We start from the raw sequence: 288,358 nt of genomic DNA, 5'->3' as shown, positions 1-288,358 counted from the left end.
AGTAAAAACCCTAAACCACAACTATTTATAAACTAACTTAGTAACTTTTTAACCACTGTCACTTGACAAGCAATAAGGACAACTAAGAAATCAATTAGGATAGGGATGATGGTGGGGGGGGGGGGGGGTTATACCAGTTCTGGAGACAGCAGGAACACAGGTTCCGGTCACATGCTCATAAACTGTCTCCACTTTGGTTGACCAACTCGGAGTACACTCAGTAAGTCTCGAGAGCGGGGGGTGCAAGGCGTCTGGGTGATCAGGCCAGGTGTTCACTCGATGCGAATCCCCAGTGAGAGAGGGGCTGCTTGCCTGTTTTATTGCCTGTGAACTTATCACCCTATAGGTTGGTTTTTGCTGCAGTGGGTGGAGTAGCAGGCCTGAGCACAAGTCAGCCCATTGGCTGATCTTTCACTGCAATGGGTGGAGCGAGCAGGGGAAGATTATTAATTTACATGCCCTTATATGGAAAACACTCCACCTCACAGACAGAGCCCCCTATACCAGCCTTAGAGGTATTACAGGCTATGGCTCCCTGCGACGGGCAGCCATTTCTGATGTTCTGTCTCGGACACCTCTGTTTCAAAATAACACGAGTTTATTTCTAAATAAGTGTTCAGTTTAGACATAGCCTATGCTGGAATAGGTATGAGAGTTTTGTTTTGTTCTTACAAATTTCTGTACAGCCCCAACAAATAAAATAAATCAAAGTTCTGAAGACTGATATTTGTTTAATTCTGAACCGGCATGAAATGTATTTAAAATTCAGAATGTAACAAGTATTATAACCCTTTTTTAAGTTACCAAAAGATGGTTACAGCAGATAATTATTAATTATAGTAAGATGCTATTGTTGTGATGACTAAATATAATGGCAAAAAAGACCTATTTTAAAAAGATAGCTGCAATGTGTGCTTATGATTCATTTAGATCTGTTTATTGTAGCAGTTTAATCTAATTTTAATGAGATACAGTTGAAGCTCAATACAAATAATAAAATACAAATACATAACAGTGACTGAAGGTTTCTGTATGAATGGAAGAATGTAGAATATATACAGAGCTTGCAAGAAAGAATGCTCTGTTAAAAAAGGACTACCTGATTATTATTTATACTAAGCCTTCTCTATTTCTAACAACATTTATGGGTCCTTTAATTGTCAAAGCAGTGTTAAGAAGGCCTTAGCATAAATAAGAATTAGGCAAAGGTCAGGAGGTGATATGACATGAAGACTGGCTAACCATTGGGATTCCTTTGAGATCTCAGTTTCTCAATAACTCAATTCATCTCCAGTCTTATCACTCAGGATACATATAGGCTATGTCTACATTGGCCCCTTCTCCGGAAGAGGCATGTTAATTTCAAACTTCAGAATAGGGAAATCCGCGGGGGATTTAAATATCCCGCGCCGGATTTAAATAAACATGGCCGCCGTTTTTTTTCCGGCTTGGGGAAAAGCCGGAAAAAAGCGTCTAGACTGGCCTGATCCTCCGGAATAAAGCCCTATTCCGGAGGATCTCTTATTCCTACTTTGAAGAAGCCGGAAAAAAAGCGGTGGCCATGTTTATTTAAATCCCGCGGGGGATATTTAAATCCCCCACGGATTTCCCTATTCTGAAGTTTGAAATTAACATGCCTCTTCCGGAGAAGGGGCCAATGTAGATATAGCCATACAGTGCACACTTATTACGAAATGAGCTATTCTGGAATAGTTATTCCAAAATAGCTTATTTTAAAATAGCACATTTACACAGTAGGGGAGCCTCAAAATTAGTTCAAAGCAGGCTTCCTTAATTTAGGCGTGCTATCTCAATTTAGAGCCCCAGGAGGCACTGAGTAAGAATAACTTAGAATGGTCCTGGTGAGAGGCTATTTCGAAATTGCAGCAGTGGAATGTCTACGCTCACCTTATTTTGAAATAGCAATTTCAGAACAGGCGTTATTCCACGTAGAATAAGGTTTACAGATTTCAGAATAAGCCATCTGTTATTTAGAAATTAGTTTGAAATAACGGAATGGCTGTGTAGATGCTCATATTGTTGTTGCAAAGTAATGCTAGTTATCTCTAAATAGTGGTGCAGTGTGCATGCGTCCTCAGGTTCCTTTATTTGGCAAAGAACAAAGCTACTCTGAGTTGCTCAGATTCTATCATAGGTGTACTACATAGACAAAGTTACATAGCAAACCTCTTACTGCATATACATTTACACAGTACTTTGTATTTACTGTACAGGCAGTCCCCGGGTTACGTACAAGATAGGGACTGTAGGTTTGTTCGTAAGTTGAATCTGTATGTAAGTCGGAACTGTCGTCAGCCGCTGCTGAAACTGATCAGTTTCAACCGCGGCTGAATCTTTACGCTAGTTCTGACTTACATACAGATTCTACTTAAAAAACCCAGGCGTCCACAAGTCAGCTGCTGCTGAAACTGATCAGTGGCTGATTCCAGGAAGCCTGGGGCAGAGCAACTCTGCCTCATGCTTCCTGTAGTCAGCCGCTGGTCAGTTTCAGTAGCGGCTGACTTGGGGGCGCCAGGGGCAGAGCAGCTGGGGTGCTGCTGGGTTGCTTCAGTAGCGCGGTTCCTCGGCACTACTGGAGCAACCCAGCAGCACCCCAGCTGCTCTGCCCCAGGCGTCCTGATTCAGCCGCTGCTGAAACTGACCAGCAAGGGCTGAATCAGGACGCCTGGGGCAGAGCAGCTGGGGTACTGCCGGGTTGGTCCGGAGTGGCGCTGCGGGACCAACCCGGCAGCCCCCAGCTGCTCTACCCCACGGGTAGGCAAGAAAATCCTGGTCTGCTGGGGGGGTGCACTTGATGCACCCCCCCCCCCCCAGCAGACCAGGGAGACGGGGGTGGCGAGACCGCCTAGGTCCTCCACAGCTTTGTTCTGTCTCCCTGGTCTGCTGACCTGGGAGACGGGGAGCAAAGCCTTGGAGCACGCCCGCAACAGGACAGCCCAGGCACGCCGCGGCTGTCCCGCTGCTGGCATGCTCTGAGGCTTTGCTCCCCATCTCCCTGGTCTGCTGGTCGGGAGATGGGGAGCAAAGCCGCGGAGCATGCCCGCAGGGGGACAGCTCAAGCGCGCCCGGGCTGTCCCGCTGCGGGCGTGCTCCAAGGCTTTGCTCCCCGTCTCCCTGGTCTGCAGGGAGACGGGGAGCAGCTTTTCTTGCCCCGGAGGACGGGGGTGGTGGACCGCGACGCAGCTGGGCGTCCCGCCGCTCCCGTCCTCCGGGGCGAGAAAAGCCCTGTTCGTAACTGCGGATCCGACATAAGTCGGATCCGCGTAACTCGGGGACTGCCTGTATATCGCATTACACATTTTGGGATTGGTGTGATTACTTTGTAGGAATCAATCTCTATATCAGGAGCAGGCAATAATTCTTTCCCAGGGTCCACTTCAAAATTAGGCCTAAATGGGAAGGGGCGGGGCCTAAACAGGAAAGGGCAGGACCACACCACCCCCAGACCATAATTGGTCTGGGGGTGGGGGAGCCCTTTTGCCCCCTCTTCCCACTAGGCACCCACGCCCTGGAAGAGGCCTGGGGAGCACCCGAAGCCTTCTTCGCTCTGCCGCTGTCCCCAGGCTCTAATTGGCCGGGGGGGGGGGGGGCAGGGGAACAGCAGAGCCTCTGCAGGCCAGATCCACCCACTTAGTGGGCTGGATACAGCCCACAGAGGCCATTTTGCCCATCCATGCCCTATACGGAACCCAGAGTCCCTGCACAATTTACTCTTTATCTTACCTTATGTTCCAGGCCATTTTATTCTTCGCCCATTGTAAATGGTTTCCAAGATGTTCCCCCTTTGCTAGTACAGACATTCTGCTTCCAGCCTGCTGAACCTTAATTCCATCTCACAAGAAATGAGGCCTCATGTCCAATTACTAATTTTAAATCAGGCCTATACTCGTGTCAGGTTAATCTTCAATGTTTTTCAGCTAGGTATAAAATTGATGATCCGTTTTTCATATTTGGAGAACAGAGAAAGGACGTATTACGTTCTGTGAGAGTGACTGAGAGTTGGGGGATGTTTTGTTTTATAAGTCATTTTTAATACATAATAGACTGTAGTTCCTTTTCAGCTAAAGAGCCACCATTATCTGTAGATCTTCATATTCCCCCTAGGTGAACCTGTTCTTTAACAATACAAGCAGTGCCAAGTCTTGTTAGCATGGGCTCCCATGGTAATATTTCTTTATCTTGATAAAGTGAAAGACTATGTAGTATAATAAGTCACTCAGCAACCAGGTTAACTTAATATTTTATTAAGACAGGGGCCATTAAACTGTAGCTGTAGTTAGATAAAACAAAATTCAATGTTAACTATATCAGGATTTCTCTGACACTATTCTCATATCACTTTACAAGTTCTCTTCCTAATACTTAAAGCATATTTCTCCCAACTGTCACTATGATCTTCTTATGTCTTGTGCAAGAATTGACCATGCACAACTCTGCAGAACTACAGGCAAAGAATATATATACTGACAAGCTTTAATCATGTACAACTATTCAAATAATCTAATATTAAAACACATTTATGCATGAGCACCTAATAACTAATAATTGAAAGAAATTATATGCAACTCTCGAAACCATTTCTTAATTGTAACTCATTAAAAGAAATTACAGCATATTATCTCAATTATAATGCTGAAAATAGAATTAACAACAGTTGTTCTGTCACTTTACCTTCTATTTTAGGTTTCATGGCAGATCTATTTTGAAAATAATTTGTCCTAATCAGATGTCGCTATGTATTACCAGCTATTTATTACACCTCCTTGAAAGAATATACTTGGAGAGGTATTGGGTTAAGCATTAAAACTTTCACTCATTAGGGCTAATTAAGTTATATGGGCCAAGGAATGGCAGAGAGTAGTTGCTGTAGCTTAAACAACATATGAAACTATGGACTGTTCTAATTAAAGATCAATCTACCTTTATCGTTATATATGATGGACTATGAGGGTACGTCTAGATTACATGCCTCTGCCAGGAAAGGCATGTAAAATAGGCTACCCGACATAGTCAATGAAGCGGGGATTTAAATATCCCCGGCTTTGTTAAAATAAAAATGGCCGCCGCGCTGTGCCAGCTTAGCTGATCATCGGCACAGCACGTGAGTCAAGATGCGGATCAATCGACAAGGGAAGCCTTTGTCAACCACTCCTGTAAACCTCGTTTCACGAGGCATAAGGGAGTCATCGACAAAGGCTTCCCTTGTTGACCGATCCATGTCTTGACTTGCGCGCTATGCTGACGATCAGTTGAGCCGGCACATCGTGGCGGCCATTTTTATTTTAATGAAGCCGGGGATATTTAAATCCCCGCTTCATTGACTATGTCGGGTAGCCTAATTTACATGCCTCTGTCGGCAGAGACATGTAGTCTAGACATACCCTGAGAGAGCAATTTGGTATGTTGTTATCAAAAATTGATTAACCTAAATACAAAACACATTGTAAATGTCTTCATTGTGGTTATCTCACCTTGAGTTCCCTTTATTCAGTTCACATTGCTTTTGTCATTACACTTTAAACATCAGTATTTGGTACTGTGCTGAATTTCTAAATATTAAAAAAAAATGCATGAAATTGGCAACTGATTCTTAACCATGAAATCATCTGTTAAACATATAGGCACCCCTGATTGCTTTTAGTGGGAACTGAGAGTGCACAGCACACAGAACTGGGCCAAAGGAGGAACATCTAGTCAGATCTAGAGATGTACTGAGCCCCTGCTACTTCACTGAAGTTAAAGGTTCTTGCCAACTGCTTAGGACATCTCAGGATTTGACCTATTCAATAAGATTTGCCTGAATTCATTAATAGTCAATAACAATATGAAATAAGTCCTGATGCTCTTGGACTCTGTTATATTCACCAGATATTTGCCCTTTGTTGCTATACTTCTACTTCTAAGTACCAGTGCTTTAGGCATGGTGGCTACGTCTACACTGGCATGATTTTCCGGAAACGCTTTTAACGGAAAAGTTTTCCGTTAAAAGCATTTTTGGAAAAGAGCATCTAGATTGGCATGGACGCTTTTCCGCAAAAGCACTTTTTGCGGAAAATCGTCCGTGCCAATCTAGACGCGCTTTTGCGCAAAAAAACCCTGATCGCCATTTTAGCCACCGGGGCTTTTTTGTGCAAAACAGTACTGTGCTGTCTACACTGGCCCTCTTGCGCAAATTATTTGTGCAAGAGGGCTTTTGCCCAAATGGGAGCAGCACAGTATTTCCGCAAGATCACTGACAATTTTATATGAGATCGTCAGTGTTCTTGCGGAAATTCAAGCGGCCAGTGTAGACAGCTGGCAAGTTTTTCCGCAAAAGCAGATGATTTTAACACAGCCGATATGAAAACCAATATGTTTATTTTAAATCTGAGATAATATAGATTGTAATTCATTTATGGTGATTTTTTTTCTTTCTTTTCAAGAATGATTTTAACTTGTTTCCTATCTTGTTTCATTTCTCATCTTTAAACCCAAGCCCCAAAAGATGAGAATAAATGATGCTGTACCTGTGACCTTCTATTTTTCATGTTTGTGGTTTTCACCTCATGGGTCAGCAAAGTCCACTGTGAAAACTCTTTTCTTCATTCTTACAATTAATTGTAAACATAGTGCTATTTTATATCTGTTATATGGATTTCTCATTATAGTGTCTCAAGATAAGATAATCATTTGCCATAAAATATCAAAAGTCTTCTTGAGCTATAGTGAAAAAGAATCTTAATGAGGAAATCTATTATTTCTTTGATAAGCACTTATCTGAGGCTTTAGGAATACTGCAGTTTCTGTAAACAGGGTAGTGCCTGTAGATGGAACTTCATCAATAAACTCCATCTGTTGGGCTGCTCCAAGTTGGAGCTGAATGAAGATTGCTGTATTGTGCTCTACTCTGCCATGCTTTTTCTTTTCTGCCAGTCCAACTTCTCTCTAATATATTAGACAGGATTGCCATAGGATACAGAGAATAAGGGATGAAGTGCCTATAAGTATGCCAACTGAGGTTTTCAGTCTTTCTGTGCAGCTTCTTTTCATTTGTAAAATGGAGAAATGTATATCATTACAAGTTACTGTGGGACACAATTAATGTTTGTAAAGGTTTTTTTCTGTTCCCCAAATGTAAGATAAACAGTGCCCATTCAATCCATTTAAAGTGAATCAAAAGACTCCCAGTGATTTCAGCAGCATTTGGATAAGGCCCATGAAACATAAAAGTTACAAAGTAAATTCTATTCTTAGTGTCACTATTGTAGACTGGAATCTGTCTCTTGTATTGCTTCTGCTTTCTCTGGGGAAGTTCTGTACTACAAAACCTGAACAAGTATTTTTTGTAAATTGAACTTTAGGGACTTTGTCTTTTGTGGCACAGTATCTCTATCTCTCTGCTTCTTTTATGGTTTCTCTGGGGGGTTACTACAAAAGAAAGAAAGAAAACTTTATATCGGGGACTCTGTCATTTTTGTTATCTCTTGCCTTCTGTCCATTGTGCTATTTTACAGAATAACATAAAAAAAAGTAGATAAAAAGTGCCGATGCCATTGGATGAACTCTCAGTCTCTGTTTCACTTGTGTTTTCTTGGGAAGAAATGCCAAGAAGTGATTTACTTTAAAAGTTTTTCAGTGTTGTTGTTTTAGTAGCATTCAGTGAAGATTGCTGGGTCTGACAGTGGAAATCAGTGAGGAGTATGGAGAAGTTCTGGGAAGAAAGAGAAAGGAGTGCCAATGGACACAAGAGGGGTTCCAGAAATAGTTGAGATTCACAGAAGCCTCTACTGTCATGTATGTGTATAATTATGTGGGAAACCTTCAAACCCTGTGATAAAAGGACATTAAGTTTGTGACATTGAGCACTCAGAAGTTAGGAAGTGCCAGATTTAAGGTTCACTGGACAGCCTCTCTTTGCCCCCCTTATGTGTGCACATATTTTAATATAGTTTTTAATTGCATGCTATTTTTGTAGTGCACAGGAGAGAATGAAGCTCACTAATGGGTTCATTATAGTACTACTCCTGCCATTCAGTGTTTGATTCCAAGCTTTATTCATGGTATACCTGTGCTGGCGAGAAGTTTTTCCTCAGAAAGATTTTGGGGTATTGGGAAAAAGAAGACCATGGGCATGATTCTTCTCCTTACTTGCCTGCATTAGTTATCTGGTAAGAACAACTGAAGGGCTGCCATTCCCCCTCCTTCAGTGTGTATGTATGTACTAGAAAATTTACCCGGCATTGTTTAGGTCCTTAACTCAATTAATTGTTGTTTTTCTTCATGTAAACCATTCCTCTGGGGTGGAGCTTGAGAAGAGGGGTTCAGGCGGCCCTGGTGAGAGAAGACTTGGCTTGGGTCTCTCCATCACTGCTGCAGTTCCAATGGGCACAACAGGGGGAGGGTTCCAAGTGTCCCAGCTGGGGCAGGTTCAAATTCGTTTACCTCCTGTGCTCCCTGTCCAGAGTAAGGAACTTTGAACTTTCCTCTCAAAGTTCCAAACTGTGAACACTCCTCTGAGTCCCTGATGAAGGGGAACAGCCAACAATGTTCCAGGATGATGAAGGGTGCGTGGGAGGTGGGAGGCTCAGGACTGGGTCAATCCTGGATGGAAGTGAAAGTGTCCTCAAGCCTCCCTTTTCACCTTTCTGGTGATTCTGTCTCTTTTTACTGTATACTTTTATGAGAAGCAATCCCATTCCAGGAACATCCTTTTTTTTTTGATGCAGTCAAACCCTGGCGATGCTCTAAGTTATGGTAAGACAAAGCAGTATATCAAATTTGGTGGTCCTAGCTCTTATCGTTTGGAGGAACTCTTGAAACAGATATATAGACAGGCAAACTCAAATATATAGTAGATGGATTGTGGGTGGGGGAGCAGCAAATGCTCACTCACAAAGCCAACCAGTACAGTTGTGCCATAAGGGAAAGTAACTTATATCAGGTACAGACTTATTCAGTTTACTTATCCTTCCACAAGTGACTCTGAGCAGGATGGGACACAGGAAGCAAACTATAACTCAGGGTATGTCTATACTACAGAGTTTTGTCAGAAAAATGGCCATTTTTCTGACAAAACTTGAGTTATGTCCACACTGCAATCGCATTCTTCTGAAAGTAAATCAAAAGAACAGAAGGGCTGTGTCTAGACTGGCTAGTTTTTCTACAAAAGCAGTTGCTTTTGCGGAAAAACTTGCCAGCTGTCTACACTGGCCGCTAGAACACTGACGATCTCATGTATAAATCAGTGCTTCTTGTGGAAATACCATGCTGCTCCCGTTCGGGCAAAAGTCCTTTTGCACAAAAGCTTTTGCACAAAAGGGCCAGTGTAGACAGCTCAGATTTGTTTTGTGCAAAAAAGCCCCGATTGTGAAAATGGCGATCGGGGCTTTTTTTGCACAAAAGCGCATCTAGATTGGCACGGACGCTTTTCTGCAAAAAGTGCTTTTGTGGAAAAGCGTCCATGCCAATCTAGACACTCTTTTCCGCAAATGCTTTAAACGGAAAACTTTTCCGTTAAAAGCATTTGCGGAAAATCATGCCATTCTAGACGTAGCCAAAGTTTTGGTACTCTCTTTCTATGAGGAAAGAGCTCTTTTGGAAAAAGGCGTGTGTGGATAGGGAAGAGGGACTTCTTTCAAAAGATGAGGAAAGAGGAAAAGTGGCCTCTCCATCTATACTCATCACAGCTTACATGTGAGATAGCATCCATTCAGTGTGGATTCTATCTTTCAAAAAAGCAGATCACTTTTTTGATGCACTCGTGTGTGGACACTCTCTTTTGGAAGAAGTTTTTTCAGACGATCTCTTCCAAAAAAAGGTTCTTCCGAAAGAAGCCTGCAGTCTAGACATAGCCTCATTGTCACAACTGGATTCCCAGTTTGTTGCTCAGTATTGTTCCTTATTTAGGATATGTGGTAAAGCCACAGTTTAGCCCATAAAACATGTCCTGCTATCTAATAGACATACAGTTTGTCATACTCAATTTTAGATTATTTTTGGTTTTTGAAAATATTCATCCTTGAAATATTTTTGTTACTGTCTAGAGCCATGGTCGCCAGCCGGTCGATTGCGATCAACTGGTCAATCACGAGGCCTCGACCAGTCGATCGTGAGGCATTACCCTCCCCCATTTTCTCCCACACCCGAGAAGCCCCACTACCTACCTCCAGTGACAATGGAGATAGTGCTGGCTTCCTGCTTGGTGGATGGAAGTCGTGCAGGTTTGCACCACTTCTGGGGGTTCCGGAAGTGCATTGGCTGCTCCCCTCCCACAGGTCTGGGGTGTGCCGAGTGTGCTATGGGAGGGGGCATCAACCCCGAAGGAGAAGCACAGCAGCTTCCCTGCACCACAGGAGGGGAGAGTTGGCCCCGGGGCTGGTGCATGCAAGGGGGGGGGTCAGCCCCGGGGCACGTGCACATAGGGTTTCCCCGTGCTGTTGGAGGGGGGGGTCGGCCCCGGGGCAGGCACGCATGGGGGGTTCCCTATGCTGCGGAAGGGGAATTAGGCCAGAGGAGGTGCACGCCAGCTTCTCTCTGGAGGGGGGGGAATCCTGGGAGGAGGTGGGTGCTGGAGACTCCCTGCCCCCACTGGCACCCCACCCCTCCGGTCTCCCCCGCTCCCTGTTCCCTGCCCCCTACCCCTCTTACTCTCTCCCCACTTCCCTGTCCCGAGACACAGAACTCTGTCCCCACCCATCTGTCCCCACCCACAGAACTCTGTCCCCAGTGGCACCCTGTCCCCAGCTGCAGAAACCTGTCCCCACTGGCACTCTGCCCTCCCGGCACCTCTGCTCCCAACCGCAGAACTCTGTCCCCACTGGCACCCTGTACCCTGCCGAAGCACCCACTAGCACCCTGCCCCAGTACTATGTCCCCTGCTCCCACAAACACAGTTGGGGCTACATTAGTGAAGATTGGATGGGGGGGTTGGAGGAAGGTTTTTTTGCATCTCACTTGTGTGGCCCCAACTGACTTTTCTGTGGGTCAGTGACCCCTGACTCAAAACTGGTTCCCTGCCCTTCTCAGAAATAAAGACAATGCAGAAACTTTTTGTGTTTGACACAGTATTTTATTTAAAAATGAAGCCTGGACAACAAACCCCCAATTAGGGCCAAGCCCCCATCTAGTCACAGCATCATAACACTCCTGCACTCCCCTTTCCTCCAGACCCTACATCTTAGCCTATCATACACTGGAACTCCCTTCCCGGAACCCCTCACATACCCCAACCCAGATTCCTGAACTCTGTGGTTTGCTTAGCACCTTAACCCTACATCTGACCCCAACACTGCCCGGCCTGGAGCCTCCTCCCTGAGCCAGTATCCCCTTATCCACCTCCTCCTGCATCCAGATTTCCTCCCAGAGCTCGCACCTCTCACCTCTTCCCACACCCAAATCCCTCATTCCCACACCAGAGCCTACACATCCTGTCTCAACCCAGCATGGGTACGGCTAGACTGCAGAAGTTTTTTAGGGTTCTGGAGATATCCCAGAAAAACTCTTCTGCATCCAGGGATGCGTTTGTTCTTCTGCTTCTTTTAGTGGAAGAGCAAACATGATCTTTTGGTCACCCCTATATTCCTCTTTCCATGAGGAATACGGGGGCTTCCAAAAGAAAGGGGTTTTCTGACATTTGGTCCAGTCTAGACAGGCCAAATGTTGGAAAAACTTCTTCCTACAGTAGAATTGGGGGGAAAAGCAGCAGTATAAGGGTTGGGGATAGCAAGTGATGGAAAGGAGGAGAATAGAGAGGGCGGAGCTTCAAGGAAGGGGTGGGGCAGTAGACCTTGGCTTGTTCCGTCATTAAAAAAGTGATCTTGGGTGTAAAAAGGTTGGAGACTACTGGTCTAGAGATATCGATTAAATGAAAATCATTGGCTACATTAATAGCTTTGTTGTTCCAAACACCCATGTTAGGACCCTCACGGTCTATGAACTAGAACAGCAGTACTCTTGGTAGTTTCTACTGATTCAGCCCTTTGTCCAACAGTGAGGCCACTTACATTTTAACTTAGAACTTTATCTGATCTCATAATTAACATTGTGATTTTAATCCACAATTGTGGTGTACGGTATGTCATGATCTTGAATGGTGGCTTAAGAAATGTATTAATTCATTTCAGAATTCTGCTACCCAGACACATAATCACCAATGACTTATTTACATGCTCTATTCAAGTTGGAGACTAAATAAATATGAAAGCAAACTGGCATCCTTTTTAGCTACTTTCATTAAAGGTTAGGGTGAAGGCACAGTGGTGGGGAAGAGTAGGGAAGGTTACAAAGCTCCTGCCTGTTCTGTGGGTAAGAAAATGATTCCAGTCCTCCATGCTACTAATACATTACTTAACATTAGATGAATTGCATAATTTTAATGAATTGCAGGATTTTGGCCCAGTAGACATTCCAAAAATGAATGAAACTTACAGCCATAGGGAAAATAGAGCTCCTTCCTGATCCTTGTGTCACCACAGATTGAGTTGCTGGAGAAATCAGACTGTATCTATAGGTCTCAACTCTTCCTCCTCATAATTAAACCAAATGCGAAAATTATTCTTCTTACCTCTAGGATTTTTTTAAACATGTAACATCAGGGATGGGCAAATACTGACCCATGGGCCAGATCCAGTCTACCAGGACTAGCTACTGGTAGGTCCCTACTGCTATGTTTACCTGCACAGCCACAGGTATCAGTGATTGCAGCGGATCAACATTCCTGGACAATGTGAGCTGCGGGAAGTGGTGTCCCGGTCTGTGATGCTTATTGCTGCTACCATTGTCTGGGAATGGCAATCCACCACCAATGGGACATGGGATCACTGGTACCTTCAGCCAAACCAATACATATAGTGGTGGCAGCCCTCCAGGGTAACCCTGGCAGACTTACACCATCTATGTACAACATTATATTGATGCAGTATCTTCTACTGGTTAAATACCATCAGGAAATAATAAGGAAAAATTTAATTTTTGCAAATCCTTGACAATATGCTTGTATGTCCCTTGAAACAAAATCATCCTGCACTCCCAGAGTTTATTGGAAATCCATCTGATTTTGTCCACTACATCTGGTCTATGTCTGACCTGAACAAATTTAATTTCAAAAATTTGCATTGGTTCCTACAGAAATAAATCCAACCTGGCTGTTCAGTGGTGTCTCATGTTGTATATGTCTTAGAATTAAAGAGAGGAAAGGGGACAGGTCTCTCCTTGTTTGGCAATGTTAAAGGGACATCTGTTTTCTTTTAAACAACTGGAACATCGATTTAAGATAAAAGTTCCCATCGTGACTGGGTGGGATGATTGTGCGGGGGAGGGTCTCTTTTGTTACCTACGTTAGCAGAAACTCACTTTTTATCCAGTTCTTTTGGGGCTGATTATCCTGTGTGAGTGGGATGGAGAAAAAAAGAGTGAGTTCTACCAAAAAGACTTAAAACAATGCAAAGAGTATTAAAGCAAGAGCACCATCAAACCCCCACCGAGGGAAATGCTGTGTAGTCCATAATTCACAAGTCCTATGTGTAGATGAAGTTTCTTCCACATTGTTTGCAGATTCTAAGAATTCAGTGCTCCATGGGCTTGATGCAAAAAGTCTTTCTATTGACTTCCATGATCTTTGGAACAGGCTTCTTGATCTTGATTTCAGAATTACCCTTTACTTAGGATGGATACTTCTGTTCCAGTGATTTTGTCTTCATTCAGCATTGCTTACGAGTCTGAAGGACAAATGTGTTATTAGTTCCTTAAAACTAGGGATTTGCAGACCAATCTATTATGTGCCATGGGATATGTAGTTAATTGCATTTCCATTTGTGCAAGGACAGGCCTTTCAGTCACCGTGCATATCAATCACTGGAGAGGATTGTTAAGATAATGTCTCTTGTGCCATGTAGAGCTGGGAATGAGTGTGACTTTACACAACAGATACCAATTATTCTTTTTCCCTACTTAGGAATGGTGAAAATTTTGTGACCTAATACAGTAGCATCTGTTCACCAGCTCCTATGTGTTTTCCCTACGCCGAAGTGTGTATCTCGTGTTTGCATTTTTCTGCAGTTTTCACAGCATTAGCCCCAGCATGCTTCTGAGCATGATAGTCTAAAACTCCTAGCATATTCTCTATAATTGGTGCTTTGAAAAGACTTGTTTTCAAAAACTCATTCTCTCTTTAAGCTCTTTTTTTAAGAGGGAGAGAAGCAGAAGCAGGGAAGAGAAGGATGGTGAATCATTGCTCTCTTTAGCCTCTGAGGATAGGACAAGAAGCAATGGGCTTAAATTACAGCAAGGGAGTTTTGTTGGGCATTAGGAAAAACCGCCTCATGGTCAGTGTGGTTAAACACTGGACTAAATGACCTAAGATCCAGGCAGGCTCACCAATGGAGTGGGGCAAAGGAGACAGTTGCCCAGGGACCCAGTGGCTCAGAGGGGTGCAGAGCTCTTGGCTGCTGCTGCTGGCGGAGTGCTGCTCTGTGCAGTCTGAGGGCTGGGAGAGAGGGGTGGGTGTGCCATGGTCTGTGCAGCTCTAAGGGCTGTCTGCATTCAGCCCCACCCCTGCCTCTTTCAGGGGTGAGGAGCTAACCCCCTCACCACACCCACACCTTTCCCTGGGGCCTACAGTGCCTGTCAGTCTGGCTGGGTCCAGGAAATTGTGGAATCTTCATCTCTGGAGATATATAAGAGGAGGTTAAAGAGCCTGCCATGGATGCTCTCGATAATACTTAGTTCTTCCCTGAATACAGGGGACTGGATCAGATGACTTTCCCATCCTTTCTATTATTTTTTGATATAGGCTTTACTAAGACTATGATTGTTTTAGGGCCTGAGAACAAATTTTAATACTCAGCTGGTAGTAAATTTAGCCTCACAATATTCCTATGAGGGAGGAGAGTACTATTATCTTCATTTCATACGACCCGAGGCATGGCGAAGTAAGTGCAGACCCTATAGTAGCTCTTTTTTTCCTCCAGAACGAAGTTGCCTAAACTTGTCAGTCTCCAACAATAATAGCTTTTTCAACCAATTTTTTTAACTGCAATTGTATTCTGCAAAGTGCCTGTAAAATGGAATTGTGGGGTTATCTATTTTGTATCAGTGATTCCAAATGAAATCTGATCATTTTACAGGAAAAGAAAAAAAAAATCTAACTGGTAGCCTTATGAATTCAACTGAGAAAAAGAAAGTCAAGCTGGGTTCTCTTCTAGGTCATACATCAACATTAAGGACATCATAAATTAATTGTATATGGCTATGTCTGCACTAAAGACCTTAGTGTTCATGGCCATAGGATTTAAAAATGGGTGAGTTTTACATTTTTATTTGTTTAAAGCTGAAATTTCATGGTATCGTAACCGCGGATTCACAACCCAAAATGAGACTAAGGGGAGCATTGCAAACTTGTTGTGTGGGGCGGTGTCATAGGATTGCCATCCTCACTACAGTGCTGCTTTCAGAGCTGGGCTCGGAAGGCAGCAATTGAACAGCGTCATGCAACCACTCGAGGTCCCAAGAGGTAGAGGTGGCCACGGGCTCCTCACTGCTAGTCCTAACAGATATGGGAAGGACAATACTTGCTCTTCCTTTGCATGGCTCATCTTGGGTACTTCTCCTGGCTGCAGAAAGCTCCATACCCTCTGCCAACATTCACTTCTTCAGGGGTAGACATCACGATACAGGGTGTGCCCCTTTCCAGATGCTGTTATTAGCTTGTTTCTATGAGACAGAGAGGTTATGTGAACTTTGATAGGATTTACTGGCACTTTACAGTGACAAATAACACTCCAGTTACTCCAAGCAGCACAAGGAAGATCTGATCCAACTGCCTCCTCCAGCTGCAGGAACTTTAGGCTGCTGCCCAGTCTCTGAGAACGTCCTGCAGCAGGGGGAGGCACTCACAGATGGGTCTGGTCTGGTCCTTTCCTCCCTCCACCAGAGCAGTGTACAGGGATGGGACAAATCCTGTCATTCCCCTGCCCAGTCAGAGCTATGAACCCCCTTTTCTGGGGCATTCCTGGGAATAAGGAGATATCACATTTCATGAGGAAGGGCTCAGTTCATGGCCTGTGACATGGTTTTCGTGGCCATGGAATTGGTGGGGCCCTAGCTATGAGATGTCTCATATAAGAGCTTTATTCCAAAAGGCATCAGCCCTCTCACTGACATAATTAAACCACTCTCAATGAGTGGTAGTAGCTATGTCTGCAGGAGAAGCTCTCCCACTGACATAGCACTCTGCGCACTACCCTTTATGCTGGTGAAATGTATGTTGCTCAGAAGGGTGTTTGTTTCACACCGCTGAGCAACGAAAGTTTTGCTGATGTAAATGGTAGAGTAGACATGGCCTCTGGCTTACATATGATCAAAAGACTCTCTTTCTTCCCCAGTTGGCGTGCTAAAAAATAACAACTAGCAACACCTTACTTTAGTCAAAATAAGCAAGTGTAAACAGAATATACACAAAAAGTATAGATCTACTCAGTGACAAGTTGTCATTTTTGCATAGTGCTTTCCACAATGGAACTGGGCTTTAGATTCCCCCTAACCTCAGACTATCAATGGGAACAGCAGCAGTAGACAACTTTTTTTCCCCAATATACTATCAACAATTAAGTTTTTAGTTGCCTTTATCTTAGTTCACCCAATTACTTCTATGAGATTCTAGTAGGTAATGGACTACACTACTGTAATAACACTCATACAGATTTATTGTCTGGGAGCTTATACAGGTGACATCTAGTTACTATGGAGATAGGAACATTTAATGTCTAAGATATAGATTGATGCTCCAAGTGACTGATAAAAACAAAACATTCATAGTTAGAACATTGTTAAAATTCTGAGAGAAACTAAAATCAGTCTCACATGGCAACACATTTTCCCTAAACTTCACTGGATTATGTCTAAAGTTTTCACGAAGTCTCTTTGTCACAGGAATCATTGTATCACAAATGATTGCTGCTTTAAATAAGTTTAGAATCTTTCCTTCTACACAGAAAATGATGCCATTCCACTGACTGGCAGCATGCATGAAAACATCTCCACGTGATTTTTGTAAGACAACATACTTTTGTTTCAGTGATTTGCCATTAAGCTTGTCTTTGACAATAGAATGTCTCGCTTCACATAATTTGGTGGTGGTAGCAACCTGAGGACAAATCTGTTTATCTGACGTACATGGACTGCTAAAAAGAAAAAGAATAGCTATGTACCAGTACATTTTCAATGGAAATCTTGTGACCCACTCACATTAATTTATTTGGACATATAAATCCAGAAAGAGAATTGAAATGGTTTATTTGTAGAATAGTGCCACCCAATAGATGGCAGTATAATCTTTATTATAAAACTTCTTTTCAAAAAATGCAGAAACAATTCAGGTGAATTTCAGTTTCTGGCTGTCAGCTGCCAGAAAAAAATATGTGACTTTTTGTTTTAAAAAGTGGCATTATAGGAAAACATAGAAGAGTGAGTCATTTCCTAATGGGACTTTTGTCAGTTCTGCTTAATACAATCACAGTTTTGTTCTTTGGAACTGTTGTTATACTCACTAATCAGGCTTAAAATGTACAGCTTGAACGGTTCCAAATGATCATTGATTTTTGACTATAAAAGACTTTATTTCTGTTTATTGAACCAAAGAGTAGAAAGTGCAAATCTCTACAGTTTAGAAACTAGAGTTACACACACACATATTCTCTCTCTCTCTCTCTCTCTCTCTCTCTCTCTCTCTCTCTCTCTCATGTACAACTATGAATAATTCATCTTCTGAGAAAAAGAAGAGACTGCTACTTTTACAGGTAAAAGTTGACTCTAAATGTACCACTGTTACTTCATGTATTTATTTGTGAATGACAATGGACAGATCTGCAGATGAAAACTGAATCCCAGATGGAAGCTATTTTAAAAACAAAGAAGATAAATCTGTAGTACCTTTGATTCTTGTCCTGAAGCAAAGAAGGCCTCTAGAAATGCAAACTATTAAAATAGTCAGGTCCATATGTCAACAATTTTAAATTTCTGATTAAAAATAGCATCTAGCATTGGAAAATGAATATTGTATGACTTATCTTTGATTTCTGTGGTTAAGAAATTTTACTTTGTAGACCACACAAACTTTGATCTCCAGCCCTCTATACACCCCTCTAGCTCCAGAATCATCCTTAATAACTTTAGAGACAGGAGAGAAAATACCAGTTTGGGAATACGTGGATAGGGAGGAAACAAATATCTATCTTCTACACATTTGTTTTCATTTCAAAAATCAAAATCAGAATATTTACTTTGGGGAAAATTCATGTCTGGAGACCCTCTCAGTTCCACTGATCCCTTTAAAAGAGAGGGGAGATGTTGCACCACCCACTTCCTGACCTTCATTTGTGTTGCTGGTGCACATCATCTTCAATCTATGCTCAGTAGTTGAAATTGTATAAGCTCTGTTGTGTCCTCCATCAAATCCACTTGTCTGGGGACCTCACTTTCTGATGTAAATAATTCAGTTTTCCCTAATCCATTCATCTACTTAGTCTAATGAAAAGGTGGTGCAGAGGCAGGGTCACAGAAGTGAGAGGAAGGGGGAAAAGACATGATCCAGAGGCAAGATAAGGCTGCAAGCAACTTTTAGGAAGGCAGTAACCAACAGACTCTGAAATAACCTTACACATAGCAGCAGCATTCATACCAACAGGTCAGAAAGGTGTGGAGAAGCGGACTTTAAGCCACTCAAACATCGAACATCTCCTACTCCTCTGACCTCATGTCATGGAATGTGGGACAGCAATCAGCACCAAAATGTTCAAAATAGGTATGAGGGGCAGTCCATGATAGGGTTTCTCTGTATCACAATGCACAGGTTACTCATGCTCGTGCTATAAAAAACATAACACATCTTAATAAATCTTATCCTACACTTACTTAACTAAGAATTAAACCAGCTGTAGAAAGTGAGGAAACACCTGCACTGACATATCATTCCATCATCCTGTGGGGACAGACTTGCCAGGCCCAACAGCAAGCTGGGGAGCGGTGGTTGTCCGCACCCCCAGAAGTGGGGAGGACTCAGGCAGAAGGGGCAGGACTCCGGCTAGCCAACTCTGCCCCACCCCAACCATATGTGTTGCCCACCCCAACCACATGCATCCAGATGCATGTATATTTCATATCTATCAGCACATCTTTACTTCCCCAGTGAAACCATTCTGATGCCCTCAAATCCCCTCAACTCCCACAAAACTGAAGAAGTGTGACTTCAATCAATTTTTCCTTAGAACTGATAGGAAAATATGATTTTTCCGATTGAAAATTCTAACCAAAATGAATAAAGAAATGTTTTAGGGAAATTTGCCACATAAGTGCCATGACAGTGCCTTCTGGGAATTGTAATTGAGGTATAGCAAGACTTTCACCTAAAATATTTAATGTTTTGGGCATTTCTTCTGACAAACAAATATAAAGCAGATACATTTGCAAAAACTAACTGTCAAAACACATTTTTCCATCAAAAACTTTGGACAGAATTTTTTTGACCATCCCTACAAGAATTCTTCCTCACATTAATGCAGGCTGATTCATCTCTTCAAAATTTAGTATTCTTTTGCGGGCTGCTTTTTCAGAGCTCATATACAGAAAGATATTAAGGAAGGGCAAGAGTTTAGCAGTTCCCTCTAGCTGTTCCCATGTGTATTTCCCAATAGTGAGATTAGCTAGAACCCAGTACCAGATCACAAACAACGTGCAAAGTGTCAGGACAAAGGCTATCCTTCATGTTAACATACATGTTGCAAAACAGCTTTGTCACATTCCACTAACTGAGAATATCACACTTAAAGAACTAGTTCTTTATGGCTTCAAGGTTAAGCAAACAATTCTCAAAGTCAGTTAATAAAAGAAAAGCAGTTTGAAATTTATATAAACTCACCATCAGAAGAAGAAAAAAATCCTAATTTCAATCTGTACATATTTATGTCCTCCTCCCACTGAGAAGTTAAATACAGAAAACTCCATCCACCCATAACTGTGGTGACTTCTTAAGTACTGAAATCAGTTCATGATTTTGGAAAATTTAAAAAAAAAATCAAATGCATTTGCAGCAAAGTCCTGTCTTGAAAAAGGGAAGTGCTTTTCAAAAGGTAATTATTTTAAGATGAAAATATAACAACTGATTATTGATAAGTAAAATCACCCATAAGTTGAACAATGATTTGGTGACTAGTCTAACTGATGTTTTCTATTTTTCTTCTTTAAAATGTTCTGTCAACATATTTTATAACATTCTTTAAAGTGATAATAATTAGACAAATGGTTTTAGCAGGACATATTAATATAATCATGTAATGTACTAGCATGTGAAATATATCTTAGCGATAAATCCTAAACAAAGTCCAAATACAAAATGGGTTGTCAGTATTAAAATGTATTCAATAAAACTTGTCCAATGTATATGTATTAACTATGTGGACCTACAAGTGACCTCACTCAAAAGTGGTGCAGCGGAAATTTAGGTGAACAATGGAAAGTAGTGGATAGACTGACTTCTATGTGAATAGAGACTAAAACTATTTTGTTTCAAGAAGAAAACAAAAAGTGGACTGAAATATAATTTGAAAATGCCATGATTGCAAAGTGGGCAATGGCTAGCTATAAAACCATCTGAAAGGATGATTCTGCCTCTTTTCTTTGGCCTCAGTTGTCATAGTGGTAGTACATAGGTGTTCAAAGGGATCGGGGGAAAACTCCAGAAGGAGCCATCTGCTATACTTCCCACATCCTCTTATACAGGAAAAGTGCTGGGGATTGAATCCTGGGTAGGAAAACTGTGCTCATACCACTGAGTGTTATAGGAGACTCTGTACTGCTGCATGGTCCTGGAAGATATGCAGGGTCTAACTGAAAGCCATTGCAGGGCTACCTGAATCTGAAAGATACAAAAGATGAATTAAAGCTAAAGCCAGTTTAGTAAATCAGTCAGTCCCTGGTCTGCACCTTCTGAGTTGAGTTCCTTAGGAGACACTTCACAGAATATAATCCTCTGTTTGTGTTAACTACTTAGGTGTGTGTACAACTTTGTGTCTAGCTTTGAAAGTCAGGGTCTTCTAGTGACTCATTTCTCGTCCCAATCTGTTTAAGGAATAGCCAACTAACTCCCCGCCCCCATCTTGTCAGATGGGAAGGGCAGTAAGACAGGTCTGCCTGCTCAACATTTTTTGGTGAATTAGTGGGCTTCCTAACTGACTGCTGCAATAGAATTTGAATGTTTCCTATTCCTATTCCTTATGTTGCCAAAAGATGTCCAAACCTTTATTTATTGAGTTAATAGAATCCTGGCCAGGAAATATCCATTATTACAGGAACAAATAGGAGTTTCTCCAGCCCTGGAGTATAGAATATTGTGATGATCAGGACATTTGTGCCTCTGTAGCTACTGAGAATATGAAAATACTGGGCATTTCAGTTGTCAAAGAGGCGGCAAACCTAGTAGTAGCCATGAAAAGCTATGTGGTATACATGCTTCACTGAAGAGGAAAAGTTGAATATTACATTGACTACCCTGTTACTTACCTGTCATGAAAGTTTACCTGGGTAGTGGCTATTAGGGTAGTCCAGAGGTTAGTGTGTACTGTGAGTAGAACTGAGCAACCAATGGAATTTCAGTGTGGGTGCAAAATTGAAAAATTGATGGGGGGAAGACAAAGAAGATCTAATTTGAAAGGAAAACATTTTAAAAAAATGTCTGATTGAACCAAAATATGGAACAAAGGTATTTCATGTTGACCAAAACATTTTGAGTCAATTCATTTTTAATGCTTGTTTTTCCAACTACTTTTGCATCAAAGAAAATGTTTCAGTTAATGACAAATCCTTTTTCCCCTAAACTGTTTAGTTTCAGTTTGGCTGCTTCGGGTGTTTTTCACATTTTGTTTCTGAATGGGCCATATTTGAAACTTCAAGTATTTCCTGCCAGAAGCTATGCCATATTTTTCAATACAGGATTTACATACAAGTCAAGTAATTTGACTCAGTTCACCATCCTCCTTAGCTTTTGCCTTTACCCTAGAGTTAGAAAAGAACTTAAACTGGCACATCAGCCCTTTAGAGGGGCTCTAAAGCATATCTGAAAACATCTGCACCTTTTTTTGAGAACCCATAAACTGAGTCATAAAAGATAGCAAAGTAGCAACTGCCTTTCTCAAACTGTACCCCCTGAGAACTTTTTCTTCATTGTGTGCCATAAATTCACTCATGATCATCTCTGTTCTTAAAGTGTGCTGCAGCCCTCATTCAGTCAAACTGAACTCCCTAAACTGCCTCTAACTCTGATGAAAAACTATTGCAAATTGTAAAAATAAAAAAAGACAGTATCTCCTAGGTTCTGACTAACAAATTTAATCAAATCTTGTATTTAAGTTCAGAATGCATTGCTCTTCCCTGAATTTAAAGGGACTGAGATTTCAAGACAGCCAATGGTGTAACTAAGACTGCCAGATTTGATGAGCCTCTCGAGGTAATGTGTGTAGCGGCTATCGTATCAAGAAGAGAGAATTAATATTTATTAGAATATTTTCCCTCGTTCATTACACGCAACTCAGAAAACTCACATCAAACCAAACATCTTTTGAACTGTTTGAACCAGCCACAGTATTCATTCTAAAATCCAGCTCATGTTGCTTAAACTGGTGTATACATTTCTTAACAAAATAAAAGAACATTATTTTTAGGTGCTTGAAGTGCTAGCTAGCTGACTCACAAACCAACCCATATAATCAACTTCACAACTTAATAACATTGTTCATGCAGATAGGGATACAGGCAGCAAGATTAAAAAGAAGCATATGCATATAACAGCTCAGTTCAACTTTGCAATCAGAAAGGTAATTATTATTTCTCAGGATGCCACAGTCCAGCAATTATAAAATTTAAATATTAATTTTAGAAGTCGTAATTAGAGCAACTGAAATAGTTCTGTTCAAAATAGTCCCCAAAATAACTTAGAAGGCTGTTAATAGCAATTCACCTGGTTGAGGAACGGGTAGGCATTTAATTGGTAATGGAAAATACAGCTTGTCTCTATTTTGCATTGTAAATGTAAAAATAATTTAATCTTTTGGGGGAAATTGTTCCTACATCAGATTACTGGAATAACAAGCTATCAACAGACTCAGGAAAAAATGAGGTTCACTCTGTGATCATAAACATGTGATTTACATTTATTTATACCTGAGCTGTGTCTACTTTATTTATAAATGATATGTAAATACAGGGAGGTGTATAAACAAAGATTTTATAATCATCAGTTTCCTGATGTATGTAAACAATATAATCTGTTTATTTTACTTGTTAATGTAATTCTGATTTAAACCCAAGGTTACCTTCGTAAGGGGCAAATCCTACAGGTGCCCACATGCAGCTCAAATTCAGCAAAAGCACCATGTTTCTGTGACATGGTTTGCAGTGACTGGTTCTCTGGTTTCATTGCTACCATTCCCTTCATCTACTAATGCCCCCGGCAGGATATCACCTATCTCTGTGGGAGTTTTGTGATTCAGCCCTCTGGCTATGTCAGCAGGGTATGAGAAAGATAAAAATAGTTTCTTGTTCTTCAGGACCAATTATAAACAAAAATTGCTTTTTATCTTTTTCTGTGTTAAATTCCCTCCATAGCTCCTGCCTCAGACTATGACTGGTCCTAAGATCTGGACCAGCCTAGTTCCTCAGGCTATAGCCTAGCAAACATCTCTCCTCACTCCTTTGATTCCAGCTAGGAAAATACTTGCTCCTAGCATTTCAACCTTCTGGCCCTTGATTGGCTGTTAGCCCCCAGCCCTTCTTCCTGAATAAATGAGGAAGAACGGCTTTTGCGCAAGAGGGGTTTTTTGCACAAAAAGGAGCTGTCTACACAGCCTCTTGAGCAAAAAATAATTAATTATGCAAATGAAGTGCAGCAATATTCTACTACATGCTTCATTTGCATACGCTTTTGCGGAAGAAGGCTGCAGTATAGATGTAGCCCCTGTGTGGTAGATTACTTTGTCTCTTGTTGCTGGAGTTTCCTGCTTAAATAAAGTAATGAATGTTTTACTCCCTGGAGGTTTGTGAAAGTATAGCTCCTATGCCTACTTCGGGCACATCTGTGTGTAAAACAAAGGATAATAAACAATGCAGGTTACTGTCTAAAGATGTTATCTATCCTTTGAAATGCCTTTTGAAACTCCAGCGTCCACCAGATTGTTTCCATTGTCTTCATGAGGTCCATGAATAAGGCAGCCAAAATGTTACCAAATGGGATATGAACTGATGGCTATAACACATGGGGCCTAAAAGGATCCAAGTTTGCCTTGGGCCCTTGGAATTAGGATTCACATCAGGGCCTCTGTTTCATCCTGAAGAGATATCATTTTTCCCATTTCCTACCAGATATCCCAAGTATTGGTATTATGAATTCTAATTGGTATTTCTGTGGATTTGCTATGACTTCCCCTAGAGGCTGCAATATGAATGCTACATGGATAAAATGTGATTGCTGTTCTGGGATGAAGATCTCATCTTCAAGATGACCTGCTGAAAACTGTCAGTGGATACCAAGTACATTGCCCATAAGGTGCTGAAAGGTATGAACTGAAGGGCATGGATTTACCTGGAATAGCCCTAAACTGCTGATGAACATTGTCTTTACACTCAAAGCTGGGTAAAGGGTCAAGTCTTTTGTCAAATCTAGTACTTAACTTTCCCAAGTTGGCCCAATAGCTTGTTGACTCAGGGCATGGATTTTGCCTCAAATAATGAAACTGCATTCAGCCTTCAAAATTAACATGAAATTCGGTTTGTACCATATACTTTAGGCACCAGCATGATTGGACTGCACCAAGGACTTTTGGAATTTTCAGTGACCCCCATGTTCTGTTATTGTTTGGCCTCTTGCTTCACAGTCCCTTAGAACTTCTTTGGAATCTATTCAGCTTTAGATGTGTGTTTCTCAAAGTGGTCTGCGAAACCATTCTGAGAAACCTGCTAACTGGCTGCTCCAGTGAGTTTATTTACCTGCTTCATGGCTACGGAGCCTCACAGTTCCCATTGGCTCCGATTTGCTGTTTGCAGCCAAAGGAAGCGAGGAAGTGGCAGCCCGCTCCATGCTACTTCCTGTGATTCCCCCTGGCTGCAAGCAGCGAACTGGAGCCAATGGGAGCTGTGAGGCTCCATGGTTGTGCAGCTGGTAAATAAACTCACTGGAGTGGCCAGTTAGCAGGTTTTTCTAAGTGGTTTCAGAAACCACTTGAAGAAACACTAGCTTTATATTCAGACCTTGCCCCAAGATTTGTTTGGATGTGATGGGCCAGGAGGCAAGTCTGACTCAACTGTGGGAAAAACATAGAATTAGTTTACACATCTATTTGAATTTCATTGTTCCTGCACTGATGGACCAGGGAAATTGTTTTTATATTAAACGTGTTAGGTTGGGATATTGAATATAGATGTTTTCTATAATGCAGAAAGGGTATTGGGAATTTTATACAGGTGGGGTTTGTGTCACACATCATACCCTTCCCTAATTGAAGAACAAGAACATTTCACCTCCCTGCACCATTGGGAGTTGATATTTTCTAAGGGGCATTCATACCTAGAGAAAAAGTAGTGTCTACATCATTAAAGAGTACCACTGAGAGAGGACCTTAGTTCCCTTTTAGCTGTATGGCTATGCGACCGTGCAGCTATTTTCTGAGCCCCATTCAGAGGTTCAAAGCTCCTGTGCAGGCAGAGAGCTCAGCTGACCAGTGTGTGTGTGGGGGGGGGGGGGGAGGAGAGGGGAACATCTATCTGTAAGCAGTAGCTAAATGGAGCTGCTGCATGCTGATCTGAAGAGCTCCCAGAGCAGATAAGCAGATGAGATAAGCAAGTGAGAAACACAGGGCAAAAGTGGCTGGGGGAAAGGAGTATGTGAGTAATTAATTAATTGGCTTGGGGGGAAATCAGAGATGAGGAGCATTTGGAGAATCTTGTCTGTCTGAGGAGAGAGAGAGAGACAGAAACAAAAAAGCTTCTGGGCTGGGAAGAGGGAGGTAAGGGGCTGACTGCATGCAGGGGTCAGTGAGTGCTGGTATCTGTGCAGGTAGGTAGGAGACAGTTTTTTTGGGGTGTCCTGAGTCATTTGCTGCAGTGTGACAGACTGGGCTGGGTCTGGGCACAGCTGAGGGCGTCCGCTCAGGGTGAATTGCTCAAATTCGGGGCTCTCTCTAGCCCCCAGACTGGAGACCTTTCCAAACAGGCCACAAACCGCTTCAGCTGCCTGCCTGAAGCCTCACGAGTGAAATCCCTCCGACACCCCAGCAATATCTGTGCCCCAGCTCGCCCCGGGCCTCATTCACAAGTGAGGGATCTTAAAATCAATCTCACCTACCCCAAACAAGTTCTGTCCAGTTCCAAGAAACCAGCCACAGTTTCCAGGTCAATTTACACTCTAGATCTTAGCTACAAATCACGCTGAGCCAATCCTTTAGAATCTACAATCTAAGGGTTTATTACTACAAGAAAGAAAAGCATGAGAGTAAGGTTGTTAAAAGATAATACATTACATGCATTGAATCTCCCAGTTCTCGATGCAGGCTTGCAGTTATAGCTGCTGGCTTAAAAGTCCTTGTTGCACATCCTATGCCAGGATGTGTCCACAGTTCTTCCCAACTCGTGAATCTCTGCGAGGCCGCATCTGGGGTCAGAAGCAGCTCTGAAGATCCACATGGAGTCGGCCACAGGGCATATATATACCCTTCTTCCAGGTTTCTTCCAAGCTGGCTAGAGTCAGGTGTGTCTTTAGCTTCCAGAGATCCATTGTTCCCTGCAGACTTGCTCATTAGCATGTCAATAGGCAAACATTCCTGGCCCATTACTCAACCACATATAGAGAAATATTCAGTACTCATACAAAGTACTTGCTTATAACTTCACACACAGACATTATACAATCACATGAATAGCATATAGAGAATCAGAAGAAAGTAAGCTGTATTTGACACCTCACATGGCCCCCTTTGTGCCACTTTTGGAGACAACCCCCCCACCCTTCCGCCTGGGTGCAGCAGTGATCTGGCTGCTTCCCTAAAATTCAGTAACGTGACATGCAGTCCTCTCTGTCTGTCTGGGTAAGTCTACACTAACAAACGTTCGAATTAATTTTGATAGGCGCTACACAGGCGGTGCGCTTAATTCGAACTAGGTAAACCTCATTCTACGAGGACTAACGCCTAGTTCGAATTAAGTAGTAGGGCTGTGTAGCCACTTAATTCGAACAAGTGGAAGGCTAGCCCTCCCCAGCTTTCCCTGGTGGCCACTCTGGGTACCACCAGGGAAACTCTTCTGCCCCCCTCCTGGCCCCGGAGCCCTTAAAGGGGCTCGGGCTGGCTACGGTGCCTGTGCCAAGTGCAAGCCTGCCAGCACCCAGCCAGCAGACCCTGCACCTGGCATGGCACAAACCAGCCACCCGATGCCACCCAGCCCTCCGCCTCTTCCAGGGACCAGGCTGGCGGCTCCTGGGAGCCTGCCCAGGTCCGCAAGAGGCAGGCACCCACCTGGTCTAGTGCGGATATCGTGGACCTCATCCACGACCTCCGCACTAGGCACAGGAAAGTGGCCGTCTAGGGCAGGATAGCTGCCAGCCTGGCCACCCAGGAGCAGGTTTGCATGAAAATCAGGGTGGTCCAGTGAGCCCCCCGACCCTGAGCCCTGAGCTTAGAATGGCCGTATTGGGTCAGACCAAAGGTCCATCTAGCCCAGTAGCCTGTCTGCCGACAGTGGCCAACACTAGGGACCCTGGAGGGGATGGACCAAAGACAGTGACCAAGCCATTTGTCTCGTGCCATCCATCTCCAGCCTTCCACAAACAGAGGCCAGGGTCTCCATTTCTACCCCCTGGCTAATAGCACTCCTTGGACCCAACCTCCATGAATTTATCTAACTTCTCTTTAAACTCTGTTATAGTTCTAGCCTTCACAGCCTCCTGCAGCAAGGAGTTCCACAGGCTGACTATTTGCTTTGTGAAGAAGAACTTTCTGTTATTAGTTTGAAGCCTGCTACCCATTCATTTCTTCTGGTGTCCTCTAGTCCTTCATTATGGGAACTAATGAAGAACTTTTCTTTATGGACCCTCTCCACATCTCTCGTGCTTTTATAGACCTCTATCATATCCCCCCTCAGTCTCCTCTTTTCTAAGCTGAAAAGTCCCAGTCTCCTTAGCCTCTCTTCATATGGGACCTGTTCCAAATCCCTGATCATTTTAGTTGCCCTCCCTTCTCCCACCCTCTCTCTTCCCCTCTCCCACCTCCTTTTCCCAGTCTCCCCGAGTTGTGTTCAATAAAGAGAGTTTCTATTTTTGAACACACGTGTCCTTTATTTTGTATATCAGGAAGGGGGGCTAGGGAGGAGTAAGTGGAAGGAGGTGAGGGAGGAATGGGGTACGAGCCCCCAATGGGGAGGACTGGGGTGGCTCTGCGGGCTCCTCGGGGTGGAAGCTCTCCTGCAGCCCTCCGATTGACCCCCCACGGATGGCAGCCTGCAGCAAGTGCAGCCGGGCTGATGGCTGAGTGCTGTGAAGTGCCGAGTGTGGGCACTCAGGGCACTCCAAGCCAGGACTGCTTTGCAAGCGGGGAACCCCTGAGAACTGTCTGTCCGGGGTGGGGGGCTAATGCCCTACCTTTGTACAGCACCTTTGTAGTCACTAAGGGTACCTCTCACCAACTAGACACAGGTGTGTGTGTGATATATTTGATTTGTATTGGTGGTGCACATCCACACACTACCTCAATATTGGTGTTACATGAAAGAAATTTCAACCTACCAAAAGAAAATTCAACCTGCCCAAGGACAGAAAATGTTAGAGGGAACACTGGTGAGGATATTTTTTAAATTTCAGTTGGGACTTCTTAGTAGTCCAATTGCTTGAGGCTGCCATGGGACCATGATGAATCAATACATACCCCAGTTGCTCTTGCTATACTGTCTCCAGAACTGGAGTTTCTCACTTATTTCTGGGGTTGAGCTAGATAATTGAGGGCCTGTTTTCCAGTGATAGTGATGAGTTGCCATAAATCCTCTTGAAAGGAATTTTGGTCTTCGGGGATTTGTGTTCTGAGTCAGGCATGGTAGATTAAGGTCCTTTTTTAGACTTTTGTGTATAATTAGTATAAAATTTTTGGTTTAGATGTAATGCAGTAAAATCATTACCTGAAAGAATTACCTGTGAGCTCCATTTTGAATTTAAGATATGCTTTTTACAAATAACTATAAAAATCCATCTGTATTTTGGGAATAACTCTCCCACCCTCATCTCCCAAAACAGAAAGGACTGGAATTCCAAGGATATTCACTGCAATAATTGCTTTCTCTAGAGTTTACACCCATACGCTGGAAGGGTAGTGTCAGGAATAAAGTATATTTTTCTGGTGAAAAAGCTGCATATGCTGCCAAAGATCAGCTTACACAATTCTCACCTATACTGGAAACTTTTATTCGAGTGTTCAAAATGGAAACAAAGACTAAATATATTATCTAAAATAAAAAGGGGAATAGTTTCTAAAAGCAGTTTTTTCTTTAACCATGCTGAATGTACAATCTGTTTTCATTGCATTTAAACTGATGTACAGAACTGATATGCCATCTTATTTCTGGGTAGCTTTTCATTTAAATTTGCTTCATTTAGAAATGAGCTCAATATAAAATTTCTTTACCCTCTCTTGCTCCTGCACCTCCCCCTGCTAGGGATGTAAGCAAGTAGTTGAGTCGACTACTTGCATTCCCCCGTTTTGCTGCCTCTATATCAGAGGCAGCAAGGCGGTGGGGGGGGGGGGGAGAGATGGGGTGAGTAGGATCCAGTGCAGGGGGGAGCCAGCTTAAAAGCAGAATACCCTCAGCAGCATCTCCACAGTGCCACTTTCTTCCACCCCCACATCTCTGCTTCACTGCAGCAGCTCCTGTCCGCAGCGGGTCCCAGCTCCCGACTGGGACCCCCAGCAGATAGGGGCTGCTGCCGGCTGGGCAGGAAATCCAGCTCAGTTCTAGGACCAAACCCCACTGTGGCTCTGCAATTTAAAACGCAGTAGGACCCGGGAGTTAGGCTGCCCAGCTCCTACTCCCTTTTGAATTGCAAAGCTGCAGTAGGGCTTAGTCCCGGACCCAGCATGAGGACTGAGGTGGCTGCCTTCCCCATCAAGTAGTCAATAAAAATTCTTTTGACTGCTCAATTAATGAAATAACCTCCATTTTAACACCGCTAACTCCTGCTGAGACCCTACACTCCCATCTCACTCCTGCACCCTCCCTCCCAGCCAGACTCCCCACCCTCAACCTGCTCATGAACCTCCCTCCTGCTGAGATCCTGCACCCTTGCCCTGGTCCCACAGCCTGCCTCCTGTCCAGGCCTCACTCCCTCACCTGCATCCCAACTTCTGCCCAGCCCACTCCTGCATCCAAACTCCCACCCAACCCCTGCACCCCCATTCCTATCCTGCTCCCTGGCAGCCCCCTCCTGCACACTAAGCCCCTCATTTTTTACCCCACTCCAGAGCCTAGGGACCACAGAATAGTTAATCTGGCCTGTGGGAAGCCCTGAACCTCTGTCCTCCCTTCCCTATTCCACTTCCCCCACTATGGGAGTGAGATGTCTCAGGCAGGGGCCACATCAGTGAGGGTTGGGTTTTTTGTCGGATTGTTTGTTTGGTTTGAGTTTTTCGGTTTTGCTTCTGACTTTTGTTTAATCGCCAACCTTTTTTGACCCAAAAAAGGTTCCCCGCACCTATAAATCAAGACAACTTTGAAACCTTTTGTTTTAGACAAACCAATATTTTACTTTACTTAAAATCAAGTTTGGTAAAGTAGCATGATAATGTTCAAGTGCTTAATTTGTGTAATGATTTTCATTTAGATTAATAATATTTTTCTTTCTTACCAGTTCAATACACCCCTTTTATGTTATAGCTGTGTATTTATGTTTTATAACCTAATGTAAATAATTTAGTAAATAAGGTAAGCGAAGACATTTTGTCATTATGGGTGGTTGGCTGGTGGTCTGTGGAAAGGTTTTCATTGAGCGGAGTGGGCCATGGGCCAAAAAGTTTTGAGAACCACTGCTAAAAAGGAAGGATTGGAGACCTAATAAGGGAGAACTGCAGCAGGGATCTTATAATCTGAATCTGGATCTGAAGGGGGATGCAACAAAGATTTAAGGATTCCTGGCAACTTCTGAAGGCTTCTAAGATACACTAAGAGGAAACTGCTGGCAACAGGCTGGGCACAGAGACATGAAGTTCCGAGAGCAAACGGTGGAGAATGCAGATCTATGACAGATGCCTGCAAGCAGGCAAAGGTAGGAAGGGACCCAGGAAAACTCTGAGGGTATGTCTACACTACCACCCTAGTTCGAACTAGGGTGGTAATGTAGGCAACCAGAGTTGCAAATGAAGCCCTGGATTTGAATTTCCTTGGGCTTCATTTGCATAAAGCCGGGCGCTGCCATTTTTAAATGTCCGCTAGTGTGGACTCCGTTTCACGAGGAGTAACGGTAGTTCAGACTAGGAAGCCTAGTCCGAACTACCTAGTCCGTGCCGCGTGTAGCTGTGCGGCACAGAGTCCGCACTAGCGGACATTTAAAAATGGCGGCGCCCGGCTTTATGCAAATGAAGCCCAGGAAATTCAAATTCCGGGCTTCATTTGCAACTCCGGTTGCCTACATTACCACCCTAGTTCGAACTAGGGTGGTAGTGTAGACATACCCTGAGGGATTATATGAAAGGGTATGTCTACACTTGCACCCTAGTTCAAACTAGGGATGCAAATGTAGGCATTCAAAATAGTAAATGAAGCTGGGATTTAAATATCCCGCGCTCCATTAGCATAATCTCGGCCGTGCACTGTTTCGAAACCCAGCTGTTTGGAAAGTGAAAGTGCGCTCCGGGCCACGTTAGTTCGAATCAAACCCCTTGGTTGGAACTAACGTTACTCCTCATTTTTTAAATCCCGGCTTCATTTACTATTTTGAATGCCTACCTTTGCATCCCTAGTTCGAACTAGGGTGCAAGTGTAGACATAACCAGTTAAAGTCTGTTTGGGTATCTCAAGGGCCTTTGGCTGGAAGCTGGAGGAGAGAGTAGAGTTGTTAGGTGTCCGGTTTTGAACCGGACAGTCAAGTATTTGAGGGTTCTGTCCGGGATACAAATTGAGAAAATGCCGGACATATAAAATGTCTGGTATTTTCTAATTAGGTAAGTTTTATTATTATTAGGAGTATCAATACGTAGTTGCGTACTGCCTGGCTGGTAGACACGCTCATGCTGCATGAGTGTGTTTACTAGCCAGGCAATACACAGCTATGCAGGGCAGGGCCATGAGCAGGAGGGAATCCCTGGGGCCGGACTCTCTCGTGCTTCGCCGGGACCATGTGCGGGATGGGCAGCACCCCAGGATCTGTGTGCGCCCAGGTCAGTCCCACTTCCCGCCGGCCAGTTCTCTCCCCTGCTTCCCTCAACCCCCTACCAGCCAGCTCTGCTTCCTGCCGGCTGGTTCCCCCCCTCCTCCTCCCGATCTCTCCTGGCCAGCTCCACTCCCCCCAACTCCCTCCGTGCAAGCCCTACTTCCTGCCGGCTGGTCGTTCCCCTCTTTCCCCCCCTCCCCCGATCACCCTGGCCAGCCCTGCTGCCTCCCCTGCCCCTGGTAGGCCTGCTGGCTGGTTCCCTCTCCCCCACACCTTCTCCTGGCCAGCCCTGCTCTCCTCCCATCTGGTTCCCCCTCATCTGAGATCAAGTGTGTCTGGTATTTTTTTTTTTTTGAAGCCACCTGGTAACCCTAGGAGATAGTGGGCCTGGATTTCCCTGCCACCATGTCATACAAGGAATACTGGGATCCAGAGAAAGAGAAAGTATCTACTGAGCCCAGACTAAGGCCAATTTATTTTCATTTGCTCATAGTAAAAATCAGTAAAAATACATAAATCTGATTAATTAAAAGTCACTGCTTACCATTCAATGAAAGGAGTAAATTACTTGGGTACAAATCAGACATCGAGAATGGTATCATGCTAAAACTAGTGGGAGAACGTTTTAACCTCCTTGAAAACTTGAAAGTTGCCATCCTCAAGCACAAAAACATTCAAAAACAGGCTGCATATGATTAAGTGAATTGCAACTCATGAAAGCTTAGGTCATAAAAAAGTTGTTAGTCTCTAAGGTGCCACCAGTTTCTGTTGTTTTTTCAGTATTTCAGTGACTGCTGTTTAAGATTTTTAGGTCATAGTATTTTTGTCATAAAGTTACTTATACATTTATATCACATTTTGCTTTTAGAGTGTGATGCCTCCATGAGAGAATACTAGAATAGATTGGAGAAAATCAAAATGTAGCAATTCTCCTGAAAAATGACAGAATTAAGTGTGTGATGCAATTGTGTTGAAGGCCAGGAGATAGAGGAGTATTGAATGGACTGTAAAATAAACATTTGCTGAGGCTGTCTAAATGTACTCCACATTTTCAACAAGTGAACTCCATAGAGTACTTTTTAAAGGAAGAAATTATGGCTACTGTGTGTAGGTAAGGGCTTAGAGACTTCCCTCAGGTAACCTGATATGAATGCTACCATCAGAAAAACAAACTAGTAAATAGTCTGTAGTAAGGAGCCCAAATTATTGCAGGTAACTTGGTGGCATTCACTCAAAACAATGACTGTGACACAGTCTCAGCCGTATTGCCTCGGTCTAGAATCTCTAAGGGTACATCTACACAGCATGCTAATTTTGAAAGAAGCTTTTTGGGATTTTTTTCCAAAATATCTTATTTTGACATAGCATGTCTACACTACAGAAAAGCCTCAAAATTAGTGCGAGGCAGGCTTCTGTAATGTGGTTGTGCTACCTCGATTTAGAGCTCCACGGTGGTAATTACTTTGGCCTTGGGGAGGAGCAGCAGAATAAGTATTATTTCTTTTCGAATGAAGTTTACAGATTTCAAAATAAGCCATCCGTTATTTTGAAATTATTTCAAAATAACGGAATTGCTGTGTAGATGCTCACGTAGTTATTTCGAAATAACGTCCGTCATTTCAAAATAACGGTGCTATGTGGATGGACCCTAACTGTATTGGATCTGCTATGCATATCAGTGTTATCTGTATTCGTAGAACTCTGCAAATCTGTGACTATCTGCTTTATATCTCTGGATATCTGCAAAGCATTTTTGCAGATTGTGGATCAGATTTGGATACAGTTTTTTTAATTTGCAAAGGGCTGTATGTATCTGTCATGGGCACTGTCAGCTTTTACAGTCAATTGACCTGCTTCCAAGTGTGTTTACCCTAACAATTCTGCTTTTAAAAGCACTTAACATCAGTACCACAACAGTAGGGATGTTTATAGATTACCACATCACCATATTATCAGGTTGTGTAGATCTTCTGTTTCTGCTCTTGTCAAATTCACTTGGGACATAATGCTATTTATTTTAGGGTAGAATTTGGAAATAGGTTTGGGCCTTAACAATGCTTTCCCTCAACTTGCTTGAATTTTTCTATTCCAAAAATGTTGCAAGTATATCTGAAAAGATATCGATGGTGGAGATGATAAGAGAGCCTTTGTCTTCTAGTGACTCTCTATCACTGCACTTATTACTATTATGTTGTATAATGTAGGTTGTGAGGAGAATGGAATAACAAACATTACAGTCTACCTCCTACATTATTTATAGCTTTTTCCCATGGTCAGAGTACCCTTCTATGCCTAAACCATGCAGGTTAACAACAATTTAGAAAAAAAAACCAAAAATCATCTTTGATTTGCCTGGATTTAGCGTACATTAAAGAGGCCCACATTGATTTTGAGATTTATGATACTTTATTTCTGTGTTGTGTCAAAGTATGTGATACTTTTAAATATTTGTGAATTACGGACACCACTTGTATATTGATATCTTCTGAAACTAAATGGTTGTTCAATGTGTCCTTACACCTAGATAATATAGTGATATTAAAATGCCATATTGGGCAGGCATATGTGAGCTCTCAGCCACTCTCTAATTAAGATCCCTTATAATAACTGTTTTCTGGAGGGAATGCTGTTTAATTTATTTAATCTGAATATTGAGATGTTCAAAGTATGTTGTTTTAGAGTGCCCCTGAATACGGCTAAATCCCCGTCTCCTGCAACCTCCTTGGAATCTGATATCTCAAAAATGGTATTATGATTTCCTAAAAGATTATCTCCAAGCTAACTCATAATACTGTCTCTTGCATCACAGACCCAGAGCCTGATGACCCTGGTGTACTGGCCCATTCACAATGAGTTAAAATGGAAAAATTGATGGTACCCTACAATCTTCTCAGCCCTGAACAATCTGAAACAATTATTGTTCATGATAATTCATAATGCTCCCTATGTGGGAATCAAAAAAGTCTGAAGTATATTAACTTACTTAGGTGCTCTTTGTATGGTCCATTAAATGTGTCCTGCATCTAAATGTCATTGTAAATTTTTCCTGTTCTTTTGTTGGGCTCAGGAACGGAGGATAGAATGTTAGGAAATAATAAATGTCAGTTAAAAAAAATAATTGTGAGAAGTAAGCAACCGTTTTATGACCTGCCAAATAAGATTTTGAAAAGCTGGAAAGCTGAAATAATTTCATAATTTTTTCACCTACTAAATGCTATTTTTAAAACAGAAGCAAAGTACAGTATTAGAGATAAAGTAAGAGTTTACACTTACAAAAATGTTTAATCCAAGAAACAAACAACTCTTTGCAAGCACTGATTAATAAAGTCCCACAATAACCTTTGGCAGCACTTTAGGTAAGTGTTACAATGCTCATTTTACAGATGGAAAAACAGAAAAAGAGAAGTTAAATAAGTTGCTCGAGGTTACAGAAAGAGTCAGTGGCAGAGATGGCAATGAAAATCAGGACTATTTTACTAGTTTTTTCTAATAACCATTTCATCTTTTATGCCTTTTATTCTATTATACTGAGATTATAAAATACCTGATAAAAAGCCTTTAACTGTAAATTCATTTCTATAAAAGGAAGTCATTTTGTCTTAAAGGGAAAGAGCTAAGCTCTGAAAGTGGATCTGTAAGTAGTTAGAAATTATTTCAAATGTATGGTATTGATTCTTTTTTTCTGCAGTAGAAACACTTAAGGTCATATAACTAATAATAAATTAGTGGTGAAAGCAGCATTAATTACATTAAAGGAGTAGTGATCCTATTGGCCAATTAAAGCTTATATGCTTTGGCTTCTTATCAATAAATAAAATGGGCCAAAAACAAGGATTACAATTCTCGTGAAGGGTGATAGAGGGTATAAAAATATATTGGCAAAACAGATGTTTCAGTTTATCATTTTCTAATCAAATATCGTCAAGTTAAGCAACTGCTTGTTTCAGGGCCTTTTACATTTAAATTATAGATTTGGTTTCAACCCATTTTCAAAGTTTTGTTGCAGATTGTCTGTGTTCTGTTTCCAGAATATTAGAGATACAAGGTGGATGAGTTAATAGCTTTAATTGGACTAACTTCTGTTGATGAGAGAGGGTCAAGCTTTGGAGTCACACAAAGCTGAAGAAGAGCTGTGTGGCTTGAAAGCTTGTCTTTCTCATGAGAAAAAGTTGGACTAATAAAAGATATTACCCCACCTGCCTTGTTTCTTTATGGGCACGAAGCCCATCAGGGTAATTCATTTGCTGGCCGCAAGATGTTTTGCTGATGTCGAGCATCCAAAGACATGGCCCCCTCCAGTACCCACTGACTATGGTTTGCAATTCCTGGCCAATGGGAGCTGTAGAAAACGATGTGAGTAGCAGGAACATACTGGCTGCTGTTTCCCATGGCTCCTATTGGCAGGAGGCTATTGTCAGCAAAATACATCACAGCCCACAAGTGGATTATCTTGTGCAGCCTGCAGACTTCAGGTCACGCACCACTGTTCTAGGGAGCTGTCATAGCAGTTATGATTCTTTGATTCTCAACTCCAGCCTCAGTGAAAGTTAGAGCCACCGGAGGGAGGATTTAACAACAGCTGGTTATGGCCCTACACAGCAGCCAAGATAGCTGAAGTGCCTCACATTCAAGATCATGATTAATAGATAATAGCTGATAATAGTGTGCGTGTGGGAGAGGGGGTTGTTCTTGCTTTTGTTTTGTTTTTGGTCTTGTGACACAGACAAGGAAATCTAATCTTAGTTTGGTCTCAGAAGGGAGGCCAAGGAATGACTGGGCACAGGGACTGAACTCCTGTTTCACCTCTGGCAGTAATCTTTTGATAAAGGAGAGGTTTATTGCTGTAATGGCAGAAGCTTGTGTTCCTACCACATTTCCTGGGCAATAGCTGTAGAGAAATAGGTTTCAATTTCCCAGGTTGTCAAATTGACAGATTTTATAAACTTAGAAAGGACACTAACTTTTAATCTAGTCAATCTTTTAAAAAAAAAAAATAAAAAAAAATAAAAAAAAAAGAGTTAGTTTGGTACTAGGTTCTCTCAGCCAAATTTTGTGTGGCTAGTCATATTTTCCTACTTTTGAAAACAAAATTTCCTGTGTTGGAAAGGATCCACACAAGCAAAAGAGGAAACAAACAGGGGAAACAGTGAACGTGCAGTTAAATGCACAGAACAAACAACCATTTAAAAATTTTAGAGACACAATATTAATAAATGAGGACCAACTCAGCTATAACATTATATATTTTAAAAAATATGCAGAAATATTTTTCTCGCTTATGTTTCATCATATGAATGTAAGTATTTCTAGCAGCAATAGTAGGGTTGCTTTTTTATTAAAAGAAAAGGTTGACTGTGCAAATTTAAATTCTGTTTTGAAAAATCTTTCAAAGATCATTTCTTGAAAAGAAGGGAAAGCTGTTCATCTAGGAACGAGGTAGATAAATGTGGCTCTACCAATCATCAGTTTTGTTTTTTGTAATGTATATGATACGGGGAGTAACTCATTAAACTAAACTGAATCACCTTCTAAGGACACTTTGACAAAAGCTATCCATCTTCACAGGATAGTAATGTATGCAATACCAGCAGCGAATTCTTAATCTGGACTACAGAAAGCGTAGACAGAGAGAGAGAGTTTTAGACTTTCACTATCTCCTGCTGAAATGACAGTTCGGAGTCATAGTAGGAGAAAAAAAGACAATAAAAATCCATTTTGATGCTGAATGGGGGATGACATTTAGCAGAGAAAACACTGGAGATCTTGTGCAGAACAAGTAGTAGTACAGTCCATATCAGAGTCATATTCTCTGCTTTTGATTTTCCTTAACATCCCTGCCTCTTTTTTAAAAAATATCTTAAATGCCTGATCAGCCATTGCTCTTTTTATCACTTACACCAAACCTACATAGATTAAGTTTCTATTTTATTTTTAGTTTAGGTTTGCTGACTATGTTAAGTCTAAAGGTTTGTTCTGGTAATCCTGTACCTCCTTTTCAGGCAGTTTTAAATTATTTGTTATCATGTTTTCTCCATGGTCGACTAATTGAACTGAACAGAAGTTCCAAAAGTCCCATTTTATCTATTATAGGTATGATTCTATAAGCAATTTTTACTTAGCTTGAAGAGTGTCACCGAATACAATGGAATTATTCTTTACTGTGCATAGTAATTTTTTTTTGTCAAATTTGGAATCTTAGGCCATGTCTAGACTACATCCCTTTTTTGGTAAAAGGATGTAAATTAGACACGTCGATATTGCAATTGAAACCGGGATTTGAATTTCCCATGTTTTATTTGCTTAATGGCGGTTGCCGCTTTTTTTTAACTTTTTTTTGGAAAAAAAAAAGGCAGTTTAGATGGGGCATTTTCAACAGAAATGCCCTGTTTCAAAAGATCTTGTCCTCCTCAGTACTCAGGAGTACAGGATCTTTTGAAATGGGGCATTTCTGTCAAAAATGCCCCATGTAAACTGCCTTTTTTTTTCAAAAACACCCTGTTTCGAAAAAAAGCGGTGGCCGCCATTATGCAAATGAAGCATGAGAAATTAAATTCCTGGCTTCATTTGCAATGTCGAAGTGCCTAATTTACATCTCTTTACCGAAAAAGGGTTTAAGATCTTTATGCAAGGAAGCAGTAAAGTGCTATGTAAATCTATAGACACATTATTAATAATAATTATTTATAAATATGTAATGTATTAGATTTCAGTGACCGATAATATGTTTTAAAGAAATACTTTTCCAGGATCTTGCAAAAAGCATGTTGCCATTTATTTATATCTCACAGAAATCACATTTTCATAATCTTTTCTTTCTTCTCTAGAACTGAACACTTGACAAGTGCTTGATAACCCACAAGTCTTTTCCCTGCTTATTGCATTGATTTATTTTTCTATTAGCAGATAATTCCATTCTTTATGCTTTGTTCACAAAGTCTTTACATGCACTGAACTCTGACCCAGACCTCAAATAAAATAATCTAATGTATTAACTCCTTCTACATCTAATTGTACATTTCATCATTCTTTTATTTGCCCAATTTGTTTTAATTTGCAAATTTTGAAACACATTTTTTATTATCATCATCTAAGTCATTAATATCAATACAAATAAGAAACTTGCCTAATTAACTTCTTTATCTTTTCAAAAAGTTTCACTTATTATCTATCTGATATCTTTGACCAAGTTTCTTTACTTGGGAAATATTGGCATTCTCTCGGATTTATATAGGAGGCTAAAGTCTTAGCTTGTATAAAATCAGTTCTATTTGTTTAAATGGAGCTATGTCAGTAAACACTTAGAAGCTGCCACACAACATCCTCACTATCATTTGTCTACATTGACTTAAAGATCCGTAAACATTTGTTACTCATTTAGCTTCCAGAGATGATTGAATAATAAATAAGCGGTGTTGTCAGAGATGTGTTGCTCCCAGGATATTAGAAATACAAATTGGGTGAGGTAATATCTTTTATTGGACCAACGTCTGAAAGAAAGAAGCCTGTGAATTTACACAGAACTCTTCATTAAGGTCTGGGAAGGGTACTCAGAGTGGCACAGTTAACTACAAGGTGGAAAAGTTTATTTAACATAGGTAGTCAACACATTTCAAGGATCAAAAACAACAATATAAATTATGTGACAAATGCAACTGTCAAGTTTAGGGTTGTTGAGATTCCTGGGGGTCATGCTATTAATTTATTGAAGAACCTTCAGACAACTATTGGCTATTCAAATCAATAATTCACAAGACTCAAAGCCTAATATATTTTAGGAACCTTGATTTAACTAAATGTCCCTATTAGCCATGTTTTATTTATTGACTACTAATTGTTTTGTTTTGTAAAGTGAATGGTAACAGTGCCATGTGAATGAGTAGTGATCACCTATAGTACATGAGTAGTAGATTGCTGAAACAAACAATCCTCAGCCTGAAAATTCTTTATCCAGACTATTCAGGAAATACTTAAAAATAAAGTCAATGAGGATCTGTTCAGGAACAATTTGCAAACCAAAAATGAAATTAAGGGTACGTCTACACTGCAACACTATTTCAAAATAACTAGCACTATTCTGAAATAACTTAGTCTGCGTATACACAGCAGGCAGTTATTTCAAAGTAGTGTCAAAATACTGTCAAGTTGGAGGACTTCTTACTTCGATGCTTTTAACTCTCTGGCTGTGTCTACATTGGCATCCCTTTCCGGAAAAGGGATGCTAATGAGACACTTCAGAATTGCAAATCTACGGGGGATTTAAATATCCCTCACGGCATTTGCATTTACATGGATGCTGCTTTTTTCCGGCTTGGGGTTTTTGCCGGAGAAAAGCGCCAGTGTAGATGCGATTCTCTGGAAAATAAGCCCTTTTCCGGAAGATCCCTTATTCCTACTTGAAAGGAATCTTCCGGAAAAGGGCTTATTTTCCAGAGAATCGTATCTACACTGACACTTTTCTCCGGAAAAAACCCCGAGCCAGAAAAAAGTGGCAGCCATTTAAATGCAAATGCCGTGGGGGATATTTAAATCCCCCGCGGATTTGCAATTCCGAAGTGTCTCATTAGCATCCCTTTTCCGGAAAGGGATGCCAATGTAGACACAGCCTCATTGTATGAGGAATAAGGGAAGTCAGAAGAAGAGTGCTCTATTTCAAAATAAGTGCTGTGGAGAGGTTCCCTATTTTGAAATAAGCTATTTCGAAATAAAATACGCAATTGACGTAGCTCAATTTGCATAGCTTATTTCAAGTTAAGCCCTGCGTTGTAGACACACCCTAAGTGTATCACAGATATTATTCACACAAAGCAGACTGGTAGATCTATTAGCTTCCAGCCTGAAAGTATGTGGAACATTCTACCTGAAAGTTTGCTCTTTTAAGCATACCCTCATTTGACTTCTGAAAGTAGTTTAATTCCTATGCAACAGAAGTTAAACAACTTGGTCTATAATTTTGTCATGTAGCCTTGGGCCTTTTCTCATTTAATGGACATTTTTTGGCTCTTGAATTATAGCAACATTCATGGTACATTTCCACGATACCACTATGCAAAACACAAAGGTCCTGCAACTCTCTTATTTAATTACAACAGACTCATATTTTTGCACAATGGGATTGTAAAGCCATGCTGAAGATAGTTCTGTCGGTTTATGAGCAAAACCCATTTGTTTCCCTATTTCTCTTAGGATGCTTAAGTATAATTTGTATATTGCTTGTCCCTTATCAGTTTGAATGCTCCTAATCCTTAAATAAAAATATAAAACGTGTTGAGTATTTTGGGAGATTTGTTGTTTGCAACATTTTAATTTTGATTGGGAAATTTAATAGTTTTCTCTTTTGCTTTTTGTTTTACTTCTTCAATAGTTCACTCATTCCTTCTGTTTTCCAGATTCTTGTTATTTTGAATATTGGTATATACTCACAATTACGGGAACCATGCATTCACATTTTAAAGGGAAAAAATAGATTTTTGATCCTAACTATTCATAAAACATAACTATTCTTCAATAACTTATTTGTCTTGTAGCATCTAGTCACCCCATCATAATTATCAGATTTACTTGTTTATTATGTATGCAAGCTGAACAAATTTCACATAGTCTAAAAGCCTTGAGGGTGCAGAACTAGCCGACTCATAGGCAGCTCATGGAGGAATTCTGCCCCAAGAAGGCAGCATTCCCTCCCATTGTTCTGTGTCCAGTGGCCACTAATTTATCCCTTCAGAGGGAGAAACATGCCCCCATATGAGTCAGCCCCAGTTGGCAAGCCATTGTGCAGTGGATGGGCTATAGTTTTACCCTTTATGTACCACTCCTTCTACATTGTGGGGTGGATTATACCCCATTTACACACAAATACACACGCGGGACCCGCACCAGTATCCAAATACCCAATTTGTTTCTGCAGTTGCTATAAATGCAAGTATGAAAATGTGCCTGCAAAAGATCTGTAGAGTTGTGGCCCCCATGTATGAATTCAGTCCCTAAAAGACAGATGAACATATTCTATTGTAATCCCCACCTGACTTTCTGAAGGAAAATATTAGCAAGACAAAGGAGTAGAGGTCATGTATGGCAACAAGAGTAAGGCTTGTTCACTGTGAGTAAAAATAGTGAGTACCATGATGTGTAAGTGGTTTTCAGAGACTTGTTGCGCTATACAGTATAACAGTCTTGCTCTCAACTCTGTTACACAATGCACATCAAATTTAAAATTCATGAAATTATTAATGGCTAATCAAGGGCCACTGAGTACTGACAACCTCCTAGATGGTTACAAATTGTTCTAGTGTCACTGCCTTCCTCTCTGCTCCAATGCTTTGAAATGTATCAGTAGTCAGTTTTAATTTGTTCAATTTAATCAAATTCCACCTGAATAAATATGAGTTGCAGAGTTGAGGGAGGCATGGGAATTTCCTGGAAAATGTACAGTTAAGATCTAACCTGATGGTATATGGTTTTAGATAGTTACTTGCTCTCCTATCTGAGTGTAACTACTGATATGACAGATTAGACAGACTTGAAAGTAAAATTAGATCAGCAAAACAAAACAAAATTCCCTGGGGGAAAAATAGGTTTTCTTGTAGCATGACAACTTTAGTAACAATTTGACGGCAGTCATCATGCAACCAGAATTTCAAAGGCCTTGTGTGATTTAATAGCTTGTTTATTTTTCTTTGTTATGCAGCCAGTAGAGGGGTAGAGAAGACAGCTGCTCCTCCACAATGGTCTTTAGGTGTATATGTATCTCCTTGTCACCTGGGGTTGGAAAGCAAGCAAACTCCTCCTCTCCCCACCTCCTTCTTCACTCCTTCAGCTATCAAGCAGCAACTCCTGTCCCTCAGGATTGAGCCAGCTTCCCTGTGGGGTCAGTGGCCATGTTATAGTGCCACTCGCTCAAATTTGGCCCTATTGCATCTCCATCCTCACAGAGGAGTGGCCACACTAAACTGAATGGTGCTATGACACTAGACATCAAGCTGCAAGATGTGGAATGGGACACTGAGCCCACCTACATAGGCCAGGAGCTTGGCAGCTGTTGGGAGAATGTGGGGCAGGCTCAATCAGCAGATGATCATCCGTGATGCATCATCACTCTTTTGTTGCAAAATCTGGTTCTGATGCTGCTCTGTCACGTTAGGCTCATACATTAAACTATTCAAAGAAGCAGTTAATTTGATAGTGTTTGGTCTGCTCAGCTGTCTGTTTTTGGCAGATTGATATTTGTGAACGTTGTACTTGATCTGTTACCAGGAGACTTAAGAACCTTAAAATCCATGGGCCAAATACTGCCCCCTTCCATCTCTGTTTAAACATTGCTAAGTGGCCAGAGAGCTGCCTAAATAAAGCTACGCCCCATCTTAATACTTTTTGTTCTCTTTTATTGTCCCCTGTCATTTTATACTCTAACAGGAAGAGAATTAAAAATGTGTGTGAATTCTCAGTATTAACCTTACAAAAACTTTCCCTAAGAGTGACACAGTTTACTGGACAATTTTACACCTACATACAGATCAAAATTGTACCGTTATATGGTAGGTTTATATATGGGAGAGAAGTCCACTGCTGTTTGGCCTGAAAACACCAAAATCTAAAACAGAATCTGCTGATATAGGTTAGTGCCCAGAAAGTTTCTGCACAGTTATGCTCTGTTGATAGAAGAATGCGTACTGCCATATTGCACTCTCCAAATAAATCCTTCTGACACATGCAATGGAGCAGCACTGTTACACTGCAGTCAAGGGCCCACTTCTTACAGAGGTTTGGAGCAGAAGTTATCTCTTTGTATACCTAGGAGGAATTTAATTGTTCATCCTTTGTCCTGTGCTTCATATTTTGCTGTTTTTCATCAATTGTATAAATTTATTCTCTCATAGCATTCTGAGTCATATAATCTGCTTAATTGTTTGAGCATTTCCTTGCAAAGACATTTTCCTTGAGTCCCTTTCCTTTCTAAATGTACGTGAGATAATGTTTCTTGATATTTTATTTTATTTAATCAGTCCTATGCTCTTTGCTCACTTTATTGATCTATTAGTTTGTGGAATAGTCTTCCAAGGTAAGTGGTGAAAAAGTCCTTGCTTGGAAGGTTAAAAGGAAAATTGGACAAAGCCATGGCAGGAGGATAACATAATGAACCAGGAGTGGTCTTCCATTTCTAGCTTGTGTTCTGTCATTTTTACAAGCCCCAAAGCAAAGGTGGGAAATGGGTAAGTAAGTATTTATTTTCTTAGCACATGATTACTGGAAAGAAGTTCCCAGGCTCCCAAAGAACATTAACATTATTGATTTAAAAAAAAACACATTTGTTGAAACATTTTTAAAGTTTTTTTTTTTTATGTTGCTGGTACTGTCTTTTCAATCTATTGAATTGAATAGATGTGTGCAGTGTGTCTAAAATGTTCATCTGTTGTCCCCAAGTCCTTCATTGAATTGAGATGAAGCACTTCAGGAGGCTCTCCCATTGAATCAGCTTTTAAATGAGTAATATCCTATGCGGCAAGTACCAGAATAACCTGAAATTCCCACTTGACTGCAATTAACTTATACTTACTGCTGAATCAGCAGTTTGCATTTGCTATAGAATTGTTGTATATTTTGTTTCTAACTCTACATTTCATTTTCTTCTCCCTTTGGGACATCTACTGAAGCAGGAAAATGACCCTTGTGATAATGCCTTTGAGATTTAGAACATTGAAGCAATCTCATTATCACATTACTTCCTCTGTAGGAAATCATGCTTTGCTCAGCATATCAAACAATGGAGTGGAGGTATGTAATGTGCAGCACAACGGTCAAATGAGGTCACCTGAGTTAGATACAGTGGGCTCCAGCTGCCCTCTTCCTGTAACTTCATGATGAGAATCAAGCTGATGAACTGCAGGTTGGTATTGCTAACAAACTCAAACAACATTCATTTTTATTGACATAACGTGCAAAGATACAAGAACAAGCAGGTATGCTTGTGTATTAATAGTCAAGTGTATGTACAATTATATGCAAATAAGAAATATCTCTTGGAAAATTACAAATAGTACACTCACATCTGTGTAAAGGCTGGTGATCCCTCTAGTGCAGAAAACATATGTGCTGAGCCAGTTTCTGGTTTGTAATCTGAATTCTTAAGTTTTTTGAAGAACAAAGAAAGGAGTCCAACAGGAACACATCCAGTCAACTTGTATTCAAAGTTATTTCCAGTCTTCAAGTCACTTGTTATAAGTATTTCAACTTATTAAGAACATAAGAATGGCCATACTGAGTCAGATCAATGGTCCATCTGGCCTAGTATCCTGTCTGCTGACAGTGGCCAATACCAAATGCCCCAGAGGGAGGGAACACAATAGGCAGTGCTTTAAAAAAAACCACACACACACACAAGTGCCGGTACTCCAGGGGAAAAGTTGTGGAAAAAAAAGCCGGGGTGGGGCCAGCATTGCCCTTTAAAGAGATGCAGCCCCCTTAGGACACAGCTGACTGTCAGATATTTGCATACAGAGGTGCCGGTATGCTCCATTCTTTCCAGGTAAGCTCTGACTGGAGATGCCGGTACTCCGTACTGGGTAGTTCTGTCACAAAAAAAGCACTGACAGCAGGTAATCGTCATGCAATCTCTCTCCTGTCACCCATTTACAGACAAACACAGGCTAAGGACACCAATCCTGTCCATCCTGGCTAGTAGCCATTGATGGACCTAAACTCCATGAATCTTTCTAGCTCTTTTCTGAACCCTGTTAAAGTCCTAGCCTTCACTACATCCTCTGACAAGGAGTTCTACAGGTTGACTATGCGGTGAAGAAAAACTTAGAGGTTGCAGAGAAACTTAGAGGTTTCAGAGAAAGATATCATAAGGTTATTTGTTAGGAGAAGAGAGGAGGCAAGCAAACCTAGAGGGGATATCGGGGTATTGCCAGATGATAAGTAAATCACTCAGGAAAATGTGATAAGATCTAAAAAGAACAGATCTCAACTTCTGACAGGAGAGTTCCTGAGACAAAAGCCAGACTAGAGTATGGATCTGAGATTCCCCTACCAGCTGCTGAGGAAGTAGCATCATGGAATGGTGAGTGAGATGACTGCTTTAAAATTAATACATTCAGATTCTGGAACCCTAAAAAGGGAAAATGCTGGAGGTCTGAGTCAGGAGGAGACAGCAGCAGCTAATGGAAGGAGAAAAGGGTTGCAAACCCAGGGAAAGAGATGGAAAGGAGGAGTGCAACGTGGGAAGCTAATCCTCAAAGGGTATGATGTTATTTTGAAATATTTTATTTTGAAATAATGTGTCTACACACAAAATGCATTTCAAAATAGCATTTTGCTATTTTGAAATAGCGTGTCCACACTGAGTGGACTCTGAATTGCATTTAAGGCTGGCCAGAAGCAGTTCCGGCAGGGCACCAAGGCAGGACTTACTGTGTGGGGCTGCTGCCTGATTCTATCTCAGGTCTGTCCTTAAAGGGACCCCCCCCCCCCCCATACAGCCAATTCTCAGGTTTCCCTGCTTGCTTGCCTACCTCGATGAGGGACAGCAAAGCATTTTGTCTCTGCGTGCTCTGGTTGCCCTTGCTCGGGACACCACAGCACTTTGCAACACGGAGTCAGAGCTGCCTCTGGGCAATCTGGTGCTCCTCTTGGACACGTTGCTGCGAGCCTCGCTGCACTTTCTGCAGGCTGCCATCCGGGAGATCCCATCGGGGGGGCGGGAGGGGATGTCAGTATCCAGGAGGCCCTGCGGGAGAGCTTCCACCCTGAGGAACACTAACAGTCTCCCTGGTGTGCCCCTTTGGGGGCTTGTGCCTCATTCCTCCCTCATGTCCTTCCACTTACCCCTCCCAACCCCCCCTTCCTGATGTCAGATAAAATACACGTATTTTCATGAACACAAACTCTCTTTATTAACAAAACTGGGGGGGAGAGAATGAAACTCTGGTGAGACTGGGGAAAGGAGGTAGGAGAGGGGAGAAGAGAGGGTGAGAGAGGGGAGGGGGAAACCTGGAAGGAGGGAGCTGGAAGGGGGAAGAATGGGGAAGAAAGGAGAGGGGAAGCTCAGGGTTGGGGGTCTCGCCAGACCAACTTGATTTTCATGCAAACCTGCTCCTGGGGTCGCATGTGGCCTTTGGTGGCCAGGCTGGCAGCTATCCTGCCATAGATGGCCACGTTCCTTTGTCTAGCGCAGAGATCATGGATGTTGGGGGCATGCCCCCCAAACCCGAATAAGGTCCATGATCTCCACCGTGGACCAGGAAGGCGCCCACCTTCTCTGGGCCCTGGAAAGCTCCTGGGTGCTGGCGGACTGCTCCTGGGGAGCGGTGGAGGGCTGGCTGCCAGTGGCTTGCTGGTTCATGTTTTGGGGCCACTGAGTCAGGGGCAGTGACTGCTGGCTCTGGGCTGGCAGGCTTGCAGCTGGCACAGGCACTGTGGCCAGAGTTTACCCCTTTATGCACTCTGGGGAGGGGGGAAGGGAGAGAAGTGTTCTCTGTTGAGGCTGGAGTAGCTACCAGGGCACTCTGGGAAGGCTAGAGGCCCCGTATTTTGAAATAAGTGTCTACACCGCACTTATTTCGAAATAGCTATTTCGAATTTGGCGTTATTCCTTGTAGAATGAGGTTTACCAAATTTGAAATAAGTGTTCCGCTATTTCAAATTTATTTTGAAATAGCAGTTTGGCTGTGTAGACACTAGGAAAGTTATTTCGAAATAAGGGCTGGTCTTTCGAAATAACTTTGCTGTGTAGACATACCCAAAATGACTAGAAGGTGCTACCCTGCCAGTGAGTTGAGCACACATTTACATTTTCTGTCCCTTAGTTGCAAACATGCGGGCTAGAAACTAATTTTAGGAAGAAAGTTGAGGTTCTCATGTAATTGCTTGAGTCTTGGAGCAATAGTGTCACAGATAAGGTTGCTAACTTTCTGACTGAAACTGAATACCTTTCCCTGAAGCTCTGTCTTGCTCAGTCCATTTCCCCCCTCCCTGTTTCTCTCTTTCCCCCACCTCACACAGTCATTTTAGGAGGGTTTGGATTGGTCCCTTTCTGACCAGGTGTTTGTTTGAAAACTGGACACCCTAGTCACCGAGTAGCCATTCATGTGCCCTCTGCACACACCACCAGTTTTCGAACTTGGGTTGTGGACCCACCAGCGAAAGCTCTTGGTGGGCCCAGAACACTTTGTTTACTCTGAAGCTCCACTGCCATGGAGCATCACAGCTCCCATTGGCTTCAGTTTGCTGTGGAAAGCAGCTCCTCCCTGCAAGGCTCCATGATTGAAGAGTTTCCGAGTAACTGGCAGGGGACTGGCAGGAGCTTTCCCTGGCAGGTCAGTGACTCAAGTTTGAAAACCCCTGGCCTACACTGTTCTTGTTGATATCTACAAACACACATAGACTGTTTCTATTTCACTATGTAAAATTTAATGTTCAGTTCCAGAATGTAACACAAATACATTGCAGGAGGAGACTTCCACACAGCACTTTTCAGCCCCAGGCTCTTCCTCGAAATGCCCTTGTACCTCCTGTTCCTCCCAAATGTATTCACTCAATTTGTGAGCCCATTGGCTTATTAGCCTAACAATTGCCACCAAAGTGTCAGTAATCCCCAGCAAAAATTCTTAATTGATTTCAGTTAAGGCTGCAGGAATCTTGTGACCTAAGATACTCTTGAGAATGCTCTTGCACATAGACTTAGGAAAATTTCAAACATTACAAGCCTGTAGAGAGACTTTCAATATTGTTGGTGTTTTTGTACTGTGAATATGTAGGTACAAATACTGGGCATTATTAAAAACTTGCACTGCTGTGATATCACAAATGGAATTTAAGGCTACTTTAACAGAACAGCTGGAAGTCCCTTTGCTGCTGTAGAATGGTACCATCCATGTATCAGTTTCCTCTAATTTCTTCCATCCCTGTGTGGAATAAATGTTATGTGCAGATGTGCACCACCAGTAGCAATACATACTGACTGCTGTGGGCATTCTGCTAATGAGCTAGGTGGCATTTGAATCTCTTCTAAGTGGCTGCCTGAGGGCTTAGCTTACAGGGAACACCTATATACCCTATAAAGGGAAGGATGTAACGGGCAACCAGAATGTTAGTTAACTTTAGACCAGTAGGTAGAAGTCTTGGGTCCAGGTTCTCAGTTATAGCTTTCACTTAATTCTTTCTGATTCTGCATGCAGGAACTGAGAAGCATGCAAATTGGAGAAAGATCTGTTAAGACATTAATAAAATGGTATCCCTAACTTACCAAAGACAGGATGAAAATAACCCTTGAACTACATCAGGATCTGGATAGGGAAACACAAGAAAGTGGATAAAATCAGTAGGGGCAGATAAAGTAATAAAATAAAAATATGTACTTAGTCAAAACAGAAAAGCTGTAACTGCCTGTATATAAATACAAAAAAATTTAAAGCAAGCTGAATTACTATGATTTGCAATGGATGGAAACATTCATAAAATAGGCATTATAGAAAGGTAGTAGAATTCTTTTTTTAAAGGGGATACTGTGATATCATACAATTTAAACACAAACTGCACAGGAAAAGCAGAAAGTCACTGGGTTTGGTTATCAAATATCTAGAATTTTGAAGGAACTAAGTTTGGAGTATTTGAGCTACCTACAAATATTCAGTATCTAATTAATAACAGCTGCTGTCATAGAGGATTGAAAGGTAGATAATGTACCAATATTTTTAACAGACTACAGGAGTGATATAAATCAGCAAGTCTTAAATCAGTACATGTCAGATTGGTTGAAACAGTAATTATACAGAGAACAAAAATCACCTGGACTATCACGTTAGTGGCTGATGACACCATTTTGCTACAGAAAATAGTATCTAACCTCTTAAAATTTTGACATCTCAGTGAAGTAGTCCCAAGAATGAAGGAGAACTTATTGACATACGTTAGAATTCTAAAAGGCCTTGGGCAAGTTCCTGTGCAAGATGCTACTAAAGAAACTAAATAATCATGGGAGTAGAAGAAAAGTATTTTCATGGATCTGAAACTGACTAGAGGCCTGAAAAGATTTTCCCCGGAGCACCATCAGGGGAACAAAACTGGACTAGATAGACACATCCCTGGACATAGGACCTTAGCAATATAGGAACTGTCAAACTGGATCAGACCTGTGGTCTGTCACAACTTTCACACACTTCTAAGAGATTATTCAACCAGTGGTATAGAGTTGAATGGGGCTGGATTCTATTGCCTGATTTTGGAGCCCTTCATTGTCCCAAGACAGAGGCTTTTATGAATAGCTATGGATTTTTTCCTTCTGAACTAGAAATAGAATTATCTTGCGGTTCTTAAAACCACAACCTATGGTGGGAGAAATACAGAATACCTACTTGTCATCACCAGATTTCCAAAGTCATTCTGGGTTGCCTCAGTATTGCGGGTCTGAAAGGGATGCATTTTTTTTGCTATGCACCTTAGGGAAAGACTAGCCACTTGTAATCAAAGAATAAAGAAAGGAAAGCTCTACATTTTATCAAATAACACATTTTATCTTCTTTATAAGACTAAAGCAAAACCCCCCAACAACTCTCAATAGCTTAATGAGTTATCAGAACTATGGTATCTAGTACATACCTCCATGCATAAAAAAGCTACCAGTAGCCATGAGCACATACATTATGTATTCTCCCTTTTTTCCACCATTTGTTTAGAAAGGGAAAAATGGAAAGAGACTGGCTGTTGAATGTGAATATTTTTAAAACTGTAGAAGCTTTGAAACTAGTGAGTGTTTAAAAAATGACACTGATGATAAAATACATTATCAGTCCATCTGTTCTGTGAAAATGTATTGGTTCACTGATGTATTGGTTCACTTTAGAAAATTTTAGTTTGTAAAACTGTCACTTTCTCTTGCCACTTCTTACCTCAAAATAGGGCAAAGCTCTGGAGTCCCAATAAAAAATATTTAAGTGTATGTCTAAACTCTGTATTGTAAAACAGCTTTCTTAGTTGCATTTCAATGTGATACATGATTATAAAAGTGTTTAATGCTCCAGAACAACAATCAAATGAAGAGACAGTCATATAGATATAAGAAATTGAACTTTACCTTTTCATCAGGTACCTAAAACCACATCTTTGAGGCCTTCTTCACTACAACAAGACAGAATGCATCCTTCTGGGATATCACAGATACAGGCAGTCCCCGGGTTATGTACAAGATAGGGACTGTAGGTTTGTTCTTAAGTTGAATTTGTATGTAAGTCGGAACTGGCTCCAGATTCAGCTGCTGCCACTAAAACTGACCAGGGGCTGACAACAGGAAGCCGGAGGCTGAGTTGCTCTGCCCCCAGCTTCCTGGAATTAGCCTGATCAGTTTCAACAGCTGCTGAATCTGGAGCCTGGGACAGAACAGCTGGGGCGCTGCCCAGTAGGTTCCCACAGGACCAACCCAGCAGTACCCCAGCTGCTCTACCCGAGGCGCCCTGCAACAAAAGCCTGGTCTGTTGGGGGGGGCGCACTAGCTGCGCCCCCTCCCCCCCAGCAGACCAGGGAGACCCGAGCAAAGCCGCCCAGGTGGCGGGACCCCCGCCGCCTGGGCGGCTTTGCTCCTGTCCCCCTGGTCTGCTGGGGGGGGTCAGCAAAGCCGCTGGACCCCCCCAGCAGACCAGGGACACCCGAGCAAAGCCGCCACGGCGGCAGCTTTGCTCCTGTCCCCCTGGTCTGCTGGGGGGGTCCAGCGGCTTTGCTGCACCCCCTCCCCCCCAGCAGACCAGGGAGACCGGGAGAAGCTTTTCTCGCCCCAGAGGACACGGGTGGCAACCCGCCGCCCGTGAGCTCCGGGGCGAGAAAAGCCCCGTTCGTAAGTGCAGATCCGACATAAGTCGGATCCGCGTAAGTCAGGGACTGCCTGTACTAGCAAGACCCTTTGTATTCTGAATCCACATAGATTTAAATACAGCTGTTGCTGTATTGTATGAACTTTCAATTCATCTCACTTGTGAAGTTGTATGTAACTGATTTTACTGCTGGCGGAGCTGAGGGTGGGGGTGGGGGTGGGGGAAAAAGGACACACAGAAAGGGGTGCACACAGAACCTGGCAGGATAGGGTCTTTTTAAGGGACCATCAGATAACTGGTGCTACATGTCAAGCCATTATTCCCTCTTTGGTATTTCAGTAGTGTTAACAATATATGCGGAGTACAGCAAAAAACTGCTGGAGAATGATATGACAGCCGGGCACTGAGGATACCATATGCTTTCCTAGTGTATCTGATATTAACCTGATTATAGTGCCGCTGTCCCAAAGCAGAAACATTGTGAAAGCAAGTTGTGTATCATTTTGCTCACGATCTTTAATATAATTAGATAATGCTTATGGGACCATACATTTCAAGAATAAATACACATTACAATTCTTGAGTGTGAAGATTAAGGCAATCTGATTTTTTTAAAGCTTTCATCCAGGGAAAAATACCTCATTGTTTGTTTTAAATAATATTAGCCAGAAAAATCCTCTAGCACACCTAGAAGGGCTGAGTGGCAGCAAACAAATATTTGAATGTGGGAAAACTGTACTGGCTTTAATTAAGTAATGACATTTTTTGTTGAAAGCCTTAAATATTTGATTACTAGCAGAAAGCAGTGAGTAAGGCATGAGTTATTTACTGAGTCACTAAAATACAATGCAATATTTTGTTATAAATATTTTATATAGCAACACCTCAAGGATCTTACTGGAAACATTATATTTTGCAGTATCACTAGTGTTTCCACTGGAGTGCTACAGACTAATCCAAATTCCAAGGAAATCAGTGGAATTACTGCTATTTATTTTCATGAGGATTGATTCAGGTCTGTAATGAGGGCATTTACACATGCAGTAGTTCAAGAGAAACATTGTCTGATTTGTGTTGGCTCAAGAAATACTTTCATCTATTGAATCAACCAGGGGAAGCACTAAGAACGTACTACAGTACTTACTATTTAAGAAGTCAAAAAGGTTTTAAAAATTATTTCTTTTCCCAATGGTCCATATACAGTATTGGTCTTTGCAAAACTCTTGTTGAAAGCATTGACAGTTCCATGCATGGATAGCATATTGCATTGAATTCTCAGTGGTATTCAGCATGATTGGGTCCATTATAATCTGTTGGTCCAATTATACTTTATTCAGGTTTCGACATACAGTCTGTGTATGAAGTTAAACAAGTCTGGACATCAGTCCTATTACAGTTCAAGGTGCTGCTGATTTTAATAATAATAATACAGATTTCAATCATCAGATTTCAACAGACTGATATACCGCTGGATGAGAATACACACCCCAAAAATTTCTGTAAATTTGACATTTAAAACAGCTAACTGGATTAAGAAAAACATTTCCAGCATTTTATTCCTATCTTTTGAAGGAAAAAATATATAAATGGAGATTGCAAATGAAGTGCTTCAGCTAAACTTCGTTGGATTTTAATATCTTGTGTGTGGAGCTCTGACTATCTCGGTGAGGAAATCTTGACTCTGGAATGCACGTCTTCTATTGGTTTGACAGAGTCCTAGGAAGTTAATTTTACCATGTGGTGACAAGCCCTTTTCCTCTCTCTACTTCTTTCTTGGAGACCGTAGCTTGATATTCAAGGTATTTAGTTCCTTTACCAATTTAGATTGTAATCTTTGTAGAAAAAGAACTGTGTTATGATGTGTCTAGACAGTGCATAGCATGACAGGACTCTAATCTCATTGGAGGGCTTGCTTGAGGCACTATTCTGATACAAATAATAGTAATTATATTGATTATTATGTCATATATTGTCCCAGATTTGTCCAAATTTGTTGTTTTGAGGCCATTTTCTAAATAAACAAAATTGAATGGCTCATAAGAACACTGTTTCACAGTCTAAGCAAAGAAACTGAGGACTGAATGAGTATGGAGAGTGAAAAATGCTCAAGTAATCCTTTTAGATCAGGATTATCAAATATCAGTGAGGAAATCCTTAATGCATACCCTATGCTGTACTTTCTGTGTGGTTACAGAGAACAGTATGGTCTCCACAGTTTTATCTGGGACCCTACAATGCTGTAAATTCAATACAATAATTAAAGGAAGAACTCTCAGGAGTAGAAGATTGGGCGAGGAACACATTTAAATATGAATATAAACCTTGCAGTTCTAGAAATGGGATAGTAATCTAGACTTGTTGTACTTAGCCAGTGTTTTGTAACTGAGTGCCAGCAAGTTTACCATTTCACTATAGATAAAAATCCTATTTCCACCATAATAATTATTTTAACATAACTAAAATAAAATACTTTAAAATAACAGGAGGAGATACATTTTCCCTTTACATCTTAAGGAAATATGAGACCTACCCAAAAACTCCATCAAAGTGCTACCAAAATTTGGATCCCATATTTAGTCACTTTGTATCTCAAGCTAAACTCTAATATTAACAGGTTAAATATGGAGGGGGGGGGGGTGAGTACTTAAACAAGAAAGCAGTTCAGATATACTAGGAATAGTGTAAATAAAAACTGATTATACAAACTACATGTCCCCCAATAATAAATCCTTCTACTTACTTAGACTACCTCTGTTATTGGGGGGGAAAATGGTGGCAGGTCACCAGGGTTAGCCCCTAGTGGGCTGCCACTAAAATATTTACCTGCGCCTCCACAAGTACAGCTGATTGCAACTTCCCACAGCTCTCATTGGCTGGGAACAGCAATTTGCGGCCAACAGGAGCTGCAGCCAATCAGGGGCTATGCAATATGGAAGTTTACAGATATGGCACTGAGGCAAAATGACTTACCCCATGTCAGGATCCTTACAAGGGTCAGAGCAGACTCCAACCTAATGCTCAGAGTAGTGAAGAAGTTCATAGTCAAGTTCCAGACCGGGGCTGACACCAATGATCAGAGTCCAAGTCAGAAGGCAAGACCCAGCTCAAGCCAACATTAAAGCCAGGGGTTCAAGGCCAAGATTAGTTATGTTAACTACAGGAGATCCATTTTGTTGCCTGGACAATTCCTGGAAATACCTACATAGGTTCGGAGAGGTAATCAAGAGCCACAAGGCTGTTGCTTGTCAGTCTTCTTGAGGCAGGAATTCACATGATCTCTCTATGCCATAGATGGTGGGTAATGGAGCACAAACTGGATGCATCTGCCATTTGGTGCCAATGAGGAGGTATTTGCTGCCTGACAACTCTGGAGGGACAGGTTTGAGATCTGTTGGGCCTTAAGTTACTTGGGCCTCCAGTGGCCCAGGTATGTCTGGATGCGCCACGTGGAAGGCTACCAAAGCTCAAGGGAATGGAATTGATGCTGGCTCCCAAGATTAGATATAGCTCTCACATTCTGAGCTATCTGAGCGAACTGCATTTGATTTTGAGCTCAGTATCTCATTGTGTGCTTGGATCCACACGAAAGGGGGCAGCAATTGGATCTTGTGAGTGAAGGGGTAGTTGGTTGTAGTATTTTAGCAAGAATTCCTGTAACACTGGCTGTACTTCGAACTTGGTGAAGGAAATTTTATGGTCATTGGGTTGATGAACTGGCTGATGGAATATGGTCCAGGTTTTGGTGAACCAGTTTAATGATAACACTGGTTGGTGTGATGGAATTGGGCTAAGTGCCAGGCATTTTGCCTGATGATGAATGTTGGAACTTGCTGGTACTGGCAGTAAATGTATTGCTTGTAATTTTCTTTGGCCTTGTCCAGATATGTCTTGACTTCTTATTGTATTTGTCATAACCAGTCATCATTGTCAGGATTGGAGAAGGTAACAAGGTTTACCGAAGCAGTCAACAAAAGCTTCCCTTGTCAACCACGCCGCATCTAGACTGCCGCGCTGTGCCAGATCAGCTGATTGTCGGCACAGTGTGGCGGCCATTTTTATTTTAATGAAGCGGGATTATTTAAATCCCCGCTTCATTGACTCTGTCAAGTAAACTACTTTACATGGCTCCATGGATGGAGCCATGTAGTCTAGACACACCCACATTGCCTATTTATCATCAAGTTGTGACAAAGCAGTATTACTCTGATGAGATCCTGGCAGCTGTCCTGGACCAGGTTTTGCCCCCTAATTAGCACTTCAAATTTCTTGGAAGGGGGCTTCTTTCCTGCTGTTGCATGGATTGGTAACATGAGGTCTTGGGGATTGCAGAATCCAGGAAGTTCTAGACCTTAAGAAAGCCTGGAGACTCAGTGTGGGTGAGCTCTTGGAATATAGTACAGAAGTATTAAACTCCAACTTCCTTTGCAGTGCGCTCCGTTCTAGCATACAATATATAGATTATCACCATAATACCTGAGTGCCTTCCAGTAGTACATTAAATAAGATGACTAACATCTTTCACATGTGGTTTGGTCTTTCATTTCCCCAAGGAAAGGCTTGAGTGTTTAATTTTATGTTTTCTTGGTTTTGTGTTTGTTTTTATGTACATGTTGCTCTGAATTTATTAGAACAGGCACAACTGCAGAAGCACATCTTACATTTAGAGTGGAAAGTGAGGAGATTTGAGATTGTTCTTAGTTCCGGTGAGAATTAATTCTACAGGATTGGATGATCTTCTCCCTTATTGCAAAGAGTACAATTGTCCTAGAGAAGCACAGATTATGCAGTTAGACTGACCCATTGTAGTGATCCTAGGACTTACCCTGTTGAATTACGGTTTGAGCAAGAGTATATCTTTTAGAAAAAAATCCAATCATGATTTTTAATTTTATTAGTGATGGAGAATCCACTGGAATCCTTGGTAAGTTGTTCAGTGGTCAATGATGGTCTTTCTCTCAGGCTTTAGGCAGTACCCATGTAGATTGCATTGGTGTAGTCCAGACAAAATATGACAAAGGCTATTGTCTTCCAGGGTGGGTTGGAGTCTTGCAACTTTTTATCCCATTACAGGAGGAGGAATATGAAATCTCAAAGTCTTATGGGATGGGGAAATCATTACTTGACCAGGTTGTCAGAAATTATAGTGAGGATTGTCATTCCTAGTGGTCAGATGTACGGCAATCAGGGGGCAGAGACAGAATTAGTAGTCCAGAGTAGGGATGGAGTGAAGGAGGTATAGGAGTAAGGCTGGAGCAGTGTAAACCTTGGGGAATCTATTGCCATTAGAGAGTTCCAAGCCCTGAAATGACATTGAGTAGATGGAGCTGCTATTCCTCCTTTGAAGCTTATACGCGTGGCCTGAGAGTTATCAGTGCAGTTCCCAGCTTGTGGATTCACTCTAACCTAGCACAGGAGTAACTCATGACCTGACACAGGAATAGAGTCTGGAAAAATTGCAGATCTGATCCCACAGTAGAACTTACTGTTTCTATTAGTAGGCATATAGTCATGCTTATACCAAAAGTTTACTTTACCCTAAACAAAGACAGGAATCGTCATGAAAATTCCAGCATTTTTAGTCTAAAATAATTCAAAATGGCTTTTCTTCCCTTAATTAATTAAAAGAATTGAAGTAAAATTGAATCAGTGTTTAAAAACCTTCCCCCCCCCCCCCACTTACCCTCTTACTTTTGGCAAGAATTGCTTGTTCCATCCTTGTCACAGGTCTGTTGCCTAGGTCCATCTCCTGGTAGATGAATATCCATACCAGAAAAACCATCACAACTGGTTCTACATGGCTCTCTTGCTTGAGAGAGATTATAGGATAGACTTGAAAACCCTACTCAGCTTTTGTTCTGACAGGCGGTCAATACTTCTTATTCCTGAAGCACAATCAGAGGGCAATATTTGAAAACTTGTATTGCTGCTGCCTGTGTGTACTTGTCCTGGAGAACTGCACATATAAAATCCAGCTGCCTGAAAGAATGGGAATAAAATAAAGACAAACAATAGAACAATCACATTTTCAGAGCTGTTGCTGCTGCTATAATGAGACAACTGGGGCATTGAGGTCTGTTCTGTTTCTCTTTGGTCTAAGTATTTGATGTATACAGCAAACAGTGCTTTGCAGAGATCTACACAGCATGCTACAGTCATTATTTTATGTTTACTCTCTGCAATGGATAATGATTTTTCATTTTGCACAGAAAGTAAAAGCTGCAGCAATTTGAAATAAGCACATATCTTTGTCTTCATTTGCCACCTTCGTTACATTGGGTTATTTTTTCATATGAACCCCCCCCCCCCACCACCACCCTTTCAGGCCTGATTAATTACTACAAATATTGAAAAGAGCAGTTTAAATTGTTACCATATGAGTAGCATCACTGTCTCCTCTCATGACTAATCGCTATTTTCCCTCATGCACTGTGTGAGAACTACGTAGTGAAGGGAAAAGTGTGCATCACAATCTATTTGAAACTATGGGACTGACCCATCAGTCCTTACGCCAGCAAACCTCTTTTAGACAAGAATGTGAGTTTTGTAGATGTAATGACGATCTGAGACTCATGTCCTATTAAAGATGGATCTGGTAGTGTTGCCTATTATTAAGGTTGTCTAAGATCTCCCCATAATAAGGCTTGTTTCACTTGCCTTAGCTTTAATTGCATGGGCTGGAATTTCCCATGCTTGTTTGTCTCTGACTAAATTGTTCTGGAACATCTCAATAAAAATGGTTCAGCCATTTCTGAGAATTAGCCTTTTGTCATCCCCATGCAAAATTGCTCATGTAGGGCTAATGACTCTGAAAAATCACAGCTTGTTTTTGTTCAGTAGAGATGTATATTTTTAGCAGCTAAGTTCCCAGAAAATTCTCTCCACACTGAGTATGCTGCAACCCAGAACTACACAGTCTCTCCCTGCAATTGAAGCTGTAGCCTGCTGCAGGGCATTCCCAAGTCAGGCCTCTGAAATGAAATCTGGGAAAACATTTCCTGTGCAGTCAAGTGATCCCTTGCGTGCTGGGCTCTGAGAGCTTGGAGAAGCTGCCTGATTCAAATGCAACTGGCACAAGAGTCAGACGGGCATGGTGGTAAAGAGGGAGTTGAAACAGGGACTTGGAGTCTGGTGGAGAAGCTGGGGTTAGGGGAAGAAGATCCTCTGCCTGTCTTTTTATAGACTGGTCCTGAAGCCCAGAAAAGGACTGGGATTGGAGGGGATGGAGTAGGGTTGCCAACCCTCCTGGCTTCACCAGGGGACTCCTAAGATCAGGCTCAATCTCCCAGAGGTCAAACCAGCAGATCAGCCACTAAAAGTCTAGTGACACAGTAATGCTAAGGCAGATTTCCTGCCTGCTGTGGCCTCACACCGTTCCCAAAAGTGGCTCAAAATCTTGCCAATGTAGATGTAGCTGTGATGTATGTGGCACGTCCTGCAGCCCCTAGATAGGGGAGAGAGGAGAAGGAGGTCTCCTGACACTGCAACTAACCTGGCTGGGAACTGTGGCCAGAAGGAGCTGCAAGGAAAGTACCTACCTGCAGAGATGGTCACTTGGACTCCCTGCCTAGTGGTCACAGGGATGTGCTGACAACTTCTGGGAGTGGCATGGAGTCAGGGCAGAGAGGCACTTGCTTTAGCCCTGCTATGCTACTGATGGGGAGCTGCCAGAGCACCCTTCCCTCTTCTGCACCCAGAGTCCTTCCCAAAACCCACCCCATCTTGTGTACCTTCACCACCACCACAGACTCAGCCCTTCCACACCCCAGCTCCCTACCCCAGTCCAGTGAAAGAGAGTGAGAGTGGTGGAGAGCCAGAAATAGATGGAGAGAGTGGGAGTGGAGCCTTGAAGAATGGGTAGAGCAGGGGCAAGATCTCTGGGAAGGACTGGAGCAAGAGTTTTGGGGTTTGGGGGTTTTGTAATTAGACAATTGTCAACCTTTGAGGGGAAGGACTGATACTGGCTGGGAAAGGAAACTGGGAGCCAGGGAGGGAAATGGGGGTGGGGCATGGGAGCAAGCAGGTTGCAGAGAGGGGAAGGGAGCTCAGATGAAGAGCTGGGAGAGACTGGTAGATGAGAGAAATGATAATGGATGGGAGAACTGGATCTGGTTTGGCAAAGAGGCCAGGGGATATTAAGGTTGTTGAGGACTCTGGGGATGGAGGCTGTGACTATGAGTTAATAGGGACCTGGTATGTGGGCAGGGAGTTGTGGTTTGAATAGTAGATGATAAATAAGACATAGAGTTGCACATTCAAGAACAAAGATTAAACAAAATATCGAGTAGCTGCTCACTGAGTACCATCCATCTTGTGCACTCAATAAAGACAGTGGAAATAATCTGTGATCATTTCAGACAGGGCCAAAAAACTGTACAAATGAGAGGGCTGAAATTAAGGTTCATCATCATCATCATCATCATCAACAAACATGGGCTCAACTCCCATTGGTGTCCAATGCCTCCCTCACTATTTCCTTCCATCTTTCCCTGTCCAGTGCGGAGTGGCTTAGTTTCTGTAGACTAGCTCCGCAACAATCTACTATATAATCAACCCATTCTCTGTGGGGTCTGCCTCTCCTATTTGGACCATCCATTATGCCAAATACAGGTTGCTCGTTAATAAATTTCTTTCCAATGAAGTTTTCATGTTTTTATTACATTAAGTTTTAAATATATTTAAAGTATCTTTCTATAACATTTATAGAGAAAAGTGTACTTCCATAGCACAATGGATCAAATATTTCAGTAGTGAGCCCTATGTAAATCCATTGAAGATTTTATTATGAACTTTTTTATTATGGTGAGCTATTTACCTGTTTGGTTTTATTTCCTGTGTGTGGTACAATTTAATTACTAAGAGCCTCCTATCTGCACATGACAGCTGTCTTTTGATTAAGCAGAGTGATACTGAATGTCTACTGAACAATTTACTTTTGGTTTCTTGTTCTCTCAGCCTAAAAGGACATACTGACTCTTGCTCTTTATGTGTAGAAACTGCAACCTTTATGGAGATTTCTTTTGATATTTTAGAGGAGTAATTAAACAGTTTTATGGTACATTTAATAATTAAAAAATAACCAAAGTAAGAATTTTCCCAGTAGGATAGTTAATTATGGTTTAATTATTCTATAAATAATTTAGAAAAAGGAGCAGGCAGAAACATTTCACTTACTTCAAGGACCTATGGAATAATTGTTTAGGTTATTAAATATTAGCTTCATCTATAACATTTTAAAGTGAAATGCAGATATAAAGAAATCACTTGCTTCAGGTTACAGTTTACTTCACTCATATCTTTCAGAACTAAATACTGATGAATGATTTGTGTTCTTATCCTGTTTTAACATAAATAGTTCCCCTTATGACGCGGCCATACAAACTAATAAAATATTTCTAAGAATAAAAAGGAAATTTTTTCAAAGTGAAGTATAAGTGACCATTGGGAAAGCTATTCCAACTAACATGTTTATTTTTCAATAGTCTTGCAGTGATTACTTCAATCTTGTTATCTGTTCGATATGTAACCTCATATATTTATTTTGATCAGTCTCCCATCACAATTAAATTATGAATGCATTCCAGAATTTCTATGTGTAATATAAATTGCACTGTGTGAAGGGACTTACTATTTGAAAATATCTGTAAACTGAAAACTGGGCATTAAGTAAGATAACTAAAATAAAATATTAATAGACAAATTTAATACTCAGTTTTATGGTGTATACTCCAGTGCATGACAATTAGGCATGACAACTATTAATTGTTAGGTAATAGTGACGTTGTTTGAGTTTATATCTCTAGACTGTTTAGGATCTAAGTACTTTAGAGCTTGTCTCTTTCACTATGAGCTGTCATTAGTTAAAAGGTCAAATTTTGTCCTATATTTAGGCTATACACAATATTTTTTTTTACATAATCTGTGTTCATTGGAAATTTGTATGTGGTTATTTTTAAAATTACAATCTTTTCTGCTTTCCTGAGAGTATGGTTGAATGCAATTCATGTCCTAGATGCCTGGCTTCTGGCTCCTCCCCTTTTCACTTATTTTTCAACCTTTATGAACTAGGCTACATCTGAAACCATGGCTGGCTGCACAGCTGGGAGCTTAGCTGCTGTGATTGGCTGGAACCCAATTGTCATAGATGGGAAAGAATAAAAGGCTTATTGATTCTAGTTGCATTTCCAAAACACCATGTTGATGACTTTGGGATTATTTCCATGCTTTGCCCTCCCTTTGAGGTGCGCAAGGACTACATCTGTATTTGGACAGATATTGTGGCTTAGTAATACTAGTACTCTTATGATTAATACTCTTGATAAAGGAGACACTGGGCTAGCACTTTTCATAGCATCTGGAATTGGGAAAGGATGTTATATCATGACAAATTACTCTGTCTGATTTGTATGTTTCATCTTTTCTGCTGCTCTTTTGGAAAGTTATGAGTGTAACTGTCATGCTTATGGCTAGTTTGTGAGGATGCACAGCCGTGTTTTGTTGACATACTAAGAATTTAATGGTTTAGGATGAGTTGCTTACAGGCCAGGAGTCCTAGTTTATTTGTGTTTGATTATAATTGTATATTTGCCAAACACCTGTGTGGAGTGAATCCCTTTGCCTGGAGCATGAAGTGGTGATGTCAACTGCACTTCTGTGTTGAATCTGAAAGTAAAATTTACAAGCAGTAGACTACATGTGTAAAAATATGACACGCATTGGTCTACTAAATATCCAAACTGAGGAAAACACAACAAACAGAACAATTATCATTTCAAGAATAATTTCCTTGTAAAAATAATTTAAGGTGGTGTTTATGATATAAATAAGGAAATCTGCCTTCTAAAAATATTTTAACCTAGTAGCTTACTTTAACACTGAATGAGCTTCTTATGGTCCTCAAATCCAGTAATTTTATTGTCCAGAATGCAGAATGATCCCTAATTATCTCCATCTCTGGGGATATTTAAGAGCTGATTAGATAGACATCTATCAAGGATGGTCTAGACAGTGCTTGGTCCTGCTGTGCGGGCAGGGGCCTGGACTTGATGATCTCTTGAGGTCGCTTCCAGTTCTAGTGTTCTATGATTCTATGATTCTATAATAACTTCTTGGACATGATTTTAAGGTATAGTCCAGGGAAGCACCAACTACCCACAGAAGCACTCTCCATTTCAACGCCACAAGCCATATACCAGTCCAGTGTAGAGGGGAGAACGAGATGGGGAAAGGGACTGGAGAGTGAGCCCGTCCTGCACTTATGCTGCAGCTGGTGCGGGACCTGATTCTGGACATTGCTGCCTGGTACCTGGGCATTCGGGTTTGACACCTTCCGTGAGTATGATTGAACCAAGAGTCCATGCTAAAACCATCCCTGCAAAGGCTACAATTGAGATCAGTGTCCAGTTGAGACCTGCAATCACTTCATGTGGGAGGCGGGAGAAAAGAGACCAAATGTGAAGACTAGTAAAGTCATATGGCTGCTGAGGCTACATCTGCCCCCTTTTTCACAGTCATTTCTCAGCAAAAACAGTTTCTGAGGCAAGAGTAAATTCTCAAACAGGGTGGGCTGCAGTGATGTTAAAGGCTGTGTTCGCAGCCCTTTCAGTCATTCTAGAGCTTCCCCAGGCCCTAGTCCTTGTAGCAGAAAGGGGAAAATGGAACTCTGACTCCACATGGTACTTTCCAGTTTCTGCCCATGGCTCTCAAGTTCAGGGATTTGTGGTCAAGGGGCAACTCTGGAGGTTATAAAGGTATGACACACAAAGGTGATTCCCCACCCAATTAGTGTGGTCAGATTTCCCAACTAGATGGACCGGATGACATTGTTGCAAATGGTGTCAGGTCAGGAAAACTGGCAACCCCACCCTAATCCTCTTAAGGTACTTATATGACACTTCTTATTTTAGTGTGAGGAAGATTACCTGTAAGATAGTTATCCTCACACCTCCCTCCCCTGGCCTTCCTCTGTGAGGAAGGCAAGTACTACTATTCCCATTTCACTCATGGGGGAATTCAGATATAGACAGGCTAAGTTTCTTGCCCAAGGTCACAGAAAGACAAAAGTAAATCAAGAGCTTGAACCCAGGTCTCCCCACCCTAAGCACTGTTCTTTCTCTAGTGAATGATGATTGGTGAGACATTAAAGTTTACTTCCTGACCTCAGATCACTCAACATGGGTAACATTCACAAAAGGCAAATACCTCAGTCAATAGCCCCTGATCCTAGGGGCTACTGGACCACAGACTATGTTTTGCGGACTTTAGAGCACGTTGCAAGTCATATTTACTTACTAAAGGCTTTAATTAAATTTCACAGCAGGCCCTATAGTTCATTAATTTAAAGTGGTTGTCTGTGAATAAGAGATTAATTTATGCTTATTTTGTTTGTTGGGTGCAACCACAATAAGCACTGCATAAAAATACATGCATCCCATAAATAAAATATGAATTAAAACAAGTGAGTAATTATGAATACATCAGCCTGATGGCAAGACACATTTTAATATCAGAGCCCAGTAATGGTGCATGAATTAGGAAGGATTAATTTTCCTTAGACAGTTCAAAAGTATTTGGCCTTTATTCTGCGCTTATTTCCAATGTCGCATGACACATTTCAGATTTTTACATAATTTAAGGTTTCAGAAAACATTTTGTTCTCTCCAGGTGAAGTTCTCCTTATTTTGAAGCTCTCTTGGAACACCAGTCCTATAAGCTGATTTCCATGAATGGATCTCTGTGCTCTTGTGGGCAGAAATCATCTGCTACTAATGTTTGTTTGTACATCCAAATGGGGTCATGTTACTGGATGGCCTCTAGACACTCCCATAATCAACATGATTAATAATAACGATGATGCTCTGTTGCCATGATGATGCTTTGTGGTAGCATAATGCTCCAAACCCATGAAGTCTGGCTTACTGGATCAGGACGGTACTTTGTGTATTTTCCACTCCTGTCAGAATACTGTGATTTTTTTTTTTAATTCCTTGATGACTACAGTTGAAGGGAGTGGGAAATTCTGTTCCTAATGCTCCTGTGCAGCTTCTCCCCATAAGAATGCAACCATGTAACTGAAAGTAGAGTCAGCTTTACTGTGTGTCAGGCAGAACATTCTCTGGCTCTTCATTTAATTTATGGTCCCTATTTTCCAAATGGCATTCAGTTTTTGTTACCACATAACATAAGGCATAATCCGTAACACTTCACAACATGCTTAATTTTCAGCACATGAGTAGATCCATGGACTACATTAATGGAAGTGCTCAGGGTCAACAAGTTAAGCATGTGTCAGAGTTTCTATCCTGGATAACATCATACACTTTTTGTTACAGCATAATCTGCCACAGGTTTGCCGGAGTTTAAACTACTGTATATAACCATTATACAACTCTGTGGTTGTGATTTACTTTCTAATATATGGAAACATATGGTTTGGAAACTGATACTTCTTGTCATACAAAAGCTCATCTAGCTTATTTGCTATTCATGTGTCTTTTTAAAAAGTCTATTCCCAGTAAACACGACTATGTAGCACTTTAAAGATTAACAAGATGGTTTATTAGGCAATGAGCTTTCGTGGGCCAGACCCACTTCCTCAGATCAAATAGTGGAAGAAAATTGTCACAACCATATATAAAATTGTGACAATTTTCTTCCACTGTTTGATCCGAGGAAGTGGGTCTGGCCCACGAAAGCTTCTTGTTAGTCTTTAAAGTGCTACATAGTTCTGTTTTTTGTTTCAGCTACACCAGACTAACACGGCTGCATTTCTATCACTATTCCCAGTAAGTACTTTACAAAAATATCACACGGTCATCACATATTTTGAAATAATTTCTAATTATTGGAGGGCTCTGGAGGAAGAGGGTGAGAACTAGAATCAGAGAGGTGTGGCAGAACATTACTGAGGGGTGTTGAAGTGCTTACCAATAGCTTTTGCAGGTATTATGTATGTCTCCTTCTTCTCCTACTCCTCCTTCTGTGAGGAGTAAAGGAAGCCAAGGGGAACATTTGATCCTGTTGGCCTCTCACTCTAGCTATGCATTTCGTGTCCCTTAAACTGAACTTCCTGGTCTAGTATAAACCAAGCCTAGGTGCCCCATCTCAATTTTTCTAGTGGGTGTCAGGCATAAAGGACCTAATCCTGCAGTCCTTGTTCATGTGCATTCTTCTCTTTCCTTCAAGACATTCTAATGAACAAGCTGCAGGCATAAAATGTTAGTGTGTGCCCAAGGCTTCACATGCGTCTGATGTGTTCCTGTGCAAAAGCAGATGAATGCTAGTCCTGGCTGACTGTTTCAAGATTTGAAATTGCAAAACAAGTTTGAACTTTGCAATTTCAGTATTCTGCAAGAAATGGAAAATCGTTGCAAGGAAAAATCGTTGCATTTTTCTGCTTTGTGATCAGCTTTTGTACCCATTTCTGCATATGGGCTTCTAAAACCTGTGTGGAAATTCTTTCAAAATCTCACTGAAAAGCTCCTCCTCAGTTCACAACACATAGGGCCTGGCTTTGCATTTATATACAACTCTCAGTGGGCCTTAACCCTGACTACAACTGGTTCTATGGCTCTGGAATTCACAGCCTGCCTGAGTCCAGCAGCTGTGAATGAGTTTATGTATCTTTTGGGGAAAGTATTGCAACATTTTTCCCCATGAGAAGATACCATGACCCAGGAAACTCAGTTTTATAGTAAACTTTATCTCTCAAAAATATATCTTGCAATTCTATATGTCTGAAAGGATCATTTAGAGGATTTTATGGCAGTCAAAGCTCTCTCCAATGACATGAGGATCTTCCATCAACTGTTCCTCAGAATGTTTTGGCTTTAGGAAGAGAGAGAATAACATTTAAACTGTTCTTCTGTTTCCTTGTTGGATGTATTTTAATTGTGGGTTCTCCTCAAAAAATGGACTTTCTGGCAAAATGTAACTCTTTGTGGAAGGAATAAACTCAAGATCATCCCCTGGTTGAATTTAATTGGCCCTCATAAGCACAGTGACAGACTCCTCCTCCTTTGCTGAGTAGCTCTTCAGATGAAGTCAACTACTGAATAGATTCATCCTAAGGCAAATCAAACCTGTCTTGCCTGCAGCACACCTTTTTCCAGCAGGTCCATAGGCTACATAGCCCTCAGGCATCATGGACTTGATTTCCTTTGGGATCAATCTCTTCAGTAGTTGACTTCTTCTTAAATAGTTCATCTTGGACATGAACTACAACACCAACAAAAAGTAAGTTCCTCTTCCTCCTGACGCATCCTATAGCTTAACTAAAACAAACTATTTCATAAGGCTTTAGTTTCTCTTTTTGTCAGCATGCTGAACTTTCTTAGCAGTTAATGACTGTTGCAGAAACAAAAGAGAGAATGGAACTAATCCAGGGCTAATGCAGAAAACTCAGTGGATATGATTATTTAACACACAAACACCCTCCATGACTACCAAGATTCTATATTTCCTGTTTTGGCATCTTGGTTTTTTTATATATATTGATATTTAGTTTTCCCAAAAGTTCTTTCTCAGTGTGGGTACAGTGTACAAAATATGTGATATCCATGTCTCAGCTGCCTTGGCAAACAAAAGAAATAACTCTCATTCTTTATTGAAGAGCCTACCGCCAGCCAAGAAGACTGGTTGAATTTAGGATCAAGTGTTTGAACTACAGATTCCCCAAAAAGCTGCAATGTACACTTCATGCTTTTTTCCCCTATGGATCTATTTGGCACTGCCATTACTTCCCTTCTCCGCTTTTTGTAATATATCTCCAATTCTGAGTCCCTTTTAATTATCCATGCTGCCTTTTCTGGTAGTTTTACTTACCTTTTCCTCTGATTCCAAGGACATCCGATCACTTGAGCAAAATAATTTTTGTTGCTTCATAAATTTTAAGCACAAAGGGCTTGGATTTTTCCTTAAAAAGAAAAGGCTAATGGTAAGAAAACAGACTAGGAGACTATGCTGCCTTACATAGGTATCCTAGAACACTCACTGATGGATGGACACTTTTATTTCTGTTTTCAAAAATCTATTGTTTGGTCTTCCTTTGTTTGAATAGACAAATACATAGTGGCATGCTGCATACTATAAAAGAAAGTTACCTTATATAAAATTATATTATTTACACATAGGAAAATCTTGCTTCATTGTATTTCGCTGGGTTAAACATGAGGCCTTTTCACTGGACAATTTATTTTAATTATTCTACCTTGACTTGTATTGTCAGATTAAATTCACCTGTTGAGTCCTACCAATTGATGTTGGCATCTGTATGCATGCTTGAAGATGTCCATATTCATTAGTGGATTTCTTTAGCTTAACAAAGCTTTGAATTAAATGCAGCCCACAAAGCAAGCATTTATCATTCTGAGATGCATTGAGAGCTAGTGCTGTTAAAGGAGTGTATTGTTTCAGCCATTAGTAGTCCAATCTGATTACGGGACTCAATCTGTTTCTGGTAGGAACCATCGCAAGAACAACATCATTACCATCTGTATCCTCAGCAGAGACTTCATATCTGAGCATTTAGCATTTCAAAAATACTACAGATGTTGATATTGCATTATTCATTTAGTTAGACTGCCACAGCTGTGTACTTTCCTGTGTATATTTTTTCAAGCAATCTGCCATCCCGACTCTAATTTGAGCAGTGCAAAGTAGAATGCAATTTTTATGCATGTTACTATTCTATAGTAAGTTTTGGGCCTCGCTGCCCAACTAAAATCTCAGAGCAGCAAAATGGGATATGGCATTACACACTAATCATTTTGGTAGTCCGTATGATAATTTAATTAACTGAAAATTAATATGCCTCAGAAACATGTGGGCCAGTGATATAAGGAAGATTTTCAGACAATGCTTTCAGGGTATTACATGAGACCGAAGGAGTGACAAAATAGGGTGCAACCTAGAAGGGAAAAAAAATAGACCGAAGAAGCAAAAAAAGGAGGGGGTGGGAAGAAAGACTGATAAGGGAGATTACAGAAGTTAAAATGCACAGAAAATGAACCATAGACTCAAATGAAGGAAGTGCAGCACATTTGCTGATGTATGAAGAGTTTATTCTAATACTGTCTGAGCTATCAGCATGCAGAGAAGTTTAAAGCACAAAATGTGAAGAGGTAGAAAAATCAAAATACATTAGGATTTCTACATTAATAATTATAATTATTAATTGTTAAAATCCTTTTTTAACTTTCATACTGAAATGTGGCTAGGATAAAAATGTTTATAAGAATTCACATGGACAAATCAGAACAGAATATGATTTCTTCTCCTAATTGAATACAAACAGGTGATAAGAGGATCTATGTCAATAATTGACTTTTTTGATCAATGACAGAACAAAAAAAATTTTAAAGGTTGTTTCAGCAATTCAGGGTTTTTGTTCATCCCAGAATGAAACACTTTGATTTATTTTAGGGTTTTTGAATAGTTTTAAAATAAAATTTAGAGAAATCCTGAAACAAATGTAAAAATATTTTTGTTTCAAATTCCAAAATTCATGATTTTGACATTTTAAAATTATGCTTCAACTTTTTTCACCCAAACAATTCACTGAAAACAATCCAAATATGTATATTTGGGATAAAAAGTATTAATGTGAAATATTTCACTCAGTTCTACTCATAAGATCCTTTCATTCTCCCCCTCCCCGCCACTGCTTGGGCAAGAGAGTGTTGGAATAATTGAAATCAACTTGTTTCTTATAAATTGTGAGTAAGGTCAAAATTTTGCTGTTTTGACATACTAAATCACAACAGACTTCACCAACTTCACTGAAACTAATGTGGACTTAAATTAATATAGCTGAAAGTAGCATATCTATAGACACAAGGTCTATAGAAGCAGTTTCTTAACACATTGGAATAGAAAATTTTGAAGCACAGAGGAGAGAGATTAAATAATGTCAATGAGTTGACGGAATAAATAACTGGAATTGAGCTCTTGAATGATAGTGACCACAATATAATTAAGTCCAACATCATAGACAGAAATATTGTGCCAAAACTGGTCCCTTGAGATTTAAACTTTAGAAAGGGTTTAAAAAAATGAAGAAGCTAAAGGCATTTATGAATGAAGTGGTTGACCTGCTAAAATAAAAATATGCAATCTCCTTAAAATTAGCACTTCTAATATTCCAGAACTGTGAGCCTTACTTCACTACATTGGAAAGTGGTTGTATTGATAAAACACTTGTATGAACATGATATAATAGCATGGCTTCTGCAAAGAAGGATTTTGGTTACAATTTCAAAAGCAATTAATTCTCACTTTCAGTGGTAACCTCAACACTTAGCAATCAAAGTCCCATTGTTTTTCAGTGGACAGAATGATGGCCAATAAAATTCAGTGTTAATAAATGCAATGTAGTACATATTGAATTTAAACTACTCATACATAATGCTGATGCCTAAAATAATTGCAACCATTCAGAAAGAATGCCTCCCCTCCTCAATTTGGTAATGGAGGGATTTTCATGGGATGCCTAAGCCTTTTCTTTCTACCAGCTGACAGGAGTGTATGGCAGAGTGTGATAACTTCTCCTTCCCGTCCATTCTAGGCAGGAAGAATGAATATATTTGGAAGTAGAAAGCTACGTGCAAGTCTCTGGTTGGCTAGTTTGTCGGGGAAGGAAAGATGTCAGAGGAGTGAATACTTTCTTGAGCCAAGAGGCCTCTCCTGAAAATAGGAGGCCATTCATTCAGCTCTCACAGACTTGCACTCATGTAACCCACCCTTGGTGTGTGTAGGTCTCTGACTGAATTTCTCAATATAGTGTGAACCTACTCAGGAACTTTCTCCAGATTTGGGAAGGGATTTTTTTCCAACTTGACAAATTTGACCGATTGCATCTTGAAGGTCTGCTATTCTGTTAGGAAGGAGAAAAGGAAAAATAAATCCTCCCCCCCAAAAAAACCCCCATCCCACCCAAATTGTTACTGCATATGCAGTAGGTGTCTAGTTTGAAGTAGAAAGAGGAATGAGTTACAAGACACTGAAGTAAACCCAATCACAGGACCCAGGAGGGACTGGGACCATTTAGAATGACTGTTCACAAGCAATAGTCTTATTAAGCAAAGGCCTTGAAATTAGTTGTCCCCAAAAGTAAAATCTTGTATTTTAAAATCGAATCTAAATGTGAAATGTTAGCATATCTAACCTAAACATTGTGAGCTTATGTTCAGTAGACAGGTTCACTGACCCCTCTGCATGCTATCGAACTTTTGAATTTCTAATCTCCTGTTGTACTTTATCATAAAGCAAGAGTGAAAATGATTAAATTAGATGATGTGTGCATCTACTCCTTGCTACTGTCTAACTAAATATCAACTCCCTCCTTTAAAAAAATCCTGTACAGTTTTTAAAGTTCTCCTTTGATCCTTGCCTGTCCATTATTCTTGAATGAAGTCTGGGTTTTTTTTTTACCAGCATTTGTGCAGTAATTTTTACTGAGATTTATTAATCAGGAGTATACTTTGATCTTTTCTTTACATGTCCATACGTCTCAGCTTCAAACAGTAAAAAGTCCTGTGAGCCTTAATAGCAAAGCAACAGGAGAAGGAGAGGAGAAAAGGGACACGTTGGTTATTTTACTTGTGACATTAGAAAAGATCAGAAGTTCAAAGTTTAAATATATTGGTGTATCAGCCACAATTATTAAATATCTATATTTCCCATGGAGGCTAAGAAGGGGTTGGGATTAGGTATAAAGGGTTTGATTCTGTCACAAAACAAAACAAAGGACTACAGTGCTACAATAAAATCCTATGGAGTAACTCTCTGTGATACTGTGGAAGAAAATCTGGCTTCAGTGTAATCTGAATCTGACAGACAGAATGGTTATTTGTGCAGATCTGACTCTGGGATTGTGTGCATAGTGAATGGAGTGAAAAGGAATTAAACCCCTGACCCAGCAAATACTTAGGCTATGTCTAGACTGCAGCGCTTTCCGGGATACTTCCAGTATCCCAGAAAAGCCATGCTGCGTCCAAGGAACACATCTGCTTTTCGGGAAAAAAATTCAGAAAAGCGGACGCGCTCTTTTGCCATCACTATAAACCTCATTCTATGAGGCATAAGGGATGTGTCAAAAGAGCAGGTTTTTCTGAAATTTCTGGAAAGCCTCTTTTGAAAGAACATCGGAAAAAGATACGCAATTTGTGTACTGCAAATTGTGTATCTTTTTCCGATTTAACTCTGCAGTCTAGATGTAGCCATATATGATATGTGTTCTTATCTTTCTAACAACCAGAAGACTTAATGGTTTCAGTTAAACTGCACAAGGGAAAAATTAAGCACATACATGAGTGCTTGAAGATCAGAGCCAAAGTGGAGGGGAAAGACCAAGCTTCCAATCCTGCAGTGATCCCTGTGCAGATGTAATGCTCCATTGTTGCCGGCAAGAGTGAGTCTCAGGTCCAATACTAGGTTCTCAAAGTACAAAAAAAGCTATACAGGTATCTGTCAAACACAAGCAGTTTATTTCCTGACAACTATCAGCTGTGCCCCTTACTAAAAGAACAACATGATAGGAAAAGCGGCATTTCTTAGGAAACCTGTTTCGGCTGTGGATGAAGTGGGAGACTGTCTCAGCTTCTGAGGCACCAGTACCCAAAGTCCATCAGTGAAGTCCAAATTGCTGTGCTCTGGTGCAGCTTTAAATACTTTGTCTCTACCTTGTTTACAGCAATCTGGAAATTTCTGGGGGTTACTCATTGCTTGTTACAGTATGGCTCAGCTGTACTACTTGTCCTTTGATTTTGTTTACATGATCAATACATTTAGGTAAACAAGAGTATGTTCCCGCCCTTATCTACAATTCATTCTTGCTACAATGGCGTATGTTCCTAGAGGCTTACTTCTCACTCATCAGTAGTAGAGAAGGGGGGAAAGGAATGGGAATGGGGATGTGGAAATGCAGGCCTCACCACCCATATACATTACACGTACAGAGCTCTTCTGCAATTGACCCCTACATCCATCCACATGCAGCTCTTTCTAGGATCAATGATCAAGTAATTTCCTTCCCATTGCCTTTTTTCATTATCAGGTTGGAATTATTATTTCAAAAATTATATCACTTTCTTAAGTAACAGATTTCCTAAGAATTAGACGTAGGCCCAAAATATGTATATCTACAGTAATATGATATAGTTATCTGTATCCCCTTAGCATGTTGAAGCTCCAGTCACGGATTAGAACCCAGTTGAGCCTGTTGACATACAAACAGGACAAACAAGACAGCACCCTTCCTAGAGATATTACTACCTAAGTATAAGACAGGAGACAACACACAGAAAAGAGATTAAATGACCTGTTCTTTAGGAGTTTGAACTGGAGCTGTGTGAATATTATAACACATTTTCTCTCAACAGCTGTTTACCTCCTTATTTGATTTCAACAGCATCTATATCCCACTTCTGTTTGTTTTGTGCAAGTATTCTTGAGTGCACACTCTATTGCTTGTGTGAATGACGCAGGAAAACACATGGGCAGCTGTTCAGAGAAAAGGAAAACTGAATACTCAGGATTTCCCCATTTTGTTTTAAAAAGGCTCAGGTTTTTCTCTGTTACTTTTGTCTTGGCTGCTGCAGGGACTGTCCTTTAATGGGAGGAAGGACTCCATGGGAAAAGTAAAACAATTTCAAGCTGCATTACCTTTCCTTGTAATTAGTTGTATGTTGTGGGGTATTGAGGAAGGAATGGAATGGGGGAAAGTTTGTCACCTTGATCTTGTACCTGCACTTTGCCCACACACTCTGGGTACATCTACATTGCAACACTATTTCAAAATAACTAGCGCAATTCTGAAACAATATAGTCCGCATCTACACAGCAGGAAGTTATTTCCAAATAGTGTCAAAATACTGTCAATCTGGAGGACTTCTTACTCTGACTCCTATAATTCTCATGGTACGAGGAATAAGGGAAGTCAGAGGAAGAGTGCTCTATTTCAAAATAAGTGCTGTGTAGATGCTCCCTATTTCAAAATAAGCTATTTTGAAATAAGATATGCAATTAACATAGCTCAATTTGCATAGCCTATTTCGAGTTAAGCCCTACAGTGTAGACACACACTCAGTCTTTGCCCCCTTCCTTGCACTAATCCCTATGTCAGTGAAAATGGTGCTATGAAGTCAGGGAAATGGGGAGATATTTCAATTGGAGACAGCTAGTGCAACTGTCTGTTTGGATCTGTGTGGTACTGGCTACACCAATGTGTTCTTTAATTTCTTTCTCCTAGTGGGGACTGTGAATTTCTTACAGTAGTGATTCTTCAGAAAACATGCTACTGTTATTCAATATACAAGTAAAACATCCCAGTGCTTCTTTGTGGGATTATATGCAACTAGAAATCCACCAAGAGGTCAAGTTTGTTTCACTTATAAATCTGCACTAAATCACAGGATATGGAGATTATATAACTGATATGCTTTTCGAAGGGTATATCTACACATCAAAGTTAATTCGAAATAACAGCCATTACTTTGAATTAACTTTAATAGCGTCTACACAGGCAAACCACTATTTCCAAATAAATTTGAACTAGTGGAGTGCTTATTTCGAATTTGGTAAACCTCATTCTACGAGGAATAATGCCAAATTGGAAATAGCTAAATCGAAGTAAGTGCTGTATAGATGCTTATTTCGAAATAGGGGGCCTCCAGCCCTTCCCAGGGTGCCCTGGTGGCCACTCTAGGCCAAACCAGGAAAACTCCTCTGCTGCCCCCTGAATCTCAGAGCCCTTAAAGGTATAGACTCAGTTTGGCCATAAGGCCTGTGCCAGCTCTAGGCTTGCCAGCCCGGAGCCTGCAGGCCTGCCTCTGATCCAGTTGCCAGCATGAGCCAGCCAGCCAGTGCCAGTCAGCCCTCCACCACTCCCCAGGAGCAGCCTGGCAGCTCCCAGGAGCCTGCCAGAGGCCGCAAAAGGTGGGCGCCTTCCTGGTCCAGTGCGGAGATATTGGACCTGATCGAGGTTTGGGGGAGGCCTCCAACATCCATGAATCTCAGCACTAGATGAAGGAACGTGGCCGTCTACAGATGGATGGCTGACAGCCTGGCCACCAAAAGCCACATGTGCAAGAAGGAGCAAGTGTGCACGAAAATTAAGGAGCTGAGGCAGGCCTATGCTAGGGCCACAGGGGGAAGCTACCAACCAGGGGCAGACCCAGACCCCTTGCTCCAATTCAAGGCCCTGGACTGCATTTTGGGGGGCCAGATGGTCTGTGCCCCCCAGGTGGTCATCGACCCTGGGGCAGAGGGCCCTGACAAGGGCATGGAGGAGGAGGACGACGGTCAGGAGTCGTAGGAGCCTGGAGAGAGCATGGCACTCACCCTGGACCCCTGAGGCATACCAGAAGCAATATCACCGCTGTCCTCCGAGGCTGGGGAAGCCATCACTGTCCCCTTATACGGAGGGGCATTGCTGAGGACGGATCACGCAGCAACATGTGCATGTGCCGTGCCCCTGGGTCATGTGGCCCCAGCTGGCTGCCACACAGGGACCCTAGCCCATTACCCACACACATGTAAGTATAAAGGCACATGACATGATCCGTACCTCGGGGAGGGACACTGCACAATGCCCTCCCTCCACAAGCCCCCTCTACGCAGAGGCAGGGCACATCTCCCCCCTCCCCCTCCCACACACACACTATTTATATAGCACAGGGGAAAGGGTACAGTCCCGGGCCAGCTCACACTCCTGGGGATAGCAGGACATGATGGTGTGGAGACCTGCTGTCTTCACATTGCAGAGGGGGGCTGGTCTTCACCCACTGTGTCCCCAGGGATAACTGACCACCTCTCTAGTTTCTCCACAGCTGCACCAGCTGTGAGTGCAGGGCTGTAGTCGGCAAGAGTAAATCTCAGGTCCGATACTGGGTTCCCAAAGTACAAAGGACACCACACAAGTATCTGTCAAACACAAGTAGTTTATTTCTTGACAGCTAACAGCTGTGCCCCATAAATGGAAGAACAATATAACAAAGAAGCGGCATATCTTACGTCCCTTCCTGCAAGCCTGGGACCCCGGGTAGGCTGCAGATGAAGTGGGAGGTTGTCTCAGCTTCCAAGGCGCCGGTACCCAAAGCCCATCGGTGAGGTCCGATTTGCTAGGCTCTGAGGCAGCCTTAAATACAGTTTTCTGGCCTTGTTCTGCAGTTTGGAAATGTCCAGTGCTTACTCATTAGTGCTGATGTAGAGCTTAGCTGTTAGTTATAGATCTGGTTCTGATCTGGATCTTCTTGTCCTTTGGCCCTGTTTATGTGATCAGTACATTAGGGTAAACAGAATTGTTTATGCGTTCTTGTGCTTTACCCTTATCTTATACTTGTTCTTGCTATACTGGCAACAATGCTTATCTTAAGTGGCATATGTTCCTAAAGGCTTGCTTCTAGCTCATCAGATATAGGGAAAAGGGAAAGGGGGGAAAGAATGCAGGCCTCATCACCCCTAAACTATCACACTCCTGGGGATAGCAGGACATGATGGTGCGGAGACCCTGGTGGCCACTCTGGGCCAAACCAGGAAAACTCTTTTTTCCCCCCACCCTCCAAACCCCGGAGCCCTTAAAGGGGTAGAGTCTGTTTGGCCACAGGCCCTGTGCCAGCTCCAGGTCTGCCAGACTAGAACCCACAGGCTCTGCCCCTGACCCAGTTGCCAGCATGAGCCAGCCAGCCAGTGCCTGCCATCCCTCCACCACTCCCCAGGAGCAGTCTGGCAGCTCCCAGGAGCCTACCAGGGGCCAGAAAATGCAGGTACCTTCCTGGTCCAGTGTGGAGATTATGGACCTCATTGAGGTTTGGGGAGAATCCTCCAACATTCATGATCTCCACACTAGATGCAGGAACGCGGCCATCTACAGATGGATGGCTGACAGTCTGGCCACCGAAGGCCACATGTGCACCCAAGAGAAGGTGCGCATGAAGATAAAAGAGCTGAAGCAGGCCTATGCCAGGGCCACAGGGGGCAACTCCCAACCAGGGGAAGACCCAGACCCCTTGCCCTACTTTGAGGCCCTGGACTGCATCCTGGATGGCTGGATAGTCTGTGTCCCCCAGGTGGTCATAGACCCTGGGGCAGAGAGCTCTGAAAAGGGCATGGAGCAGGAGGAAGAGGAGAAGGACGAAGGCCAGGAGTCGCAGGAGCCTGGAGGGAGTGTGGACCCCCGAGGCATACCAGCAGCAATTGCACTGCTGTCTTCCGAGGCTGGGGAGACCTCAACATGTGAGTGCCATCACTGTCCCCTTATTCAGAGTTGGGGAAGAGGGGGAAAGGGAGCTTGGGGACCACGTGTGTAGGCCTTGCTGAGCATGGATCATGCAGCAACCTGTGCCTGTGCCGTGCCAGCCGGGGCATGTGGCCCTGGCTGGCTGCCACACAGGGGCCCTGGCTCGTTACCCACACACGTGTATGTCACATGATATGCTCCGTACCCTGGGGAGGGACACTGCATGATGCTCTCCCTCCACAAGCCCCTCTACACAAAGGCAGACCACATCCTCCCCCCTAAACACACACAGTCCTGGGGATAGCAGGACATGATGATGTGGAGACCAGCTGTCCTCACCTTGCATAGGGGGCTGGGCTTCACCCACTGTGTCCCCAGGGAGAACTGACCACCTCTCTGGTTTCTCCACAGCTGCACCAGCTGCAAGTGTAAGGCGCACCACCCCGCCCAGGACATCCTCCAGCACCCGGGCCAGCAGGTTCACCCGGAACCAGGAGGGATACCAGCGGCAGCACCTGGGGTTACTGCAAAGGCAGGTCCACAGCCAGGATCACTGGGTACAGGAAGACCTCCAGCTGTGGTGGGAGAACTTGCAGGAGCTGCGTAACCAGGGCCGTGCCATCCGCAACCACCTGCAGACCATGGTACAGAGATTGCTGCCTCCTGTTGCTCCAGCCCCTACTGCTGCTCCAGCTATCACTCCTCCTCCCACTCCTGCTCCCCCTTCCAATTCTTCCCCCTCCTTTTCCCTCCCCCCCCCCAGGGACGCCAAGGCCCGTGCACCCATAGTGCTGGGAGACAGGTGGGCTAGCAAGATCCCCAACCCTGAGCTTCTCCACCCCCTTTCATCTCCCTCCTCCCAGGTTTACCCCCCTCCCACCCCAGTTATGGTCAATAAACAGTTTGTTTTTGGCAACACAAATGTTTTTATTTTACATCAGGAATGGGGGTTAGGGAGGGGAAAATGGAAGGATGTGAGGGTGAAGACCCCAGTGGACGTGAGGGTGAAGACCCCAGTGGAGCACATCAGGGGGATTTCACTCCTCCTTCATCTGGAAGCTATCCCGCAGGGACTCTGGGATACCTGTAGCTCCCTGATGGGCCTCCCAGCAGGCTGCAGTGCGGGGCTGTGCGTACAGGCCAGCCAAGAGGTTGGCCTCTGCCATCCAGCCTCTCAGGAAAGCCTGTCAGCACACATCATGCTGCCACCATGTGCAGAATATTCCTCTCAGAGAGGTTGAGGCGGGTGAGGAGGCATCTAAATCGGGCCTTCAGCTGGCCAAACGCCCCCTACAGCACAATGCGGGCCCTGCTCAGCCTGGCATTAAAGGCCTGCCGGGAGGGGTTGAGGTGTCCCGTGTAGGGCTTCATGAGCCAGGATTATAGCGGGTAGGCCGCATCCCCCACCAGACAGACAGGTATGTCCATGTTCCCAACCCTTATGTGGTGCTCAGGGAAGAAGATCCTGGCGTGCAGCCTCTGGCACATGGAGGAATTGCGGTAAACCCGCACATCGTGTGCTTTGCTGGACCAGCCCATGTTGATGTCCATGAATTGGCCCTGGTGATCAGAAACAGCCTGCAGGATGAACCAGAAGTATCATTTCCAGTTGATGTACAGGGAGGCCTGGTGTGCTGCTGCAGAAGCTGCTAGGCAGTCTCCAGCACTTGCTGCCTGGCTTGCATCAAGACATCCAAAATGAGCACCAGAGTGCCCAGAAGCAGCTCTGGCTCCATGATTCTGAGTGGTGCGGTGTCCTGAGTCAGGGCAACCAGAACAATCAGAGAAAAAAAATTCTTTGCTGTCCCTCAGCAAGGAAGGCAAGGATGGTACTTGGTCCTGCTGTGTAGGCAGGGGATTGGACTCAAAGACTTTTCAAGGTCCCTTCCAGTTCTAGGAGATAGGCAATCTCCATTAATTTTTTAATTTAATGCATTTTATGTGTAGACACGTTATTTCAAAATATATATTCAAAATAAGATATTTCGAAATAACACTGTAGTGTAGACATACCCTAAGTTACAAAATAATGAAAATTATTAAGAATTGGCAAAAACTGAATTGCTAATAGCATTATTCCCTGGTGTAAGGATATTGGAAATTCCTTAAAGCCTGTACTTAAAATGCTAATCCAGTAGGCACAAAAATGCAGCATCCCTTTAGAATTCAGCTTATATTATGAAATCCTTTCTGGTGGAAAGTATTCCTGCTTTCTAGTGCCAGCAATTTTATGTTTTCAAAATTCTTTTTTTTTCATTGTCATATCTTGTTAGTTGCTAGAGTAACCCTTGTCTTTTCCATTTAATTTAAAATATCAACTTTTTAACAATATGCAAATTACAGGGCTTGGATGGTACTGTGTGTTAATGAATCAACCTTTTACTCAAGAGACATGAGTTACATATAAAAAGTTGAGGAATCCTGTGGTAACTTATGGCATATCTACACTAGGAAATTATTTCAAAATAATTCTTCAAAATAACTCTCAAAATAACAATTTTGAAATTGTGTGCTCACACTATGGGAAAGCCTCAAAATTAATCCTAGGCAGTCTCCCTTAATGTGGATGTTCTACCTCAATTTAAAGTCCAAGGAAGCACTAGGGAGTAATTAGTTTGAATTAATCTGGGGAATAGTTATTTCAAAATAGCGGCACTGGAGTGTCCACACTACTGCTATTTGAAAATTACTATTTCAAAATTAGCATAATCCCTTGTCGAAAGCAGGAGTTATTATTTTGAAATAACCAGCTCCAAGGGGACATTTTAGCAAGCAAAAGTAGCCTGAGCACAATAGTTAGCCTGTGTCCAATGAGCTTCCCTAATCCAGGTCCGTTCCAGACCCTTCTCAATACTAAAATGCCTGCTGTAAAACAGCCCATAACACTATGAGCAAATGGCTCCTGTGTTTCTTTATTAAAAATATACTTAAGTATAATGCTCATCACCAGGATATCTGAATGCTGTATAAGAAATTTCAGTGTCCTATTTTCTTTCAACATGAATATTCCTTACATTTTTAGCCTTCAGCAGCACATTCAGGTTATAAATGTGCTCAAATTTTAAAGCCTCCTTATCCATCTTCACAATATATCCTTTTTCCTTCTTCACTATTTTCTTCCTCCTAAATAATTGCATGGCAGACATTTTCAAGAGGAATAGGATGGAGACTAGAAAAAAAAAGTAATACATTCTTGTACAATTTAATAAAATAGTATTTTTCACACTTTTTCCATTCTTTATACCCTGATGTCGAAATACTATAGTCTTAGTGGAATTTGCTGTCAGCTTGGTAGAGTTATATGTGTGGTTTAAATTTACTACAAAGTTTTCTAGTTCCTCCTTGCTTTATAGCTGTACACAATTGGAGACATGTATCTAATTTATTTAATGGTAAAACACTCTGGTTACTAGCCAGCTTTAATGGAACCAGCATAGTACTGAACAACATTAGAGCGTATTCTGCTTCTAAAGATTTAGAGTGCGTTTGTCCCTTCTGTAGAAAAATCTTGTTGGAAAAGGCTTGGGGTGGGAGGAATGAAAACTTAACAAGATTCCTCTGTGGCATTTTTCTTTTTTTATAGATTGCCCCAAAAGAAAGAGGTTTTGCTTCTGACCCTTTCAGAGACCAAACCTTATGGATCCTTTGAGATCTATTTGCCTTCTGGAGCTTTGTCCTCACTAAGGAAGTTTTCAGATTGCTGAAATGCTCCCTTAGCACTCATCTGTTTGGCTCAGGTGTGCCTTGCTTCAAGGAGCCTATCCTTCCTCCCTACAAAGGTGATTCCACAGCTCAGGAGGCTTCTGCTCAGAAGCCAGGACTGTAACAGAAATTGTTAAAGACTCAAGTTGTATTCACTGCTGAGCCAATTCCCAGGAGAAATGATGAGGTCAGAGTGAATTCTCCCTGGCCTGTGCTTCCTCCTTAGCTCTGGCCTCCTCCCCATTCATAGGTCATCAGCCCCATGGAGGACTTTCCATTTGGCCCAGACTGGGAAATGGGATATATATGCATGGAGGATTCTTTTTGCGCCCATCTAGGAGCCATGGTTTATTTACAACAGTAAATAATTTCAAATGTGACTACCCTCAGAAATGTTGAATTTTCAGGTGCTGAACCAACATGTATTTATCAGGTATTGCCAATTTTTACTGCCTCTATCCCATTACTGCACTGAATATTGGAATAAAGGGTTCATATGTTCAGGAGCACTGAAAGTGTAACCTAATTTGCTAACTGTATCCACTCAACTTATTAAAACAAAGGTCTATATTGTACTATATATAGGATGCCTGACAAATATACAAATTTGTGTTTTGAGAAATGGATTGGTGTAGAATTTAACCTGAAGCAAGGGATGGATTAAGGTCTTTATAGGCCCTAAGTACTCTCCTAATCGTAGGCCTTTAAATTAGATTGTATATAAATATATAAGGGAGAAATGCCCTATCACCTATACACCTAATATTGACCACTTTAATATTCACCCTTGAAAGTGGTGCACCACGTGGGCAATATTCATGGTACTTCATTCTAAAATAACAGCCATTTTTATGTATACTACAATTATACTTAGGTTTTACCTGATAGTATATTGGCTGATAAGGGGAATTAAAGGGACGTTGCCAGTACAACTGTATAATTTGATTTAGCAGTTTTCTTACTTTCAAGTTCATTATGAATTTTTTTTTAGACCTTAAACTTTTTGTAGGCTCTACACGTGTTTGTAGGCCCTAGGCACTGTGCCTATTGTGCCTAATGGATAAACTGGCCCAGCTTGAAGCACCTGGAGCCCCAGGATCCTATGTGGCACTTAGAATTCTAAGACCTTTAAAGATTGCCTGAGCAGACACATATTTTGATTTCATTTATTTGTGAAAATATTGTATTTTACACGGATATCTTCCTTTAAAACCCCTTAGGCTACGTCTAGACTGCAAGCCTCTTTTGAAAGAGTACTTTTAAAAAACAAGCCACTTTTTTGAAAGAGAGCAAACAGGCAGTCTGAATGATCTCATTCGAAAAAGCACAGTTTGCATTACATAGTGCCTTTTTTCCAAAGAGCACTTTCGAAAAAAGGCATTATTCCTCATAAAACGAGGTTTTCTGCAGTTGAAAAAACGGACGCGTTCTTTTGATTTACTTTTGAAAGAACACAGCAGCAGTCTAGATGCAGGGGAAGCTTTTTCAAAAAAATGCCACTTTTTTCATATAAAACCCTGTAGTCTAGACACACCCTTAGGCTGCGTCTAGACTGGCATGATTTTCCGCAAATGCTTTTAACGGAAAAGTTTTTCCGTTAAAAGAATTTGTGGAAAAGAGCGTCTAGATTGGCACGGATGATTTTGCACAAAAGCACTTTTGGAGGAAAAGCATCCATGCCAATCTAGACGCGGTTTTGCGCAAGAAAGCCCCGATCGCCATTTTCACCATCGGAGCTTTTTTTGCACAAAACGGTTCTCAGTTGTCTGGCCCTCTTGGACAAAAGCATTTGCGCAAGAGGGCTTTTTCCCGAATGGGAGAGTCATTGTATTTGCGGAAGAACACTGATAATCTTACATTAGATCATCAGTGTTCTTGCGCAAATTCAAAGCGGCCAGTGTAGACAGCTGGCAAGTTTTTCCACACAAGCGGATGCTTTTGTGGAAAAACTTGCCAGTCTAGATGCAGCCTTAGAGTATAACTTTTTCTCTGCTGGTAATAGAAGCTCATTTTGACTACAGAGCTTTCACATCAAAGTCCAATTCTTGCTCATTGAGAAAAATAATACCATTGCTAGAAATCTTGCTACCTATTCACTAAGGGTCAGTGGCAATGCTAGTGCTAATTGGTGATGACCCTCTGATGTCAGTGGAACTATGTGTTTACAGAAGAAAGATGAGGCACTGCTGTTTCCATTGCACTCAAGGGCAAAACTCTCATTTACTTTAATGGTGCTGAAACAAGCCCTATGTTTATCCTTTTTTGTGCTAAGCTGAGCTTTATCTCAGTATATATTTTCAGAAGATAATGAATATGGTGGTTTTTATTTAGTGCTACTATCCTTGGAATTTGAATGCTTACAGTTTATTACTACTTTATTTTCACGAGGAGAGGAGAAATTGTAAAGGTTTAAAGGATTGATTATTGAGTGTCTAGCAAGTTAAGTTAATGCCTATTATGCCCACTGGCATGTAGGGCAGCAACGAAGGTTGTCCATTTTTGAGTGTCTAGCAAAAGGAAAGTATATTTATATTCATGGCATTTACTGTTTTTAATTAACAGGAACCTACCCATTTTCACATCCATTTCCATACATTTCAAAAATGTCAGATCATATTGTTTCAAAATGGAAGAAAACCAGATACAGTTGAACAGATCTCAAGTGACATTGGAAACTTCCAGAAAACTAGGGGTTTTGATAATGGTGGAGCTGATTCAGTTGGCTTTAAATTCTGCACATGGGACCTCACTCTCACTCAGATGGATAGCTGGCTTCCTCACAGATGCTAGGTTCAATATGAGATAGTAGCAGCTGCTCTCCAGGATTTCAGTACATACATCTTTATGTGATGGCCAGACTTAATCATATAAATCTTTGTGCAGTGAAGTTTTAATGTCCTGAATCAGGCATAAAGGCCTCCATTTGTAACTCTGTGTGCACTTAGGCAGTGAAGCCAGACCAGTGCATAAAGAGTTATGTGCTGATGTCAAAACTTGGGTGAAATATTAGACCTTTGAATAACCAAGTGTTTCAGTTAATCAGGATGTGGTTAATTAAAGGTTTCACTAAGTTGACCCATGTAAGATGTCCCTCAGTTGTATTAAAAATCACTTGGGTCATGCTAAAAGTGTGATGTGACTACAGGGTTGAAAAAACCTGGCCACACCCTGATTTGAAAAATATACATAACTCTAGAAATTTGAAAGTTTAATCATTCAAAGTAAGGCTTACATTTGAAAATATGAGATACTCCTAACTATATCATAACACAGATTGAATAGCAAGAGATCTGGAATAACACAACTGTTCATTCCTGGATTAACAGGTCTATGTAGCCGAAGTTACTTTCCAGTAGTAGCTCTTCAGTGTGGTCTTTGTGACATGAGTCTTTGTGATTTCAGTGTTGTTTCTGTACACAGCAATACCTATAAATAGGGCAGTTAGTCAAACTGTTCAGTTGACAAAATAAGAATTTAGTCTGCAGATGGATCAGAATCAGGGATTTTATTAGCTACTGGACTTGCTAGAGGCTAACAATGAATGGGTATGGAGACGGCAATAATAACTAATACCTAGCTCTTACACAGCTGAAAGTGCTATAAATCTCAAACTCTTATTTTTTTTAAAGTATTGTTCTCTTTTTTTATTTAGATACCGAAACTAAGACAACATCTACCCACTAGGAACTAGGGATATGATTCAAAGTTTACTAGACATATTTGTGCTAGCTCTCATCTGAGTTAGCATGGTAAAAGTAGTAGTGTAGCCATGGTTAGACAGGCAGCTTCAGAAGCAGTACAGGCTAGCTTCTGAGCCCCAAAGTGCCTGAACCCCTTTAACAGTTACTCAGGAAAGCTCACCCGAGCTGCTTGTGGAGCCACCCATGCTGCAATGGCTGTGCTCATATTTTCAGTGTGCTGAGTCAGATGACTCAGGCATGATTGTTGTATAAGATGGGAATCTCAGAGTAGATGTACTCTGGGATGAAGAGAGTGACTTGCCCAAAGTTACTAGCAAGCCAATATAAAAACCACATCTAGGATTCAGGAGTGAAATCCTGACCCTCCTTAGCGTCAATAGCAGAATTCCTATTTGACCTCTGTAAGGCCGGATGTCATCCCTGGTCTGAATCATAGTCCATTGCGTTATGCTGCCTTCCACCCTTCCTTTAACACAGTAGCTTCTAGTCTTGTAAAAGTCAGGAGTGTAGCATATAACTATGGGAGATTTGGGAGAAACTTAGCTTGCTGAAACTTGTTTTGTCTGTTCAGTCACTAAATAATTACAGATTCCAAGGATGTTGGATTGATAACAAGGAAGAGGATAATGTTTCATTTAACCTCAGAAGAGTTAAGGAATCCTTCAGACATTTTGTAATAAAATATATTTTGAAGTCACCTCTACCTTAATATCCTTCATAGACTAGAAGGTCAGACACTTAAATATTTTGGCTGGCTGACCACTTCCTGTCTTTTCATTTGAATATACTGATATAAGCAATGGGGAAGAATAGCCATCCAATCAAATAGCAGAACACTGAAAAAATATCAAAGTACAGTTTATGCCTTATTTTGCCTAATTTAAAATGTTCATGACTTTCTTTAGGGGGTTGATCATGAGCTATGCAAATCAATGCAAACTTTGCTGCTGACTTCAGTGAGTGCAGGATCAGACCATAAATGCCTGCATGAATCTGCCGTTAATTCAAATCCTTACAGAGCTTCTAGGCGGTGTTAATCTAAGTATCATGTCCTAGCTAAAGTAGGTAGCAACATTTTTATGTCTCTGGTATTGCATTGTATTCTTTGCTTCCTAAATTAAGAGTAGGAAGTTTGTGTCCTCACCCAATGTAGAATTTACCATCACTAATAAAAACAGACAGTTATAAATATTGTGCCCTTGAATCATTAATATCTTTAGTCTTTTAACAAGATTGTCTGATGAGCAATAAAACTAAAGTCAAATTGTCCTTTTTTGTGCTAGGCTTGTTTTCCATAAATTGCCAGAAAACAATTTATTCAATCCGTCTTTCTTCCAGTAATTGATTATGCGGATATTATTTATCGTACTGCTGCAAGCACGTCTTTGCATAAATTTGATGTGCTTTATCATTCTGTGTTACATTGTATTTACAAATGCCCCATTTTCTGCTCATCATTGATGACTTTATTGCATGGTAAACTGGTCTTCATTAGATAGTGTTTTGCATTAGTATTCATTTTTCAGTGAGGGAATTTGGAGAAAAGCCCCACCATGTCTTCTGTCTTTATCAAATTCTTTTCCCCAACAAATGTGCTCTCAAATCCCCAGGCAGTCCTACATTTGTTTTTCCATTTATTATATTTTTTATGAAGAGAGAGCATAAATTTTCTTCTCCTTATCCCAACCCCCGAGAGATTTCTTTTAACTAGCATTAAAGTTTACAAGCTATTCTAGTTTTACTAATTAATATATAAGAACATAGTTTGTACAGTATATGGCTGCAGCCTGCTAGGCAATTTGTCTTGAGCCTGGATAACTGCCTTCATCAGGTTATCTTTGTTAAAGAGAAATGAAGTTCCCAGTGTAGCAATTTGCTTCCCTAAAGGAAGGGTTGATTGGGTATCTAAAATGTTTAGTCGTCTTTTGCTAGTCATGAATACAGACCACACAGGATGCATCAGAGTTTGGCTGAGTCTAGGGAGCACTGGTGTAAGAGTGTGAATCATTCTTGGACAGTGGAAAACCTTTTACTGCTTGCAGGCTTTTACTTTCTTGCTAGGAAAGCAGTATTTTGTCATAGCTTTAGTGGTGTGTGAGTGCAATACCTCATCTATATTTGGAAAATTCCAGGTTTGAAAATCACATCTGTGATGGCATGGGAATAAATGTTGCATTAAAAGGCAGAACTTGGTTTAGTGTAAATCAGGGTTTGTCCCTGCAAACATTTACTATGAGACACTGAGCATCTTTAACCCTCATTGGAAAGATTGGAAGCTGATGATCCTCAGCACCTCACAGGAATGGGCCACTGATAGCCAAATCTTGCTCCTTCCTTCATGGTAATAGAAAGTCTTAGTGTAGGGCATCATCCTTTACTCTATCCTACTACAATTATTTTCTGAGGAGGGTTGTCATAGTCCTAAGGATTCAAGACTGGGTATGGGGTTGTTTACAGAGGAAATGTTTTCTCCCCCAGTGCCCTCACACCAAGTTTGACTATTCACAACTGTGTGGTGTGTATGCTGAGTACATCTTCACTAGAAAAGATTGTACCCATACTGAATAACTGCCAGAAACACAAAACCTGTGCCAGCACTAATGTATTAATATAGATAGTGACATATTTTCCATGTCACGGTGGTCAATGCACTTTACCTAAATAGGAAAGACACAGTACCTTCCTGTAGCTCACTATCCAAGGTAAGCACAAGGCAGGGCACTTTTAACAGACAGTAGGCTAGGGATGAGGAGAGAGAGAGGAACTATGAGGAGGGAGAAACACCTGGACCTCCTCCCTCATAAGTGAGGATTCATAAATAAAGTTGCAATCTTGGTTATCCAAAAATATATGTATTTGCCATTGGTGACAATTGCAGAGATTCAGGAAGTTAGGATTTTAAAACTCTTTGGGTATGTCTACACTAGCCCCTAGTTCGATCTAGGGAGGCTAATATCCAATGCTTCATTAGCATGTTCCAGTCCAGTCGCCATTTTAGAAATTAACTAGCCCGAAGTAACTGCCCATGTCTACCTGTGGCAGTGAAACAGGATTCCAAATTAAAGCTCTAAATCGAATTAGCTGTTAAAGCTCATTCCAGGAGGAATAACAGCTAATTCGATTGAGGGATTTAATTTGGAATCCCGTTTCACTGCCGTGTGTAGACGCGGGCAGTTACTTTGGGCTACTCAATTTCTAAAATGGCGACCGGCCTGGAACATGCTAATGAAGCACGGGATATTTAAATCCCGCGTTTCATTTGCAATTTCGGTCACCCTCATTAGCCTCCCTAGATCGAACTAGAGGGCTAGTGTAGACATACTCTTTGGGTGGCACTCATATGATACCATACAGAAACTCCTTTGGTCCTGGAGGATGCTCCAGGTATGTGGAGACACATTCTGTTTAGTAGGGGCAAACTCTTCCCAGACAGAGTGATTGGGAAAAAAATCTTCAGAGAGACTTGTTCCACCTTTTTGCAGGGTTCTTTATGGGAAGGGGCAGTCTGGCCCAGTCTTTTGCAAGATCTTGGGAATGATGGGTGATGTGAATGTTAGAGAAGTCTGTATTGTTGGTCAGGAAGCAGGTGTGAGCTATATACAGCCTTCACAAATCATATTCCCCTAGAGCTTTATCTGTGTCTGCAGTAGCTGAATAAATATCAGAGGGTATGTCTACACTAGCCTCCTAGTTCGAACTAGGGTAACTAATGTAGGCATTCGAACTTGCAAATGAAGCCTGGGATTTAAATATCCCGGGTTCATTTGCATGTTCCCGGGCAGGCGCCATTTTTAAATCTCCTTAGTTCAAACTGACGCGGCAGTCAGAAGTTAATCCAAACTAAGTCCTTAGTTCGGATTAACAGTTACACCTAATTGCAGGAGGAGTAACAATTAATCCAAACTAAGGATTTAGTTCGGATTAACTTCTGACTGCAGCATGTAGCCGCAGGCAGTCAGTTCGAACTAAGGGGATTTAAAAATGGCGCCCGCCCAGGAACATGCAAATGCAGCCCGGGATATTTAAATCCTGGGCTTCATTTGCAAGTTCGAATGCCTACATTAGCCACCCTAGTTCGAACTAGGGGACTAGTGTAGACATACCCAGAGAGATCAACCCAGTAGTGTTAAAGTCTCTTGAAAACCTGTTTGCATTTACAGTCCTTTTTTCTCTAGTGCCTTAAGAAATGGAAGTTCATGCTTGGAGAGAAAGGCCTTGACTTGAGTAGCAGCAAGTGACTCTGGCTTGATGCGATAATACATTGCTGTTGAATTTAAGGTGGGGCCTTGGTCATATTTCAGCTTGAGCTCCTATTTCCAAATTGTGGTTAAGTAACAAACCCAAGTTTTGTGGGTTATTCACTTTGCACAGTGGCTGCCTCCAGTATTCCTTTTACTAGCTAGTGCCTCCATGAACACTAAATTCAAACACACAGTTATAAATGCTCCAGAACTAAACCAGGGGAGATGGGATGATGTAATGGAAAGGCCACCTGCATTCTCTCCTTTTTCCTTTTCATCTCCAGATCTAGAATTCAAGAAGAATAGGAATAGAAAGGGAGAATTCAAGGGGTGGCTTTTAATTTTGGGCCCAATATTGAACAGAGGGAGGCTTCGGCCTGGCTTGTGAGGAGACTGAATGTAGGCTTGTGCAGCACAGACTGAATCTCTGGTGAACAGCTTGCTGCAGTTATAATTTTAATGAAAATTGAAAGCTAGAGTGCCATCGTTTCCTATATTACTTTTACCCCTAAAATGATTTATTGGCCACTTATACATGATACATTCTCCTGTCATGAATAACACACTATATATTTATTTTCATGAATAATGGCCACCATTTTAATTGATAGTTTCAGATAGAGTAGTAGATTTATTCCTACAAGGAATAAAGCTTCTCGCTATATACAGACTGTATAAATTATTTTAGCACTTATTCTAGTTTTCCCTTTGCAACCCAATATGCCCTTAATGTTAACAGAAATCAATCAAACAAGATCTAATATATCACTATTCAGCAGCTTCTACAAAGTACACTCAAACATTTTTTTCTATAATGTTTTTGAAATGTGTTAAATGATGTTGCCAAAAGCTTTTGCTGAACCAAGAAGCTTTTGACTTGTCTGATGTATCTGCCTGTAAGATAGCTGTTTCATTTTCCTTTAGCTTATTTGTCTTTGCTTGGCATCCTACCTGTATATGTAAGACATCTCTTTTACTTTCATTTATTATACAGGCTTTCAGAAAAGCTTCCCATTAAAAACCTAAATGAAGCTTGTCCCACGTGGATTTTTAGAAAGAAAGTTACGATTCAACTAAGATGATAATCAAATATTGATTCCTGAAATGTAGAACCCTGCATGGACAGATGAGTTGTACATTCATTCTTGAGTGTGATACACCAAACACAATGAGCCAAGTCTGTGAGGGCTTCTCTTAATGATGAAGATAATCATAGTTCAATACTAAAATTTCCATTTCTTTCAAATGAGTTCATTCTGTAATTAATGTTTGAGGCTATATGTGATATGCTGGGTGCTCACAAATAAGCCCCCGTTGCATGCTGCAGTACAGCAGAACTATAAAAGAATGAAATTGCACACATTCCTCTGCATAATGTAAAATCACAGAGCTCAGAATGAATCATTTCAAAATGGAATTAAAATGCTATAGAGCATACAGGAAGAGATTTCATTAAAATACAAACAAACAAACACAAAGCTTCTTGAACAAATTGCATTGTGATGCATTGACCCAAGTATCATTACAATGTGTTCACCTACCAGTAATTTTAGAGATCTATTGTTTCTTTTTGAAGTGAGGAATAATAGTCTTTTCATCTCTTCTTCTTCAATAAAGTCTCTCTTAAATTGTATCAAGGTCAACATTATCTAACATGGGTGCCTCAGGTTCAGCTCTAAAATCCATACTTAGGCACTCAATTACTTGTTTCTAAGAATCCATAGTTCCCAACTTTAATTGGAAAATTGTGACCCATACAGGAATAAAAATCTTTAATATTTTTATGACCCAACAGTTGACAACAGAAGAACCTAAGGAGATGTGATGGGTGAGGGGCTAAGGAGAGTAAACAACAGTGGGTTGCAAAGGAAATGGTCCAATACCGATCCAAGAATATGTGTTAAAACATTATGGAGGTCTTGTCAAAGACAGAGTAGAAGGACTGAAAGCATGTTAGGTTAGAGTTAAATATTCTTTGTTGTATTCTTGACTCTGACACTGTCTGAGTTTATGTAAACTATGGTGTTGGGCAAGTCACTTTACCATCTGGTTGCCTAACTTATAAACTAGCAATAATTCTTAAGGCAGTTCCTACTTTCTGTTGATGTTTGTAAAGTGCTTTGAGATGCTTGGATGAAAGATGCAGAATATTATTAGTACAGAGAGTCAAAGTATAGATGCAATCAGGTAAGCTACCACTTTCAAATAAGGCAGTCACAGTAGATGTTTAGTACAGTAGATGTACTGCGATATTGTGTTTATTATATTTAAAGTCTAACACTGCATTTGCTGCTATATATATTATTTGGCTAAAGCTCTGTTATTTGAAAAAAAAATTACAAGATGGTATAAGGATTTGAATTGCTTATTCCAGTATTTGTGTATGTTCTTTTCTCTTGTTCTAAATTATATAAGCAATTTCTATGAGAAAACGCAAACCATGTGATTGCTAGGCACTATAGTTTGCTACTAGCATTATGAAGTCAAGAGCTATTTTAATAAAATACTTCAGTCAATTAAATTCAGTTTCTAAAGAAGAGAAAGTAAAGACTGCTGAAAGTCGATCAAAAGACACCATTCACTGCAGGGGGGCAAGTTAAGCAGAGAAGAACTAGACCTAAAGCGATAGAGTTCTTTCTATTAGGCAGCAGCAAAGTCATTTACATTATTCATTGCACCCTGGAAAAAATAATCATGAATAGATTGAAAGGAATAGATGGAACCTAGCTGTCAAAGAATGCAGACATAAAGCAAGGGAAGGAATACAAAGCAAACGCAAAATGCAATAATACTACCTAGGGGAGTCAAAAGAAATATGAAAGGGTTCTAGAAATACAGAGAGAATAGGAAATAAGAGGCCACTATACAAAACAAGAAAAAAGAACATGCAAGTGAGGACTCCAAGATGGCTGAAAAATATTAAACTAATTTTTGCACCATTTTCAATGTAAAGGAAAAATGAAGAAAGAAAATGCTGTGTGGGAGGCAATTAGCCAAACTTAGTCTAACATGCATGTAACAAATTTATTCTTCTCCCTTTCTTAGATGGAATAGTGCTTTACTGTGAGAGGTGCTCCACTGAAGTCAGTGGTTGAAGAGGACATGCTGGATGGCATAAGCTGGGCCTGTGGAATGGCTCACAGAGAACTATAAAGCAGGTGAAGTCAGTCTTTTATGAGCAAGCCACAAAATCTATAGGCTAAAATATTGGGTGAATTCATTGAAGTTAATAAAGATAAATGTCTGTGTGGCATTCTAAACATACATGAATTAAGACAAATGATAACTTGTGTATTTCTTCTGTAGTCCACATGCTTAGGTCTGAATTGGTCTAACATCAAGCCATTAGATGTTCTGTCTTTGTTTCCTAGATTAAAGGGATCTCTCTCATCAGAAAGCTCTTCCCCCACTGAAATGCTTATAGACCATGTAAGTCAGCTCTGAAGCTTTTATTTAAGATTAATAGATTGAAATTCCTTAGTCTACCTCTGTAAAGTAGGTTTCCAGACCTAGGGTCATTCCTGAGGTGCTTTTTGAACCTTTTCCAGTTTGTCAATTTGCCTAATTGGCCTCCAGAGGAAACTGACTATGGAATTAGCACTAGTTAATAAATAGGGTAAATTAGATTTAAGAATTGAATGTCTGAACTGGGCCCCAAAGAGGAGTTTGCAGTTTGAGGCTACTGTGTGAAAAGAAAATGCTATTCTCTGATTGATGTATTGACCTGATTCAAAGCACACTAAAATCAATGAGAATCTTTCAGTACATTTCAATAGGTATGTAAAATTCCAAGATGAAGGTCTGCTTTAGAAAGCTTTGGTGCTACCAGAACAAGAATACTATATGTCGTCTTGCTTGGTGCTGCTTACACTTCAGGGAGGTGAGCATTTTGCAGAAGTCTTGCGTTTGGTCAGGTGCATGCAGGCAGGGTAAGGGAAAACAGGATCCTGCCTTCTTCTCCTACTCTATACCCTGTTCATCATCTAGCTCCCGGCAACAAGCAGCATCTGTGCTACATAAAGTTCAGAGATGGCTACCATGAGTAGACCCATTCACAACTCAAAATTTCTCTTCTGTAAAAAAAAAAAATCTGATATTTTGCACAAAATTGAGAACAAAAATTTTAAAATGTTTATAATTTTCCATGGAAGAGAAATTTTGAAGATATAAGAAATAAATTAGAGTACCAGGTTGCCCCAATTCCTGCAGTGTCTTTGAACTGATGCAAATACCAAGGATTTCCCATGCTGCACCCAACTTTAAGGAATTCTTGGGTTACTTATAAGGGTATTCCAAAGAGTCTCCCAGAGTCAAGAGCAGCCCAAGGGGTTTACTGAATCCTGGAACTAACTCACTTTGCAGCCTACATACTGTGAGAACCTTGTCTTCTCCCGGGGCTTCCATTAATTCCAGGTTCTGGCTGGGAGCCAATCTACATGGTGAGGCTGCTCCAGAGACTCTGGGTCCCTGAGGTCCCCATCTCTGAAGCAGCTTACAGGGTAGAACTACTCAAGGGCCATGACCCCTGAAAATCTGGGCTCTCCAACTCTGAAACAGTCTGTGTGACAGATCTGCCTCAGCTCCCCAGCAGCTCACAAAGCAAACTGGCAAGGGAAGAGGCAGGGTTCCATCAGAACTTTACCTTTTTTTTTTAATGTAAGCTTGCTAGAACCATGCCATTTCTGTGAAACATCTCAATTTCTACGACTTGACATTTTCTGGTGGTGCTCAAAGCACAGCTGCACAAGAGTTAGGAAAAGTTTTGAGCTCCCACCTCTAACGGTGTGTCCCCAAGCCAGGCCCACTGAGATTCCAAGTAGTGTTATTCCGTGTTGACAGACTAAAAGCACATGTAAAATGGAAAGTGTAGAGAAGGAGAAATGAGTGAAGACAAGCATGGTCTTGTTCATCAAAATAGAAGCATGAAACCTTAGATGGGACTGCCTGGTATATAAATCAGTTCAGAGTTCACTTCTTAACTCTGCTGCAGATTTTCTTTCTCTTCCCAGCCATTCATCATAAAGCAAATGACATTACTGGAAGATGGATGGGCACTTATGTATACCTTTATTTTTTCCTTATTACTAGTGTGTACATCCCCTTGGTTTCTGGATACCTTATAGGATTTTCCCTTTTCAATTTCTTTTCTTCTAGGAAATAAAAGGCTGTTGATTAATCCTCCATGCCACTGAGCCCACTTCAAAGCTGACTCTTGTAGCAGAAAACAATGTAGCTATTTCACATTGTAAAGTAGCTTTATTTCCATAACACAATTATGCAAAATTAAGGTATGAGTGAATGTTAGGCTCACCTTTCATTGAAGTCTTCTCCATTTCTTTCAGTCATTTCTTACAGTACAAAGATCCTTTCAAATCAAAGTTTCCAGGACGGGCTTTGAATTTTGTTTGGCTTTTCTTTTAGATTTTAAATGAGGAAAAAGATGTAATCTATTTCCAAGTTAGATGGCCAGGAAGTAGATTGGTAGAGATCACTCGACTCTGTTCTGGGCTCCTACAGACTTTGCAGAGGGGAAGAGAAGAATGGAGAAGGTGTTAATCTGCTTAAATGAAGCACACAAGAACTTTTACAGGGGAAAAGGCAGTACGCAGCATTAATTGAGAATACAACAGTTGCATGTGCTTTTCAATCACTCATACACACAAAGAACATACACACAAAGTTTCGCCAGATGATGTCATAGTTACCAGTCCAGAGTCTGTATCAATCTAGTGGCCAGCTAGAGTGAACACAGTGGGGAGCAGGGCCCTTGTCAGTCGATCGATCCGATACTGCTCTGGACTTTTTGGCAAGATGAACCCAAAGTTGCATAGCAAAGTACCTTGCTTTTATAATCCTTTTCTCCGTTGAAATCAATGTATTCCGCTGTGTCATTCTGTGACCGGAGCACTATCTTTTGATGTGAGTGTTCCCAAAACATCCTCCAAGGCTCATCCTGTAATCAATCGTCTTTTCAGGGTGCTTGCTTTGCTTTAAAGCCGTCAATCTGCCAATATCCAATCACCTTGTGAGTAGGGGTACTCATTTTTTACTCCAGGTTGTCTAGTCTTCTCCCACGCTTGCTCCCCCTCCTTCTTGGACCATCTGGTTCTGAGAAATAACTGCACCTTATCTCGACACATTCATACCCCTTTCACACACATAAGCAGTGTTACAAAGACTTTCAAGGCTATGTGGCACATCAACATCTGTATTGGTAAGACAAAGAGGCGTCATAAATCAAGCAATTGCCTCAACATCAATTGCCTTAACATTCCTTATAGTCTTCATTAACACAGACACAATATCAGATCCTGTCTCTTTACTTACTAAAACTTTAGAACAAGGAAATATAGGAGATATATACTTAACTAAAGGACTTGACTTACTACAATCTTAAATATGATTATATATAAACTTACATTACTACATTACTAAACCTAAGATAAAATAAAAAAAGAATAAAACTTTCAGTTCTAACAAAGGGTCCCAATGGATTTTATAAGGTACTCTTGCAGCTTGGGAAAGCATTTTGCACACCTACTCATAGGCTGTATGGGAGAGTGGCCCTCACATATTGTACTATGGAAGTAGTCCAACTTTAGCCATTCATGATTCTATGCTCATTCATAGCAGCTGAAGAGCTGCCCCTCAGTCCTGCCCATTAGATGTAACCCTATTGAACAAGAAATATCTTTCAGTACTACCCTCACACCCACAAACTATATTAAGTGGATGCTGCAATTTCATATGATACTGAAAAAAATATAGATTAGTATTGCAGGGAGCCAGCACCTTACCCCTCTTCTCATAGCCCAGCTTAGCTCTCTTTCAAGTGTGATGGATAATACAGTCTAAGCTATGGATTGGCTGTGGGACCTGGATGAAAATGGAAGGCTAATGGAGGGCTGATGGAAGCCCCAAATAATTATTTGAATAAAAGTAGATTTGCCTGCGCTGTACACTTTAACTGCTGGATAGACCCAGACATGTATATAATAAAGTTGCAGCCTGATTAAAATCCATATCTATTGTCTCTTTAGATATACCTAGACAATGGCTGATTTTGTCACCCATTTGTATGTTAATTTAATACTTGCATAAACTTGTAGATCCCTCTGCACTACTTTCCAACTATAAAAATCTGAGCTGATATCAATAAACACTTATTCACCACAAGAACTAGTCAACAACCTTCTATTTGCAAAAAAGCATCAAAGCCAGAATACCTTAGAGTAGATTATTTATATGATCCTAATGCATCTGCCATATTCAATCAGAAGAAACTGATTCAAAATATTAAATGAACATCTGCAGACTGATTTCCCATTTGAATGCCTCCCAGTGGCATAAACTGGCATCCATTAAATGGTTGCTTCCCAGATACATTTTATAGTGAGAGCTGGATTTTTCCATTCTTTCTCATGTGGAGTATTTTTTACTCTACAAGTAACACCATTCAAGTAAATGAATGAGGAACATGAGGAAAGGTGGCAGTTTTTGGCCATAATTGTGATCTAGTGGAATGAACCTTATATAAGCAGTTTATTAATTGAAATAATAAATACTAAACATTTATTTGGCAAAATAAAATGTTTCAAATGTTATACTTAAACATAATGGTAAGTGGAATTCTCTAAACTATTAGTTATGATATACCCCAAATATTGCATGTAATCATAGCAGAGGATCTAGGTGCATTTGGAATACTAACAAAAAGTATAATTTGACTCCAAGCTACTTTTACAACTACTTACAATTAAAATATTTCATTAAAATTTTCTGAGAGTACTTCAGTATCATTAAGTCTCACATCTAAGAAACTTTTGTAAGGCCTGAAAAGCAAGAAAATTCTCTAATGTATCAATATTACAGTGACTAAATAATGTCTAAAAACCTGGCAATGGTATCTGTAGAATTAAACTATGAAAATAGGGAAATTTATTTAGGAAGATATATGCAATACCAATTTTTTTACATTATATTTCTTGTTGATTGTTGCCAATATGTGCTTCGATTTATATACAAATTCCCTATCACAGTATTGATGGTGTTTATATATTACCATCCTTCTTCTAAACGAACATTTGCAGAGCTGTTATGATAGGTCTCCCCACTCCATATTCAATTTCCTGAAGGGAAAACCACATCTGTCAGTCAAGATGAACTGGGAGTGACCACACCCCTGAAAACTCTTCCTGTTTCATTCTGCTCACTACTTGGTCGTTCTATTTCATAATTTAATTAGTAATATGGCTCCATGTTAGATTGCCCAGGGCCAGTCTCACAGATCATATGTGTTGTAGCCATATGCAGTATTGAAAAAAAGTATGTTTATAGGGAGAAAAATCTTACATGAGAGAGTATAATGTTGTTTCTTGCAGTATCTCTCTTCATAGTTTTATATAAAAGTCCCAGCTCACAAATGATTTTAAAATGAAGGAAATAGTAAAGTAAAATATGAGATCATTTGCACATAGATATACTAAATGTGAATAACTGGAGGTTCACTTTCAGGACTCACTAAAAGCAAGGCTGAATATTTTTGTGTGGTCTTAAATTATGAAAAAGCTGCATTACTAAAAAAAGGAAACTTCACAAAAAAGAGATGGGATATTTTATTGAACACATTGAGTTAAATATTGATGATCTATAATGTGCCATGATAGCTTTCCAGGAATGGAGAATCAACTATCTGTACAGAAGCTCTTTGTTAGCATAAAACTTACTGTAATATATTAGTGACCTACATCTCATTGCAACATTCCACTATTATTAGCTACTTATCAGATGTTGACATACTGATAAAAGAAAGAGGGAAAACCCTATTCCTATAGTAATTTAAAACTGGACTATACAAAGTATTGAGGGAACTTTGCGGGGTATGTGTGGAATGCTTACCTAACAGAGCCACATCCTCTTTCATTTTTATGTTTCATTAATACTTCAGAATGCTGTGGTATTCCATATAAGACATGTTAAAATATTATGTAGGTGGCCAAGTCAAGAAATCAAAAATCTTGACATGCCAGATATACACTTAATTTCACCCTGCAGCACGGGTATCCATCTTGATCACAGTCCTATGGAAAAAATATGTGATTATTAAATATTAAGTGATTATATTAAGCGATTAAAATATCACGAAGTAGAGACACAAGGGAGCAGAATTAAGGTTGCACAACCAACTATAAATCTGTCATTTCTGAGCATGTGAGCATTTTTTATTTTCTTTTAACATAATTTTATATGTAATATGCTGGGGAATAGGTGATGTAGGAAAAAGGGGAAAACAAATTCTAGCATGTACAACAGTAGAAGCTCTCCAGTCATTATGGATCATGAGAAGGGACTGACCTTTAGTACAACTTAAGCTACAGATGAAAGCTGACAGCATGAGAAGGCTGCTGTGAGAAAAGGGGAGATGGATTTCCAGGGTTCAGTGCTGGCTCCTGAAGGTGGTTGATGTGGGGCAGCCAACACAGGGTAGTGGGGAATGGAAGTCTGTGTGGTGCCTCATGAGAGGGAGCTGATGAGAAGTCAACTGTAGGGCCTGGGTCTGAAAAACTCTTTCCTGGTTCTTGTCCTTATGTTGTGCCCAGAGAGGACCACAAGCCCCTGGATCAGTGTTGCATGGCAAGTGTAGCCAAAATGGAGTATTTTAGTGTTGGTATAAGTATAATATTCAATCCTATACAATGATTTCCTTGTAAGTTCTTTATGCTTCTGTTTGACCCTATCCTTCATTATTAGACAGTGTTTGTTTGCTATAAGGTCTAGTATTACACATTAAGTTGTGTCTTTTGTCTGCATTGCAAACTAAATTGTGTCTTTTAGTAAGTATAGTCCTTTGTATGAAATTCTCTGTAAAATTATTGGTGTGAGTGAAGGATGTATGTGAAACCACTATGAATGTCCATATGATCAAGAAGACATATGAAACTTGGAGATTATCAGAGAGCATCCATTGTGCTCGATGCTAGAATTCTTTAGCAGAATTTGAGAGTCGTGGAGATAGGCGGACACTCCCAAAAGGTGAGAGGACAAACGGGAGATAACGATGAGAAGTCTAAATATCAAAGGATAACTGCAGGGAAAACACTCAAGATTAACACATCAAAGGTTGCTGCCTACCCATAAACATCAAAGGATAACTGGGGGAAACTCCCAAGATTAACACAACAAAGATTGCAGCTGATCTGACCCCAGTTTACCTTTCACAAGTATGTAGGGCTAAAAAGACATAGAATAAGTACAGTTCTACTGCAAAGGTTGCCAGAGAAAGAGGGAGAGAGCCCCCAAGCAAGTTGGCTTTTTCACTTCCTACGCTGCAGAGGATTTCAATTGGGAACATCACACAGGTGGAAGTTGGAGTAAAGAGTTGCCCAGTGGATCCATGAATGCAAAACCACTAATCAAAATTGGGAGAGATTCTTGAGGGTGAGGTTCCTCCCCCAAATCCTCACGAACTTCACCTTTAAAAAGGCAACTTATTTAGGCATTGTGCAGAGTGAGAATATTAACGTTGAACTCATGTTTTCTGGTAGGTGGCACTTTCAGTAATTGCAGACATTTTATTTGCAGTTTATAATCAGATACTATGAGGAAATAAACATATAATCAGATCAGAGAAATATTAAAACACACTGTAAGTACTAGTACAGGTTGAACCCCTGTAAACCAGTATTTTTTTGTTGGGCAACATCTATGGTCCAGGAGGAACAGAGATGTTCCTCGACCAGAGGGTTCTGGTGGAGCACTGGGGCCTAGAAGCCCTGTGGGTTGACAGGGCACTGACTGCTGGCAGTGAACTGCCAACAAGGCCAGGAGCCCAGCTCCCAACAGCTGGACTAGCAGATGCACCCCAGTGCCACAGCAGGGCTTCTCAGCTGGGCTGCCCAGTATGCCCCAGATAGGATATTCTGAGGGGCCAGGAGCCTCAGCAGGGCTTGGAGCCCAGAGCATTCCAGCAGGGCTGCCTGGCATGGCAGACAAGGGAGAATGGGGTCCGGTAGGACAGCCGGGCCTGTGGGGGATCCAGGGCTGAGGGGCCAGTAGCAAGGGGGGCAGAAATGACCTTCCCTAGTTCCGCAAAGTCCCTTCTCTGGGACCTGTCAGGTCCCAAGCATGCCAGACCAGAGAGGTCCAACCTGTTCTTTCTGGTTTTGGCAAAGTTGTAGATCTGTTGGTCTGAGGGTATGAGAAATGCAAGATAGGTGAGGTAATGTTTTTAATGGAATTGAGGGACAAGTTTTCAGTGTTCAAGAAACACTTCCTTGAGTTACCATGTATAGTATTTAGCCTTTATTTTTCTTGATTATGCTTCTTTAGTTTCACTGCAATATTATCACAATATAAGTTTTAATGAAATAAAATAGTTACAGTATTTGATAACAAGCACATTGTCAGGCACCATCAAATACCTGAGATCAATGCTAATTCATAAGGAGAGGGGATGTAACCAGATGAGTGCATCAATTAGTGACCCATGGCATATAATGCCTAACAGCTGTTTGAAGATATCAGTAACTAGACTGAGGCAGTCACCCTAAAGATGGTTGAACTACCTCATACTGTGTTCATTAGGGAAACCACTCAGAGCATTGTGTTTGGATTCACCGGGTTCTGTGCTCAATTTGAGCATCTTTAGAAGCGCATAAGATCACAGGCTAGATTCATCAAAGCGAGAGATAAAAGAGAGATTTTCTTTTGTACAACTTGGTGATGGAGTAAGTTTAAATTAAACACAATTTTTACCCAAATTGGTTCTCAATTTATTAAAAGTTCTGAATTTTGAACAAGCCTGCTACTGAAGATGGAAAGAATTCAGAAGAATGATATAAAAGTTCATATTTATTCATAATTTTAAATATTTTATACCATAATGTATGGATACAATTATATATGGTACACAGGGATGCCTAAGAACAGGGCCTTGTCTTGCATGTGTATGTGTGATGGGATTTTTCTTGCATAAGAAATTCACTATGATTATGAAATAAGTTTCACAAAGAGGAAAAACTAGAAGTTAGAACTCTTAAATTGATAAGTCTTGTAGTAAGTGCTGACTTTAGGATAATGAAGCCTGTGTCCATTGGTCTTCGTGGTCTGGAATAACTAAAATAGATGAAGGAGAATGGTGAATTTTTCCCCCTTTTTATTTGTAATGTAGGTTTCTAGCCATTTTCCTTGCAAAGATCACCTGAGAAAAGTAAAACTGAAGGACACTAGTCATTATGGCCATGTCTAAACTACACCCCTCTGTCGGCAGAGGGATGTAAATTAGACATTTCGAAAGTGCAAATGAAGTGGGGATTTAAATATCCTGTGCTTCATTTGCATAATCACATCCTGGTGCTGTTTCAAACAAGCACCATTTCGAAACTGAAACCATGGTTTAGATGCAGTTTTTCCAACAACGGGGTGATTTTTCGAAAGATCCTATACTCCTCAAAATCACCCCGTTGTCGGAAAACCATGTCTGAACCTCAGTTTGAGTTTTGAAATGGTGCTTGTTTGAAACAGTGCTAGGATGTGATTATGCAAATGAAGTGCGGGATATTTAAATCCCCACTTCATTTGCACTTTCGAAACATCTACAGGCAGTCCCCGGGTTACATACAAGATAGGGACTGTAGGTTTGTTCTTAAGTTGAATCTGTATGTAAGTCGGAACTGGCATCCAGATTCAGCCGCTGCTGAAACTGATCAGTTTCAACAGCGGCTGAATCTGGACACCAGTTCTGACTTACATACAGATTCAACTTAAGAACTCCAGGCATCCCCAAGTCAGCTGCTGCTAAAACTGATCAGCGGCTGATTCCAGGAAGCCCGGGGCAGGGGGCTTCCTGTAGTCAGCCACTGGTCAGTTTCAGCAGCGGCTGACTTGGGGACGCCTGGGGCAGAACAGCTGGGGTGCTGTTGGGTTGGTCCAGTAGTGCCAAGGAGCGGCGGCGCTACTGGACCAACCCAGCAGCACCCCAGCTTCTCTGCCCCAGGTGTCCTGATTCAGCCGCTGCTGAAACTGATCAGCAGCGGCTGAATCAGGACTCCTGGGGCAGAGCAGCTTGGGTGCTGCCGGGTTGGTCCAGTAGCGCCAAGGAGCGGTGCTGCGGGACCAACCGGCAGCGCCCCACCTGCTCTACCACAGGCCCGGGGCTTTGCTTCACGTCTCCCTGGTCTGCTGGGGGGGGCCACTAGCTGCGCCCCCCCCAGCAGACCAGGGACACGGAGAGCAAAGCCGCAGCGGCAGCGGGGTGCCGCGCCTCTGAGGCTTTGCTTTGGAAGACCAGGGGCACCCGGAGCAGCTTTTCTCGCCCCGGAGGTCGAGGTGGCGGGACTGCTGCGCCCTGGGCGGTCCCGCTGCCTGCGAGCTCCGGGGCGAGAAAGCCCCGTTCGTAAGTACGGATCCGACATAAGTCGGATCCGCGTAACTCGGGGACTGCCTGTAATTTACATCTCTCTGCCAACAGAGGGGTGTAGTTTAGGCGTATCTAAAGTGAAATGAGTATGTAGTTGGTTCTAGAACAGGTAGGAGGACAGCTTATGGTTTCAAGATAAGCGAGACATGAGACTGTCAGGACCCACTGACACCTGGCACCATGTGGTGTAGAGTCTGTTAACTTCTTCCTTGGAATGTTTTAGCGAGATGGTGACTAGAGCTGTCTAGAAAATGATAAGTTTTCAGTTAAAAGTTGAAAAAGCTTGACACTGATTATTTTGATTTGGTAACAACTCAGTGGAGTTGTTTGGATGCCTCAGATGTTCATTTTTGCCTATGGGCTATATTCTCCAGACTGCCACTCATATAAGGCACTATGGTGGTCTTTTTCCCTGATCGACTACAGTGCCTCTTTGGAGCTCACGAAGATCATGGTTTTTCAAGCTCTGTGAGGGGAATGGGAGCATGACATGGACAAACTACCACTCATATTAGACATTATGTTGATATTTCTGTATCTTTTTGAGGAGTGGGGATGGGGTGGGAGATTCTGACAAAAAGCAAAAAAAAGAGGGAGAGAGTTGACTGAAAACTTTTTTGTGTGGAAAGTAAATGTTTCCTCACAATTTAATTTTGTTGAACCCCCAGTTTTCTGTCAAGAAACTCTCAACAAAACCTTTTTATGAGCTCTAGTAATAGCAGCCCTTTGGTTTCCTTCAAGTCTTGAAAAAAACCCAAACTCATAATGGCACTGTTAGACTATAAAGACAGGCAAAAATGAATTATACAAAAGGAAGTTTTCTTTATATGACTTCAGAACAGTTTATAATTCACCATATCCTTATGAACCAATGTGTACTCCCAACTTTACTTATGTTCAAATTACTGCGCAACATGTCAGTATCCTGAATATCACATTAAAATTCCTACCTAAAGCTCAGTTAACAGACATCTAATCTAGATATTTTTCAGGCAAGTGCAACAAGTATCAGGGAGAACCAATTAATTGTAAATCCTTTTGGACAGATTGTTGCCATTGAAGATATTTGTGTTTTAGTTGACATGATCTTAGAGGCAAATGCTCACCCCCATACATCACTACGCATGAAATGATATAAATTATTCTATCACAACTCTAATAGGTACTTTTGCACACGAAGACATCCCCCTAAAGTAAATACCTTCTAGCATTTTAAATAGAAAGGGACAGATTACCAGGTATACAATAGACATTCAGAGGAAAACATTCCTGGGTGTTTATATTATTCTTATAGAGACCGAAAATAGAGGGATAGCTTTTTTAGAGGGAAACTTGGAGGGCAGTATACAACTTCATTTAAAGAGGCTTTGCATTCTGTATCCTCCCAGGAGCTAACTGCTAACCATTAATTTTGAAAGCATCTTTCTGTCTTAGTCTCTATCTGAGCAGAATCTGAGATAAATTTTATAGATACAAAAATTGACATGAAGGACAATCTGATTTTAAAAAGACTAACACCAGAAGTCAAAAATAAGGAGATCACAAGAGTTGAATTCCAAGTACTTGAATACACTTGGTGCCTGATTCACTGGCACAAAACTGGAGTGAGATAGTAAGAATCCAATACCTAGAAAGTTTAAGAGCCTTCCTTTGCCTGAGGCATTCAGTTCAAAGAAGCAAAACATATAATTTCCTAAGGTGTATACATTGCAGAAGGCTAGATTTTGCTTTCTTTCTCAGCAAAACTATCTAAACAAAAGGTAAGCAAATTGAAAACCCTGCTGTCTGGTAATAAGTAGCATAGATACATAGGGATTTGGGGGATGCATGGACAGCAGATTTTCATGGCTCCAATCCCAACAAACACACCACCTGATTTTAGCTCCACTTTGCCTCTGTCTCCCACATTTATCTCCCATTATGGTCCAAACAATCTGCATTAAGCCATTTGTGTAATTGAAGCACTGGCGACAGGAGGGCACCAGAGAGAGTTTCCTGTTACGGTATTTGTAACGTCGTAGGTATTTTTGTTATGCTTCTTGTCACCTGATAGCCAATGTGAGAATAGATATTTACTGCTAGAAGCCCCAAGACTACTGATTGTGTGATGAAATTTTCCAAGATGGAAGCTGATTAGTTATCCATGTGAACCTGTAATGGCACAAAAGTTCTACTTTTTTTCTGTTCAAATCTAGCTTGGATCTTTATGTATTTTATTTTCTTAAAAATGAATCAGGGATACATTGACACATGATTGGTGTGTCTGCCCTTAAGTAATCATTGGGGAAATCCATGTCCCTAATACTGATACAGTTAGTTGCCATGCATCCTCTTTATCTTCTGCTGATGTCACCAATGGGAGAGAATTTTCATTCTAATAGTCACATTATTCCTCCCCAAATTAACTCAATGCCGTCTTCAATAGAATTATGTACAACTTGATTTCCATGTATGGCAATAAGATGTGACAGTCACTAACTCCAAGGAGAAAGGCAAAAGCAAGTGGGTAATACTAATAAAGTCAGCCCCAAAACAGAGAGTGTGTCTAGACTACAGAGTTTTGTCGACAAAAGTGGACTTTTGTCGACAAAACTATACCTGCGTCTACACTACCGCTGAGTTCTGTCGACATAACGTCGACAGAACTCAGCGGTTTTGTCGATGCTGGTAAACCTCATTTTATGAGGCATAACGCCTTTTGTCGACAGAGTTCTGTCGACAGAAGGTGTTATTGCATGTAGGGTTGTGTCTAGACTACAGGGTTTTGTCGACAAAGCAGCTTGCTTTGTCGACAGAACTGAATGTGTCTAGACGTTCTTTGTCGACAGAAGTTTTGTCGACAGATACTGTCGACAAAACTTCTGTCGACAAAAGCCTGTAGTCTAGACGTACCCAGAGACAAGTTGCCATAGTTGTAGAAATCAGGAGCTTGCGGAACCTCTTCGGTCTGGAGAAAATTTATGCTGAAGAGACATACTGAGGTCTGTTTCTTACTTTGTATATGATGTTACCTTAGAATTACTCACAATTTGCAAGTAAATCAATGGAGTTACACAAGTGGAATCTAGTTTACATAACTTCAGAATCAGACACTTAATGAGTGTTTCCTTTTTAATGTAATACCGGCAATTGTAGGATATAGCTGAAATGTTATACTTATTATAGGTAACAGTGGTAGTGCCACCTATTATTAAGATTGACTGACTGATATTTCCCATTATCTGAGGCTTATTCAGTGGTTTATAACATTTTCAAATGTTTCAGGTTGACATTTTCCATTCTGTATGCTTGCTCCAGGCTGACTTTAAAAGTAAAATCCGGCCAAAACTGTTCAGCTGTTTCCGAGAATGAGGCTAAAACAAAATATATTGTTTTGCCCACAGGCTGGGTGGGACTGGTTATGGAAAGGGGAAGAAAACTGAAAACACAAGCGAATATAGGGACTCCGATCCTGGAGAAAGGCTAGGAATGTCTGGGGAAGGATATTCAGATACAACTGATGACTTTATCATAATGCGTATGCACAAGAGGGCTGGATTAAAATTTCATGGGCCACCTTAATTCTACTTTTTAGTGCTTGACTCTGCAACCTTAATACTCTTTTAATATAATTTTTGTGTCATTTAATGTATAATGTACTGTGTGGTTACAGCCATTTTTATGCCACAAATTATCTGGTATAATTCAAGAACTAAATTCTTTGTAAAAAAGCGTTTTGTTATACATAGCTAATTAGCTGACAAGTGGAGGGCAAATGCCCAAGTCTTGAGGGGAAAATTCTCCTCCCTAGTCTATGCTCCTGATCTCTGATCCATGCTGTAGATCTCAGTACTGTTGTGTGCTAGGTCTATATGAGATCAATGGAAGTTCTGCACATAGAACAAGTGCAGGGTATGCAGTATCAATCTGCACTGTAAACAGGAGAGCTGCCCTATGATGAGGAGGAAATCTGTTTTGTAGATGAGTGTAGAATTTTGCCATAATTCTTCATATGCCATAAAAATGCACATAGTTTCAGTAAATATGTGCATATTTATGGTGTCCTGGAAATTTCACTTGTAACAAACTTCACTAATTTTCAGTTACTTCGGTGCTGGACAAAGCTATTGAAGTGTATCAAAAGAATCTTATGGAAATTGGCTGAGATTGACTTTTTTTAGACTAATATCAGAAGATTCTCTCTACAGAGACTATATTATTCTATAGTGTCAGAAGATGAAATGAGCCAGGAGCCAATCAGTTCAGGGGAGAAAACCCCACCTAATTGCAGTCTGCACTATTTTGTTTGAAGATGGAATATTTTAAGCATAAAACACATATATCGCCCCTAGAACTTTAGGCTTAATGTTCAAGCCTATCATTTTATTCAGCTGGAAAAAGGATAAAATGCCCCTCAAAGCAAAGGAAATTCAGACTTAAAGCTGAAAACTAATTCTGAGAATCACACACATAGAAGGAGCTGGCTAGGCATTTGGATTGTCTGGCTGGTTTCCACCCCAAGGCCTCAAAGACTCTTTATTGAAAGAGCTATGAGTCAGTATCATTTTTATTTTGTATCTTTTATTATTTATTTAAACAAATTAAAATAAAATCAAGGAAATCCGTCACCAGAATCAACAAAAGCTGTCAAAACTGTCTCAGTACTGGGTTGGAATTAAGGGTATGTCTACACTACAGCACTAATTCGAACTAGCTTAATTTGAATTAGTTAATTCGAACTAAGCTAATTCGAATGAGTGCATCTAGACCTAAAAACTAATTTGAATTCGCGTTTTGCTAATTCGAAATAGCATGTCCACATTGAGTGGACCCTGAACCAAAGTTAAGACTGGCTGGAACCAGTGCTGGCAGGGCATCAGGTTAGGACTTAGAGCGTGGAGCTGCTGCCTCAGGCTAGCCGAAGGCTGTGCTTAAAGGGACCCGACCCCCACCCCGGACAGACCGTTCTCAGGGTTCCCCGCTTGCTTGTCTACCTCGATGAGGGACAGCAAAGCAGTCCTGTCTTCGAGTGCCCTGAGTGCCCACACTCGGCACTTCACAGCACTCGGCCATCAGCCCGTTGCACTTGCCTCAGGCTGCCATCCGGGGGGGGGGTCAATTGGGGGGCTGTCAGGATTCAGGAGGCCCTGCAGGAGAGCTTCCACCTCGAGGAGCCCAGAGCCACCCCACTCCTCCCCATCGGGGGCTAGTGCCCCATTCCTCCCTCACCTCCTTCCACTTACCCCTCCCTAGCCCCCCTTCCTGATGTAAAAAATAAACAACACGTGTGTTCAAAAATAGAAACTCTTTTTATTTAACAAAACTGGGTGGGGGGAGAGGGATTAACCTCTGGGGAGACTGGGAAAAGGAGGTGGGAGAGGGGAAAAGAGAGGGTTTAAGAGGTAGGGGGAAACCTGGGAGGAGGGAGCTGGAAGGGGGAAGCCAGGGGAAGAAGGAGGAGGGGAAGTATAAAACTATGGTACACCATATCTTCAGTACTGTGTACAGATGCAGTCTCCTCACCTCAAAAAAGATATTTTGGCCTTAGAAAGGGTTCAGAAAAGGGCAACTAAAATGATTATGGGTTTGGAACAGGTCCCATATTAAGAGAGGCTAAAGAGACTGGGACTTTTCAGCTTAGAAAAGAGGAGACTGAGGGGGGATATGATAGAGGTCTATAAAATCATGAGTTTTGTGGAAAGGGTGAATAAAGAAAAGTTCATCATTAGTTCCCATAATAGAAGGACTAGAGGACACCATATGAAATTAATGGGTAGCAGGCTTCAAACTAATAACAGAAAGTTCTTCACACAGCACATTGTCAATCTGTGGAACTCCTTGCCACAGACGGCTGTGAAGGCTAAAACTATAACAGAGTTTAAAGAGAAGTTAGATAAATTCATGGAGGTTGGGTCCATGGAGTGCTATTAGCCAGGGGGTAGGAACGGTGCCCTTGGCCTCTGTTTGTGGAAGGCTGGAGATGGATGGCACGAGACAAATAGCTTGGTCACTGTCTTTGGTCCATCCCCTCCGGGGTACCTGGTGTTGGCTGCTGTTGGCAGACAGGCTACTGGGCTAGATGGACCTTTGGTCTGACCCAGTATGGCCATTCTTATGTTCTTATGTTCTAAGCTCAGGGTCGGGGGTCTCACCGGACCAACTTGATTTTCATGCAAACCTGCTCCTGGGTTTGCATGTGGCCTTTGGTGGCCAGGCTGGCAGCTATCCTGCCCTAGACTGCCGCATTCCTGTGCCTAGTGTGGAGGTCGTGGACGTTGGAGGTCTCCCCTTAAACCTCGATGAGGTCCACAATCTCTGCACTAGACCAGGTGGGCGCCCACCTCTTGCGACCCCAGTCAGGCTCCTGGAAACCGCCAGCCTGGTCCCGGGAAGAGGCGGAGGGCTGGGTGGCAGCAGGTGGCTGGCTCATGCCATGCCAGGTGCAGGGTCTGCTGTCTGGGTGCTGGCAGGCTTGCAACTGGCACGAGCACTGTAGACAGATCATTGCCCTTCAAGGGCTCCGGGGACGGGAGAGGGGCAGAAAAGTTTCCCTGGTTTAGCCCAGAGTGGCCACCAAGGCAACCTGGGAAGGGCTAGCCTCCAACTAGTTCGAATTAAGTGGCTACACAGCCCGTAATTCGAACTACTTAATTCGAACTAGGCATTAATCCTCATAGAACGAGGTTTTCCTAGTTCGAATTAAGTGCTCCGCTAGTTCGAATTAAGTTCAAACTAGCGGTTTGCATGTGTAGCGCCTTTGAAAGTTAATTCAAACTAATGGCTGTTAGTTCGAATTAACTTTGTAGTGTAGACATACCCATAGTTATTAAATTAGTACCTAAAATAAACTCTTATATCAGTTACAAGGAAGAGTCTGAAAAGTAGCTGTCCATTTGATTATAAGTCCTTGGACTAGGCAGGAACCCATAGACATGGTGGGGATGGTAGCAGGGCAGGCAGTGGGACCTTGGTTAAAATGGTTAACTAGTTAAGTGCTGTTGTTTAACCAGTTAACCATTTTAATATCCATAATTTGAATCTGGTTAAATAGCTTAATGCTTAAAGTTTCAGTTAATTATTACCTGATGTCTATCTCATCAATTTCAGGGCCGCTAATAAAGAATATATTTTTTAGACTTCCTCTGCTACCTGTTAACTAAGACTCCCCCCCACCCACCCCCACCCACACACATACACAGAGATATATTCTAATACTAGCTTTAACAGAGCACTCGTACACAAAAGTTCAACAGCTCATAGAGCAGGAAATTCAGATAAGAATCAGACAGTGATGTTCTGTTGGCAGTGCTACTATGAGTTCCAGAAGAGGCTGTTTGAAGGCTAGAATTGCCTACTTGTTGATATTGAGACTTTGTAAGGTGGTTAGTCTCAGAGACTCTGGAATACTAGTCTTCCCTATTTTCTTGCTGCCCTGAAAGGTAAGTTTTCTCTGTTTTATTTTTTATTTAATTTTATTTATATTTATTTTACAAATTTAGCTTTCTTCATCTTCCGGTAAGTACTTCCTTCCAGTCTTGTCAGACAAATCAAATGTGAAACCAACCTTGGAAGTGTGGAATTTGAACAAATCAAGTTTGAATTATTTCATTGTTAGAAAGTAAACTTAGAAAAGTTCCATTTAAGCCAGCAAATTTCAAATTAGGTATAGTCCTTATCAAAGGGTATTTTGATACATGGCCCCACACACATATCTACTCACATATGAAAAACCTAAACACACACACAAGACTACTATTGAGGAAGCTGATATGGTTTTATTTGGGTCAAATATCATAAAGATACTGTCACCAATTTACAAAAAACTCAATATAAAAATAACTGATGGGAAAAACTAACAACATGCATCCATCAGCAAAATACAAATTAAGTCAGGCTTATCATATATGTCATTATCTCCACTTTCTCATCTGCTAATTTAAAATCAGATAAATATTCCTATTCTTCTTGCAAATAAGGCAGTTACAGTACTTTTTCCTATTTTGAAACAGAGGTATAGACAGATCCCTAGCTAAAAGGGCAAGTCACTTTGACAATCATGAAGATGAAAACCATTTAAAATATAAACTTTAAGTTGTGCATATAAGGGCTGTAAATACAAGCAAGCTATTTTTACACAGCCTTTAGCTCATGCTGTTGGTACCAAGCATGTCTTGAAACAGTGAGTTCTATACTCTGACATGCATGATAAACTTCACCTTTGCCTCTGCTTCTTTCTGCTTGTGTGTTCTTAAGACACACCATGATCATTAGTTTAGCAGAGTTTTGGTTTAATGTGTTTATAAGGCCCTTGGTTCACTTCACTCTTTAAATTCATCAGTTTATTGCTAAATAAACTTTATTTTAATATGCAGCTTATTGCACTTAGTGTCTAGCTTTTAGAATTAAGCACATGGGCTGCAACCTTTTCAAGTGGTAAATGTGCACTCCTGTTCCCTGCCTACCCTTTTCTATTATTTCTCTCTTGGGTTCAGTGAAATAGCCTTTTCTAAAGAGTTTTGCTAACACAGCTTTGCTAACACAGCTTCTGTAACACATGCAGTCCTGCACAATACCACGCATACAAAAGTTAGTACCTCATATGTCTACACTACAGAGAAGATTGACGCTGACGCTGCAGATCTTCCAGGGTTCTAATTAGTGGGTCTAGTAAAGACACACTAATTCGAACTGAGAGGGGCACTCTGGTCAATGCCGGTAGTCCTGCTTCTACAAGGAGTAAAGGAAGTCGAAGAGAGTGTGTTCTGCCTTCAATTTCCTGTAGTTTGGACGGTGCCAAAAGTCGAGTTAAGGTACTTTGTCTTTAGTTATGCAATTAATGTAGCTGCAAATGAGTATCTTAATTCGACCTTGTCCAATAGTGTAAACGTACCCTCAGATGCTCAGGTGCCTTTCCCACTGAAGTCAATGAGAGGCCATGTATCTGAGGTCAATATTTGACCCTAATATTACCAAAAAAAAAAAGAGAAAAACAATATAATTTGCGTTCGTGTCTTTCTGAAAGAATGTGGGAACGCAAAAGGAATAACTCCTTACCTCATCATGGCTAGCCAGTTTTTCAGTAGCTGACTAGGTCTATCCTACTAGGTCTATTCTCCTATTCCCAGTCTGTGGCTACACGAGAACTACTTTTCCTAAATTTCTAAAAATTTAGAATGCACGTACCAATTACCTGTGTCCCGTTGCATCTTACCCAATGTGAAGTATCCGCAGGAAGAGGCAGCTTCACAACAATGGTAATAGACATGCAAAACCAAGAGTGAATCCCTGCTAATGCAACTGGCCAACTCAGAAATGAGAGAGATGGAATGAAACAGGCTTTCCAGCAACCTGGGTTTATGTATACCTCCTTTGGAATGTTGTAGAATCTACTCAAGATACTGCAGTGGGGAGCTATGTAGATATTAGAGTTGGATCCTTCACTTTTATATTCTGAAATTCTGCAACATCATTTGCATCTTGTCACAGGGTTCAATCATCACAGATAACACCTCCTCCTCTCTGTTCTGGGTATTAGTTCTGCCAGGTGCTGCACCCTTCTTTGACAGTGTCTCTCCTATCAGCCTTTCATCTTGCAGCCCCTGTTGCACCAGAACAAATCGTCCCAGACACGCCACAGTCCTCTGCCTGCTATGTGCCATGTCCCCAGTGGCTAATAGGAGAACTTGGGCCCATCCTGTACTCCAGCTTCCAGACTCTTCAGTTAGCAACCAAGGCCTGCACTGCTATCCCTTGCTTCTATTTCCCTTCTCTTATCATTCTGTTTGTTCTCCCCTCTTTTGGATTTGCCAGTCTCCAAACTCTCTCCTCCCATGGAGCAATGGTCTATAGATCCAACACTCCTCTGTTGCCTGTTCCTTCCAAGGGAGCCCTTCTGTATACTTAATCATGTCCTGCTCCCTGGCTCCCCCTGGAGGTGCAGCCTGGGAAGTTAATTGAGCCTCATTTGCCCTCTCCGGGCCTTGTGGGGAGTACACCCCATCATAGACCTGATGATGAGACTTGCTGCAATACCTTCCATGCCTTAGGATGATATCCTCTAATGCCCATGATGGAGGTGAGACACAACAACACAGCTTGGAGTTAATAGTTAAGTGTCAGTGGTAGAATGAGTGTCCTGAAGCAAGATGATGTATGTTTCATGTACTGCTGTGAACTAGAAGGCATGAACCTCTTTGCATTATCTTGAGACCTGACCTCAACATGAGATTTGTGACTCTTGCTCTGGAGAGGACCTCATTTGAGGACAGCTCCTCTGGACTGTATCTTCTTTATCTTTTTTTCTTCATCTTTTTTACAAAGAGAACATAAGCTCTGACTTTGAATTTTGTCTTCTTAAGCTTCACTTTTCTCTGCTGAACAACTTCTGTTTTATCCACCTTCTAATGACCTTTAGACTACTTGTGAGGGTTAACCCTGCCCCCTCGTGAGCCGGGGAGCGCCGTTAGCTCCCGGCCCAGAGCGAGACCGGCACGGCCCCCTCCGATGCTGCTGTGCGTGCGCCCTAAGCCGGGCACCACGTTTAAAACCGGCACCGGCTCAGCTGGAAGGGGAAGCGGCCGGAGACGCCGAGACAATGGGGAGAGTGGCCAGAGATGCCGGGACAGTGCGGGGAGTGGCCAGAGACGCCGGGGTGGTGGGTGAAGTGACCGAAGACGCCGGGGCGGCAAGCAAAGTGGCCAGAGATGCCAGGGCGGCAGGCGGAGCGGCTGGAGATGCCGGGGTCGCGGGTGCAGTCGCCAAAGGCGCCGGGGCCACCTCAGAGGCGGTCAGAGACACCGGGACTGACCCAGAAACCCCCAAAGCTGTTGGAGCCGGACCAGAGACAACCAGCGCAGATAGCTCCCCGGCACCGGAACCCAGGCAGGGACACCAGCCCTGGGTGATGGAACGGCTGCCGTCATCACCCAAGCCAGATGCCTAGAGAAGGAACATTTAGACCACGTAGGAAGGAGGCCCAGGACGGGGGTACACTGGTACCGATGGTCAGTGATCCCCGAAAGGGGTGATGAGTGAACCTGGAGTGACTCACCATGTGGATAAGGTTCTTGTGGCCTTACCCTAAGGGTCCTGGGGCTGGAGCGTGGGAGGGCCCGAGCTCCCCATCTCAACTCAAGTTAACTAGCGGCAGGACTTGGCAGACTGGATCTAAGGAGGGGTTAAACCCCACCCACCCCTCCTGCGTGTACTTGGAAGGATGCCCTGCGTGGGCACGGACTATATCACTTAGGACTAATCGCGGTTTGGCCCGAGGGAGACTGGGCTATCGTGCTTCGGGCTCTGTCCTGGTACATGAGCACGCCCGGCCTCTAAAATTATCAGACCCAGACTAAATCTAAGAGAGGGGCCTCCATGATGCTTGAACATGAGTGCACTGTCCCCACATCACCTGGGGGAGGCAGGTTGTGGGGGCTGGAGCACTAACACTACTGTAATTGCTTTAATTTACATAATTCCTATTGAGAATACTCTGATGTGGCTGGAGTAAGGCTAGATGAATGGGTATCAAGCAGTCACCTGCTTCCCATAGCAATAGATGGATCTTGGTTTCTTTGTGCCTGTCCTCACCTTTTATACAACCTGATAGCACTTTTCATAAAATATTTGATGCTGGGATCAGGGAACCATATTAACTATGCCTACTTATGAGACATAGAAATTCCATTTACATTCAGTCTCCAGAAACCTCGGTGGAATTTCTGGAACGCAAAGAAGGATTTGATCCAAACTAAGTTGGAATATTTTGTGGGTAAATACTAAGTATCAGAAATTGCAGTCTCTGTGCTATCTACAAAGCTTTCTGAGGTAAAGTTCTGGCTGCTGTGATCATAAATCCTGGACTATGCACAACTAGCTACTCTCTGGCTCAACCAGAGTTGCTGCAGCCATCCACTGGCTTGGCCTGATTTCCCGCTCACACTCACTGTGGGACTGGGTCACAGACAATAATTCATATGGTGGCAGATTGGCATCTGGAGCACTACTTGACATACCCAGCCTCCCTTGTTAAAGAAGCATTGCACTCAAACTGTGTATGGATATTTATTTTCTTTGCCACATGCTATTGCTGCTGCCCTGGATGGAAGCAAAAAACGATGGAGAAATGGTCTTTGAGTAAAGTAGAGCTGTTTTCTGTTATCTATTACCAACTCATTGACTTAGCTAGAGTTACATTGGTATAGCTAGATCTGCTCAGAAAATGTTTTTGTTTTTTCCCATGGAAAAAGGTTGATTTTTTTAAAGAAAAAAAGAGAAAAGAAAAGAAATTTGAAAACTTTTAGCTGAAAACCACTTTTTTATTTGAAAATGTCAATGTGGTGCATCATGGGAGCTGTGGTTTGGTAGTCTCATGACTCCATTTTCTTCTGTGGACCAGATTCTCTTGTTATGAATGATTCCCTATCTGCTGAGTAGTTGTGGTGCATCCTGGGTAATGTTGGTGCATCATAGGTGCCTGGCTCAGAGAGGAAAAAGGAAAGGGTGAGACAACTGAACTAAAACTTCCAGGAGTATTATGGTGGTATTTCCAAAACAAAAACAAAAACATTTATTTATTCATTCAGATAAAATTATTTTGTTTTTGGGTGAAAAACAAGAATGTCAATTTAATTTTTTTTCTTTTACACTTTTTTTTAACGAAAAGTGAACATTTCTACATTAAACTGACACTTTTTGAAAAATGGCATTTAGTCAAAATGCAAGTTTCCATTAAAATGATCATTTTCAACCAGGCCTAGCTACGACACAGGAGAGAAATCTGCTGTTCATTATACACCCCATTGAATGATACATGATTAGATGGCAGATGACAGACAAATACAGAATTGACAGTCCAGGAAAAGTGATAACAAGAAAGATTGTTTGAGGTTTTTTTCTTCAAATTGCAATAACATTTTGTATATATTAAAGTTTGAAGGGAGATATTTTTCAACTGTTGTGATAAATTGAGTACCAGACAAGATAAATCAGAAATGACTAATAAGTATATGATCTGACATACATGGATTAAAAAGCGAAAAAGGGAAATGTTCTGAAGAATAGATGGAGAAGAGGTTGAATATGATAATATGGACTAAAAAACCCTAAACACTTCATTCTTGGAGAAGAAAAAAAACATATACATGTTAATATACATGTGTATTTATATATGACAGCTGTCAAATGGATAACAATGTTGCTTGCCACACCTAAGAATGTCCAAAAGATTATCAAGAAAAAATGCATCCATAAGACAAAATGGGGAACCTGTACTGACACAAGATATGATTCAGGCTCTTGGGTGAGACTTATCAGCAGTGGGATAGAAATACTCATACAAGCTAAACTAGTATAGTTTTGAAATTAGTTTTGTTAATTTCCAGTTTTTTTAAACTGGGATTTTCAAGGTTCCTATGGCAATTATGTCCCTGCCTCCACTGATTTTTAATGGGTTTTAGGCTTCAGATTTTTCTAAGGCATCTAACTTTACTTGATTATTTATTTGATTTTTTTCTAATATTTTTTTTAAATATTGTCAGATATTGTGGCTTATGAAGGATGACAACAAGCTGTTCAAGGAAAGGAAAATGAGCTACTGAAAACAGAAGAGAGGCAAAAAGGGAATGGAATTAAAGGAACTGAATGGTCCACAGTCTGGGGCATTCAAAGACATGGGACAGAAGGGCAACCCCCAAACTGTGCTTCCATATTACTGACAGAGACCAATGGGGCAATGGGGAAGGGGAAAATAGAGGGGACTGACAGGCCAGGACCCCAAAAATGGCAGGAGTATTTTCTGAATGTCACTAATTATAGAAATAGAAGTGTTGTAGTTCTATGAATGTTAAATTATGTCCCTGACAACTGTGTTTCTTTCAAGGATATTGGCAAGCTGTTCTTGTATGACTAGATAGACAAAGCTGTGCAGTATTCAAAGGGGAAGTAGATTCAAAAATAGTCCCATCCACCAAGTATTGTTGCCCCTTTTCGACCTGTGAAGCTCGTCAAAGTTTGGGGCCCCGGGGATGTTCCTGTTCCAAGTAGAATTGATTGAGTCTGGTATTATCTTTGGTGCAATTCTGTTTATTTACAAGAAATGTGTGAAACCTTGTATCTCTGAATGCACAAGGAAACAAGAACAAAAGGAACAGTTTCTTAGCTTACCATCCCCATGCCTCATAAAAAATGTCAGAGCCAAAAGCATGCACGCTCAATCTCTCCCTCTTTTTTCAGGGTCCCACTGAGCTTACGGACTCCTGCTTGGCTTTCTTGCCCCTCACTTTCTCTCTGTCTTCTTGCCTGTACTCAGTTTCTGTGTACAGCTTGTTTCTAGGAAATGTTGTGAAGGCCAAAACTACAGGTTGAACCTCCTGGTCTGGCACCCTTGGGACCTGACTGTCCTGAACAAGGGAATTTAATAGATCAGGAGAGATTTATGTTGCCCCTCTGCTGCTGCCAGCTGCAGATCTCTGCTCTGGCAGCAGCAGAGGGACAGAATAGGGCCAGGGGAAGGTGCTTGGGGGAAGTGGCAAGGCAGCTGTGGATTCCCACTACTGGGGGACAGGAGTAGAGCACCACAGCAGCGAGGCTGCACTCCCGGCCCACCACCGCTGACTGCAGGGCTTCACTTCTTGTCCCTGCCACTGGTTGTAGGGCTGCACTCCTGGCTGCAGGGCTGCATGTTGGCCCCTGGCTGTGAAACCCAGTAGCTGCCCTGTGTCTCTATTCTCCCCCCCCCCACACACAACCCAGTTTCCATTTTCCCACTCCCCTCACTGAGCTTAAACACCACAAATGAGTTATTTGTAATGCTCCAGAAAATCTGGGAGGGTGATGGTGGTTGGTGGGTGAGGGGGAACTTACTGAGCCAGAAGCTCTCAGCTTTTCCCTGTGAGTGCTCCGGCTCCAGCGCACCCATAGATGCCTGGCCCCAGATGTTGCTGGATCAGGGAAGTCTGGTTTATAGAGGTTCTACCTGTATCTCCAGGGATCATCTCCAGGGCCACTGAGATGGAGGTGGGGGGAAGGGCTGGGAATTTAAAAGGGCCCAAAACCCTGGGGCCTTTAAATAACCTTTGGAACTCTGCATGGCACAGTTTCAGTGGCATTATGAGCTGGATAGAGGTGGCGCACTATGGTTCAAGTGGTGCTGAGGGTGAACTTCCCTTAGCCCTGCCTCTTATGCCCGAATCCCACCCCCTTCGAGAGACTTGGGGATGAGAACCCCCACATTGCCTAGAGCCCACCGAAATCTGTCACCAGCCTTGATGCTTACAGTTACATTAAGAAAGTGCTCACAAACCAAATCCATGACAAAGTTTTACCCAGCCCACAATTGTGTATTGCAAATGCACCCCATTGCTACCACTACTGAAGCTTCATTTGTTCTGCTCTGTGTCAGATTAGTAGATTTGCATGGTTATGGAGCCACTGTATAGAAGTATTTTCTAAATCACTTCGTATACATCTAGGCTGTGTCTACATTGGCCCCTATTCCGTAATAGGGATGCAAATGTAGCACTTTGGAATAGGCAAATCCGCGGGGGATTTAAATATCCCCCGCGGCAATTGCATTAACATGGCTGCCGCCTTTTTCCGGCTTGTAGATAAGCCGGAGAAAAGCGCCAGTCTGGACGCGATCCTCCGGAAAATAAGCTCTTTTCCGGAGGATCTCTTATTCCTACTTCCAATCTTGAACAAGCTTGAAAGTAGGAATAAGAGATCCTCCGGAAAAGAGCTTATTTTCCGGAGGATCGCGTCCATACTGGCTCTTTTCTCCGGCTTATCTACAAGCCGGAAAAAGGCGGCAGCCATGTTAATGCAATTGCCGCGGGGGATATTTAAATCCCCCGCGGATTTGCCTATTCCACAGTGCTACATTTGCATCCCTATTACGGAATAGGGGCCAATGTAGACACAGCCCTACACAGCAGGGCTAAAGTCAAAATAAGCTACTCAATTTTGCTTATGTCAATTGCGTAGCTTAAGTTGAAATAGCTTAACTCAGCTTTCAGTACTGTCTACAGAGCAGGAAGTTGAAGGAAGAACACTCTTTGACTTCCCTTACTCTTCGTGAAATGAGAGTTACAGGAGTCGGAGAACGAAGTCCTCCAGCTCAACATTATTTTGAAATAAAGTCTTGTAGTGTAGATGCACTCTTTGTTATTTCAAAATAACGTTAGTTATTCCAAAATAATGCTGCTGTGTAGATGTACCCTTAGGTTTGCTGTAGGTGGGACTGTTGAGCTGTACTCATGCAGAAGATATGCTGTCCTCTTGCAGAATTTCTCTGTGATTTTTTCCCCCTTCTACTTTAGTAGAACTCAATTAGTGTTCTTCATACTGTAGCTTCCTGACATATCCAGTAGATTTGTTTTTTCAGTCACATGGTCCAAAGTCAAGTGACGTCACTGGAAAATCCAGTGGTCTTTGTATCTGGCTGAAAGACAGACAGACAAAGAGAGCAAGAAATCCCTCCTGGAAGATGGCAAATCTGCATTGAAAAAATGATCAGGTGTTCAGCCCCTTGACTCTCCAAGATTTCTGATCAGAAGACTTGAGAATGAACTGAAGAAACTGTGAGAAAACTAATAGCCACACAGAGCTATTGAAGCAGCATATTCTACTGTGTACACTTATGGCACTATATCAATAAAGTAATAACCAAGGAGGAGCTGTCTCCCATTTGCAAGAAATATATAGGCAATGTTCTAAAGAGACTTCTGTGTGCAATAAAAGCTAATGCCTGATGGCACACAATATATTGAATAGAAAAACTGAAAATAAATCCCAGTATCTTTATTTTCCAGAATGCCTATGTATACTTCTGTGGATGTATTAAAGTCAGGTGTCTTGCTTCATGAATTCTTTACAAGTCTAATGAAATTAGTAATTAAATGAATCTCCCGTGCTTTTAATTCCTAACTCTTAGTACAAAACAATAATACGATAACAAGTGTGGGTGTACTTGGGCCATGAGCAGTGCCTAGTACAATGACTTTTGAATTCTGGACTGTGGCCTTTAGGCATTAACAAAATACACTTAATAATAGCTTAGCAACAAGAAGACACCACCGCAGAACCTCATTTTCAGCCTGCTTCACATTGACACCGAGTTTTGTGTTCCCTGAGAGAGTGATTTAATGTTGAGAGTACAGCAGTTTTGCCTAGGAGACCTGAGCATGAATCCACTAGAACAGTGGTATGGGGCTCAGGGCTGAGGCAGGCGCTGGAGCACAAGCTTACTTCCAGCAGCTCCTGGTCAGCTGCAGGAGTGCTAAGTCAGGTTTCTTGCTTCTCTTTGCACCTCAGACCACACTTACCCCAGAAGCAGTCAGGAGCAGGTTCAGCTCCTAGGCAGCGGAGTGAAAGCATCTATGTGTGCTGTTCTTGCCAGCAGGCACTGCCCCCCTCCCAGCTCTCATTGGCCGGCAACCAGCCAACAGGAGTGGGGAGGTGGTGCTCAGGAAAGGGATCTCCAGAGCTCCACCCCTACCCAAGGAATTAGACTTGTTTCTGGCCACTTTCAGGGCACAGCACGGTCACCTTACAGCAAAGTGACCCAGGGCCTGACCCTCTGGGACCCAGTACTGGATCATCACCTGTGCATTGAAAACCACTGCATGAGCATGCAGGGGCTGTTCTGTGCATATTCACGTCTGAGTGATCCTTGATTGCAACTGAGGAGCTGAGCAAGATGCGTATCTGTTACTGGATTTCTTTTGGGGGTGCAATAATTACTGTTTTTCTTCCCAGGAGTTTTGAATGACAAAAGCTTTCAGATCCTAGCATGAAAAGACCCATGGTTCACCTCAAGATTCTGTTGTCATTAAGTAGGGGTCTGAAGCTTTGCCACGTCAGGAGAAGCCCAACAAGAACTTGCTTGGGTCACTATTGCTTTTCTGCTTCCGCCCTTCTCCAAAGGGGAGGTAATTTATTGCAGCCACAAATGATTCAGCTTAAATCCCTTTCTTACTTCCAGACAGCTCTGTTAGATGGTGCACTTGTGAGAGTATGAGTGTTAGCCTTCACTGCTTCTCAGACTTTTTCTTTATCTATTTGCCTAAAGGTGAGCGGCAACAGCTGTTCTGCGGCTCTGTTCTCAACAGGACTTGAAACTGTAACATGACTTATCACAACTGGAGCTGGCCAGAAAACAAGAACTCCATTTTGTGACAAATGTTGAATGTTCAACTTGTGAGCTCTTTGAACATTAGAAAACAAGCAATATTTTTTGAAATTCATTTTGTGAAAGAAAGAAAAAAGACCAACTTCTCTGTCCCACAAAGTAAATATCCTCACTCAGTGATGGGACACTCATCTTGAACCAAATCTAGGTTCAGGTCTTTGCTCTGCCTGATTTGGCGGAGAGGACTTGAACATGGATATTTCACACCCAAGAGGAATGCCATAGCCATGTGTCCAGAAATTCCATTCTGGACATGAGAAATATGACTGTTTTCATTGAATCTGACATCTCCTACATGGCCACATTAGGTTTGTTCTGGGCCTATCCATTTAGATGGCTTAAGTAGAGTCTACTGGTGCCAGCTGAATAATATTTGACTATTAATGTATATGATGAATTCTGTGATTTTTTTCAGACTAATTACGGAACATTATTTCTCTTGTCTGGGTCTCTCTGAAGAATACTTGGGGCATCTAAATGGATTTTTCCTCTTTGTTTGTAGATGAACTGGAAGTACATCAACCAAAACCATCCCTTACTAATAGAGCTACCATAGGCTCAAAGTCAAATATAATGATCTAACCATTAAGTTTTGGAGCCAACTATTTGTTTTTTGTTTATAAACTGGCTTATTAGCTAAGAAGCACCATCCCAAAATATAAGATACTTTTATTTATTTGAAGGAGAAACTCTATAAATTTGCTATGTCATCCTCAGAAATTCTTGTCTAATGTAGACTATATTTCTTATAGTACTGACTGATATGGTTATACCGGATCTGACAAATTTACCAAAAATTAACTTTTCCATTTATATTTTAATGGCAAAATACCACTTTAAATTATAGTTAGGGAAGAATCTATATTTATTCATTCTTATTTGTCTCTTCCAAAGAAAGAACAAGAAAAGAACTATTGTCACTCCTGGGTTTTCTCTTTTTCGGATAAACATTTGCAGTCTTTTTTCCCCTTCCTCATCTTTATTCTCTGAATAACAGAAAAGGTCTGATCTTCACATCCCAGAGTCCCTTTCCCAGCTTGTTTGTGTCTTCCAGGGTTGTAGAGGATTTTTGGTTGTTGTTTCAGATTGATTTACAAGTACTAGTGTGTTAAGCCTTGAATTCAAAACTCATCCCAATTTATGACAAACAGAAATCTCTGTAAACCTTTTTACCAGTATTTTTGCCAGTGTTTTCCCCAGTCTCTTACTGCAAGACAGTTAGGAAATACCACAGCTCTATTTTATTTATAATATTGTTACTCTTTTTTTTTTTTTTACAGTTTGTCACCATACCTCCTCAATTGTGGGTTTTCTCAATAGTCAAGGAATTTGTAAGCTATAAATATCCCCACTGTGTTTAGGAAGAATTGATCATACTGGATTTTATAGAGAAATAGTTTAGACACTTTCATGTGTATAAATGTAACATGGAACTGTCACATAAAAAGTCATATGTGGGGCCTGCAGCTCAGCAGGCTAGGATGGAAGATTCAATCCCTGCAGTATACAGTTTAGCATAGTTTGGGACCCTGCAAGCACAAACTATAGCTGGGCTTTATCAGGTTTAACTCATGCCTTAAGCTGGGAAACTATTAAGCGGTAAACAAGGTTGACCAGGGAACGTTGAGAGTGGTGCTGAGCCAGCTCGTGGACACTCGGTAAACAACTGTAGTATATTAGTGTAGAGAGTCTTGTGCCCGGTGAGTCTCATCAGGGACCTAGACCTTGGAGGGTGCCCTGGATTTCCCCAGTTGGAGCCACATCTACTGCGGCCTGGCGCAAGGTGACAGGAATGGGACTCCCCACAGACTGAGGGGGTATAAGCATTTCTAAGTGCCTGTTGCTCTCTTATGCATTGCTCTGCTTATGCTTATTGACGTGTCACTTTGCAGTAGCTGTGTAACCATCTGGCAGTATTAAGCCTGTAATAGTAGTGATGTAGTGAGATTAATAAAAGCAACTATCCCTAATCGACTCTATTGTGAAGCGAATCCAAAATCTTGTTTGGCCAAGGCCCCCTGAGTTGACAGGAATTGTTAAATAACAAGCCTTAAGAAGAATCTAACAAAAAAAATCTGGGTGGCCTTTTAAATTTTTATGTAAAAAGTAATTTGAAAATATCTTGTGTGAAGAGTTTGCTTGAAGTTTTTTCCTCTCTGTGCTTCCCAAATTCAAAAAAATCACTCTCATTTAGGGCCAGAATCTTAGTTTACTAATATTTGTTTAAATTCAGGATTACATTACTGAGGTCAGTACATTTATCACAGTTTCTTAAGAGGGCAAATGCACCTTGACTTTAATAACTCCCAGCTCTTCTATAATAGTTTTCCCCTATTTACAGTCATTGAGAAGTGAAGTGAGCTGCTCGTTGTCACCCAGCAGGTCAGTGGCAGATGTAAGCTATTCTAACACCTAGCCTGTTGCCCTGGTCATTGGATCATGCTTCAGCTCAGCTTGCATAGAAGTACCACTTTTGAAGACTTAAGGAATATGACAGCTGGGAAGGGGTATGTAACACCTGACCCTGACTGGAAAGGATTAACCAGCAATTTGAGGCTTAATTAGCTATACCCACTTACATTTGGGTTGGTGACAAGTTTGAAATAGGAGTTTAGAAAGAGGGAAGCAGAATATACATAGCCTGTCTTGCTGTTGGCAAGGGGCCTACCTGGGGACAACAGATAATCAGGGAACTGCAGCCTTTCTAAAACTGTGTAAGGGGAAAATGTTCCACTAGGCAGTAAAGTTAAACCCTGGACCCTGGGTTGGCTTTTTGGGCATTTTTTGCAGTAGGAGCTTTCCTGCAAAGGAGGAAGCTAACAGCTGAGTCAAGCAGGACTGAAAATTGGGAGGCTTTGATATTTTCCCTAGCATATTCATTACCTAAACAATTCTGAGGGCCTGAAAGTGGCTGATCTCAGTTTACGTGGCTTGGCTGGAACTCAGGCCAATGCTATGGCCAGAAAAGGCAGATTAGAAAGTAAGGCAGACTGTATACATTGCTTTATACTAATTTAAGTCTATCAGCTCCTATAAGTGCTTGTATTGTTTTAAAAACAGTAGCAGTTTTTCCTTGTCATTAAGAGTTGTAGTTATGCCTTACAACCTAAAGTATAACAATAAATATAGGGAAAGGATAGAATACAGATTGCTCAGTTGCGCCTCTTACAGTTAAGGTTAGAAAACACCTTGGCTGTGTCTAGACTGGCAAGTTTTTCCGCAAAAGCAGATGATTTTGCTGAAAAACTTGCCAGCTGTCTACACTGGCCGCTTGAATTTCTGCAAAAGCACTGACGATCTCATGTAAGATCATCAGTGCTTCTTGCGGAAATACTATGCTGCTCCCATTCGGGCAAAAGTCTTTTTCCGAAAAACTTTTGCGCAAAAGGGCCAGTGTAGACAGCAGAGATTTGTTTTCCGCAAAAAAGCCCCGATCGCGAAAATGACGATCGGGGCTTTTTTGCAGAAAAGTGTCTATGGCCAATCTAGACCCGCTTTTCCGAAAATGCTTTTAACGGAAAACATTTCCGTTAAAAGCATTTCCGGAAAATCATGCCAGTGTAGACGTAGCCCTTTAGTTATGATTCCATTTTCCCAGGCTTATAACATTATGAAATACTCGCTTTTGAAGCTGAAAACGTTCACATTTTGGCTCTATCTTAGGATGATATTTTTTAAATTTGTGCAAAATATCTCCAGTTATTTTTGATCTTGCAGAGGTTCGGCAAAAAATAACTCTTCACCACTGTTCCTTCTAATCTTTTCATCCATGTGCAGAATACATTTTTTAAAATGTGTGCCAAGGTGTATGCAAATGTGCACCACCAGTAGAAACAAAAAACCTAACTGTGGGTGCTGTGCTAATCAACTGAGTAGCATTTAAATCTCTCCTGAGTGGCTGCACAAACACATAGCTTAGAGGGAGCACCTCCTTTCACCCATTTAAAGAAAAGGAAAAAAGTTTGCTTAAGGCAGACTTTCACAAAAATAGCTGAGGTCTGAAACTTTAAAATTGTCATGGACATATATATTATTAGTATAGGGAGAAACCTATTAGATAAACCAATTGTCTCTTTCAAAAATCTGCAACTTAACATTTTAGTCATTCACTAGGCTAGCAGACGGTTGGAGTGCTTCAGTTCCTTGTGGAGAGGGCAAGTTCCTTTTGCCTTTATGTTCTAGCCACAGGGTCTGCTTTTCTTCACCAGCTGGTTAACTCAGGAGTCAGTGGAGTGACACTGATGTATAAATGGTGTAAATTAACAAAGAACACATCACAGACCAGCTTCCAATGCTTATGTTGATATAAAATCCTGTACTGCCCAAATAGTGCTGTTTTCAGTGAAAGTTTCTGTGGAATAACTGTATCAGAATTTGGCTTATTGTAAACAAGCAATGGAACTTGGCTATGCACACTGAACTTATGTCAAGACAGGAAACATCAGTTTTATTTTGTTTTATTTCTTTATCATTTGCTACTCAGAGTGCACTGGATTTATGCAGAAGCTAGGTAAGCTACTGCTTAGAGCCTCAGATTATGAGGCGCATCAATAAAAAATATTACTAGTTTTTAGTTGCATTCTTGCCTATGTACCATTATATATACACAAATATAAAACTTTAATATTCCTACTTTCATTGTCCTTTCAGTTAGCATTAACAAAATTGTATGTTATTCTATGGGGCCTCTTAAACTTGGCATATTTTAGGGTCTCAGCCTTAATCTGGCCGTGTATCCAGATCCCAGTATGACATCTTTATCCCTATCTCAACTGACAAATATTTTTTTCTGATTTGAATTAACAAGGACCTGGGTGCAGCATAGCACAAAAGAACATCCTTAGGCCTGACTGAAATCATATGCTTAAACTTAAGAATGTGCTTAAGTGCTGCCTTGAACAGGGAAACTGTTGAGTGAGGGCTATACAGAGAGGCAAATGCACATTTCTGGGGGGAGAGGCAAAACCTAGATTAGGATACAAATCAGAAATTGTGCATGCAGCTATGTGCAAATAAATGGCCACTAAAGGTTGGACCTCCCTTGTTTGGCACCCTTGGGACCTGACCCATACAGAATGAGGGAATTTGCTGGATCGGGGGAGATGCCCTGCCATCAGCCTCCCAGAACGCTCCCCCTCCCTGTGGTTGGCTGTGCACCATCCCCACTGTTACTGGGCTCCAGCCTGCAGACTTGGACTTGGGTTCTGGTTTGCTGGGTCTCCCAGGGACAGTACTCCCCAGCCACCGGCCCCAATTCTCCCCTGCCTGACTGGGAATTCTTGGGGACAGGGCTTGCCAGGTGCCACACTTCCGCTGCACTCCATCAGGAACCCCAGGGGCAGAGTTCAAAGGCTGCCCTGCTTTCGCTGCACTCCACTGGGGATCTCCAGGGACAGGGCTTGCTCTCTGTCCCACTTCTGCCGTGCTCCACTGGAGGTCCCCACAGATAGGGCTTGTCTGTCACCAGGTTTTGCTTCTGGCTGTCCTGCTGCTGCCCCACCTGGCCAGGGTTCTCCAGGGACAGGGCTTGCTGGTCCTGCTGGCCAGTTTACACTCTAGCTGGTTTGCCCTCCCACAGATGTTGCTGGACCAGAGAGTCCTGGATTTCAGAGGTTCAGCCTGTAGTAAAATAACACTTTTGCGCATGGAATTCTGAGAGTGCAAGTTTAGAAGATACTTTTGAAAATTAAGTCTATATGCTATAAACAAATATGGCATTAAAACTGAGACAGATGGCAGAAAGCTTATTTTTCAGACACCAGGTTGAGATAGTTTTGTCAGTTACCAAAAAAAAAAAGAAATCTTGTTTTGACTTGTAAAGTGAGAACACTTCTATGGATGTCATTGGAATAGAATAAATATAGAACACCAAGATGTCATTTATACATTGTCACTTTTCTGACCATCACCACACATTAAAATGAGATTTCAAAATAAAGAACATTCAACAAATTACTTGAAGTAAAACATCTATTAAAGAGTACATGGCAAAAGTTGACTTTATTGGAAAGATGTGCTGTCTGATTAGTGTTAATGAACTGTACGTGAAAGCTATGGATTTCAAAGAAATGATGAAAATCACAGTCTGGACAAATATAATAAAGTGTCAGACTTTCTGCCATGCAACTCACTTAAACAGAAAATGAATGCTTCTGTGGCTAGAAACTACTGGTTTTAAGTTTATTTTTGAGAAGCTATTAACTATTTTTGATAGTTACTTTATTATGCACATGAAACAACACCTCTTCCTTCTGTCTCTCTACATATATATGCATTGATGAGTTCTTAAAGTTGCCCTCTGTACAATTAGTATAGCATTCAAAGGGCTAAGTTAAAAAAAAGGCTTCCTACTCACTCATACCAGCTGAGCAGTCAGATTACAGAACAGTCAAATGCTTTCTAGACCAATATAGTGTTCAAAAATGAAATAGGAATTTTGTGTATATTGGGCCAGATTTCCTCCCTAAGGGAACAAGTGTGGGTGGTTCAGTTTTGAGGAGAGAGTATTCATCCCTTAGAAGGGCAAGCCATAGAGACTAATTGTAAATCCATTTGGAGTTCTATCAAAGAGCGGGCTGTCTGTTTCGAGATTTTCGGGGAAGATTAGTTCTATTATTCTATTATTCCCTTTCCTACTTGTTGCAGGACCAGATGATATCCCTCTGCCTCCCAATTTCCCTTAACTAGCTTTTTTCCTTCCCCAAACTTTCCAGTTTTCATTGATGGAGCCTGGAAGTGTCCCAGTGTTATCTGGGCTAATCACAAATCCCCAATCCCATGAGACAGGAGTGTACAACACAGATGCTAGTGCTGGTGAATTTGGGAGATTAGGCCAACCAGCTTGTACTAAATGAAGTGGGATGGAGAGCTGGCTAGTTGCTTGTTCCCTGAATTTGTGGGAAGGAGTGTTTATAATTTGAGGAAACTGCACCTATCTCCCCTCTGACGTTCAGCAAAGGCATCTGCTCAGAGTTCCACCTACCCCAAACTGTTGCTTTTCTGGGTGGACACCTACATCGCTCCCTTGTGGCAGGTTATTATTAGGCTGCACAGTTCTCTACCTTCACTCTGTATTTCCCAGTAAAGGCATTCTGTCTAAACAGGCCTGCTTGCTTTCTCTTCAGAGACTGATAACGGAATGATTTCTACAGATATATTACCACACAGTTCTTTCTAACCAAGCCAACTTTATTTTTATAATACAAAACATTATAGCTTGGGTCTCAAATTCACAGGTCAGACCCAACTGTAGCGATTGTGCAATCCAGCCCTGGACTCCCATTACCTGTGCCCAAGCCCCAGTCCTCTCCCCAATTGCCCCACCTTCTCTGCCCCAAGGCATGGTATTGGGGCTCACTGTGGGGACCTGACACTACACAGCTGCAGCGTTTGTGCCTCTTCCCCTTCCCCCCCCCCCCCCCCCCCGCATATTCATTTCCCTTCACTCATGGCTCCTGCTGCCACAGGGAGTGTGTGTGTGGAGATGTGGCCACTTCTGTCACACAGACTGGGAGATACTGATTTTATAAGATAAAACAATGGTCTTTTAACTTGAGCAGGAGAAGTAGCTCTTGCTACTTATCTGTGTAAATGATTCTCACAGCAGGAATCAAAGAGCACTGAAACCTTAGGCTCAGCTACCATAGCTTTTTTTGCTATATACAGTAGAATTCACAGGCCTGTCATTTTTAATTGGTTGGTGCAGGCCACTCAGACACACTGAGTAGTGAAAAGAAAATATCCGCACCATTCATCAGCTCTGTTATAGAAGAATGCATATATTTCTGCTGATCTTTTTTTTTTAATTGCCCTCAGTTAATTATGATGAGAGTGCTTTACATCCGGTAAGCTAGTCTGCAGAAGACGTAGGCTCCACTTACACTAGATGATTACCGTAACTGTAGTGGGTAACCTGCTCTTTCATCTTAGCACACTTACCCTTTAACTCTGTTTTCTCTTGTGCACTCTGTAGTATATAAGAGAAAAGAGAAGTAATTTAGATTATTGGGCAATATAGAGAATAAGGACAAACTTTTCAAATGGCATGCCTGAAGTTAGGCACATAAATTTAGGGCCAGTTAAAAAAAAACCTACCAATGTATCTGCTGTTGTAAGAGGGTCTGCAGATCATAGCTACACCATCCATGCTACTGCTGTTTGTTGTGCATAGTCATAAGAACATAAGAATGGCCATACTGGGTCAGACCAAAGTTCCATCTAACCCAGTAGCCTGTCTGCTGACAGTGGCCAGCACCAGATGCCCCAGAGAGGGTGGACCAAACACAATGATCAAGCAATTTGTTTCCTGCCATTCTTCTCCAGCCTCTGACAAACAGAGGCCAGGGACACCATTTCTATCCCCTGGCTAATAGCCTTTTATGGACCTAACCTCCATGAAATTATCTAGCTTCTCTTTAAACTCTGTTATAGTCCTAGTCTTCACAGCCTCCTCTGGCAAGGAGTTCCACAGGTTGACTACACTGTGTGTGAAGAAGAATTTTCTTTTATTAATTTTAAACCTGCTACCCATTAACTTCATTTGGTGTCCTTTAGTTCTTCTATTATGGGAACTAATAAATAACTTTTCTTTATTCACTCTTTCCACATCACTCATGATTTTATATACCTCTATCATATCCCCCAGAAGATGGGGGGGGGGGCGGAAGCACATGTACTTAGCACAGAGAAAACAAAGAAAATAACTGATCGTGACAAATACAGTAAAGTCCTAATTATCCAACCTTCACTTATCCGACCTTCCGGTTTATCCAACATAGCCATATTACTGCTGCTTTGTCTGTCAGTGCGCATTGGTCCCAGCCCACTGTGGCCGGGCCACTCCATTGCCTGTCATGGTGATGAATGCTGGGAGGAGTTGGGGGCCTTCCTCTTGGCATGAGGCCTCTTGGGGGCGGCAGTTGTGGGAAGGGGTGCAATGGGGGCGACACGGGGAAGCCATGTAGGCTGCTCTGTGCTCAGCCCGAGCCGCTCTCCAGGGGCTCCCGCAGCCAGGCCACGCCCACCCCAGCCATGCTAGCGACACCTGCTTGGGGGTGACACGTGCAGGCTCGGCTCTGCCTGGGAATTAGCACAGCCTTGTTCCAGGGCGGCCTGGCCACTGCTTCCTGCTCCTGCTCCTGCTCCTCCCTTTGCGTGGTGGGGATTAGGCCGGGCAGCAGTGGCCCTTTCAAACCCAGCCCTGATTCCAGCAAGCAGGGGGGACCGGTGCATGAGATCCAGCTGCAGGGCATGTGCAGGGCCAAGGGGCACAGGCTGGCGCTGCCACCAGGAAGCGGGGAAGGGGCCGAACCATGGCCATTGTTGGCTGCTTTGTCTCCGAGCTGTTCAGGGTGCAGCGCACTGGAAGCCCGCAGCAGGGTGGGAGCCCCCTGGGCCGCTCGCAGGGTACAGCTGGTGCAGGGAGTGATTAAGGGGAGGGCTGGCTAAAGCTGTCTGGACCCCCCTCACAATACAGCGAAGAATTTGTTCACATCCCAGACCGTTTCCGTATTATCTGACATTTTCATTAATCCGACCACCTGTCAGTCCCGTTTAGGTCAGATAATCAGGACTCTACTGTATACATTTTCTCCTATGTACTCATGATACACTTAAAGGTCCAGTTCATTTCCATGCCCAGTATTTCTTGTAGTCACAGTTTAATTCATCTTCTGTCCTACGGCTCCTAGCTTAGAACTTACACAAAAATATAGCAGCCAGGTATATCTTTTCAATTCAAATCTCAGCACTGTATCCCCTTGGTTCTCCTGGCTCCCTGCCAACATCCCACCTAGCTACCTGAGTTTAACCCTTTAGTCACCAAATGCTGGCCAGCACTCTTCCTGTCAATCACAGCTCCAAACTTCCTGTTGTAAGCTTCTGACTTTGCCCCTCTGTCCTAGAAAAAGAGCAAGAAAGAAGTCCTCCAGGCAAGCTGAGTGATTGCAGCAGAAGCAGCTAATTAGGGCCCAGCAAGCCAGTATAAAGAAGCAGCAGGGCCAGGCAGCAGTCAGGTCCTCTTTGAAGCTCAAGGTATGGAGAGTGAGGGTCTGTCAAAATGAGAAAGCAGCTGCTGCCAGCTCATTATGGGGAACTTATTGCCAACTGGGTTGAAGCCCAATGTCTGCTACTGAAGACTAGGTGTGGCTAGAAGGAAGAGTTGCAGAACCCTGGACAGGGTGATGCTGTGACTTTGAGACAAAGCCCTGAGGGGAGGGCCAGAATGGTGCAGACACATGGGGAAGTGGACCAGAGAGGGGGAATAGCCAGGAAATCTCAAAGACCAGGACTTAATGGACTGCTTCTATCTACAGGGTCTCTAGGTCAGGACCCAGTGGAGTGGGTGGAGCTGGGTCCCCCCAACCCTCAGTAACTACTGGAGGGGGAGAAAGAAGCCTCGTAGTGGAGTATCTGGGACACTATCTGCTCCTGGAATCAGGAGGAGTACAAGCATGCAGACATACGCCCTCAGTTGAAAGGAATGCTCACAAGAGAAGGTGAACCCATTAAAGGAATAATTTCTTTTTGTCCGTGTAAATCAGTGGTTCTCAAACTGCAGTCTGTGGATCACTAGTGGTCCACAGCCACCTTGCAGGTGGGCTATAGCTTGAGCTCAGCCCCTCCTGCCCCCATCCCACTGCAGCAGGGAGACTTTTCTGGTGCTCCAGTCTTGTGCCCCCACTCCCATGAGGCTGGAGCATCAGTAGTGGCTTCTTGCTGGTGGCGGGGAGAGTGGAGGGGGAGATCTGAGCCTTGTGGGGGGGAACAAACAGCTCCATGCACTCCCACTGTGGGAATGGCAACACTTTGCCTGGAGGCTTTCCCCACAGCTCCCATTGACCGGTATCATGGTCAATAGGAGCGGTGCTGTCATGGCTCAATCCCCCAACCTGACACTTTGTGTACAGAGATAGGGGGCCAGCTAGCAGAATCAACTCTGTAAAACCTGGCACTCCCAGAGACAAGCTTATCCAGTCTCAGTCTCCCTGAGATCCAAGAAAAAAATATCAATAAAAATTCTCTGCCATCACCTAAGTGTACTTAAAAAGATATAATATAAGCCTTTTTCCAGCAAAGAGATCTCTTGGGAATCCCCTCCCTAAGGCAAGGCTTTCCCCCCTGTCACAACCTCTGTTTTGCTTGGAGTTGGGGAAATAAATGGAGGGAATCTGCAGAGAACAATGGATTTTGTCCAAGGAACTTGGCACATTACCTTAAGGACACAACAATCAACCAATACCGGTTAAGCAAAACAAGGAAAACTTTTATTATCAAAACAAAACTACTGTTGCAAGCATAGTAAATTGACTAGCCATGAAGTGAAGCCATGAAGTAAATAGCCATGAAGTGACATAGACTCAGAGAAAGCCCCTGGGCTGTAATCCTTAGTTACAAAAGAGAAAAACAATGTCAGTTCAGACATGATTTCCAAACCCCCCAAACAAGGAAAACAATAAACCCTATCTAAACTTTTCCCTACTTACACATTTCAAGAAGTCAGTTCTTGGAGAGAGAGATTGTATCACTTCTCCCAGGTGCTGAGGGAGAAAACTGCTCTGATCTCAACCAAAGAAGAGAGAGAGAAAAAAACCCTCTTTTCCAGTTTGAAATTCCTATCTGCATTTTTATTGTCTGACTCCCCTAACCTCCTCCCTCAGTGCATCTCCACTTTCTTCACATTTTCTTCACTCTTCAGGTAAGTCAGACTCCTCAGCAGCTCCTATTTATGACAGGTGCCTAGGAACAGTAAGGGGCATGAAGCCAAGTAAGTCCCCGCCTTCTGCATCTCTCTGGTATCCAGACCCTGCACCCCATTCCTCTCATTCACCTCTCCCCACTGACATCCCACATGCTCCCTCATTCCTGCATTCTCCCTCCTGGCCAGACAGCCTACCCCAGACTACTTCTACACCCTCCCTTGCTCCTGTACCCTTACCAGACACCCCACTGTCACTCCCTCCTACACTCCCACCCCTATCCCACTCCCTGGCAGCCTCCTCCTGCACACCAAACCTCTAATTTTTGGCATCATCCTAGAACCTATGGCCACTTCACAATCTAACCCTGAGACTCTAGAAAATTTAATCTGGACCATGAGAAGCCCAGAACCTGGGTCTTTCCTGCCTGTTTCTTCCTCCCCCCTCACATCCACCTGTGGAGCTGGAGCACTAGGGAAGTGAGGTGTCTCGGTTGGGGTTCACCTCAGTGAGGGTTGGGGTGGTTGTTTTGTGTTTTGGGGATCATTTTGCCTCACTTTTGTGTGGCCCTTGACTGATTTTTCTATGGATCAGTGGCCCCTGAGCAAAAAAAGTTTTCTCACCCCTGCCAAATAAAGACAACACTCAAAACCTTTTGTTTTGGACATAATATTTTAGTTTAAAACAAAGTTTGATTAAGCACTTAAATTAACACGATAAAGTTATCTGATTAATGTTCTTATGTTCTTATTTCCCCCCCCCCACCATTCACTGTATCCAGGTTGCACCTAAAGATAGTAGTTTTCTGTGTTTTAATCTGTTCTTTTCTCAGTTGCTCTTTAACACCTAGCAACTAAATATGTTTTATCAAGGATAACTTTTTGTTTTGTTAATAAAATCACCTTTTTTTAAGGTGATGATTTGATTCTTGTGTCTTGGCAGGTAGCAGGAGGTCTGTGTATGCATGCCTAGACTGAAGGATCAACTACCAAGGATTACAGTTTGTTTTTTTCTTTTTGTTCTTCAAGCTCTCTTTTGGTTAAAAGAGCTTGGGGGTACTTCTCTGGAAGGAGTTCAAATGCTTCTTCCTGGATCTAAACAGAACAGGTTTTTTTACACTTGATGGTGGCAACCTAACTCCCAAGGTCAGGGAATCTGTAACCTTGGGGAGATTTTTTGTAAGCAGAGTAATAGAGGCAAAGTATTGAAAATCACTTAGGATATATTTACACTACCACCCTAGTTCGAACTAGGGTGGTTAATGTAGTCATACGAACTTGCAAATGAAGCCCGGGATTTGAATTTCCCGGGCTTCATTTGCATGTTGCTGGGCACCGCCATTTTTAAATGTCCGCTAGTGCGGACGCCGTGCCCGCGGCTACACACAGCATGGACTAGGTAGTTCAGACTAGGCTCCCTAATCCGAACTACCATTACTCCTTGTGGAACGAGGTGTACCGGTAGTTCGGAATAGGAAGCCTAATCCGAACTTCCTAGTTCATGCTGCGTGTAGCCGCGGGCATGGAGTCTGAACTAGCAGACATTTAAAAATGGCGGCGCCCGGCAATATGCAAATGAAGCCCGGGAAATTCAAATCCCGGGCTTCATTTGCAACTCTGGTTGCCTACATTAACCACCCTAGTTCGAACTAGGGTGGTAGTGTAGACATACCCTCACAGGCCCTCACCTTCTGCCCTCAGAGTGCCAGAGTGGGGAACAGCCATGACAGGGGCCTAGTTTACCCCATCATAATTCCACATAACTGAAGCCAGTGGGAGCTGTTCAGATCTCAACACTTATTAAAATCAGGTAACTTTTTTGGGTACTTATTAGGAGCGTGACTTTTGGGGCCAGTTTTTTAAAACTTTGGCCTGACTGTACTCTGATATTCCTCTCGAGCATCAGGATTTTTTGGTTTCTGAAAGCAAGATATTACATGAGGGGAATAAATTGTTTGATTTTTAATTAAAAAAATCCTATGACCCTAGTCATTTTTAATCAAAAAGAAAGAATTAAAGAATTATCTCAACATTCTTTAAAAAGTAAGAGGCAACAGCCTCATTAACTGCACAACTCTGCTTCATTCTCTGCACGCCATTCATGCTGTGCATTGAATGAGAAATGTGATCCTGTATTTAAAGACAGTACAATAATGCATATGTATGGGTTGGGTTACATTTAATATTGTACACACAATTCTATTTGTGTTATTTCTCAATGTTTGTGTCATTGATTTTGCTACATACATCTTGCATTCTTTGATTTTGTTCAGATAATGAGCATATAGTAGATGTTAAAACTTCTGAGTTAATTTGACTGAGTAGGAACAATTGAATGACTTTGACTTTGTGAGTGACATTAAACTACATACTAGCAACTCTTGTAAACTATAAAGTGAATGATTAAATGGGAAGCTGGAAATATCTCTGGTGTTAGTAATATAAATCAGTGCTCTGTGCATGTGGAAGTGTGTTTGACTTTCATCATGTAGTTCTTAATTGGGCATAACCTCCACTGATTTGAATGGGAGATTTGTCTGAGTAAGGGCCACTGGATGTAGATTTCCTTTATCAAGCTGTTTTGCAGTGACTCAAAAGCATGAGAATCAAACTCAGGAGACGCAGTTAATAAGAAAGGCACAAACCACAAATTAGTTGTGAGTTCTACCCAACCATTTATTAAATGTAAGTTCCTCAAGCATGGTAAACAGCCTTAACAGAGAGTCACTGACTGTCCCCTTTGGGTACTATAATCTATCTTTCTTTGTGATACATGGTTTCTTTCATCAAAGATCACAGCAATACTCAGGTTAATCCCAGTCTCAAAGGACAAGTCACTCTAGGTCAATTGCACCTTAGATCTCATGACAATGGTTATAATTTATTCTAGGATGGCCATGTAAAGATGTATTAACTAGGAAAAGATATGAGATTTATTTACATTCTTAAAGCAGAGAAACATATATATACAAGTGAATTGCAATAATAAGTTTCAAAAGGTAATAGAGAATTTTATAAGAAGTAAACTATATACATTCTTTTGGGTTAACCCACTCTAAGCAGTGAGGATATCTTGGTTATTTCTGGAAATCTTGCTCCTCTATAGTCCAAGCAGCAAAGAGATACCTTTCCACCTTGTTAGGGCTTTTTACTCCTTCTCTGCTTCTGCTTTGAGTTGCAGATTCAGCTGTTGGGAGGCAATCATTTGCATGTCTGTTCTTCCAGGATGTGTGGAGAGGAGAGCAATCAGTACTCATTGGTTCTCTGATGTTCCACAAAAGTTCATCTGGTGTTGAGAGAGACTTCTTTTCTTTGGGGCAGGAGATAATGCCTTCTGGTGGAAACTAATATTACACACCCATTAATTTTTCAGTCCTGTGTGGTGATTTATAGTTATAGAGAAAACAAATACAGTAAAACTCCAATAGTCCGGCATCCAATAGTCCAGTACTCCTGATAGTCCAGCATCAAAATGGCAAGAGCCTAGTGAGTGAGCAAAAAATGAGTCACAAGGTAACAGCGGCAGCAACTGAACTGAGTAAAAATGGTAAAAAAGGCTTAAAAAAACTAAAACATTACAGTATACTGTATACAGTATGTATAATAAAAAGGGTTAAGAACACTTTATATACAGTACCGTATTTTCCGGCGTATAAGACGACTTTTGATGTTAAAAAACATCCCCAAAATGGGGGTCGTCTTATACGCTGGGTATACAGGCAGTGGGGCATCCCAGGCGCGCTTGGGCTGCCCCGCCGCCCGAGCCCCTCCGCGGCTTTGCAAAACCTCGGGGGAAGCCGGTGGCGGGGCATCCCAGGCGCGCCTGGGCTACCCCGCCGCCCGAGCCCCTCCACCGCTTTGCAAAGGCTCCCGGTGTCCCTGGTCTGCTGGAGACGGTCCCCAGCAGACCAGAGGCACCGGGAGCAAAGCCGAAGCGGCGGCGGGGTGCCGCGCTTCTGAGGCTTTGCTCTGGCAAAGCCTCAGAGGTGCGGGACCCCGCCGCTGCTGCGGCTTTGCTCCCGGTGCCTCTGGTCTGCTGGGGACCGTCTCCAGCAGACCAGGGACACCGGGAGCAAAGCCGGGGAGGCGGAGGAGCGCTGGGGTATAAGACGAAAACCTATCTTTTAACTAAAAAATTAGGGGGTCGTCTTCTACGCCCAGTCGCCTTATACGCCGGAAAATACGGTATATAATGTATACAGTATATATATAACCAGTTTATAGTACCTCCTAATAGTCCGGCATATCTGATAATCCGGCACCACCTAGGTCCCATAGATTCTGGATTATCAGAAGTCTACTGCACTACCTTATCACATGGGATACAGATATTATAAGTGAGTCTAATTCATGCAGCAAGTGGTAGGGGTGGAAAAAGGGACAGCTATTTATTATGTATTTGAGAGACTGTCTGTTTGTGTGTCCGCCTCTCACTGTGTCTGTCTGTCCCCCAGCTGAGGAGGACATGAAGCTCTCCTCCAGCTGTGCCCGCTGCAGCTGCAGTAGCCATGGACAGGCATTTCTTATCTGGCCCAAATCTATTGTGGTAAGAGGAGGCTGACGTTGTCCTCTCTTTCCAGAGCAGCTGGCATACTGAACCCCTCATCCCCAGCCCATCTCACAATCATTTAAATGAAGAAAAACAAACATTATTTGAGTTCAGGACCCAAGCAATTCTAGGTAAATTCTTTAGTTGTAAATGTATGCTTAATTCCCTTTGACTTTAATGGACCTTAAGCACAGGCTTATGGTCTTTCCTAAATAGGAAACTTGCCACATGACAGCTCACTGGGTACTTGATTCTCCCACCCTTTTATTGGTTCCTTTTTAATGTGAAAAGTCCCAGAACTTCAGTACAGGTTGGACCTCTCTGGTCCAGCTTCCTCAGTACCTGACTGGTCCCAAAGGAGGAAGTGTACCAGACTAGGGGAGTTTGGCCTCTCTGCGGACAGGCTCTGGGTTCTGTGAACAAATCACCAAGCTTCCCTGCCCCTGGGCCCCTGGGCTTCCAAATCCTCAGCCAGCCTCAGGGTTACTGGGGCTCCATTGGCCAAAGGCTACCAGACTCCACTGCTCTGGGGCCACTGGAGCTCTTCTTTGTTGGGCTGCCAGCACTCTGCTGATCCGAGGCTACCCTAGAGCTCCAGGAATCTGCTTCCCCAAGCCAGAGCTCTCTGGTCTAGGGACTCTCTGGTCCAGCAACATCCACAGCCCTGCTTATCCATGGAAGTTAACAGACCAGAGAGTCCTGGACCAGAGAGGTTCAACCTATATAACTATTTATGTAGATGAGAACCACCTAATCTGAAGTTGTCACAACTGGGCCTAAAATGATGATTGTGTTTCATGTGCTCACCCCAAATTAACTATCCACCATAAGGAGATCAAGGTTGAGGGGGAAAAAAACATTATTTCAGCTTCAAATTATAGCTTTTCGTGATAGCTAATTTTAGCCTACTACTTTATTACTGCTTTTAACATTGGTCAAGGAGACCTTATTTTAAAATATTATAAATTGATATTAGCAATATTAATTAATAAATAGAAACAACAATAGAGAGAAACAGTACCTTGTCTGACAAATTCTGAGTAAAGTATCAATACTGCAAATGTAAAAGTATAGTTCTTTCTATATCCAATGCTACATTAAAAGAATGTGCATTATCTAATTCAGGGACGAAACTCGATGAATGTGGCTTCCAAATTCTCATTTTATCTTTTTTTACAGTAGGAAATGGTAATAGAAAGTCCTTCAGGAAATATTTATCTGCACATAGTGCATAAATTCTGTGAATGGCCATTAGAGCTTTCTTGCCCAAGAGTGTCCATGCAGTGTGGACACTCTCTTGCGCAAAAGCACATGGCTTTTGCGATGTGCTTTGAGGTGGGACATGCTCTTGTGTAAGAAGCTTTTGCGCAAAAAATCTAGTGCAAAAGGCTTCTTGTGCAAGAAGCCTGTAGCGTAGAGGTAGCCTAATAGTTCTTCAGGGTTTTCCCCTCTTATTCTAGGAACTGCTGTAATGAATTGGACAGACCCTTAGCTGGTGAAGAATTGTCATAACTTCATTCACTTCAATAGAAATTGAACAAAAGTGCTCTGTGTGTTTAAATCATCATTGTAATCTATGTAATTTGCCACCCCCAATTTGTTCACATCTGCCATTTTTGCAACTACATTTAGAATACAAAATTCCATTCTGTTTCCATTATTTATGTTGCTGAAGAACTGAAAAATTTAGGTTCTGCAAAAAAAAAAATTATGTTTCTTTAATGAATAAGTTGCCAACACATATATTATGAATGGCATGCTAGAAATACAAATACCTTCTGCATTCAGTGGTTTAACCTTTATTATAATTTAATTTTCACTTTAAGATAATGTCCACCAATTCCCAATAGGCTGAATCTGTGCTGAGAGAGATGTTGTATAAATACATAGCCCTAATATATAGCCTAAAGAGCTTATAGTTAGCGCTTGGCAATATTTTTCTGGGGAAAAAAAGGCTAATTTGCTCAAATACGCAGTTTTGGTTAACTCCAAGCTGTCTGTGAATTTGACACAGATTTGCTGAATAATTTGGCCAGAGAATGAAACCCTCCTGCAGGGGTGCAGAACCTATTGACCATAGGCTGGTTCTGGTCCCCTGCTTACTTAGGTCCAACCTGTGGCAAGGCTCAGAACTTTTCCCCCACAGCAGGGCAAGCTAGCTGTTGCCCCACGGCAAGTCTCTGAGTGCTGGTGGCCTCATTGCAGAGCTGGAGCATGAGCTTCAGCTCATCCTATTGCCAGGAAAGCCCCAAGGTTTTTGGGAGCAAGGCCAGTAAAGATAGTTTTTTGCTGCTGTTGTTTGTTTTGCATATTGGGAGCCAGCTGTTTTTTTTTTTTTTTTTTTTTTTTTTTGGTTTTGGTGGGGTTTTTTTGCTTTTCCCTTAGGTGTAGCTCCAGTCTGATTTTCTGTGGGACAGTGGCCCTGACTGAAAAAAAAAAAGATTCCCCACACCTGCCCTACATCATGAAGAAACAGGAAGTAAAATGCAACAGTGCCATCTATTTCCTGAGTAATTGCAAGAAACAATTCTTGGAAGTTGGTTAATAATGTTACCTCACTTACCTTTTCTCCCAGATTTCTAAAGGTAGTTAGGTATTAGTACACTCAATGCTGCCATGCCTGACTTGTCTCAGTTTCAAGTTCCTGACATTGGCTCACCGAACAACCAAAATCTTATGGACAGTTAGTAGGACTTAGACTCTTAAGTGCCTACATATCTTCTGAAAATGAGAGAGGCGCACATCAATTAGGTGTTGCACAAAAATGCCCAAATACCTTTAAAAATGTGAGCCTATTTACAAAGTCCTAAATGGCTCGGGGCAGTAGCTGTACTCTCTCTTTCTCTCTGTCCTGTCCCACAGTCTGTACTCAAATAGTGCACTTCAGCAAATTTTCCCAAGGACAAAATTGTTGAAACTCATGGTGGTAAGTCACTACCTTTGGACTTGTTTTCACCAGAATTCACATATGCCCAAGCTTTGCTGCCCTCAAAAATGCTATTCAGTACAGCTACATGATTTGGCAGTTCCTCTCTATGACACCTATTTGATCAGGCCTATCCATACACGCTGGGTCATTTTCTCCTTCCATTGTTAGTCTTGGCAGATACCTGCAGTCATACTTTTGTCATGGATAAAAATACAGAACTCGGTTATTTTTTAAACATACAAAAGCATGACATTATAAAATGAAATAATTTATTTTAAAATGCAAACTTCTTGTAGTGCTTGTGATTATATAATTGCTCAGTCAATAATAGTTTCAAAGCATTTAGAGACATCAAAACAAAAACAAAAATCCAAAAGTCTGGGAACGTAAAACAATAGCAACTGGCTAGTATTTCTTGTTTTGATAAACATGTTGTTCTTGCCTAAATTACATGGTTTTATAGATCTCCTGTCACCCTGAAGCACATCTTTATACAAAAGAAAGAAAATTTCCTCAGAAGCACTGTTAGTAGAGAAATGGATTTTAAATGTATCTCTCTGAGTGTTTCTCTCGTCTTCCAACACTGGAACTGATTTTTTTTTAAGGTCTATTCTCATCTATGACAGGTAAGGTTTTGTTAGGATATGTTTAGTAAAAGTCATGGGCCGTTATGGACACTAAACAAAATTCATGGAAGTCCATAATCTGTTCCTGATTTTAACTAAAAATATCCTTGACAAAATGATGAAGGGAGGTTCAGGACCTACTGCTGTTGGAGTTTTTAATTCCCTGACTGCTGCAGTCAGTAAGGACTCCAAAGTCCCCACTGCCAGGCCCGCCGATGGGATGGTGTGGGGCAAAAGGACAACTGATTCAGGACCTGGTGATACGAAAGGTTCTAGCGTTCCCGGCCACTGCTACTGTAGTGGCAGCTGCCGCCCTGGGTCCTTTAAATCACTGCTGGAGTGCTACACAGCTAAAACAGCTCTAAGGGATGCCTCGCCCCAGCCTTTCCATTCCACCTGAGGCCCCAGCCCTTCTGTGATCAGATATCTGGCCTCTCCCACTTTGCCCAGAGGCCCTACAAAGCTGTTGGTACTGCTGCCCACTGCAGTGGGGTTGGAGCTGTGGGCTCCTCCTTCCCACAGGACTGGGCTGCTGTAGGGTCATCCTGTGTTGATAAATCTCTGTATTGATCTTTTCATATAACTTATAACTTTTTATTATGTCTTTCTATATATACTTTTTATATAGAAACTTTGTAGTAAATCTTTGTATAATGTTATAGTCCCTAAGAAAAATTAATGTAAAGAAAATGTCTTTTATTAGGAGTAGAATAGATCTCTCCCCTTTGACTTGAATGTGGCCCTGTTGAATGAATGAAGAAGCGTGGAAGGCAAGTACCTCCAAACAGCTGCAACAGTTTTGGAGAGGGAAATAGGAACCACGCCCAAGGATACTGACCTGTCAAGAGGGCTGATTGAGAAAAGATCAGACATATTGACAGCCTTCAGCGTCAGAAACAAGCACCTTCTTTGGATGCAAATTCAAAAACCTTTTTTGAAGATGAATATGGGAGCATTGAAGACAACACCCAGAAGGAAGTGCCACAAATGACTAACTGCTAAAGTGTACAGATCTGCATGAGATGACTAAAGGATACAGTTAAAGTGTATAGATTTGTACGAGAGGGAAGAAACTATAAATGTACGATGTCTTGCAGGGGACCCCGGGTCTCGTCCTGTCAACACTGGAGCATTGATCCCGATTAGCAGAAGCCTGGCTCCTTCCCTCCCCCATCTAACTGGCCAGTGAAGTTAGGGGGAACAACTAGTTGGGAACAAGAAGACAGAGTGTGCTTATGTATGTGCATGAGTGCAATATATCATATGCATATGATAGTGTTGGTTGATCTACTTATTACCAATAAATGTGGTGTTTTGACTTATCTGCTGAAAAAGACCCCATGCAGTTCTTTAAGCACAACACTTGCTCTGAGACAGCTGGATGATCATAGGGCTCCCCTTCTTGGGTAGGCAGATGTGGATTCCCTCCCCACTCTCTTGTCCACACACAATTTTTATTTCGGGAGAAAGATGCAAATAGTGCTGCACATTTGCATACTTTCTCCAGAGTTTTTTTTCGGAAGACACTTTTCTGGTATTTATCTGCATTCACACGTGGCCAAATTTTGAAATCAACCCCTATTTCGAAAGACCCCTTATTCCTCCTACAATGAGGTTTACAGGGAATTATGCAAATGCGCAGTGCTATTTGCATCCTTCACCCAAAATAAAAATTGTGTGTAGAGATCAACTCCCCACTCACTGTTACTCCCCATGGCTGAGCAGCTGCAGAGTCATGCACTTATTTACAATATGTGAATGTTAGGGAGAAGAACTGAGAAGGGCTAGTGAAGCAGCCTGGAAGAGTCCATGCTGTAGTCAAACCACGTGCTTTATACTGCATTGTTTGATTTTTAATTTTTTTTAATTTTATTTTGTTAGGGTCCACAGAAAGGAAGAGAAACAGTGGAGAGTGGACTTTTTTTTTAATCAGATGTGCAGAGAGCAGCGCAAGCAACTCAGCTAAAATGGCCCAGAAATATCCAGAAAGAAGGTGTGGCAATTGCTAGATATGCTCAGCAGTGGTTTTGGAAGCTATATAGGACATTTCTTTTGGGGCATGTAGCCTTAGAGGCCCCATATGTATTCATTATCTGGTAACTGAACTGATCAGAGCTCAAGAGGAGAAAGATTATAAATATAGTCATTAAAACAAACCAGTGGAGTCTGTGTCTGATGGATTCAGAACCACGAACTGTTTCTGCTGTAAGAATTTGGTCCCAATACCTGTATTACTTTAGACACTGGCTGCAAGTTTGCTGTCTCTACAGGAAATTGGGAAAAAAGTCAGCTATTAACTCAAGGATTAGAATGGTACAACTATAAGGATGCTCAGATTTTGATTTGCTGACAAGACTCAAGTGTCTGAAGGGATAAAAATAAAGAACTGAGCTGCTGCTATTCTTTATAAATTCTGAAGAGAAACTAAATTGTAAGTACCACTAGAGAAACTAAGACCAGGTGTATACTACAGACCTATCGGTATAATTACCTCATACAAGAGTTTGAAACATTCATATCTCTGAGCAATATATTTATAACTACATAACTTCCCATATAGACAGCATTATGTCACTGGGACTATATCTACATTACTGAGGTTTTTTTTAAAAAACACTGTCTTTATGTAAAAATTTCACTTATGTCCACACTGCAATCGCGTTCTTTAAAAGGAAATTGAAAGAACAGAGGGTTTTTTTTTACATTATTAAACCTCTTTCTATGAGGAAGAAGCCTTTTTTCAAAAGAGCTCTTTTGGAAAAAGGCGTGTGTGGACAGGGAGGAGGGAGTTCTTTTGAAAGAAGAGGGAAAAGCACATGTGCCCTGGTAGCCATTCTGTCCATAACAGTCACAGCTTACATGTGAGATAGCATTCATTCAGTGTAGACGCTATCTTTTGAAAAAGCAGATTACTTTTTTGATGCGCTTTGGCAGTGTGGATGCTCTCTTTCAGAAGAAGTTTTTCTGGAAGATCTCTTCTGGAAAAACTTCTTCCAAAAGAATCCTGCAGTCTAGACATAGCCTGGGAGAGCTCCTCTTGGGGAGTGAGAAAACTATGCTGACAGTAACAGCTCTCCAATCAGTGTAGGAGTGACTTCACTTACTCGGCACTACTGCATTTTAAATGTAGACTTTCCGTTAGGGTTGCCAGATGGTCTCTCAAAAAATACTGAACACATGGGCTACTATGTGGCTACTACCAAGATCCACCATGCTGGGAACAAAGAGGGAGGCAGCAGAGCCTGCTCTGCAAAGCAGCAGCCTTCTACCCAAAGCAGAGAGAGGCAGACCCAGGGGCAAAACCATGGCAGGGCGGGGGGGGGGTGTTGTGGGGGGTGACCATGGGTAGGACTCCCAGCCACTCCCTCCACCTGGCTTCTGCAAGCAACCACAGGCTCCCAGCTGGGAGGTGGGGCCACAATCGGCGCTGGGAGCCTGTGGTTGCGTGCAGAGGCCGGGTGGGGGGAGTGGCTGGGAGTCCTACCCCCACCCCCGCCAGACTTCCATCTGGCACCCAGCCAGAAAAACGGAAAATACTGGACATTGCACATGCCTAATATTTTTTGAATTTTGTTACAGGACAGAGGGCACAAAAACCGGACTGTCCAGTAGAATACCGGTCACCTGACAACCCTACTTGCCCTGGAATGAGGTTTAACAGCTAATTCAATTTAGGGCTTAAATTCGGAATCCCGTTTAACTGCCGCGTGTAGACGCAGGCAGTTACTTCGGGCTACTCAATTTCTAAACACGGCGACCGGCCGGGAACATGCTTATGAAGCACAGGATATTTAAATCCCGTGCTTCATTTGCAATTTCAGTTGCCCTAATTAGCCTCCCTAGATCGAACTAGGGGGCTAGTGTAGACATACCCTGAGATATATCAAAGTGGTGGAAATGTGTTTAGGAAAATACTGGTAGATTTACAATATAAAAGTTTGTGTTTAAAAGTTATTTAATACATACTCCAAATACTGCTTTATAGGTTTTGTTTATTATGAATTGTGTAGAACACTCTTTGAACCATGGGAGCTGTTCTCAACCTACAGTCAAAGCTATGTAAACAATAGCCTAAAGTGAACATCTGTGTAATACTTTCTGAAAAGGCAGAATTCTAGCCTATTTCAGCAAGCAGTTAAACTGAGGTATAGGAAAAGGGTGTGTACATAATAAAACACACAGTACCTTCTTACAGGAATGATGCCTGAATGGGGATTACCACTTGTTATCCCATGACAACATAAAGATTATCTGTTGTCTTAATTTAAGACCTATGCTGTGTGCTCAGATACCATGGGAAGGCTATAATAAAAAAAGAATGTTAACTATTGAGGGGGATAAGCAATAAATCAGAAGGAGTGGTTTAAAATATAGGGACAAAAATAGGTAAAAAACAAACTGAAAATAAAAAGCAAAACATGGATGACTGTAACAAACTTGAAAGGAATTGCATGGCTATGGTTGTTCTTATTTTTTGTCTCCTTAGCCTAAATGAGCTGAAAGCCTCTTTTTCTCCCCTGACAAACCTGTGGGGATTTTAATGCATTTGTCACTCTTTTTGTATGTGAGTTTATATTGCCATGAGTAATTGGCTTCTCCCAATTACTTGAGTGGCCTATGTTCAGTCATAGACCTTCCTCTCCCATAAGTTGCTGGGGAATCTGAAGGCAAAGGCCCATAACTTACACTTAGAACCAAAGAGGCACCTGGGCTCACCCACACAATTTTGAATGCAGCATGTGTAAGGGGACTGTTAGCCCCTTACTAAAACTCTGTGGGAGTTTTTGGTTCGCCAGCTCCCAGTGTCAAAAGGGGAAGGGTCCATGAGAAATCAGGGCCCTGAGACTGACAGACCCCAGAGACAATGAAAAGCAGCCAACACTCCAGCTCAGCCTGTGTGACGTAGTGGGGGTACTTGCTGGGCTGTGGTGACTTCTGCTGTCTGGAACAAGACCCAGCAGGGAAAACCTTATTATGCAAAGGTGACTCCATACCGGTTGAACCAGCCAACCCCCCATGGGGAGAAACAAAGGGAGGTGGAATGCTGCCCTGGCTGGGGGCAGGGCTTGGAGAGGGGGAGTTAGTGCCTGTCTGAGAGGATGGAGGAAGCAGCCTCAGCTACAGGCTGGGGGGTTTAGAAGCTGAGACCCCCTTCCATATCAAGAGGGGCTGAGGCATCCTAGGCCTGCCCTGTTGCCTGATGACATCTGTGCTGTGCTGTATTCTGAAGAAGCAATAAACCACCTCTATTCTACCGGCTGGTGGAGTCTGGTCATGCCATTACGGGGGTGCAGGAGGCGGGGGCCCCAAATGCATCGTCACAGCCTGATTGACAGGTTGGACAGGCCAGTGAGGAAAGTGAGAGGCCAGGCCTCATCCTCCCTGTGAGCTGGGATTGTTCTGGGTCTCTCTGAGCAAGGAGAGAGCTGAGAGACTGCTAAGAGGAGCAAGCTGTGCTGAGGGGCAGTTTTGCAGCAACAGAGCCAGGCACACACAGCTCAAGGAGCGCAGACCCTGTGTTGAGCAGCAGACTGGCAGTGCTCAGAGAGCCAAAAGGGACAGAGAAGCAACGCAAGGAGCTGGAGACTGGCAAAGCAGCACAGCCTGCAGCTGGGTGTGGTGAGCAGCTGGAACCAGCAAAGTGCGGGGAGAGGCTCTGGGCAGGGAGATATCACCAGCCAAGAGGCCTAGCAGGCCAGACTGGGAGAGGGATCTGGCCACTTAGAGCTTGAGGCTGTGTGGTCACTGCCAGAGCAAGCGTGTCCGGCCTGCAGCCCCTCTGCAGCACAACCAGGGTTTCTAAGGGGCCTATAAGGAAGAGACTGTGGACTGTCCTTACACTCTGCAGACTGCTGTTTTGATGTCCCTGTGCTACAGAGCAGGGCTGTGTGTTCTCATTTAACCATTCTCAATTTTTTCTTATTTTCTCTTTAATCAGTTGATGTTTAATAAATTGTATTTGCTTTGAACCTTATGAAATGATCACTGGGCCAAGAAAGCATGCAGTGTGAAGAGAGCACCTCAGAGTGGGGACACCCAAACTCCTGCCCCTAGTGTCTACAAGGTCGGGGATTAAGCCCCAGGAAACCTGGACCCAGCCTTGTTGGGGTTTCGAGGACTCTGCTACTCAGGAGAGTGGAGGGGGAGCCCTCAGGATCAGGGAAGTCGTGGGGTAAAGGAAGTGGGAGCGGGGACTCAGATCCTTTCGCTGGTCCATTTCACCGGGGTGGTATAGAAGCCAGGAAAGTTCCCCACAATAGCGGGACCATTCTCCCGCTTACACATGGGTCTGAGACTTTGGCCATGTCCAGTTAAAGAAACATTGTTAACTTAAATATCTAGATAATTAAAACAAACACACTATACATGCAATTTTTGGTCCAACACCTGTTCCCTATGAGAGAAATTACTTTTGCTGAGCTGACCTTGGTTCACCTGGGAAACCGACAGGGACAGAGGAAATATATGATATTCACCATGGAACTTGCCTCATGTGGCCTAGTCCTAGGTAGATTGTGGCAAATTATATGGTCCCGTGCTGTACAGGCACTGGGAATATTCCTGGCCAGAGGCCCTGCTCTGCCAAAGTTTGGGGTCAGGTCTCTTCCCTGGTCCTGCCTGATGTCCCAGGTAATTTTAAATGGCCTGGTGTCTCCACCACCAACACTGGCAATGCATCAGGACTGGCGCACATTCCTGTGGCTCTCTGGAGGTGAGGGGTGTCATCATGCAGCTCCTGCCTTAAGCGCTCCTGCCTCAAGCATTCCTGCAACCAATGGGAAGCTGCAGGAGCAGGGCCTGTGAGCAGCAGCATGCAGAAACTCCCTCCCAACCCCTGCCTGGGACTCCAGGTAAGCCCTGCACCACCCCTTACTGCTCTTCCCCCCCTTCATCCTTCCCACTCCCAAATTCTCCCACGGCTTCCTTGTATTCACACCTCCTCCAGCCCCCAAACTCCCTTCCAAAGCCTGAACCTCTCCCCCTTCCTGCGCCCTCACCCACTGCCACAGTTCAGAGCCTGCACCCAGCATCAAGACTCCATCTCAAATCTTGCATACCAGATCCCCTCCTCCTCCCAAACTCCTTCCCAGAGTCCAATCCCTTACTTCTGCACACAAACTCCCTCCCAGAACCTGCATCCAAATCCCAAACTCCTGGGTAGTGGGTATAGAGGCAAGAGGAGGCAGTGCCTTCCCTGGGACTTTGTGCTCAACCTGTCTTCTCTTCCTATCTCTTCCATTCCTGAAAGCTCTCGCAGCAGGCTGTTGCTGCTTGCTGAAACAGAGGTGGCAATCGGTTCCCCAGGAGCAGGAAGCCCAGATGTAACTGTTTATATGGTTATACACTCACATACCTACTGAGGACATGAATAAACAACACGTTTAAACCAAACCAAAGTTGGTTCATCTTCCTGCAAGGCACAGTCAGCATGTGGCGCTCCTTGCTAGTCAATGTCATGAAGGCCAAGCTGTAAGGGGGTTCAATAAAATGTTAAAAATTGTATGGAGAATGTCTCCACCAAGGGTTATTGGCCAAGACAGTCAGGGACAGTCCCATACTCCTGGCATATCTAAACCTCAGACTGCCAGCTTCTGAAGGAGTGGCTGACAGATCACTTTATAATTGCCCTCTTCCATCCACTGTCTTTGAAGCATCTGGCATCTGCTGCTGTCGGAAGATGGGTGACTGGGATAGCAGGATCACTGTTCTGCCCAAGTCTGGCCATTCGTACTATCTTAATTTCTGCCTTGCCTCATGAAGAGGGAGTTGAAGAGGTTTCTCCTGCCATCCAGAATTCCCTAATCATTGGGTCACAGGCTATAGTGATAAGGGCTCCCACAATGTTACCCATTGAAGCTGTTTCACTTTAACTAGTGCTGGAGTGAGGTGGTGTATGGGCTGGTGGTGGGGCTTCTCTGGTGTGTTAGTGGAGCTATTAGGTCAAATCTCCTTTCTGCTCCCTGAAAATGGTGTTTTAGACGAGAGGTATGCTTCAGCCTATGCATGTTCCTGGGTTATACAGCTAGTTATGGCGATGGAGGCTGGGGAGCCCTTGAGTTTGCTTGTTGAAGCTGATACACGTTAGTAAATAAGTGTTAGTTAAAAGCTGGAATCGGTGTGCATTGGCTCCTGTCCTGCACTGCCAGCCCCTTTAGCCTACCTGGCTGCCTGCTGCTGAGCATTACAGTCTGCAGGAAACCCCAGGACCCTTTCCCCTGCAGCTAAGTGTCCCAGCCTGCTGGCTTCCTGCTGGAGTGGTGTACCAGCTTGTTTTCACCTTGGGAGCATACTGGAAGTTGCTTTAATGTGCCCATACTACCAATCGTTCCAAGAGGTCACCATAGCACCTGAGGATTGAAAGGGCACAGGGATGCTCTGGGCATGGTGCCTATGCCAGCCATGTGTTTGGGGAAGCAGGAGTTGGATGGCATAGGACCTAACACAGAAAGTCTGAGCTTTCAAAGTAACTCTAAAAAGTGTATATCACAATTCATTCAATGAAGTCAGAAAAACTCCATATAAAAATTCTTTGGTCAATGTGTTTAAAAATATTGCTGATATGAAATTCACAAACACACCCACTGTTAAAGCATGGTCTAGTTCATGGGTTTGCCAGGATTAATTCATGGTGGGCTATCACCACTAGATGTACCTGCACCTCCTTAGGTAATGGTGATCACAGCTCCCATTGGCCAGTGATCATCTTTCTTAGCCAATGGGAGTGATGGGAAGTAGCACGACCCAAGCCGCCACCACCTCCTACAGTGCCCATTGGCCAAGAACAGTAATCTGTGGGCAATGAGAGCTATGATCGTCAGTACATGCAGAGGCGCAGGTAAATATAGCGATGAGAGCCTGCTACAGGCTAACCCTGGCAAACCAGATCTGGCCCACAGGCCAGTATTTGCCTACTTCTGGTCTAGTTTCTTATTTAGCTTTATTAATACCCTTGAAAAAAGAACACACATCCCTTCTGTGTATCAATAGTGGAACAACTTTTTGTGTAGCAAAAGACAGAATTTGCTTGGTGAATTGTATTAAAAAATGTGGCTGCAGTTTTAAGAATCAGCTTGAGATAGACTTTTTAGGCCTTTTCAGCTTTCTCATCCCCCATGGTTTACCCGAGAGCCAGCTTCCAGAGGCAGAGATATAGATCTAAAACCTTGCTTTGCCCCTTTCCTAATTATTGTAGCATCCTCTTTTATCTTGGAGGGGCGGGACTTAAAAATACATGCACTGCCATATTGAATTTCATTTTGAAGAAAGTTTTCTTCCTCTATAGGAAGCACCCAGGAGCCAAGGTTAGGCTACTCTGTAATACTACCATATCTCTTCTGTTTTACTTTTATATTTCACTTTAGTTTCATAATGCAATAAAATATAACAGTGGTTTACCTCCAACATCTCCCTGTTTGCTAAGTAATGTTGCATTTATATTTTCATTGCTCCATATACTTAGAGGAAATAACCTGGGGGCATATGTTTGGAAGAAGCATCTGTTTAAATGTAAACTTTTTATTCTTAATGTTTGTCAAAAGATTTTTTTCCCCTTGGATATCAACCTGAAGTGTCTGAGTTGTCATAGGAAGGGATAACACTTTTTATGTTTTTATTTTATGTTTTTATGTTTTATTTTAATATTATTGGGCTCTATCTTTTATTATTTAGCTGTGTTTGGTTTGGAAAAGAGAGCTGATAGTCAAGTATTCCAAGCATAACTTTGGTCTGCACAGTAAAAAGGGCCCCATCTTTGCAGAGATTAATCCTCTTTGAAGAAGGTTTAAAGAGCAGAGAGGCTCAATTTCCATGCTTCTTTATGAGTATTTGGTTATAAGAACTAAGGCATTAAACCTTCAGTTGGTGCAGGGTGGATAGACTATTGTGCCAGTGGAGATCTCCAGTGAAGTACCAGCTCATCTCATCTCATCTCATCCTACTTGAAATAAATGGGGCATACATCTTGTTTTTCCCACTTCCTTGTCTGTCTCATCATAGCAAAGGATGTTTTAGGTAATTAAGATAATTTCTGGCAAGATTTAAAAATCCCAAATCTTAGAAACATGAATGAAGAGTAATTGGTGAGGAAGTGGAAATTATTGAAAAGTGTTATATTTTATTACTTATGTATTGGAAATATACGGCAATGTGGCTAGAGCCACAATGGGTGATTTAATAGGGTAAGGATTCTAGAATTGGACTTCACACTTGAAGGTTTGGTAGTGGATATGAACTAGATTTTAAGCAGGATGTAAGTGTTGCATAAGCCTTGTGTTGCATGGGAATGATTTTCACACTGATTAAGTGTGAAATTAAATAACGTATAGGTACTGATGTGTCATTACCCCTGCCCTTGGGTGTTGGGGAGCACCAAGGACAAGGGGATAGTGTGTGTGTGTGTGCGCGCGTGTGTGAGAGAGAGAGAGCGAGCTTAGTGCAAGGGGTAGGGATGTGTGGGTGTGTGTGTGCAGGAGTCAGGGCAGTAGGTTAGAGTGTTGGGGGGCTGAGGACAGGAGACTTGGGATCTGTGGAGTGTGCAAAGGGACTGCAATCAGATGCTTTGTTTTGCTTAGCTCTGCCTCTTATACTGTCTAGGTAAAGTGTGTAGGACAGTGGGAATGCTGTAATGTCATATGATTCACAAAGAGTTAAACTATAATCTAGCAAGCCTGTGGGGAGACACTGTGAGAAATGCCTTGGCTTGAGAGATTCAGAATGGGTTGCAGGTAGGGGGAGGTTGGGATATTGCATTCTTCATGCCAGAGATGGGTGCCAGACACTGAATCTGCTTAATCACCCACCCTTCCCCTCCTCCCCCAGTTAAGTAGCTGCTGGCCTGCCCAACAGAGTCTCCCTCCAGTCAGCTGAGAAACTGTGTGCCTAGCCAAACTCCTCCTTCCTGCAAAAAAGGCTCACCTGCCTATAATCAGAACTAGGCTGGGAACTGCAGCCATTCCTCATTGAGAAAACAGCTGATTTGGACCAAACTGATGATAGTGGGAATCTCACCAGTCTGTCTGGTTGGCCAGCTGGGGATTGCTGATTGGCTTCAGAGCCTGGCACTAGCTGGCAAGGCTGCTCATCCAGTAGCTGATTGGTCACTAGCAGTTTATCTTCCCCTGGTGCTGAAGATTCTGGCCCCTTTCTTGTTGAAGCTGACTACTGGGTGCACCGCTCTACTTTCACCTCTCATAGAGTGAGATTAGCTCTGCGAATCAGCAGCTCCTGATCCCTTTTGTAGTCTTAGGTAAGTCACTTAGGAAACTGTGGTGAATAGGCTATCTGTAAAGTTGGGGGTGGTAATGTTCACTTAACTACTTCATAAGTAGGTCTTAAAAGCTTTACACATGAAAGTTTTGTAAGGGTCTTGGGATGGCCCCTGCAGGGAAGTAAATGGTACTTTTTAAAAAACCTATTACAATGTTTAATGTTTAGAATAACTTTACATAAATATAAAAAGAAATAGTTTCAAAATGTGCAGGAAAAATGCAAATGGAAAAGTAAAATTGCCATGTATAAATCTATAAATCCAGATGTCTTGGTTCTAAAGGTTGTGCCCTTGCCCTGCCATTTGTTTTCTGTTTTAGTCATTCTAAACATGCCACCTCCAGCAGCACGTCTCTGGCAGTGAATACAGTTTACATTGGAGAACGTTGATTCAGATTCCTCAAGAATTTTAACCCAATTTATCTCCGAACAAATGAACACGCTGATTGTTGTGCTGATTAGAACTTCCTTAATTAAAAGAAAGAAATCCAACCCATACCTACATCTTTAAGATCTGCTTCCATTGGTTTGGAACCTAAATCTACTTTCAAGACATACCCCATTCTTCTTCCCTTAACTGAATCAGCACTTCCTATGCTCTACATCTGTACCAGAGTAAGAACTAGATGCTTTTTATCCATCCAGTATAATTTGTATCGATCAAAAATTCAATATAACATTTTGGATTCATTTTCTCAATTTGCCTATAAAATATATTATTGAAACAGCCAGCTTTCATCACCCCTGAGAGACAGAATATCCATATTAAACAAGTAGATGATAATCTTTCACTTGCTGGGAATAATTAATCACTTCTAATTAACTAACATGATTTCAAAATGAAACCATAAACACTAGTTTGAATGATAACCTAAAGAGGCTATTGCTCTGGGTCACAATCAGCCTATATGGTTTTAGCTTCTTGAACCAGCTTTGTGTTTGTAATCAGGATGATTGTTTACTTTTTAATTAAGGCACAGTTCTGTGTGTACTTTAAAGCTGTGTATTTGACTTCTGATGTATTCCTTCTCCCAGGAGTCCATCAGATTGTTTTTTCAGCACTTCATGGAAGACCTCAAGCAAACTTTTGCCCCATATATATGCTCTAGTAGTTAATTATCTCTTGTCTCAAGTGTAACTTGGTTTTTTTAGGCCCTGCAAATCATGGGTGAAGCAAACAATCCGTTTAGTGACTAGCATGAATATTTTGCATTCTGGTGGTCTGAATATTCCTCCAGATATCTAGTCAATATTTTGACTGGTGAATGTTTTTTCCATTCTTGCTAAAAGTGTATCAGCTGTAGTGGTATGCACAAAGCTTTTCATTAGGGCTCATAAATCATCCAGAGAGAGCCTGGGCATGTACCCCATCTACAAACCAGAGTACATGAATGTATATGAGAGATAAAACTCCTTACTTTCTTAGATTCGGACTGGAAGGGACCATTGGTCCTGTTGATGCTTTCTGAATAATTAGGTCAGGCATGTTTTACACCCTACTATTGAGAGCAGGATTACCAGATAAATGGTGTATTCTCAGGCGCCTCTCATACCTAACCTGCTTTAAAGGACTGGAAAGAGAAGTTGATGAGATTCAAAGGTGTTTCTGATTTTTTTTTTCATAATGACATGAATAGCCAGCTTCTATCCACAGAGAAATTAAAATGTAACTTTAGGGAGTAGGCTTGCTGTCTTATTACTCAGATGAATGGGAGGAGCAAACTGCCTCTTGAAGTTCAAGGAAGGGGTAGGAGGGAATAAAAGGTCATCAGGCTACTTTCAAGACAAACATAATAGTTTCCAAGGGAGGGCAATGCAGAGGGTGGAATGACACTCTATGGCTCGGAAGGTGGCTATTCATTTTCAAGTGCTTTTAAATTGGGGAACAAGCACTGACTTAACATTAACGTTTTGGAATCTTAATGTTATCTGCATAATACGGTGCATGGCATTAGAGCAGTTCTCACATCCAACTCAGTTGGCCACCTTCATAATGATGAGAAATAGCATGTTGGAAAAGCTTCAAGTGGAATCGTTGATTATTCTGAACTTGAAACTTCAGAATTTGATATGAGGATGATAAAACTGGTTCCAGAGTGGCCTTTCTCTGATGTAAACAGCGATGGGTAAAAAGAGGCTATAAGATGGTTTTGTCTTTGCGAGTCTTTGTTGATAATGAGGTTTTAGTTTGAGCAAAACTCACGTTATGAGAGCCTCACCAATATTTGGAGCTCATGGGTGGTTTTGGATAAATGATGGTAGGTTTGGTCCATGTTTGAGGTTTTCAGCACTGGCCTTAATCTGATCCCATTAAAGCCAAAGACTGTTTTACTGCTGATTTCAATTGAGAAGGATTAGGCCAAGGCAGAGAGCTTTCAAAACTGGAATTCCCCCCGCCCCCACATCATCCAGTTAACTGATTCACTCTCTTGGGAATTGCACCATCCTATATCCTTTGCTTTATTTTTAACACCCCTAAATTAGGGGTGGGGAACCTCTTGGCTTGCCTGCATCTGGCACCCATGGTTCAGACCCTCCGATACTGGGGAGTCTGTGCTGATGTTCCAGTCACCCAGCTGCACCCCCCCCACCCCATAGTGCTGGAGCACACTACATTTACTAGGCTGCCCCCCTCCCCAGGCTCTGGTATGCGAAGAATGTGGGATGTCTTTCTTTCTCTCATTTGGGGACCACAGTAAGGGGTTTCTTTTTTCTGCTTCTCACTTGTGTGCTGCCCCCACCTGGTTTTTCTGTGGGCCAGTGCCCCTCCCCCCCCCCCCCACACACACACCAAAAAAGTTCTACTCCCCGACCTAAATCATTTTGTGATGTCCTATAATAAAAAAAAGCTATAGAGAAGTTTGTAGCCTAATTGTTCAATTGAAGTCTTTCACTATGTAAGGATCAGATCTGAGCTACTTGCATAATATGCTCATTGCACATATACATGCAGGAAGTGCACATGCACAAAGGTGTGTGTGTGTGTGTGTGTGCGCGCGCGCATGTTTGCCCAGTTAAAAAAAAAGCAATCTCCTGTTTTCATCAATATTTCTTGTCGTCTATAACTTAGTTTTCTTTCCTTCTAAATTAACTTGTTCATTTCTGTCTAGATAAGATCCTTATTTGGTCCTCATTAAATTAGTATTTAGCATATAATTAATGTATTTATCTTCGAAATACCTCTGAGATAGAGAAGTCTTATTTTTACACATGGTGGGACTAAGCAACTTACCCAAGGTCATATTCAAGGTACGAGGTGGAGCAGAAAACTCCACTCTGGTCTACAATATCTTAGTTTAGGGCCCTAGCCTGTGCACCCTCTTTCTGCTCTAATTCTATAATTCTTGTCCACTTACATACTTTGTGCACAGTCATTTTATTCCTTTGCATTTTCAAACACTTTTATAGATGGTCAGCTGTGTTTGTTTCTCTTGGATCCTAAAGGGTAAAATTTCCATCCTGTCCAATGAAAGCCTAAGTGTGGGTAAAATGAATGTGATAAGTACTTAAGACTTAATTGAAACTTTTAAAATTCAGGGCAGGGATATTTTAAAAATGCAGTTGATTACAAGACCAAATAAATTGACTCATTAGGCACTTCAGACGGAAAGGCCAATCTAATTTCAGGCCAGTGCTTCTGAAGGAATTAAATGATACTCATTTTTTCCTCCAAAACCTCTTGTCAGCTCTGCTGCTTTAGTCATCTGACAGCTATAACTACAGCCCTCACCCAGCAGGATTTCTTAGAAAAATGCAAGAGTATTTAAATCCATAGTGTCTAATGTCAAGCAAAATAAATAAAAAAGTTGAGTTTGTTTGTTTGCAATACTCCAGGTTTTTGCTTCTCTTCGGGAGTGCAATTTGTCTCTTATTTGAGTAATAGAGCTAAGACTAGGCTAATCACAGAATGTACTGTATTGTTGGAATTTGGCCCCAAAGCAGTGTCTTCTTTCAAAACCTAAATATATTGAAACAAAAATAGCAATTGTCTGAGGTAGTGGAAAAATTGTCTATTTAAAACTGACTGTAAAACAGAATTATTGGCTAATGGGTAATCCTGCAGAAAGGCATGTGGATTAATTTTCTTTTGAGATGTAAATACCTGCCCACCTTTGAGAATCATGCAGTCTTTGCTGTGGATTCACTGATTATTACTCTTTGAACAAATCCTATGAATCCCCCTAAACAAAGGGATGGTGTTGTAACAGGGCAATTTTCTGCAATATAGTTAAAATACGATGCTATATTATGTTTATGCAATACTGTAGGATGAGATTGTAGGGCAAATTTTCTTTGGAGGAAGTGCAGTGGGATGCCTATGCTAGGGAAAAAAAATTAGACTTCTGTGACCAGTGTTGAGTGGATTCCTTAGGGGACACCTACAGAGAAGCTAATGCAAATGCTCTCTTTGGTTAATCAAAGATCAGTTGTATGATGTTAGGCTCTTGAGAAGTGGGTGTGTTTCCAGAGACTGGTGATGAAAAGGCATGAGCACTGGAGCAAAATGTATGAACTATCCAGGCTGGATTCTGGTTCTGAATCTAAGACACTAATGAGTGTGTGTGTGTGTGTGTGTGTGTAGACTCATTTGTAGGTTTAACTGTGGTGTCCAACCAGTTCTGCAGCAGTGGTTCTGCTACAACAAACTAGCCACACTCAACTGGCCAAATAGCCACATGTGGCTAGCATTTGGACATGACAGGTTTAGAAGGATTGATTCCCATTAGAACTCAAGCCTTTTTACCATGTGTGCAGGTTCTTTTCTTAATCTTTGCTCTGTAATGCTTTCACCTTAGGAGTAAATGTACTTGCTAAGAAAAGGTTGTGATATAACTTAGAACTGCTGGCTAATATTTGCTGGTAATATCTGGAGAGAAAGTAAAGCATAAAACTGTATTTTAGGCAACCAGGATTGCTGGGGATAATAGAGTATTCAGGGAACTGTGTAGCCTTAAAGACCAGTGATGAGGGAGAGAGAGAAAAAGGGGTCTCTATCCAAGAGAGGTGAAAGCTGGAAACCTATAAGTGGCTTCTCTGGGGGAAGGAGAGGAGGACTATAGAGGAGGAAGGGGAGAGGAGGACTATGGAGGAGGAACACAGATGCTGACACAAAGATGATGATTTTGTCTAGGATATATAGCAGAGTGATTTACCTTAAGTGCCAATAGCACTGAAAAGGAAGTATTATAGCAAAGAAAAACTAGACAATGTCTCAGTCTTTTGGGTCATGGGACTAGCAAAGAGACCTGGGGAAATGAGTCATGAACAGCTGAAGAAAGGCTAATTGAGAGATTCAGAGAAAAGCAGCTCATGTTGAAGTGTGAACAAAAACACAACTAGTTGGTGGTATTCTGATTACCAGAAGAGGTATGATAGTCCAGGCTCTCTGGGCAAACCTATCTTGTTAGAGATCCAGCAGGCAGAAGTCTTGGCGCTGATTCCCTGGAGAGAGCCCAGAAAGTGGTTGATAGAGGCAGCCAATGTCAATTCATCATGATCTAATTGTCAATCTGACCATTGCAACAAGAACTGTGGACAGATTGACAATTGGAGCATAGAGCAGAAGAAACAGCAGCTGGAAAGCAACATGGTGTCTGAAAACCCAGCTGCTTACCTATGGGGGAGGCAATGCCAGCATGGGGGCAGGGAGGGGAAAAACAAATGCCTGCAGAAAGGGACAGATCAATATGTGGCATACAAGCAGAAGGAAAGAGGCAATCACAGTAAACATCAGTATCAGTGTGACATGGTGAGGGAGACTGCACCAGCAAAAACTTAATCCAGTAGGGGAAGACACAGACCCTATGTTGTGAGTGAGTGGCATAGATTCCAAATTGCTTTTGTACTTTAGGGAGAGGGATGACGGGGATGAATTTCTAAGTGCTTTTGAAATGGGATGTATATTGAACCGGGACATTGCCACTCTTATGGACAAAGGACTCTAAAGGTGATGGACTATGTAAACAAGCTTTGTTAATAGTTTAAATTGACCCCTAAAGCATATAAGGGACAAAGGGACTTGACCTATCTTGAGGTATCAGCTTAAATTAGGGCTTGTCTGAGAGAATCTCTGACACAATACAAAAGCAATGAGGCCAACAAATTAATAGGGATAGTACAATACACTCTGTCACCCCAACCTAAAATCAAGCTTAATAAACAGAGCATAGAGCTGTTGCTATAACAGGGAAACTGGCAGTCCATTATGTGGGCTGGGTTTGAGAGAGAGCCTAATAGAGATGGAACCGGATAAGAGCACAAGGATCAGGACAAAACTAAGACTGATCTGAGGGGATAGGAAAATCACTTCCAAGAAGCCACAGGATGGGTAGGGAAAAGCATAGTGCCATATGTATACAAATCTTCTTAGAGATTTTTAAGAGCAGGTTAGACACAATTTATCAGGGATCTTCTAGATCCTGCCATGAATGCAGGGGACTGGTCTTGATGATTTTTAAGGTTCCTTCCAGTTCTGTGATTCCACTAGATGTGGTGAGCAGATCACTTTGCCCAGGAAAGCCCACTAAGGATCAACACAGTGTAGAAAAGGCTATCTGCGCCCCAATTCAGAGTTCACTATGTGACTGAATCTATGTAAGGAGGGAGTCGCGCAACCAGTCTGCCAGTTGCATATAATGGTCATGCTAACCCATTGATACCCCAAACCATTATGCCCCTCAAGTTCATATACATTGGTTGTCCAGTGGAAGGTAATAGTTAATGGCGAGACTTTAATTTGATGAAGAGATAATGGAGCTGCTAAGACTATTATTTAGTTCCATGTAGTGAAAACCATAAAATGCTCCAAGTGTGTGTGATGTGGATTAAAGTTCCTGCTGTAAAAGTCTTATACCTAAGGCACAGATTTTTGTTATGTACCCAGGAAGTGTCCGTTATACTAGCTGCTGCAGGAGTATTGTCAACCATTCCCTATTCCTTGGTTTGTGGAATCATATTATGGCTTTAAAGGAAGATAAACCCATGGTTGCCCAAGACCAGCAAAATGAGCCAACATGCGAATGGAGTGGGTGACAGGAAGGTGTGGCGTGAATTTCCCTCTGCCAATATCCAAGAGAAATATCCAATACCTCAAGATACCTTCACAAGAGTACACCAATAAATACTTGAGAGAGATGTGACCTAGTTTTCCACTTCAGGGGAGTAAGGAGACTTACTGACTTGAAGGAAAATTAATTCCTAAACCACTAGGCTGAGGATATAAGCTTTGTTTCTACTTTTACCAGAGGCAACACACTGAACATTTTGATGTACGTGTGTCCAGGAAAGTAGGGACATGGAGGTAGTTATGGTGCATTGAAAACCTTACATCTAATCGGGGGTGGGAAATGCCCAAATAATGGATGATTACTACTAGGAAGGAGAGGAACTTGTCCCTAACTGCCTGATGGTCTGTGAACATGTGAACAACCCAGAGTCTTGTGGGTGGGAAAAGAAAAGATGCTCACCTCATCTCTGTATGTGGGGATTAAAGAAGCCCTGTAGTGGGATCAGTACTCTACCTCCTCCAAGAAAAACTGAGGTTAGACCACCAGGGTCCCCAGGTCCCATCTTCTGAGAAGATGGGCAAAGAAAAGAATTTAGACTATAGTGGTGGTTTGAAGACAGTATTTGCCTGACTTCTCTGCTGTTAAAAATAGTGTTGCAGGACTTCACAAGGTGGCAGCCCTGCCTTAATTTTTCCTTGAATCCAAAGAGTCACTGCTGTTAATACTCCTGAGGAATGGGTAATCGCAAACCACCACCGAGGCACCCAATACTGTAAAGGACAAGGAGATAAAATGACACTCCTTGAATGGGAATTGGGAGGGGAAGACCTGCTCTCAAGTTCACACCCAAAGGTTTGTTCTTTTAACCTGGAAAAATATTAGTAGCAGCTATAATAGAGAAAAATGGGTCTTGGTGAGAAATTGATGAGAAATTGTGTATCATAATTCTCTACTGAATGCAGAGATACTGATGTATGGAGAGAATTCCCAGTCTCACAAACACCACCATTCAACCATATGCTGGAAAATATTAAATATTTTCACACTGCAGCATCCATGTACAGCAACTGGCGGGAATTGACTGCTCTGTGTGCTAGGGGCCAGACTTTCAGAAAAGATGCACTAAATTGGCATCCAACATACTTGCTTTTCTGAAAAATCTAGTCACTTATTTTAACACCTACAGAAGAGCTGTGCTTCTAAAAATCTGGGCCAAGATAAACAGTCCTTTAATGGATTAGGGTTGCTATATAGTAATCAATTAGCAAATGAATAAGAATATAAATATATTTTGTAGAGAACTGAAAGGTTGCACCCTGTTACCATACCAACAGGGTCAAAGAAGGATGAATTTTACTAATTGCTTCAGCCCAGAAATATTCACAAGCTGTTTAAAGATAGGCGTTAAATGGAAATGCTTCCCAGTTAAGTACTTCTAAAATATCCTTAAAAAGGACATTGATTTTTGATCTGCAAAAGGCTTATCTGTTTGAAACAAATTAATTTCCAAATTTGTTCTGTTGGTGGACACCGCAAAGAGGAAAAAGTTGTTTTGTTAGATGAAATCGTTTTACTATTTTGTTTTATTTTCATAAGCCCTTCAAATGCACATCAGTATTGAATACAGAAAAGCAGAAATGAACAAAGGAGTAAGATTTCCCCCCCCCCCCCCAATTTGCTTCAATCAGAAGATCCACTGTCTGTCTATCTTAGTCTTTCTTTCATTTGTGTAAATCCAGAATTTGGTCATAAAGACCCTGATCCAAGGTTCATTGAATTCAGTGAGTCTTTCCAACATGCATTAAGGATGTGATGGGTTAGTTGACTATCCGATAAGCAAATGCTTATCAGATAGATAGCAAGGTGGGAGGAAGCTATCCTATTGACTATCAGATAAAAGCAGTAAGGCAGGGAAGAAGAGTACTTCAGAGAGGCAGTGCCTCTTGAAGCCTGGGGCCAGACTCTGGGCTCACCTGGTGCTGCCACTTTAGAACGCTGTGTGCAGCCCGGGACCAGCTGGGGTGCCCCAAGCTGAATGTGGCATTTCAAAGTGACAGCGCTGTGTGGAGCCCGGGGTCAGCTGCAGACTGAGCCTGGGCTCCTTGTGGTGCTACCACTTTGAAATGCTGCAGGGAACCCGGTGTAAGGCTCCTTGGAATGTTTCAGAGGCAGTGCTGTGAGGAGTCTGGGGTCAGTCCCTAGGAAGTCCCCTATCAACTAATCAAATAGTCAATGCAAAATGCATAGACTATTAGATTAGTCAATTAGTTGATGATTAACATTATTAGCATGCACAGGAATTGTGTTTCTAGCATCTACAGCACTGGTAGCTGGAAATGGGCAACATGGGATGGATCACTTGATTGCGTGTTTTGTTTGTTCTTCCTGGGATGGCTGGCATTGGCCACTGTTGAAAGAGAGGTTACTAGGCTAGATGGATCTTTGGTCTGACCAAGTATACCCATTCTTATGACTTCATGGACGTTAGATAGGGACCAGAAAAATGTAAATTGGCCTTTTGTCTTTTCATACTTTGAAGATGGGTTGGGGCAGAGTCTGAAAATATACTCTACTCACTAGTGCTGTAGAATCCCTCTTTTACCCACCCAGGGGAAATATAATCATGCAGCCTTGGGATACTTGGGGATGAGGGAAAGAGCTTGCTTTTGAACATTCACGTACTTAAAGGGAGAGCTTATGTTCTGGAAGGTGTGCTATCATCTGGAAATGGTAGCAATCGTCCATGTAATCACTGTTGAAACTATTCACATTTTATAACAGCAATGTATCATGGAATAAGGTCTAGTTACTTGAATTGTCCCAAATTAAACCCCCAAAATCCTGAATTCAAACAAATGAAGAAATTGTCAAAATTAGGGGGTTAAGGGAAAATAGTGCAACTTTAACTTTAGAGACCTCGCACATTAATTGCCTGTTCCTGGTCTCAATGAATTAGTGCATCTGGTTTTAGATCAGACTCCAACTACGTCACCACTGCATTAACTAGAGGTCTTTAGATACTGCTGATGATTCTTAGCTGCCACTAGAGGTAACCTTATGATTTACTCATCTGAGAATGCCTTGATAATCACAGAAAACTAGTTTTAGTATTCCTAGACTGGTCCAAACCTGAGGTCTGGGAAACTTGTCTGTCGACTACTTGTTGAATTTCTCGGATAAACTGGCTTCAAAAAGGGATCTCTCTGAAACGGACATGTTGTATCAGAGAATAACTTTCCTGATTACATTATTGTTATTTGGAAGGGTTTTATTTAAAAACAAAGGCCAACTTCATCGAACTTTAGCCTTTAATTACTTTTTCCATAAAGATCTCTTACAATCTAAGTATTATTTTAAAGATAGCACCATGAAAAAAAGGTTGTTTTTAGCAAGTCACATTAATTGCCTGAAGTAATTCTGCTGGTCTAATGAGTAAAATAACCTAATAACTAATTGAAACATCATTGAAATAAAAAGTCATTAGGCAAGTAGTATCATATCTAAGTAAATTAACTCAATTTTCTATCCTGAATTATCTGGCTGTTGTGCTTTGATCACAGCTGAATTGGATCATTAACTAATTAAAAGTGAAGCCAATTAAAATTGCTAAGTCTTATGTAAAGATACTGTATTTCTCTTTCACAAAGACATTTTAATAAGTCTTGTAAGTTTTCCTCTGAAAGTACTTAGGAACTTAACTATACTAGATCACATCGGGGTCCATCAACACCAGTATCCTGTCACCAAGAGTGCCATATGTTTCTTAGTGATAGAAATGTAGCTGTGTTAGTCTGGTGTAGCTGAAACAAAATACAGGACTATGTAGCACTTTAAAGACTAACAAGATGGCTTATTAGATGAGCTTTTGTGGGCCAAACCAACTTCCTCAGATCAAATAGTGGAAGAAAATAGTCACAACCATATATACCAAAGGATACAATTTAAAAAAATGAACACACATGAAAAGGACAAATCACATTTCAGAACAGAGGGGCGATGCGGGAGGGGGGGGGGGGGAAGGTAAATGCCTGTGAGTTAATGATATTAGAGGTGGGGAAGGGGAAATGTCTGTGAGTTAATGGTATTAGAGGTGATAATTGGGGAAGCTATCTTTGTAATGGGTAAGGTAGTTGGGGTCTTTGTTCAACCCCCTGCAGAGAGTATCGAATTTTAGCATGAATGCCAGTTCAGAGGATTCCCTTTCAAGTGCAGATTTGAATGTCTTCTGAAGTAGGATGCATGTGATTAGGTCATTGAGACAATGTCCTTTCTGGTTAAAATGGCAAGAAACTGTTTTTTCTTTGTGATCCTGTCTAATGTCTGTTTTGTGGGCATTGATTCTTTAGCGAAGTGTCTGAGACATTTGTCCAATGTACATAACAGACGGACACTTTCGACACATGATAGCATAGATTATATTTCTGGATGTGCAGGAATATGTATATTTGCAAGCAAAATACACAGAGGGTTGGAACTTAACTTAATTCACAAGTTTAATTCTTATGCAGATGGAATGAACTGGGATATCATCTGGCTTGCACACTATCTTCTACATTTGAACCAAACAATGAAGGTGCTAATGGTTCTTATCTGCCTCTTGTAACTATTTAGTCTTAAGGTGCTATTAGATTATTTGTTGTTTTTTAAGTTTTTCTTGTTAGCTTCAGCGGGTAGCTGAGTTAGTCTACTACAGTAAACTTCCGATAATCCGGTACCTTTAGGACCCGGGGGTGCCAGATTATCAAATATGCCTGACTATTGGAAGGGGGGGGCTATGAGAGGTCTGGGTGGGGTGGGGGGAATGAGGGAGGGTGGCGCTGCAGGACCAACCTGACAGCACCCTAGCTGCTCTGCCCCAGGCATCCCCAAGTCAGCCTCTGCTGAAACTGACCAGTGGCTGACTCGGAGAAGCCTGGGGCAGAGCAGATCTAATTGTCCATCTGCCTGGAGCACTTCCTGGTTCCAGGTGATGCCGGACTATCAGGAGTGCCAGACCATTAGATGCCGGACAACTGGAGTTTTACTGTAGTAGTCAGAACTTTATCTATAGTTTTGAATGGAAGGCAGAGAATGTAAATTTTAAAGTAGTTCTCAGGATTTGTCCAGTTTCCTATTTACAACTCTGAGTTTTAATCATTGTTTCCTAGTCTGTTTAGCTTGTAATGTTTAGTATTATGGTTATTAGTAACAGGTATGCGTGGGGCCTGCTGGGCCAGGCTGTGAGCAGGACCACTGGATAACTGGTAAGTATCACTCAATAAGAGTGGTGCTAATTGGTTTACCAATGACATCCCTAATTACTGTAGGGGTTTTTGGGGGGGGGGGTTGAAATTTTCTTTACTTATTATTCAGTTTACTATAGAATTTTGGCTTGGATAAGGAGGCAGAAATGCTAAACGCTTCTGGGAAAAAAACAAATAATTTGGTAATAAAAATACACATCTTTAAATTTTTTTATTTTATATTTTTTTGCGTCTGAGTGCTGTTGCTCAATGGAGTAAGTATTTTGTATATTGGAATTCACTTAAAGTGAATCAGTTGAGTCTAAGGGTGAAGACTTACACACATGTTTTGGGATTATGCATACAAGTAAACTCTTCCAAAAATTCTATTATTTAGTGTGTCTTGGTTTTTTACAAGATTTGTATCTGTTATAAGCAGTGTCAAAACTTCTAAGCAGTGTCTCAACTTCAAGGTTCATCACAAAATATTACTTGAATTCTTGCCAGCTTGTTAGTGGACAGACCTATGTTATGACACTAGAAAACCCCCATTAAACATCACCCTAACAGATCCACAGTATATAACCTAATGGATAGGAAAGTTTTGAGCCCTTAGTGGATACCTTAGAAATACACTAAATCAGGGCTACACAGCATGTGGCCCGTTTGTGGCCTGCGGGTGGGAGCTAAAACAAAAAAAGTAGTCAATATAATGGTCTTCTATTGATATGAGTTTTAGTAGTTAAATTCCTGGACTGTCATTACTCATTAAGAGTGCTGTCATATGGGTGGGAATCAGGTAAATATTGCATTATGTTCATATTAGCAGAACTGACTTAAATGGGGCCTGCGTCTTGTGTACTCTTGCCTTAGCTTTTCACATGGACAGGCATGAATACAAAGATTTGCATATATTTTTGCATGTATATGCAACCACACTTAAGTTGCGGCCCTCAATGTGCTGTGAGTATAATTGTGGCCCCTGGGGCTTCCAAAGTTGATTTGCCCTGCTCTAAATGCTGAGATGAAGACTGAGTCACTTACTCCCTTCATAGAAGGCTCTGTTTCCTATCATTTCTAGTTTGTAAGTGGGAAAGTTGAGCAGTTTTACTTTCATCAAATGTATGATAAAAGTTTTCCTTGCAAAAAATAAAAATAAAGGGGTGGTGGATGGATTTCTACCATTCCTTATTGAACACTTAGATTAAACCATAGAAAAATATGCTTGTGTTAGTCCACTTTTTCTCCTCCCATTACCCATTAAAGGCAAGAAGTAACAGGTGGCTGAAACATATAGAGGTCCTAATTTTACAATCCTAATTGAAGTCTTCACAACTTGGGCAAATACATGGTCTCATCCAGCACACTGTGGGAATGGAGCCTAAAACAGTGAACTTGGGGGGCAGGGAGTACAACGGAGTCTGCAGAGGGACACCAGGAGTCCATCAGCAGAGGGTCTGGTATTGACTGCCCCTTGTCTGTCAAACTGGAAGTCCAACCTGTACCATATATTATTGCTGAATTAGTACTTAAATGGGATTTTAACTATTCAAAATCTTGTACAAATATTAAACTGAACATTAAGGACTAAAACAAGACAGAAAAAATGTATTCTTTGAGAACTAACCCCCTGTCATGATCATGAGGGTTAGCCAGCCTCCTGGGAACTAAGGGATTAACTATGTTCCTTACCTAGCCCGGTGGAGTGGCCAATAGGAATGTTGGTAGGAATTTCAAACTGGGACAAAGGAATTTTTGGCTTTTCCCTCGTTTGTTCTGGGCAGTTCTCTCCAGCTGTTGAGGGGGACAGACACGGACAGACTTTCTTCACTTTCTGTAAGTAGGGTAAAGTTGAGATAAATCTGTTAGGTTTCATTGTTCTATGGTTTGGGTATGGGATCTGCTGTCTGTGCACTTTTAAAAAGTGTTTTGGCTTTCTTTTGTAACTAAGTTCTAGGCCACTGGAGTTTCTCCATGAGCAGGGCTCGACAATTAGTGTAATCTACTCACCTGTGGCGAATAGATTACAAGCTGGCACAGCCACACAGCGCGATCAACGCATGTGCAGCGCTGTCTATGTGTGCACAGCATGCCAAACAGCATCATTATATTTTCTTGCTTTTCCATCTAATCATTGTTGCAACAGGAATAGTGTAGTGATGAGTTCTCTCTTTTTCCTTTTATTAACCTGATATTGGTTAATAGTGCTATCCTGCTTTTTACTTTAGGGGTGAGATTTTCCTAAATGTTCTCTCCCTGGTTTCTTTATTTGGGTGGTGGCAGTGGAGATTCTATCCCCCAAAATCTAGGGTTTTAAGATTTTTTTGGGGGGGAGGGAAGGAGGGAAGTTTTATACCAAAGCCTGGTAGATAAGGTTTTGAGGTCCACTTGCTGGCTCCCACTTCTGCATTTATCATGCCAGAGTGGGAAAGGAGCCATGACACCCGCCAATACTTATCAGGCTATAGACAAGTTCATACCTTCTATGGTAAAACACAATTAAATGACCGGGAGAAGGGACATTTTATGTAATACCCTTCTTGTCATTCTATACTTCCCTTCAGAGAATTTACTCCTTTATGAAATAAAGTTGCAGGATCCATCCTTAACACTCTACAGTCTGCAAGGATGTAGATGCATTATGGGTATCTCCAGGAGACTGGTTATTTGGATGAAGGTCTCTAGCGTTTGTGCTTATTATATCCTATCAATGTTCCTCTTACTGCTTCTCGGCAGTATGATTTTTTGGTGCTAATCCAGAGGGCATTGAGGGGGTACTCTAATATAAATTTGCTGTTACTGCTCTTGGAGAAGCTGTACAGAGTTGGTTAGATGCTATATGTGCATCCCGTTCCCATCTAGTCCAAGGCCTTATAAGTCTTCTCATACCTTCTAGGTGCTTTCTCTGCAAAGTGATGTCAGCTTTCAAAGTAAGACTTAAGAGGGATTTAAATGGTGCATAAGACTTCTTCTGATCTTCTGAAATTCTCACTTAGATGTGAACTTGCATAATTGGTAACTCAAACACAGGCCTAATCTTGCTCCCATTCCAGGCATATTCCAAATATTGTTTGATTTAGGTGGTGCAGGATGTGACTGTGTTTGACTCTTCATAAAGTGCAGAAATAAAGTTGTGCAATTATTTCTCCATCAGATTTATTACTGCCTGATTTTCTGTTAACAATTTCATATCACATTAGTGTACCCTTTAAAATGTCTAACATAATGACTTCTATGGAAAAAACATACTCTTGCACACACAGCTCTTAGAATATAGTTAGGCCATTTAGCATTTAACACATGTGAAAAGTAACCTACACTTATCAGGGGAGGGGAGAAGTAATTAGAAAAGACCATAAAATTTTTCCAGTCTAAAATGTTTTTCAGGAACACACTAGAGTTAAGCTGGCACATTTCTTTCATAACTCCAAAATAATTTCCCATGGCAGCAATTTATGTTGCTTGTTTAAAATGCAGCATGAATGATTATGAGGTGACAAAGACTAACGAGACTGCATTGTTACTTGATTGGGACTTAAGACTGTGCATTATGTGAGAGACTATTTAAAGGAAATGCTGTTCAAGAAAATTGGGGGGAAATCAAGGAAGGAAAGCTCATTAATTTTCAAATCTGAATTAGCTATTAATTCACATGGTTCTGCTTTCAAAGCCGTAGGAACAAAATGCTGTTATCTTGTTAATAAAACTGTTGGAATGATAAAATGTGAGGTTGAATTTGTTTTGGCAAGAAATAATTATTCGTACTTCCATTTACTGCTGAGAACCCTGCTGTTTCAACAGCAGATAAAATTATTATAATTATATACAATTATTTTGTACCTGTCACCTTATTTCACAAATATTCTATAGGTTTGAGAAAATACAAATATTTTATGTGTGCACGCAATCTATATGGAGTTTCTTCCATGTGCTGTTTTCTCTGGGTTAATATGCATTCTCATTAATCCTCTAAGAAATCCAAAGTTACTAAAATGTTAAAGGACTGACTTAACATGTTTGCCGTATGTCATTTTTAAAAGCTGCATTCATTTAACGACTCTGTTGCAAACTTGATGCTGAAATCTTTCTTTACTGATGTTTTCTCTTCCACATATAATTCTTTTTTTTTTATTGTAGGGTTGTTCATAAGTGCTAGTTAATATAGTTAAGTACTCATTTGAAAGTCTTTCAAGAATAAACAATTTTGTCTTTCTCACTTCTATTCTGTGCACATTTTCAGGAAATCTGGATTTATATTTCTAAGAGTGTGAATGCCATTTCACCCACTAACCTTATGGATGCATAATCCTTAATTTGGTTTAATACTGGTTTATTGTGGAAATGTGGATATTATAACTAGACCTGTTAACCTGTGGTCAGACAATTTTCAGTTGCAGAATGAGGCTCATCATAACTAAAACATTTGGCAAAATGGTGTCAAGTTTGCCAAATATTTAATTTTGGAGAACAATCAGGAAATGAAACCATACTAAACAATTCCAGAAGTGCTGAAATGTCCCATTTTGAAGTTTTCTGTAGGGATATAGTTCTAGTTTATATTTTGCATTGACTTAATTTCCACATTTTTATTTTGAATTTATATTAGTGTGACATTAAAAACAAAGATTAAATTAAAACTGAATGTTTTGATCCCAAACTATACAGGCAGTCCCCGGGTTACGTACAAGATAGGGACTGTAGGTTTGTTCTTAAGTTGAATCTGTATGTAAGTCAGAACTGGCGTCCAGATTCAGACACTGCTGAAACTGACCGCCAGTTCTGACTTACATACAGAATCAACTTAAGAACCCCAGGCGTCCCCAAGTCAGCTGCTGCTGAAACTGATCAGCAGCTGATTCCAGGAAGCCCGGGGCAGAGCAACTCTGCTTGGGGCTTCCTGTAGTCAGCGCTGGTCAGTTTCAGCAGAAGCTGACTTGGGGACGCCTGGGGCAGAGCAGCTGGGGTGCTACTGGACCAACCCAGCAGCACCCCATCTGCTCTGCCCCAAACGTCCTGATTCAGCCGCTGCTGAAACTGACCAGCAGCGGCTGAATCAGGACCTGGGGCAGAGCAGCTGGGGTGCTGCCGGGTTGGTCCAGTAGTGCCCACGGGCGCTGCAGGACCAATCGGCAGCGCCCCAGCTGCTCTGCCCCAGAGTCCAAAACAAAAGCCTGGTCTGCTGGGGGGGGGGAGCACACTAGCTGCGCCCCCCCCCCCCCCCCAGCAGACCAGGGACACGGGGAGCAGAGCCGCAGCGGCAGCGGGGTGCCGCGCCTCTGAGGCTTTGCTCTGGCAAAGCCTCTGAGGCGCGGGACCCCCGCGGCTGCGGCTTCAGTCAGGGTGCCTGTGGTCTGCTGGGGACGGTCCCCAGCAGACCACAGGCACCGGGTCTCATGCGGCAGCAGCGGGGGTTCCCGCGCTTCTGAGGCTTTGCTCTGGCAAAGCCTCAGAAGCGCGGGAACCCGCCCGGTGCCCCTGGTCTGCTGGAGACGGTCTCCAGCAGACCAGGGGCACCGGAGCAGCTTACGAACGGGGCTTTCTCGCCCCGACTTCCGGGGCGAGAAAGCTCCGTTCGTAAGTGCGGATCCGACGTAAGTCGGATCCGCGTAAGTCGGGGACTGCCTGTACTTTCAGAATTAACTTTGGTAGAGAACTTTAAATTTGGGATTTTGTTCCTATTTAGAACGAAGCCAGACTTTGAAATGCCAAAATCATTGCCAAAATGGAGTTTCTGCCCTTCGCACAGCTTTACTTTTCCCGCACCCTTGTCCTCCCTAAAAGCTTTTGCTACAAGAAATAATGAGTAGAAATGTAAACAAAATATTTTTCATAGCTTTCCATAAATACAAGCAGCTCTTTAAGCAAACTCAATCTTCTGCTCCTGCAATTTGTAAGCACTTCTAGTATTTCACATATGTCATCTAAAATAGTTTGTTACCTAAGTGTTGAAGGGAAAAATACACATTGCATGTACTTTGCATATTGTATTGGCTATATTTCCAGCTAGTGCCTGGAAACAGAAATAATGGCTTCCCAGCTGTGTGCGTGCGCACACGCGCACGCCCCTCCCCTGGTAATAAAGTGCTAAGATGCCCATGTATTCTAGTTGGTTTATCCTGCTCCTTGCACAGATTACTCCCACTAAGAACAGAAAATAGCTTTGTGCAAGATGTGGAGGCCATTGACAGAAAAAGGAATGGGTGAAAATGCATACCCCACATTCCCCAAACTCCTTTAAAGCTCTGTTGCAAAGAACTTGAAGAATAGTGTTTCTTAATACTTCAAGAGGCCAAAGCAGGTGTGAACATTGTCCTTGTGCTCCTGTTGATGGTCATAAATTAGGTATCACTTTCATTTGTCAGAAGATAGAACTTCCTTTATCCCTTACGAAGAAAACCCCAGGAGTGATCATTTCTGTATTGCATATATGCAAGCAACTGTGGCATTCATTAGCCTATCATTTTGTCTGTTAACACTTGATTAAAAAAAAAAGACTGAATAAAATATTCCTAAGAAAAGCAAGTCCTCTTATGGAAAAAATGACTGTTTTTAGGATATGTCTACACTGCAAGTTGGAACATGCTTCCCAGCTCCATTTTAGACAGACATGCTAGCTCCACTCCAGTGAGTGCAATAAAAATATAGTTTTGCCAGGGTAGCAAGGGCGGTTGCTCAGGCTAACTACCTTAGTATGTATGCCAGGTCAGGGTGAGTTCGCACACTGCTGGTTAACCCAAATAACTGTCCATGCTTGCTCTAGCTGCACTGTTGTTTGTTCACTATCTTGAGCAGAGATAGCTTGTGTTAGTCTGAGCTGGGAAGCACGCTTACTTTCAGTGGCAGTAGAGAGATACCCTTAGGCTATGACTACACTAGGGCTGTGTCTACACTGGCCCTTTCTTCAGAATAGCCATGCTAATTTAAACTTTGGAATAGGGAAATGCGTGGGGGATTTAAATATCCCCCGTGGGATTTAAATAAACATGGCTGCCGCTTTTTTTCTGGCTTGGGGAAAAGCTGGAAAAGAGCGTCCAGACTGGCACGAATAAAGCTCTATTCCGGAGGATCTCTTATTCCTACTTTCAGGGAATAGGGCTTTATTCTGGAGGACTTTTCCCCAAGCCGGAAAAAAGCGGCAGCCATGTTTATTTAAATCCCGCGGGGGATATTTAAATCCCCCACGCATTTCCCTATTCCAAAGTTCTAAATTAGCATGGCTATTCCGAAGAAGGGGCCAGTGTAGACGTAGCCTATGTGTTTTGCTGGAAGAGGGAAGGGGCAATGCAAAGAAGCATGGATTAGCATTTCCTTGCACTTCATTTGCATAATCTCTTCTGGTCCCTTTTTGCACAAGGGTTTTTTGTGCAAAAACAAACTATGGACACTTGTTTGTGTGCGCACAAACCTTTTTGTCCAAGATTCTTATCTCCGGAGAGAGGCATAAGGATCTTGAGCAAAAAAGTTTTCGTGCAAAAAAGGAAACGTCCACACGGCTTATTTTTGCACAAAAAGGGACCAGAAGAGATTATGCAAATGAAGTGAGAAAACGCTAATGCATGCTTCATTTGCATTGCCTTTTCCAGCAAAGTGTCTAGTGTAGCCGTAATTGTACCCTTAGAGTTTGGGTAGCCGTACCCTTAGAGTTTGGGTAACATCTGTGATAATAAAATACAACTTTGGAATTTTGGAATATCTATAGGAAATGCCATGCAAAATATTTTCACTCACTATGTTTACTAGAAGAGAGGGTGGGGGGATAAAATCTGTTGCTTGAAACTTTTCCTTTGTATGGTGGTACTAGAGGAGATAGTGAGGTGCCCTATGGCTTACTGGATTAAGCATAACATTAGAAGCGAGGATATCAAACTATTTTCACTTCTGCCAAGGCCAACTATTGGTTCTACTAATATTTGAACTCTCATTGCACTTCATATACATTATTTAATGGGATTGCTTTTCCATTTCAGCCACGAGGAGGAAGAGGCTTTGAGAAGTTGCAGTGGGCTCAAAATCCTACCACAGTACCTCCGTCACTCTGAGGGTATGTCTACACTTGCACCCTCTTCTGAGTGGGATGCGAATGAAGACGTTCAAAACTGCAAATGAAGCCAGGATTTAAATCTCATGCTTCACTTGCATAATCGCATTATGGTGCTATTTTGAAATAACACATGCTGTTAGACACGGTTATTTTGAGAGAGAACCCTTCTCTCAAAATAACCCTTATTCCTCATACAATGAGGTTTGCCAGTTATTTCAAGAGCGCTATTTCGAAAGAGAACCCATTTCAAAGTAAGACCCTGTTAAGATGCAGTTATTTCAAAATAGCGCCATAATGTGATTATGCAAACAAAGCACGGGATATTTAAATTCTGGCTTCATTTGCAATTTTGAATGTCTTCATTTGTATCCCTCTCTTGAAAGTATAGACATACCCTGACTCTGAGTCAAAGTGCAGCTTATTTTCTGCCATAAGCTCCTGGAGTTGCAAACAATCTGTAGCCCAACAGTGACACACAATCTATGATCCCAAAAGATGAGATATGGAATTGAACATGGGTCTCATATTTTACAACAAAAATGGCACATTCTACCATAAATAAAAAAGCTTTTTTCTTCAGCCAGAAAGTCCTGTAGAATTGTATACACTTGTTCATCTTGTATATGGTTTTTTTTCCCCCCATAGAACTATACTGCTTATCTTTAACTGGTAGATGTGTGTAAGTTGGTGGGTATGAATGTATCTGGTTTTTTATTGTTATAAAGCTCATATGTATAACACACATAATTATGAAAATGTTACATTCCATGTCTTGACTACTGTAAAAATTCAGCCAAATATTTTACTAAATTAATGAATTTACTTTATTAAATGAAAACAGCCAAATGTATCCAGAGTGAGAGAAGTGACATTCCTTTTCATTATGGATTTTACCATGAGGTAGATCATGCCTTTTGGGACTATTGCTGTTTTACCTCTGCTATTCAATTTGTTTCTGTAAGAATATTAACTAACAATATTGTCAAAGGCATAATATGAAAGGCTTTAGACACACTATGTTAAAAACTTTTATCTCTAGTGGATTCTAAACATCAGTTCTATGTAACGGCAATCACAGTCATTGGGCATATTACTAGCACTTTACTTTAATCATGGTGGTAGCTCTGATTGTAACACTCATCTGGGATTCATTTACAACTCACATTTATGTCCACAAAATGTTTCTAAGTAATTTAGCATTTGTTCAGTTACGACTGCTGTCTGTTCATCCATACATCATTTTCTGTTCTCGTCCTGTTAAGTTGTAAAGCCATTTTCCTTCTTCATTACAAATGAGGACTAAATGTAGGGCCAGATGCTCAGGTGGTGTAAATTGGTATAGCTCCTGCTGAAGGTGTGGGCCTTAATATTTTAATACTTTTATGAAAAACATAGACTATTCTAGCATAGCTTATGTAACGGAGTAATTTTTTTTATTCAAATACAATGGTTTTCTTATTTATAAATACATAAAACTGTCTTTGTCCTTGCCATCTTGTGAGTATGTGTTGGAAATTTTCTCAGATAATTAAATTCCTTTATGGAAATTCAGCATGGTCATGTGGTGATTAACATTCAGGCATAATATTACTTCGGTAATAACATTTTTGCACTTTGATAGTTGCATCTAAATTTCTGGTTTGTGGCTGCTTTTTTGGTTTTTTTGACACAAGAAATGAGCTAGCCAGAAGGCAAAAAATTAGCCAATGCTAGCTGTAACTTGGTCATCAATGTAAAGATGAAAAATTTATATAGTGAAGAAATTTGACACGTGAGAAATATTTGTAGATGTCTACTAGTCAATATGCACGTACTACATAGCTTCACTCAAAGGCTACTGTCTTGACAGTTGTGAAAGTGAACAATGGCTCTTAGAAACAGCTGTAAGAAAACTGTAGAGTAATTTATGTAGCTTACACTTTAATATACTGTTGTACATGTATGTGTTTTGAAAATCTAGCACCTTTTGTAGACTATTGGTACTGAATAATTTTGCAGTAATGACATCCATTTTTCATCACAAAAATAAAAGACACATGATGGTGTCTCATTGATGTAATTGGATCTATGTATTAGTGATCCAATTAAGACGAGGTCCAGAATATAAAACCAATTATTCACGATCTCATTGTCTCTAACAACATTTCATATGTAGCATAAATGTTAAAGAAACAGAACTGTTGTAACTAGGTCTTTTTTAAATAGACTAGCTCATGCATCAGCTAAATTCATTTTGTACATTTGTAAATGAGAAACAGAAATGAGATAATAAAATGGAAGCATTAGTGAACAATTGCTTTTTATCCCCACTACAGCAAAAACAGACATTAATGACCTATGCTATACAGGTGCATATTGAGGTTCACTACTGGGCTAAGCCAATAAAATCTGAAAAGTTTTTAAATGGGCAAAGTTAGGTGTTTGGATGTGTGTTTGCACAGCAAGGTCTCAGTCCTTGCTCCATGGCTTATATTTGTTGTTTCAGCCATGTTGGTCTCAGGATGCTAGAGACACAAGTTGGTGGAGGTAACAGATGTTGTTGGATCCACTTCTGCTGGTGAGAGACAAGCTTTTGAGTTTATCCAGAGACTTTCTTCAGATGAAGTAAACTCAATAAAAACTATTACCTCAGCCAACTTTTCCCTAGTTTTTCCATTGACTTGCAAGGAAGCTGAACTGGGTACTAGTTACACAACTATTTTACTTTCATAAAGCAAAATTAATGAAAAACCTCATGTGCTTTTATTGGGGGAAAAAAATACATTTCTATGGCCAGGTGAGATTATGTGGCAAATGCGATTGGTTTGTCAAAAATACTAACTATATTAAATCTGCCACTGTGTCCAAATTTTGAGGATCAGTGAGTTGCAATTTCTCTCTCAGGATGTCTGTACTCATTCTAGCCAAAATAACATGAAAATCACTCTCATTCTCTTTTCAAAATCTGTTACTCTGACCACAAAGAGGTGTTTCTTGAGCAATAGACTATTAAGTGTAAGCAGTGTATATGCTGAACTTTGAGAAACAACCTATGAATATTTGAGAACAAACACTAAGAATAGAGGTGACAGTCTTAGTAGTAGTAGATGTGATTACCAAAATGTCTCCTGAATATTGGGGAAATCTTTGACAATAAAATGTACTAATCTGTGGTATAAATTTCCAATGGATGTCTGCAACAAAACAGTAAAAATGAGGTGAGATCCTTTGCTATCAGAACAAACGAGGAGACCTGAGATCTTAAAAATTAACACATTTATTTAGGCATAACAAGCTTTCATGGGCAAATCCCTACTTCATCTGATGAAGTGGGTCTTTGCCCACGAAAGCGTATGCCCAAATAAATGTATTAATTTTAAAGATGCCACAGGACTCCCAGTTTTGCAGATATTGACTAACATGGCTATTTGTCGGACACTTGTCACAATGCAATTTACTGTGGATTGAATAATATGAAAGGCTTTTCTTTTTCTAGGCTTCAAAAGTCATAGGAAGGATTAAAATTGTCTAATACTAACTAAACTGATGCATCAAAAGGACCTCATGTATCTTCAAATGAGTGCAACTTGTTTAATCTGACCATAGTTCTTAGTACTTTAATACACGTTCTAGGAAATATTAAAATGTTTCAGAGGTTTAAGATCATAAAGCTGCTTTGCCATAAAGATGACAACATAAAAAGCAATTAGCAAACTGTCAAATGAATATATGTTCACTAAAGCTTTGATGCACTTAAAAGAACTAATTACAAAGAAAACTCCAGAGCTGAATGTAATGATTAGCAATATGCAAATCACTCAAATTCAGGCAGACAAAACTCTACAGAGACTGAAAGTTTGCCAAAATACTTCTAAATTCAGTCTGTGATGGTTTAATAAGGTTTGTGACTGTTTTTCCTGGAGCTAATTGAGATAATGGTCATTATTCAAGGGCAGTGAGAAACTTCACAGTGATGTAATCCACATTAGTCTACCCTCTCAATGCAGCCATTTCATACTAGGTACTGCAAAAGAGCCTCTAAGCCAAAAGATACCATTTCTATAAATAATAAGTGACTGAGGATGACAGAAGTTCTCACAAGTAGCTTGAAATTTATGATCTGCCTTTGCCCGCAAGAAATAATTAAGTCAGAAGTTTTCTACACCTAAAATGTGGTTGAAGTTTTAAACCTCTAATTTTCTACAGAGAGAAATTGGATAATGATATGTCCTTTCAGTGTTATATTTTAGCCCAGATCAAAAAGATAGTATGTACACCTGAACTAAGGTGGATTCCATAAGAATTGTTTCTTCTAGCCAGAAGGTCCAGAACATATACAACATGATCTCTAGTTTAGCTAACATTCAAACTTTCTCCTTTGTGTCAATCTGTGGATAAAACTCGAACAGGGGAATGAAGGATCGCTTGGTGGTGTCTAATCATCTCCACTTGAAAAAAAGTGAAAAAGCAAATTATTTGAGAAGAAAAATATTGGCTAACTGGGAGGGGAAGTTTAATATTCAGAAATTAATGGGGTGTGGAAGACAGATGGTAGTGGTTAACTGCAGGAGAAACTGAGGAGAGTGAGGATAATGGTTGGGAATGGAGGCTGAAACATTGGTGCTGGAGGAGAGCCAAGAATGAGTTTCTCATACACTGATTTTGGGGTGCATTGGGTTTTTTAAGGAACCTTCTGGGTAGATGTTTATTTCTCAATGAGTCATGATTCTCTTATTGCAGAGAGAAGGTGTTTCAGCCTTATTGACAGGCATTTGAAGTAAATAACATGGCTGAGAAATGGCTAGTCTGTGATGACCTGCCAGAAGCCAGTAAACTAATTCTATAAACTGAGCTGTTTAAAAAAGCACAAATATTGATTTAGCCATGGCTATGCCAGTAGTTGTAGATACCTTGCATGACAATCCCTGTTTCACCCAAAGTCTTTCAGCTGCCCAGAATAGTCTTAAATTGAGTGATACAGGTTGACTACTGTGGCCTGGAAATACCGGGGAAAAGGATATTCATTGGTCATGGCCAAGGACACTCGTGCTCTGATACAACCTGCTAATCTGCATTGTGAATACTGTTTTTCTTGTGCTGAACTAATTCTGAGACTGTTTTAAATTGGCCTGTCCTATTCTGCTGGATTGACTAAATTGGATAAACTTTCCATGGGATCATAGCCAGTTTATAATACACAGGAGCATGTCTTTTGTAACTAGAATGTAATGTAATCTATCTACCAAAATGGAATAGGACTTGAGTTTAACCTAATTTGTGGGAAACACATGGGAATGAGACTAACTGAAAGAGATGTAGGAATATACCTATTACATACAGTTTTTAGAAAAGCATAAAGAATTGGGTTCATCATGAGACTGTGTCATTAAATAGTTTCTGCAGTGAGTGGTCAAGATTAAGCAAACCGCCCCCTTCCCTTGGGCTCGCTAGGACTGCGCAGAACTCGGGTCTGCCCCCTTGCTTACCTGGGAAGTAGTCAATAAATTTAGATAAAGTACCAATTTTTTTAATTAACGAGCATAACTTTATTGATGTTGCCACTTAGTGAATAACAAAGTTAAAAGATAACAGCTAAAAGAATGAATACAAAAGAAAAATACAAAAAGCAAATTGTTTCTGCTAGTGTGATTACAAGGATACTTAGTGATGTCAGCAACTCGTTATCTGGTTTTTTACTTATAGATTTTTTTTAAAAAACTGCAACTATGAGGATCCTTGATCTTGTAGCTTATCAAGATTATTTTGTTTTTCTTGGTGTGTTTTTTTTTTTTTTTTTTTTTTTTTTTACTTTAAGTTTTTTGACTCACTCCATCAGGTGTAGCAGCATCTCTCTACTGGCCAGGTAGAGGACGACGAATGCTGTTAAGCCTGCCTCGGTATGGACCTCCTGCCTCTTCTCAGAGAGCAGCACATGAGTTCAGTTTCCAGAATGAGTTGTAGATGATGAGGTACCTGTAGTCGTTACTGCAGGGTATTTATGGCCTGATCGCTCATTGTCTATTCAGTTCTGTGGTTAATTTGAGATGCAAATTTTTTTCTCAAGGGCTAGCAAATTAGCTGAGGATCTTGTAAGTAGATGCAAGGAATTTTTTCTGCTTACACCAATTTTGGTGTGTTGTTGAAGAGCTAGAGACTCGGATGAGGATTTTTACTCTTACAAATTTTACTGCTTATCCTAAATTATCATGTTTCCTAATACACTCCTTAAGAGCAAAAGACAATTCATGTAGTCTGTGGTTAGGCTACTTCCTCTTAAACATAGCTGTCTGTGCTTTTGATATAGAATTAATTTTAAAGAGCTGCTGAGCTGCTAAGCATATATGACAGTTTCCTATTAATTTTAACTTAAAAGTATTAGTATTAGGGAATGCCTCATGAACACTTCTATCTATATATTTTATTCATTGCTCCAAAGAGAAAAGAAATGGAAGCTAAAGGTGAAAAGTATGTATCACTTGTTGCCTCCTCATTTTTTAAAATGCCAGGTACGCATTAACAGGCAAATTTGTGTTTGGTTAAAGTATCCACAACATTTCTCCCCTAGCTCCTATCCATCCCCTCTGGAAATTCTGTACTATAGTAGGGGAGATCAATTTGTTGCCATAATGTACTTTGCACATAGTTCATTCTTTGGAATAATGTTACATATGGTCATGATTTAAAGCCTTACTCTGTGCTCTTTGCTGAACCCATGGTTCCTAAACTCAAGGATTTCAGTATTGGGATCCATGTTATGTGCTGTAGATTGCACTACATATGAGTGAGATCACATTTCAATTTATAAAAATGTTTCACAGGAATGGACAGTCACTTTCTGAATTGATGTATTTTGCTGGCGGAGTTTTTATACAATTAACAGAACAAGAGACAAAGTATGTCTACACTACTGAGAAGATCGAAGTTGCCACTGTTCATCTTCCAGAATTTGAATGAGTGCGTCCAGTTAATACAGCTAATTTGAACTTAGAGGGGGCACTCCAGTCAATGCTGGTAGTCCTGTTCCACAAAGAGTAAGGGAAGTCGAAGGAAGTGTATTCTTCCTGCAGTGTAGGCAGCGCCAAAAGTCAAGTTAAGCTACTTCAACTTCAGCAACACAATGTAGCTGAAGTTGCATATCTTAATTTCACTTTGTCCCATAGTGTAGACATACCCATAGTATACTGATCAAAGTGTAGTTTTTAACATTAGTACTGTTCCCAGATTTGCCCAATACTCTGGGGTATGCTCATTTATCAGGGTTACCCTTATGGGACTGAGGGAAGGTTAACAATTCTATCAGTGTGCTGTTGGTGCTTACTTGGGCTCTCATATGGAGCTGAATTCTCCCTGCTGCCAATTCCCCCTCCCACTGGAGCTCTCCTGCAGGAACTAGGTTCCCCAGGATGGGGTTCTTCCCACCTTAGCAACACACACAGACACTCACACCCACTAATCAGAGCATGTCTGAGAGGACTGGGTACTCAGCACTCACAAGCTGACCCCCTCATATGTCCCTGAACTCAGCTGGCTGGGTTTCACAGCAATGCCACACTGCACCCTCATGTGCCTTTGGACTCCATGGGCTGGATTAAACAGCACTTTAAGCTGCCATCCTCATAAGCCCCCAGGTTCAGCACCCCCTATCCCCACTTTCACACCACAGTCATTCACAGGTAAACCACACGATGAGCAAACCCCACAGGATTTTGGGCACTACAGGGATCTTTTGCTTGGGTACAAGAAGCGTTGTTGCAGAGTGAATGGGGAAGCCAAAACAACACCCCTTAAGGAAGAGTGATCAAAAGAGAAAGAAAGAGAGAGAAGCAACCAGTTTAACAATGAAAGTGATTTATTTCTGAGTAGTGAATAGATATCAAACCGTTACAATATTAAATCTAACAATTACAATATTAAATCTAAATTGAAGCTGATTACAAATGTTAGGTAACCATATAACAGTTTATACAGGGCAGGGTCAGGAGGCTATGCTTAGAGAGATAGTTGAGAGAGAGAGAGAGAGAGAGAGAGAAAGAGAGACCTCACCACTCCACGGAGCTTGCACTGATCGGGGTTCCCAGATGATGATGGTAGCTGGGGGTCCAGAGGGCAGGAGAAAAGCAGGACAGAGCCCCCAGCACGATCAGACAGGAGATGAAGAAGTCTCAATGGAACTGATGCAGTTTAAGTCCAGGTATCAGAACAGTTTTCTTGGGGAAGGAGAGGAGTTTTTATAGGGATAGTTCAGAGATAGAGAGGAGAGACAATAGAGACTGATCACCCCTGGTTATGGGTGATGTTCCTTGAATGAGCTCACAATGCAACTAGGCAGTTTCAGTATTTTGGATGTCAATAGGATCGTTACTAGAATTGGTCTGATAATGACTAATTTGGGTGTGAGCAGGCCTAGGTTCATTAGCATCTGAAGTAGAGATTTCCCATCAGGCAGTGCTTCTCTGCTTTCGGTGTCCCATAGTTCACTGCGGTTCCTGCCTTGGAAGAGCTGCTCTCCATTCTGTATGCTAATGAGATGTCCCTCTGTTCCATCTTTAATGTAAATGAGGCTGGGGTGTTTCCTTAATTGTATCACCTTTGTCTGAAGCAGTTTAGGTGTGTCTTCCCTGGCCTTTTCTTTGCTTTGTCTTTTGATTCTAGCAGTGGCCTGAGGGAGGGGGATGGTTTTCCATGACTGTCACTCCCTGACTCCCCAAGAGCACAAGGCTGACAGGCAACCATGTTCTGGTTCCCCAAGAATCACAGAGCTGGTGGGTAACAGTACTATGTAATTGTATACTTTGTAGAGAATTAAATACATGCTTTACTGGTACCTTATTTTGACATGCTTTAGTAATTAAATTGCATTTTAGCCACAGAGTTACTTTTCTTTCTAATGAAGGTAAAAATTACATGCATTGTTAGCTACATACTGATATTATATTGATTTAGCATATCGAGCTTCACTACTTAATATTTTCAGCAAATTATGTTTGTTAGCAAGTTAGAGCAATGTCAAACACTTCTTGAAATTTACTAGATAATTTGAATGAATAAGATAACACTTTGTGTACCAACAAACAGATGATTCATCTTTGACAGTTCACATGAACTACAGTATAACCTCAGTTATGAACACTTTAGGAGTTCAGGATGCTTATAACTGAACAAAATGTGTTAGTTCTTTCAAAAATGAACATTAATTTGATAAGAGTTTGGAAACTTTACCATGCAAAAGACAAATGCTGATTTCCTTTTTTCCATTAGTTTCTGCTTGACATAGTACTGTAATGTATTCGTGGTGGTGGTTTCTGCTGCTACCTGATTGAGGTTTGTGGTTGACTGGTCAGTTCATAAACTGAGGTTTTACTGTAGAGGGCTTGCAAAGGCCCACTTAGAAATAAAACTCTGTGGCTGGATCCCTATTGAAGTAACGGGGTTTGTCTCCCTGTATGAAAATTAGTGACTGAACGGAGGCTTATTTGTTATCCCATTTTACCACTCCATTTTTTCTACATCCTCCCCACCTGTATTAAATTTCTGCTAGAACCTCAGTGTCATTCTCAGCTGTCATCAATTGAATTAGATTTGTAGAATAACTCTTTACTTTTAGCCCCATAGTCTGTTTCAGCATCTGCCAACGGATGAAAATAGCTGGCTCAAGTCACCTTACGAAAAGATAGTAAGTTAGAATACAGTGATCAAAATTCTGGGAATTGCTCTGATAGGGAAGGAAATTCTGGACCCATTTACTTGAATATTGCTTGCAAAATACCGGTAGATGTTCTGATGACTTCATAATAATGAACATCCCACTATGGGTTTTGAAAGAACAGATTTGTAAATGTTTTTTCTTGATGAAGTTTATTTACACTTAATTACACTTTTCAAGGCACATGCTGACAAGTGATGAATTATGTTAATGCTAATCAAATTTACTCTATGTAGTTTGTTTGACACAATATGGGGTGGGGAAGGGAAGTAGAGGACAAGGACCTTTGTGAAAATAATGAAAATCTTCTAAAGCCAATTTTGTTGTTTCAAGAGATGCATAGATTTCCCCTTATGCATGTAAATATATCTGTTCATGAGGAACAAGGAAATAAAGTAAAGGATAGTGACAGATGGGCACAGGGTTTGAAGCACATGGTAGTGGAAGGCCCAGATGTAAAAGTGAGTAAGGGTGGTGAATACAAAGAGTGGATCCAGTGAGCCAAAGGTCCTGAGCTTATTTAATCAAACAAGCCTTAAGTGGACATCCTTGAGCTAACATCTAGGACCATACCAAATAGTTTGTCTACATGGGGGGAGAAGGGGGAATATGTAGGGTTCCTCTGAGCCACAACTGTTACAAGAGATGTTAAATAAGAAATCACTATCCAATTGTTTTAATATTAAAGAACTTCAGTATTTGTGTGCAGAGTAGCTACTTTGTGCTATCTCTTGATTGTGAGTACCTTTGCGCATATTAGATTAATGTACTTTAAAAATGTAAAAACATTCTAATATTCCAGTCATCTGAAGTGGGTTGCACCCATGAAAGATGTATTGACTCCAGCTTTGAAATTTAGAAAGCTGGATTTAAGTACAGGCAGTTCCCGAGTTACGCGGATCTGACGTATGTCGGATCCGCTGTTACAAACAGGTTTTTTTTTGCCCTGTAAGACGGGAGTGGTGGGACGCCCAGATGCGCCCCAGTCCCGCCGCCCGCGTCCTCTGGGGCAAGAAAAGCTGCTCCGCATCTCCCTGGTCTGCTGAGGGGGAAACCCCCCCCCCCCCCAGCAGACTAGGGAGATGTTGAGCAAAGCTGCAGAGCACGCGAGCAGCGGGACAGTCCAGACACACCGTGGCTGTCCCGCTGCCGGTGTCCTCTGAGGCTTTGCTACCCATCTCCGTGGTCTGCTGGTCTCCAGCAGACCAGGAAGAGCGGAGCAAAGCTGCGGAGGACCCAGGTGGCGGGACCGCGGTGCATCTCAGTCCGCTGCCCGTGTCTCCCTGGTCTGCTGGGGGTGGGGGGTGCAGCTAGTGTGTCTCCCCCCCCCCCCCCCCCCCAGCAGACCAGGCTTTTCTCTGGCCTGTGGTAGAGCAGCTGGGATGCTGGTGGTTGGTCCTGCAGCGCTGCTCTGGGTGCTACTGGAACAGCCCAGCAGCACCCAAGCTGCTCTGCCCCAGGCATCCCCAAGTCAGACGCTGCTGAAACTGACCAGTGCTGACTACAGGAAGCCCGAGGCAGAGTTGCTCTGCCCTGGGCTTCCTGGAATCAGCCGCTGATCAGTTTCAGCAGCAGCTGACTTGGGGATGCCTGGGGTTCATAAGTTGAATCTGTATGTAAGTCCGAACTGGTGTCCAGATTCAGCCTGTTGAAACTGATCAGCGGCTGATTCTAGGAAGCCCGGGGCAGAGCAGCTCTGCCTCAGGCTTCCTGTAGTCAGCCGCTGGTCAGTTTCAGCAGCGGCTCAATCTGGATGCCATTTCCGTCTTACATACAGGTTCAACTTAAGAACAAACCTACAGTCCTTATCTTGTACGTAACCCAGGGACTGCCTGTATCTTAATTTGAATTTCTGATGTAGTATAGATCAGGCCTAGGGTTGCCAGGTGTCCAGTACTGATGTGGACAGTACAGTATTTTCACCTCCTAGCCGGTTTAAAAAAAAATCAGAAAATACAGGTACTTTCTGATTGTTCTCCCCCCCCCCCCCGTCCCCCCTGGAGGCAAAAATACCGGACACCTGGCAGACCTATGACATACTCAACAACCAGGACCAGCCCCAGTTTCCCCACCAGGTCCCCCCGGATGCTTCACTCACCTGGTTCCTCAGGGGCTTACCTTGTGGCTGGAACAGAAAAACAAAATGGCCGCTTTCAAAAAAGCCTCTTTTTAAAGGGGCTATGCTGATTTTTATTTTATTAATTTTATTTTTTTTGATTAACTGCTGTCAGGATTTTTTTTGGCTCAACTTTGGTCTCCCCCCTTTTTTCCTTAAGAGAATATTGTCCTGGTTTTTTTTTGGGGGGGGGGGGTCAGTGTCTTTGGTTAAAGCATCTGGCAACCCTAATCAGGACTTAGTGAAAAGTAGCGGTGTCCACATGGGGAGCTAGATTAGTCTCTCTAACTTCCCCATAAATGCAAGCTCTAAATCTGAGAGGACAATGGGAAGATTTCTAGTAAATTGGATTTAGATTAAGCCCTTGGTGAACAGGGCTCAAATGCCCTTTTTTTGATAAAGCCATTTTGTTTCATTAAAGTGTGTGTGCAAGTTTTATTTGCCATTCTGAGTTAGGGGAAAGCCAGGCTACTTCACTTGTCTTAGAATCCTATTTGTATGAGTAGGTCTGCAGTCCTATTTTGAGACACATTGGTATAGATATGACCCTTTCAAAGCTAGGGACAGTAAGTTATACAGAGTGGGGTTTTAGGAGAGTTCAGTATTCCTTAAGATTAAAATCAGATAAGAGATTCTTCTGTTAAGAAATTGTGGAGAAGCAATAGGAGTGATCACACAGCAATTTGGGTGGAGTGGAAAATGTCTTGCTGTTTAACTCCTCCTATAACTGTTGTGGCTCTGTTCAGGTAATTTTTTTCCTTTTGTTTACACTCAAGATGACTTTATTTGGGGGTTGGAGGGAGAAGATACCGCTTGGTTTAGAAAGAACAACTAATTGCTCTGTCACAACTATTATAGGAGCAGTTAATTAATAACACTCAAAGCACTCATACTCCAATTGTAAAGTTGGTTTTAATTTTAAAGAACTTTCATATATTTACATGTGCTCTTTCAGCTAGGAATTGTATGAGGTTCTTTGGGGTCAGACTTCAAGAGATGAATTTACTAATGATTAAAAGGGTGGAAGGATATAATTAATGCCTTTGCATTCAGTTCCATATATCAACTCTCACATTTAAGTCAGCAAGAGGTCCTTCTTGAGTGAGGAAAGAGCCCAGATAAATTGATAAGGCAACAGACTGAATCCGAACAGCTAAGTTAGTACTGAGTTGGAGCTGGGTACTGGGGGAAATTAGGCTCTAAATTCAACTATTGCAGTCTGGAAAAATCTCTAAAACCTGTACCTAAAGAGAGCAATGATACAGAGAAATGCAGACCTCTTGAAAGCTACATTTGAATTTCTTTTTAAAAGGCTATTGAGCAGGGTCTCATTGGTAGAGCTGAGCAAATACAGGGTAACGGGTGTTTTATTTCTGGGTGTGTTTAAAGGACAAGATTTACATAATGGGATAAAAGGTGGTAGTGGTTGTGAATATGCCCAGAACCCCCTTACGAGCTTTAACCCAGTAGTTAGGGCACTCCCCAGCTATATGGGAGATCTAGATTTAATTAACCTCTTAGCTGAATTTAAATAGGTATCTGATTCTGTCTCAAGTGGTAGTACAGTACCTTTGCTACTGTGCTATGAGATCCTCTGATGTAGCTCACTCTTTCCTGTTGAAGTTGTTCTGTTGTGTCATTGAAACAGGGACATGAATGTGTTTTGGGTTTTTTCCACCTCCCAGGTGAGTATCCTAACGACTGAACTAGACAGTTGTTCAGTTGCTCTGGCCTAATGACTAATTATTTCTATAGTTCAAACCACAACAGCAAGCGATATTGACACACACACACGGCAGATACAAGAAATACAATTATAGCTATATCTAGTACAGAGTAGAAAACAAACCAAAACTGAAATGGAACAGGCCAGGTTAAGAATATGGGTTTAAATTATGTAATATCAATAGTCAAATTAACTTAATCAAGAATACAAATACAAAAGGTCTAAAAGGAAAAAAAAAACAACCCAGGTGATCTAGAATGCCATGTAATTCAGAGGACTTCAGTGGCATCATTGGAAACATCAAAATTAACAAATCAATGGGATATAGTAATAACTGGTTAAAACTATGTAGAAAAGACTAATTAAGCCATAGCAGTATAGGAAGGGTGTTGCACCTAAAAGTTTCCACAGAATATATCAATCTAAAAATTGAATAGAGAAGACCTACCCTGGCCCTTCCTTCTGATTACAAAAGTGAGGTATTCTCAGTTGATGGGGTGTTGGAGTAATTTGATTATTTAAAATGAATTAGAAATCCAGCTTAAATGTCATATTACTAAGAGTTGTGAAGGAGCTGAGCTGACTAAGGTGGCTTTTCTGCAACTGGCAAAATTTAAATTGGAAAAAACAGAATAGAACAATTGTAAAATCATGATATGATAGGAGTTAACCAGCATAATTTCAGTAAAAGAGTGTTTCAGAATTCTTTGAACTTTTCAAATAGAGTACAAAGGAGAACCAGATGATAGAATTCATTTAGAAAGACTTAGGACAAGATTCTGTATAAGATTGCTACTAAAGAAGTAGCGTGGTCATGGGGTAAGAAAGTAAAGTATTGTCATGGATCAAAAACTGGTTAGGAGACTGAAAACGGTAAGATTAAGCAGTCAAATTTTACCCTAGCAAAGGTTAACAGTGAGGTGCTTGGAGGTTCTATCCCCTTTTCAGATTATTAAACATGGGATCTGGTATGGAACAGCGAAATAGAGGAAGCTGCAGGTGGTATGAAGTTCTTTTAGTCAAAACCAGAAGACTGATAAATATCAGAGACCAAAATGAGAAGTGAACGGGCAACATAATGGCAAATAAAATCCAATGTTGACAAAGGCAAAGTAATGAACATTGGAGAAAAAAAAATCAAAATGATTCATAGACCTTACAGACATAGAAATTAGCTGCATCACCTTCAGACAGGGATATTTGTAGTTCTTAAAATATAAGTGGTTAATATGCACAAGGAATGGGATGGTGAAATATATATATCTCATATAAATTGGGGCAGACTAAACTGCCATATTGTGTGTAGTGCTGGTCACCCTGTCTCCAAATGGATATTGCAGAGATAAAGGATGTTCAGAAAAGGGGGGTGAGAATGTACAAGGGTCAGGGAAAAAGTCAGATGACAAAGATTTATCATGGAAAGGAGATTAATGAGAGAGTCTATTATATAAGTATACAGAACAATGAATCATTTAAGAGAAGGTGGATCAGCAGTTGATTTGTTTCCATTTCATAACATGAATCAGGAGACTTTTATTTAAATGAAAAGTGTGAAAACTCAAAACAAAGAATTGAGCTATGGAAATAGACACCAAAACTGAAGATTAAGGAAAGATGAGACACAAGTGAGGAGGAGAGATTCTCCCTGCTTAGTGCTAGTGCACCTTTCTCTGAAGTATATGGTACTAGTCACTGTCAGGGTCAGAATAAAGGATTATATTTTGGGTCTGATCCACAGTGGGAATTCCTAAATGAGGGGCAGTGGTGAAAAGTAAAATTAATTTCTTCCTGGTTCAGTGGAAGGAAGAAGGCAGAGGCACATGACCTTCCATGTGACTACACTCCACTTCTCAGCTCTGGTCCTCCATGCTTTTCTCCCCCTCCCTATACTATTTTACCTTGGGAGAGGGGAGGGTTGGGGCAATATACCAGCTGCCAGTCTTCTGCTCCTTTCCCTGCTACACTTACAACAGGGAAATCAGCAGAACCCCTACCCTAGTTCCACCCCTTATATATCCAAAGAGCTGCGTCTCCTCTGTCTCTGTACCGCGGCAGTCCTGCCAGACAACAGGGTTGGGGGTTTGGCTCCTTTCTGCACTGGGAGGGGCAGCAGCACATGGGGGAAGGAGTAGAACACCAGCAGCTCTGCTGGCTGCTATACTGCTTCTCTCCTTCCTCCAAATCCTGGTCCCCTGAAAGGTATGGTGTATTTACTAGCAATAAATAGCTTTCATACTGGTAGCCCATACCAGCCCATACTGACTGATTTTTCACCTTGGATTGGGAGAGTTGGCTCTCTAGCATGCTTTTGGCATTTGTAACCTTTAATCTTGTCAGTGTCCCCACAATCTATTCAGTGTTTGATGTGAGCTAGACATGGTTAGGAAATAATTGTAGAATCCTGGTTACATGGCATTTTATATCAACGGAGATTATGGTACGAATTGGGGACTACATTATGAATTTTATATTAATACTTTTTTAAAAAAATCTTTGTCATGGTCCATAAACTTAGATTGCACTAATGGGAAGCACAAAGTATTCAGGGGAAGCTAAAATAATACTACTTAGCTTATGTATCACTGAAGTATTTTATGATGCATAGGCAATAGCTGATGAAAAGAAATACTGTTTTGTTTTTAGTTTGCTTGCAATAAATGACAAAATAGTGTTTGAACAAAATCTTCAAAGCCTGGTATTTATTTATTTTATTTAAGTGAAATACATATTTGCAGTTCTTCTGAGAAGCATTATGCAGAAATGAGCCCCTGTATTTGCAAAATACCATCAAATGTAGGAACAGGTCGAAACTCTCTTAACTGGGACTTTCTAGTCCTGCAACAACTATGGTCTGGCACAGATGTTTCAGGACCAGAGAGTCCTGGTGGAGGGCCAGCGGCAAGGATCCCTACGGGGCCAGTGAGGATGGTGGGGCTGTTCAACGTGTGGCAGCAGGTCTGCCTAGCATGCGTGGCTGTCTGGTGGGACTTGGAACCCTAGTGTAGCATGTGCAAGTGCCCTACAGGTTCTGGAGTTAGGGCAGTGATGGCTGCTAAGTAGCGTTGGCGGGGCAGTAGGGCTAGCAGGAGGTAAGGAGCTGTTGGGGGCTGGCCGTAGGAGGGCCAAAAATGACCCCCTCTGGTTGGTGCAAAATTCTTCATCTGGGATGGATCTGGTCCTGATGGTGCCGGATCAGGGAGAGTCCAACCTGTAATGGACATTAAAAGTGATCTGAATGCTACCAGGCTTAAGAGAGATTTTGTTAAGTTGGAATGAGACTTTTTGAACCCTATGGGGGGGGGGGAAATCCTATATGAATCTACAAATATTAAATCTCACTTGGACATAGTGACCAATGGCAGCCACCAAGCTGTTAGAGCTGTATGGGGTGGGAGATGGCACAGTGAATTTACAGAAACTACATCACAGCACAATGTGACTTCTTAGATGCCTAACTTTTAAGTATACTCTTCCCCCCTCCCCCCCCCCCCCATGCATAAGACATGTTATTGGTGGTGAGTGGGAGGACTTATCAATGGGATCTGTGAGTGTTCAGTGCCTCTGAAACTCAGGCTACTTGTATTCATGTGAATAACTTTGAGCAAGTAAACTTGAAAATGTCAGGCAAGATATCTAGATCACTAGTGCCCTGAACATGTATACTTGTAGATTTTTTTTTTAAAGATAGTTAAATTTAGAAGCTTTCAATTTGATCTTTGCAGACCAGTTCTCAGATGTCAGGAACTGTATCTGTGGATCTGCTTATTATATTGGTGGTGGAAGATAACCCTTGGCTATCATCTGGTAGAAAGATAGTACATGATGATATACACTTGCTTTACTGTGCCTGCTTTTATGTTGTGAACATGATGGAACAAAAATCTCTGATTTGCTAAAAGAAAAAGCACTACCCCCACAAGCTGTGGTCCCTTCCTTTGTCATCTGCCCTGGCTTTACGGAAACATAAGACCTTATCGAGAGACTCCACCATGGGCAGCCAACCAAATCTGGCCTTTTGTTCACCTATGCAAAGTCACTGAGTTTGTTTCTGACTGCACACTAGGTTTACATAATCGTACATCCACTTCATTCATTTGAGTTATCCTAATTGACACTGCTGAAAAGAGAATCAAGCTTGTTATCTTCAGATTAGCATTTGGACGCAACTGTGCAGTTCTATTTCTGATGAGAGAGCTGGCCCCTGAAATTCAAATTAGTTATGTCTTCTGAGGATACACAAGTCAGGAACAAATTCATTTTTCTCCTAGGCTACGTCTACACTGGCCCCTTTTCCGGAAGGGGCATGTAAATTTCAGCAGTCGTCGTAGGGAAATCCGCGGGGGATTTAAATATCCCCCGCGGCATTTAAATAAAAATGTCCGCCTCTTTTTTCCGGCTTTTAAAAAAAAGATTCCTACTTCAAAGAGACATATTCCTACTTCAAAGAGCCTCCGGAAAAGGGCACTTTTTCCGGAGGATCGGGGCCAGTCTAGACGCTCTTTTCCGGCTTTTTTAAAAGCCGGAAAAAAGCGGCGGACATTTTTATTTAAATGCCGCGGGGGATATTTAAATCCCCCGCAGATTTCCCTACGACGACTGCTGAAATTTACATGCCCCTTCCGGAAAAGGGGCCAGTGTAGACGTAGCCCTATAGTTTCATTGTGTCTGTTGCGCTGAGTAAAGTATTAAACATAGTAAAAGGATCTTGTATTGTAAATTAACGCAGTTCTGGATTTTTCCCGTCATGCCTCAGACTAGAACACTAAGTCTGGGAATGATGTCAGGAGGACAAAGGGAAGGCAAAAAGTCTGAGACACTGTTAAAAAAAGCAATTAGCTGTAAGTAATCACTATTCATTTTGAAAGATTTATAGGTTGACTAAAATATTGAGTATCAGAGGGGTAGCCACGTTAGTCTGTAACTTTAAAAACAATGAATAGTCCTATAACATCTACAAAACAGCATTATTTCTGAATAACTGATATGAAATAACATAGTGTGTGTCTACACTACAGGTTGTATCTCCTTAACTGGGACTCTGTGGTCCAGTGTTGGATCACAGATGTTCCTGGACCGTAGAGCCCAGGTACAGGGAGGTGGGGCAGTGGGGGCCAGCAACTCAACTGGGAGCCCTGTGGAGCAGGGTGAAGGAGCAGCAGGGAGCATGGGCCATGTTGGCAAACCCCCTTGTTCAGGACTGGTCAAGTCTCAAGGGTGCTAGACGAGAGAGGTACAACCTGTAGAAGTAATTATTTCAAAATGATATCAAGTTGGAGGGCTTACTCGGACTCCTGTAACCCTCACCTCATGAGGAGTAAGGGAAGTCAAATGAAGAGGGCTCTTCTTTCGATTTCCTACTGTATAGACAGTTTAAGGCTTTTGGTGCTATTTCAACTTCAGCTATGCAATTGACATAGCTCAAGTTGCGTAGCTTAATTTGATTTTAGCCCTCTTGTGTAGACATACCTCCAGAGACTAACACATACAGATAAAAATTGTGTATATATATTTTATAAATGTTATGCTTAAAAAGCACACAGGATCTTTTTCAGGTGGATACGGCAACACACTGCATTTATTGACAATATAACAAAGTAGCATATCCATTTACACACACACAAGCCCTGCTGATAGAGTATTTACCAGTCTGTTGGTCGGCCTGACCTAGTGTCCAGATAGGTCAGGTGTGTGGAAGGAGCCGGGTCCTTGTCTGTCTGGATTACTGCTCCACTTGACAGGACAGGAACCTGAAGAATCATACAAGACACCGCATCCTTTATAGGATTTTCCTTCCATGCAAGTCTATGTATTTTGCCTTGTCAGGTCTTAATCACTTAGCATCAGTCAATCTTCTTATCAAGAGGAAGTTGTTCTCTCAGTCCTTTGATATGTGTATGTTGACGACCCTTGGGGGTGTTGTCTTTCTGGTGAAAGTTATTGTTTCCCTTTCAAGGGGTGCTTGCTGCTAGCTTCAGGATCTGTCAATCTGCCCCACTCCAATCTTCCATCTTCAAGGTGTTTAGTGCCGTTTGGTGCCGAACTGACTTCTTGGCTCCTCCTCTGACCATTTGGGCATGCAATAAGTGTGAAGGTTAGAGCTGGAGCTAAGTTAACAAAGCTGCCTGGGCTATTTGAGGCCTACATCTTGTATTTAAGTTTTTAATCCAAACCTTTTGCTATAACATATATTCATTGTAACTGACATATTAGTTACAAAATTCCAGGGCTACATGGCAAAACCCTTCTTCGAGCTCATCTGAAGAAGTAGGTTATGGTCAAGGTGCCCACAGAACTACTTGTTGTTGTTTTCATATTAAATGTAACCCTGATGATTGTTAAAGTTTTAACTTTTTTCGTAGGTGACTGACTTCTTTCTTCAGGGACTTCTTTCAATAAATATTGGTTTATATAAAGAAAGTGCCTTGAGTATTGAATCTATTTTGATTACTAGAAAGATGGGGACATAATTTATTTAATTAAACTTTAAGAATAGATACTGCTGCCAATAAATTAAAGTAAATTGAAGTACAAGATTTCCATTTGATAAATATAGTCTTCAAGGAATAACCAATATCTGTCAATGCACTAATATAATTTTGCTACTCTTTGCTGGAAAAGGAGGAGATAAAACTAATAAATGCACTGAGGACATGTGGAATATACTTTACGGTGTCATATCAAACTACCAGAATACAGTGGATGAACCCAGCATTACTTAGGGAGCTGCAAATGGCTCTAAGGAACCTTTCTTCCTTCCATGATACTAGCCTCCTGTTAAAAGTTAGCACTGCCCAAGCTGCTATATCCCCTTCTAACTTGTATTGATTCCCTCAGTGCTGTCCTAGCTCAGGGCATCTGTATTGTATTTCTTAGTGGTCTGGTGAGGTTCCCCTTCCTCTCCCCATATCTCGGGCATCAAGCTCTCTATCTAGCTCAATGATTCCAAACCTTTCCTATGGAGGAACCCCTAAAATAATTTTTCATATCCCGAGGAACCCCTATCTATGAAAACATTTGCTTGCCCAGAAAGTTGACAGCGGGGTGTGCAGTTCCATTACTGCTAAATTGTGAAGAAAATTTATTTGTAAAGAGCTGTTATATATGTATGTCAGCTTATCTTGTAAGAGAAAAATTATTTATTGCACGATTTCTCCTGGAACCCCTGACAATGGTCTGCAGAACCCCAGGGTTCCATGGAACCCTGGTTGAGAGAAACTGATCTAGCTGTTATCTCTCCTGGATGGAGATGTGTGTTCTCCCTTTTGATTGGCATATTGCCACGCTGAACAGTTCCTTGCTCCCTGCTCACACCACTAACACCAGTGGGGAGAGACTGTTCCAGAAGAAATTGCTTGCTTTCTGTTCAGAATTAAGTTCTTTAATGCCAGAGTTATAAGGTACCACAAAGGACTTACACTCAAAATCATATTTTAATCTTAAGATAAAAGACATTACAGTGAAAATATATTAAACAATGGAAGAACCTCCACATGTGCTAATAAGTTTATCATGGATTCTAACAAATTGTCCTTCAATCACTTCACCAAAAGCAATTTCTTGTGGCTAAGTTTTTCATAGCTTCAGCTCAGAATAAGCATCCTGTCTTACATAGCTTGTCCGTCCTTTCAACTGTCCCCCAATACTCGGGCTCTCCGTGGACTAGATGTCCTGTTGATTCGCTGGAATAGGAAGAAAGCCCTGAGCTAGTTTACATCCAGATTTTATTCACATCTCCTTTCTTTTGATTGTTGGTCCCTGTATAATTCAGTTTGAACTGGATGAGTACCTCTCCAAGGCATGGCTTTGAAGGACTGATAACTGAAGAATTTACATTAACATCACCACCTCTACTAGAGAAGGTATGTACAATTTTACAATTACACATACACAATTGCACTTGAATACACTACCTCAAAGGTATTAACCTTACATCAATAATGTTTAACTTAACGTAATAGCCTGAATATCCTGTAATTAAGATAAACTATTTCCTGTCTCTCAGGTGCAATTACACTGGTGAGGATTGCTAAACTTCTGTCTAGATTGCTAGCACTCATATTCATGATGCTTCCTGTATGATGGGGAGGGGAGAATGAGGGGATCTAGTTCAGAAATCCATGCTTGTGTTAGGGCAGCTGACCATTCTCCTATGGTGAGAGAATCCTCACTCGCTCCTTCAGAACAAGTATAAAGTTCCTTTCTGCACACAATGTTCAAATAAGTGTAATAGGGCTCAGAATCTGGCTCAGTAGCTGATGGCAAAACAAGAATAATAAAGATTAGGAGGCGTTCTTAGGTTTTTTTTATTGCTGTTTAAATGATGTGATCTGCCTCTTTATTATTCTACCTCTTTATGTTTTAATGAACATAACATTTTGAAGCATGTTCATCAAATCAAACTCTGTATAGAAGTAGGGTGACCTGCTGTCCTGTTTGCAATGGGACAATCTTGTATTTAAGTGTCTCTCCCCCAGCGGGTGTGTCTACTTTTTAAAAATGTGAAAATTCTTATTTATTGTCCCCTCCCATCAGCACTGGTGGGTCCTACTGCAAACCGGATCCTTGCTCGCTAGCCACCAGAGATGAGTGGGAGTGGGGTCCAATGGCTGACAGTGGGGGTGAGTGTGCAAGGCTGATGGTCAGCTAAAACTGCAGCATGCAGGGTTGGTCACTCCCTCTGCTGGTCCATCAGTGCAGTTGTGCTGCATAGGGTTGCCAGGTGCCCTGCTCTCCCCAACCCTCTCCCGGACAGCCCTGCTTCTTGGTGACTGGTTCTCTCCCTCCTCCTCCCCCAGGATCTCCTCCACCCAGCCCTGTTCCTCCCAGCTACCCCTGCTTCCTGGCAGCTGGTCTCCCTCCACCTGGCCAGCCCCGCTCCACCCCCATCTGAGATCAAGTGTGTCCGGTATTTTTTTTAAACCATCTGGTAACCCTACTGCTGCCATTTCTTGACCTCCCCATCCCCTCAGTGTTTCCAGCCAGTCCTAACTTCTGCTGTAGTAGCTGACGAATGTGGGCAGGCAATGGCCAAGGCACTTATGTGCTATGCCCCTTCACCACCACCTCCAGTCCTGCTGCTGCTCCATATCGGCCTCAGTGGGCTGCATCCTAATCCTGGCACTGTTCTTCAGCTCACCAATTGGCTGGCTTGTTCCTTCCCCCACTGCTTCTGGTTGGTTTGGCAGCCAGAGAAAGCTCAGGAGTCTCTGGTCTGGGGCACTAGCCAGATGGAGCCAAGCTCTGAAGATGCCAAAGCGCCACAGAGCTGGTATGAAGAAGCTTCTCAGCTTAGCTCTGCAGTGGAGGGGTGGAAGCTATTTCCAGCCTGTTTGTGCCCCAAACCTGCAGGTCTCCAAGGTGAGCTGCTTAGCATTCTCTTCACGTGCTGCCCCAGCCCTGGGTCCTGCCCCCAGGGTGTGCAAAGTTGTTCATTGCTCTAGGCACCCTTCTGCTACTGAGGTATTTCTCTCGCCAGGTTTGCTGAAGCTCCTGCACAAAGGTTTCCTGAGCCCTGGTGTCTAATACATCTTTGGGGCTTCACCACTTGCTCTCCATGCTGTGGCCAGGGGACAGGAGGTGGCTGGGTTATATCTGTGGCCAGCAGCTGTTTGGAGGTGTTGGCTGCTTTTTATGCTGTGGGGGCAGAAAGGGAAAAGCTGCTTCTAGTTACAGGGAAGCAGATGAGCAGGAGTGAAGAAATGACCTCTGGAAAAACATGGACCAAGTCATCCCTACTCCATCCCTATCCCACTTTGTCTGCAAGCGGCTCCAATTCCTTTCCTTCTGCACAGTGCTGAAAGGTGGCTGCTTTTTACCTTTTGCTGTGAACCCTGATAAAAATCTGGGGAGAGGGGCCTCTGACCCTGCTGTCTCCTACAGGTTGCCTTGAAAAGATGTGGTGTAAGGTAACAGGAGAGGCATGGAGGGTGGAAAGTGCTAGGTAGTGAGGTAGGGTCAAGTCAGACAGTCACCTCTATGTAAAAGGTGTACAGGAATGTGTATAATTTTTCCCCAAGCAAACTTTAAAGGTGAGAAGGTAAATACATTTTTAAAAAATAACATTCTCTACTCAGGCCTTTTTTTTTTTTTTTTTTAAACAGGGACTCAAACTTGATAATTTGAATGTTTGTACTGAATACTGATTGATCGCCAGTGAATTCACTTGAATACAAAACCAGGGGTCTTGCATTCAGCAAAGAGAAATATGGTCACTCTGTACATTAGTTGGAATCGCATCAATAACATTTATACATACTTTTAAGAGCTTGCCATGTTTGACATTTCTGCTAGAGCTTCAGAGGGGTAGCTGATTTAGACTGTAACAGGAAAAACTTAAACAACAAATAGTCTGGTGGCACTTTAAAGGCTCACACAACATGTAGATGAGAGAGCCTTGAACCAAAAAAGACCAATCACCTATACATGTCTTCTCACTCAGCATAAAACAAACACACCAGTTCCACTCTGGAGAAACAGATGGGGCAGCATTTGCATCTCCAGTATATAACACATTGTCTCTTGTTATCATAAAGATATGGTAGCTGCAATAGATACTCCCATCTAGTAAGAAAAAGACTAGGAGAAGATAAGAGGAAAAGGCAATGAGGGATGCAGAGGATTAACAGACCTGACTGTCTGATAGTGAATCATAGTTTGTAGAGATTTAGTTAATAAATTTGCTTCCCTTTTCTTTTTAATAAACCCTTTGTCACTTTCTTTTTTCTGATCAATGTGCTTTTAAATTCTGTATTAAGCAACAGTTTTAAACAAATCATTGGTTTTGCTGCTTGTTTCGTTGTGTTTTTTTTTTTTTTTTCTCAGCAAGGCATGTATCTTCTCAGGGCAATGTCAGTAGGGTTTCTTGAGTAATTGCTTTTTTTCTGTCATTGAATAATAGCTTAATTAACATAGCAAATCCCCATCCTAACTCTCCAGTAAACAAATCAGAGCTCTCCCTGGTCAGACTTTTCTCAGTTGCATCTCTTTTGTCCAGATTCCTCCATTTTTGAATAACATAATTTTGTCTTTAGGAATTGACCTCTTCCTTTTAGTCTGATATTACCTCTTTGTGTGCTGCCTCATTTCTATAGGGCATAACAGACTGTTTGTCACTACTTCACAGGGGAGAGGGCTTTAATGAATTGCAGAGGTTGTGCTTTAACTGACACTAATGCATTCTGTACTTTTTTTAATTAAGTCTGTAAAACTCCCTCAGTTAAGGTGGATAATTTTCTGACTTATGCCCTTCTATTTTTTATTGGTTTCCCTACTCCTAAAACTTACATTGAGTCACTTGTGGAACAATGAATGTAATTTCTTTAATCAGAGTATTATTCTTGAAGGGGCAGAGAACATTAAACATAACTTCCCTATATGGAAAATAGGTTTTTTTAAACTATTAACTTAGGAAACATTTTAGGGGAAATAGCTTTGAATGAATGTAACCTCCAAATACATATAGCATATTTTTTTCCTTTCCTGTGGCCTATTTAATTTGTATAATTCCTTCAGCATGGGTGAAATTACCCATGTTCACAGGGTTAGTACGAGGCCTACACACAATTAAATCAGTTAAGCCCATTGGTCTTGATTCAAATACCTTGAAGTCAATGGAATATTTTGTTTTTGTTCTGCACACACAATTAATAATCCCCCCCCCCCCAAAGTATTTCCACAGTGAAACAAATGCTGATCAGGTTAGAAATATAACCTGATGGGTCAAGGGCAAGAGAAAAAACATGTTTAAAGTCATCTCTATCAATTGGATGATGTTGATCATCAATTATCAAAGGCAATAAAGAATAAGTCTTGGGAGTGTTGTGATGTACACTGATGTGATATTAGATGAACTTTTGCATTGTTTTTACGGCTGTGAGCTGTCACCTCTGATTTCTGCAACATGAAGGACCTCCATCATCTGCAAAACCCACATAAGCACTTAGGGCCAGTAGAATCTATTTTCAGGGTGCATCATTCTCATGTGCATTGCTTACTACCATTGTTAATTGGCTCTTAATTAATGGATTTACCTGAGATCACTGCATGAAAACAGTGGTAAAAATCAAAATGGGTTTTTACATTTGAGGGATGGTAGTGGTTTATGCACATTTATAGCATTCCATAAAGTGTGTAGTCACATAAGGGCCCTTAACCTGAATAAAGGAAACTTACTACTGTAAGTTTTTTTTTAAAGCTACACTACATCAAACCAATCATTTTCTCGTGTGTGTGTGTGTGTGTGTGTGTGTGTGTGTGTGTGTGTGTGTAAAAGAAACCATATATATTTTAAAACTTGTAAAGACCTTTGCATCTACTATTTAGGCTTGGGGCATATCCAGAAAAGAATTGTAGGTCTCTCTTCTCCAGGGAGAAAATGAGTAGGAATTACTCGGGTTACAAATGATGCACGCATATGCAATAAAAATGAATCTTTTGAGCCTGTTCAGCAATTAAAGTTCTCCCACTTTTACATTAGTTCTGAAACAGTTTATTGTTTACACTGGGCTTAGCACATTCCTCTCACTGAAATTAGTTTATTAATACTGGTACTGTACACTCTTTATGACACGTAACTAAATGTGAAATATTTAAAACCAATGCATGAACTTGACAGTTCAACACCACATTTCAAACCATTTCATAGTCTTATTTTATATGACACTGGTGGATTCCACTAAGATTTGCCCATACAACTGTTTCCTTAGTAACTAATGTATTTCAAAGAGCAGATTAGAATAAAATAAGAAAATAGGTGGCATAAACAAAATATATGATAAGTGCTATAACATTTTATTCATATTTGTTTGGGAAAACATGCCACTTGTGAATAATGAACTGATTTCAAAGTCCTGACATAATAAAATGGGTTTGTTGTATAAACAGTGATCAGCTTGCAAAGCAAGAGAAACAAAATCTATACTATTGTATGATCCAAACTGGGGGGGAGGAGGGGAGAGAAGAGGGAAGAATGTTATCAAAGGGTGTATTGTTTAGTCAATGATATTTTTATATCTATTAATATATTCTCCAGAGATTGTTACAATTAGTGTTAGTATACCTTTTTAAAAATGTGCTTAAGTCCTTAGGAGCATGTAAGGTAGAATTCTGGTCCCATTTAAGTCTATTGTGAAGCTTCCACTGACTACAGTGGGTCAAGGATTTTACTTGTGGCTGTATTTTGTGGAAGTAGCTGTCCCCAATTTATCTACACGGTAGACTATTGTCCATCTGTATTGAATGAAGACAGGAGATCTTTATTATGAATTTGATTTGACCGGAACTTGATTACTGGATGTCTGGGACCATCCCGTATGTAAGTGTACAATGCAGGCAAATCCATGAAGGGAGGATTTAATACACTTAAATTCTGATTTACCATCCAGGCTTCGCTGGGATTTGGGAAACCAAGTTTGGATACATGGATTGGAACACACAGGACTAAAATGAACCTGTACAGGAGATAAGGCTTTCTCTGAGGCCCTTCCTACACCATGTGACACACTCACAGAAAATAAGGAACATCACAAACCTCTCCACGTTCTGCTCCAAATGTAAGATGTGCCTCTCTAATATGAACACAGTAGTATTAACATTTTTAAAACTACCCCAAAACCTTACCAAACGAAACACACAGATCTTCCCTAGTGAGAGAGAAACTCCACATGACGTGTTGGTCCTGCTGTGTAGAGCAGGAATGAAAAGTGTTCAATTGAAATATTTTTGAATTAAGCATTTTCTCTTTGGAAAATTGGTTTTTTTGTCCAAATCAAAGTTTTGCAATCTAATGCTCAGATTTCACAGTGAGGGCCTATAACATAGGCTAGAGCAGCCAAATTCCTGATGCTGAAAAATTATTTAGCTACAATTAACTTAACTAAATATTAACATTCCATTAGGAGACCTATTAGTTTGGCTAGGAAGGAAACCCTGATGAGCATGCAAAACTCCTTGCTTTCACTGAACCTAGGGAAAATGATGAGAGTGCAGAACTACTGGTCATAATAGGAGCAATAGATTTGTCATCAGTTCTGTTTCTGGACAAGTAATCAAAGTACAGATGCTTCATACTAGAAAGGTGATTTTAATTCCCAATGTGGTTGACTTTATTTGGAAGACAAAGTCCCTGCAAAGAGTTCCTGCAATTAGTTTATTGCAAAGATAAAGTTCCTAGAAAGCACTAGCAAAGAGTATGGAGGTAGAGGTAAAGTAGAATCCTGCAAAGTGTCTTAATGCACCCTTCTTTACTGCATCCTTGCAGGAGAATGTTATGAACCCAGAAGGCTGGGAAATGAGTGAACATTGGATTAGGTGCACAATCCCAGTGCACATTCCTGAATAGGCATGTTACTCTGATTTGGGCCATAAAGAGTACTTGGTGCTCTGCCATAGTATTAAGATTTTTTTATAGCAATGTTGGTCTTCTCTGATTATTTTAAATACCCATTGGGCCTCTAGAGCACACATCCTGGAATCCAAAGGAGTTTCTCCTTCTTGTCTTGAGACATCTGCACTTAGATTTTCTAGGATTAGCAAATGTAGAATTGTTAGGGGATTTCACAGCATTATGTTCCTCCTGCACATGGGGCATTTTGTGACAGTTTGTTTGTTTGTATGAAGACACAAGCATTGGCAAGAGCAAGGCTACAAGAGCATGGTTCCTACTAGAGCAACACATTTTTGGTGGTCTGTTGCTTGTGGTCGCACTGACACTTTCCTCAAAAGTATTTAAATTTACTTTAGGAAGACCAAATCAGTATGCTCATGTATGCATCCATATATTGTCATTTACATGGGTTTTATCTTCACAGATGTAACAAATAGTGCTGCAGAAAGTGATATTTCTATGTTAATATCATCTTTCACAGACCCCTTAGCTACTGGGGAGGCTTTGAAAAGTGATATCTGCTGTGAAAAAGTGACACTTGTATTTTTGTTAATATCACTTTTCTCAGCAAGTCCCAGGACAAATTAAGCATAGGATAGTGGCAGAAGCCAGAGGTTGATGGTAGAATGGATGTGGAGGCAGTGGGAACTAGGGACGATAGAGCCTCACCATCTTGCAGCCAAAGCCAGGGGTTGGCATCCTCTGCTGCATAGCCAGTGCCCAGAGCCAGAGGCAGCTTCACAACCATAGTTGAAGATTGGAGCCTACTGCTACATGGCCATAGCTGTGAGTAAGCAGCCAGGGCCTGGAACTGGGTGCTGAAATTTAAGGCTGCATAGTTGGAGTGAGAGTGGAGGGAAGTGCCTGGCATTTGCTGGTGAGTGGCCAGCGGTTTGCATCTAGGGTTAGTTCCTGCGAGGGAGGTGACAGACTAGTCCACTGTCAAATAAGCAAATGCTTATTGGCTAGCTGACAGGCTAGTCCACTAGTCATTCCCCCCTTGCTGCCTTTATCAGGAAGGGAGGAGGAAAGGAAGGGGTACTTAAAAGCCACAATGCCATGTATAGCCTGAGGCCAGGCTCCACGTGGTACTGCTGCTTTGAAATACCCCATGCAGCCCGGGGCCAGTTGGGGTGGCCCCAGGCTCCATGTGGCATTTCGAAGTGGCAGTGCTATGTGGAGCCCACAATCAGCTGGGGATTCCTCCGCTGATTCTGGGTGTTTCAAAGCAACAGTGCTGAGGGGAGCTCGGGGTCAGTGGGAGAGTCTCAGTGGATCCTGGGTTCCACCTCTTTGAAATGACAAGAGGTACCTGTCCCCAGGATCTCCATCGTGTGTTAAAGTGGCAGCATCGCATTGATGCCTGGGTCAGCAAGCAAGTCCCTAGCTGAGTCTGAGCTTAACACAGAGCTTTCATCTTCGAAGTGTAGCCCTAGGGCTGATGCTACACTTCAAAGGTGGAGGCGCCCTATTAACTAATCAAATAGTTGATGCAAAATGCATCGCCTATTCAATTTAGTCAATAACTTGATATTTAATAGCCCTGGTACATGAGTCCTGAACCCCAGACAGGGCAGGGCTCATTAAGCAGCTGCATAGCTTGTGGGTGGGCACTGATCCATGGCTAGAGCCCAATGTCCTGACAAGCTTCCAAAGTCCTGCTGCTGGACCCCACATCTCTAGGAGCAACAGGGCTGGATGGCCAATACTTTGTTGTCTCCCCCTGCATCCCCATCACTGTCCAAGAGACTGTTGTGGCTGCACAAAAAGCCCCCTCATGTCAGTATTTGAGAGAAGCACTAAAGCAGTGTTTCTTAAACTCTTTAAGACTGAGAAAAATCAAAACAAATTATGGGGAACACAAAGGATTTCTTTGGGGTGGGTGAGGGAAAGTTTGGGAGGGTGGAAAGGTTTGGAGGGAAATTACTGAGCAGAAAAAAGGGTTGGAGGAAATTTGAGCAAAAAAGTTGCCTGCCCCTTTAAGGGTTGCCATTTTGAATTCTGTTCTCCGTGGCACATCGATGTGCCACAGAACACACTTTAAGCAACACTGCACTAGAGACCACTGCATCATGGCTAAATTGCTTTGGTGACAAAAGTAGCAGATACTACACTTGAAATATTTGTTGATTCACTTTTTTGGTCAACAGAGAATCTCCAGAACTGAGGGAAGAGGTCGAAATACATACTGAGAAATGTAAAGCCTTTCTGCAGCTGTGCTATGTGCAAGATACAGAGCTTTAGATTTAGCAGCCCTTCGGCACAGGACAAACATCATAAACCTCCAGTGGAATAATTTCCTTTTCCAGGAGAATCGTAGGAATGTATTTGTAGAACAGATGCACTAGAATACTGATGAAGGTTTAATTTAGGTTTCTTTGAAAAAATCCCTTTGTTTATGGTCATTGTAAAATCTTCCATACTGCCTATACAGAATGGCTATTTGCTCTAAAATAAATGTATAAATTAGGGAACTCAGAGTTTTGATAGTTGCCTTATTTAGTACAGCAGGGCATGTATCATGTTTATGAGCCTTGTCTTTTACATCTCAAATCAAACTGCCCGAAGACACAGTATGCAATGCAGCTTTTTTAAATACAATACAGATTTTTTTTAATTTACAACAGGTTGTACCTCCCTGACCTGGCACCCTCAGGCCCAACTAGTCCCAAACTAGGGAATTTGCTGGAGCAGAGGAGATCAGCTGCAGAACTCTGCTTTGGCAGGAGGAGATGAACCAGCATTGACAAGGGTTGGGACTGGGCAGGGTGGCTATGGAGTCCTCCTCCGTGAGCACTCCTGGCCCCAGCTGCAGGGCTCCATAGCCACCCTGCCTCTTCCCCTGAGCATCCTCCACTCCTTCCCTGAGCTGGAGCACTGCAAACGAACTATTTGTGGAGTTCCAGAAGCTCTCAGGAGCAGGAGCAGCCATGGGGATGCTGGACTGTGATGTTGCCAAATGATGGAAGTCTGCACTTTAGATGTCTTCTCAAAAGTGTAAAGCTCTCAAAAGAAGCCATATAGAGTGTCAATAATTAAAAGGCCATTTCTTAAAACCATATATAATTACAAGATATTTACTGAGGGTAAGATGGAATTTATACACCACTGAGAAACTGCAATCCAGTGAGAGATTTTTCTCTTTAAAACATATTGTTCAAATTACATTATTTACTGAATAATCACTCATTATATGGAAATGAAACCATGCATCAATTGTGAAACCATAAGAACAAGAATTTTATAAGTATGTTCAACCTGCTTCGTTTTAACTTATTCTTTCAAGACCTCAGGATGAAAATGTAATGATTTTCCTCCTGCACAGAATAGAATTTTTGGCCATTTCTATTGGATATAAAATATTAAATAATACTTCTGTCAACCCCCCTTAAAAACTGATTTTAAATTGAGTCACTCAGTTTTGACCCAAATTTATTTCTCATAAATTTAACTAGCTATAATAACAAAGGGTAAGGTAACACAAATCTGAATCAAGAAAATTAATTTGTATTTAACGATTACACATGATTGATAAACAACATTTGCATCTCTTTAACCTTCTGCCTTTGTTAGTTTGTGTTGTATAACTTTGTGGTTTTTGTTGCATGTTTTAAAAAAGACTTATTCAGGTATTTGAGACTTAGCTGTCTGGGAGCCTGTATCATCTGTCATCCGTTTTAAGCTCTAAGTCCTTAAACATCATGATCCTCTCTGTCAACCCTATTTCCTTCTTAGTTTGAAATCATGTGAAATTCACAAGATTTAGGTTAGTTCATGAATGACAGTTTTCAGAACTAATACAGAAATATTAGGAAAATTTGTTAATATATGTAATGATTATGTTCCAACAAATTAATTTTATTCTCTTGTATTTTTTCCTACAATGTTGACCCTTTTAAAATCAGCATTTACAACTGCTGTGAAGCAAGTAACATGCCTTGGTTATTTTCTATTAGATTGCAGCAGCCCTTCCTTTGGGAAGCCAGTATAAAGTGAAGTGACCCAAGGTTTTTTTTCTGGGGCCATTTTTTTTCAACATCTTTATTAATGACCTGGATGAGGGGATGGATTGCACCTTCAGCAAGTTTGCAGTTGACATTAAGGTAGGCAGAGGTAAATATGCTGGAGAGTAGAGACAGGGTCCAGAGTGACCTAGACAAATTTAAAAGGCTGAAATTACATTAAACGTATCCCTTCATTGATCACAGGATGCTGTTATTTATTAAAACAATGAAACCAAAAATTCCACTGAATGTGAGTTTGTCTACAGCAGTTACCAACGATGATAGCTATGACTTCATAGAATCATACGGCTGGAAGAGTCCTCAGGAGGTCGGACAGATCTTAGACTTGGGATTGAAAAATCCATAATTTTAGCAATATATTAGTAAATCTGTGTGAGTACAAACTGCATTTGATTTAATCCTCTCTGATTGTAGATACATTACCAATGAGGGAGTGAAAAGAGTTAAAAACAATTTTTCCATTTCTTGCCACTAATGCAAAATGGAGTGAATGTTTTTATGACTTCTCCACTTAGGAATCTAGCAGAAATCAGTCTAGCTTCAGCTTCCAATGTTTGGATTGTATTTTATCTTTCTCTGCCAAATTGAATGTCTTTTTATTAAATATTTTTCCCCGTGTAGATAATGGAATATTGTAATGGTTGCCTCTTAACCTTCATTTTAAGAGATCTCTTTGAATCTAAAGCTATAAAGGGTGTTTTCTAATTCTTTAATCATTCTTGTGACTCTTCTCTGAACCATCACCCATTTATCAACATCAATCCTAAATTGTGCAAAAGAGAGAAACAACATTTTCCAACTGCTGTCACACCAGCACCAAATACATAGGTAATGTGTATCTACTCCTCCTTGAGCTTCCTTTTTATATACCTCCCAGAGTCATACTAGCATTTTTGACTGCAGCATCACACTTGGACATCATATTTAGCTGATTATTCTCCACAATCTATCCTGGTCCACAAATTTTGTTTCCTAGATGTATGCCCTTATGTTTAGCTTCGTTAAAATGCACATTTTTTAGTTGAATCCAGTTATCAAATGGTCACAATCACTGAGTCAGTAACCTGTTACAAATTAGGATTGGATCCTGGATTTGCTTAACTTCATGGGACTATTCTCAGTAAGGCTGAGCATATACATAAGCATTGGCAGAATCTCACTTCAATTTTTCGTTAAACTAAGTTTCTGATCCTACACTGTGGTCTGTGCAGGTGAATAGCTGAATCTGCACAGAAGATTGTCTCCAGTGGGGGGGCCTGTGCAAGTGCCTTAGTCCACCATTGTGCATCACTGTGCAGGACTGAGACCCAGATAACAATTGATATTTTGGTAAATATTTCAATTAGAGAAGCTTTTTGGAACATAAATGTAATTTAGTTTCTGAGATCTGCATTGGCAGCAAAAACCAAAGCTACTCTAGTGTCATGATATATTTTGTAAAACTTCAGTGTAATTCATGACTGCATGACCCCAATACAAGTTTTTTTTAAAAAGTTTCTCATAACCATGAAATTCACATCCAATGCACTTCAGTTTCAAAAATTTTCAAATGTTTTATGTAAATCAACTTTTGCACAATGCTCTTTTTAAAATGTTCACATGGCCTCAACTTGTATTTAAGTGAAATATGATAGTAGCAACGTGTGTTACACCACAGATAAATCATCAAAATGAAAAAAAAAACCCAAATATATTTTTAGTTTAGTTTTTTTCACACCATGAGGTACCTTCTTATCCCGTGAAGCTAAAAAGACACCTGATATAGATCACAGATTAATTTTCTGTTGTAGAAAAATAAAATTACTTACAAAAGGTTTAAGAAATACATGTATGTACATACAGGTGTGGCATGCCACTCAGTTTGGAGTCTTCTGTCAGAAATGGCTCTCCTTGGGCTTGTTCTCATACATATCAGGAATAGTGCTGCCACTGTCTTTAAATTACGTGATGTTAAGTATTGCTCCTTGTCTCAAGCTTTTTTACTTTTTACCTCTTCGTTTCTTGTACTTGAGCAGAGGGGAACAACAGATTGGCTTACTGTCATACATCATCTCTTGCCCTCTGAGAAGGTGATGAGTTCTTAGGTGTTGAGGCTTTTGCAACAGATATTTCTAGGTTTGATTTTTAAATCTAACTTTGGCTCAGTTAGCAGTCATCTCTGTATGACAGTTTCATTTACTTCACATGCTAATCTGTCACTTAACATGGCATCTCTCCCTGCCCCCAAATTCACAGCATTCATTTATAAGCTTTGCATTTCCAACAAATGCGAAAAGAGATTCACCTTAATGCTGAACCCTGCCATTACGTTTGAATCTCTTTGACTGCTGATAGCTAGGGGGTGATAGTGGTCTTTTAAAAGGTCTATAATATCTAGAAGTAACTATCATTTTGTGATTTAGTGACAATTTATCTGAATGTTTCACTTTCTCAAATGATTAATACAATGATATTTTGCTTTTGCCATATCCATATTATAATTTTCAAGACTCCCTCCCACCCCCAACATCCATGTATCTCCATCTTTCTCTTTTCCCATCTTGTGTCATGGAAACCTACTTATGACATTTGCAAGATTCATCTCAGCAGAATTTTAACATTAGGCACACGATTATAATACCTAATTCCTATAAAGCACTTAGGAGTTCGAAGCACTTGACAGAATGTTAATTGGTCACATTTTCTGTTTGTTTTGCTGCAAAATGTAGTTTATATAAAATTTAGATTGTTTTTCTTTTTTGATTTTGCTAAACTTTTTTTTCTAATGGAAAAATTGAAATTAAATATTTCATTTTGAGTTAGATTAGTCACAGATTGAAACATTTATGTTTTCCAAACCAAATCAACATGTTTTGTCTCCAGTGGAGTAACTACTGACCTGAAGTACTGCTTTGGTGGCTGTGCTGCATTATGGAAGTCATATATTCACAGTGTGTCAGTTTTAACCATTCTGGGAGCCTAGCCCAAATAGTCACATGATGCACCATCACAGCTCAGAGGAACACAGTTCAGTGGTGAACCAGACTAAAAGAAAACATGTCGGTGAATTTCAAAAAGTTTGGATTGAAAATCTTGAAATTAAACTTTTAGAGATTTCTAACTACATTTTTGACACTTTTTAATTCAATGAAAATATTAAATAGTTTGACACTCTAGGTCAAACTAATTTTGTGCAGGATAGAAAGTCTACATTTCTACTGCTATATATCATCATCCCTATTCTACATGTGAGGAAATCAAGTCATAGAACTGCAAAGTGACCCATTCTCACCTGGCAGGCCAGAAATAGAGCTAGGAGTCTAATTCACCTTGCCTAAGTTAGAACTCTTGTCATTAAATTCCACTTTTGCTCTTCAAAGAGTGAGACATTTTTGTAGATTTCCACTGGGAGCACCAACCAACCAACTACATCGGAAACAAACATACATTTAAAAATCCTGTTCCTCTTTCTCTCAATCTAAAAGGTAAGACGTATGCCATGTTTGAGGAGCAACTAATTTAGGAAATATTTTGCCTACTGATACCTAAAGAGATGTGTACCATGCATTTAGGGAAGAGCCTCCCAGCTGCAACAGACAGACTCTCACTAACTCAACTTCAACAAAAAGTAACTATTATGTGTGTTCTGGCTCAGGTAGAAGCTCAGATAGCTAGCCCACTCTTACCATTTTTAGTGTACTACTTGGGGCCCTGATAGCACTACTCTGTGCAGCTGAGCAGGGAGACTTGCTTCCAGCTGAAATGCAGAGGTACCTTAATATGTTACCCTACTACCTCTTAGCAGTGAAGATGCTGGGAATCAGTTTGCTTGTGCTACAGCAAATGTGAGTTAATGAGTTGTCTATAAAACTCCTGCTTTTACCAATGATTAGTTTATAAAACTCCTGCTTTTACCAATGATTAGTTAACAATAAAGACTGTGTGAAGCAACTGCTTCTGCTTTCATTAGCATTGCACCATCTCCAGAATCTGTGCTTTTAGTTATAATTCTTCTAATAACTTGGCTGAAGACAGAATAGATTTGGCATTACTGGTGAAATTTTAAACTATTCATGATTTTCGTGGGGGGCATTTGTTCTATTGTCACTGGCCATCAGCAGTATCAGGGAGGAGGAACAAGAGCACCAATGAGGATTGCAGGCAGGAATGAAACTCAGCTGCTTCTCGGATGGATGGTTTTTCAGCAGACAGCCCAACCCAAGTTCTGACTTACTGAAGGACAATCTCCACAAATTGATGTATTTGTGTTCCTCTATGGAAGGGGGTTAATTGCGGAAGAACTCTGTACCTGTGAAGTATGGGGAAGGTGAGGCCTGCATTTCCCCTCCTCCCCCTTCCCTACTGATGAGCCAGAAACAAGGCTCTAGGAACATACGCCATTGTAGCAAGAACTAATTGTAGGTAAGGATGGGAACATTATCATCCTGTTTACCCAGATGTACTGATCATGTAAACAAAGTCAAAGGACAAGCAGTATAGCTGAGCCATACTGTAACAAGCGATGAGTAACTCCTGGAACTTTCCAAACTGCTAAAGGAGGTAGAGAAACTGCATGTGAGCTGCACAACCGTATGCCAATTTGGACCTCACCGATGGGCTTTGTTATCGGCACAGATGATGTCCCGCTTCATCTGCTGAAACAGGGTTCCCAGCTTGCAGAAGGGATGTAAGACATCACTTTTCCTATCATATTGTTCTTTAGTTAAGGGACATAGCTGATAGCTGTCAGAAAATAAACTGCTTGTTTGCAGATACCTGTGCAGTGTGTTTTTGTAATTTGAGAACCCAGTGTCAGACCTGAGACTGACTTTTGCCTGCAACACCCTACCAACTCACTTTAAAATTTTCCATGAATGATGTACTCAAAGCATGACACCAATGTAAAATTTTTCTCAACCTGTGTGCTATATGCATATTTTTAACCTCAATACATTTTTTTAACTCTTCGGTTTGTGTGTGGTTTGCCAGTGCAAATGGCTACCAGTGTTTGATTACCCTGGGATCAGTTGGCTGCAGGGAGCCTTAGGAGAAGAGTGGCTCCTGGAGGGTATGTCTACATGACAGTGCTAATTTGAACTAACTTATTTCAAATAGTTAATTCGAAATAAGCTAATTTGAAATAACATATCTAGACCCAAAAACTCATTCAAATTAGAAGAAGGTGGCTGGCTCATCCTGTGCCAGGTGCAGGGTCTGGCTGGGTGCTGTCAGGCTTGCAACTGACACAAGCACTGTAGCCAGACATTGCCCCTTTAAGGGCTCCAGGGCCAGGAGGGGGGCAGAAGAGTTTTCCTGGTTTGGCCCAGAGTGGCCACCAGGGCAATCTGGGAAGGGCTAGCTTCCAGCTAGTTCGAATTAAGTGGCTACACAGCCCTTAATTCGAACTACTTAATTCGAACTAGGCGTTACTCCTTGTAGAATGAGGTTTACCTAGTTTGAATTAAGCGCTCCGCTATTTCAAATTAAATTTGAAATAGCTGTTTGCACGTATAGCTGCTATTAAAGTTAGTTCAAATTAACGGCTGTTAGTTTGAATTAACTTTGTAGTGTAGATGTACCCGGCGAGACTAGCCAGTAGGGAAAAACGAGTGTTAGCAGGAACTGGGAAGAGCTTCTGATCCGCAGCCCAAAAAAGCCCCCAAACCTGTATTGTGCTCCAAGTAACTAGCCAGCTGTGGAGATGGCTGGTGAAGGTGAGACATCACTCACTGGGGTACCTGCTGATTTTTCTGTTTCAGCCCATGAGGAAGTAAGGCCTCTGGGGGGTGTGTGTGTGTGTGTGTGTGGGGGGGGGGTGTAATTAAAACAGGGCTACTCAACTTTGGAAGCCCTGGGGCCTACAATGATTGATACTCTCAGCATGTGCCAAGAGCCTTAACTTAAGTTTGGCTGGCTTCTTTCACACTGACGGGCATGAATACAAAGATTAAGCTTTAAGCCATGATGCTAGACCCAAACATGGCCAGTATGAGCCAGTCAGCACCTCTCAGGCTTTGCCCACAAGGCTAAGCAACCAGGACTTCCCACAATGCCCTGGCACTTCCTCCTGGGGGCTAGAAAAGCAGACACCCTGTCTGCTTGCGTCTTTCAATGATCACCCCACCAGGGAGATACCTCGCCATTGGAGAGTTTGTTCCTAGTGGAGGCCATATTCAAAAGATCCCACCTGCGGGCCATGTGTTAAGCTCCGTGTAAACCCAAACCACACCGTGGTACGCAAACAAACAGGCCTAGCCCTAGTATAGAAGTTGTACTGGCAAACATATTAGCTGGATATAACTCAAATTGTTGCTTCACCATTTGTGAGAAAAACAGTACTTTAAAGACAGCGTGACAACCATTTTAACAAAGTTCTACCCAGTCTTCACTATACATTCAAATTATGAGCTAAACCATTTCTTTGAGAGGGAAAGTATTTTATAAAACATCTATTTCTATAATATTAGGGGGCTCTTATGTGAGTCAATATGTATATTACCTCTGTAGTAGACGTGCATATTTTGGTTTCATAGAATACACTGAGCTTCCCTCTGCAATCTGTGACTTCAGGTACTGGATCAGCATTTAGCCTGTGAAAACGTGACCAACCTGGTGTGATATTTCCAAACTGGGGTTTCTCTTTGCTAGTAATATTTTTTTCAAGTGAATGATAAGCCGTTTCCTTAGCACAATTGTATTTTTTCTGTTCACCAGAAAAATGCAACACACAATACTATTTTATATTCTCGTATCCATAATCAAGGATATTTTCTAGGCACTTTACAAAAGCTTAATATTTAGAATTGACCCACTCCCTACTCTACAGAGCTTACAGTCTAGACAAAAGGTAAAAAGTGTAGTAAAGTCAGAGTCACAGGCAAATCCAGAAATAGATCTAGAGCTCCAAACTCGGTCTAATGCCATCACTACTGAAATGCTCTTCAGGCGATTTCATTTAATCTTTCTCTTAAAACTGGGAGGAGATACATTACTGGTTTTACCTGCAAAGCTTTTTGAACAGCTTCGTTGCAAATCATGGTAAACCCTTAAGATATTTCACTTCCTAGAAGAAGTGCCTTTTTTCTTTTTTTTAAAAATCTGAAACGAAAAACTCATCTGAATTCTACAACGAGTATTATAGTAGCTACGGCATTCAAGAGTAGAAATATGGATATTCCCTTGCTGCTTACAGCTGTAATTGAGAATGGAAATGCTAATATAATGTGAAAATTTCGCTCTGTCAGCAAAACTTTTCACTCTGTTGCTCTTATTATATATTTATCTATGGTAAAAGGCTGATTAGGTATCATGAAGCTGTAATTTAAAATTATATATGTGTATTGCTTTAGTCTAACTTTGAACAGAATCGGGTCCAACAACAGGGAATGGGGGGAGCAACTGCCCTGAAATCCAAAAGGTCCAAGTACAGGCAGTCCCCGGATTACGTACAAGATAGGGACTGTAGGTTTGTTCTTAAGTTGAATCTGTATGTAAGTCGGAACTGGCGTCCAGATTCAGCCACTGCTGAAACTGACCGCCAGTTCTGACTTACATACAGAATCAACTTAAGAACCCCAAGTGTCCCCAAGTCAACTGCTGCTGAAATTGATCAGCAGCTGATTCCAGGAAGCCCGGGGCAGAGCAACTCTGCCTCGGGCTTCCTGTAGTCAGCGCTGGTCAGTTTCAGCAGCGGCTGAATCAGGACGCCTGGGGCAGAGCAGCTGGGGTGCTGCTGGGTTGGACCAGTAGCGCCCAGAGCGGCGCTGCGGGACCAACCGGCAGCACCCCAGCTGCTCTGCCACAGGCGTCAGGAGAAAAGCCTAGTCTGCTGGGGGGAGGAGGGGGGCATACTAGCTGCACCCCCCCACACCCCAGCAGACCAGGAAGACACGGGCGGCGGACCGAGACGCACCACGGTCCCGCCGCCTGGGTCCTCCGCAGCTTTGCTCCCCATCTCCCTGGTCTGCTGGAGACCAGCAGACCAGGGAGACGGGGAGCAAAGCCTCTGAGGATGCCGGCAGCGGGACTGCCGCGGGGAGTCAGGGCTGTCCTGCTGCCGCCTTCCTCCGCGGCTTTGCAAAGCCTTGAGGAAGCCGGCAGTGGAGCAGCCCAGGTGCGCCTGGGGTGCCCCGCTGCCCGAGCCCCCCCCTCGGCTTTGCAAAGCCGCGGGGAAGCCGGAAGCGGAGCAGCCCAGGCACGCCTGGGGTGCCCCGCTGCCCGAGCCCCCCCTCGGCTTTGCAAAGCCACGGGGAAGCCGGCAGCGGAGCAGCCTAGGCGCGCCGGCTTCCCTGCTGCCGGCTTCCCCGCGGCTTTGCAAAGCTGTGGGGGGGCTCGGGCAGCAAGGCCGCCTAGGTGCGCCTGGACTGCTCCGCTTCTGGCTTCCCCGCGGCTTTGCAAAGCCGCGGGGGAGGGGGGGGGGCTTGGGCAGCCCAGGCACCCCTGGGCTGCCCGAGCCTGTCCGCGGCTTTGCTCTGCGTCTTCCTGGCCTGCAGACCAGGGAGATGCAGAGAAAGCCCCAGAGTACACGGGCGGCAGGACCGCGAGGTCCCGCAGTCCGTGTACTCTGGGGCAGCCCCGTTTATAACTGCGGATCCGCGTAAGTCGGGGACTGCCTGTACTCCCATCAACTGCTGCTGTAGCTGCGGCATCAGCTGGAGCCCTAGGCAGTACACTGTGGGAAGCACTAAGGATGGGCAGGGAACAGCATGCTCTCGTTGGCACTAAGGATTGGGGGCTCCCAGTTCTGCCCCTGTCCCCACCCCTTCTGTGAGCATGGATCTATTGCCCCCCACCACCACATCTTGCCCAGGGGCCTGGCAATTAGTTGGCACCCCTGAACATAATGATAGAGGTTGAAACTGGAAAGTATAGTAGTACATTTCCGCCTTTGCCACATATAATGTGTTAAAGTTGCTGGGTAAAAAGTGGATCTGATTTTGGCCTTGTATCAGTTCTAAACTGATGCGACCCTGTGGCCTTACTTGGATTTATCCACTGTTTCCAGTGCTGGATATAAGAACAGAGTGAGTCCTATTGTACACATAGATTGAGTTAGGCAGGATTGCTGTCCCATATTAAGATCATGGGGGTATTGTACACTTTCTATTTCATCATTGAAAGGTCTTGGTGAAGATAGTAAACAATCTGCACTTTGTTTTTGTTTTTTACTTTTAAAATTTCAGTTTCCATGTTGTATATGGAAACTACCTAACAATTCAATGACAGAACTAGCATTACCATTCAACATAAAGAACATAAGAACGGCCATACTGGGTCAGATGAAAGGTCTATCTAGCCCCGTGTCCTGTTTGCTGACAGTGGCCAATACCAGATGCCCCAGAGGGAGGGAACACAACAGGTAATCGTCATGTGATCTCTCTCCTGTCATCCATTTACAGACAATTAAAGGCTAGGGACACCAGTCCTACCCATCCCAGTTAAAGCCATTGTTGGACCTAACCTCCATGAATCTATCTAGCTCTTTTCTGAACCCTGTTAAGTCTTAGCCTTCATTACATTCTCTGGCAAGGAGTCCCACAGGTTAACTGTACGCTGTGTAAAGAAAAAAACTTCCTTTTGTTTGTTTTAAAACTGCTGCCTATTAATTTCATTTGGTGACACCCCACTGTTCTTATTGTGGGAATGAGTAAATAACTTTTCCTTATTCATTTTTTTCCACACGGGTTATGATTTTATAGACCTCTATCATATCCGCCATCCCCTTAGTCTCCTCTATTCTAAGCTGAGAAGTCGAAGTCTTTTTAATATCTCTTCATATGGAACCCATTCCAAACCCATAATCATTTTTGTTGCCCTTTTCTGAACCTTTTCCTATGCCAATATATCTTTTTTGAGATGAAGTAACCACATCTGTATGCAGTGTTCAAGATGTGGATGTACCATGGTTTTATATAGAGGCAATAAGATATGCTGTCTTACTCTATCCCTTTTTAATGATTCCTAACATTCTATTTGCTTTTTGACTACCATTGCACACTGAGTAGATGTTTTCAGTGCGCTGTCCACAATGACTCCAAAAGATCTCTTGATTAGTTGTAGCTAAATCAGTCCCCATCATATTGTGTGAAGCTGGGTTTATTTTTTCCCATATGCATTACTTGACATTTATCAACATTAAATTTCATTTGCCATCTTGTTGCCCAATCACCTAGCTTGGTGAGATCTTTTTGAAATTCTTCACAATCCGTTTTGGTCTTAACTATCTTGAGCAGTTTGGCATCATACACAAATTTTGCCACCTCACTGTTTACCCCTTTCTCTAGATCATTTATAAATAGAATAGGATTTGGTCCCAGGACAGACCTTTGGGGAACCCCACTAGTTAACCTCCCTCCACTCTGAAAACTTACCATTTATTCCTATCCTTTGTTTCCTATTTTTAACTAGTTATCAAGTGTACTATATCCACTAGATTTCTCTTGTCCACGTATTTGACCCTCTCTAATAGAACTCTAGTAGATTAGTAAGACATGAGTTCCCTTTACAGAAGCCATGTTAACTTCCCCCCAACAAATTATGTTCATCTAAGTGTTTGACCATTTTATTTTTTAACATAGCTTCAACTAATTTGCCTGGTACTGACTTTAGACTTCCTGGTCTGTAATTGCCAGGATCACTTCTAGAGCCCTTTTAAAATAGTGACATCACATTAGCTATCTTCCAGTCATTAGATGTGGAAGCTGATTTAAGGGATAGGTTATAAACCACAGTTAATAGTTCTGCAATTTCAGAGTTCTTTCCTAACTCTTGGGTGAATGCCATCTGGTCCTGGTGACTTGTTACTGTTAAGTTTTTCAATTTGTTCCAAAACCACCTCTAATGACACCTCAACCTGGGACAGTTACTCAGATTTAATACCTAAAAAGAATATCTAAGGTTTGGGAATCTAACCAACATCCTCATTTGTGAAGACTGAAGAAAGAATTAATATAGCTTTTCTGAAATGACTTTATCACCTTTGAGTGTTCCTTTAGTATCTTGATCATCCAAGGGCCCCAGTGGTTGTTTAGCAGGCTTTCTGCTTCTGATGTACTTAAAAAACCATTTTGCTATTACTTTGACGTTTTGGCTAGCTGTTCTTCAAACTCCTTTTTGGGTTTTCTTATATTTTTTTCATTTAATTTGACAAAGTTTATGCTCCTTTCTATTTTCCTCACTACGATTTAACTTTCACTTTTTTAAAGATGCCTTTTTATCTGTCATTGCTTCTTTTACTTGGTTAAGCCAAGCGACAGTGGCACTTCTTTGGTTCTCTTACTGTGATTTTTTTTTTTTAAATTTGGGATATACATTTAAGTTGAGCCTCTATTATGACGTCTTGGAAAAGTTTCCATGCAGCTTGCAGAGATTTTACTTTTGTCATTGTACTTTTTAAATTTGAATCCAAATTGCTAGAATGAAATTAAATCAAGAATAGCCTCTCCTTTTGCGGGTTCAAGAAGCAGTCATTTAAGGTAACTAGAAATATTAAGGGATTCAAGGGATTTTATCTTAAACTCCATTCACTAGACCATGTAATCTCAAGAGCAAAAAGACACATCCAGATTGCCAAACAATTGTAGAATGAAGCAGTGAATAAACTAATGAACCATATCATAGTATCTTTTTGCAACATACGTTGCTAAATGAGAATAACACCATATGAACACCAGAATATAAAGAAAGCTGAGTCATAGTATTTCTTATTGGCTATTAAAAAATGTTCAGATATTGCTTGAACTTATCCTTAGTGTCTATTTCAAAGAAGTTATTCCATTCTAGCCTTTCTAGCAATTTGGATTGCCTATATAGTACTATCCATCCAGTTGAACTTAAGTGAATCATTTTGGAGCCTAAAATTACTGTCCATGGGGATACTAAGAATGAGTTTTCAGTATCTTCCACTCTGCCATTAGCCACAATAATGCAATCTGTGAAAAGGAGACTTTCCACTGCCCACTGCTCTTGATTTTGTTCGTGAGGCTGAAATTTCCCATTGGGAGAGCAGTGTAATGACATTATATACTACTGGGCCCTCTAATGTCTTTATTTTGTTTTTGTTGCCTAGCAATCTTAACCCTTTCTGATAAGGGAAAGTCTGAAACACATGTATACTTTTGCTATTTAAAATAAAATGGACCGTATTGATGTAGACATTTAATTCTGCTCTGTAGAAATATTTTATTTTTACCAGGTCTATTTTGTCTTAGAACAGTTGATCAGTGATGATAACTTTGCAAATATATTATTGGTAATTTATATATATATATATAACAAATGTGTAGATTTCTAATGAATGAAATTACCAATAAATCAGGTGCCTGGGAAGCAGCATTACTTTAATTTATAAAACAGATGAAAACAGAACATCTTTGTCTTTGAAAACAATGTTAATATTGACATCACTATTCTTACCTTTGAAGCACATAACTGTTGTATAATGTCACTTTAAAATTTTCTTTTCTCAATTCACAAATATGTAAGAAAATATCTGACTGGATGACCTTTCCATTGACATATATTCCTGAATTAAGATGTGGGAAGCTTATAATTAAGACTTGCTATCTAGGAAACTGCCCCTGCATTCTCCACTTCAAATTGCCTTTATTCCATTGTTCTTTATTAGTATACCTCAGATGAAAATTGCAATGGTTTTCTTTTTCACAATAATAATCAGTTCTGAAATCATTCCCAGTAGTATGAAAAGATGTTATCCATTTTAAAAAGGAGTCAACAGAACTTACTGTTGTTGTTTCTGCATAATGGAAAAAAGGAGATTAAATGTTGTGAAAAATGTTAGTTATAATAATAGATACCCATAGCTCCTTAATCCATTGATATTTGTGTAATTATCTTCATTAACAGTATTGAAGCTTAGATTGGACAGAGTCTACTAGATTCAATTTGGAATTATTTGAATGAATCCTGCCACAACTATAGATTGCATGTGAGATGAAGTGAGAACACACTTCAGAATATTCCTTGCTGGCCATCTGATTCTACCATTCTTTCACATTGTGGCTTGTGAAGTTACACAAGTTATGAAGTTGATTTATTGCCTAGTGAAGAAGAGAATTAAGAATAGATTTTTTCGACTGAACTGTGTGCCCATGGAGAATAAATCATAGTGAGATTACTCCCACTTGACTGCACAAGCCACCCAAACCTTGGATATCACGAGCAGAACTATAAGGCACTGCACATTTTAAAAGGGAGTGTGAAGGAAAAGGAAAGGGATTGGAATATGGATGAATGGAGCCTTGGACCCCATCCCATGCAATATGCCAGTCAGCGTAGCTGAGTCACTGCATAGGGGGTATCATTTGTTGCTAGCACTGACTGCTAGTACAATATTATCCTTCCTTGGACAAAGTAGTGGGAGAGGAGAATTGGAGGGGAGACAGAGAATTTTCTCTGAGCCACCATTCGCTAACTGCATAACATAGTGGGTGATAAAACTAATGCTACTCCTTACTAAGGACTTTTCTTAGGCACACAATCTAGCTGTTATACACACAACATTTTACTACATTTGTTCATTCGGTGTCTGGCGTCAGCCTGCATAGTACCTTAGTGTATTCTAGCTGTGTAACTGCTAACTGAATAATAATCTGCTATACTTTGGAGTGTATTGGAAACATTGGGGAAGATACTGAAAAGGATAGGAAAGGAAGTATTCAAAATGTTGCAACCTTAAAGTTATATCACAGTATACTGCAGACAGAGACTACAGTGACTTACTTAGACTTAATATGTTGTTCTATAGTAACAGTACATCTTCCTTCCTGGTAATCTGTATTGATTAAGTAATATAATATCTCTAGCGAGCTCCAGGGGGATATTGTCTAAATAGAACGCAAGCAAGAATATATTATTCAAATACTCCAGCTGGTTTTTAGTTGAGGGGACCTTGATATTCAATAGTGAGAGCTTTTATACAGTCTATATTAGAAAAATTACAGGCTCTAGGTAAGTAAATTAAGTGCCTAAAGGAGAATCACTTTATAAAGGGGAACAGATTGTGGAAAAAAAATCTAAGAAATGGTCTGTGTCACTTGGGTCCTGGTCACGAAACACCTGCAGTTGCTCTAATCTTTCATTCTTTGAAACACCCAAATTTGCACTGATTTCACAGAATTTTGAGTGCACAAAGACGTTAGGGTTTGGTTCAGTCACTTGAATCCCAGGCCTCAGTTCACAAAATCGGAAAGAAGATGATTGCTGCACCTTCAAGGAGCCTCCTTTAATTTCAGCATGGAACGTAAAAGATGGACTAGTTGGGATTTGAACATTTGTGCAGATCAGAAGAACATGGAATTTTGAAGTATGCCTAAAATTTGAAAGATACTAATGAGCCATAGCACTCACCATCCCCCCACTTCCCCAAATGTACATTGAATTCTCTAGTTATAGACCACAGTAACAATAGGTTTATCGTATGTGTCTTTCTTTTTATTTTCTTCTCTGGTTTAATAAATCAGGTCTTGCTTTGAATTCCTGAGATTGTGGTTACAGGTTGATCAATGCAAATTTTATAAGCATCTGCCAAACTCTTTTCAAAATATTGCCTCAGTGTTGGAGCTGCTTTTTGCTCAGGGCTATGCAATAACTTGTTGATTTAGTTAGAGGCGAGCAAGAGGGACTAAAAGGGAATTTTTAATGTTTTCCTGTTTAAAAAAAAATGAATCCTAGCTCTGACTTCTTGAATTTGAGCAGGGATGAACATCTCCTAAAGTAGGTGTTCAGGATGTGTGGCAAAGAGATTTTATTTATCTTTTTAATTTGTGTATTTTCAATTGTGGAAGTTGTGTGTGGAAAGTTCCCATTTACTTTCCAGTTTCTCTTTTCCTCCATATGGGGCTATTACCTTTACCACAGTAGTCATGTGCAGTGGGAGAACGAAGAAACTCACACTAACCTCTGGATTAGCTATAGGGGAGCTGATGGACTTTGTGGGTCTCTGTGCCAGGGGTAGCCAGTCCTTCGTGTTGCCCTGAGCATGGCATGCCTTCCTCCATGGAGCAGGCATCCAGAAGGAGGCTAGCAAATACTTTTCAGAGATTAAGTATTTTAATGTTCTCTTGTCACTAGCATCAAGTACATTGCTGGCCCTATACTGTTGGTTTCCAAAGAATGAAGATGTGAATGAGAGTAACTGGGTCAGGCAGCAAACAATTGTTTGTTGCATAACACTGTAAAGAAAAGCAGTGACACTAAAGTTTATTTTCTTAGTTCTCAAGATACTCAACACTAGTATTCTATTCTCTGTTCTCTTCTACTATGGTGCATCTACACTGCAGGGCTTAACTCGAAATAAGCTATGCAAATTGAGCTACGTCAATTGCGTAGCTTATTTTGAAATAGGGAGCATCTACACAGCACTCACTTTTGAAATAGAGCACTCTTCCTCCGACTTCCCTTATTCCTTGTACAATGAGGGTTACAGGAGTCAGAATAAGAAGTCTTCCAGCTTGACAGTATTAACACAATTTTGAAATAAGTGCCTGATATGTAGACGCGGACTAAGTTATTTCAGAATAGCGCTAGTTATTTCAAAATAGTGTTGAAGTGTAGATATACCCCCAGGGATTGCATTCTATAGCTATAGTCACTGACTTGGAGAATTTTGCCAGAGCTTAAGGAAGTCCATGGCAGCATTCACTCAGCTCTTAAAATTCACACATCTCCAGTGGATGTGACTGAACACTTAAAGCTCAGTTTATAGTCATACGCCGACTTTTATCTTTTGGAAAATGTATTTTTAAAGACACTTTTGAAGGGTCCTAGATGAACTCTTAAACTGCTGCTGGGTTTCTTTCCTCATGATTATGCACCATCATAGTCCACATTTAAGCCAGCAAAGATGTCAAATCATTTTGTCTACCTCGCTGTTGCATAATGTATTGTGTATATTTTGCTGATGTCTGATTTGTTTCTTGGGGAAAAATAAATGCAACATGTTTTTAATCTTTCTATTTGGCACAGGTGTACAATAACAGTAAAAATGTTGCACCTTACATAATTATACCCTTCAATAGCGCTCTACTGAGACTTAAATCTACATGCAACATTTCTGTGGCATGTAAAAGCTTTAATAAGAGAGAGTCAATGAGCTTTGTGTACCTTTTATAAAACATGACATAAGGCAATATAATTAAAACTAAACTTATTTCCTGTGGTGAAATTAACTTACAGAAATGAAGGTGTTTATTTATTAAATAGGATGTCTGGAGCTCTTGCCTTATTCTTTCCCCTCCTGGGAAGGTTCTGATTGTTTGTTTCCTTTCTTTGGTGTGCTTGCTATGTAATTTAAAACTGATACCTTCCTCTGGGAAACAAAATTTGATCGGAGAACAGCCTGCATCAACAGCTAAATGAATTACCAATGTTTTACTTACTTTTCTTCCCCAATTCTTTTTTTAAACCATCAGATGAAATGTGTGCAGAGGTTTACAAGTATTGTAGTATAGTTCAGATTGAATTTGCAGCAACAAGAATGTATTGCTCTCTTTTTTAAATAGGTAGATACATGATGGTTTTGAGATTTAAAAAAAAAGGTTGTTTGGGAAAATGTAATAAGTTAGCGATTTGCATTTAAAGACGACAAAGAAATTCAAGGCTTGGACAAACCTGTAACCTCAAATCCAAACATTTCTGAACTTTGAGGACGTTTAAGTGTGTTTCATAATGTGGTTTAATGTGCATGGTATTAGTATTCTTCATTTATTATCAAGGAATTCAACCATCCTCTTCCAAATGATTCTGACTAATTAAGAAGTTGAAACTATACTTTTGATTTAGTTTACTTGAAGAAATTGTGATTAATGTTTTCTTTTGCTTCCATGAACTTTTCATATAATGATTATTACTGTGAAAGGGTGGACTAGGCCCTAAGGCCCCCTGCCAAAGATGCTGTGATCTTGACACACCCCACTCCCAGAGTATAGGAAAGTCCTCCAAGCAGGCTAGAGTGGTAGCAGAGAAAGCAGCCAATCAAAGGTCAGGAATGCGCTATAAAAGGAGCTGTAATGCAGAGCAGTAATTAGCTGCAGTGTGGAAATCAAGGGATGCAAACTGGATGAGGGGCTGGCTAAGTGAGCTGCAGCACCACAGACAGCTCCTTGTGAAGAGCTTATTTTAGACTAGTGTTTCTCAACCTTTTTTTTATAAAGTGCCCCTTTAAAAATGTTTAAGTACCCTCAGCCACCCCCACTCTTACCCAATGCACCCACACCACCCCCAGAGCCAGGCACTGGATGTATGGTAACACTGCCTTTGAAGTGCCTGCTCCCACCTCCTGGCCCTGCCTTGGTGGCTTGTCTGTAGGGAGCAAGTGGCCCGCCAGCACTGGGATTGTTGCATGGGGCTGTGCATTGCCACCTCAGCCCAGCATGCCCCCCCCCCCAAGCCATTTTGCAAAGGGACAACCCTCCCCAAAAGGCTAAAAGGGATAAGCAAAACCTGTGATGCAGTACCTATACTGGAGATTGTGGACTGAACACTGGTCTGGGACCCAGGAGTGGGACTGATTCATATTCTCTCTCTCTCTCTCTCTCTGTCTCTCTGTCTCTGTCTCTGTCTCTGTCTGTCTCTCTCTCTCTCTCTGAGAGAGATAATAACAGAATCTAGGAATACAGAAAATATATATTAGTCATTTAATAGCCAAGTTAAATCATTGGACCTAAAGGGAAATGAACCCCCCTCCCAACTAGGTACCTTAATGCTTTGCATTTGTTTAAACTAAACAAAAGGATGACTCATCCCCTAAAATATTTTGATTGGCTGTAGCAAATGAACGCATGATCCAGAGGTGAAAGTAACTTAAGTTTCTTACCGGTACTGTTATATAGCAACACTGGGGGACTCAAGGCATGGAATTGGGGAGAGAATGCAATATAACAGTACCTGTAACAAATTTTAGTGTTGTGTGGAGGCTTAGAGCAGGGAATTATGGTAAATGGAGGGCTCAGAGCAAGGAGTGGGGGTGCTCTGCATAAGGGACTGCAATGTGTGTGGAGGGGTGCAGGAGTCAGGATTGGGGCATGTGAGAAGTGGTTCAGGGCAAGGGACCGGGGCTTGTGGGAAGTGCAGGAATCAAGGTTGGAGTGTGATGCGGGGTTTGGGACAGAGGGCTGAGGTATGTGCATGTAGTGGGGGGGGGGAATGCAGGGAGCAAAGGCACTATTTAGGGAGGAGGATGGCTGAAGTCCACCCCCCCACACACACACACCAGAGATTCATACCAGGACACTGTTGCTGTTCCTTCTCAGCACTATCATGGAGCAAGGGGGGGGGGGAGGGAAAGCATGGGTCGCTCACTTCTCCCTTTCCCTCCTGGCTGAATTACACTTCCTCCAGGCTGGTGAGGGGATAGAGTGAGCTGCGTACTTCCCCTCACTCCCTGACAGTGACAGCAAGGGAAACAGTAAATAGTGTTCTGGTATGAATCTGGGAAGGGAGGGCTTAAATGATGTGCATGGGGGTGTTCAAGCTGGGGCAGTGCTGGACCATGGGGCATGGGACACCCCCACAGCAATCCCCTTTAACTTTCCTGGTTGCCTGCTGCTTCATGTGATAGCCTGCAGAAAGCCCTGGGAGTCTAGCTGGGAGCATGCCCCTCTGTCTCTTGCATCCAAGGTCCCAAGCCAGCCAGCTGGTTCCTTCTTACCAGAGTGATGCACCTAGGCAGATCACCTCACTTTCACCTCTGACTAGAACTTCAAGAAGGACACTCAGTGCAACAATGAACAGAAAGATTATACAGGTCCTGACGTCGGCCAGAGAATCAAGGTAGCTTATGTGTACTAGTTTCATGACGGTTCATGTCACCCTATGAAAAAAGAATAAATCGTTAACTCTCTATTCTTCTGGAAAGGGAGTAGACAGAGGAGCTTACTTAACAGTTACCCAAAGAAATAGATTCAGATTTGCTATGGTTGTGACTTGATGAAGAAGCACTTTGGCTTGACCTTTATATGAAGTATCAAGAGGAACAAAAATGACTCTAAGAGCTGCCCCAGTGGAAGTTAAAGCTCTTTAACCTTTAAAAAGCCTGTAAAATACTGTACTTGTTTCCAAGGCCCCAGTAGTATTTTATTTTACTGCTTTTTAACTTCATTTTTATTTTACTGTAGGATGGCAAGAGAAATGGGCATTAAAAGATTTTTCTTAAACTGAACAAAATTCTCCTGGCAAAACATTACTTGTACTTGCCTAAAAAGAAATGTGTTCATGTTTCACTAGTACTCCCTCTGTTTCCAATACAGTTTCTATGATAGTTAATGTTAAAAATGTTAATTCTGACTTTACTCTGAGGGTACGTCTACACTTGCATGCTGGGACGCATTAGTTCGAACCAAACCCCTTTGATTTGAACTAACACTACTCCTCAAAAAATGAGTAACGTTAGTTCGAACCAAGGGGTTTGGTTCAAACTAAGGGTGTCCTGGGATGCACTTTCACTTTTGAAACAGTTGTTGATCAGAGTAACACGCTGACCAGATTATGCTAATGAAGCACGGGATATTTAAATCCCCGCTTCATTAGCAATTTTGGTCACCTACATTTGCATCCCTAGTTCGAACTAGGGAGCAAGTGTAGACATACCCTTAGAGAAGAACACAGTTCCATAGATTTTAAAAATTATCCTACTACACACTTTTTTAAACTCTGTATATTTAACTGCTAAAGAAGTTATTTTTTTCTCCTTGTAGTGCTTGCCGTTAATTTCAAAAAATGCATCCTATATTTTTAAAAGGTGTCATAAGAAATGAAAATGTATTCAAAAAGAGAATTAAAAGAGATATTTCATAAAGTACCATAATCCTATCAGTACCCATACCAACGGTTTGTCCTGCTTCCCTGGCTGGTCTTGATTAGTATTGATTTCATAATATGATCAATATGCAGCAACCTTAATGGTTCAGGGGCAGGGCGAAAGTTTAGTTGAAGTTAGGGGAGTAAGATTCCTATGAGAAAATGGGGGAGTAAGATTCAGTGTCTTGTAAATCTTGATGGTCCTCTCATCTAGGTTCTCTTACTTTACAAAAGGAAAGGTGTTAAATCTCTTTATGTGCAATGCATAGACGTCTCTTCTTCCCAAGCTCAGAATCCCCTTTCTTGTATGACACTTCCTTGGACATTGTAATGAAATGAAATCTGCACTGAACTGCCCTGTTGGGTGCTTTGTTGTGGGTATGCTTTATTCCAAATTAATGTACTTGTCAAACTGAATACAATTGTCTTTGGCATTCAGGCAATATTTCTATCTCTACATATCATTGTTTCCATGTCTAAATCAATGGATACATGTTGGCAAGAAACTGTGTTTTCTCATTTGTTGTGTTGATTCCATACTGTGCAGCCATAATCATATATTCATCCATTCAAATGACTTGCTCTGCTTCCCAGTATTGGTCATGGTGAATCTGATTACTATAGACTCATTCATGTGTTGTCCATGTACATTTCTAAAGAGTTTTGGAATGGAAAATACTTCTCCTTCTGAGATTAATTTGGTCGTGCCCACAGACATAAGCCAGATATGAGCTGGTGTAATTCAGTGGACTTCAAGGAACTATGTTATCTTGCACCAGCTCAGAACTGGATACCTTTTTTGGCTTGTTGGTATGAATGCAGTGTCTAGGAGTCCTCATTATAGATCAGGACCCTAGAGAGCTACAAGATGAACATAACAAAAAGACAGTTTCTGCCCCAAAGAGTTGACAGTCTGAGTTTGACAAAACAGAACCAATAGATTCAGACAGACCTTTTGGGGGTTTACAAGGAGAGAAACAATATTGGTCAGTATGATAGGCAGTTACCTTCTTTTGTTTGTCTAATCCAGGGGTGGGCAAGACATTTTGATTGGGGGGGTTACTCCAAGAATTTGGAAAGTGGTCTAGGGCTCCACTCTTCTATGATATGGAGGAGATTTGGGGCCCGTGATGGAGGTTAGGTGCGGAAAGGAGCTTGGGGTAAGGAAGGGAGTTTTGGGTGAAGGAGGCAGTGGAGATCTGGGGTACTGGCCTGGGATGCAGGGATTTGAGTTATGAGCTAGGGCAGTAGGAGACTGATCTGAGGCAGGGGATAAGGGTGCTAGATTTGGGAGGAGGTATGGATACAGGACAGGGACAGAGGATTTGGGTATGTGGAGTAGTGGGGTGAAAGTTGGGGAAGAAAGGGTCTTGGATGCCAGATGTGGGCTCTGGCTGGCAGACTTACTAGCCAGCAGCGTGTTCCTAAGTCAGCCTCTGTGCCTGCCCCACACCCACACTGGCTGCAGCCATGTGCTCTGTGAATAACTACAAGTCCCTTATGCTTCATGGCTGCCTGTTATTGAAACAGGCAACTTCCATTGGCCAGTTTCTAGCCAGAAGTTAGCCAATGGGATTGTACTGTAGTTGGGAGCAGCTCCTAAAGCTTTCCCCATCCCCTTCCATGCTCAGTTTTTAAAGTGAAACTGTCCCACAGCTGTGTTTCTGAGCTGCATGCGGGTGGGGTGTGGCAAGCGGGGAACTTGCCCGGGGCTCTCTGCAGTGTTTGTAGACCAGATCTGGTGGCTCAGCAGGCCAGATCAGGCCTATGAGCCATAATTTGCCCAGGTTGGGGCTAGTCCCCAAACAAGCCTTGAATCTAATTGTGTTTTTTCTCAAGTAATTATAACAAATACGTTTATAACAGGATCATATTATGGATTGGGGGGTATTTTTTAGTCCACTCTTGTCTTCAGCATCAGTCTGATTCATACATATTTTCGCTTAGTGTACCATTGGCTAATACAATACTTTCTGATAGTCAGAACATGATCACCAAATTCCTATACAGTTAAATCTTGTCTATCAAAGATTACATCAGTCATATCGTGAATATTTGTCAAAAATCACCTCGCTCTACTGCTATTTAGACTGTAATGGGTCTGGCAATTTTAACTGAATATGTCCACTGATTGTTTTCCAAGAGTATGAATGATTGCATGAACTAATTCAAAGAATGGCTAGCAACAAATCATGTGGTGTTTAACTCACCTTTCACCTTTAAGTAGCACAGTAAATAGGGAGTATTTCTTCAGTACCATTCCACTATGTTGTTGGACAATGGAGTGAATTTTAGAATCACAAATAGATATCCAGCCACACACTATGTGTTTAAGGACTGCTCAAATACTTTTTTGAAAAATATTACTTAGTTATCTTAAAAGTCTCAGAGGGGGAGGCTGTTAGTCTGTAACTTTTTAAAAAAATGAGTAGTCCCATAGCACCTTGGGGCATGTCTACACCGAAGTGTTACTTTGAAATAACTAGGTGAGCATTTACACAGCAAACTCATTTCAAATAATTTCAAAATAACGGGCGTCTTATTCTGAAATCTGTAACCCTCATTTTATAAGGAAGAACACCTATTTTGGAATAGTTATTTCAAAATAGGGCATGTGCAGAAGGGGCAGTTGTGGTTAATTCAAAATAGGTGGTTTCTAGAGCTTTCCACAATCTGAGCCCCCCACTGTTGTGAGCACAGCTCCAGCCAGCTCCCAAACTCCTGCTTGGGGGTGGAGGACAAGGGCCTCGTCTTGGACTTGTGTGGAGATCCTGGATCTCCTAGAGGTCTGGGGGGATGAGGTGAACCTCCAGGATCTCTGAACCAGGCACAAGAATACCAGTGACTGGATGGCTGAGAGCCTGGCTACAGCGGGGGACAGCAGTACCCAGGAGCAGGTGCGGATGAACGTGAAGGAGCTCAGGTAGGCCTATACCAAAGTCATGGAGCACAGCTTCCACTCAGAGGTGGCACTGCAAACCTGCCAATATTATTACCAGTTGCACTGCATTCTGGGAGGGCAATTAGTACTGGAATTGGTTACTTAGGGAGGTAGTGGAATCTCCATCCCTAGAGGTTTCTCAGTCCTGGCTTGACAAAACCCTGGCTGGAATGATTTAGTTGGGATTGGTCATGCTTTGGACAGGGGGTTGGGCTCGATCTCCTGAGGTCTCTTCCAGCCCTATGATACTATGGGCCCTTTTCTCTCCACTCCGCTAATCTGAGGAAGTGGGTTTTGTCCACAAAAGCAAGTGCTACAGGACTACTCGTTAGTTATCTTAGTTGGCTCAGGGTTGGGCTAGATCCCCAGATGGCGTAAAATGGTGCTGCTCTACTGATTTCACTTTACACCAGCTGAGCTGTCCAGTGTGACTAATCAGAAAGTATGCTGCAAGACTTCTAGTGTCTGTAACATTAACTTGATAGCATCTATGTATAGGCTTCAGAGTCTATTCTGTTACATGCTAGCAGTTTTTGCAGTAGGTTAAAAAAGATGATAGTATATGGACATTGCTCTATATACTAAAAAGGATGAAAGATGCATGCCTTTTTCATTTACACAATAAGTACTGATTCTAACCTTCAGTCCTGAATTGGGACATGCAGGAGCACATCAAAGAGTCTTTCAGGACAAAGTTGAAAATACCTCATACAGCATATAAAAGTCTGGACTTATGCCATTTGACACCTGTTTGTATCACATTTCTATTCTGAGAAGGTGGCTTTCATAACGCTATCATATAATTTATTGAAAACCTCTCTAAGAGCAAAGCATATAAGCATAGTAATGGCCTTAGATGTCCAAGTAATTTGTCAATAATTATTTCAGTGTTTTAGCTCAGAGCTAATTTTGTTTGCCAACAACAGTGTCTTAATTAAATCATTTTGACTAAATAACATAGTGTGAAGAAAGGCTTACTTTCCTTCTGGAAAAATTGAATTTAGAAGCAAGCTCCATATTCATGTTTTATTTACAATAGTAAATGCACATTTTTCATCAATATTTTCTGACAGGTTTGTATTGGATTCAGGCCCAGAAGGTTTTCTGCGATGCAAGGTTTCCAAAAGCTATTGTTTTAGTGATTTTTCATAGTGTATTATAAATGGCTTGTTTTCTTTACTGATTTCTCTTCATTTCACTCTATCTGAAGACATGCTCTGCAGATTAATGAATTCCTACTGGGTCCAGCCAGGGTTAGCATGGCCCTTCGTGAACTGTTCTTGTGTTTGATGTGGCTGGGGACTATATCTTTGAGTACTTCACATTTGGAACTAAAGATTTATAATCTGTGCTGCCTTCATTCGCCTTTCTGGCATAAACACACAGCATGGTTCCTCCTCTCCTGGTAATAAACAACATTTAAGCTATAGCATTTCATTTTCAACCATGTCTTAGTAGTTTACAGTACTTAATGGTTTATATATGAATGTGGGTTTCCTAACTTTTGACTGATGATTATCTTTGATATACAAAGAGAACTATGATACTGGTACCTTACAAAACACATTAATATGATGTATGGCCTAAAAGGAGAGGGGGACTTACAGCCTTAAAGAGGTGGGGAGGGGAGGGAGGGAGAGAGAGAGAGAGAGAGAGAGAGAGAGAGAGGCTTTTCAGCTTTTGCTATTTATTAAGGCAGAGAAACATATCAATACCTTGCAATTAGTGCAGTTAATTTGTGTGAACCAAAGCTGACATGAATGTGGAGATCTGGGTGGTCTAGGGGACTTTTTAAAGTTCCCATGTTTGGCCTAATACTCTCCTTATTGATACCTGTATGTGTTCTCCTATTGCAATCAAGTTAAGTGCTTTTGAAAATCCCATCTCATATATATAAAAAAATTATGACAGCGATGCTTACAAGGGGTTTAATATTGTACCTTTGGGGAAAGTTAATTGATTAACTGTTAGGAAGGCTAGCCCTGTAATTAACCTAATCAGTTGGAATTCTGCAGATCTGAATTCTCTACTTGGTTCTTTCACTGAATCTGTGCATTCTTTATCAAATTGTATATCTTTTTGCTTCATTCCCTAATTATAAAAAGGAACATAATCCTACTTCCACCACCATCAGTCGGTTTCAGTACTTTAGACTAAGAATCTTGAGGCATGGACTGTTCCTTATATACAGGGCCTAGAACAACAGGGGCACTGGTTTTAACTTGAGTTTGTAGGCACTATTGTGATACAAATAATAAAACAATGGAAAGGGAAAGATGGTATTTTGGTCAGCTGCCTGTGTTGTGCCAGAATGTGTAGCTTTTTTTCTTGTACTCCTGGCTGACATTAAACCATGTCACCTGCAAGTACAGTGCTTGAGCCATAATTATAGCTTTTCTTTCAGCTCTTTGCTTCTGAGTCACAGTATTTCTGAGATGCTAATTTAATAATATCAGAATTTCTACTTATGGACTAAAATGTTTGCATTGTCCTTTGTCTCCCCAGAGAGTTGATGTGCTGCAGAATGAGTGACTTAGCTGCACAGTACTTGGAGGAAGAACGACCAAATGGACCGTTTTACAAGGTATTCAGAAACAATAACTACGAAATGAATGGTAAGAACAAGAAGATATTTCTAACTGGTATTGGAAAAATCCATCTGTGACTTAAATACATTGGGAGCAAATTGTTTTGCTTTTGTAACTGTTTCACCTGGAATGCTGCCAGAGCTAATGCTAGTTTGGGTAAGTGGTCATGTAAGAGCCAGTGAGGCATGTCAAGACCGTTTGGAATAGTATACGATTTAAATTTGTGTACCAAACTTTTTTTTTAAAGGTACATATAGAGATATATATATATAGAGAGAGAGAGAGAGAGAGTTGTATGACCAGGCTGGGCAGTGTAGGTTGGCTGCAAAATATTAAAATGAACAGTGAAGTTACACTAATGATATTAAACAATTGTTACTATTTGATCGCTCATTCTAATAATTCACAGCCAAAGCACAGAACAATAGCTTATCGACATGGTCAATATTTATGTAATCTATTCTAAAATCTTACTTAATCTCAGTTTTCTTTCAACTATAAGTGGCAATGGTGGTCCAGTTGGTTTAGAGGAAATCTGCGTTCCTTGACAAAAATACTACTACTAATAAAATTGGCAAAAGAGTCATCAATTGACTTGCAGAGAGTATGACTAAAATATTTTTCTTAGCATTTCAAATTTGCTCTACATATTCAAACTTTGTAAGGTCACAAGGTTCATAAAGAAATAATTTTGGCATAAAATAAAGTAAATAGTGATCTGTGTAATTCTGGTTTTAATTAAGTATTGTCAATTATTTGTTTAGTAATTTAAAAAACACAAGGAACAGGAGAGCAAGTTATTTGTAAAGAGCTACCAATCTTATTCATGCTGAGTGCTTTCTTCCTTAGTGCATAGTCCCACTGAATTTAATGGGTCTGTGACCAGTAAATTATCACTCAATGTAAGACAGGGTGGTAGAACTCAGACCTTAATCTACTCCATGGAGATCAAATCAAATGACTTTGAACTTCAAGATTTGCATAATTATCAGGTTTCTGATGTTGACTCAACTCTACAAAATGTGTTACCTTTAGTTTGACAGAAATTGTCATTAAAGAATCACTGTGGGTAATTAAGCTAATAACTTAGTTCAGCACACCCCTTTACTTTGCAAATATCCATTATGCAGAATGTCCAAATCTGTGTGCATAGCTCTTACATATGTGACCCATAATGTTGTTCAACAAAGGAAAAAAGTCAGAAGAATGACACAGGGTTTTTTTCCCTTGAAATGTGGGCATATTACATTTTATTTTAATTGCATGTTTTGAAGATAAATGCAGAGATTTATATGCCAAATTTTCTTTAAGGTAAGCTAGAGGTCTAGGAACAAAAATGTGTGCATCCATGCACACAATTTGCATGCATAGTAATATTTCCATATACAGATTATTTTCAATTTTGTTCGTGGGTCTTAATGAATCTGTGTTACTTAGTGCCTTTTGTAAAATGTACTGAATAGTGCAATAATGTGTAATGGTGTAGGCAACTGCTTTGAAGAGCAACAAAAATGAAAATCCAGAATACATTCCAAAATGAAGACTGAATCTGTCCTGCTTCTGCTTTTGATTCTTTAAGCTATTTCCCAGGCTCTCTTTAAAACTTTGCAGCTAAGTTTACTAGACGCTTCTTTATTTATAAATTCAAAGGAGTTACAATATGTGGGTATCCGAGTTTGGTACTAGCTGTATTTTTGACCTTTCTCTATCTCTCCATGAGTTCCCTTCCCAGTGACAAGCCCTGTTCTTTCACTTCTCTTTGTGGATTCTAGTACCTTTAGACCTGTCTATGGCATTGTGTTGAAACATCAGTTTTCACATTGAAGGGATTTGTGGGAAGGGGAAGCAGACAGTCTGTCTCTCTGATTGGATGTACTACCTGGAACTCAGAAACCTCTCTGTTGAAAACTTAGTAAAAAATCGCTATGTCACCATGAAAGATTTTGGCTTTGACAAAACAGCATATTGTGATGAAAAACTATTTAGCTGAAAAATTTCCAGCCAGCTTTGGTGCCTAATGAGAATTTAAATGTCTGTATTAACCTTGCTGAGCATTTAAGCAGGATCCTTCAGCAATTGTGTTCATTTATCAGTGTTCAGGCGGACACTGAGCAGGATAACTGTGGAGTAGCTAGTTATTGTCAAGCATTCCAGGAATGGGGAAATAAAAAAATGAACCCTTCAAAAATTAGTGTGTCCTCAGCTCCTGCCCAAAGACAGACGGGAAAAATTGCAATGCATTTCCTCCCCAGAACCAAAGCCTCATCTGCCTCCTGAATATTAGAAATCAAAACCACCTCCCACATTTTCCTAAGTGCTGAAAACATCCAAGTAAAACATGGGAGTTTGACTATTTCTCTTGGGTCTGAAGCTGCAGGTCTAATGTGACAGTACAGTACCACTTAGTTCAAAATGAAGCTATCAGTTCTGATAGTGGGTAGTTTCCTAGAAAACATCCTAGTTGATTTTCATGTAGAATATCTTCAGCAGCCTGCCTTCCTAACTGTCCTTCACAGCATGAGTCCTAATTCTGCCATGTAGAACCAGGCTTCCGCACAGTAGGGGTGAGAAAATGTGCATATGTAGCTGAAAAAAGTAGCACAGAGTCCCAAATCACTCTAATCTCTGCAGGGTCCACTTTATGCTTAACGTTTTTTTTTCTTTCTAGTGGTTACAATATACATTGACATAAGAGACTTAATGCACACATTGAGAAAAGGAACTCTGAAATTAGGAGGGAAATGGGAGGAATTTGGTGGAATGCAAAGCAAAGTGAGGATAGTTGTGACATTTCAAATTAACTAACTTCCAGACAACATTTGATATACTGTAATTTCACAACTGTCATACATCCAGCTTTGTCATAAGAGGAAATGTTTCTTTTCATTAAAAATTAGAGGTGGACATTTCCAGAAAAGCATAGTTTTAAAAAAGATTCAACAAATGTAAACTCTTCCTGGGCAATAGGGTATATATAGGCCTGTGAAAAGGGGCTTCTCCGAGCAAAATGTGTTTATTCACCTAAAATTATGATTCAGTACTGCCAACATTAGACATTCATAAATCAAGCCCAGCTTAAAAAAATCATGTTAATAGATTTTGTATTCTTTATCTTTTGCTGTTTGCTTTTGGAGCCTTTCAAGTATACTCTGGTTATATTTTATCAGCTTTTCGCCCCAAGAAATTTCCTCTAGAAGCTTACTCTGTTTTATTATTTTTTAAATGAAAGCTTGAGTTTCACTGGAATTTAGAAGCTGAGGTGTTCACAAAAACACCAGATATTTTGAGAATTGTGATATAATTGCAAGAGTTGGCAGTACTGGCAAACAAATTGTGAACAGCTACTATTATTCTGAGAGGAAATGCATCTAAATAAAATACCAACTCAAAACAAGTAGTACTACGTAGCAGAAAAGGTTGAAACTCTGTGGTCCAGGTCACTTGGGTTCAGCAACATCCATGGTTTGGAAGGATCACAGATGCTGCTGGACTAGAGAGCTCTAGAATGGAGGTTGCCAGCTGCTGGGAACAGAGACTGCTGATGGGACACTGGAATGCAAGGGGGGGATGGACGGCGGAGAGAACAGCAGAGCTCACAGTGGGCCAGGAAGCTGGCAGGGTCTCCAGAGTCCCACAGGACAGTGGGGCCACAGATGTTGAGGCTGGGAGGGAGAGGTCTGCAGAGTCCATCTGCAGTGCTACTGCAGCCAGGGGGGCAAGTGCAATGGATCCAGGTAGCTAGGTATAGAAGCCCAACAGAGAGGCTGGCATCCTACGGTTGGGTCCCAAGGGAGCTGAACCACGGTGGTGATTGTGGGTATAAATGTTTATTTTGGAAACATGACTTCTTTAGTCTTAATCCTATGGTCATTGTATAGATGTCCAGTGAAGTCAATAGGAGTTGAATAAGGATAATAGCAGTGATGAGTAATAGGCAGTAATACCAGTGGTTGCTGGAGAGGACTGTATAATTCAGTTATGACTGGCTGATTGTACAAGAACGTGTTAATACAGCAAGCCATGTAACTTAAGCACATGTCTTGTAAGAACTAAATTAGGGCACTGTCCAAAATAAATTGTGGTAGGAGTGAGTCACCCAAAAGAGGGGGATCCCTCTCAAGCTGGGAGAGCATGGTAACTTTCTCCAAGCACATGTAAGTGCTCCTCTGTTGTTGCAAAGATGGGGCAGAGTCCAGATAATGCCTTCTCTCCTCTCCCATATACTCCTCTGGTCTACTGTGTGGGACTTCATTCTACCTGGCCTTTGCATAAGATAGCTCTTGGTGGCTGGGTACATACACAAGCTTCACATTTTCTCCCTCCACCAAGGCTGCAGAGCCGAAGCCACAACTTCAGAATCCTAATTTTAGTGCACTAGCATGAATCCTACAAGCTCAAGTCTGTCTACCTGAGGTTGAGGCTCAGTCGTACTTGGTCAAAATACCATGTTCTTTGTGTATTTTAACAGTGCTTAGCAGAAGTGGTCTTTATATTTTACCAGAACTTAAATGTTAAATAACCTTCATCAGAGCCACCAGAGAGCTCAGGCTGGAGCCTGTAGGTGAGCAAGAAAGTAGAGCGTGCTTCAATTTCCACCTGACAGTGGATCTGTAGCCACTGTGGGAAGAGTTGTTGCTTGCGCATTGAGATCTTTTCTCATACTATTGCTAAGCATTACTGAAGGACGGACTTTGTTGTGTCTCCTTTCATCTGTCAAGATTTGGATGGCAATATGCAAAGATACCTAATGGAAAAAGATTAGTAAGTGTTAAAAGGGATGGAATTAAATACAATGGAGCTAGAACATAGAGATATAGGGAAAACAGATATTAAAAGAAAGTGGAGATTAAAAGTCAAGTTGTAGTACAACATGGCCTTCATGCTCATTGCTCACAAATACCCTGTTTACAAGCTGAAAGGACAAATGACCGCTTTCTGCACAATTGTCCATTCATAAAATTCTTTTTCCAGTTTTTACTCAGTTTTTTGGTTGAGTATTGTACCGTACTCTCTATTAGAAATGCAGTGTGTGTTAATCTGACTATTAAAATGTAATGGCTGTGTGTGTATATCTTGTCAAAACTGAATAGATTAAAAATTATCCTCACCACAGAAACCTGGAATGGAGATTGCTGTTTTCTATCAGTGGACAGAACACCACAGTAAGAAATTTTAGATATGCCCATTTCATCAGCCAGCCATTCTATTGTATTTCTTTACGTATTTCTTTACTTATTTGTCTTCTTAAAAACCAACCACACTTATTTCTCATACTATTACAGCGTATGTGAGGACAATAACACCTGGTATCTGTATTGAATTCTCAAGCAGAAAGCAGTGAACAAGAAAAATAAGCTCAGGGCTACTTTAAGAAGTCGATGAAGATTAGTGGAAGGAATAAAAAAAGAGAAGCAAAACAATATTGTAATTTAATTAAAAATCAGTTGATTTCTAACATACCCTCTACTATACAGTAATTATCTGACCCAAAACATCATAACCATATTATTTAAAGAGTAACTTAGCCTTAATTATGAATCATATTGTCCTCTTACTAATATGACTGAGCAATATCTTTATTAAAGCTACACAGAGAAACTAAGCCCAAGTCTGTCCCAGCCAGGTTTTGCTTAAATAGACTACATATATTATTGATGCTTCATTCCTTGCAAATCCAAAACTCTTATAGTAATTTGAAAAACCACACACTCCATGAGATTTGCTCTTTCCTGCTTTAATATATTACTGATGATATAGATAAATGTATGGTATGCTATTAAATAGATGATGTAAAACACAGGCAAGTTATCATTGTGATCAAGACCTAAAAACCTGTCACTTTCTAGTTTTTGTATGCTTGATTTTTTTATCATTAATCTCATATTCACATCATATATTGTATTTAATGTTATACAAAATTTGATGCACCAAATGTTACAGTAAAATACTCTTTCAAAATCATTGGAAAAAAATTGGATATCTCGGTCTCTCAGTACTCACACCTATCACCTGGTGTAGAATCTTTATATTTGCTTCCCCATGTAAAACTGAATCTGGCACTTTGATCTGCATGCTATTTCATTGTCCAATAACTCATGAGTTTTGATGCAGAGTATATGACAAGATTAATGATATAACTAACCTCTGTGTGCTACTCTCGTTACAATTACTTATATTAAAATCCACATGTGAACAACTAATATGGACTTTTGAATGAACAAAGCTACTGAATATGCTTTTGCTTAACAACTGAGCTGGAAGCAGTTTTGACACAGGAGAAGGATGCAGCCTTAATTAAATACAGATCACTAAGTCTAATGCTGAACACAGATTTAAGAAGACTTGTGCTCAGAAAAAAATACTATGTAAACTAGTTTTACCTGTGTTGAGTAACCAGTCTTTAAATACTATGGCTAACAACTGTCACCTTCCAGTTTTAATTTATTATTTATTCTAAGTAAAATAGAGCACAATATTTCCCTTGAAGCAATGTTGTTTGTTAGAGAATCTGTAACACACCAATATGTATACGATTGTCAGTTGTCTAATAGCTTTTATTTTCAGATTTCTTGCTTTTATTGTCTTATTTTTCCTGAAAACTATAATTGCAGTAAGAATGGGAGAGTACAAATTTGAGAGATTTTCATGCCCAAGATTTCCAAGTCTTATAAGTGAAGTAAGTCCAATCCTAGTGTTCAGACCTATTGATATTAAATGTAAAGATAACAAAAAGAGATGGTTTGGTTTTACAGTGTTTTATGATGTGTTTTACAACCCCCCAGAAGCCTCTCCTTCCAGGCATTCACAGTGCAATAAGAGCTAAGATGTCAGTTAATCACAATGATTGGCTACAGACCCTCTCCTTAACTACTTAATATCATAAATTCTAGGAGGGGGGGAAACAGTGTAAGTCAAAGAGACGAGCAGTAAGTGCTCTCACAGCACGTTCCTTTCTTTTTCTTTTCATGTCCATTATTCTTCATTGATCTCCAGAAGTTACTATATCTAGTAGTAAAAACAGTCCCTCTAAGCAGTCTATTGTATGCTCCCCTTTAACACATGTTTTCCTAAATCAACTTATTTAATGTTTGTATGTGCTGGTTCAATATTTTGAATTCAGTGGAAGTCTGTGGAGTTGGAACCAGAATTACTTCCAGCTGTGAGAACCTTAGCACAGATTCAGGTAAGGGATGCAATTGCTAAGAACCAGAAGTAGAGTTTTTGCCTTATATCGTGTGGATCCCAACTGTTTAAGCCCTTGTCAGGTGATTGTGTAGATTTCATAGATAACTTTTGAAAACACTTTTCTCTCATCCTGGTAGGAAGCATCAGTTGTGTATCTAATCAGAAAATGAAGAAATGGTGAGAGAATATTAGCCTCTTTGAGGCACTGAGAGATTGTGATTTTTTTACCCCAAGTGTCAGAAGAACCAGTGGCAGGGCTGTGGGAATTAAACCCAGATTTCTTAAACCAGTGTCCTATCCACTAACCTCCTTCTCTGCTGTTGGTCACAGAATTTTGTATGTTTTACACAAGAGACCCAGTTCCCTTGCATAAACATAATCTTCAGACAGCAATCAAGGGCAGAAGCTCTTCCTCCCTGACCCCGGTCAACCTCCCTGTGGCTGACTATTTAGGTTTATGTGATGAGGACAAAGGATGCAAATGTTCACTCTTTGTGCTCATAGATTAGGATAGGATCAGAATGATCCTGTGAATTATCCTGGAGTTGGCATTTTTACCTGGTTATTGGGATATACATGCTAAAATGTATAGTTTCATTTTGTCATAGACCTATGTGGCCATACGTTTGGGAAACGAACAAAGTTAGTTTTCCATAGAATGTATGGTCAGAGTCTTATGTCTAAGTCTTTGCAGACATAATGAAATCAAGCAACAGTCTACTGGAATCTGTCTTTCAATAAAATCACCAAAGTCTTTAAATTGACAAAAATGTGACCACAAAGTATTGAGTAATAAATAAAACCCATTAATCTTGAAAATTTAATTTTGTGGAGCCACTAGCCAAGGATCAGACTAATGTAATTACCTTCTGAAATGCTTTGTGCAAGAGGACTTTGGGAATATTGAAGTTGCAAGAAAATGTAAAAATATAATCTAGTAAAAGTCAACAATTAAAATGCTGTGGAAAGTGTATTGAGTGAACATAGCACATCTGTCAGTCAGTAAACAATTAAATTTAAACTATAAGGAAGAAAACGGAGTATTTATTATCAACAATCAAGTTAAACAATAAAGTTTAATAAATACAATAAAGTGGAAAAAAATAGACCAAAGTTAAACTAATGGGAGATTTTTTCACTTTGGTTAACTATATTCACATTTTTTATGTAGATGCAATTTAGGAAACCGGAAAAGCATGAATAGTGATAAGCTAAAATACGCTAACTTGTAGATCATTGGAACTGATGTTAATCTACTTTTACCCAAGTTTGATTATAAATTGTAATTTATTAAAGCAAACAATGTAAGGATAGGAGAAATATTTTCAGTTATTATAACAAAGTTATTGTTAATGTGTCAATCAAATTGTTTCATTCTGGCCAATCCTGATCCATTCAGGGATGTGCATATGCCTTAATGTAATATCATAACTCTCAAATTTCAGGAAAAAAATTATTTGGAAACAATTATCTTGATGCAATATGGCAGCAATTTCACTATTTTATCCAAACCTCTGACACATGGCTCCTGATTTACATTTTAGTAAGTGAAAGAAAATAATTAGCAGAGTCAAAGTTTCTCTTTGGCAGTCAGAGCTATGTATCCTATTACCTGTACCCAGATGACTTTTAGAGTGTTTTGAATGTCATATACCAGAATGAACATAAAGCCTGAATGGTAACACTTAATATAATATAGCAAGCTCTTTCTGAGACTGTATAATCATATTGCAGAGGAGCTACATGGCAGTTGTTCTACTGACTGACCACATTACATTTGGTTATACAGAATATACCTTCTAAAGTTATAATAAGTTTTGATTAACACAGCTTGAGTCATCTAGAAGTGAGAGTATCCCTGACTGGAATGATGTGGTGTATTCTATAATGCTCCATACAAATATATACTCTATTTATGAGCTGCATGGGAGGCCACAAATACAGCATCAAATTAGTGTTGTGGATGTAAGTTATTGTAAGCTTCTCTAGCAGTTATTTGAAGCAGGTGCACTTGTCTTGTGAATTGAGGTAACAATGACCAACAAGGATGAAGAAACTTCCATATGAAGTAAGTTAAATGACATCATATACATTGGAACTTCATGTAAATATAAATATATTACTGCAGAAGTGCTGATGATTTCAAATATTCATGATAAATGGAAGCCAAATGTGTATATGAATTGATTTTGTTATTAAGTTTGATTTCTAACCTGTAATATGATATCTTTATTTGTATATAAATTACTACATAAAATGTATACAACAGGTAATAGTGTACTCATTCAGTAACTGTGGAATTCCCCCGAAATCACAATTTTTATATTCATTACTAGTGCAATTTGTTTGCCTTGCTTTTGAAACAAAGTGAAAATCTTATTTCCTGGTTTGCTTTTTATCATTGTGAATAACAGAGGGTAGTGTGACATTTTGGAAGAGTGGGTTAGAATATTCTGCAGTTTCTTGCTTTGTTGAACTATTGCATAAAAACTAATTTAAATTTCTTGCTGTGGAGGCAACAAAAGTATTCCCTTGCAAGTATTTATTTTTGGTGAGACTAAATTGTATTTCTGAAGTGCTAGATTAGGTCATAGCTTGTTGTCTGATGACATGATACAAAGTAAATATATGTAAGAAGCATAACACTACCTGTTAGAAATTCGCACTTTTGAATGCCATTTTCTCAAACAAACCAGAAGGAATGCATAGGAAATACTGGATGAAAAATAGGTACAGAAAGTTTAGACACATCAGTCTATACAATTGTACTTGTTTCAAAATAGGAAAATTTTCTCGTGTCAAGGTATTTTTTCACTTCAACGAAAGAACAAATGTTTTATGTCTGCATCAAAATACAAGTGTTCAAGCATTTATCTACATTTCAATGTATATATGGCAAGAGACTGGACTGTAGGTTGTCAGTACTAGTGATTAGCGCCAGTTCTAGCGGTTAGAGCCGGAGTCTGAGATCAGGAATCCAGGCCACCAAGAGTCAGAACTGAAGTCAGAACTTAGGAGCTAGAGCAGAGGGCCAAAAATGGGTTACTTGTTGTGAGTTAGCTGGACGTAAGTCAAGAAGTACCATAGCCATGTGAGAATGCTTTGAGAAGCTGCTGAAATTAAACTCTTGCTGGGCTTTAGAGCTGGTCTTCAGAATTCCTACCAATTGAGTAGTGAAGCTAGCCAGACAGCTTGCTATAGACCACCAATGCTTGTTAGGTTGCCCGGAGATTGTCTATTGGTAGATCCTGGTTGCAGACACACTTTAAATAACTGACTTATATTGTATATAGATTTGGAACGTCAAGTTCACTCACCTAATATATAGCATTTCAGGGCTGGATATCAGGTAAGTAAAAATCTTAGCAAATTTACTGCTATACCATTTTGGCAAAATTTTGTGTATACAGGCAGTCCCCGAGTTACTTATGTCGGATTGGTACTTATGAACGGGGCTTTTCTCACCCGGAGTACGCGAGCGGTGGGCTCGCCCAGATGCGCCGTGGTCCCACCGCCCGTGTCCTCCGGGGCAAGAAAAGTGTCTCCCCGTCTCCCTGGTCTGCTGGGGTGCCCCCCTCCCAGCAGACCAGGAAGACGTGGAGCAAAGCTGCGGAGGATGCGGGCGGCGGGACCGCGGCGTGTCTGGGTGGTCCCACTGCCCCTGTCTCCCTGGTCTGCTGGGGGGGGGGGCGCACTAGCTGCGCGCCCTTCCCCCCCCCCACACAGACCAGGCTTTGCTTGTGGACGCCTGTAGTAGAGCAGCTGGAGCGCTGCCGAGTTGCTCTGCCCCGGGTTTCCTGGAATCAGTTTCAGCAGTGGCTGAATCAGGACGCCTGGGGCAGAGCAGCTGGGGTGCTGCTGGGTTGGTCCCCTCAGCGCTGAGGTGCCGCACTGCGGGGACCTACCCGGCAGCGCCCCAGCTGCTCTGTTCCAAGCATCCAGATTCAGCTGCTGTTGAAACTGATCAGCGGCTGATTCCAGGAAGCCCGGGGCAGCGGCTGAATCTGGACGCCAGTTCCGACTTACGTACGAATTTAACTTGAGAACAAACCTACAGTCCCTATCTTGTACGTAACCCGGGGACTGCCTGTATAGTGTGTGTGTGTGTGTGTGTGTGTGTATCCCCATGAAGAGCCTCAATGTACAGGTGAAAGGAACCTGTTCACCAGCTTGTAAGAAGGCATTCATTGTGATCTCCTTGGCTCATTAGTTGTACCTAATAATGTGAAGGAGCAGGTCAATGAACATTCAGGTCTAAAATTGTGATTGGGGGGCATTGTGGGGCTTCAGAGGAAGAAGGTTCTTAAACATCCCTGCTACTGCCTATCCCTTTAAAGTGGAAAAAAATAAATGTACATGGCAAGTAGAATCAAAGTAGAATTGCTATGTTATAAGGTACTATTTTTTTAACATATTCTAGCTCCTAGGTAAGGGTCACTATAATTTTCAGTCTTGATTTAAACACAATAACAACCTGGTCCAATTTCTGTTAGTCAATGAGAATGTTTTTATTGACTTGAATTGGCATCCAATTAGGTTTTATATTTGTATAACAACTTACTGTATCTCTCTCACTCACTCACACACAGAGTCTTGTATTATAACAACTAGCTCAATCAGGTGAAAGACTTTCTAAAGCAGAGTGGATAAACATAGATTTAATATTTTTTTTTAATTTTAATCATCAATAAAATACTACATTTCTCATCTAAAAATAAGCTTCAACATCCTACGTCTCCCTGGGTAAAAAGGGAGAAGTGTAAGCAGTGTAAGACGATGATGCAGGGCCTAGTTGCAAGCATGGAACATCATAAGGGAAACTGTTTATTGGGAGAAGATGTGTATATATGGCTGAGTGGATCAACTGGTTAGTAGCTTTGCAATTCATCATTCTTTAAGACTATCTATGCCTTCTACTATAAGTTGGATTTGACAAGTCAATTCCTAAGGTGTTCACTGTTAGATGTTGCTAGAAAAAAGAGTTTAGCTTAGCTAATCCTTATGGCTTGTTTAATTAGCTATCTAGGTTTAGAATCTATCACTCAAGTATGCAGTACAGACAGCTGCAGTAAGAGAAATCCAAAGTTGCTGGTTGTCAGTCACACTTATTTTATAATTCATTATACGTGCCCCTTACTTTAGAACATCCTGGCCACAGACCAGAATGCTGGTGCCGTAAGTTTATTCCCTATTTTACTTCAGCATAATTCAGTTTTTCCATTCTATACTTTTTTCCTTGAAAAAAAACAGACGTGTCAGTGAGTTCAATGGGGTTTACTTGAACATTAAGTGCACTCTAAGCACAGTCTTAGCTTTTTTGGTAACTTGATTTGAATCAAGGATTTAAATCAATCCACCCTGTTTTGAAGGCGGTGAAAATAACATCGTGGCAACAAGCCACCTAGCTACGTGTGTGAAAATGAGATGAAGGAATTTATGGATAAGCACAGATGAAATTGCTGCTACTTAGTGTATGTGCATCCTGCCTCAGGTGGCATGTGACCAAGATTTATCATGAATTTGGCCTGCTGATGAAATTACTTGCAAAGTAAAGATGGAATGTGTTGGAGGTTTAATTTCAGGCCAGAATGACTGGTAAAAGTATGATGATTGTCTTGTACTTTGGTTATCATAATGCATCATATTGCAGTGTGGCCATTTATGCTGGCAACCTGGCTCTCCATATAGTAGCTGCAGATAAATGTGATTTCTTTTTTTTTCCCCCCATCTGTGTCCCATGAATCTTTCAGATGAAGAATCCCACATTTTTCATTATTTCATATTCTCTTCAGCTCTGGCAAATACCTGTACTAGATAGGACTGAATAAACTCCTTTTTATGTCTGTAAGTGGTACTTTGTCATTAGTCAGCTGAATAAAGTTTTTTTTTCTCTGTTCTATCCCTAATAAAATCTACAAAGTTGTTTTTCCTATGGCCTGAAATTGAGACCTGGATGATGAGTTTGGTAGTACCTTGGATGTGTTTTTAGTTCATCTGCAGATTACATTTATGAATGAATTTCAAAGCAGAACACTTCTGGACAAATGATGTTGGTGCAAAGGCTGAATCTATAAGCCTATGATAAATAGGTCTAATTTGTACAGTTATGAACTGCATGATACGTTATGTAATTTCTATTTGACACCTGAAGTAATATTTCTAACTCTTCTAGTTGGTGAAATCAGTTAATGGATCATCTTCAAAACAATCAATTTAAGAGTGGGTGATGGGTATTAGCGAGATACAAAAGGAAGAAGGGGATTTAGTGCTGAAGTTCTTTGGGAGAAATAGCTGTTAAACAATATTACCTATTTTTCATGCATGTTTGGGTCACTGAAAAAATGTTAACTAGTTAGAACTGATATTCAGCAAGAGATATTTTTCTTGTAGTTAATGACCAGGCTTTTATCATGGCAAAAAAATCAGACCATTTCAATATGTTTTTAAAAAGTCTTTAATATTGAGGGCTTATCTCTGTACTCTAGAAGATACTGAGAAACAGAAGCTGACAGAAAAAGAGACTGGCACTTAAAAGGCTCCATCTCCATAGATTTAAGTACTTAGAAGCAGAATTCTGTGGGGTTCCAGCTATTTCAATGCTCTGTAACCAAGTTCAGTGCCTGTCAAACTGATTTCATGGTGGTGCTGACCTTAAAAGTAAAAATGCTTGCTTTTTTAAAAAAAAACAGTATCATATAGTGTTATAGTCCAATAAGTGGAATTAAACCTGGAAACCTGGAGAGTTTCTAGCTGGTATAATTGTAGAAAACACATATTACAGTACTTTGACATCCCAGGAGAGAGAGCAAGAAATGGAAAAAGGCAACTGAGTGGGAACAAGAGCAGGGAAAAAGTCCCACTTCCCAAATACTGTCTCAAGAGGACTGATGAGGGCTTTTGTAGACGTCTAAATAGGAAAACAATCTGATTAGTACCCAGACACTAATACCATACAGAGAGGTTTTTCTGAATATCATAGGGAAACAGTGTGGCATATTAGTATAAGTTTGGGAACAGACATAATATTTTCTATTTATTTAAGGCGTTATAAACACACACACAGGCTACATTTAGACTTGTGGGAAGACTGATGCTGCAGGGGTCAATCTTCTGGCATTCAATTTAGTGTGTTTTGCAAAGACCCACTAAATCGAATGCTCAGGGCGCACCCTTTGATGCCCGTACTCCTTGCTGTTACAAGGCGTAAGGGATGTCGACGGGAGCATTTCTCCTGTCAATGTCCCGTTGTGGAGACGGCACCAACCGTGGCTTAAGATATGTTGACTCCAGCTACATTATTTATGTATCTGAGGTTGCATACATTAAACTGACCTTTTAGTGTATTATAGACCTGGTCAAAGTTTAAATACATGGTTGCTGGTAAATATTTTTGATTATTGTCCTGCAAATAAAAATTGATTTAAAACAATATGAGCAATCTCTACTAGCAATCACAGCATCATTAACTGGGAATTGGGCAATGGACAGATTACTTTTCAGCAACTCAGTCTGCAAATATTTATTTTATGGGTTCTTTAGCATATATTTTATATTTTGGGAAATTATTAAATAAGTGTTAGGGATAATAGTAACAATATTTTTCAATAGTTTGTTTTTGTAGAACACACATTGTCGTGTTGGAATTGCTTTATTTTGCCATCAAAGTAGGTAATAGCTATCTTTGGATACTACTGCAAACAGTGATAGCAGCTCCTAAAAATTAATGAACTACAATACAATGAAAGGAATACAATCTACTAAAACAGCAATAGCATTACTCTTACAGCTATATTCATCTGCAAAGATTTCAAAGGTGGTAGATAAACCTATCAAATTGTCTTAAATTAGTTTAGCTGTGTATTTTTAGCTGTATCAGACAATAACCTTTATTAAAGGAGAAAAATTATGAAATGTTTTTAATGGATCACTATCATCATGTTACAAAAAAGTGAATCTATACCTATCCACTGAGATTTTTTTTAATTTCAGGATGATACAGTTAAAATACATTTCAACAGCTTTAAACTTCCATTATACTTTTGAGAATTGTTGTATGGTGTGTGTCAAACTGAAATGAGGCCAGTGAGGCCTAGCTGTTGGAGCAAAGTTAGACAGGCCTAGTGTTTGGAGCAAGGTAGTCAGAGGCAAGTTCCTAGCATGAAGGGGAAGAGCTGGAGCTGGAGTTGGAGACTGAGCAGTGCTGGAACAGACTAGGCAGGATAGGCTGAAACAAGACAAGATGAGAGCTGGGGCTAGAGTAGAAACAATTACAAGCACATGCGAGGTTGCAGTTATCACCAGAGATCAAGAATAGTGATTGCTTACTTCCCAGGCCAATCAGGAAGCAGTGCTGTGATACAGCTGTGTTCCTAGGCTTTCAGAAGACTGAGCAGGTGCAGCTGCATGTCCTTCATAAGGGACATTGTCAGGATTAAGGGCATCTCCCTGGGGTGCCTGAACTCTGCTTTTTTCAGGATGAGCTTAGTGGATTGCTCCTTCCATTTAGGGTGACTGAACATTTTCTATCTGTTCCCATTATCAGGACCATATCATTCCTTCTTCTCCAAGTAGTGACAGTTTTCCCAAACTGGGGAAGGATGTCTTCCTCTTTTCCCTGGACCATGCTGGCAAAGGGTGGATAGACCCAGATAGAGTCCCAGGAGAAACATGTTATTGATACAGGCAGACAAAGCCTGACTGTCACTGGTGACCTAACTTGACTGTAACCTGGGGAAACTGAAGGTTTCAAATGGACACTCAAACCTTGTCCATCATAATCTGGCTTCTTGGTCTTACCTTCAGCTTGTGGAACTATTTAGTCCCTTTTAGATATTCTATGAACTTGTCTCTGTGTGGCAGGTGGATGACCAAGGGACTCAGGCATCACGGCTTTTTAGTTGGAAGCAAGGGTGGAAGCCATGAATGGCATAGAACAGGCTCCACTGAGTAGAGGCATGTATCATGATGATATACACAAATATGGCTATGGGATCAGTGAGTGTGGGGTAACAGGGCCCTAGTCATTCCTGCTATCTTGCAACAGGCTCCCATGAGACTGGGGATGGGGTGCAATGGGGGGGGAGGGATGGAAAAAACCCACAGATAGTGATTCCATAAATTTGTAATGATCTACTGCACCTATCCTTAAAAAAAAAAGTCATTAATAGCCAGTTATTTTTCTTTTCCTATTTCAGGTTAGTACGTTTGTTAAGCCAGACATGCACAGAGAGAGTTTGAATGAGATTTTAATGCATTCACCTTTTGGAGACTCAGATTCCTGTCCCTGCTCCAATGAATATTTAAATAGTTATACAAAGTAGAAAAGCTTCAGCTGGAGAAACTGAGAACTCTCCGACTCAGAATATCTCATGGGTAGGGCTGACCAGGGAAGGGCTTGGTTTCAAATCCCTGCTCTTAATAATTTTTTGGAAAGAAAGACTAGACCTAGTTCCTGGACAGGTTCACTGCCTTGCATCTCAAGTGAAGACAGGTGCTTCCCTTCAGTTCGGACTCTGGGGCCCAACTCCCTGTGAAGGACAGGGCTTAGGCCATACTTTTCTCATGAACATTTCCTACTAGGTAATTTTAGGCAGTTCCCTGCTCTGCTTGCAGGCTTCCATTCTTGTGTACTTCATTCTCCTTGTGCATTCAATAAGGAGCCTGGGTGTGTCTAAAATGGGTCACTGCATTCCACTGAGGAGCAGGGCAGCAAAAGTTAAGCACTGAACTCTGAATTGCTTTTATGGATCTAGCCTTTAATCTTTTTTTGTCTACCTATCTATAAAATGGAATAACTATTTCCCATGTCACTAGGAAAGATAAACTCATTAAAGACTGAATGTTTCTCAGATACTGCAGTTTAATAAAAACCTATATTGTAAAAGTTGCCCAGTTTGGAATGTCTTTATCCATACTATAAAAAAACCTACTAACCAACAAACATATATTTGCAAAGATAGGAAAATATGTGCATACAAATGTAGAATAAACTGGATTCATTTTTTCTAATTTATATTTAACTATGTTTCTCCAGGAACTTTGCAGCTATATGAAAATAAATCACAGCATCTTTTTGTGTAGAGAAATCTCATCTACCCATTTGTATTGCATGTTTATTTGTTTTTGAATATTAAAAAACCTTGAATAGAGCAAAATGCAATTTAGAAATGACTAAATAAATCCATTTGTTCAGACTTTATTAATTTAATTTATGTGGAGAAATACACCCAAATTAAAATTATCAACATGTTGGTATTGTATGCAACCTACAATGTTGTTTTGCATAACAGGGGCACATTGGGGAGGGGGGAAGTCCATACTTTATAAATGTAATTGGCAGCTTCTGCTTATTTAAATGGATGATAATTTTCATTCATAAGGTACTTAAAGTGAATTTAGCATTTGTGAAAGGTTGAAAGGTGAAAGATTAGGTAAAAGGTTGACTGTGAAAGGTTTCACTCTTCTGGATTGACAGCTCTGGGAAATTGACGTCCTTTATTCACAGACCCACATATAGTGCAGACAATGCCAATATGAGTTCTTTTACATAGCTTCCCAATATTCATCATTCTGGTAAGATCATTTGTAGCTATGCATTTTTGTTCCCATTTCCCAATCAGCCTGGGCATTGTTGCTGAAATTGCATGAATACTAAATATAGTATTGTCAATGGCAGTAGTGGCTGTTTAAAGACATCTGCCTTCCAGAAACTGGATTATAAGGTCACCAGGTCACTGCAGTGCCATTGACTGATAAGTACTTTAGTTCACTATCAGCATAAGCCAACTTCACTTGCTAGCCCTCAGGAAGCTATTTAGTTGACTATATCACTCCATCTGATTTCCTAAAAGACTGTCCCTCATGAAAAGGGGATTATTCTGTTTCTCTGCTCCTTTGAAATGCATTTTAAAAACAAAAAAACCCAACCACACGCCTTGTTCTAGAAAAATATTTAATTCTCAGTGGTTGCCCCACTCCCTTATCTTTGATTCTAATAAAGTATGGTGCTGGAAAATGGGCACATTCCCTCCTCGAGTTTCTTAAGTAAACTAATTAAAATCAAGCTTGAAGCATAATTTATAAAGTGTATGACTCTTCCTTATGAATATTTCTTTTTTCACTCTTACCTTTTTGCAAGAACAAAACTTTAATAAATATAACAGAACTTGTTTATGATAATCTTGTGTATCTAGTGTAAACTGTTAAACATATTTAGTGATTTCTTTTTAGACTTATAAAGTTATGGTATGGCACCATGGAAATATTAATGGCAAATCAACTGCACTTCTGCCATTAGGAAAAGTAAGATATTATACAGTGTGAAGACATTTTTCAAATAGCAAAGGGTGAAAACCTGGCACCATCGAATGCCAAAATTTCCTATTGAATCCACTGAAGTCAAAATCTCACTCAAAACGATTAAGGGAAATGTTCAGTGAATCAATGAGATGAAAAAGTGTAGAAGGCATGAGGACTTCATTTGTTTCAGTTTATAATGGTGAGTTAACAAGAATATAAAAGATTGAGTCCCTTCAGAGTAAGTGCTGTACATATGAGCAGCATCATTAATGTGACACAGATAATAGGTTAGATTAAATTAAATGTCAAAGGGGGAAAAATATGTTGACAGAATAATGCTTTGCATCTACCTGAGTAGGCAGTTAGAGAAAGAAATTACTAATATGAAAAGCAGAGCATGTGGAATTGAAGCAAAAGATAGCAATTGATGCTTATTGTTGTAGAGAGAGTCACTGAGAAACTAGATATAATCCAACCAGGACTTGTGAGAGAATGGCTATGTAGACACATGAATGCACAGCCTGAAACCTGGCAACACTGAATATTTAATGGTGGGAGCCCTCTGCTCCCTAAAACCTTTCTACTTGATTCACAATTTGCCTTATGGCTGACATCCATGTGAGGGTACAGATGAGGGGTAACTTAAATCTTCAAAGGTTTGATTTCCATTTGCCTCACTGATAAGAGTTCAGCTGTCACATCCAGGTCTTCGGTTCAGATTTACGTCCAGCTGTTGGCCACTTGAAGACTATTGCCCTCACTTGACAGCAGACATAAGATGTGACAATATTTAACGTTTATTCTCCTCTCCTCCTCATTCTTCCAAAGGGGAGATGCATTTTCTCCTCCTTATTCCCGTCTGCTACGCATCCAGGAAGCAGTATGGAAGGAGATAAAAGCTATCAGCTGCCATACCAATCTTGTATGATTGGAAAAATATGTTCAGTGGGTTAGATCCAGAGCAAGCCTAGAAACTCACTCTGATATATGCTGGGTAGCTTTTAACAGGCTGTTGTGTGCCTACAGCTGCTTAAAGACACACAGATGGTGGGGAGAGTAGAACTCACTGGAGCCAATTAGCTCAGTCACTATTAACCACTGAGTTCTTACAGTAAGTGCTTGTTCCACGTTGTAGAGGCCATACCAGTCCCATGTTTACTCTGGGCAGAGGAAGAAGGATGGAGAATGGAGAGGCTTACTGACGCTAGAGAAATGTCTTCTCTCTAGGAAAGACTCTAGGTGACTGTTTATTCTTCTGAAGGTAAGAACTCACTTCCAAGACTAAAATGGGCATGACCTAAAACTGTCTAATTCACTTAATCAGAATTTTTTCATTGAAACATTCTAAGAGGTAATTTATAGTGAATCTTAAATTCCATCCTGGAACTTTTCAGAAATGAAAAGCATAAGTGGATCTTATAACTAACATGTCTGGTACATTCATATCTAGTACACAAGAACATGGCAGAGTATAATCAGCAATATTTTATACTTTTTGTAAAGAAAATGTTTGATAGTAAAGCCATTTTAAATAGTTACTTCAAATGGAAGTTTTGCCTCTGGCAAAGATCTCAGGATTTGGCCTGCTAATTGACATGTTAAGACACCTTTAAATAATGAATCTGTATGATCTTCATGTATACATTAGTCTCATCCAACTAGTAAGATCTTAAGATTAGAGCTAGATCAAAGTTCTAGTTTGCCTTGCCCACTCAGAATTAGAATAATTGTATCTGAATGTTAGCAAGTATCACCTTTTTGAAGCAAATCATGATGCAGAGATGTGGAATATCTCCTTTCAGTAAAAAATAGAAGCTCAAGGTTAAGGGTATATCTATCTGCAATACAATACTTTTAAGGGACTTGGTACCAGATAGTTAACAGTAGAAGATAATGAAAATTCAGTATTTGCCAATCTTTTCTTATTTGGATATCACTTTTTTCAACTGTCAGGTAAAACTGCTACTATAACCACAGTGGGAATATTTTTTGGCATTTTTAATTGAAATATGATGTAATTTGGGTGCCTAACTCCCTTGGTTCCCTTGGAAAGTTGTGGTCTAATAAAAGGAAGCAAGGAAGAAGAACTAAGAAATAAAGAGAAAACTAGCAGAAGGCAAGATTTGTAATTGAAAGTACCATGGAAATAACACATTTCAGTTAAGGAATTGTACGTAGTTATTAGGGCAAAGAGCAATAGCTGGGTATAGGATAAATCACTTAACAGCAAGCACTTAGGGAATGGAACATGTTACCGAAGGAGTTCCTTGAGAAGCCATCACTGAAATGATTAAAGAAGAGATTGGGCAAGATGGTACTTAGTGATGTAGCATCAATTCTGCTAATGTCAGAGGTTTAACAGAATGGCCCATGTGGCTTTTTTCACCTATCTATGATTCTCCGAACTGGGTTTGATTAGAAATCCCTAAAATGTTATTCAGGTAATGTACCTTAACAGAACATTGACTTTTCTAGAGGCAAGCATCAATATTTATTGAATGGAGAAGTAAACATTGACTGAGGTAAAGCCAAAGTCAATTTTTACGTTCAACTATAAACGTTGATGTTCACCAAAACATGAACAAAACTTGAAGTCAAAATACAGTTTCAGTGGGTAGCCATGTTTAGTCTGTTTCAGCAAAAACGAGGAGTCATGTGACATTTAAAGATTAACACATTCATTCGGGCATAAGCTTTCATGGGTTAGAGCCCAACTTGGACAAACAATTTTGACACTGCAAGTAGATAACATTGCCATGATTTTCTTATTCTTACTATAGGAAACCATTCAACTGATGAGGTAGCATTAAATATGTTCAAAACTACTTGTAAATGTTTAAATGTTGAGTAATGAATACATTGTTAGAAAATGCTAACATTTTTTTAAAAAACTTGCTGCAATATGAGATCAAGGAGACGAGGCAGTGGCTTCTGAACCAATTAAGATTGAATGTACATGGATAATAATAAACATTGACTTGTGTGTACAGGCAGTCCCCGGGTTACGTACGATATAGGGACTGTAGGTTTGTTCTTAAGTTGATCTTAAGTTGAATCTGTATGTAAGTCGGAATTGGCATCCAGCTGAATCTGGACACCAGTTCTGACTTACATACAGATTCAACTTAAGAACCCCAGGCGTCCCCAAGTCAGCTGCTGCTGAAACTGATCAGCAGCTGATTCCAGGAAGCCCGGGGCAGAGCAACTCTGCCTCGGGCTTCCTGTAGTCAGCCGCTGGTCAGTTTCAGCAGCGGCTAACTTGGGGACACCTGGGGCAGAGCAGCTCGGGTGCTGCTGGGTTGGTCCAGTAGCGCGGCCACTCCTCGGTGCTACTGGACCAACCCAGCAGCACCCCAGCTGCTCTGCCCCAGGCGTCCTGATTCAGCCACTGCTGAAACTGACCAGCAGCGGCTGAATCAGGACTCCTGGGGCAGAGCAGCTGGGGTGCTGCCGGGTTGGTCCAGTAGCGCCAAGGAGTGGTGCTGCGGGACCAACCGGCAGCGCCCCACCTGCTCTACCACCGGCCCTGGGCTTTGCTCCACATCTCCCTGGTCTCCTGAGGGGGGCACTAGCTGCGTCCCCCCAGCAGACCAGAGAGACGCTGAGCAAAGCGGCGCAGGACCCTGGGGTGGAACCTGGGGCGTTTCCAGCTGATCTGGAAGCACCCCGGGTCCGGCCCCGGGTCCTGCGCCGCTTTGCTCCCGTCTCCCTGGTCTGCTGGCTCCTGCAGCAGACCAGGGAGACGGGGAGCAGCTTTTCTCGCCCCGGAGGAGTCGGGCGGCGGGACCAGGCGTCCCGCCACTCCAGTCGTCCGGGGCAAGAAAATCCCCGTTAGTATCTGCGGATCCGATGCAAGTCAGATCCGCGTAACTCGGGGACTGCCTGTACTTTTTAAAAAGCAGGGTTAAGTTTGGTTCACTCTTTACGGGGTCATATTGTTTCAGAATATTTAGTGTTTACAAAAACATAGGTAAATCTTGAAAGTTTGTCCACTTTTATGATAAATAATTATTTGTTTGAATATTCATGAACATTCAGCCCTATTGTTTTTTAAACTATTAGTCATTCAAGCCCCAGTTCAGCACAACACATAAGCATATGCCTGGGTAAGTCACACTGAAATACTGAGCTAGGGTTTTGTCAGCTGATGGTCAGGGCAGTGTGTGTGGGTATGTCTCCTAAGTCTTCAACTGCTAAGACACGAAGTCTCGTCGCAGCGGGCAGCCCAGAAGGCTGAAAGGAGCCCTGAGTGTTTAACGTCCGTGACTTTACTGCTAGGACCGAGGTCCCGTCGCAGAGGGTAGCCAAACAGGCTAACAGATGCCCCAGTGTGTAGGAAGAGCTTATTACACCTTAGATTTTAACTGCTAGAAAACAAAGTTCCTTCGAAGTGGGAAGGCTGGGAAAGGCTGGAAAGGTGCCCCAACGGATCTTGTCACCTGGGAGTGACACAGATCCAAACGCCCAAGCTCTCCCTATGTCCAGCTGAAGTTCTTTTAAATTGTGCTTGGTTCTATTACAGCAACTGAAGGAGTCAGGTTAAAACTTAAACAGTTACAGGTTTATTAAAAGACTTATAAAAGCATATGGTTACAATGGCTATTGCTCTATTTCATAATTATTAGCAAAATATAGATCTTAAAATGGTTACAGGAAAAAGGTAAAGATAGAAAATAGAAATAATGGTACCAAATGACAGCTTAATTTTTAAAGAGCTCTAACACTATGTATATATACTTAAACAAAGGACCACATCCAGGAACAGTTTTTACCCCCTTCTGTGCCTCTCGACTCCAGCGTGTCAGGCCAGGGCCGGTCTCTCAATTCCTCGGAAAGACGAATATGAGGTGGGCGTCCCCTCTGGAACCTCGGGAGGTCAAACACCAAACCCGACCAAGAGCACCTGCTCATTGTATATAAAATCCCTAAAGTGATGAGGGGGATAACACTAAAGGACTTTTGGGGCAACACTTTCAAAAATTTGCCAAGGTTCAAATCTACATATGAACACTTAACTCAAAATATAAATAGGTAATATGAAAACATGGGACTTTCATATGGAATGTCTGGGTAACATATGTGAAAAATGGGTTCACGCTGGAGAATGAATTTGTGCAAATAGTCTGGGCTATGGACATAGTCACCTTACAGATTTGCAGTACTTAATTTTAGAAGTGTGTGGGAGGGGGATCGCCAAGACTTGTATAAGATTTAGTCCCAGGACTGGCAGGGACAAGTCAGAAAGCATAGATGGAGATCACCCCCACTGGCTCTTCTAGCCATTGCTACAAAAAAGTGCACTGTTAAAAGGGGAAGAGGAGTCCCCAAATAAAAATCTCAGATGTTCAGATTCAGTGGATAACATTCAGTCCAGTCATTTCTGGCACATAGCAATTCACTAAGTGACGTAATTGAATAATATGCCTGTTATTAATAGGTTGCTGAATAATTGACTTTGTGGTTCACTGGCTAGTCTAAATTTTTGATCAGAAAATGTTCCGTCTAACCGAAAAAGCATTTTATTATTGGAGAATACAAATGAATACAAAAGTAGAACAAATTGTTTTGTTTTGATTTTATTCACTTTCAAACTTTTGAAATGCTTAATTTGATGGCAAAAAGATGAACAATAATTTTAATTGAACAATCAAAATGTTTCATTTCCAAAACGATGAATGAAAATGTTTCATTTTTTCCAAAGCTGTTGGCCATTTTTTGATTAAAACAATTAAGTGAAATTGACATGTGGAAATGTTTTTTTTCCTTTTGCCCAGAAACATTGTTGAAAAATCCCACCTTAGTAATAAGTTTGGTAATTAAATACTAAGGTTTTTTTTACCCTTATCACAATCTCAGATCAAGTTAGGTTGAAAGTTAGAAGACAAATACTGTAAAATCTCGAGTATAATGCGTACTTCTTTCCCGTTTTTTTAGCATCAGACGGGGTGCGCATTATCTCCAGGAGTTATTTTTTTAAAGTTTTAAACTCACTCTCAGCAGGCACGTGCTTGAGGGGTTGGGGGAGAAGAGCAGGCAAGGACCTGGGTGGGAAGGGGGCCCCCTCTGGCAAGCACAAGCTTGGTGCGCAGGCAGCTGGGTGGGGGGGGCAGGTTTCCTTCCCGTTCCTTCCTTCCCATTCTCCTGTACAATGGGTGCGCATTATACATAGGAGTTGGGCTTTTTCATGATTTTAAGAGTCTAAACTCAGGGTGCTCACTATACATATGTGTGCATTATACTCGAGATTTTACCGTAGAAGCCCATTTTAAAGTTTCTTGGCAGCACAAATTTTAACTTTCAGTTTACCTGTGTGTGCTTATAAATCTTCAAAAATAGACATCTTTCTCTGTGTGCATCCATACACATCTGTGAAGATTGGGCCTTCTGTGACTGCTCTCCTGGTTTAAGATTCACCATAACCTGGAAAAAACCTCAGCCATTATGTATGACTCTGTTTGCTAATATCAGTTCCCTTTAATACTAACATACATAAGTGCCTCTCTTATGGCTGCCACATAGTAACTCTTGTGATTCACAGTCTGATTTTTAGCTTCATTAATGTCTGTCGGAAAACACGTTTAATCAAAAATATGACTCTAAAATGTGGCACAATTCTATTTCTAGAGTGCTTCTTTTAACTGTCAAAGGGCCTCATTTTGACACCCATACATTAAGTTGTAGATTATTCAAGGAGCAATCCTATTGAAATCCCACTCACAACTTGTGTGGGAATATATTATTCAACTCCAGTCAGGTTAGCTGAATCTGGCCTCAGATGAGTGAATCATGAAGCAAACTAGTGTCAGGGGGATAAGAGGAGAGTTCCATTTGCAATAATTCAGCTGAGAAGGAATCTTCTAGTACATTGGTCTCCAGCCTTCTTAAGCACAATATTGCTTTTTTGAATTTAAGTGCCATCCAGGATCTACCTCAAACACACACACCTTTACCCCACCTCTTCTCTGAGGTCCTTCCTCCTTCCCCAACCCTTCTCCAAGGCCCTGCCCTGCTCACTCTGTGGAGATGGGATACAAGGGTAGAGGGTGGGAGACATCCTGACATCTGTGCTCCCCCTCCTCTATCTTTCCCATCTTAAACAGCAAGTAGAATGCTCCTGAAGGGCAGTGGGGGGCAGTTGAACTGCTGGAACTTGGTAGCCTTCCTGTCAAATCAGTCAGGCTCACCTGTAAGAGGCTACAGGATCTACTCGTAGATCCTGATCTACTGGTTGGGGACCACTGCTCTCATACTTCTGCTAATCAGTATGGTACTTAGTTGAGTCTGACTCAGGGTCTCAGGTCCTTTTAAAAAAAAAAAAAAGTCTGATTAAGAAAAAAATATTTTGTTGGTAATTTGTGTGATGTATTCTATGGACGTTCAGCTCGATTGAATCTTCTACTTAAATGCTTTCTTACTGCCTTTGAAACTTGAGGTTTAAATGTATAAATGTATATGTACATAATCAAAATGGGATTGCATTCTTTATTTCTGGTTCTGGAAGGAGATTGGCTCTGTATTGTCACTTCAGATCATGTTTTTAGCTGCTTAGAGAGAATTTCTGATATTTGGGGACCTTTTAAAAAGAAAGGCAATCTATGGATATATTTAATCATCTTGTCTGATCTTTTATGCCATAGAATTTCACCCTGTTACGCTGATATAAAGCCTAATGACTTGTTTGACTATAACATATTGTCCAATAAGCCATCCAGTCTTAATCTGAAGGCATCAAGAGATGGAAAATCCACCACACCCCTGACTGGTTTGTTCCAACTATTAACCATAACTGTTAAAATAAATAAATGTGCCTTTTTCTAATGTTTGTCTGGTTTTATCTTCAAGCCATTAGTGTTTGTTGTTCTCAGTTGGATTTTCAATGTACCTTGGAATCATAGAACCATAGAGCTGGAAGAGATCTTAGAAGGCCATCAAGTCCAGCCCCCTGCCCAAGGCAGGACCAATCGCAATTAAATCATCTCAGCCAGGGCTTTGTCAAGTTGAGACTTAAACACCTCTAGGGATGGAGACTCCACTGCTTCCCTAGGTAACCCATTCCAGTGCTTCACCACCCTCCTAGTGAAATAGTTTTTCCTAATATCCAACCTGGACCTCTCCCACCGCAACTTGAGACCATTGCCCTTATTCTGCCATCTGTCACTACTGTGAACAGCCCTTCTCCAGCCTCTTTGAAACCTCCCCTCAGGAAGGTGAAGGCTGCTATCAAGTCCCCCCTCATTCTTCTCTTCTGCAGACTAAATAGACCCAAGTCCCTCAGCCTCTCCTCATAGGTCATATGCTCCAGCCCCCTAATCATTTTGGTTTACCTCCACTGGACTCTCTCCAATGCATCCACATCCTTATTGTAATTGGGGGCCCAGAACTAGACACAATACTCCAGATGTGGCCTTACCAGAGCCGAGTAAAGGGGAATAATCACATCTCTGGATCGACTGGCAATGCTCTTCTTCATGCAACCTAATATACCATTAGCTTTCTTGGCTACAAGGGCACACAGATTCATGTTCTCATCCCCTGTAATCCCCAGGTCCTCTTCTACAGAACTGCTACTTAGCCATTCGGTCACCAGCTTGTAACAATGCTTGGGATTCTTCTGTCCCAAGGTCAGGACTCTACACTTGTCCTTGTTGAACCTCATCTGATTTCTTGTGGCTCAATCCTCCAATTTGTCTAACTCACTCTGAACTCTATCCCTGCCCTCCAGCATATCTACCTCTCCCCCTAGCTTACTGTCATCCATAAACTTTCTGAGGGTGCAATTCATCCCCTCATCCAGGTCATTAATAAAGATGTTGAACAAAACCGGTCCCAGAACCAAATTTTGGGGCACTCCGCTAGAAACTGATCTCCGTTCTGACATCGAGCCATTGATCACTACCCTCTGGGCCTAACCTTCCAGCCAGCTTTCTATCCATCTTACCATCCACTTATCCGCTCCACATTCCCTTAACTTGCTGGCAAGAATATTGTGGGAGACCGTATCAAAAGCCTTGCTAATGTCAAGGTATATCACATCCATTGACTTCCCCATATCCACAGAGCCAGTTACCTCATTATAGAAGCTTGTTGTTTTCTTTTTCTGAAGGCACTTATGCACTGTGATCAGGTGAATTGTTTTTCATAACAAACAGTTTGAGCTAATCTTTTCTCATACTGTAAGGCATTTTCTGCAGCCCTCAATTTTTGTGGCTCTCTTCTGTAACCTTTCAAACTTTTCAATTTAAAAAAAATGTAGACACCAACAGGATGTAGTATTCTAATATATTGAAAAGCAGAATCCCTTCAGAATTCTTACTCATACTTCTATATACTAATAGGAGAAAATTATCATCTTTTAGCATACAGTGCACTGGGAGTTTGCTGAATTGCTCTTTCGTTATTTTTCTGTGATGGGTACCTCCACAAAAAACCTGAGCAGGCTAATGTGGGCTAGAATGGGACAATTAACTTATGTGCTGTACCTGGAGGGGAAACAGATTGATAGGGCCTAATGTCTGATGAAGCACAGCTGTAGGAAGAGATGGGCTAGGATTATAAAATAGGAAGTGAGAGTAGGAAGGAGGTTGATAGTCACTACCAAGAGAGAAATGGAGTTGGTCAGACAACCAGGAGACTGAGAATTAGAGGAAGGTCTGGAATCCTGCCTTGGACAGGGGAATCCAGCAAGAGGCTGAAAAAGGTGTAGTCATCTCAGGGAATGGAGAACTCTTTGGGATAGAAGTAGTCCAGGAAAATAGCAACAGTGTTTGAGGCTGAGCAGACTTGGATTACTGATTATTGGGTCTCTGAGTTGTAACATGGACTAGTGGGTGGTCCTTGGTTTCCCTACTAATCTCAGGGAAATGATACAGGATGTGATGACTTTGAGCAAAAGAATGAGACAGCACTTGGACAACATGTCTGGTGGGACTTCATTACCCCAGAATTGAAGGCGAACTACATGGTGGCTTGGATGCAGGTAGGGAAAGAGGATACAGTGCAAGTAAAGGACAGAAAGGGGACCTAGATGGGGTGAGAGCTCATGCACAGACCTAGCCAGTATGAGGTGCACTTGCACTGAGTGGAACCCCTTTAGAGGCTTTTCAGTCTTTGCTTTCTAGTGTACTGTCCTCTCTTTGGTAGGTATGTCCCCCATTCTTTGTGCCTAATTTTATTACTTTGCATTTGTGTGCTTCTAAACAAACTTTCAAATCCTCTGAGTTTACCAAGTGATGCTTTTATCCGCAAATAATATTTCTGAATTTAGGATCTGATTTTTAAAGCTTCCTTGTGATCCTATATGTAAGAATAGAGCTATTTGATCTCAGGCATCTTTGCAAGTATGCTTGGGTATGGGATTTCCTACCAATTTAAATGAATCCAGAACTCATGTTCTATCACAGGGATGGTGGCAAATCTGATACTTTTGGGGAGTAAAAAAATTAACAACTATTTCATATAGCATACAGATATTTTGTTTCATTTAAATGAGGATGTGGTAAATACTGTGGTTTGATATTGAACACATCATTTTGTCCTTGATCAGATTTTTTCCTTAGGTATCACATGTGAATATAGAAAATCAGTAGTAGGAGCAGTCTGAAAAATATTGTAAAATGTATGATATCAGTGTCATTAGATCGGTTTTAAAATATCATTCCTTTTGACTTGAGTGGTAATTCAAATTTTGTGGCCCCGTAGGTGGTTTTCAGTAGCAGGAGAAGTTGATGATAGAGCCAGGTATTTTCTTTTAACAAAGATCATACATACCATCGTGTTTCCCTGAACACAGTAGGAATCAAACATCAGGAGACAGTTTATTTGTTTGCTGTACCATACATACCTTTCTATCTAGTACTCTGCCAAAAAGCATTCTCTCCTTATGACATTACTGTTACTATCAATTTGATCTTCTGGCTGCTTCTGCCATACCTTTCTCTCGCATGCTAACCTAAATGTGCTCACAAAGCAATACCTAGTGGAAAATTTCCACCCACATAACTCTAATTGACAAGGCAAATCATCTGTACTCTTGTTTTGGGCAGATATATAACCTGGTCTTCGGACTGAAGACTGAAGTTATTTCATAAGAACCCCAAATGATTCTTAGAGGTAACTTCATCGCATTTACACCCATCAGTTTCAATGATGTTTTGACCAGCTCACTACAAGGAATAATTGATAGCCAGCCACATGAAAAGCAAGTTTATTGATAACTATCAATAAACTTGCTTTTCATGTGGCTAATAAAATCTTCTTGGGGCTCATCTAGACTACAGGGAATGGTTGAAAGAATTCTGTGGGAATTTGCATATCTTCTGATGGCACTTTCGAAAGCAGAGCTTCCGAAAGTGAAAGTAATTAAAATGTAGCTTTTTTGGTGAATTGCTCCCTTGGTTGAAAAGCCGCTCTTCCTCAAAAAAGTAGGTTTATGCAGCTTTTCAACAATGGAGGGGATTTGCTGAAAAAGCTGTGTCTTAATTACTTTCACTTTCGAAAGCTCTCAAAAGTGCCATCAGAAGAAGATATGCAATCATTCCCCGTAGTCTAGATGAGCCCCTACATACATGGCTACTCCTTTTAATGCTGTTCATTTATTGTGTGCATGAAGATTGACCAAATGTCACGTGATTGGCTCAATTGTACGCTAAAAGACCAGTTTCTATCCTTGTGGCTGTCCCAGCCAGGATGATACTGAGCTTGCACATTTGTGGTTGAGGATGAATATGAGTGAGTGATGCACTACACCTGTATATCTAGAGAAAAGAGATTACAATGTGTCTCTTTGTTTGAATTCATACTGGAATCAAATCTGAAGTTAAGATTTGTCATGAGTTGAGCAATATCTACCTAGAAGCATTGTTAAAAATAGATTAAATGCCTCTAGCTCACCAATTTTGGTGGCTGTTTTCGTAAGTCTCAGTAGTATGTAGTAATACATCATTCCCTCACATTATGGTGATGGACTGCAGCAAGGAGAAGAGAAGGATCATGAAAATGATTTGATATGAAAGATCTTCATGTCCTCAAGCAGACCTACAGCCTGCTGGCCAAAGGCTTGTGTGTGAGTATACAGTGCATCAATGCATGGAGTTGGGAAGGGGAAGAGCTGTGGGGACCCTCACCCTCCTTTCTATCCATAGTGCTAGTCAAATTTGACCTAAGTTGGGATATCATATAAATGTAAATATAGAGAGCTGATCATGCTAATGATCAAACACTCTGTAATACCTGATGCCAAAAAGGGAAGAAGACAGAGGGATGATGTTCCTTTAACTTTTGGAAGTACAGGGAAAGCTGGCAAGTGGTGCAGATCTTATATTCTAATGGTAGATGGAGTATAACTGACAAAGTTGCTCTATTCTCTTAAAGGAAATAAATAGGCTCAGCAGGTGGCTTGTAGAGGATATTTTGGGACTCCTATTTCACATTTCCCTGTCTGATACAACCTTATTTCATCATCTAGAATAAATGGGAAGAAGGTTCCACTAAGCCAGAAAGAGTGATCTTTTAGTAGAGGAGAGAAAGCTGTGTCCCACTCCATCATCCTGTTTTCATTTCAGCACTAAGTGTTAAGACAGAGTGATGAATTTAATTGTTCCTAAAAGCCTGCAACTTTTTAACATTTCTTGAATTAGTTCTAGCAGTACTGAACTTTAACATTTATACTCAGGGGCTAATCTATTTTAATTTGAAGTACCCTTAATTTGCATAGAACATTATAAAAATGTCTAGTGCACTCATAAGAGGTGGCTGTACAGTTGATGTCCACAGGGACAGATACACATTAAATTCCTTACATGAGTGCTGGTATGTGTAGGGAGTCATATACTTTGAAAAACTGACAGTTCATCCAGTAATTCTTAATGTAGGACCTTTCATATGTCTGATGTAACCAAAGTGGTGGTGGTGGTGATGATGAACCTAACAGTCCTAAGGGATGGGAAATTAGAGACAGCCTTTCACCCTGATCAGTGTACACTAAAACTGTACATTAAATGTATACCGTATATTACAGTATAGATTTCCTAGATCTGGTTTGAATTCCCCTTTTCACCCATTGAAAAATGTATTTGAAAGGAAATAACAAATTGAAATATTTAATTTAGAAAATGCTACAGAGCATCATGCAAATTGTATTTTAGGTGCCTCGTGACCCCGTTCTGATCAGGCTTCCTGGTCGCGCTACCCCATTGGTGTACCACAGTTTCCCTTCTGATGTACCATAGAAGTCACATAACTGCAGTGTATCCAGCTGATGTAGTTCAGCTGGGTAGTTTGTCCATAGGTAACAGACATGATTCAATGGAATAACAACATTATTCCCATGAAGGTTGGTGGAAATATATCCACAAATAAATTTTCAGTTTTCAGCCAAAATATTTAGATTTTTGGATGCAAGGTCTAAATTCTCAGCAAAAAAACTTTAAAAAATTCATTAATAAAAGAACAAAAATAATTCCAGTTTGCTGAAAGGTGGGAATGGGTGACAGATCACTGGACAGTTACCTGTTCTGTATGTTCCCTCTGGCCACTGTCAGATGATAGGATACTGGGATAGATGGATCTATAATCTGACCCAATATGTCTCCTCTTATGTCCAGTGAAAAATATATGACCAACTCTACATTTATCTGTGGTCATTGCTATAAGTGAGATTCTATTTCTTATGCTTTTATAACATTTAATTACAAAAGTGGTAATTTAAAATTTTAAACAAACCATTACTACAAATATTAAAAAAACCTATTTTATAGCTTCAGAGGGGTAGCCAACTTAGTCTCTACAGGATAAACTTAATAAACAACAAATAGTCTAGTAGTACTTTAAAGACCAATAAAACATGTAGGTAGTGTCATGAACTTTCGTGGGCATCTGAAGAAGTGGGCTGTTCCCATGAAAGTTCAGGATACCACTTGCTTTGTTAGTCTTTAAAGTGCTACCAGACTATTTGTTTAAGTTTATACTATTTTATAGACATTTTTAAGAGGTATATATGTGAAATTTTAGTCCTATTGAGAAAGTTAAGTATGTGAAAAGCTGACTGTAGTAAGTATATAAAAAGATGCTAATCTTGATCATGATGTATTCTTTATATGACAATGGGAAAATGGTATGCTGTTCTCCCATGTTTTTTTCAAAGGCTTGCTTAGCTGCTTAATACAACAAGAAGCTGGAGCCATCACAAATTATACTGAAGGATTTAGAGATGAGCTTGGCTTGAAATACTCAGCCTTCTCAGAGGGCTTTCCTGTTGATACCAGGTGCTGGACCTAAAGAGGGGTTTTAATCATTGAATAACACAGTACGTGATGGTGCCATTTATGGAAGTACAGCAGCTTTGCTACCATGTGGTGAGTGGAAATAAGGGAGGAGAAGATTTATTTAACAGGAGAAGAGTAACTCAAAAGTAATGAGTTCTTAATCCCCATATGTTGCTTTGAACGTATACCTGTTTGATCTGTACTTGACCTCGCTATGAAGCACACATTGGTGACACTTGCAATGACCAACATTTCATCTTCCATGTGTTGGGACCTATGAACTAACATCTTTTCCTCACTTTGTTTGAAGATTACAGCATGTAAAGTCAATGTCTTGACCCATCTTTAATACTGACTTGTGCCATTTATCTAAGGTTTGCCAATTACTTTTTTTAAGGATAAAAACATGCCTATACAAGACTGTTAACATTTACCAAAATTAGGCATTGCACAGAAAGTTTGAATATTTCTCCATGTAGCTATAGCATTACACGTAAGATCCAACATCCAGCAACCTTCAGCTCCAGACTTGGTAGAATTTTAAAAGAGGTGTTTTTTTTTTTTTTTTTTTTTTTTGCAATAATCTTGCTGCGTTATGCCATATGTTATGATGTCAATGAATGTCCTTTATGGAAAAGACTGAGAACAGTAAGATCTTTTCAACAAAAATCTAAATCAGATTAAAAAGTCGCTATGAAAACAAAAGGCCTGGTCTTGCAGTTCTTATTCAAGCAAAATTCACTGAAGTCAAATTTTTAATGGATTAAAATTCATTTAAATTATACTAAAATTGTAACAAATATGAAAGCAATGCTGTCCCCGATGAGTGAATGATGGCAGAGATCTCAAATCAAACTTTCATACCACACATACCATAATATCTAGGCACTGAAGTCAATGGGAGTTTTGCCTGAGTAAGGACTGTTGGTTTGGTCTGCATGATAGATTGATAAGAGTATTGTTTCTGACATTAGAATCAGCTAAGGGTAACAGACAATAACATGGCTGATTACTAAAGTAGAAGATGTAAATTCTTTCACATTTCTATGCATTAAAAGTCTTAGAATTCCTGAATTTTAATGTAAAATACAATGAAGTGTATCAAATAAGATTCCCTATCATGCTTTGTAATAATAAATTGCATTGTGCACTTTCAAAGGACAAAAAGTCTTTAAAGAGCCCTTGCCTCACAAGGTTGAGAAAATATCTTATTTTATCAATCTTTTTTAACTCTTCTGTGTCTTTTTTCCTGTACTTCCTTTCTCTTATTATTATCCTACACATGTCTCCGGAACTCACTAGAATCAGCAAGGCAGAAGATGGCTTACTAGGATTGAGCTAGTGAAATCTTTTGTGTGTGTATATATATATATAATAGACAATCACCTATGTTGTGGAGGGAAATTTAAAAGTATGTGGGAGTTGGAGTGTTTGTTGGTAGAGTTTTGCTAACTCTGGGAAGATTGCCCTTCCTACATGCCTGTTCAGGTACACTATCAGCCAGAGTTTCAAGTATTCAGAACCCTCTCCCAGAAGTGCATTTACAAAAGAGTTAAGCTATCATTTGGGTATTGACTAGTTTCTCAAAAAGCTCAGCGCCAGGTAGCTTCCATGAAGAATAAGGAATCTTTCGAAAATCCATGTACTTTAAATATAGCTAAAAATTAACTGCAGTGGTCTGTTCCATACATTTATTTTAACTCTAGTATCTGTACATGGAAGGGCTACTGTGAATTACTACATAACAATAAATGAAACCTTTACCGATTTCAGCCTCTTCATGAAGAAGTGATGAACAAAAATGAAGACCCACGTTTTATTTCTAATTAGATCTATACATCAATAAAACAAATACTGTTGAGTTACTACTTCAACTCCAGTTTATTCCAAAGGTTGGCAGTGTTATGACCCATCTGCAAAGTCTTTGTGATTATAGGATGTTGCACTTTTATATATCAGATATTTAAAATGGGAATAGTATTTACAAATGCTTTTACTATTGATTTTGAAATCATACTTGATGATTTTTTTTCCACAGTAAGATTTTTAAAGAACTTGTTGGCACCTGTAGACTTGGGTTACTGGAGGAATAATGGCATTTTCAGCACATTGTCTCTACAATTTCTAAGTTCTGGCATTACTCGGTTGCCAGCAGTTGTTGTTTTCCCATTGAAGTGAACATGGGAACACCAAAATTGGGATCAGGCGATTTCGACTAATTTACGTATATGGATATGCTTACTGTTTTCTTTTTTGAGAAGTAGTTAACCTAAAATATCCTCTCACTTTTGTCCACTGTTGCCCATTGCTTTGAAGGAGATAGCAGCCAATACAAGGGCTGGATGTTGGTATTTCTATTCAACTAATTATCTGTGCAATTGCTGCAGGAAACTTAGTCTCCAACCTTTGTGTTTTCCGTGGTCATCAGCTAATTTCCCAGTTAGAACTTTAGCTTAAACCAGGTTGCATTATAAAAACATGCACTCTTCTATTCATTTGTTACATGAACTTATTGTTTAAATCATCCATGACACTTACTTTTGTTGAGTATTGTGCACATGGAGCAATAGACTTCTGAAAGAACCTGCTCCGAAAAATATGGTGAATCACATCCATGATAAATAAAAAAGATCTGCTCTGATTTTGTAGACTTTTGCATTTTGTGAACAGGTTTCTACATGAAGGAAGAGTTTCAGTACTTATATACTATTATATATCGTCAACATGTTTCTGTCTAAATTGGGGAAATTCATATGTTTACTATCAGGTTGAGAGACAAGCTAAACTTTTGTTATGAATAATCTGTACTATATATAAAGTCTCTTCCACTGGTATTTATCTTTTCTCCTCAAATAGCACACATTTGCATTGCCAATAGATGGCAGCATAACTCTTCAGGAGATACTATCCGCTCCTTACCTATTTAACATTTATGTAATTATCTTGGTAAAAGTTATTTCTGTGTAAATGTTATTCTTCTACATTTTCCTGAGCTCTATTTTACTGTTATATACTTAGAAAAGAATGGGGATGGGACAAAGGATATAAGGTTACTGGTTTTTTAGACATAGTACTATGATACAATTACTCTTATCTGCAGTTCTTTTCTGTTCAGAAATATATTGTCCAGTCTCGCTATGCTGATTTATCAGCTATAATCTTGAAACATATCACTCTACATTTGGGAAACCCTTTACCATATTCATAAATATTTAAATTGGAAAGAATAACAGTTTGCTTGTGAGACTTACACAAGCTGATAAAAGCAGGGAAATGTAAAGTAAAACTTGATAGAGAACTTTATCTGAACTTTCCCCTTTGTGAAACTTAGATCACTGAACGTATGGTGAGACGGCACATAAGGCACCATACATTCAGAGGTGTGATCAGAGGTGTTTGAGGTTAGGTACGACAGAGAAGCTACTGCTTTGTTATTTATGACAACTGTATAGTCCCCAAACTGCAATTCTGGTATTGTAGAATCCTATCATACTGCTTACAGAAAACAAACTAATTCATTAAAAATTGAATATTAATTCTGACCTAGTAATTGGGGTTTAGATTAGGAGACTGCTGAATTCATTTGGGATAAAGTGCATATGTACATTTTGCAATCAGTTTGTACGCTATCTTCCTGAGGTCTGAGTTTCACTGAGATACCTTTCACACTGTGAGAGAGCAGAGCATGCAGAGACTTCTTGAAAAAAGCATCCTTGAAGGGCACTTAAGGTTGGTAGTAGCTGGGAGCTCTCTACTGAGATACAGACTGTTACACAAGAAGGCAATCAGATCAGCCAAAACACAGCAAGAAGCCGACCAATAAGGTGTGCCATTCTTGATTTTTTTTTTGGGGGGGGGGGGGAGAAGGGGAGCTGCTTTGGGGCATAGGGCAGCAGAAGCTTGTGAAATAGACCCCCTCATCAAATGGTTCTACCTGCTTCCAACATTAAGCTTGACCTGGCCTTCACAAACATGTTGTTCTGAGGTTTTCCTTCTGGTTTTATAAATATATATTGTTACTGTTAACACAAATATCTTCTGTTCTCATTATTTAATAAGTGGGTCAGAAATCTTGACAAATCTCCTATCTGCAGGGTTGAAAGTGCTTAGATCTCTTTTGTTGCACAAAATTCATTTTTTTTTTTTAAAGAATGGCTCTTTAGAATGCCACCTAGAGCTCTAATCAATACATTCCAGGAAGTGTGTCCTCATCCCCCCTGATTGTTGTCAGTTGAGACAGTTGAAATGCATTTTTTGTTAAGCGAGCTCCACTGCTTGACTGAATGTTTCACTGAGAATATAGGGTCAGATTCAAAACCTTTTGAAGTGACTACAGGTCTGATCCTGTGCCCATTGAAATAATGGAAAAGCTTCTATTAACTTGAGTGGTACAGTATCAGATCTTACCAGCCTTTCCAGTCAGGGCTGGCTGGAAAATGAGCAATTTTATTTTGGCGAAGTCAGGGAGGTTTAAAATGTCTTGCTCTTAATCAAACAGCAGTTGAAGCTGGGTATCACACCTTGAAAGTGAATGCTCCAGCCACCTGGCCTTTTCTAGGGTAGGATCTCTTTGGTTCTGAAGGGACATTCTGCCCAGGATGTGAGAAACCAATTTTTACAAATTGCTGTTTTCTGATTGGGAATTTTTCAGCAAAACATTTTTTTTCAACTAGCTTTATCTCCATTGCTTCACTAGGAGCAGGATTCTAGAATTAAGAATCCTCTAGCAGAGGGAAGAATTAAATAAGTTGTTTGTTTTTTAATACAGGAAACTCTTCTGAATCAGAGAAATAATATTAAATACACAACCTTGCAGAAAGCACAACAGCCAAAAATTATACTACTATAGTTCAAGCTTTAATTGTTGCAAGTAAAAGGATTGCCAAATTACAAAATTTATATTTTTAAAAAGAGAAAAATATTTGTTAGCAATAAGAAATGTTCCCGGTAGTATGATTCTTGAAAAGAGTATCTGAGTCAAAAAACAGAGAAGGGAATTGAGACCAAATGAGAGAAACTGTGTTCCAGAAAAAGCAAGGAAACTTGAAAGGAAAAGAGCCAAAGTTAAACTACTGCATATAATAAAGTTATTAAATTAAAGTAAAAGCTGATGTTGCTTTTTATTTTTAAAATCTGATTTGCATTGTTTTTCTTTTGTAATTCTATTTGCCTAAAATAATTTATGAAATATTTCCAGAGAAACAAATGTATGATCACAGTAAACATTGTCTGTTCTGTATGGATTCTTATGCTATGCTCATCATGGTAGTATTCGTGAACTTTCCAGTAGTGCAGTAAGTGACATGACTAACATCTGTCATGTGCTGTTCGTTTTTTCTCATCTTCTCCCCAGAGGGAGAAGTGTGTGCAGTGGAGTGTTTTGTTTTGGTAGGATGGATTTTTGTTTTGTTTTTTGTTTTTTAAATATACATAGTGATATGGGTTTTGTGAGGGAAAGGCAAGTCAAAGAAACATGCTTTTCACTTGAGAGAGAAAGCTAGTGAGGTGTGTAATAGTCCTTGTTTCTGAGGAAGATCATTCCACAGTCAGACTGGCTCCCTTTTGTGTCTTGCCCAGACAAGTTTTACTCTTGTAAAGTTGTTGACCACAGTCTTTGTCTTAGGTAGTCTTTTAGATACCCTTTGTTCAGACTATGGAGAACCTTAAGGATAAGGAATGAAACCTTAGTTTCATACTGATTTCAAATGATTTGATACTCTATGGAAAGCCAGAATAGAGTGTGAAAGATACGTACAATACACTTAGCATAGCCTGTGCTGCTAGAGACACCACAGCATTCTGTACTAAATTGGAGCCTCTTCAGTACTAAACCCTTCATGCCCAACTAAATTGAATTGCTGTAGCCCAATGAAGAGGTGGCAAAGGTAAGAATAACAGCAGCCAAATTGTTCCTCTCCTGGTATCTCCCAGGCAACCAGAGTTGATTAGAAGCACTCCTCACAGATACTTCAATGTGAATACTTAATATCAGCGAGAAACCCAAGAGCACTCGTAGATGAAAGACCAAATTGACCAGTTGTGCAAGTATATCCCAACCAAAGGATTACACCATGGCTGAAAACTTTTCAAAATATGTTCTCCATTTCACCACTTGTGCCAGAGAAGTCTTAACATTTCACTAGTTTTTACATGTGGACTTTGAAAAGGCCCAGAAAGCGGGTTGAGCCTTTTGAAATCCACAAGTAAGGGATCTTGTTGAGTCGGGTCAGGTTCCTTTCACCACTTATTGGGGTGCATCCTAATAAGGCAGGGGTGGGGAATCTCGGGTCCAGGGGCCAGATATGGCTCTTGGCTTGCCTGGAACTGGCCCCTGAGCATTGAATCAGTCCTCCCCCATTCCCAGCATGGAGGATGGAGCCCACACTGGTGCTCCAGCTTTCCCCCCTCGCCTCCCCTCCTCACAGGGCTGGAGCACACAAAATCTACTAGTCTGGGCCCTGACCCAAAAAAGGTCCCCCACCCCTGCAATAGGGATTCAAATATTTTAGTGCATTACTCTGGATTCCTGACACCTCAGAGGTGATACAGCAGTGTCTCATAGGTCAATAGCACTGAGTGCTTCTGAGAGGTCCAGGAGAAAGAGAATAAATATCTGGTCCATGTCCACTAATAGCAGGAGATCATCCATCAGTGCCACTTAAGCAATTTCCATTCCAAATCCTGGCTTGAAACCCGAATGCTAGCTTAAATTAGAAGGGTTTAGAATTGGCTTTTGGCTACCTTTTTTTATCGACTTGCTTGGGCATGTGAGGTTTGTTGTTGGGTAGTAGCTAGGTAAAGTGGGTATATCCAGAGTAGGTTTTGTCAGTGTTGCTTGAATTCGCATATTTAAAAGAAGGGAAGATTCCTTTTCTAAATGCAGAGTCAGTCATGTCTCTTTCACAGAAGTCAGAATCACAACTTGGATTGAGATTCCGTTGGAAGTCCAGAACCACTTGGTGAGTGAATGTATTGAAGTTTGGGAATGCAGGTGGACTGTTGATTTATAGACAGACTGGATCATTGATGTCTGAGAAGGATTCCTGCATGACTTTTTTTCACTGAAAAAGGATAAGTGTTTGATGAATTGGTTCTGGGCTCTGATGCAGGATTGATTGAAGCAGTTTTAGCATTCTACATAGCTTCTTGGGGTTGGAATTGCTAACATCCCAGTACTCTGATAAGGTTTTCTTTGTCTGTAGTGCATCCTTAACACAGGCTTTGAGGAATACACTTACATTTCATCCTGTCCATATTGGCCTTTGTTTTCTGTGCTCAAGTTTCTGCCTGATCTCTTCATCCAACATTAGTAGGGTTGCCAGGTGTCCGGTACTTTTTGGCTCCTGGCCGTGGAAAAATTCAGAAAATACCAGACATCTCAGGTGTCTGGTATTTTCTGAATTTTTCCCCGACCAGGAGGCAAAAATGCCGGGCACCTGGCAACCCTACAAACACTGTGCCCAGCCTCCCTACCCCACGTGCCTCCACCCCAAGCCGCCCAAGACCCCATGCTTACCTGGTTTTGCAAGGCTGCTGGCATAAGGCTGCCGGTAAAAGATGAAGGGGAAGCAATGACTGCCCTGGGTCTTAGTGCTCAACTGCTCCCCGTTCCTATCCCTGCACTCACTCTTAAAGGGGACTCACTTTTAATGCTATTTTATTTTAATTTTAATTTTATTTTTTTTGGCTTAAGTCTTGGCTTTTTGGGGGGAGGGGGGCTCAACAATTGGTCTCCCCCCTCCCTTTTTTTATTTTTCCTCGACAGAATTTTTTCCCGGTAGTGTTTTTTGGGGGAGGCATGTGTTCGGTATTTTTGTTTCAACCATCTGGCAACCCTAAACACTAGGGCTGTGTCTAGACTGGCAAGTTTTTCCAGGTAAAAGCACTTTGGCATGATTTTCCACGTCTAGACGCAGCCTAGGTATCAGAAAAACAAGGAGATCTATGTAGGAAATGGGAAGGAAGGACTCACTTGGAGGCCTGCGTGTTGATGGTCAAAACTATTGTACAATGATAGTGATTCAGCAGTTCTTTGGCACTTTGTCCTGTGGGTGGAATGCTGATTCTTTAGCAGGCTTTGGAATGTGCTGGAGTAGTGGGTCTTTATAGTCAGTTCAGGACCATTGGTCTGCCTTGCTGGTTAGATACTGGAATTTGTCTGACTGCTGCCTTGGCTTGATGATCTATCCAAGAGAATGTCGTGGTGGCAGTTTCCTCAATCTTGACATGTAGGCCAAAGATCAGGTCTAGGTTGTGACTGGCTGTGTGATTGGTACTAGAGCTGCTTCTGTGAAATTCCCAGGCATTCAAATAAGGAAATGGGATATTTACATTGGTAGCTTGTCAATGTGTGGAAAATCTCTTGTGAAGACAACTCTGGGTATTTAACCATTGCAGAGAAGGTATCACTGAGCTACTATATACATGTTATAGTGGTCTGGAAGTAAGTTCTTGGCAGGCGGTCAGGCATTTATTTACCCATGCATCCACAGGTACAGCTGCTCCCAGCTCCTGTTGGCAGTAGTTTACTATTACTGGTCAGTGTTAGCCCAGCTTCCTGCAGCTCCCATTGGCTGGGAATGCTAAAGCAAAGCTATTGGGAGCAGCGAGTGTCTGTACACATGCAGGTAAATGAAGTGACTGGTGGCCTGCCAAGAGCTAGCTCTGGCAAACCACATTCAGCCCACAGGCTGCTTATTACCCACCCCGGAGTGGGTGTTTTTATGTTTGCTTGGATAGTTGTGCCCAACCTCAATTGTGATAGGTGAGACAGTAGATTGTGCCATGGAATGATCTTAGTAGAAGAACGCTTGTCTGGGTCAGCAGGTGAGTCTTGTCTTTTGAATATCTATTTGAACTATAACATGGTTAAGTCCAGATTATGGTTATGTGCAGAAACATTTTCAACAAAAAAGAACAGCATTAATAAACATAGCCCAGAGTGCCATCCCTGAGCACTGTCCCAATGAGTATACTCCATCATTTACAGAACATCATGTCTGAGTAAGTCTACACTACAGCATTATTTTGAAATACTTATTTCAAAATATCTTATTTTGCAATAACACATCTACAAACAAAATGCATTTCAAAATAGCATTTTGCTATTTCGAAATAGCACGTCCACACGGAGAGGATGCTGAATTGCATTTAAGGCTGTGTGGAATTGGCTGGAATTGGTTCTAGAAGGGCATTAGGTCAGGAGTTACTTTGTGTGGCTGCTGCCTGGGGCTTGTACTTAAAGGAACGCCCCTGGACAGCCGGTTCTCAAGTTTCCCTGCTTGCTTGCTTGCCTACCTCACTGAGGAACAGCAAAGCATTTTTTCTCTGCATGCTCTGGTTGCCCTGACTTGGTACATGGAGCTGGAGCTGCCCCTGGGCACTCTCGTGCTTCTTGTGGAAGTGTTGTTGCAAGCCTGGATGCACTTTCTGCAGGCTGCCTCGCAGCATCTGCTGCAGCCCAACCCCCAGGCCATCATCCGGACCCTCCGGGGGTATGTGGAGGAGCAGCTACAGCTCCTGGATGCCAGCGTGCCCCGCTGCATCTGGCGTCTGGACACCAGCATCGACTGGTGGGACCACATTGTCCTGGAGCGCTGGGGAGACCAACAGTGGACCCAGAAACTCAGGATGAAGGAGGACACCCTGCTGGAGCTCTGCAAGTGGCTCGCCCCTGCTCTGCAGAGATGGGACACGCACATGAGGCCCGTCATTCCCCTCCAGAAGCATGTGGCTATCGCCCTATGGAAGCGCTCCACACCGGATAGCTACTGATCTGTGGAGAACCAATTTGGCTTGGGGAGATCCACTGTTGGAGCAGTGCTCATGCAGGTATGGTAATCTCTGGCCACTGTGCCGGGGGGGGGAGGTGCAAGGAGGGAATGGGCTGCCCTGGGGAGAAGGGGTGAAATTCCCCTCCTGCGGTGGCCAGGATTGTAGGGAAGGTTGCTCCTGGGGAGTGTCAGAACCACAGTTAACGTCATAAAGCCAAAGTAGGTTTAAAAAAAAGATCAATTTACTATATCTCAGTGTTTGCTAGGTGTAAAGATGAAACTTAAGAAGGCTACAGTCAGTAATGTGTAAAATACATTATGGCATTTAGGTATGTTTCAGTGGCAGAAATATGGACTTCACATGGCATCCAAAACTGTTACATCCACCCCATAAAAATCTGTAACTGGTTTTGCCTCCTGGCTTGGTCTGTCTGGAATTCAGATTAAATTTGTACCATTTAAAATGTCTAGAAAGGGGGGGAAAAAACCACTGACCAGAAATATTACTCTAAATTGCCAATTCTTGAGCATTTTTCTATTTTTTAATCCCACTCCTTTGTTCTAAAATGAAAATGGAAAGACAATAGATGTTAAGAGTTTGGCCTCGTATATTAGACTAAACTTTAATTTGGTATCAGTTATTCAAACTATCTACCAATCCATCCTATCCTTGCTGTTATCATGACAGCTTGTAGACTTCTTATGCTCCCTACCCTATCATCATGTCCATCAAATGTAATAGAAGGAGACCCCTTGAAGGATACTCTATATTTTGCACATTGAAACTTGCACTTTTAATAATTGAGGAAAGAACTGGAAGTAAAAATAACAGTTTGACAAAGTGATAGCAGCAGGCAGTTGTTCTTAGGGGAGGAGGTGTTGCAACAGAGGTTAGAGAGAAATGAGTGGCGGTGGGGGCTTAGGGAGAATGGGTGAATAGGATTCAGATGCCAGTGCCCCTTCATTTTTAATGAGCTTCTGTCACCCCGTCCTGGAGGAAGGGGGAGAGAAATCATAATTAGGGCTACAACAAGCAGTAACTAGAAGCAAGGATATGAAATTAAGAATGCAAAAGTTTGGTCTGAAGATCAGCAACATTTTCATAATGGTGAGATCTAGTAGGCCATAACAGCCCATGACGAGAAACTGTGGATGCTTCAATGCTTTTCATATTTAAAAACTAGACAGTAGAATATACTAATAAGTATGCTGTGGGGAATAAACATGTATATGTGGGGGAATGGGTTTATCTAATTAATAATTTTTCTTATTTACATAACTGTTTCTCCACAGCACTGCTGATAAACAGGCAGAGGAAATGTACTTTCAGTACATCCAGTTAATACACATGATTATCATAAATTATGTGACTTGTAGTTTGGTTTTAACATTAATATCTTTGACTGTCTAGGACCATTTAGTCTATTAAAATTAATGCTACAGTCACCAATTAGAGTCAAATCCTATACTGGTGCACACTTGGCTAATCTCCAGGAACAAATTATTTCCTTGGGGCTCACTGTGAGAATGTCAAAGTGGAGCAATGGCCACTCTACTTCCTGTGTCACTTGACTCAGATCAAGGCCAATTTCTACATAGCCACGCATGCTTTTCTTTTTCAAATCTTGGCTTCCTATGGTTTCAATGACTCCATCTTCTCTTGGTTTTTCTCCAATGTCCCTATTCATTCATTCATTCATTCATTCATTCATTCAGCATCTCCTTCAACAGATCCTCACCTCTCCTCTGCGTTTCTGTGCCACAGGATTCTGTCCTTAGTCCCTATCCTTTTTTTTCCCCTTTTGGTAACCTCATTGCAAACACCACTTCAGCTTATCTTTCTAGGCTGATGGTCTGCCTCTGTACTCCAGACACCTATCCTCTGTCAAGGGGTCTGGAGTAGAGAATGTTAGAATTCTCTCCAACTTTTCTTTGTGGGCACAGAATTGTCACTTCTACAGTGCTATAATAGAGTTCTTTATCTTCCCACCTCAAGCCCTCCCCATAACCCCTGTATTGATTGCTGTGAACAATACCACCATTCTGTTTGTCATCTAGGTCCATAGTCTGGACTTCATCTGTAACCCCTAGTTCCTCACATCCGGGTTATGTTTAAATCTTACAGGTTCCTTCAGCTAACATCTCTAATATCATAGGGAAGCTTTTCTTCTCCATCTACAAAACTATATCTCTAGTTCAGAGCAGCTCTCATCATCTTGTCATGGTTAGTATAGCACCCTCTCTGCTTTAAGAAATGCCATCTTACCCTATGATCTTTTCAGAAGGCTGCTGCAAAGATAATTTTTGTAGCCTGCTGCTATGACCATGTCACCTATAATTTTTCATCCGTTCATTGTTGGATCAAACATGAGCTTCTTGTCTTGAGGTTCAAGATCTTCTGAAACTTATCCCTACTGTACTCATTATCTTTCATTCACTAATGACATGTGAACTCCTGCCTCTGATGCCAATCTGTTTTGCCCCTCCTCCCTGTTCAATTTTCAAACAAACAAAAATCTGAGTTCTTTTCTGCTGCCCCTCTTGTTGGGAAGGAACTCCCGTAAAAATATGCAAAGCAATTTTTTTCTACTTTAAAACCTCATTAAAACTCTCCTTTTCAACAATGCTCATACAAAACTTGATAATGCTTAGCCTGCTTATATGCTGAGATTTACTGAAACTTATGCTGACCAATATTGACTTCTTAGTACGTTGCCTGTCTCCATCTGTTGTTTTTTATTCTTACATTTTCCCTCTCCCCAAAGAGCTTGAAATCCATTTGTGTCTAGCACAATGGAGACCTGGTCCAGGACTAGTGCTTCCATGTGCTGCAAACAATGATGCAGATGAGAAATAATAATCCTGTACGTGTACAGGTAGTCCCCGGGTTACGTACAAGATAGGGACTGTAGGTTTGTTCTTAAGTTGAATCTGTATGTAAGTCGGAACTGGCATCCAGATTCAGCCGCTGCTGAAACTGATCAGTTTCAACAGCGGCTGAATCTGGACACCAGTTCTGACTTACATACAGACTCAGCTTAAGAACCCCAGGCGTCCCCAAGTCAGCTGCTGCTGAAACTGATCAGCAGCTGATTCCAGGAAGCCCGGGGCAGAGCAACTCTGCCTTGGGCTTCCTGTAGTCAGCCGCTGGTCAGTTTCAGCAGCGGCTAACTTGGGGACTCCTGGGGCAGAGCAGCTGGGGGGCTGCCGGGTTGGTCCAGTAGCGCCAAGGAGCGGTGCTGCGGGACCAACCGGCAGCGCCCCACCTGCTCTACCACAGGCCCCGGGCTTTGCTCCACATCTCCCTAGTCTGCTGGGGGGAGGCACTAGCTGCGCGCCCCCCCCCCCCCCCAGCAGACCAGGGAGACATGGAGCAAAGCCGCGGAGGACCCGGGCCGGACCGTGGCGCTTCCAGCTGATCTGGAAGCGGCCGCGGGTCCGGCCCCGGGTCCTCCGCTGCTGTGCTCCCCGTCTCCCTGGTCTGCTGGCTCTCCCAGCAGACCAGGGAGATGGGGAGTAGCTTTTCTCGCCCCGGAGGAGGCAGGCAGCGGGACCAGGCGTCCCGCCGCTCCAGTCCTCCGAGGCGAGAAAAATCCCCGTTTGTAACTGCGGATCCGACATAAGTCGGATTCGCGTAACTCGGGGACTGCCTGTATTATTACTTGCATGCAGATAAACCATTACTCCCTACTCCAACCTCTAGGCATGGAACATCTACTCCTCTTAAGCCACTACCTTGCTTTCAATGAATTCCCTTCCCTAAAACATAGAAATAACAATATTTGGGTCAGTCCAGTGCAGTATTCTTTCTCCAGCATTAGGCAATGCCATTACATTCCGAGGAAGATGCAAGGTACCTTTTATAGTAATGAGTTATAGAATAAAGTGCTCATATGAAAAGTTTTTTCTTCACTCCTGTTAATTAGAAGCCGGCCCATCCCTTGAAGTTTTGAGTTTGTTCTTTCTAAAACAATTTTCTTGGTTTATTTAATCATGAAGCCTTCTATGTTGCTATTGTAACTTTGGATCTTTTCATTACCCATACATGTTTGCTTTCATTTTTAATCCTCTTAAGCTCTTGGCCTCAATTATACCTTGTGGGAAAGATTTTCATGGGCTAATTGTGCATTGTGTGAATAAGTATTTTCTCTGTATAGTTATTTCTGACTTTGAGTTTCGCTGAATGTCTCCTTCTTGTATTATGAGATGAAGAGGAATGTCCAAACCACCTTTTATTTATTGCACTCTGTTTTATAGGTCTTTTATCATGTCTTCTGAGTTTTATCTCCTCTGTAATGTGGACAGCCACAAGCTTTTCAATCTCCTCATATGGGCATTTTACAATGTTCTCTTCCTCGCTTTTGAACCCTATGTATTTCTGCTACCTCCATTTCAGACCTGGTTGTCTACTCCGAGGGAGGCTACGTTATTGATTAATAAAATGACATTTTATTATTTTTGTAATTATCCTTCCTCTTCCCATTCCTAATGTATAGTAACTGTTTGCTTTTTGTTTAGCTCTTTGCTCAGCTGTCCACCACTGCAGCTATTTGTTCAGCTGTCCACAGTGATGTCAAAGTGTCTTTTCTGAGTTCTAAAAGTTAATTTCAAACAGTCCTTCCAATGTTCATTTTCTCCTTCCAAAAAACCAAACTGAATCTAAATGATTGAAGTGTGTAATGATTCATTAATTGTATATAAATTAAATGGTTGTGAGAAACCACATTAACATTTCCAAATACCCTCCTTAACTAAAGAGTGATGACACCTCTGTCTCTGAAAGATTGGTATCAGCAATGCAAAGGCAGTGGATTTGCATAGTTGAAATATTTTCCATTAGTTAACGCTGAGATAAGAGTATTGAAGGCTCCAGTTCTGCATATATGTATGCATGTGAGTAACTCTATGCAAATAGTCCCCATTGAGTTTAAGTGAAAACTGTACAACTCCTTCATTGTATACAGCACAGGGTCCTTATACTTCTAAGTGCTGGGGTCTCAGATGATGGTATTTCCAATATGTTACCATTTACATGAGGGGTGTGGAACCTCTGGCCCATGGGCAATATACGGTTCATTGCTGGTGGACTGCACGATAGTTTGTTTACATCTGCAGGCACATTGGCTTGTCATTCCTGGCTAATGGGAGCTGCAGGATGTGGTGCAGGCTGGACCAACACTTCTCTTAGCTCTCACTGGCTGAGAACGGCAAACCGTAGCCACTGGGATCTATGAGTGGCTGTGTCTCTGGACACTCAGGTAAACAAACTGTCTCATGGCTCACCTGCAGCTAACCCTGATAAGCTGCATGAGGCCCATACGCTGGAGGTTTTCTACCTCTGATTTACTCCATTCATCTGCGTAATGCTAGAATAGGTCAATCTAGTTTCTATATGTAAAATTAAAATTGTCGGAATTGGGAAAGGTGCACTTTTAAATATTGGTTTTACTAAAGACTTGTAATGAAACTTGAAGAGTAGTTTGAACTATTCAGGGTGCTACATATGAAAGCATTTATGTTTTATGGCCTATTTTTGGCTTCTCTGAGTTGTACATGTCTTTATTCAAACCATCAATTGTGAGATTTTTATTCTGTATAAAACTTCTGATTATTTTTAGCATTATTTAAAAAAAAATGTTCAGTAGGTTTAAGTATGCAATTAACTAACCAGTCTAATTTGTAAAATTAGTCTGTCATCCTAGGCTCTGAGAAGCATCATTATATTTTAGTGATGTGTAGTGCAAAGTCCGCTAATTTCCATTCCTTTATGGTTTCTTCCACATGATCACTCTCGGCGTGTAGCAGGGTATTATTTTTCTGGAGAGGTTTACAATGAGCATTATTAACTGGTCATGGCAAACCTTTAATTAACAGACTTTGATGCAGTGTGTATTATTATCACATTATCAAGTCATACTTTTCAATTGGTTATTCGAGCTGTTTGTTTATTGCAGAGGACCTCAGTAAGTTGAGGGACATTTTCCCATTATTCAATATACACTAAAGGTTTCTTCTAATGTCATGCGTTACTACCTTAGACAGCGGCTTCGTCAGATCACACAAACAAAGCAAGGTTGTACCTAGTCACTATTTTGATCAAAAACATTGACGGAAGACCCAAGTGGTTGCAAAAAACATTCTTATAAATGTATAACTAGTATCCTTCTTTTTGAATTGCAATTGAACAACTTTCCTGTATTCTGGGGGAAGGGGTGGGGAGGGTAGTTATTATTTGGCACTTGCAGCTGAGAGAGGTCCTGCTTCCAGAAACTGAGGTTATCGTCTGGTCTGTGTAGCCATGCCCTACATCCTTACAGAATAATAGTGCCTACTTGGGAAAACTCCATGCTTTGGAGACTTTATTACCAGGGGGAGGAAGGAGAGAAAGGCGGGCAAACTCTGTGTGCTATGGGCCACATCAGGGTATGGATATTGTATGGAGGGCCATGAATGCTCATGAAATGGGGATTGGTGTGCAGGAGGGGTGAGGGCTCTGGCTGGGGGTACAGGCTCTGGGGTGAGATCAGAAATGATGAGTTCAGGATATGGGAGGGCTCTGGCCTCAGGGGGCTAGAGTGCAAGGGGGAGGTGAGGACTGCGATTTGGAGTGAAGGTTATAGGATGGGGCAGGTGATTAGGGGTTTAGGGTGCCAGAGGTTTCTGAGGGCAGGAGGCAGATCAGGAGTAGGAGGGTGAGGCATGATAGAGTACAGGCAGTCCCCGGGTTACGTACAAGATGGGGACTGTAGGTTTGTTCTTAAGTTGAATCTGTATGTAAGTTGGAACTGAGCTGCTGAATCTGGACACCAGTTCTGACTTACATACAGATTCAACTTAAGAACCCCAGGCGTCCCCAAGTCAGCTGCTGCTGAAACTGATCAGCAGCTGATTCCAGGAAGCCTGGGGCAGAGCAACTCTGCCTCGGGCTTCCTGTAGTCAGCCGCTGGTCAGTTTCAGCAGCGGCTAACTTGAGGACGCCTGGGGTAGAGCAGCTCTGGTGCTGCTGGGTTGGTCCATTAGCACGGCCGCTCCTCGGCGCTACTGGACCAACCCAGCAGCACCCCAGCTGCTCTGCCCCAGGCGTCCTGATTCAGCCACTGCTGAAACTGATCAGCAGCGGCTGAATCAGGACTCCTGGGGCTGAGCAGCTGGGGTGCTGCCGGGTTGGTCCAGTAGCGCTAAGGAGCGGTGCTGCGGGACCAACCGGCAGTGCCCCACCTGCTCTACCACAGGCCCTGGGCTTTGCTCCACATCTCCCTGGTCTGCTGGGGGGAGGCACTAGCTGCGCCCCCCCCCACCCCAGCAGACCAGGGAGACGGGGAGCAAAGCGGCGGAGGACCCGGGGCCGGACCCGCGGCGCTTCCAGATCAGCTGGAAGTGCCGCGGTCCGGCCCGGGTCCTGCACCGCTTTGCTCCCCGTCTCCCTGGTCTGCTGGCTCCCGTAGCAGACCAGGGAGACGGGGAGCAGCTTTTCTCGCCCCGGAGGAGGCGGGCGGCGGGACCAGGCATCCCGCCGCTCGAGTCCTCTGGGGTGAGAAAATCCCCGTTCATAACTGCGGATCCGACATAAGTCGGATCCGTGTAACTCGGGGACTACCTGTACTTAGGAGTGCATGCTCCAGGCTGTGCTTATTTCCTCAAGCAGCTCCCAGAAACAGCAATATATCTCCTTCTGGCTGGCTCTTATACAAAGATGTGGCCAGACAGATCTGATAATGTGCTGCCCTTGCCCACATCCCTGTCTGCGTGCCCTGCAGATGCAGGCCCCATTGGCCCTGGATCCCAGCCAATAGGAGCTGTGGAGGTGGTGCTTAGGGTCAGGAGGAGGGGACAGCACGCAGAGCCCTCTAGCTGCCACTAGACATAGGACCCAGTTGGAAGGAAGACATGCTGCTGCTTCTGGGAGCCACAGCGTGTATGGAGAAGGGTAAGCACTAGACTCCAGTCTCCAGCAGGAGCTTGAGGGCCAAATTAAAATGGCTGATGAGCTGGATGCGACCCGCAAGCTGTAGCTTGCCCACTCTAACAAACCACTGTAGATAGACAAAACAAGCAAATAGATTAGAATGAGGCCAAAGGAGTACAAGGTCATGAAAAAATACATGTGAGTTTTAGCAGACTAGCTGTATGAAATATTTAAGCTTACACCAGCATTTTTGTTTAATTTCTGTCACTAATGAACACTTATCTTAAGGCTTAAGCCAGCACATAACCACTCCCTTGAAAGGATGCAGAATAACATGGTGTAAATTTCTTTGGGTTCAATCTCTTAAATTCCATCCTCAAGTTATAACCTCCTCAATATGAAACTCTGAAACAAAATAGCTGTTCTATGTGCTCTACTATTTCTCCATTTTAATGCATTATGGGTCATTCAGAATGTCCACTTATCACACTGAGGCACTGTTTTTCATATAGGGAGGATCCTTTCAGGGGTTAAGGTAAGGCTAACTCTCATGTCCTAGGAGCTTTTTTTTGCTCCTAATCTCAGCTAGAGCATTGTGTGGTAGGTAGAGCTTCATTTCTGACAGTTGAACGTGGGTGTTTCCTCCTTGTTTTTTCTCAGAGTTGAAGACAAAATGAAGTGTGGCTGGATTGTACTTTTCCTATGAAAAGCTGGTGATATTGGAAATATATAGTTTTTGAGCATATAGAGGAAAGAGACTAAAGAAATAGGAATAAAAGCATTCTTAAACCTGTAATGCACTTTCTTCTTATTAGTCCTTTGGTTTTTTAACTGACGCTGTATCCATCTATACAAATCAGACCTATTCGAGATGGATGCAGATTGTACACCGATCTTTTACTTCTAATTCTCTTATCATAGCCAGCTTTGTTTACCCAAAAAAACTTAGATGAAAAAGGTAAATTTCAAAATACCTTTCCTGTGCTCAGAAATATGGATGATGGTTACTTTTAATTTTCACATTCTGCTGTAAGAAAATACAATTTGAATACCCTGCCCCCCCCCAAATTCTAAGTATTGTTCAAGTCAAGGACAATTTAAGTTGAAAAAGTTCTTGGTAAGAGAAGCAAACTCATTAAACACAGCAGATGGGGGGGGGGGGAAACCTTTCCTAAAACAGCAACACTCTACTTAGAAAAGTGGCAAGTTTTATTAAAAAAAATAGACAATATGGACATTTTTTCTAAAACATATCTAAGCAATTATGTGTTTTTATTTTTATTGTGACTAACAAGTACTTTCTTCCTCTCCAATTGGTCTTATACTCACATAGAACAATAGCAGAGTCAAAGGTATGGATATTGAGACAGCATTGAAATTGATAATTTAATTATACAAAACTCAAGAAATTCAGTTCATGCATTCCAAGGAAGAAAGGAAAATTAAGTGCTGTGAGGGACTTTATTTCACAATCTCACAACATAAATGTATTAATATAAAATGCCACACATCAGAAACTCTTGAAAATGGTAACTGACAGGGAAAAAAATCTCTACTAATTGCTCTGTAATAAATAAAAATAACTGAAATAGTCATTGTAGTGTCAACTTGTCTATTAGAAGAAAATGGCTGAGTTTCCGTTATATACTGTAATCACCCTTATCTATCTGCTTCAAGAAAAATGACTTTTTGTGCTTGAACTGGGAGTTGAGTGCAGTTGTGAGTATTTACAATGTTCTCTCTTCCCCCAGATAGTGATTCTTTAGCTTGTAAAATTTAAATGTGAAGCCATGGCGGTGGGTTAGTTTGTCATGATGAATGTTTGCACTTGCATTGGCAGTGTATCAATATTCTCTAATTAAACAGTACAATATCTCTAAGAGGCTTATTATATTTATTATTATTTTATTTTATTATATTCATTTAACGGAGGTGGAAATAAATGCTGACATAATACACTCATTGGCTAAGGTTGAGGACAGAAATTTGTGCTAGAGCCAGGATTGAATTGTTAAATCGTTAGTGATTTGTTTGCTTTGGTTTCCATTTTCAGGGCTGTCATACCAAGTGGTACACTTTTTATTTTATTTTATTAGTGGCAGCTAAGGTGGACATTTTATCCTTACACTGTAGCTTTCTAAAATTAGGAAGGGGTGCCTGGTGATTTGCAATTTGCATTGTCTTGAACTCTCATTTCTGAGCTGTGCAATATAACAGTTTTGGGAAGTAGTGTTGTAGTCTGGTCATTTTCTGTTTTATTTGCTTATGTGTTGGGAGGAAGATATCAATCAACTAATTGGCATAATACTAAATAGCATTCTTTCTATGGCACAAGGCTCAATGTGGAATATAATTCATTAAAGGCTCAATCCTGGTTCCACTTCAGTCAATCATAAAACTTGGGTTGAATTCAGGTGTATAGTTATGGCAAAAAAAAATAATCATTTCTCAGGCAGTCAGTTATGTGGTCACATATACAAATACTAAACTATATTTAACTTTAAGAAATAGACAAGATTAGGTTTTGGGTCAAGAAGGCTATCATTTTGTTGTCCTGAGTATCTACTGAGTGCCCAGACGAGGATGCCTCGTCTCCCTTTGCACCTTTCTCACATACTTGCTCAGGAGAGCTAGGCATGACTAATTCATTTCAGAAATGGACACAGGATTTTAGGTAGGTCTCACTCACCCAGAGGTGGGCAGAGAAAGAAAAGGGCAGATGCCAGCTCTGTGGAATATCATATATTGCACATTATAAATTCACTGTTTTTAAAAGCAGAGTATTTTAAAATATTTTTTACAACCAAAAATTAAAACACTAGAGATGTGACAAGTTTAAAAACAAATCGCCAAATTCTGCCTTCATATGAAGTCTGGAAGGTTGTATAGTTAAAAATATAGGCAGATGTTGTCTTAAAGTTGTTTGGGCTTAAGGAAATATCTGAATGTGTTTCCGGATGAAAATCAATATGATGTGTCCTTTATTTTTCTGCTACCTCAAATTCCTCTTTCCTTAAAATAATGAAATAAACTGGGATGAGACCAAGCATGAGAAGTTTCAGCCCTAAAAGTTGTTTTTATACAAAGTTATAAAGCAACTGAAAAATAGAGATGGAAGCACCATTTCAGCCTCAACTAGAATGCTGTGTGAACTGTGACATTATAATTAGCAGTTTTTGAGTTTACTTTTTATGTCATGCCTAGTAGATTACTTTAAAAAAATACAATATACTCCAACTTTCTCCAAGTGTGCCAGAGGCTTTTCTCCCTTCCCCTCCCTCCCCCCATTAGATATGTAGTTGAGGCACTTGCTGGATTTCCAAAAATGTGATGGTAACACAAGCCCAGTGGAATATCAGCTTTACATCAAAATATAAATATGGCCATTTGAGCCTGTGCACATCTCTCATTTTATTCATTGGTGTTCAATCGCTGCATAAACTTCAACTAAGTACAAAGTGATTAATTGCAAGTAAATTTAAATGCTGGCTTTAAAAAGTATTTAAAAGTTTTTTCTGTTAAGTCTTGATAGATGCTATTATGTAATTGTAGATCTCTCAGAATAGGCTTATTTCTTGCACAGGTTTTTTTAATTTATTCTATTCTTTGGAGTCCTATTTTAAATATTTCCCTTTAATTACAAGTGTGCGCTATCAAATTAGAGCTAAGCAAAATTACTGGTTTTCCCTTCAGAGAAGTACCATAGTGAAAGTAGAACATTGTCAGTATAAAATGTTCCCCCAGAGACCAAGTGTGTTATACCTGATGTCTTCATACCTCAATAAGTGTAAAGCAAGTTAATGTTATGCACATTTAAGGGTTGAGCCCTGACCCTCTTGTTTCTAAGGGTATGTCTACAAAGCAAAGTTATTTTGAAGTCAGTCATTATTTTGAAATAACTTTACTAGCATCTACACAGCCAAACTGCTATTTTGAAATTAAATCGAAATAGTGGAGTGCTTATTTCAAATTTGGTAAACCGCATTCCCATGCCTTAAAGGGGTAGTTCTTCTTCGAGTGCTTGCTCATGCCCATTCTGATTAGGTGTACGCGTGCCGTGTGCATGGATTCCGGAGCTTTTTTTCCCTTAGCAGTATCCATAGGGCCAGCAGGGAGCCCCCTGGAGTGGCGACGATATACCGGTGCATATATACCCCTGCTGGCCCTCCCATCCCCTCAGTTCCTTCTTACCGCCCGTGAGGGGAGCTGGAGCATGCTTCAGGCTGATAGCCTATCTCTTAGCAGCTTATTTCTTATCTGTTGTATTATAGTTCTAGTTGAAGTTTTTATCTAGTTAAGTAGTTAAGTGTTGTAAATATTTAGTTAGATAGGGGAGCAGTGGAACTAGGAACGGGCTAGCGGACAGGCTCAGCCGTTCGATCCAGGTGCAGGAGTGGGTGCTAAGGTGGGATGTACTTCACGGGGTTTTCCAAAGGTGGGGTTTCCCCGCCTGGACCTGTTTGCAACTCTGAGCAATGCCAAGTGCGGGGAGTTCTGTTCGTACATGGGGCACAGTCTGGGCTCTCGGGGAGATGCACTGCAGGTCAGCTGGCCCAGGGGCCTACTCTATGCCTTCCCCCCGTTCCCTCTGATCCAAGACACACACCTCAGAGTGCAGAGGTTCAGGGCCCAGATCATCCTGATAGCGCCAGTATGGTCTCAACAGTACTGGTTCACCACCCTGCTGGAGCTGACTGTGGAGGGCCCGCTCAGGCTACCCCTAGTGCCAGATCTAATCACTCAGAGCTGCGAGGCTGGGGTGGCACTCCACCCGAGCCTTCCATCTCTCCACCTAGCAGCGTGGCTCCTCAGTGGCTCTCAGTGACGGAGCGAGCCTGCTCCAGAGCAGTCCAGGAGGTCCTCTTAGAAAGCAGAAAGCTGTCCACTAGAGCCGTTTATGAGGCTAAGTGGAAGAGGTTTACTTCTTGGCTGGAGGGCAGGACGCTCGCTCCAGGTGAAGGGGCGGTTCCGACTATCCTGGAATTCCTTCTCCACCTGTGGAAACAGGGCCTGGCCACAGCCTCCCTAAGGGTGTACCTGGCGGCCTAGCGGCCTTCCACGCCGGGGGGGGTGGGGGGCAAAGGTCTATCTTTGCCAATCCCTTGGTTAAAAGATTTCTTAAGGGATTTGACAGGATGATGCCATATGAGAGACCTCTGGTACCGGCTTGGGACCTTAACCTGGTCCTGACTGCCCTTATGAAGCCCCCGTTCGAGCCCCTGGCTTCATGCTCTTTGATACATCTGTCCTATAAGGTAGCTTTCCTCGTGGCCATTACCTCGGCCAGGCGGGTGTCAGAGCTTAGGGCTCTCACCTCAGAACCACCTTACACGGTGTTTTTTAAAGATAAGGTGAGGTTGCGTCCACACCCGGGGTTTCTTCCCAAGGTGGTCTCGCACTTCCACATGTCCCAAGATATTTACCTGCCAGTGTTTTACCCCAAGCCACATGCGTCGCCCAGGGAACAGGCTCTGCACTGCCTGGACGTTAGGAGGGCATTGGCTTTTTATATTTATAGGACACGAGAGTTTCGTAAGTCACCTCAATTGTTTATTTCAGTGGCGGAAAGGATGTGTGGTCAGCCAGTCTTGGCACAGCGTATATCCTCGTGGATTACTTCCTGCATTCGACTGTGCTACGAGGGCGCGGGTAGACCACCGCCATGCATAACAGCACATTCCACTAGAGCCCAGGCAATGTCGGCGGCATGCCTGGCCTCTGTGCCGATCTTGGAGATCTGCAGGGCAGCAACCTGGTCATCGGTGCACACCTTTGCAGAGCATTATGCAATCATGCAGCTGGCCAGGGAGGATGCTGCCGTCGGGACGGCAGTTCTGTGTTCTGCAGAATAAAAAAATAGTAGTTAGTCACCTTCCGACCCCGCCTCCGGAGGGGAGACATGGCTAGGGACTCACCTAATCAGAATGGACATGAGCAAGCACTCGAAGAAGAAGAGGTTACTTACCTCGTAACTGTAGTTCTTTGAGATGTGTTGCTCATGTCCATTCTGCATCCCACCCACCTCCCTGTGTCGGAAGGAGCCGGCAAGAAGGAACTGAGGGGGTGGGAGGGCCAGCAGGGGTATATATGCACTGGTATACCGGCGCCACTCCAGGGGGCTCCCTGCTGGCCCTATGGATACTGCTAAGGGAAAAAAGCTCTGGAATCCATGCATGCGGCACGCGTACACCTAATCAGAATGGACATGAGCAACACATCTCGAAGAACTACAGTTATGAGGTAAGTAACCTCTTCACTCTGGCCACAGTGCCTGTGACAGCTGCAAGCCTGCCAGCACAGAGCCAGCAGTTGCTGCCCCTGGCGCAGCATGAGCCAGCAACCCACTGGCACCTAAACCTCCACCGCTCCCCAGGAGCATGCTGGCAGCTCCCAGCAGCCTGCCAGGGGCTGCAAAAGGTGAGTGCCATCCTGGTCTAGTGCAGATATCATGGACCTGATTATGGTTTGGCGGGAGGCCTCCAATGTCCACGATCTCTGCACTAGACGCAGGAATGCGGCTGTCTACAGGAAGATGGCTGACAGCCTGGCCACGAAAGGCCACATGTACACCTAGGAGCAGGTGCACATGAAAATCAAAGAGCTGCAACAGACCTATGCCAGGGCCACAGGGGGCAGCTCCCAACCAGGGGCTGACCCAGACCCTTGCCCCTATTATGATGCCCTGGACTGCATCCTAGGGGGTCATATGGTCCATGCCCCCCAGGTGGTTATCGACCCTGGGGCAGAGGGTCCTGAGCAGGGTGAGGAGGAGGATGGTCAGGAGTTGCAGAAACTTGGAGGGAGCATGGCACTCACCCAGGACCCCCAAGGTGTCACAGCAGTCATGTCACCAGTGTCGTCTGAGGCTGGAGAGGGCTTGACATGTGAGTGCCATCACTGTCCCCTTATGCGGGGCAGGGGGAGGAGGGAGAGCAGGGACCACGGGTGTGGGCCTTGTTGACCACGGAGCACACAGCAACCTGTGCATGTGGCATGCCACTCTGGTCATGTGGCTTTGGCTGCCACACAGGCGCCCTGGCCTGTAATCCACATGTGTATGTATGAAGACACATGACATGCTCCTGACCCCAGGGAGGGACACTGCACAATGCCCTCCCTCCACAAGCCCCCTCTATGCAGAGGCAGGGCACATCTCCTCTCTCCCCCCACCCCCACACTATATACAGCACAGGGGCATGGGTGCAATCCCGGGCCAGCTCACACTCCCGGGGATAGCAGGACATGCCAAACATAGCTTGTGTGCAAGCACATTGGCTCTGATGGTGTGGAGATCTGCCGTCCTCCCTTGTCAGGGAGAACTGACTGCTTCTCTTGTTTCTCCATAGCCACAGCAGCTGCGAGTGCACGGCACACTACCCTGCCTGGGACATCCTCCCACACCCAGGCACTTGGCAGGCTGATCCAGAACTGGGAGGAGTACCAGTGGCAGCACCTGGGGCTCATGTGAAGGCAGGTCTGCATCCTAGAGCACTGGGTGCATGAAGACCTGCAGCTGTGGCAGGAGAGCTGGTGGGAGCTGCTTGCCCAGGGCTGTGCCCTCTCTGACCACCTGCAGACCCTGGTGCAGAGATTGGTGCCTCCTACTACTCCAGCCCCTGCTGCAACTCCAACTATCACTCCTCCTCTCACTCCTGGTCCCCCTCCTGCCTCTTCCTCCTCAACCTCCACACCCTCCATACCCGTTTCTCCCCCCCCCCGGGGGGATGCCGAGGCCCCCGTACCTGCAGTACTGGGAGACAGGTGGACCAGCAGGACCCTAACCCTGAGCTTTTCCTCCCCCTTCCAGCTCCCTCATCCCAGATTTACCCCTCCCCTCTCCAATCCTCTCACCTCCCCTCTCCTGCCCTCATTCCCCACCCCACCCCACCCCAGTTATGTTCAATAAACAGAGTTTGTTTTTGGCAACACACGTGTTTTTATTTTACATCAGGGAGGGGAAAGTGGAAGGATGTGAGGGTGGAATAAAGCACAAGGCCCCAGTGGGGCACACCAGGGAGACTTCACTCCTCCTCTGTCTGGAAGCTCTACTGCAGGGCCTCCCACATATTGACAGCTCCCCGATGGGCCTCCCGGCTGGCAGCCATGCGGGGCTGCACATAGAGGCCAGCCAAGTGGTCGTCCCCTGCCATCCAGGCTGGCAGGAAAGCCTCCCCCTTCCGTTCACACAAATTGTGCAGCACACAGGAGGGGTTGAAGTGTCCTGTCTAGGGCTTCATCATCCAGGGCTGTAGTGGATAGGCCGCATACCCCAAAGGCACATAGGCTTGTCCATGTCCCCAACCCTGATGTGGTGGTAGGGGAAGAAAGTCCCGGCATGCAGCCTCTAGCACGTGGAGGAGTTGCGGTACACCCACGCGTCATGTGCTTTGCCAAACCAGCCCATGTTAATGTCCAGGAAGCGGCTCTGGTGGTCAGACACAGCCTGCAGGATGACCGAGAAGTATCCCTTCCAGTTTATGTACAGGGAGGCCTGGTGGTCTGGGGCACGGATGGGAATGTGCATTCTGTCAATTGCCCTCCCGCAGTTGGGGAAGCTCAGGGCACCAAAGCCCCTGATGACTGTGTCCACATCAGTTAGGTGGATGACTCTGCAGAGCAGCAGTCTATTGATGGCCTTGACGACCTGCAGAGGAACAC

At 41.4% G+C, this 288,358-nt stretch overlaps 1 long non-coding RNA gene across 3 annotated transcripts; it reads left to right on the top strand.

Annotated features, from left to right (window-relative positions):
- Positions 1-151,594: 151,594 nt before the first annotated feature.
- LOC102455721 (uncharacterized) lies at positions 151,595-262,586 on the top strand. 3 transcript variants are annotated; one of them, XR_012903836.1, is made up of 6 exons: positions 151,628-151,732; positions 193,315-193,405; positions 198,929-199,096; positions 229,195-229,304; positions 259,730-259,821; positions 261,901-262,586. It is a non-coding gene; the product is annotated as an uncharacterized LOC102455721 (long non-coding RNA). The 3 variants fall into 3 exon arrangements; XR_012903837.1 differs by lacking the exon at positions 198,929-199,096; XR_012903835.1 differs by lacking the exons at positions 193,315-193,405; positions 198,929-199,096 and having other exon boundaries at positions 151,595-151,732.
- Positions 262,587-288,358: the final 25,772 nt, after the last annotated feature.

The sequence above is a fragment of the Pelodiscus sinensis genome, chromosome 5, assembly GCF_049634645.1.
Source record: "Pelodiscus sinensis isolate JC-2024 chromosome 5, ASM4963464v1, whole genome shotgun sequence".
In the NCBI taxonomy this organism is placed as follows: domain Eukaryota; kingdom Metazoa; phylum Chordata; order Testudines; family Trionychidae; genus Pelodiscus; species Pelodiscus sinensis.
The sequence above is the reverse complement of the archived record's forward strand: the minus strand, read 5'-3'. Positions and strand labels throughout refer to the sequence as shown.